Raw genomic sequence first — 250,761 nt, 5'->3', positions numbered from 1 at the left:
TCATATAAGGAAATCAGTCAATTGGAATTAATTCATTAGGCCATAATCTATGGATTTCACATAACTGGGCAGGGGCCCAGCCATGGGTGGGCCTGGGAGGGCATAGGCCCACCCACCACCCAATCAGAATGAGTTTTTCTTCACAAAAGGGCTTTATTACAGACAGAAATACTCCTCGGCTCCTCGCCACCCCTCCCTTCTGTTGATCCCGAGGTAATGGGCTGGTGTGGTTACACGTGGTGTGAGGCGGGTTGGACATACTGCCAAATTCTCTAAAACGACGTTGGTAGAGAAATGAACAACAGTTCTGGTGGACATTCCTGAAGTCATCGTGACAATTGCACGCGCCCTCAATTTGAGACATCTGTGGCATTGGGTTGTGTGACAAAACTGCACATTTTAGAGCGGCCTTTTTTTGTCCCCAGTGACGTGTATTGTGTGACGTACTGATATGACATCACCACGTAAGTAAAGGCATGTGGGACTTGTTACACAGACAGTGATGGAGTAAAGACATGTTGAAGTTTGCCTTGCCTCTGAGTCTGGTTGATTCAATTCAGTATAATATCCTAACTTAGCTGAAAGTTGTAAGTATAGGATTGAACAATGGCGACGAGGATAATGTTTAAAAGCGATAGTTAAATCTGAAAAGTGAGTTTGTGTTGTCAAGATGGAAAGCACGGTGAATGGTTGGCACCATGCCAAAGTTTGATTGCTACAATGAGCTTGCTACGCTAGGTCCACTCTGGACCAGGTGGTTGATGGCGTTTGAGCTGTTCGCGGATGGTCAAGGACTAATACGTGACATTGATACAGTTACAAAACAACGGAGGACAGCTTTGCTTCTAGGTCATACTGGGACAGATGTGCACGACATTTTCTCCACACGCGCAGACGCCGGAGAACCAACGGACTACGTCAGGGCTGTGGCTGAGTTAAATGGATACTTCGTGCCACAGGTGAACACAGCATTCACGAGACAGACATTTTATCAACTGACAGAAAACTGGTGAGAAAGATTAGCAATTTGTTGCTTGTCTGAGACAAGCAGCTAAAGACGGACTTTTCTGGAGATAAAGACAATCAGATTAGAGATACCATACCGAGCAAGTGCAATACGGAATACGTGTGCTGAAAACTATTGGAGGAAGACCCTGGGCTAACATTAGCGTGGTCACTTGAGCTAGCCGCACAATGTGAAACAATTGAAGTGCAGATGTCCGCCATGCATGCCAGTACAGATGCTAAAGAGAATGAGACTGCCTTGTGTTTTCAAAAAAAGGAGGGGAAATATCACATAAAGGGGCAAAGACAGAAGGAAAAGACTAATTAGAGAAAGAGTGCTATCGTTGTGGACATGCAGATCATTTTGCAAAGGACCCTGCTTGTCCAGCACGTGGGCAGACTTGCAAGAAATGTAACGGAAAGGACAATTTTGCAAAAATGTGCAAGACCAAATGTAACAAATTAGACTGTGAAATATGTTGATTCCGAGGACAAAACCGAGCTGTGGTAAATGAGAACTGTAACTCAGACAGGATCACGTTCTCAGTAGGAGGGGTGAATGTATTCATGTTAATTGATTCTGGGACCACGAGTAACATAGTAGAGGACAGTACATTGAAAATGTTGAAAGCCAAGGAAATTAGGTGCCGTTCATCACTGACAGATTAAAAGGGTTTTTTCACCAGTTGAAGCCGCTGAGGGGAGAGCGGCTCATAATAGTGGCTGGAACGGAGCGAATGGAATGGCAGCAAAGCATGTGTATGATGTATTTGATTCCATTCCACCTATTCCGCTCCAGCCATTACCATGAGCCCGTCCTCCCCAGTTAAGGTGCCACCAACCTGTGGTTTTCACACGCCAAATAAAGATAGGCAAGCACCGCAAACAGGCTGAGTTCACTGTGATATGTGGACGGGGAGGGGCGTTGCTAGGGAAAGACACTGCCATTCAATTGGGTGTGCTAAAAGTGGGTGTTACCATATCAGCAGTGAACCAGTGACATGTAAAAACAAAGGTAAAACAACAGTACCCCCCCCCCAAGGGGTGGGTAAGCTAAACACAAAGCAGATCAACCTACATTATAACATATGACACCAGTAGCACAGGCCCTTAGGCGTGTACCGTTCCACCTGGGAGAAGCTGTAGAGGGAAAAGATTGAGGAACTACAAAACAAGGACTTAATCGAGAGAGTGGATGGTGAATCTGCTAGTGGGCTAGTGTCAAAACTGGACGGTGACATAAAACTGTTTCTGGACATGAGACAAGTGAACACAGCAACTGTACGTGGCAGGTACATAATCCCAACAGTAGACTAACTTTTGCAAGGAATAAATGGGTCTGTCATGTTCAGAAACTGGATCTTAAATGGGGTTATCATCAACTAGAGTCAAAATCAAATCAAATTTTATTAGTCACATACACATGGTTAGCAGATGTTAATGCGAGTGTAGCGAAATGCTTGTGCTTCTAGTTCCGACAATGCAGTAATAACAACAAGTAATCTAACCTAACAATTCCACAACTACTACCTTATACACGCAAGTGTAAAGGGATAAAGAATATGTACATAAAGATATATGAATGAGTGATGGTACAGAACGGCATAGGCAAGATGCAGTACATGGTATAGAGTACGGTATATACCTATGAGATGAGTACTGTAGGGTATGTAAACATAAAGTGGCATGGTATAAAGTGGCTAGTGGTCCATGTATTACATAAGATGGCAAGATGCAGTAGATGATATAGAGTACAGTATATACATATACATAAGAGATGTGTAGTGTAGGGTATGTAAACATTATATTAGGTGGCATTGTTTAAAGTGGCTGGTGGTACGTTTTTACATAATTTCCATCAATTCCCATTTTTAAAGTGGCTGGAGTTGAGTCAGTATGTTGGCAGCGGCCGCTAAATGTTAGTGGTGGCTGTTTAACAGTCTGATGGCCTTGAGATAGAAGCTGTTTTTCAGTCTCTCGGTCCCTGCATTGATGCACCTGTACTGACCTCGCCTTCTGGATGATAGCGGGGTGAACAGGCAGTGGCTTGGGTGGTTGTTGTCCTTGATGATCTTTATGGCCTTCCTGTGACATCGGGTGGTGTAGGTGTCCTGGAGGGCAGGTAGTTTGCCCCGGGTGATGCGTTCTGCAGACCTCACTACCCTCTGGAGAGCCTTACGGTTGTGGGCGGAGCAGTTGCCGTACCAGGCGGTGATACAGCCCGACAGGATGCTCTCGATTGTGCATCTGTAGAAGTTTGTGAGTGCTTTTGGTGACAAGCCGAATTTCTTCAGCCTCCTGAGGTTGAAGAGGCGCTGCTGCGCCTTCTTCACAACGCTGTCTGTGTGGGTGGACCAATTCAGTTTGTCCGTGATGTGTACACCGAGGAACTTAAAACTTTCCACCTTCTCCACTACTGACCCGTCGATGTGGATAGGGGGGTGCTCCCTCTGCTGTTTCCTGAAGTCCACAATCATCTCCTTTGTTTTGTTGACGTTGAGTGTGAGGTTATTTTCCTGACACCACACTCCGAGGGCCCTCACCTCCTCCCTGTAGGCCGTCTCGTCGTTGTTGGTAATCAAGCCTACCACTGTAGTGTCGTCCGCAAACTTGATGATTGAGTTGGAGGCGTGCATGGCCACGCAGTCGTGGGTGAACAGGGAGTACAGGAGAGGGCTCAGAACGCACCCTTGTGGGGCCCCAGTGTTGAGGATCAGCGGGGTGGAGATGTTGTTACCTACCCTCACCACCTGGGGGCGGCCCGTCAGGAAGTCCAGGACCCAGTTGCACAGGGCGGGTTCGAGACCCAGGGTCTCGAGCTTGATGACGAGTTTGGAGGGTACTATGGTGTTAAATGCTGAGCTGTAGTCGATGAACAGCATTCTCACATGGGTATTCCTCTTGTCCAGATGGGTTAGGGCAGTGTGCAGTATGGTTGCGATTGCGTCGTCTGTGGACCTATTGGGTCGGTAAGCAAATTGGAGTGGGTCTAGGGTGTCCGGTAGGGTGGAGGTGATATGGTCCTTGACTAGTCTCTCAAAGCACTTCATGATGACGGAAGTGAGTGCTACGGGGCGGTAGTCGTTTAGCTCAGTTACCTTAGCTTTCTTGGGAACAGGAACAATGGTGGCCCTCTTGAAGCATGTGGGAACAGCAGACTGGGATAAGGATTGATTGAATATGTCCGTAAACACACCAGCCAGCTGGTCTGCGCATGCTCTGAGGACGCGGCTGGGAATGCCGTCTGGGCCTGCAGCCTTGCGAGGGTTAACACGTTTAAATGTTTTACTCGGCTGCAGTGAAGGAGAGCCCGCAGGTTTTGGTAGCGGGCCGTGTCAGTGGCACTGTATTGTCCTCAAAGCGGGCAAAAAAGATATTTAGCCTGTCTGGGAGCAAGACATCCTGGTCCGCGACGGGGCTGGTTTTCTTTTTGTAATCCGTGATAGACTGTAGACCCTGCCACATACCTCTTGTGTCTGAGCTGTTGAATTGCGATTCTATTTTGTCTCTGTACTGGGACTTTGCCTGTTTGATAGCCTTGCGGAGAGAATAGCTACACTGTGTGTATTCGGTCATGTTTCCGGTCACCTTGCCCTGGTTAAAAGCAGTGGTTCGCGCTTTCAGTTTCACGCGAATGCTGCTGTCAATCCACGGTTTCTGGTTTGGGAATGTTTTAATCGTTGCTGTCGGTACGACATCGTCAATGCACTTCCTAATGAACTCGCTCACCGAATCAGCATATTCTTCAATGTTGTTGTTGGACGCAATGCGGAACATATTCCAATCCGCGTGATCGAAGCAGTCTTGAAGCGTGGAATCAGATTGGTCGGACCAGCGTTGAACAGACCTGAGTGCGGGAGCTTGTTGTTTTAATTTCTGTTTGTAGGCTGGAATCAACAAAATGGAGTCGTGGTCAGCTTTTCCGACCGGGGGGCGGGGGAGGGCCTTATATGCGTCGCGGAAGTTAGTATAACAGTGATCCAGAGTTTTGCCAGCCCTGGTAGGACAATCGATGTGCTGATAGAATTTAGGGAGTTTTGTTTTTAGATTAGCCTTGTTAAAATCCCCAGCTACGATGAATGCAGCCTCAGGGTGTGTGGTTTCCAGTTTACAAAGAGCCAGATAAAGTTCGTTCAGGGCCATCGATGTGTCTGCTTGGGGGGGAATATATACGGCTGTGATTATGACCGAAGAGAATTCCCTTGGTAGATAATGCGGTCGACATTTGATTGTGAGGAGTTCTAGATCAGGTGAACAGAATGACTTGAGTTCCTGAGTGTTGTTATGATGATCACACCACGTCTCGTTAATCATGAGGCATACCCCCCCGCCCCTCTTCTTACCAGAAAGATGTTTGTTTCTGTCTGCGCGATGCGTGAAGAAACCAGCTGGCTGCACCGACTCCGTTAGCGTCTTTTGAGTTAGCCATGTTTCCGTGAAGCAGAGCACGTTGCAATCCCTGATGTCTCTCTGGAATGTTACCCGTGCTCGGATTTCATCGACCTTATTGTCAAGAGACTGGACATTGGCGAGTAGTATGCTAGGGAGTGGAGCGCGATGTGCCCGTCTCCGAAGCCTGACCAGGAGACCGCTACGTTTGCCCCTTTTACGGCGTCGCGTAGGCTCCCCGGCTGGGATCAGGTCCATTGTATTGGGTGGAAGGCAAAACACTGGATCCGTTTCGGGAAAGTCATATTCCTGGTAGGAACGGTGGTTAGTTGACGTTAATCGTATATTCAGTAGTTCCTCCCGACTGTATGTAATGAAATCTAAGATCACCTGGGGTACCAATGTAAGAAATAACACATAAAAAAACAAAATTCTGCATATTTTCCAAGGAACGCGAAGCGAGGCTGCCATCTCGCTCGGCGCCGGAAGTAGGAACCAAGGGGTCAAGGGGCATAACGACGTTTGCAGTGCATAATGGGATACACAGATATAAAAGATTCATATTTTGAGTTTCGTTGGCGAGTGAGCAGTATCAACATGAAATCGCACGGGCAGGCATCGAGGGGGTGGAGAACATATCAGATGACATCGTCCATGACCAGCGGGTACCTGCTGCTCTAAACAGAACTGTGGGCTGACTCTCAACTCTGTTTTTGGACAGACTGGTGTTTATGGGCATGTTACTCTCACAGAAGGGCATTGGGCCCACAGCTGAAAGGGAGCCTGAGACTGCATCAGAGGTACGTAGCTTTCTAGGGGTTTTGGGCTACAGCAGTAGGTTCATTCCCAGGTTCTCTACACTCTCGGAGCCTCTGCGGAAGTTGACCAAGGAGGACACCACATTCCATTTCGTACTGGAACAGAATGCATTTCAGACATGAAAAGAGAAACTAGCTGAAGCCGCGACACTCGCGTACTTTGACAAAGACGCAAAAACAAAAGTAACAGCAGACGCAGGACCAGTGGGCCTAGGAGCTGTGCTCGTGTCTGTCAGAGTGTGAACACAGATATTCAAAAAACTGAGTGTGAGTCCCTTGCATTGGTTGGGGCTTGTGAAAGGCCTCGTGTCTGATCATAAGGCGTTGGAGGCTATTTTACAATCCTCGCTCAAAGCCATGCGCTCGCATCGAACGATGGGTGCTGAGACTCCAACCCTATGACTTTTGCGTTGTCCACATACCAGGGAAAATCAACAATCGCTGACCCTCTGTCTTGTCTAATTGGAGGGACTGCAGTGAAAGACTCACGCACACACATGGAGCAGAGGAGTATGTAAGAGTTGTGGCTGTGAACGCAACTCTAAATGCAGTGACCACAAGGTAAGTGGAGGAAGCTTCGGGCTGCAGATGAAGAGCTAAGAGAGGTGAGAAATGCTATTCAGCGTGGGTGTTCTGAGACATGCCAGGCATATGCACCTATAGCAATGGAACTGTGTGTAATTGGACAATTAGTCCAAAGGGGAACTTGCATTGTTTTGCCGGCATGCACTTCATGTGAGGGCTCTAGCCTAAGCTCACGAGGGACATTTGGGCATTGTAGGCACAAAACATCTCAGGAGTAAAGTATGGTGGCCTGCCATGGACAAGGCTGTAGAGAGACACGTCAAGTCATGCCATGGTTGCCAGATTGTATGAAGACCAGATGTGCCAGATCCACAGTGCTAACCGGCAGGATGTCGCCACTGACTTATTGGGTCCACTACCAACAGGATACTCAATACTAGTAGTTGTAGACTATTACAGCAGATATTATGAATATGATGTCATACAATCGACCAATGCAGAAAAGGTGATTCATGGTCTACCATTAACGATTCGATCTGATTGCGACCCACGGTACATATCCCAGTTCCAGAACTTCTGACAGGAAAATGGGGTATAACATGTAAAAAAATGACACAATGGGCACAGGCAAATGGTGAAGTGGAGCGGCAAAATGCTTCCCTCATGAAACGGATTCGCATTGCACAAGCTGAGGGGCTGGACTGAAAGCGGAAGCTACGCGAGTACATCACAGTCTACAGGTCCATTGATCACCATGATGCTGAGCAGAAAGGGACATCCAAGATCTATGCAGAGCCAAGCACTCTGACATGGACATTGGAGACCAAGTTCTCCTAAAATGGGACAAAACAGACAAGTTCACAACCTTCAGCAAGATACCTTACACTGTGATCAATACAGAAACAATGTGGTTGTTCAATCTCCAACCGGAGCCAGGTATTCCAGGAATACAACATTCGTGAAGAGGTATACAATTGAGGAGCCAGATCCACAACCAAAGGACACCACACAACTGAGAGACTGGAACGGAGTCCTACTCTGAGACATTACATAGTCTCTGGTTTGGACTCTGTCTGTAAGGGATCACCAGAACGACCACGGAGACCCATGCCAGTCAGGCCTCACAGACAAATTAAACTGCCACATAAGTTAACAGACTTTGTCATTAAATAATGATCCTGTACGGTAAAGAAAAATCTGAAGAAACTGAAAAATGACATGTACAAAAGACTAATGTGAAGACTCAATGTTTGAGTTAGGTTGTGAAAAAGGTGCGGAATGTTTTGTTACAGTTTAAAAAAAATCTATACTGCTTTGTTTTGCTTAGAAGTAAGCTTAAAAAGGAAAGTCCATTAGGAGACCAGAAATAAAGACATGAAACATATTTTAGTTGTTTATTGGTAACACAAAGGTTGCTATACAGGTAAAGAATGAGTGTTGTTGTGTAAGTCAGGTTGACATTGAAGTTCATATCCAAGTAAAGGGGGATGTTGTGTATTGATACCCCATAATGACAATGCAAAAACAGTTACTTTATTTTATATTTTTATATGAAATATCACATTTACATAAGAATTCAGACCCTTTACTCAGTACTTTGTTGAAGCACTTTTGGCACCGATTACAGCTTCAAGGCTTCTTGGGTATGACGATGCAAGCTTGGCACACCTGTATTTGGGGAGTTTCTCCCATTCTTCTCTGCAGATCCTCTCAAGCTCTGTCAGGCACAGCTATTTTTATTTGTTGTCCTGTTGGAATGTGAACCTTCGCCCCAGTCTGGTCCTGAGTGCTCTGGAGCAGGTTTTCATCAAGGGTCTCTCTGTACTTTGCTTCATCATTCCCTCAATCCTGACTAGTCTCCCAGTCCCTGCAGCTAAAAAATATCCCCACAGCATGATGCTGCCACCACCATGCTTCATCTTAGGGATGGTGCCAGGTTTCCACCAGATGCTTGGCATTCAGGCCAAAGAGTTCAATCTTGGTTTCATCAGATCAGAGAATCTTGTTTCTCATGGTCTGAGACTCCTTTAGGTGCCTTTTGGCAAACTCCAAGTGGGCTGTCATGTGCCTTTTCTGAGGAGTGGCTTCTGTCTGGCCTGATTGTGTGTGCATAGATGGTTGTCCTTCTGGAAGGTTCTCCATCTCCACAGAGGAACTCTGTCAGCGTGACCATCGGGTTCTTGGTCACCTCCCTGACCAAGGCCCTTCTCCCCCGATTGCTCAGCTCAGTTTAGCAGGGCGGCCAGCTTTATGAAAAGTCTTGGTGGTTCCAAACTTCTTCCATTTAAGAATGATTGAGGCCACTGTGTTCTTGGGGACATTCAATGCTGCAGAAATGTTTTTGTACCCTTCCCCATATCTGTGCCTTGACACAATCCTGTCTCGGGGCTCTAGGGACAATTCCTTCGACCTCATGGTTTGGTTTTGCTCTGACATGCACTGTCAACTGAGGGACCTTATATAGACAGGTGTGTGCGCCTTTCCAAATAATGTCCAATCAATTGAATTTACCACAGGTGGACTCCAATCAAGTTGTAGAAACATCTCAAGGATGATCAATGGAAACAGGATGCTCCTGAGCTCAATTTCGAGTCTCATAGCAAAGGGTCGGAATGCTTATTTAAATACGTTTTTTTTTTTTTAGTTTTAATACATTTAGCCTAGGCTACTACACAAGTGAAGAGCAAAAAAAGGCAAATGTTTGCCATTTTTAATATGATAACTGATGATCAATGAGACCCACCCCGCTGGCTGCTAGACTAATTTGCCAATCTAAAAAAAATGTGCTGATTGAGTTACTGCTGATGCAGAACCAAATTTCGAAATTGAACCTTCTGTATTCTATTATTCTAACTCTCAACAGTAATTTAGGACCCCAACAGTGTCCACCCCCCAAAACATTTGAAATATATTTGTTAATTGGTCCACTGGCCGCCAGTTGCCCATTCCTGCTTTAAAGTATTTAAAACGGTTGGATTACTTTGGGAATTTCGGTAAGCTGCAACAATATGATAAATGCATTCAGTGACATTAGCCTACTTTATTACAATATTTACATAATTTTGTGATATTCATTCCCACATGAATTATTGATTGAACCATCCAGTTGTGGTTAAGAAAACGTGCATGCATAGTGGTGGGCTTTGGGACGTGATGGGCGAAGCTACATGCATCACAATGTTTACAACTGCCGCGAGTAACGGGCGCTGCATATGTGACGACACTCCCACTCTGACAAATTCTTTCTCTTTGCTCTTGTTTTCCTTAATAGGATGTCGGTGGGCGGAGCCGGGAGGGTTGTCAGCAAAATAGGACACCTGGGCTCGGGTGTCCCGGGATAAATACACCTCTTCCCCATTCATTGGGGAGACTCTCTCCATGCAGATACTGATAGATTTTGGTTGTGGCATTTTTGTGGCTGTTTTGGTTGTTTACTTTGGCACTTTTCAACACCCCTCATCACATTTATGCATGCAAACACTCACACTACTGACTACACACACCATTGTTAATTGTATTTGGTTTACTTTAGTAAATACATATATTTTGTTATTCTTTATCGCCACGTTGTCTCCCTTTTTGTTACGAACTTCGAGCAATTCGTGACACATCAACCATCATTATGAAGCATCAAATCTCATGGGCGCACATTGCCTTTGCCGGACATAGCTACGACTAGTCTTATTTTTGGTTGGTGCAACGGATGTAAATTCTGATCCTAGTCAGATGTAGTAGCTACGCCCCACCTAGCATTTAAACCCCCCCCCCCCCAACTGGTGCAACCAGCCCCTGATTGGTGAACGACTGATCCATTCACAGCTCTTTGTCTGTTGGAAAAGTTAGGGACAACCACATCCACACACACATACAAACAATGCTTTTAACATAGGCCTACCATGTTTTCAACTTACATATTTTGCGTTTACACAGGCAGCCCAATTATTACATTTTTTTCCACTAATTGGTATTCTGACTAATCACATCAGATATTTTCAGAGCTGATCTGATTGGTCAAAAGACCAATTTGTGGGGGAAAAATATCAGAATTGGGCTGCCTGTGTAAGCACAGCCTTTGACATACATGATAACATTGTGCATTTCCAACTCCATGGTTTCCATCCTCTCCATCTACGTTGCTATGCGGAGGTCAATGTCAGAGGTTCTGGTTTGCTTCCACTCCTGCTCCAGCCTGTTGTCCTTCTGCCCGTTCTGCTCTCTCAGGGTGAGGCTCCTGTTCAGGCTGGTGGCCACCTCCTGCATGCGTCTCTCTGCAGGCGACCCGGACCCTCCTCCAGCATGAGCATGATCTCTTCCTTGGCCACGGTCCACTTGGAAGGGATCTTTTGCTGCTCTTGCGGGACAAGTGCGGGCCCAGCGGTTCTCGCCTCCCTGGGGCTCCAGTTGGCAATGGGTATTCACAGAGGCAGCGAGTCCGGGAGAGACCTGGTGCTAAAAAAACAAATACTATATGATCATATAACCGGCAAAGTCACTGAATGTATCAATAATTGATCTGAAATTGTTGCTCGTAGTCTAGATATTATCAGAATGACTCTGCTCTTGTATCTTGCGTTCTATGACGATATTATTACTCCGCGTGTTGACATAAAATATTTCACACCCAAGATTATGAATGTATCTCAAATTATAGCCTACTTGAACATTAGGCCTAATTGTTATCATGTCCATAAATGTAACCTATTTGACCAGTAGATGGCACCAGTAGGCCTAGATATACTGTCAATATCCTATTACATTTGGCTTTTGTTTTGCAATTTTTCCCTTGAGTATAATGGCACAATTGAACTCATACACTAAATGAGACTCACTCAATGAATGAGAAATAAAAATCTATAAAAATACAAACATTTAATTATGTCACCAAACTACAAATTGTCAGGATTCTCAACCCATAATCTGGGATGTCAGTGTTGCAGACAGATTTTTAAAAACAAAAGTATTGCACTATATAGGGAATAGGGTGTCATATGGGACACAACCAGTGTCTTGCAGGTGACCTGCCGATTCACAGTAAGGAAGCAATTCCGTTTTGTTCCCCTGGTTATTCTACTGAGCTTTTTTTTTTAGGTAAAGTGTCCCAAGGTTAATGCAGTACGCCCTAATGCAGTGGGTTTCAATGAACACTGGCCTTTTAATAGAACCACCTGGTTCAGATTGGAGGTCGATTAACTTAAGAAATGCATGGTTTTTCACACTGTTTTTCATACACACATAGTTGGTACTGTAAGGGGACTTGTAAATGGCATTGCCATTGTGGACTAATGACGGTGTGTACCCAGTAATCAAATCAAACATCCCATTTATATAAGACTACTCTTCTATTGTTGTTTTGTTATCAACATGAATAACACATTTTAACTATTTCTTAGTCAAAGCTTGTAAGTGTTTATACTTGTGATATATATGTGAATAACTATACAAACATATCAATCTGTTATTTATGGGGAAACGTACCGTCAGTTGTCACAGTGTGTATCATTTGTGCATTGTTTCACATGCGCAAATGAAAGTGGTTTAGCACCACTTTTAAGCAGAGACGGGGGGGGGGGGGGGGCGTCCCAAATGGAACCTTATTCCCTATATAGTTCACTACTTTCAGCCAGGACCCCATAGGGAGCTGGTCAAAAGTTGTGCACCATGTAAGGAATAGGGTGCCATTTGGGAGGCAGACAGGGTCAGCAGCACAGACAGGTAGACAACCACTTTGGGGGAAAAGTATAGGGATTGTTATGAGGTGTGTTTAACAAGGTACAACAAATACTCTCTCAAGATTTTAAATGAGAAAGGGTGGCACATGTCTTGTAAATTGTCTGACCATTTTTCTGATTGGGGTGCATCAGACACACACACACACACACACATACACACAGCAGCACTGCCAAAGACTGTGCCCCTAGTAAATAATTTCTCATGTGGTGTGCTGTCAATCGAGACACATTGTCAGAAAAGGAACCAATTTCATACTGCAGCTGTGAATTACAGTGGGAGGGGAGGCCTGATAAGCAATGAGTCTGACTGTCCTTGGAAAATAGATAGAAGATTGTGCCCCGAAAATAAATGTAGGCCACCTACAATATCGGCTGTACTTTTAGCTTCAATTATACCCCCCTCCCCCAATTTACAGTATCACATGAAATATGAATTTTGGCCAATAACCAGCTTGAACAATGGTTGTCATAACAACAGGGCTTTTTTTTGCAGATTTAGATAACTAGAATGTTACTTTCGTTGGTGTACTCCATCACCCCCAAAAACCAAGTGAAGGGATACTCCAAAGAAAAGGTGAAGATTTGATCTATCCATAATCTTACAGGGAAATGGGTTTGAGGAAAACAATGGAGACTTTGAAGATTCCCTATATTCCTCAGTTAAGAATAAGACAATTTAGAGCGAGCTTCACTCCACATCTAGATATGCCAATCAAACCAGTTCTGTCAGGCTTGCAAATCCTCCTGCGGAGGGACACGAGTGAAAACCCATTTCTCATATGATTTTGCTATACGGACACAGAATATAGGAATGCCAAGGGCATTGGGAGATGGAAGGTTGTGCTGCCTTCCCTAGGAGTTGATAACACACTACAGCCTTTCATTAATAGCCACACAATTTAAGATCTGGGCTATGCTTTTGGCTATATGTGGAATAAAACAGAACTGTGCAGTAACAGGATGGAACTCTTTTACATAGAGAGAAAATGGATGTCAGTTGAAAATAGCAGTTATATTTTGGATGAATCACTTAGAGGGTGACGAAGGTCTACATAGCAGGGATAATCTATTCAAATCTCAGCTTTAAGGACTGCTGGATCAACTCCTCAGCACTGCTGGTTTTCAGCCTTCCCCTTTAATCAGGGATGGATTCAGGCCTGGGACATCAGGGTGTCAGAAGGGCACATACCGTAGCAAAACATTTTGAAATGGAAAATGAAAATCTGTGTTCTTATTGTCCAGGTAGTCCCTGTTTCAGTCTGTTTTCTTCATTTTGTTGCCTAATGTGAGTGGACTCTAGCTAATTAATGATGCAAATAAATTATCAGTAGGCCTACTGGAGGGATTTTAAAGCTTTCAACATATCACACATTTGATCCAATTAATGCTATTTCCATTTATGCACTCAATCTTTACTGTATACTGGCACTCATACTCTCCTGATCACCAATGTACCTCTTATCTCCATATCCCCACACAGAATAACTTGCAAAAACTACTTCAAGACATGCATAGTGGAAGGTCTTCCCATTGAGGATATTTGCTGCTGGCTCATATTGACAGCAGAATGTTGGTAAGAATACCATGCATGCACCTCCCCTATGGGCATCTGACAGTGCACAGTCCTTATCCACCAAGTTTGAAAACAGACAACCTAGTGCTTCAAGCATTCAATTGTACACAGTGGACCTCATTTATCAGTTATGAGCAGCACCAATTCGTATGTAAATTGTGCGTAGCTCCTATAACCAATTTCTTTAGACAAGCATTTCTGCATTCACACATTTTTCGCAGTTTGAGCAGGTAAAGAAACTATTTCTGGGGGCAGATGTAGGACAAATGTGTTTAATCGGGAATGGATTTGTGTATACATTTTTCGGCCCAACTTTAAATTAAGTACAATTTATAAAGGCTTTATATAGCATACATAAAGGCTTTATAAGAGCTATATAAATACTTCACAAATCATCTATAAGTGTATGTCATACTCTATAAACATAAACAGAGCAGAATGTAACATTTGGTAGTTCACCCTACAGTGGGAATGGTTATGTCACCCTTTATAACCATTTATAGCGCATGACATATGCTTATAGATGATTTGTGAAGCATTGATGTAGTCCTTATTAAGTCGTTATGTATGCTATATAAATCCTTTATAAGTTGTACTTTTTAATAAGAACAAATATATGTATTTAAGGCCCAGTTTTATTACATTTCAAACATGGCAAACATTCAACATTCAGTGTTGAATTTCCAGGTGAACTTTGAAGGCAGTGATGGATGGGATCAGCCTGCACAGTCCACACCGCAAAGGCTGTTACTGTGGCAACCAGGTAAATTGGGATGTAAGGGGGTGGGGGTGCAGCCAGCTTGTGATCAAGATAAGCCTTTGGCAAAATATGACGGAGAAGGAACATGGCCCCTAATGAAAACACTCAAGATAATGACCATGCGCAAGACAGACCGTCTCTTTGATGCACGCAAACCATGTTGATTGAACTAGAATCCAGCAGACTCAAAATGAGAGGCTTTACTCTCCCTGCAATACTCCCGGGGTTATATCTCATGGGTGAATTCAGTTGAGAAAAGTAAACAAGTCTATTTCCCTGAGTATGAGTGTACTGTATACACACACACACTTATTTATATATACACTACTGTTCAAAAGTTTGGGGTCATTTAGAAATGTCCTTGTTTTTGAAAGAAAAGCACATGTTTTGTCCATTAAAATAACATCAAATTGATCAGAAATACAGTGTAGACATTGTTAATATTGTAAATGACTATTGTAGCTGGAAACTGATTATTTTTAATGGAATATCTACCTAGGCGTACTGAGGCCCATTATAAGCAACCATCACTCCTGTGTTCCAATGGCACGTTGTGTTAGCTAATCCAAGTTTATAATTTTAAAAGGCTAATTGATCATTAGTAAACCCTTTTGCAATTATGTTAGCACAGCTGAAAACTGTTGTTCTGATTATTAACTTCTCTTGGGCACGTGAGACGGTAGCGTCCCACCTCTTCAACAGCCAGTGAAACTGCTGGGTACCAAATTCAAATACAGAAATACTCATTATAAAAATTCAGAAAACAAAACATATTTTACATAGGTTTAAAGATTAACTTCTTGTGAATCCAACCACGGTGTCAGATTTAAAAAAAAAATTACGGCGAAAGCATACCTTACGATTATTTGAGAACATAGCCCACTAGACAAATCATTACAAACATTAGCCAGCCAAGTAGAACAGTTACACATGTCAGAAATTGAGATAAAATTAATCCCTTACCTTTGATGATCTTCATATGGTTGCACTCAGCAGACATTCATTTACTCAATAAATGTTCCTTTTGTTCGATAAAGTCTCTTTATATCCAAAAACCTCCGTTTTGTTTGCGCGTTTTCTTCAGTAATCCACAGGCTCAAATGTAGTCAACAGGAAGACAAAAAAATCCAAATTGTATCCGTAAAGTTCATAGAAACATGTCAAACAATGTTTATATTCAAACCTCAGGTTGTTTTTAGCCTAAAAAATCGTTAATATTACAACCGGACAATATCGTTGTCAATTTAAAAGGTAAACAAGAAACGCACTCTCTCGGTCGCGCACATGAAAAAGCTCTGTGACACTTTAGGGTCCACTCATTCAGACTGCTCTTACTTCTTCGTTTTTCATAATACAAGCCTGAAACAATTTCTAAAGACTGTTGACATCTAGTGGAAGGCATAGAAACTGCAATTTGAGTCCTAAGTCAATGGATACTGTAATGGCATTGAATAGAAAACTACAAAAACAAAAACAAAACTACTTCCTGAATGGATATTTTTTTTATTTATTTTTTTTATTTATTTTTTTATCCCCTTTTTCTCCCCAATTTTCGTGGTATCCAATCGCTAGTAATTACTATCTTGTCTCATCGCTACAACTCCCGTACGGGCTCGGGAGAGACGAAGGTCGAAAGTCATGCGTCCTCCGAAGCACAACCCAACCAAGCCGCACTGCTTCTTTAACACAGCGCGCCTCCAACCCGGAAGCCAGCCGCACCAATGTGTCGGAGGAAACACCGTGCACCTGGCCCCCTTGGTTAGCACGCACTGCGCCCAGCCCGCCACAGGAGTCGCTGGAGCGCGATGAGACAAGGAAATCCCTACCGGCCAAACCCTCCCTTACCCGGACGACGTTAGCCCAATTGTGCGTCGCCCCACGGACCTCCCGGTCGCGGCCGGCTGCGACAGAGCCTGGGGGCGAACCCAGAGACTCTGGTGGCGCAGTTAGCACTGCGATGCAGTGCTCTAGACCACTGCGCCACCCGGGAGGCCCTGAATGGATTTTTCTCAGGTTTTCGCCTGCCAAATCAGTTCTGTTATACTCACAGACACTATGTTAACAGTTTTGGAAACTTTAGTCTTTTTTTTTCTCCCCCTTTTTTTCCCCAATTTCGTGTTATCCAATTGTTAGTATTTACTATCTTATCTCATCGCTACGACTCCCGTACGGGCTCAGGAGAGACGAAGGTCGAAAGCCATGCCTCCTCCGAAACACAACCCAACCAAGCCGCACTGCTTCTTAACACAGCGCACATCCAGCCCGGAAGCCAGCCGCACCAATGTGCCGGAGGAAACACCGTGCACCTGGCGACCTTGGTTAGCGCGCACTGCGCCCGGCCCGCCACAGGAGTCGCTGGTGCGCGATGAGACAAGGATATCCCTACCGGCCAAACCCTCTCTAACCCGGACGACGCTAGGCCAATTGTGCGTCGCCCCACAGACCTCCCGGTTGCGGCCGGCTGCGACAGAGCCTGGGCGCGAACCCAGAGTCTCTGGTGGCACAGCTAGTGCTGCGATGCAGTGCCCTAGACCACTGCGCCTCCCGGGAGGCCCTTTAGAGTGTTTTCTATCCAAATCTACCAGTTATATGCATATCATATTTTCTGGGCCCGAGATGCATTTCATCCAAAATTCCGAATGCTGCCCCCTACCCTAGTGAAGTTTTAAGGAAGCATTAAAACATTTACAACATTAACAATGTTAAAGGGTTTTTCTTTATTTTACTATTTTCTACATTGTAGAATAATAGTGAAGATATCAAAACTATGAAATAACACATATAGAATCATGTAGTAACCAAAAAAGTGTTAAACAAATCAAAATATATTTTATATTTGAGATTCTTCAAAGTAGTCACCCTTTGCCTTGATGACAGCTTTACACACTCTTGGCATTCTCTCAACCAGTTTCATAAGGTAGTCACCTGGAATACATTTCAATTAACAGTTGTGCCATGTTAAAAGTTAAATTGTGGAATTTCTTTCCTTAATGCATTTGAGCCTGTCAGTTGTGTTGTGACAAGGTAGGGTTGATATACAGCAGATAGCCCTATTTGGTAAAAGACCAAGTCCATATTAGGGCAAGAACAGCTCAAATACGACAGTCCATCATTACTTTGAGACATGAAGGTCAGTCAATGTGGAAAAATTCAAGAACTTTCTTCAAGTGCAGTCGCAAAAACCCTCAAGCACTATAATGAAACTGGCTCTCATGAGGCCTGCCACAGGAAAGGAAGACCCAGAGTTACCTCTGCTGCAGAAGATAAGTTTGTTAGAGTTACCAGCCTCAGAAATTGCAGCGCAAATAAACGCTTCACAGATTTCAAGTAAGAGACACATCCCAACATCAGCTGTTTAGGGGAGACTGCATGAATCAGGCCTTCATGGTTGAATTGCAGCAAAGAAACCACTACTAAAGGACACCAATAAGAAGAAGAGACTTACTTGGGCCAAGAAACACGAGCGATAGACATTAGACCGGTGGAAATCTGGCCTTTGGTCTGATGAGTCCAAATTTGAGATTTTTGGTTCCAACCGCTGTGTCTTTGGGAGACGCAGAGTAGTTGAACAGATTATCTCCACATTTGTTGTTCCCACCGTGAAGCATGGAGGATGAGGTGTGATGTGGGGGTGCTTTGCTGGTGACACTTTCGGTGATTTATTTAGAATTCAAGGCACACTTTTAACCAGCAAGGCTACCACAGCCTTCTGCAGCGATACACATCCCATCTGGTTTTCTCTTAGTGGGACTATCATTTGTTTTTCAACATAACAATGACCCAAAACACGCCTCCAGGCTGTGTAAGGGCTATTTGACCAAGGAGAGTGATGAAGTGCTGCATCAGATGACCTGGCCTCCACAATCACCTGATCTCAACCCAATTGAGATGGTTTGGGATGAGTTGGACCGCAGAATGAAGGAAAAGCAGCAAACAAGTGCTCAGCATATGTGGGAACTCCTTCAAGACTATTGCAAAAGCATTTAAGGGTAAACTGGTTGAGAGAATGCCAAAAGTTTGCAAAGCTGTCATCAATGGAAAGGGTGGCTACTTTGAAGAATCTAAAATCTAAAATATATTTTGATTTGTTTAACACTTATTTGGTTGCTACATGATTCCATATGTGTTATTTCATAATTTTGATGTCTTCACTATTATTCTACAATGTAGAAAATAGTAAAATGAAGAAAAACCCTTGAATAAGTAGGTGTGTCCAAACTTTTGACTGGTACTGTATATACTGAACACAAATATAAATGTAACATGCAACAATTTCAAAGATTTTACTGAGTTAGTATAAGGAAATCAGTCATTTGAAATTAATTTATTAGGCCTTAATCTATGGATTTCACATGACTGGGAATACAGATGTGCATTTATTGGTCACAGATAAGGGCATGGATCAGAAAACCAGTCAGTATCTGGTGTGACCAACATTTGCCTCATGCACTGCGACACATCTCCTTAAAACTCAAGATGGCGCCGAAAGAGAGGGCTGCGTTGCTTCTAGTCCTTAGGAAACTTTGCAGTATGCAGTATGCAGTATGCAGTATTTTTAATGTATTATTTCTTACATTGTTAGCCCAGAAAATATTAAGTGTTACATACAGCCGGGAAGAACTATTGGATATCAACTTACCAGCACTACGGCCAATAATACAACTTTCCCGAAGCGGATCCTTTGTCCGAACCACCCAGGGCATTTGAATTGATCCCAGAGGCTGACCCAAAACAACGCCGCCGGAGAAGAGGTAGACGGAACGGTCTTCTGGTCAGACTTCGGAGGCGTGTACACCACCTACCGCTTCCGAGTATACTACTCACTAATGTCCAGTCTCCAGATAACAAGGTAGGCGAAATAAGGGCAAGGCTTGCTTTCCAGAGAGACATCAGGGATTGTAACATACTCTGTTTTACAGAAACATGGCTCTTTCAGGATATGCTGTTGGAGTCAATACAGCCACCTGGATTCTTTGTGCGTCGCGCCGACAGGAATAAACATCTCTCCGGGAAGAAGAAGGGCAAGGGTATATGTTTCATGATTAATGACTCATGGTGTAATTGTAACAACATACAGGAACTCAAGTCCTTTTGTTCACCTGACCTAGAATTCCTCACAATCAAATGCCGACCGTATTATCTCCCAAGGGAATTCTCCTCGGTTATTGTCACAGCCGTGTATATCCCCCCTCAATCCGATACCACGACGGCCCTCAAGAAACTTCACTGGACTTTATGCAAACTGGAAACCATATATCCTGAGGATGCATTTATTGTAGCTGGGGATTTTAACAAAGCAAATTTGAGAACAAGACTACCTAAATTCTATCAGCATATTGACTGTAGCACATGTGCTGGTTAAACACTGGATCACTGCTATTCTAACTTCCGCGATGCATACAAGGCCCTCCCCTGCCCTCCTTTCGGCAAATCTGACCACGACTCCATTTTGCTCCTCCCTTCCTATAGGCAGAAACTCAAACAGGATGTACCCATGCTAAGGACTATTCAATGCTGGTCTGACCAATCGGAATCCACGCTTCAAGATTGTTTTGATCACGCAGACTGGGTCATGTTCCGGGTAGCCTCAGAGAGAAAGATTGTTGTATACGCTGGCCTGGTGATAGACGGAGTATTCATCATGAGGCGATGGCTCCATCTGCTGGACGTGCCAGGTCTCGACGGGCACGGGGCTGATTGAGGATTGGTGAGTAATCAAGGGCTGATTGCTCACCAGCAGTACAAGTCCCATAAAGCTGCCAGAAGGGCAGCACACAGGGGAGAGACTGATGGAGGAAAGGACTCCTGTATAGTTGGGGACGGTAACAGGAGGGAGTTCAGTTTTTGATCCCCACCGGATACAGGAAGACCCGGAGTCCAGAAGACGGTATCCTGGAGAGGGTCTCTTGGGGGAGACCTATTCTTTTCTTTTGGACTTTTATTTTAATAAACACCTTTGAAACTGAGCTAATCCTACTCTGTCCATGTCTGATCTGTGTAAACGTTTTGACCCAACCCCCTGGTCTGGCACAAACTATTAAAACCTACCCTAACCAGAAACCGTGGATAGATGGCGGCATTTGCGCAAAACTGAAAGCGCAAACCTCCGCATTTAACCATGGTAAGGTGACTGGGAATATGGCCGAATACAAACAGTGTAGTTATTCCCTCCACAAGGCAATCAAACAAGCGAAATGTCAGTATAGAGACAAAGTGTAGTCTTAATTCAATGGCTCAGACACGAGAAGTATGTGGCAGGGTCTACAGACAATCACAGACTACAAAAGGAAAACCAGCCACGTCACGGACACCGACGTCTTGCTTCCAGACAAACTAAACACATTTTTGCCCGCTTTGAGGATAATACAGTGCCACCGACGCGGCCCACTACCAAGGACTGTGGACTCTCCTTCCCTGTGGCTGACGTGAGTAAGACATTTAAATGTGTTAACTTTCATAAGGCTGCCGACCCAGACGGCATCCCTAGCCGCGTCCTCAGAGCATGCGCAGACCAGCTGTCTGGTGTGTTTACGGACATATTCAATCTCTCCCTATCCCAGTCTGCTGTCCCCACATGCTTCAAGATGGCCACCATTGTTCCTGTACCCAAGAAGGCAAAGGTAACTGAACTAAATGACTATCGCCCCGTAGCACTCACTTCGGTCATCATGAAGTGCTTTGAGAGGCTAGTCAAGCATCATATCACCTCCACCTTACCTGTCACCCTAGACCCACCCTAGACCCAATTTCTATTTGCTTACCGCCTCCACAGGTCTACAGAAGATGAAATCACCATCACACTGCACTCTGCCCTATCCCATCTGGACAAGAGGAATACCTATGTAAGAAACATGTTTATTGACTATAGCTCAGCATTCAACACCATAGTTCCCTCCAAGCCCTGGGTCTCAACCCCGCCTTGTTTAATTGAGTCCTGGACTTCCTGACGGGCTGCCCCCAGGTGGTGAACGTAGGAAACAACATCTCCACTTCGCTGATCCTGATTACTGGGGCCCCACAAGGATGCGTGCTCAGTCCTCTCCTGTACTCCCTGTTCACCCCTGACTGTGTGGCCACGCCCGCCTCCAACTCAATCGTCAAATTTGCAGACGACACAACAGTAGTGGGCTTGATTACCAAAAATGACGAGGAGGTGACGGAGTGTGGTGTCAGGAAAACAACCTCTCACTCAACATCAACAAAACAAAGGAGATGATTGTGGACATCAGGAAACAGCAGAGGGAGCACCCCCCATCCACATCGATGAGACAGCAGTGGAGTAGGTGGAAAGTTTTAAGTTCCTCTGCATACACATCATGGACAAACTAAAATGGTCCATCAAGACAGACAGTGTGGAGGAGAAGGTGCAACAGCGCCTCTTCAACCTCCGGAGGCTGAAGAAATTTGGCTTGTCACCTAAAACCTTCACAGAGTTTTACAGATGCACAATTGAGAGCATCCTGTTGGGCTGTTTCACCACCTGGTTTGGCAACTGCACCGCCCACAACCACAAGACTCTCCAGTGGGTGGTGCGGTCTGCAAAACGCATCACAGGGGGCAAACTGCATGCCCTCCAGCACACCTACAGCACCCGATGTCACAGGAAGGCCAAAAAGATCATCAAGGACAACAACCACCTGAGCCACAGCCTGTTCACCCCTTTACCATTGAGAATGCGAGGTCAGTACAGGTGCATCAAAACTGGGCACGAGAGACTGAAAACAGCTTCTATCTCAATGCCATCAGACTGTTAAACAGCCATCACTAACACAGAGAGGCTGCTGTATACATACAGACTTTAAATCAGTGGTCACTTTTATAAATGGATCACTAGTCACTTTAATAATGCCACTTTAATAATGTTTACATATCTTGCATTACTCATCTCATATGTATATACTGTATTTTATACCATCTATTGCATCTTGCCTATGCCGCTCTGTCATTGCTCATCCATATATTTATATGGATATATTCTTATTTAGATTTGTGTGTATTAGGTAGTTGTTGTTGAATTGTTAGATTACATATTAAATATTGCTGCACTGTCGGAACTAGAAGCACAAGCATTTCGCTACTCGCAATAACACCTGCTTTATTTGATTTGATTTGGCATGGAGTTTATCAGGCTGTTGATTGTGGCCTGTGAAATGTTGTCCCACTCCTCTTCAATGTCTGTGTGAAGTTGCTGTATATTGGCTGGAACTGGAACAGCTGTCGTACACGTCAATCCAGAGCATCCCAAACATGCTCAATGGGTGACATGTCTGGTATGTATGCATGCCATGGAAGAACTGGGACATTTCCAGCTTCCAGGAATTGTGTATAGATCCTTGCGACATGGGGCCGTGCATTATCATGCTGAAACATGAGATGATGGCGGCGAATGAATGGTACGACAATGGGCCTCAGGATCTCGTCATGGTATCTCTGTGCATTAAAATTTCCATTGACAAAATGCAATTGTGTTCATTGTCCGTAGCTTATGCCTGCCCATACCATAACCCCACTTTCACTCTGTTCACAACATTGATATCAGCAAACCTCTCACCCACACAACGCCATATACGTACGTGGTCTACGGTTGTGATGCCAAATTCTCTAAAATTATGTTGGAAGTGGCTTATGGGTGAGAAATTAACATTCCATTCTCTGGAAACAGCTCTGGTGGACATTCCTTCAGTCAGCATGACAATTGCACTTTCCCTCAAAACTTGATATATCTGCGGCACTGCACTGTGTTGTGTGACAAAACTGCACATTTTAGAGTGGCCTTTTAATGTCCCCAGAACAAGGTGATCTCGTGTAATGATCATGCTGTTTAATCAGCAACACCTGTCAGGTGGATGGATTATCTTGGCAAAGGAGAAATGCTCACTAACATGGATGCAAACAAATTTGGAGACAACATTTGAGAGAAATAAGCGCATGAAACATGGGACCAACACTTTACATGTTGAGTTTATATCTTCGTTCGGTGTTTGTGTATGTATAATATATATATATATATAGCGTGATTGAAATTTAAAGGCAATGTTCTATATATGAACTGGAGACAGTGTCCAAAATTGCTGACTGTTTTTTTCAACGTAATCTACTCATGTTTGCAAACGTCGTTTCGTGGTGGTTGCCTTCTGCTTTACCGAGCCGATAATGGCTGTGCACTGGAAGCAGCGTGAGCAGCGACGATGTCATCACGTCTTCCAGAAACATGACAGACATTGGATGAATACAAAATGTTATTATCTTTGGCTGTGGGTGATGGAACAAAATTGGGCTTGATGACATATACTTAAATATTTCAATTGAAAATTTTAGCACAAAGGTGATAGTGAAAGTGTTATTTTAGGATTTTTTTTGTTGGGCTATGGGGTCTTCAGCAATACAGATTGAGTAGAGTTGTTATTTTGTGTGGTAGCTTCTGATGAGCAGTGTTATCTTACAGCCCTCTGTGTGTGTGTGTGTGTGTGTGTGTGTGTGTGTGTGTGTGTGTGTGTGTGTGTGTGTGTGTGTGTGTGTGTGTGTGTGTGTGTGTGTGTGTGTGTGTGTGTAAAGGCACATCATGCACATAGGGGGGCACGTGCCCCCTCAGATGTCTCCTGTTGAAAAAATATATATATATATACTGTATATGTATATAAAAAAAAGATATGTTCATTTTTGTTGTTGTTTCTCTGTAATATTACTAGCTAGCTAGCAATTTTCTGAAGTTGGCTTTAGCTAGGTTCCCAATCTCCCAACCCCATACCTAGCTACCAAGAAGCCATTTCAGGTTATCAATAAAGTTAGAGTAGCTAGCTTGTGTATCTTAGCTGGTATGCCTGCTGGCAAGGTTGGTAGACTTTAGAAAAGCAAACAATTACTAAATGTACTGAATAAGACTCACATTTAAAAAAAATAAACCACCAGTCAGGAGGAAACAGACAGCTCAAGATGTATGCTTATAAATGCAGAAAAATATACATATTTTTGACATAGATATAAGCATAATGATTATGGCTCTAGATTGCAGGAAAAAGCTGTTCCAGGTGTTTCAAAAATGCCTAGCCCCCCTCCAGACCACCCCCCCAGCCATCCTCTTGTACTCTTTTCCCCCTCAGATTTTTGGGGTGCATGACACCCCTGTGTGTGTGTGTGTGTGTATGTGTGTGTGTTTGTGTGTGTGTGTTTGTGAGCTCTACACTCAGCTTTTATTTTAGGGAGCCTTGTCGTTGATCAAGCAGTGTGCCAAAGGACTTCCAGGGGAAGGACATAGCTAAAAGTCCAAGTATGTTGCCACAGCACATCAATCACTGTCCGGCTGACAGCTGTCTCACACACACATGCCACTGCACACTGGGCAGAGCTCACACAAGCATATATCTGTGGCAAAGTCACCCACAGGCATCCGCTTTTGAACGTGGCCCAACAATTTGAATGAGGCCTACAAGGCAGAGGAGTGTCGGAGTGATACAACATGGTCAACATTTTCCCTTGACCCGCCAGCGCATATATCTTCACAAAGTGACTGTTATTGGTGAGGGGTTAATAATAGAAGTAAACATTGACAGACACTGTTAGCTAGGCCTGTAATTATTTAACTAATATTTCCTTCAATTGGCCGCCTTACTTTTGTGTGGGATGAAAATGACCACAGATAAACAGAGTTTTTCCTTTGACCGAACTGAGATGGAGACTGTTTATTGTGTTTTGAAGTTGAGTATTGAAATCTTAACATTGCTACTTCTAGATCTTGTAGATCTTGAAATAATGAGCCTCCAAATAGATATAGAGCGCCTGTCCTATATAAGCTGTCCACAAATACATGTTACTAATTTTAAGAGTAGGCTAACAGAGTTGTAATATACATTTAAAAATGATCAACATACACATGCCATGTGTGACCTACATGGGCTCTGAGCAAAATTAATAGTCCCCCCCCTTATAGTTGAATAGATGGAATTGTATCGTGCATTCACGGGTTCAACCTTGTTATGTCTCGTTTATGAGACCAGGCTAACCCGTGCCGCAGCGCGCGCCCTCATTAGCGTGGTTATCTTGGCGCTCTCGTGAGACACAGCGGCGCACTTCAATCCGCAACCGGTAGAGCAATGTTCGGTACAAACGAACACGGAGCTATTTTGAAACAGTCCAGAGCAGGTAGGCGAACAATATATTACATACTTTTGCTAACGTATTGCCTATTGTTTTTGTTCATGAAGTTCAAGCGCGTCCGTTAGTACATCGACGAGTAGACTAGCCTACCTGTGGTAGATCAGCCGCCTAAATGAATCTAAGTCGACTTTTACATTCACGAGGGTTATGATAGTGTAAAACTAGTTTACCCTTCTTTCTGGGAAAAAAAGTTTGTTAAACTGAATAGTCAGAACGGATACAATAGTGAGTCGTGGTTGGTGCGTTATTAATTCTGTCAACTTCAAGTAACGTTATGGTGCAACGTGGTAGCACTCTGGAAATGCCGTTGTTGACACAATCATTTTACTTAATTTCCAAAAGATTATTAATGTTATTTCATTACATAAGGAATCGTTTTTATGAAGTAAAACATTATTTTGGTGATAACACAAAGCCTATGTGTCTATAATGCCTCTGTTGGTTGTTACACAGGCAGGTTCAGTGGTGGACAAATTACCTGTCATACTTGGGTAAAATTAAAGATACCTTAGTAGAACATGACTCAAGTGAAAGTCACCCAGTAAAATACTACTTGAGTAAAAGTCTAAAAGTATTTGGTTTTAAATATACTTACATTTAAAAAGTCTATGTAATTGCTAAAATATACTTAATTATCAAAAGTAAAAGTACAAGTTTAAATGTAACATTACTTATATTAAACAAACCAGACTGCACAATTTTCTTGTATTTTTTATTGACTTTACATCATTTACAAAAAAAAACATTTGTGCTTAGTGAGTCCGCCAGGTCAGAGGCAGTAGGGATGACCAGGGATGTTCTCTTGATGAGTGCATGAATTGGAAAATGTTCCTGTCCTGCTAAGCATTCAAAATGTAACGAGTACTTTTGGGTATTAGGGGAAAATGTATGGAGTAAAAAGTACATTATTTTATTTAGGAATGTAATGAAGTAAAAGTAAAATTTGCCCAAAATATAAATAGTAAAGTACAGATACCCCAACAAACTACTTAAGTAGTACTTGAAAGTATTTTCACACCACAGAGCAGGTTATAGGTTAGCTGAGAAATGCTCCACTCTATTCTCAAGGCAGAGTTGAGTTTTGATAACTGATATTTTCTAGTAACAACATTACATTTACATTTGAGTCATTTAGCAGATGCTGAAGAGCGACTTACAGTAAGTAGTGAGTGGATACATTTTTGTATTGGCCCCCCGTGGGAATTGATTCCACAACCTTAGCGTTGCAGGTGTCATGCTCTAACAACTGAGCCACAAGTCACCATCAGCTGATTCTTGTCATGTAAATTCTGAAAATGCTTTCCTGTACCTACAGTTGAAGTCAGAAGTTTACATACACCTTAGCCAAATACATTTTAACTCGGGTTTTCACAATTCCTGACATTTAATTCTAGTAAAAATTCCCTGTCTTAGGTCAGTTAGGATCACCACTTAAAGAATGTGAAATGTCAGAATGATAGTAGAGAGAATGGCTTATTTCAGTTTTGATTTCTTTCATCACATTCCCAGTGGGTCAGAAATTTACATACACTCAATTAGTATTTGGTAGCATTGCCTTTAAATTATTTAACTTGGGTCAAACGTTTCAGGTAGGCTCCCACAAGCTTCCCACAATATGTTGGGTGAATTTTGGCCCATTCCACCTGACAAAGCTGGTGTAACTGAGTCAGGTTTGTAGGCCTCCTTGCTCGCACATGCTTTTTCAGTTCTGCCCACAAATTGACCCATTTGCGACCAAGCTTTAATTTCCTGACTGATGTCTTAAGATGTTGCTTCAATGTATTTTTTTGTACCTGTTTCCTCCAGCATTTTCACAGGGTCCTTTGTTGTTGTTTTGGGATTGATTTGCACTTTTTGCACCAAAGTACGTTCATCTCTAGGAGACAGAACGCGTCTCCATCCTGAGCGGTATGACGGCTGCGTGGTCCCATGGTGTTTATACTTGCGTACAATTGTTTGTACAGATGAACGTGGTACCTTCAGGCGTTTGGAAATTGCTCCCAAGGATGAACCAGACTTGTGGAGGTCTACCATTGTTTTTCTGAGGTCTTGGCTGATTTCTGTTGATTTTCCCATGATGTCAAGCAAAGCGGCACTGATTTTGAAGGTAGGCCTTGAAATACATCCACAGGTACACCTCCAATTGACTCAAATTATGTTAATTAGCCTATCAGAAGGTTCTAAAGCCATGACATAATTTTCTGGAATTTTCCAAGCTGTTTAAAGGCACAGTCAACTTAGTGTATGTAATTTTCGGACCCACTGGAATTGTGATACAGTGAATTATAAGTAAAATAAACAATTGTTGGAAAAATTACTTGTGTCATGCACAAAGTAGATGTCCTAACCGACTTGCCAAAACTATAGTTTGTTAACAAGAAATTTGTGGAGTGGTTGAAAAACGAGTTTTAATGACTCCAACCTAAGTGTATGTAAACTTCTGATTTCAACTGTATCTTTGTTGTGTACAACTGTGGTCCTTCCGCAAGGTGCTGAAATTCAGACTTTTAATTTAAAAAAAAGATTGAATACAACCACCGACTTTTCCCTCATTTGTGTTGCTCAACTCAGCGCGAATGTGCATGTGCCAATTGAACCTCAGTTTAAGTAGATTACATAGTTTACATAGTAACACACATTAGTTAAAATTCTGTGGTTGTATTCAATAAAAGTTTTTATTAAAAGTTTGAATTTCCACACCCCGCGGAAGGACCACAGTTGTACAGGAAAAACATAGGGTACAGGTTAGTGTTTCCAGAATTGACATTTTTACAAGAGTCAAATGGTGTCAAGGATTTGCATATAAATCCATATGAGGTGCCAACAGACTACCTCACATAACCTTTTGAGCTGTTTTCACAGAGGCTGCTAGTGGAGAAGACACACGTAGTCTACAGTGCTACAGAAACACTGCTGAATATTTAATTGAGCTTCCATTTGACAAAAAGCTCACGAGGCCTATCAGGCCATTCCTCTTGCTTTTCCTTTGCAGAGAGGAGAGCTGAGATAGGGCCATTACAAACTCTATTAGATTCCCCCTCTCCCTGATACCTCAGATAATGGGCAAGAAAGAACATCTCAGGAAAAAAATTAAGACTTAAGAGAGAAAGGTTTGAGACTGCCCAACGAGCCACTATCACATCGGGAAAATCCTCCCTTCCTTTATTTCCATGTACTTAGTATTTGCTTCAGTGCAAGTGTGTAGTCTACCTATTAATTTTTTAAGGAAATAAAATATATGCTAACGGAAGAACGATTAGAAAGATATACAGCTGTGACATAGTGAATAAAGACATTTATTTAAAGATTCTTATAGATAATCCCTGAAACTGAAACATGGACTACCTGGTTTCCTCTTTCAATCTGTGGTTTATTAATTAGAACCTTTTATTTCTTATCCACTTCTTAAGAGAAAGGAAAGTAAAGGATAGAGTTGACTGTGGAACTCAAAAGTCAGATGGTAAGATTAGGGCTAGGCATCATCTCAGCTCCCATCCATTCACTTGCCCTCACTTATTTTACACCCTTCTGACTAAGGAGTTGTTGCATGAAAGTCTAATTGCAGGAACTGGCCCTTTAGTGTCATTGAATGCTATCACTAGCAGTCACATTCCAGTATTTTATCTACATTGATATTTTAGGAGATGCAAACCATTGTTCAGGAGCGGGACACTAATCCGGACGCTTATAAGAAATCCTGCTGTGCCCTTAGACCAGGACTGCCCAACCCTCTTCCTGGAGATCTACTGTCCTATAGGTTTTCAGTCCAACCCTAATTTAGCGTATCTTTTTCAACTAGTTAAGGTCTTTTTGAGCAGCTAATTAGTAGAATCAGGTGTGTTAAATTAGGGTTGGACTGAAAACCCACAGGACGGTAGATCTCCAGGAAGAGGGTTGGGCAGCCCTGCCTTAGATGAACCATCAAACAGGCAAAGCGTCAATACAGAGATTGAATCCTATTACACCGGCTCTGACGCTTGTCGGATATGGCAGGGCTTGCGAACTATTACGGACTACAAAGGGAAATCCAGCCGCGAGCTGCCCAGTGACGCGAGCCTACCAGACGGGCTAAATGCCTTTTATGCTTGCTTCGAGGCAAGCAACACTGAAGCATGCATGAGAGCACCAGCTGTTCCAGATGACTGTGTGATCACGCTCTCTGTACCCGATGTGAGCAAGACCTTTGAACACTCACAAGCCCGTGGGGCCAGACGGATTACCAGGACATGTACTCAGGGAGCAGCATGCGCGGACCAACTGGCAAGTGTCTTCACTGACATTTTCAACCTCTCCCTGACCGAGTCTGTAATACCTCTCTGATTCAGAGGGGTTGGGTTAAATGCGGAAGACACATTTCAGTTGAAGGCATTCAGTTGTACAACTGACTAGGTATCCCCCTTTCCCTTTCCCTACATGTTTCAAGCAGACCACCTTAGTCCCTGTGCCCAAGAAAGCAAAGGTGATCTGCCTAAATGACTACCGCTCTGTAGCACTCACATCGGTAGCCATGAAATGCTTTGAAAGGGTGGTCATGTCTCACATCTACACCATCATCCCGGAAACCCGAGACCCACTCCAATTCACATACCACCCCAACAGATCCACAGATGACTCAATCGTGCTCCAGGTAACAACACATTTACCTCGCTAATCCTCAACACGGGGGCCCCTCAGGGGTGCGTAATTAGTCCCCTCCTGTACTCCCTGTTCACCCACGACTGCATGGCCAAGCACGACTCCAACACCATTATTAAGTTTGCTGACGACACAACAGTGGTAGGCCTGATCACAAACAACGATGAGACAGCCTATAGGGAGGAGGTCAGAGATCTGTCAGTGTGGTGCCAGGACAACAACCTCTCCCTCAACGTGACCAAGACAAAGGAGCTGATCATGGACTACAGGAAAAGGAGGGCCGAACGTGCCCCCATTTACGTCGAGCGGGTCGAGAGTTTCAAGTTCCTTGGTGCCCACATCACCAACAAGCATGGTCCAAACACAGCAAGACAGTCGTGGAGAGGGAACGACAACGCATTTCCCCCCAGGAGACTGAAAAGATTTGTCATGGGTCCCCAGATCCTCAAAAAGTTCTACAGCTGCACCATCGAGAGCATCCTGACCGGTTGCATCACCGCCTGGTATGGCAACTGCTCGGCTTCCGACTGTAAGGCGCTACAGAGGGTAGTGCGTAAGGCCCAGTACATCACTGGGGCCAAACTTCCTGCCATCCAGGACCTATATATTTAAAAATATATATTTTTAACCTTTATTTAACTAGGCAAGTCAGTTAAGAACAAATTCTAATTTTCAATGACAGCCTAGGAACAGTGGGTTAACTGCCTTGTTCAGGGGCAGAACGACAGAATTTTACCTTGTCAGCTCGGGGATTCAATCTTGCAACCTTTCGGTTACCAGTCCAACGCTCTAACCACTAGGCTACCTGCCGCCCCCCATATACCAGGCGGTCAGAGGAATGCCCCAAAAATTGTCAAAGACTCCAGTCACCCAAGTCATAGACTGTTCTCTCTGCTTGCGCCTGGTAAGCGGTACCCGGAGCGCCAAGTCTAGTTCCAAAAGGCTTCTTAACAGCTTCTACCTCCAAGCCATAAGACTGCTGAACAATTAATCAAATGGCCAGCCGGACTATTTGCATTGAACAGCTGCTACTCGCTGTTTATTACCTATACATAGTCACTTTACCCCTACCTACGTTACCTACTCATTCAAGGGTTTTTCTTTATTGTTACTATTTTCTACATTGTAGAATAATAGTGAAGACATCAAAACTATGAAATAACACATATGGAATCATGTAGTAACCAAAAAAGTGTTAAACAAATCTAAATATATTTTATATTTTTCAATGTAGCCACCCTTTGCCTTGATGACAGCTATGCACACTCTTGTCATTCTCTCAACCAGCTTCATGAGGTAGTAACCTGGAATGCATTTCAATTAACTTCTTTCAGCTAGGGGGCAGAATTTTTAGGTTTGGAAAAATAACGTTCCCAAGGTAAACAGACTATTTCTCAGGCCCAGATGCTAGAATATGCAAATAATTGACAGATTTGGATAGAAAACACTCTAAAGTTTCCAGAACTGATAACAGAACTGATTTTGCAGGCGATAACCTGAGGAAATCCAACCCGGAAGTGCCTTTAATTTGGAAAAATCCCTGTTCCGTTGCCTGCCCCTCCATTTAAAGGTGTATCAACCAGATTCCCTTTCCAATGGCTTCCTCAGGCTGTGACCAGGCTTTAGACATAGTTTCAAACTTTTATTTTGAAAAATGAGCGAGATTTTTCAAAACGTGTCAGGTGTCCTTTGATTAGTTCCTGCGCGCAAGATAAAGCTCGACATTTTCTTTCTCTGTAGTATTGAATAGGTTACCGTCCGGTTTAAATATTATCGATTATGTATGTTAAAAACAACCTGAGGATTGATTATAAAAAACATTTGACATATTTCTACGAACATTACGGATACTTTTTGGAATTTTCGTCTGCCTTTCAGGACCGGAACGAGCCTGTGGTTTTCTGAACATAACGCACAAACCAAATGGCGGTTTTTGGTTATAAAACTAATCTTTATCGAACACAATAAATGTTATTTTTGTAACTGGGAGTCTCGTGAGTGCAAACATCCGAAGATTATCAAAGGTAAGCGATTAATTTTATTGCTTTTCTGACTTTCGTGACCAAGCTAATTTGGGGCTAGCTGTTCTTACTGTTTTGTCTAGTGATTGATAAACTCACAAACGCTTGGATTGCTTTCGATGTAAAGCATATTTTCAAAATCTGACACGATAGGTGGATTAACAACAAGCTAAATTGTGTTTTGGTATATTTCACTTGGGATTTCATGATTATAAATATTTTTTGTATTATTTTTGAATTTGGCGCTCTGCAATTCAGCGGTTGTTTACGAAAATGATCCCGATAAAGGGATCCGTGCGGCAAGAAGTTAAAAGGTGTGCCTTCTTAAAAGGAATTTCTTTCCTTCTTAATGCGTTTGAGCCAATCAGTTGTGTTGTGCAAAGGTAGGGGCTATACAGAAGATAGCCCTATTTGGTAAAAGACCAAGTCCATATTATGGCAAGAACAGCTCAAATATGCGTAGAGAAACGACAGTCCATCTTTACTTTAAGATATGAAGGTCAGTCAATTTGAAGGTCAGAAAATGTCAAGAACTTTGAAAGTGCAGTCGCAAAAACCATGAAGTGGTATGATGAAACTGGCTCTCATGAGGACTGCCACAGGAAAGGAAGACCCAGACGTACCTCTGCTGCAGAGGATAAGTTCATTAGAGTTACCAGCCTTAGAAATTGCAGCCCAAATAAATGCTTCACAGAGTTCAAGTAACAGATACATCTCAACATCAATTGTTCAGAGGAGACTGTGTGAATCAGGCCTTCATGGTCGAATTGCTGCAAAGAAACCACTACTAAAGGACACCAATAAGAAGAAGAGACTTGCTTGGGCCAAGAATACAAGCAATGGACATTAGACTGGTGGAAATTTGTCCTTTGGTCTGGAGTCCAAATTAGAGATTTTTAGTTCCAACCACCGTGTCTTTGTGAGACGCGGTGTGGGTGAACAGATTATCTCCGCATGTGTATTTCCCACCATAAAGCATGGAGGAGGAGGTGTTATGGTGCGGTCGGTGCTTTGCTAGTGTCACTGTCTGTGATTTATTTAGAATTCAAGGCACACTTAACCAGCATGCCTAACACAGCATTCTGCAGCGAAAAGCCATCCCATCTGGTTTGGGCTTAGTGGGACTGTCATTTCTTTTTCAACATAACAATGACCCAACACACCTCAAGGCTGTTTAAGGGATATCTGACCAAGAAGGAGAGTGACGTGGGTGCTGCATCAGATGACCTGGCCTCCACAATTCCCTGATCTAAACCAAATTGAGATGGTTTGGGAAGAGTTGGACCGCAGAGTGAAGAAAAAGCTTCCAACAAGTGTTCAGCATATGTGGGAACTCCTTCAACACTGTTGGAAATTCCAGGTGAAGCTGGTTGAGAGAATGCCAAGAGTGTGCAAAGCTGTCATCAAGGCAAAGGGCGGCGATTTGAGGAATCTCAAATATAAAATACTATTTTTTGGTTACTACATAATTCCATATGTGTTATTTCATAGTTTTGAAGTATTCACTATTATTCTACAATGTAGAAAATAGTAAAAATAAAGACAAACCCTTGAGTGAGTAGATGTTCTAAAACTTTTGAACGGTAGTGTACATGTACAATTTACCTCTACTAACCTCATTACAGAGAGTGTTACCATGGCACACAAAACTGCAAATCAAGCCAAGTGCAGCCTCATCTACTAAGATAAAATATAATCTTCATTATCTTCATCTTCCCTTGTCCCCTACAAATGACCTTGGTCTGATACACCCTCCATACCCCAGCTATACTTTCAAATCTAAATCGGATCAAACTATTCCTGCAGTGGTGTGTGTCCTTCCTTGCTATTTGTGGAAGAGTTTCCAGCAGCAGAACCAGGCTATCATTCTCACCAAGCTGTCTCTCATCAGGTCCTTCCCCTGCCACCCACCCACTCCCTCGGGTGACAACATCATTTTCACCTGCCATTTGTTTGCCTCTACTGGGCTTTAGATGTGAAGGCAGCTGGGTCAGCTCTCTCCTGTGTCTTTCTATGCTTGAAAGGAGAGAGATAGGCCCAGCGCTCGTTCTGCTCTCCTCCATGACCCTGCATATCATTCATTCTACAGCTTGGCTTCTCCTCCTGTCTTAGAAGCGTGTTCTCTCAGGCTGGATTGAGCTCAATGTGGAAAAACCATCAGCTGTGAAATTGAGAATAATCACGTGGAACGGGATTTGTGTGGAGCAGCTCTAGCTGGAGTCTTCAATATCATTTGACTCATGGCAGCACGGATGATAGACTCAGCCCAGGAGCTCCACAATCCAAACATAAATGTCCTTTAAAATGTTGTCCTGTTTCTCTCGTATTACTAACCAGTAGATAGGCTAGTTTTGTCTTTTTTGGTATCAAATCTGACCATTCTGACTGACGATGCCAAGGACAGCTCATCAAAACCTAGACGTATTTATATATGTTTTGTTGATCTTAGAATGCCTCATTGTTTACCTTTCTAACATAGTATGTTACTCATTAAGTCATTGAGTCTACGAAATGCGTATGTTCACCGTGCTCCCTGATGATGAGGGCTGAGAGGGCGTCTGCTCTGCATACGCTCCAGTTATCCCGTGATGCTTTGCGTTTCCCAGTCAAAGCTCTAGAGGGCATGATGTCGCTGTGGAATGAGGTGACGGGGGGGTGGACTTGGGCACAGATGGGGGCACCACCTGTCCTGTGTCAGGGCCTAAATCCTACATTTGTCAGGGCTACTCACCACGACCGTTGCCCCATGGTGAGTGCCCCTTCAGACGGATCTCATGTCAGACAGTTACACTGCCCATCTTTAGCTCAATGGGAACTGGTAGTCCAGCGGATAAAAGCCCAAACTCTTGTGCACTTTCGCATAAAATCATGAAACTTGGTACACTCATGCTATATTTAGGAACATTTTAATGTTTTCTCATGTACCATTAGCTATCAAGTAGTGGGGGAAATGCTTAAACAGTCACTAGCCTAATACTGGGAGGTATGGTATGGTCCTTCTGGTCAACAGTTCTAAATTGTGTGCCAGTGAATCATATCAATCAGGATGGTAGTTGTGTGACTAAACTGATGACATAAGCCTGAAGATTTAGCCTAACAACGGTAGTGTTTTTGTCTAACTTTCATGACTCTTACTCTGTCCCTCGCCAGCTTGTTTTGGAAGGCTCTCACGAAAGAATGCTTTTCTACAACTTTCCCTCATACGCAGTGTCTCTTTTGACCGACACTTTCAGATTCAGGCTTAAATCACTCATCAGAGAGAGCGAGGGGTTGAGTGAAATAAATGTCTTTGGCAGTGATTAAAAGTCAGAAGATAGCCAATCTGTCCCAGTCCCTGTGTAATTCTTCCTTTCAACTGATAATCATGACCTCTCCATGACTACTCTGGAGTGAAGAGAGAGCCGGGCAAAGCATCCCCCCACCCCAACCACACAGCTCTCTGTAAATCTCCAACAAACTGTAATATCTCAAGCTGAAGAAAGTAAAACACGTATTTAAGGCTCTGTTGAGATGTGACAATTGGCAGGGAAAGATCAATAGATGGGTGAAATGACAAATTGGCCAATGCTGGGCTATGATTTAGCCTACTCTGTAGAGAAACTATAGTTCATTGGTCCTAAGCTGGGTCTACAGTCTACATGTTGGCTAGTTGATTAAAAAGGGTTCCTTTATCTCTCTTATTCACCTTTGATATACTGAACATCTCTGTAAATGAGTTTCCTTTAAAAGGTCAGAGTGATTTTCTTGCTAATGAAACACGTGCAATAACTAGACGTGCCCTCAAGAAAATACCATCTCTGTGTTAGGCCATATAAAATGTTTTAACATGTGCAGTCTGTCAATATGTTTGATTTTAGTACGAGTTATTGCTTAGTATTGACCAAGTTATTTCAAACAAAACGAACGCTAACCCCGATAACACTGTCTGAAGACGGTTTCATCCGAAGATGATTCGCTATCTTTCCATTTAAAGGTCAGATAGACCTTTACTGGCCCGTTTGATAATGTGATGATTGATATTGTGCCTATTAACATGACATTCACAACAATACTGTATAGCCTACACACATACACTATAAATACAAAAGTATGTGGACATCCCTTCAAATTGGTGGATTCGGCTATATCAGACACGCTCGTTGCTGACAGGTGTATAAAATCGGGTACACAGCCATGCAATCTCCATAGACAAACATTGGCAGTGGAATGGCCTTATTGAAAAGCTCAGTGACTTTCAACGTAGCACCGTCATAGGATGCCACCTTTCCAACAAGTCAGTTTGTCAAATTTCTGCACTGCTAGAGCTGCCCTGGTCAACTGTAAGTGCTGTTATTGTGAAGTGGAAACGTCTAGGAGCAACAACGGCTCAGCCGCGAAGTGATAGGCCACACGAGCTCACACGAGCTCACAGAACGGGACCGTTGAGCGCTGAAGCACGTAGCGCTCACTACTAAGTTCCAAATTCGTCTGGAGTAGTCTAAAGCTCGCCACCATTGGATTCTGGAGCAGTGGAAATGCGTTTTCTGGAGTGATGAATCACTATTCACCATCTGACAGTCTGAAGAATCTGGGTTTGGGGGATGACAGGAGAACGCTACCTGCTCTAATGCATAGTGCCAACTGTAAAGTATGGTGGAGGAGGAATAATGAGACCCATCAGTACCATAGCTGTTATTGCTAAGCAGAGCCTCCGTATGTAATAGCAGAGCCCAGGCCCCAGAAGAACACATTATTTTCCAAATGTGTACACATAGTACAGAGAGCCTCTGTGTTTGAGTCTTCTGGAAACACCTATTTTAACCACACCCTATGAGGTTGCGTCTCAAATAGGCAAAGGGTAATAGGTATAGATGTAGTTTGACCGGCTTGACTGCTTTGCCCCAACCCCTACAGTAGTAACAGCTAAAACTACAGATTGTTTAAAGTGCATGTTGGTGGGATACAGAGCATGACTTCCATATCCCCTCGGGTGGATGGTGGGCGCAGGTTCAGCACAGCAGGCAGATGGATGGGTAGTATAGCGGGGTGGGACTTTACCTACCCTCAGGAGGATTGCTAGCCTGACAACCCATCCAATTACTTCCGGCTAAACGCCATGCCCACTAGCGTTTCTTCTCCATGATGAGTCTGGATTTGCTTTCCTCCCTGACTCCTGTAGAATGCAAACACATTCTGACCATTCTGCTTGGTCCCAGAAGCCGATGGGTTGGGTCAGAGCCGGACTACATGACGACATTATCAGTATTTGATACTCTGATTGGTTAGAGATGATCCAATCACTGATGAATTAGTTTTGTACAATGGGATCTGTATCTATTTCATAATTATTTTACCAACATTTTCACAAAATTCTCATTACCATAACAGAGTTGGAAATCTCAAAAATGTATAAACAAATCAATATTTCTATATTTTTTTTTTTTACATTGCTCCTCTAACGAAAAGGCCTGAGTTAAACGTAACAATTTCAAATTCAATTATACAATTATTATAAAATTGGGTAAATGGGGTGTTAGAGAATAAAAACCTAATTCTGAAGGCATATAAGCAAATAAATTAACTTAACTTGTGCTCATCTAAGGACCACTCCTCTAGATGATGCATCATGGGTGAATACAACTTTATTTAAAAGCTGATTTTTACAGGAACTTGAAAAAGTGTCACTAATGTCCACAGACACTGTTTGTACATAATAAATATGATAGATTAATGTAAACTTCAACTAGTATACAATTTGTATGATTTAAGGACAAACTACACCAACATATTTTGTGTTTTATTCAAATAAGTTAGGTTTTTCAACAAAAAAAATATATATAATGACCCAAGAGAATTTGGGGTGACAATGTACTAAATTCTGGAGAAAAGGTCAAATGTATTTAAAATAGTGATGCACCGATATGACATTTTTGGCTGATACCGATATCCGATATTTTCCTTGCCAAAAAACCTGATACCGATAACCCAATATTTAAAATTTTAGTGGCCTTTTAAGCATTCTAGCACAGTTAAATAGTTAACACACACACACATAGACACAGCGGTCTAAGGCACTGCATCTCAGTGCAAGAGGCGTCACCACGGTCCCTGTTTCGAATCCAGGCTGTATCACATCCAGCCGTGATTGGGAGTCCCATAGGGCGGAGCAAAATTGGCCCAGCGTCGTCCGGATTTGGCCGGGGGTAGGTCGTCATTGTAAATAGGATTTTGCTCTTAACTGACTGATAAGCTTATTTCTCGAGTCAGTTGTTCGAATGGAGCTAACTAGTGTGTTCATGTTTCAAACATGTTCTCAAATGACATTGAAATGGCAGCAGCGGTATGACAACCAGCATATCCATGAGCACGCAATGCGAAATCTTCGCCACCCACTGTGCTTGTTAGACTCAGCATACTCATGAGGCTGATATCGCTGGTCCAAATGTCAGTCGTGAAGCTAATAACAGTGACGCTATTTTACTGTGTAACTCCGGCAGGGGAACGTCTAAAAAATAGCGCACTTAGTATTGTGTACCGGTGCTCGACCAGTCGGCGAAAGCCAACATCACCCACGATAGAGAACGGTTGATTGTCAAGGGCAATGAATTCCATTATCTTGGCGTTAATGGATTTCGCCTTTGAGTTGTCTCGCTGAAATGTTCTTACTCTTTCAAATGACTGCTCGACTTGTTGACTGCTCGATCCACAAAGCAGACATTATGGGCTAGGTTAGGAATGCTGAGTTACACGTGTAGCGCAAAAGTTTACGTGGCGTCATTACGTCATGTACCTACGTTATATAGGTATGCACGTCAGCTTTGACATCGGTTTTGCACGTCGCCGTTAAACTAGACACTGGGCCGATACCGATGTTGGCATTTTTAGCTAGTATCTCCGATTCCAATATGGTCACCGATATATTGTGCATCCCTAATTTAAAATAAGAAACTTTCCCAAAATCTAGATATCTTAGTCCCCCGAATGATAGTTAAGGGTTCGCACAAGGTGTTTGGAGTGCTCAAAGTACTTGAATTTGGAAACCTTGAAAATCTGAAATGTTCTCAAGTTGGTACTTTAAAAGTACTTGAATTAAAACGGGAGGAGAAACGAAAGTCATCAAATATGTTAATATGAAAAATATTTGAAAAATGTATTGGTCTTGCGAATTAATTTCTAGGCAGACTACCAAGTTTTATTTCCTCACGTGTTTCTTGTTCTGGTTGCCAGGCGAGCTCGCTCATTCCACCCACACTGCCACTCAGCCAGGCAGGTACAGAACTGACTGATTAGGCGCCACCAAACGTTACATCGATAGCTAAAATACCAGGCAAATGTAGATTCGATCCTACCTGGCAGGATATTGATGTTTATGAATGGGTTTTGCCAGACCCAGCCAGGGATGTAGTGGAGGGTAAACACAGCTTTTTATTTGTGAAATAGCGTTTACTCAACCTTATTATTTTGTTAATGATCATTTACTCACTTATTATTGCGTTGATCAATGCTCAGAAGGCTTCTTGATCTGAGTTCTAATCGCGCATACCTCTGCGAACGAGTAGAATCATGAATGATTCATGAATACTCGCTATGTTCGCTTGATCCCCCCAGATTTGCTGTGTTATTAGCGCATTCAGGCACCAGTTTGTCCAATGGGAAACAAACTACCTCAGCCCAGACCTACAGTGGCAAGTAGCAGAGAGACGCCACTGACAGTGGGAGTTCTTTTAACAATCCTCGACTCCTGCAGTGTCAACAGACATCCCCCAAACAAACTCCCTCTGACTCTCGGAGAATGAGTGTACAATTGGCTAGAAGGATGAAGTTAGAAGCTAACGTTGAATGGAGCCTGACGTCAGCAGAAGCAATTGACTGAAATTAAGCTAACTATAATCAAAATATGGGCTACTGTAAGTTCTCATAACAAAATACCTTTTCTTTATAGAGAGTAGTGAGACGGACAGTGGTGAGTCAGGCTGCAATGAAGGAGGCAAAAGAGATACACAGAGAGGAAGCATTGAAGCAAGCAGGGAGAGAGGTTTGTAGTACAGTGGCTCCCGAACTTGGGGTTCTGGACCCATGTGGGGTCCCCTAATATTTAAATAGGGTTCCCTGATAGAGTTTTTTATCTTTTCAAACATATTAATAACTTGTTTCTCTTCAAATGGGTATAGAATACACCATTTAAGAGTCAACTAAGGGCCTTTTACACTGTCAGAATTCACGTTCATGTCATTATCTGTTGGAACAGCCTGTGGGACCTAAAATTTAGTAGAATACACTATAAAGACAATTTATATATAAAGACAACTTAATATTATGTACACTGAACATAAATATACAGTTGAAGTTGGAAGTTTACATAAACCTTAGCCAAATACATTTAAACTCAGTTATTCACAATTCCTGACATTTAATCCTAGTAAGAATTCCTTGTCTTAGGTCAGTTAGGATCACCGCTTTATTTTAAGAATGTGAAATGTCAGAATAATAGTTGAGAGAATGACATTTCAGCTTTTATTTCTTTCATCACATTCCCAGTGGGTCAGAAGTTTACATACACTCAATTAGTATTTGATAGCATTGCCTTTAAATAGTTTAACTTGGGTCAAACATTTTGGGTAGCCTTCCACAAGCTTCCCACAATAAGTTGGGTGAATTTTGGCCCATTCCTCCTGACAGAGCTGGTGTAACTGAGTCAGGTTTGTAGGCCTCCTTGCTCGCACACACTTTTTCAGTTCTGCCCACAAATCCTCTATAGGACTGAGGCCCGGTGTTTTTTGATGGCCACTCCGATAGCTTGACTTTGTTGTCCTTCAGCCATTTTGCCACAACTTTGGAAGTATGCTTGGGGTCATTGTCCATTCGGAAAACCCATTTGCGACCAAGCTTTAACTTCTTGACTGATGTCTTGAGATGTTGCTTCAATATATCCACATAATTTTCCTTTCCTCATGAAGCCATCTATTTTGTGAAGTGCACCAGCCCATCCTGCAGCAAAGCACCCCCACAACATGATGCTGCCAACCACATGCTTCACGGTTGGGATGGTGTTCTTCGGCTTGCAAGCGCACACCTTTTTCCTCCAAACATAACGCTGGCCAAACAGATATATTTTTGTTTCATCAGACCAGAGTACATTTCTCCAAAAAGTATGATCTTTGTCCCCAGTCTTGCTTTTTTATGGCATTTTTGGAGCAGTGGCTTCTTCCTTGCTGAGCGGCCTTTTAGGTTATGTCGATATAGGACTTGTTTTACTGTGGATATAGATATTTTTGTACCTGTTTCCTCCAGCATCTTCACAAGGTCCTTTGCTGTTGTTCTGGGATTGATTTGCACTTCTCGCACCAAAGTACGTTCATCTCTAGGAGACATTACGCGTCTCCTTCTTGAGCGGTATGACGACTGCGTGGTCTCATGGTGTTTATACTTGCGTAGTATTGTTTGTACAGATGAACGTTGTACTTTCAGGTCTTGGCTGATTTCTTTTGATTTTCCAATGATGTCAAGCAAAGAGGCACAGAGTTTGAAGGTAGGCCTTGAAATACAGCCGCAGGTACACCTCCAATTGACTCAAATCATGTCAATTAGCCTATCAGAAGTTTCTAAAGCCATGACATCATTTTCTGGAATTATCCAAGCTGTTTAAAGGCACAGTCAACTTAGTGTATGTAAAATTCTGACCCACTGGAATTGTGATGCAGTGAATTATAAGTGAAATAATCTGTCTGTAAACAATTGTTGGAAAAATGACTTGTGTCATGCACAAAGTAGATGTCCTAACCGACTTGCCAAAACTATAGTTTGTTAACAAGAAATTGGTGGAGTGGTTGAAAAACGAGTTTTAATGACTCCAATCTAAGTGTATGTAATCTTCCGACTTCAACTGTAAATGCAACATGCAACAATTTCAAAGATTTTACTGAGTTACTGTTCATATAAGGAAATCAGTCATCAGTCCTGATCACTCGTGTATGTAGTAAATAAGTGGTGAAACACGTATTATTGAGTAGGTAATGATGAATAATAGTAAGTTTGTCATTGTTTTCACAAGTTTGTGGTGATATACTGTCATCTGTTGGCGACTAGAAACAATTGCATAATAGGAACTATTACAAATTGATGGGCCTTGAAAATACATTTTAGTGCTTGGAAAAGTACTTGAAAGTCCTTGAATTTGACCTGCCAATGTCTGTACAAACCCTGTGGTTTATTTTTGCAGATGCATCATGGTTTTGTAACTACATTTGCTACAGACCTTTTAAAACTGGTTTCATGACAATCACCCTGTTGTCCTTCACAGGAATGTGAATGAGGTGGCTTTAGAAGGAACATGTGGTTGGTGCAAGCCACTAATCCACTTGGGCCATTTAAGATTAGGCCTACAGGTATTTTTGACAGCAGATTTTATTATATTTTTTAAAAGGAAAATAATAACATAAGTTCAGAAGGTGTTTAGGTGTGGGACACAAGGGTGGCATGACACACATGTATGTCTCCATCCTTTCCACCCAACTGTTTTTTATCAGTCGCTATACGACTTGAACATCCTACGCCAGTGTGTATGTGTGTGTTTTTGCATGGACGAATCAGGACAGAAGGGGGTGGTTTAAAAGACTGTGTCCTCCCAGGTCCAGAGAAGATGTTTTTTCTCCTCCCTCTGCAGATCTCTCGCCTACTCTAATACTCGACTGCTGTGTGTGTGTAGTTTTGTCCTGAGGGAAGGATGTGATGTTTTAATCCCTAGTTGAGTCAACCATCATTTAGATTTAAAAATGAAATGGAGGTATTCCTGCAGTGGGGAGGTGAGCCTGCTAGAGTTAAAGCAGGGATGATCAGTATAGAGACAAAGTCGAGTCGCAATTCAACGGCTCAAACACGAGACGTATGTGGCACGGTCTACAGTCAATCACAGATTACAAAAAGAAAACCAGCCCTATCGCAGACATCGACATCTTGCTCCCAGACAAATTAAACATCTTATTTTCTCGCTTTGAGGACAATACAGTGCCACTGACATGGGCCGCTACCAAAGCCTGTGGGCTCTTCTTCTCCGTGGCCACCATGAGTAAAACATTAGAACGTGTTAACCCTCGCAAGACTACCAACCCAGACGGCATCCCTAGCCACGTCCTCAGAGCATGCGCAGACCAGCTGGCTGGTGTGTTTACGGACATATTCAATCTTTCCCTATCCCAGTTTGCTGTCCCCACATGCTTCAAGATGGGCACCATTGTTCCTGTACCCAAGAAGGCAAAGGTAACTGAACTAAATGACTATCGCCCCGTAGCACTCACTTCCGTCATCATGAAGTGCTTTGAGAGTCAAGGATCATATCACCTCCACCTTACCTGTCACCCTAGACCCACTTCAATTTGCTTACTGCCTCCATATGTCTACAGAAGATGCAATCGCCATCACACTGCACACTGCCCTATCCCATCTGGACAAGAGGAATAACTATGTAAGAATGCTGTTCATTGACTACAGCTCAGCATTTAACACCACAGTACCCTCCAAACTCGTCATTAAGCTCGAGACCCTGATTACCAACAACGATGAGACGGCCTACTTAATATGTAGCCTAGTAGTATGTTAGAGTGGTTTTCACATTTTCAACGGTAGTAGTAAATTCTGTCCTGTTGAGACATGTCAGAAGCACTTCAGTAACACATTTTAATCAGTGCAGCTGCAGCTTGAGGACCTCAGGTTTTTCAATGTTCAATTTAGCATGGGGGCAAAGGGACATGGCGGCCATTTTTAAGTTTATTTGGCCTCAGGGTGTTTCTTCTCCTCTGATGACTTTGCTTAGTTAGCACCTGAACATATGTTTTGTCTTTCTCATTAAGTCTAACAAACATTTTGTTCTGAAAATACTAGGCCTACTTCCATTCCTTTTTATTAGACTTTTGTAGTTAATCCTTTTAGTTCTCTCAGTACCCATATGGAAAAAAATACATTTCAATATATTTAAGGTAATGTAAAACGTATTTCAAATACATGTAGATACATTTGCATCTTTGATCAAATGTATGTAATACCTTAAAATGTATTCGAGAGATGCATGGACATACATTTGCATCTTTGCTCAAATGCATGTAATGCCTGACAATATTCCTGAAATGCGTGGCTATGACATCTAGTCTACAGGGTGGCCAAAGTGGTTCCTAATTCGGTTTCTTAAATTACTCTTTACATATTGATCAATATAAATAATTTTTGGGGCCACTAAGCCAACACTTTGGCAGTGATATCATGTTAATTGTGATGGCACTAGACAGTTAAAAAGAAAATGATTTGAGTTATCAGTTTAAACAAATACTATACGTCATACAACGCTCCACAATATGCCAAAGTGTAGGTCTAGGAGTGTAGGTCTAAGCCTTGCGCTTCAAATGAGTGGTATTCTAAAGCTCTACAGTGGATGGTTAGCAGTGTTATGGTGCGTTCATAACCAAGTGGGAAGTGGGAATTTACCACATCTGGGAAAAATCCCTGATTGGCCCTCCAACTGGTAATTACTAGTTAATTAAATCAGCCATGAATCCCCTTCTGACAGGGGGAATGGAACCTTGTTGTGTGCAACAGAGGGGCAATTAAATGCACAAAAATTGTTGAAGTGTCACGTTCCTGACCTGTTTTCTGTTGTTTTGTATGTGTTTAGTTGGTCAGGACGTGAGCTGGGTGGGAATTCTATGTTGTGTGTCTAGTTTGTCTGTTTCTATGTCAGCCTAGTGTGGGTTCTCAATCAGAGACAGATGGTAGTCGTTGTCTCTGATTGAGACTCATATAGGAGGCTTGTTTTGTGTTGGGATTTTGTGGGTGTTTGTTTCCTGTCTCCGTGTTTGTTCTGCACCAGATAGGACTGTCTCGGTTTTCACGGTTTGTTATTTTGTTATTTGTTAAGTGTTCATGGTTATTGTTTAATTAAACATGTTGAGCACTGGCTACGCTGCATTTTGGTCCTCTCTTTCACTCCAGGAAGAAAGCCGTTACATGAAGGCCCAAAAACTAGATTTCCCTGTGTTTTATAAATATATCCACACTGATGTTGGAATAATACTGTGAAATTGTGAAAATTAGAAAATTATGATAATGCACTTTTAGTTTAAATGTCCCAAACAGATTATGATTCCCATGTAAAATAGTCTGTATAGGGTGACTAAAATATCACCTATAATATTTTTGGGGATATTAATGCTCAAAATTACCAGGAAGTTTGAAAAGAAAACGGAGCGGAAGGTTATATTCATAAGCTCACCTTGACTGACACCTCTTTGAAAAGCCTATGTCAAGAAACGTGGATGCAGTGAGCAGTGTTGCAGTAAAATCATCTCAAGCTAATTTGGTGATACACAAAGCAACTCAAACCACATTGAAATTGCATCAATGATGTAAAACAAATTTATACAGCTCCCGTTTGGCATGTCTCTTGTGATGAGGTTCACAGCAGCGCTGATGGAGGTGTTGACATGACAACTCCGTCACAATTTTGAATGTCCCTTCCCCCCTTTTGTTCCATGCTGGCTGAAGACCTAGCTAGCCAGTAACTAGCTAACACCAGACACAAATGAAAGGGGAGACGTAAAAATATATGCATCTTTGCCATAGATGAATAGTGTAAACTTTTAATTATATTTGCTGACACCTATAGTCAAATTTTGGCACCAGTAAAGTAGATATTTAGCTATATAAACCAAGCCCCTATGCAAACTGGCCTTCTCCGATGTTGGTTACAAGGCGGTGCTTTTTTAAATTAGGTAAGAGAATATCATGTTACCATTGGTGTATTCAAATGAGAGGTAGGGTGATGTAACCATATCCCCTTAATAATCCCGCCTCCGAATCCAAGTCTTTGACATGGGGGATGGGACCAGTAACTTTATCATCAAACTTGATCAATGTACAAGCAACAGTAATTTTTCATACTTTGGTCCTCATACTTTGATTAGGTTTCATCCAAATATCTTCGACTGTTCATGACCTTTAAGAGCTGTTTGAGAAGACCACCTGAGACCCCCGGATTGTAATGCCAGTTAATGTGTTATGTTGTGTTCTTTGATTAAAGGTTAAGCTTCTACACCGCCTGTTCTGTAGTCTTATTGAGAATGTTCTTGTGATACCAAAGAGCAGACTAAAGTGTCATTGTTAAGAATAGTCATAATTTTGTGAAAATATGATTTGTCCAAATACATTTTAAAATGTATTTACGACATATTTTGAAAATACATATGTTCTTCAAGACATTCTTTCATGTATTTCAGAATGTATTTTGAAGTACATTAAATACATTTTCTGATGCATTTAACATATATTGTGATATACATTTTTACATATATGCTGTACATCTGCGATCTGCTATTGCAGACCATTGATTTTCTACATGGCAAAATAATAGGACACTGACGATGTGGCGGAGTAGCTTCTGAACATTCTGTACATTGTATAGTGACCCACTCAGGGAGTGTGTGTCGGTGAGAGAGAGAGAGAGTGTTGTTGTCTTGCTGTGAGTTTTACATTTCACTCCAAACCTTCACACTATGAATTGTGTCCCCTTGAGCATTCTGTAGCTATATTTGGAAAACCCATTCACCTTGGTAATTTTTGTGTTTGGCCCAATGGGGCGGGCAGCAAAGTCAAAGTTGTGCTGAAGAATAGCATCAAACAATGCCAAAAATAGACCTTGCTTACACCTCGCCCCTCTTTCCTAAAAATTGCATTTTAGATATGGAACATTGAATGTGTGTGTGAAATTGGATCTTTCAGAGGGGGTCAAATATCCACATTTCCCCTGTATTAGGCCTACCCTTCGATTAGTCACCCAGTTAAGCTGTCACTGTAAGATAATATGTAATGTGAGAGTTGTGCTGACACCCTTAGTATCATTTCTGGCTGCCATAGAGGACAAATCAATTCAGCAAGCTCAGGGATTATTGTTATCTCAATTTTTTTATTAAATACATTTGAAATTACAGATGTGAGAAAACAATGGTGGTTTTGCTTTTGCAATATAGGGCTGTCTGTTTAAATGCCAGTGTTATATATAGTGCATTCAGAAAGTATTCATACCCCTTGACTTATTCCACATTTTGTTGTGTTACAGCCTGAATTCAAAATGGATTAAATATTTAAAAAATTACCCATCGATATGTTTTTAAGAAATGTTTGCACATTTATTGAAAATGAAATACAGGAATATTTTATTTACTTATAGTACCAGTCAAAAGTGTGGACACACCTACTCATTCCAGGGTTTTTCTTTATCTTTACTATTTTCTACATTGTAGAATAGTAGTGAAGACATCAGAACTATGAAATAACATGAAATCATGTAGTAACCAAAAAAGTGTTAAACAAATCAAAATGTTTTTTATATTTGAGGTTCTTCAAAGTAGCCACCCTTTGCCTTGATGACATCTTAATGCTGGAGTCACCTGGAATGCATTTCAATTAACAGTGCCTTTTTAAAAGTTAATTTGTGGAATTTCTTTCCTTAATGTGTTTGAGCCAATCAGTTGTGTTGTGACAAGGTAGGGGTTTGGCATACAGAAGATAGCCCTATTTGGTAAAACACCAAATCCATATTATGGCTAGAAAAGCTCAAATAAGCAAAGAGAAATGACATTCCATCATTACTTTAAGACATGCAGGTCAGTCAAATTTCAAGAACTTAAAAAAAAATTCAAGTGCAGTTGCAAAAATCATCAAGTGCTATGATGAAACTGGCTCTCATGACGACCGCCACAGGAAAGGAAGACCCAGAGTTACCTCTGCTGCAGAGGATAAGTTCATTAGAGTTACCAGCCTCAGAAATGGGCAATTAACTGCACCTTTGAGTAACAGACACATCTCAACATCAACTGTTCAGAAGAAACTGCATGAATCAGTCCTTCATGGTTGAATTTCTACAAAGAAACCACTACTAAAGAGCACCAATAAGAAGAGACTTGCTTGGGCCAAGAAACATGAGCATTGGACATTGGACCGGTGGAAATCTGTCCTTTAATCTGATGAGTCCAAATTTTAGATTTTGGTTCCAACCGCTGTGTCTGACGCAGAGTAGGTGAATGGATGATCTCTGCATGTGTGGTTCCCACCGTGAAGCATGGAGGAGGTGGTGTGATGGTGTGGGAGTGCTTTACTGGTGACACAGTCAGTGATTTATTTACAATTCAAGGCACACTTAACCAGCATGGCTACCACAGCTTTCTGCAGTGATATGCCATCCCATCTGGTTTGGGCTTAGTGGGACTATCATTTGTTTTTCGACAGGACAAGGACCCAAAACACACCTCCAGGGTGTGTAAGGGCTATTTGACCAAGAAGGAGAGTGATGGAGTGCTGCATCAGATGACCTGGCCTCCACAATCACCCGACCTCAACCCAATTGAGATGGTTTGGAATGGAGCCAAATACAGGCAAATCCTTGATGAGAACCTGCTTAAGAGTGCAAACAACTTTAGACTGGGGGCGAAGACTTACGTTCCAACAGGACAATGACCCCAAGCATACAGCCAAAGCAACACTGGAATGGCTTCAGTTAGATGGGCTTTGGCTAGACCATTCAAATCCTTGAGTGGCCAAGCCAAAGCTCATCTAACTTAGCAGAGCTTGAGAAAATCTGCAAGGAAGAATGGGAGAAATCCCCAAATCCAGATGTGCAAAGCTGGTACAGACATACCAAAAACTATAATTGCCACCAAAGGTGCTTCTACAAAGTATTGACTCAGATGTGTGAATATTCATGCAAATGAGATACTTCTGTATTTCATTTTCAATACATTCGCTAACGTTTCTTAAAACATGTTTTATGGGGTATTTTGTGCATACTGTGTGCACAATTATTAGGCAAATTGTATTCCTCATGATTCATTTTATTGTTGAACAAACACAATGCTCTCAGTCAATACAAAATGTTATTGAACCTCAAACCTGAATGTTTAACAAAGGAAAAGTGAGTTTTGACTTTCTCCGGGGAATATATAAGTGTGCAAAATTATTAGGCAACTATTAGTGTGCAGAATTATTAGGCAACTAAATTACAAAAATAATTTCTCCCAACTCACTTGTTTATTCTACATTTTTAGAGTAAGTGTAACAAATAACTAACACAAAAAGACAATTAAATAAAAACGTTGGCCTTGGAAAAGCAGCTTGAATGAATACATGATGACCAGATTTGTTATGAATTTGGATATTGACACAATTAGGCTACATTACGCAAATCAAGAAAGAAAAAAATGTACCTTGCTAGGCAACACTTTAGTGCTTTACAGATGAGTTAGGAGATGTCATGATGGCTATCTTACTCCATCAAATGTACTTATAAATCCCTTTTTACGTCAACAGTTGCTTGTTCCGTTCCTCAAAGGCACTCTCAGTCACACACACTCCGATATAGCCTGTCAATGGAAAGCTGTCTCTAGACCCCTGTCGAAAGCCCCCCCCCATTACCTAGAATCCCAGTCTAGCTCTTTCTCCTCGTTAGTGGTTACTGAGAATCCCTGGCAAGAGCCGAGCTCCTGGGCTCAGTCCAGACTGAAAGGCCACTGGGCTGCTGAGCAGGTGTCCCCCCTCCACTGACTGTCACTGGCATGTTAATCAGCTAGGATTAGATCTAGCAGTGTGTACAAATGGGATGGAAAACCATCTAAACAACACCTCATAGTCGTCCTCTTAGTCATCCTGCGCTCCCAGGCGCGCTAATGCCTGACCCCCAATTCAAGCAGAATACGCTTCCCCTCGAAACGGAGGGAAACAAGCTAGCGCATTGTTGGCTTGTGCTGCTTGCTTGAAGCCCTATGCTAATGGTACCATGGAAAGGCATAGGTAAGGGGTGTGTGGAGAATGGAGGGGGGGCATATTGTGGTATGGCACTTTGATTGGGATGTCGTCAGGGCATCTGTCGTCTGATGCTCTCTTTGACTTTAGACCACTTAATCAGTATTATCCAAGGGCAATTACTGTCTGTGCTCTTTAGCAGAATCAAAATACACAATGGCCTCTTATAATCCTGGGTCGGAAGTTAGATATGATAACTGTAAAATGCTTTTTTGGGTTCACCTTGTAGTGTTTTTTTAATGCTCACTGCTTTGCTGTCTCGCATCCTAACAGTTGATTCACATTCCTCACTACATTCAGCTACCTTTTTGCTGACATATACCCTTGTGGGTGTCTACTTCTCCCATGGAAAATTGTCATTTTTGTAGCTCGTAGTCGTGAGCTACACCCCCTTGTTTTTCATGTCTTGAGTATGATCTACTACCAAAGTGTCCAGACAGAGAGTGTGTCTGGGAAGGCTTTGCCTAGATCTGGGGTATCAAACAAAGGTTGCCCAGGGGGCCGCATTCGTTCGTCAATGAGGTCCGGAGGGCCGCATTGAAAATTGGTTCTATTTCCTCGCCATAAAAAAATGTCATCTATCCATCGTTTTTTAAATGTTCTATGCTCCCTGACTGTCTAGCTTTTATTTCGGTGATTATTAGAGAGCTGGACACAGTCAAGAAGCTGTATGAATGTAGGTCCATTATCATTACGACAGTTTCGATTTGGTTTTAGTCATTTTAAAGTACAGTATTTTGAGTTTATTCCCCTGGTCTAGATCCTTCTAAAGCTTTCAGTTAACCGGAGGGCTTTACACACAAGCACCGTTTAGTTTCCTATACACGCTCTCTCAAACTAAATATTACATCTCAAATTCACATCTGAAAATGACATTCATCTGTTTATATAGGGTATCATTTGATAAAGCTTTTGCAATGACAGTGATTAGTAAAACATATGCCACTTGAGCGTTACAATACACATGGAAAGTGGATATGCATGGATGCGCGTCACAATCGTTAACATGTGATCACAACTGGGGTGACCTTGTCATTTTTGGAGTTAGCTGGCAAATTAGTGTAAGGGGGGGTTGCTAACTAGGCTAAGCCTAAACAACTTCTGCTAGCTAGCTAACCATCTTGGTTAACTGTGGGTCGAAACACTTCCCTTATTTACAGTTAGCTGTGCACTGCTCTTTGCTAGAAAACATAAAGTTGTCTCCAAAACTGTATCCAGTTTCGTTCACATATTGCAGTTTGTGATGTCTCCACGTTCCCAGTGTATTGTAACGACTTGTGATGAATTTAGGCCTACAGTATTGAGGCTGAAAGGGGATAAAGGCTATTGTACCCCCCCCCCCCCCCCTGTGGAGGAGGAAGAGAAGGAGAAGGATTAAATTGATGTGACTCTTCATCACATCAGTGAAGTGGAATCCCATCCAGAGCTAGCCAACCTCTTTCTGGCAGCCAGAGCCCACAGCAATTCTAATCTTCCCATTCAAACGCAGCATCACCTCACTCTCCCACTCCTTATATATCATTCCCCATATTACCATCACGCACATGACCTACATTTTGGGTGAGTTACCGGATTAGGCTGGTGGCGAGTTTTATAGGAATGAATTTATGCAACTAAGCCATTGAAGGGTGCCAAACATACGTAGCGGTTGTTTTCAATGAACTGTGAAGATTCCAGGTTATTTGGGGATTGTTGAACTAGTCAAAGTGAAACCAGGTTTCAGAGAGAGTTAGTGGGTGATATGTCACCATGGTGAGGTTGTGAAACCATCTTAGGTTGTGAAACCTAAGGTTACTTTCGTAACCCCTGTTCTCTGACAGTGGTGAAAAAAGTACCCAACTGTAAAGATACCTTAATAGAAAATGACTCAAGTAACAGTAAAAGTCACCCAGTAAAATTCTTCTTGAGTAAAATATACTGAAGTATCAAAAAATCATTTAAAATTCCTTAAGCAAACCCGATAGCACCATTTTTATGGGCACACTCCAGCATTTAGACATCATTTACAAACAAAGCATGTGTGTTTAGTGTGTCCGCCAGATCAGAGGCAGTAGGGATGATCAAGGAAGTTCGGTTGATAAGTGCGTCAATTGGACTATTTTCCTGTCCTGCTAAGCATTCAAAATGTAACAAGTACTTTTGGGTGTCAAGGAAAATGTATTGAGTAAAAAGTCCAATATTTTCTTAAGGAATGTAGTGAAGTAAAAGTAGTCAAAACTATAAATAGTAAAGTAAAGTACAGATACCCCAAAAAACTACTTAAGTAGTACTTTAAAGTATTTTTTACTTAACCTGTTGTGGACAGAGGGCGCTGTTTTCACTTTGGGGGAAAATCGTGCCCAATTTAAACGGCCTCGTACTTAATTCTTGCTCGTACAATATGCATATTATTATTACTATTGGATAGAAAACACTCTCTAGTTTTTAAAACCGTTTGAGTTATATCTGTGAGTAAAACAGAACTCCTTTTTCAGCAAACTTCCTTACAGGAAGTGGAAAATCTGAAATCGATGCACTTTTCTAGGGCCTGCCTATTAAAGTCCTTGATATTTATTAGTTTAGATGCACTTCATACGTCTTCCACTAGATGTCGACAGGCAGTGAGAGAAGAAATGGAGTGTGTAACTTGATCTGGTGTCGAATAATAGCTCTCGGCATGACGTGTCACCAGTTTCCTGTTTTCTGGAGAGCGCGTGAAGGGACCTGGATTTGCCTGCTGATAAGCTGTCGTTATGGACGACTAATATCTCCGGCTTGGATTTTATTTGATACATGTGACAATATCATCGTAAAGTATGTTTTTTCAATATAGTTTAATCAGATTATTGAAATTTTTTCGGGAGTTTTGTCGTGTTCCGTTCTCTGAGTTTGTTGACGATGAAGAGATTCGCGCCACTTGGCAAGTGTTCTTGCTAAATCGAGAGGGAAAAAGGCCGTTCTAAATCCAAACAACGATTGTTCCCGACAAAGGACCCCTTGTACAACATTCTGATGAAAGATCATCAAAAGTAGGACCCATTTTATGATGCTATTTCATATATCTGTCGAACATGTTGTGCTAGTCGTTTGCACCCAGCTTTTGGGTACTCTCTCGCTATACCTAAGCTGGATGTCGTAATGAAGTTATTTTTAGAATTCTAACACGGAGATTGCATTAAGAACTAATGGATCTATCATTTCCTATACAACATGTATTTTTTAGTTATGTTTATGAATAGCTATTTGGTCAGAATATGTGTGTCAGAAAAAGTGTCAGAAAAATATCCGGACGTTGTGGGAAAAAGATGCTACGTTAGCACAATGCACAGCAACCACTGATTTCAGCTCTAAATATGCACATTTTCTTTTTTTTAAATTTTTATTTTATTTTTTTTAGCCCCTTTTCTCCCCAATTTTTCGTGGTATCCAATCGCTAGTAATTACTATCTTGTCTCATCGCTACAACTCCCGTACGGGCTCGGGAGAGACGAAGGTCGAAAGCCATGCGTCCTCCGAGGCACAACCCAACCAAGCCGCACTGCTTCTTTAACACAGCGCGCCTCCAACCCGGAAGCCAGCCGCACCAATGTGTCGGAGGAAACACCGTGCACCTGGCCCCCTTGGTTAGCGCGCACTGCGCCCAGCCCGCCACAGGAGTCGCTGGAGCGCGATGAGACAAGGAAATCCCTATCGGCCAAACCCTCCCTAACCCGGACGACGCTAGCCCAATTGTGCGTCGCCCCACGGACCTCCCGGTCGCGGCCGGCTGCGACAGAGCCTGGGGGCGAACCCAGAGACTCTGGTGGCGCAGTTAGCACTGCGATGCAGTGCCCTAGACCACTGCGCCACCCGGGAGGCTAAATATGCACATTTTCGAACAAAACATAAGTGTATATATAACCTGATGTTATAGGACTGTCATCTGATGAAGCTTATCAAGGTTAGTCAAAAATTATATATCTTGCTGGTTTATTCGCTATCGCTAACGTGCCTATTGCTATCGCTAACGTGCCTTGATGAATGAATGCGGTAGTGTGGTAGGCTATTGTAGTAAGCTAATATAATGCTATATTGTGTTTTCGCTGTAGAACACTTAAAAAAATCGGAAATATTGGCTGGATTCACAAGATGCCTGTCTTTAATTTGCTGTACACCATCGATTTTTCAGAAATGTTTTATGATGAGTATTTAGGTATTTGACGTTGGTGTCTGTAATTACTCTGGCTGCTTCGGTTCTATTTCTGACGGTAGCTGTGATTGTAGCTGCAATGTAAGACTGATTTATACCTCAAATATGCAAATTTTTCGAACAAAACATAGATTTATTGTATAACACGTTATAAGACTGTCATCTGATGAAGTTGTTTCTTGGTTAGTTTGGTTGGTTCTTGGTTAGTTAGGTTGGCTTTGTGCATGCTACCTGTGCTGTGAAAAATGTCTGTCCTTTTTTGTATTTGGTGGTGAGCTAACATAAATATATGTGGTGTTTTCGCTGTAAAACATTTTAAAAATCGGACATGTTGACTGGATTCACATGATGTGTATCTTTCATTTGCTGTATTGGACTTGTTAATGTGTGAAAGTTAAATATTTCTAAAAAATATCTTTTGAATTTCGCGCTCTGCCTTTTCAGTGGAATGTGGGAGGAGTTCCGCTAGCGGAACGCCAGAGCCAGACAGGTTAAGTACTTTACACCACTGTTCTCTGATAATAGAGTAAGGTGTCTCACATTAGGATATGGCCAACTCCCGTATCGCAAACATGCTCTCCGAAGCCGGGGTAGTCCCAACAGTATCATCCCTCAGAGGCTTTGAGACAAAACAAGTCCTTCATCTCGACCGGAAAATCAAGGAAATCGGCCTTTTCTCTCCCCCAACACAGCAAGGCACATGGTGAGCCCACATCCTTGAATGACACCTCTGGAGGCCCAGAGGTTGAGAGCCGCAATGATGCCATTGCCCTTAGTTAGAGTGGATCCTCCTCTAACTCTACCAGTACCTGACCTAACCACATCCCCTCCGTGTTCTTCCTCCTCTCTTCCTCTGTTGTCTCCTCTCCAGTCCCTGTATCCTTTTGTTTGTCCCTATTTTCGCTCTCTTCCACTCCCTGTCTTAATCCCACTTAGTCCATTCCTTATGATTTCCTCCTCTCTTTATCCCCCTCCTTGTCCCTCTTTCCTCCTCTCTCCTATAATCACCAAAATATTCCTACAATCGGCACTAGCATGCCTGTCCTTGGTGTGGTCCATGACCTTTCCTATACGATCGTCATAGTGGCTGGATGCTTACCAAGTACTTTGGCCACAATAGGTTGCTTGCTAGCATCCTTTATATCCTGTTGCTACTTTTTTTTACACAAACACCAAGCACAGGCCCGCTTTTCTTGTCATTAGTTGATTACCTGTACTGGACACACTTTTCCAAAAGGGTTATTTGGCTGTGCCCCATAGGAGAACCCTTTTTGGTTCCAGGTAGAACCCTCTGTGGAAAGGCTTCTACATGGAAGACAAAAAGGTTCTACCTGGATCCAAAAAGGGTTCTTCAAAGGGTTCTCCTATGGGGACAGCCAAAGAACCCTGTCAGATTCTAGATGATACCTTTTTTTCTAAGAGTGTACAGTTGTGAAACACGTTCAGCATGGCTGTTTAATTCAACACTTCTGTTTTTTGCTCATACCTGGTAGTTACTTGCACTCACCTGGTGCTGTTACAGGTCTTAATTAGTCTACCAGATTAGAAGGAGAAGATGAAAACCAGAAGCATTTTTACGTTCCAGGATCGCAATTGAATAGCTGTGAAGTAGAGTATAGAGCTGTTTTAAAAATAAATAAATAAATGTTTGGGGCCACCCAGAGATTTTGTAAAATTTTCAGGGAAACTTCAGAGCTGTCTTCTTCAGGTCCTTTGTGCTCTGTCAGGAAATTAAAACTTGGGGAAAAAAGGTGTATTTTGTCATTCTGCGTGAATGTCAGCAGCAAATGCCACCAGATGACAAACAGCTACCTGTGTGAGTTTATTGCCATCCTTAAGAGAGGGAACAGAACCTGTGTGTCTGCATGGCTACGCTGCCAATTGAAATAACGAGGGGATCCGTGTAGGAGAGGAGATTGTGTTTCTTCTTACATCTCACATTTGTTTTATGGAGCAGTAAAAACAACCTTTTGCATGAAAACCCTCTCCAAGCCTTACTCTTTGGAGTTACAGGACAAAGTTTTCAGGGTTCCAGAAAATGTCACCCCAGTTGCTGAAATACTAATTTGCATCAGATAATTTGGCTATATTCTGGCGAGTCGTTTGGCGAGTGGTGACAATCAATGTATTGTTTTCCTTTGCCTTTACAAGAGCTGTTATAAGGAGCCAAGCTGACATGATGTCACGTTCTGACCTTAGTTCCTTTGTTTTGTCTTTTGTTTTAGTATGGTCAGGGCGTGAGTTGGGTGGGTTGTCTGTTCGTTTTTCTATGATTTTCTATTTCTGTGTTTGGCCTGATATGGTTCTCAATCAGAGGCAGCTGTCAATCGTTGTCCCTGAATGGGAACCATATTTAGGTAGCCTGTTTTCTGTTGGGTTTTGTGGGTGGTTATTTTCAGTCTTTGTGTGTCTGCACCAGATAGAACTGTTTTCGGTTGTTTCTTTGTTGTTTTGTTATTAAGTGTTACGTTTTGATTATTATTAAATATCATGAACACTTACCACGCTGCACCTTGGTCCTCCGATCCTGAGGAGGAGGAAAGCCGTTACACATGAGTGGTTTTCTACCATGTCTTACAAGGGCATCCGGCATTGGGTGATGGAAGCGACCATTCATAATGCTCTACACACAGGAGGTTGTGACATAGCCTGCATTAGACTCCACTTTCCACCTGATCTGTCTTTACTGTGCAACACTTACACAGATAACAGCAGCTTAACACGGAGGTGCAGCATCTCCTGACATCAGTAGATACCGATAGCCAAGGTTGTAGGTCAACCGGGGGAGGGCACCTGCTCTATCTCAAAGTGCCTTTGTAAAGCCTCAAACCCGGGCTGGGTCGCTGATGAATGGAGTGGCTGCATGAGTGACAGGGGGCTGAGGTGTGGAGGAACGCAGTGCAACATAGCAACTGCTGCCCACACATCATTAATCACCATGGAGAACTATGGAGGCCCATAGAGCTGGGGATAGCCAATCAGGGCCTCGGTTTATAATGGGTCTGGCCTTGTCAGAGCAAAGATCCCTAAGAGGTTGCTTGTACTTGAGTGTGCTTTGTTAGTGTGTTTGGGGGGATGCTTGAGTATGTTTTTGTGTTCGTGCGTGTGTGTGTGTGTGCCTACAGTAGGGCAAAGGTTTGCACTTTGTCTAAGTATAGTCTGATGTACCCAGAGAAGAGGCATGGAACAGATTGCCTGCTTATATCACATCTATCTCAGCCAGCTTGTCATGTCAGCCACTAGAGAGACAAAGGGCTGCGGGTGAGTGGCAGTGAGTGGGTCGCACTCCAGTAGAGTGTATGTGTGTCCAAGGCTAAAGTCTGTGTGTGTGTGTGTGTTTATCAAAGGCTAGTGTGTGTGTTGTTAAGGGCTATCTAGAGTGTCTACGTGTGTGTGCTTGTGTATGTGTGTGTGTGTGTTTGTGTGTTATCAGCTTTGAGTGCCACAGACACAAGTGCCCTAATTAAAGAGCTGGTATGTTTCTGACCCTGTGCAGCCTCTGCTCTGCTGTTAAATGCTGCTCCATAATCTGTGTGTGTGTGTGATTGTGTGTCTGTCAGCACAATCCATGCCAGACCACTGCAAATGTTTGAGTACTCGAGTCAAGGTTTACATAAGTATTACATAACTTATAATTTTGTGTATTAGAACAACCAGTAGTTAACAACCAATAGCATATTCCCCCCCAAAAATTATTTCAGCCCCGTTTCGTGCTAACATGTGAGTACAAAATGATTTCCTTGAGAGTACTCAAACGCAGACATTCTTTCAGACACCCATCTCTAAGGCTCGAATTTCTGTGAGTTATTATGTTATAATTAAGTCTAGGATTTGATATTTTATAGAGCATTCTGACTGAGCGGGGGTAAGCAGCAGCAGACTCGTAAGCATTAATTCAAACAGCACTTTCGTGCATTTGCCAGCAGCTCTTCGCTGTGCTTCAAGCATTGAGCTGTTTATGACTTCAAGCCTATCAACTCCCGAGATTAGGCTGGTGTAACCGATGTGAAATGGCTAGCTAGTTAGCGGGGTGCGCGCTAATAGCGTTTCAATCGGTGATGTCACTCGATCTGAGACCTTGAAGTTGTTGTTCCCCTTGCTCTGCAAGGGCCGCGGCTTTTGTGGAGCGATGGGTAACAATGCTTCGAGGGTGGCTGTTGTCGATGTGTCCCTGGTTCGAGCCCAGGTAGGGGCAAGGAGAGGGATGGAAGCTATACTGTTACACTGGCAATACTATAGTGCCTAAAAGAACATCCAATAGTCAAAGGTAAATGAAATACAAATGGTATAGAGAGAAATAGTCCAATAATTCCTATAATAACTACAACCTAAAACTTCTTACCTGGGAATATTGAAGACTCATGTTAAAAGGAACCACCAGCTTTCATATGTTCTGAGCAAGGAACTTAAACGTTATCTTTTTTTCATGGCACATATTTTCTTGCCCAACACTTTGTTTTTGCATTATTTAAACCAAATTGAACATGTTTCATTATTTATTTGAGGCTAAATTGATTTTATTGATGTATTTTATTAAGTTAAAATAAAAGTGTTCATTCAATATTGTTGTAATTGTCATTATTACAAATAAATAAATAAATAGGCTGATTAATCGGTATTGGCTTTTTTTGGTCATCCAATAATTGGTATCGGTATCGGCGTTGAAAAATCAGTCGACCTCTAGTGGAGAAGGTGGGATTCGAAAAAGTCGGTGATCTGTTTGTTAACTTGGCTTTCGAAGAGTATATTCAGTCCGTTGATGGAAAGTGAGATTAAAATATATACGAAATATATACTAAAATAACCAGAGGAAAACTATATTTACACGGGACAGGACGGGAGAAGACAAAACACACGTCCGGCCTCTATGCCATCTTGGGTTGAAGAAGTGCCACCGACCCGGCCAGCTACCAAGGACTGTGGGCTCTCATTCTCTGTGGCCGACGTGAGTAAGACATTTAAGGTGTGTTAACCCTCGCAGGGCTTCCTCAGAGCATGCGCAGACCAGCTGGCTGGTGTGTTTACGGACATCTTCAATCTCTCCCTATCCCATCTGCTTTCCCCACATGCTTCAAGATGTCCACCATTGTTCCTGTACCCAAGAAAGCAAAGGTAACTGAACTAAATGACTATCGCCTCATAGCACTCACTTCTGTCATCATGAAGTGCTTTGAGAGACTAGTCAAGGATCATATCCCCTCTACCTTACCTGATACCCTAGACCCACTTAAATTTGCTTTCCGCCCCAATAGATCCACAGTCGATGTAATCGCCTGCGCACTGCCCTATCCCATCTGGACAAGAGGAATGACAATGTAAGAATGCTGTTCATTGACTATAGCTCAGCATTCAACACCATAGTACCCTCCAAGCTCATCATTAAGCTTGGGGCCCTGGGTCTGAACCTCGCCCTGTGCAACTGGGTCCTGGACTTCCTGATGCTCCCCCCCAGGTGTTGAAGGTAGGAAACAACACCTCCACTTCGCTGATCCTCATCACAGGGGCCCCACAAGGGTGCGTTCTCAGCCCCCTCCTGTACTACCTGTTCACCCATGACTGCGTGGCCACGCACGCCTCCAACTCAATCATCAGGTTTGCAGACGACACAACAGTAGTGGGTCTGATTAACAATGACGAGACAGTCTACAGGGAGAAGGTGAGGGCCCTGGGAGTGTGATGCCAGGAAAATAATTTGGCCTGATATGGTTCTCAGTCAGAGGCAGGTGTTAGTTATTGTCTCTGATTGGGAACCATATTTAGGTAGCCTGTTTTGTGTTGGGTTTTGTGGGTGGTTGTTTTCTGTCTTTGTGTCTCTGTACCAGATAGGACTGTTTTTGGTTTTCACGTTTGTTGTTTTGTATTTGGAAGTGTTCAGTTCATTGTCTTTAATTAAACATTATGGACACTTACCACGCTGCGCTTTGGTCCTCTCCTTCTCCTCCAGACGACAACCGTTACAGCATCACCCACCAAAATCGGACCAAGCAGCGTGGTAACAGGCAGCAGCAGGAGCGGCAGCGATCGCAGGACTACTGGACCTGGGAGGAGAATCTGGACTATACAACTTGGGAAGAAATAGAGAGGTGGTTGGTCGACCCAGGGAGAGTGCCGGAGCCCGCCTGGGATTCGCTGGAGCAGTGCGAGGAGGGTTACAGGAGAAAGAGGCAGCCCCAAAAATTTATTGGGAGGGGGTACACGGGGAGTGTTGTTAAGCCAGGTAGGAGACCTGAGCCAACTCCCCGTGCTTACCGTGGAGAGCGTTGTACCGGGCAGGCACCGTGTTATGTGGCGGAGCGCACGGTGTCCCCAGTGCGTGTGCATAGCCCGGTGCGGTACATTCCAGCTCCTCGTATCGGGCTAGAGTGGGCATCGAGCCAGGTGCCATGAAGCCGGCTCTACGCATCTGGTCTCCAGTGCGTCTCCTCGGGCCGGTGTACATGGCACCAGCCTTACGCATGGTGTCCCCGGTTCGCCAGCACAGCCCAGTGCGGGTTATTCCACCTTGCCGCACTGGCCTGGCTACGGGGAGCATTCAACCAGGTAAGGTTGGGCAGGTTCGGTGCTCGAGACCTCCTGTGCGCCTACACAGTCCGGTCTATCCGGTGCCACCTCCTCGCACCAGCCCAGTACCACCAGTGCCAACACCACGCACCAGGCTTCCTGTGCGTCTCCAGAGCCCTGTTCCTCCTCCCCGCACTCGCCCAGAGGTGCATGTCCCCAGCCCGGTTCCGGCACCACGCACCAGGCCTACTGTGCGCCTCAGCAGGCCAGAGTCTTCCGTCTGTCCAGCGCCGCCTGAGCTGCCCGTCTGCCCAGCGCCTTCTGAGCTGCCCGTCTGCCCAGCGCCTTCTGAGCTGCCCGTCTGCTCAGCGCCTTCTGAGCTGCCCGTCTGCCCAGCGCCGTCTGAGCTGCCCGCCTGCCCAGCGTCATCTGAGCCGCCCGTCTGTCCAGCGCCATCTGAGCCGCCCGGTTGTCATGAGCCGTCAGAGCCGCCCGTCTGTCCTGAGCCGCTAGAGCCGCCCGTCTGTCCTGAGCCGCTAGAGCCGCCCGTCTGTCCTGAGCCGCTAGGGCCGCCCGTCAGTCGGGAGCCGCTGGAGCCGTCAGTCGGGAGCCGTCCGCCAGTCGGGAGCCGCCAGAGCCCCCCGCCGGTCAGGAGCCGCCAGAGCCGCCCGCCGGTCAGGAGCCGCCCGCCGGTCAGGAGCCGCCCGCCGGTCAGGAGCCGCCCGCCGGCCAGGAGCCGCCCGCCGGCCAGGAGCCGCCCGCCGGCCAGGAGCCGCCCGCCGGCCAGGAGCCGCCCGCAGGTCATGAGCCCCCCCTCGGTCCTGAGCCGCCCCTCGGTCCGGAGCCGCCCCTCGTCCTGAGCCGCCCCTCGGTCCGGAGCTGCCCTTCAGTCCGGAGCTGCACCTCAGTCCAGAGGCGGCCCTCAGTCCAGTGGGGACATTTAGTAGGGTTGCCAGTCCTAGGTCGGCGGCGAGGGTCGCCGTTCCTAGGAGGACACTAAAGCGGACAAAGACTATGGTGGAGTGGGTTCATGCCCTGCGCCAGAGCCGCCACCGTGGACAGATGCCCACCCAGACCCTCCCCTATAGGTTCAGGTTTTGCGGCCGGAGTCCGCACCTTGGGGGGTGGGAGGGGTACTGTCACGTTCTGACCTTTATTTCCTTTGTTTTTGTCTTTATTTAGTATAGTCAGGGCGTGAGTTGGGGTGGGCAGTCTATGTTTGTTTCTATGTTTTTCTATTTCTGTGTTTGGCCTGATATGGTTCTCAATCAGAGGCAGGTGTTAGTCATTGTCTCTGATTGGGAACCATATTTAGGTAGCCTGTTTTGTGTTTATTTATTTATTATTTATTTACCGTTATTTTACCAGGTAAGTTGACTGAGAACACGTTCTCATTTGCAGCAACGACCTGGGGAATAGTTACAGGGGAGAGGAGGGGGATGAATGAGCCAATTGCAAACTGGGGATTATTAGGTGACCATGATGGTTTGAGGGTCAGATTGGGAATTTAGCCAGGACACCGGGGTTAACACCCCTACTCTTACGATAAGTGCCATGGGATCTTTAATGACCTCAGAGAGTCAGGACACCCGTTTAACGTCCCATCCGAAAGACGGCACCCTACACAGGGCAGTGTCCCCAATCACTGCCCTGGGGCATTGGGATATTTTTTAGACCAGAGGAAAGAGTGCCTCCTACTGGCCCTCCAACACCACTTCCAGCAGCATCTGGTCTCCCATCCAGGGACTGACCAGGACCAACCCTGCTTAGCTTCAGAAGCAAGCCAGCAGTGATATGCAGGGTGGTATGTTGGGTTTTGTGGGTGGTTGTTTTCTGTCTATGTGTAGTGTTTGTGTCAGCACTAGTTTTCATTAGCTTCACGTTCGTCGTTTATTGTTTTGTATTAGTTTGTCAAGTGTTCTTCATTTTCGTCTTCGTTAAATAAATCACGTATGTATTCATTTCATGCTGCGCCTTGGTCCTCCTCTCTTCAACGTTACGACGATCGTGACAGTCAGCTTCATGTTCGCAGCCATCTTCCAAAATATTTTGGAGGAGATGTGGGAAGTCTGAGCCCCTCCACACCCAAGGAGGATTTGATGTTTTAATTACCCCGATGTGTGTCCCTATTTACAGATCACAGATCATTCATCTCTCGCTGTCTTTCTCCCGTTTTCATTTTGTCTCTGTCTTTCGTGCTTTTCTCTATCTCTTTCCCCTCTTCACATCTCCCTTGTTCTTTTCTCTCTCTTTCACTCTCTCTTGTTCTCATTTTGTCTCTCTTATTATTTTGTCTCTCGTTCTTTTCTCCTCCCAATTTCTCTCCCAATCTCTCTCTCTCTCTTTTCAACCCATATCAAAGTTCTGTGATCACAGAGGGCAGTACCAGCTGCAACACAATATTTATATTCTTAATTACAGGAAGCACATTGGATGGTGCCTTCGCGTGGTTCATCAGTGTCCTGTCCTGTACTGTCTTGTCTGTATCTACGTTGGGGCTGCTGCTAACATGCTGCTAACACATGGCCTCCCTATCCGTCTTTGTTGTACTATGGGTTAATTTTTCACTGTAGTGTGCTAAATCAGGGTCACACATAGTGTTTCTCGGTAGTCTTAAACAAATCTACTTTGAAACAAAAGCATACACCTCACACACATGGTTATGGGCTTAAAAAAAAGAAGACACCTGTACCATGTCAGATATAGAGTTTGCATCTCAATATTACACGTCATATACATCACTGAAAACTGAAATATATCAAAACCGTTTGAAACACCAGATTTTCAGTTTTGATTAATTATTACATTTGGAAAAATATTAAGAACATTCCATCTATGAGGCCACTAGGTAATTTGACTGCAGGAAAGGGCTACAGTGTTGACAATGGAGTAGTCAGTTGCTGCTTTCTGTGTAGCAAAGCCCATGTTTAACACCTGCTTCCTTCTTCAATCATACCTGTAGGTCTATTTTTGGGCGCTTGACTTTGTATAAAAGTGGGGGTGCATTTCTAAAACCATTTTAATGCAATTCTGTATTGTTTCTCAACAGGGAATTCATGTTTACATGACAGAATAAACTAGTCTGTTGAAAGAATAGACTAGATTTTGTTTTTGCCACAATAAATTAAATAGAAAGAGTAGACTAGACTCGTTTTCTAACTAGATTACTAATCTACTGCCTTCCCTCAAAGTCCCACTACGGCTACACGATATGGGCCCAAAAAATTGCAATCAACTTTTTTTTAATATATATATTTTTTTTTACAAATATTGCAGTTGCGAATTTTTTGTGCAATTTATATTTAAAAAAATACTTGGGTGAACTGTTTGAATCATAGAAATAGAATGATTATTCAAGTTCTATGGTTGGTGTTGTCTAGCATGAAAACAAATGAAAAAGCCAGGTACTGTAGGAGCAAAGACAGTACTGTATGAAGATAGGCTAAAACTTCTTCTCCAATAGAAATCCCCAATCACACTTGCAGGCGATGTCATGGTGATGTTGGCTAGCTAAGCTCATGCATAGAAACACGTCATCGGGTTTAACGGTCGTTTCACGCCAAACAGCGCGTGTGCAGGCCATCAAAGGCACTCCTTCGATATAAAGTTGTTTTTGACAAAAAAGAAAACGTGTCAGTTTGTCACTTTCACAAGGTTAGAGTAATAACATGTTCAACTACTTAAAACCTTGGCTCGAAACTAGATTGTGCTTTTAGATTTTGAGAAAATTAACAACTAAGGAAGAATTTTTCACTTCTCATTGACTTCTCAAACCCCCCCAGCCTGGTCTGTTTGGTCTGTTTCAGGAGCATTCCCGGAAGTCTCACGATGTTGCGTTTCTGGGTTTATAAACTCTGTGGTAGGAGTTTTTGTGACCAGGTAGGATCCAAATTGTTGGTTAGTGTTATGTGTATTTAAGTAGTCAAAAGTTTAGTATATTGTCCGAAGATTCCTTGCAGGCAATGATTACATTAAGCTTGTGACTCTACACATGTCACGTTCCTGACCTATTTATGTTAGTTGTTATGTGTGTTAGTTGGTCAGGACGTGAGGTTGGGTGGGCATTCTATGTTTTCTGTTTCTGTGTTGGTTTTGGGTTACCTGGTATGGCTCTTAATTAGAGGCAGGTGTTTGGCGTTCCTCTAATTAAGAGTCATATTTAGGTAGGCGTTGTCACAGTGTTCGTTGTGGGTGATTGTCTCCTGTGTCTGTATGTATGTTCGTACCACATGGGACTGTAGCGTTTGTTTGTTTCGTTTCGTTTCGATGTCGTCTGTTTCCTGTACGTAAGTTTATGTTTAGTTATGTAAGTTTATGTTCAGGTTTCGTCAACGTCGTTTTCTTGTTTTGTAGTTTGGAAAGTGTTTTGTTTCGTTTCGTGTTGCCATCGCATTTATAATAAAGATGGCTTATTTCCCAAATGCTGCGTATTGGTCTGAAGATCCTTCTCTCCTCACCTCATCCGAGGATGAGGAGAGCACAAGCCGTTACAACACACTTGTTGAATACATTTTCTTTTTTAGTTTTTTGGTTGTGTTTCTGATTATTTTGTGCCCAATTGAAATTAATAGTAAATAATGTATTGTGTGATTTTGAAGTCACTTTTATTGTAAATAAGGAACTTATATTTTCCTAAATACTTCTACATTAATGTGGATGCTACCATGATTACTGAATGAATCGTGAATAATGATGAGTGAGTAAGTTCTAGATGCACAAATACTGTATCATACCTAAGACCTACTAACCTCCCACCATTACAGTAACAGGGGAGGATAGCATTTTTGCAAGGGGGTATGATATTTGTGCATCTGTAACTTTCTAAACTATCGATGCCAGCTACCCAGCAAAGGGCTACCTGTCGTCAGCATCTGGCTCCTCAGAGAAGAGGCCATACCCCAAACTATATAATAAAATACTATATTGCATTCCGTCTCAGTTGTTCATTCAGTTAAGCCTGTACTCAATTGAAATTACAGTACAACAGAACGGATGAACAGGGATTACATTTACTCGCAAGGGTGGCCTAAAAAGAGCCTCATGTATGTGCGTGAAGCTCTCAGGTGTTCCGTGTCGGGCTACTCTATTCATAGAATGTTCCCCTGGACTCTGAGTCCCTTGAGAGTAATAAATAATAATGCCTTTGTAGGGCGTATTTCATTTGACCGCTCATGTACAGCAGTGACCCTTGTTTAGGTCCACCAGTTAAGTCGATCTTTCCCAAGTTGGTTAATCCTATTGGAGCAGTGGTTAGCGAGTTTGCCTACGGGCTTGGAAACCCGGGTTCAAGATTTCGGTTCGAGACCCTCAAGGGGCGGTGCTGTCGTTTAAGTTATGCTTAAATGACTGGTAGGTTACAAAATACACAAACATGGGAAAAGGGTTACATAGTGCAGGTTTCAACCCTTTATGGAACTGCTGTCAGTACCTTGTTCGGTCAGTGGGTTGTTCCAATTACCAATTATACGATGCACAGCCCTCATTTATCAAATCCCATTGATAAATGAGGCACCTTGCCTGGTGTGGAAAAGATACAGTCAGCCCATCAAACAGATGGAGAGAGCAGGTGAAGAGAGAAAGAGAAGAGGAGAGGAAGAGAGGGAGGGGGAGGGAGGCAGGGAGAGAACGAGAGAGAGGGCGGGGGCGAGGGACAGGTGGAGACAGAGAGAGACACTGCATGAGAGAGGAAGAACACCGTACACAGTACACCATGGCTAAATATTTGACCATGGTTACTGATCAAAACCGTAGAAAAACCTTGACAAAGTACAGGCTCAGTGAGCACAGCCTTGCCATTGAGAAGGGTAGACACAGGAAAACCTGGCTCCTGTAGAGGAAAGACTGTGCAACCACTGCACAACAGCACAACCAGAGACGGAGCTGCATTTCCTGACAAAATGTCAAAAATATAAAACAATTAGTGTCATTTCCCCAAATGTAAAATCCTTATTCAAGGTTTCAAAGACCTCTCTGATGAGGATAGGCTACCCGTCCTGTTGGGGGAGGACGCAGAGAGCTGTGGGTTGGCAGCGCACTACATTGTTGCCTGCCATAAGTTGAGGGACAGTGTCTGACAGACCAATCAACCTGTACATGTACTCTACTGTATGCTTATTGTTATTGTTGAATGTATGGTTTATTTTGACCCTTGGTTATTGTTGTTACTGTTGTCCCGTTGACAATTTTGATTCTGATTTTTATTTACTTTTATATTGTAAATATCCAAAATAAGCTTTGGCAATATGTACATTGTTACGTCATGCCAATAAAGCGAATTGATTTGAATTGAAAGAGCAAACAGGGAGAGCGAAATAGAGAGTGAGGGTCTGTAAATTTCCCCTGGCACTGTGTAGAACAAGGAGCCAGTTTAAAAACTTCCCATCAGCTCTCTCTCGCTCTCCTGTAATTTGGGTCGCTCATTCACGGGCCACCACCGCACGGTGCTAATCGCTTTCCCAGAAGGCCTGTGTGAACGGCTGAGGGGCTGCACGAGGTGCTGACTGTTCCATTGCATGCAGCTGTTGAGGACTGTAAAAGATTACTGTATACTGATATAGTCGTCAGGGCAGAGGAAATGGGTAGAGTGTGTGTGTATGTGTGTGTGTCTCATCATGGATTATACTAGCAGTTGACAGACAGGCGCTTTAACTGTTTTGGTACATTGTTCCCTCAACAACTGGTGGAGGGTCAGATGTGTTGATCGTAATCCTAGATCATTTATTAAGGCCCTCAGTTGTCTACATGTATGTGCTCATGTATTGCAAAGCCTACTAACTAGCCAATGTGACTTGTGAATCAGCCCCTGACAGACAGGTCCTTAAAGACCCAGTGTAGTAAAAAAAAAATATATATAAAAATATATATTTTTTCAAATATGAGGTTGGAAGAATACTGTGAAATTGTAATCATCCCGTTTTAGTGTAAGATCTGTTTGAGAAGACAGCCTGATATTTCAGCCTGTTTTTGTGGGGTGGGGTTTTGGCCTTCCATGGTGACATCACCATGCTCTAAATTAGTTAATAGACCAATAAGACATAGAGTTCCAAACCTCTCTGCCAATAACAGCTAATTTTCAGTTTTTCCCTCCCCACTCCCAGACAGTCCTAGCAAAATTCTTGCTTAATAAAATGATTTGATATTGAGATAAAAAACAGCTGCATTGGACCGTTAACAGCTGATCTAGGGACAGATATTGTTTGGCTCATACTGGTACGTATAATGGCTAGGTTAGGGAAATAACATTATTCCGTTGACCAATGTGTGGTCTATGCACATGTCTATAGAGGGAGGACATTTCAATCCAAAATAAAAGTTTGTCAGATGTTTTCATACTTTAAAAGTAGTAATCTGATAAGACAAATCCACTTTTGTAGAGCCATCCATGTGCCACAGTATATAGTTATCCCTGTCTCTGACCCCACTCTCTGAGGGTTTCTCATGGGGAGTGGGATATGCAAAAAACACATTTCCTATTCACACATGCACATGTGTGAAATAGGACAAATATAAGCACCAACCTAATTATCTTATTTTATATTATAGCTACTGTAGTAGCTAGGGTTGCACATTTTGGGGAATATTCAGAGGTGGAAACTTTACTTGGGAGTTAACGGGAATATATGGGAATTTTCGGAAATATATGCAAATTAATATTAACACCATTTAAATGTGAATGTTTTTTGCATTGGATATACAGTTGGCCGGAAGTTTACATACACTGAGGTTGGAGTCATTAAAACTCGTTTTTCAACCACTCCACAAATTTCTTGTTAACAAACTATAGTTTTGACAAGTCGGTTAGGACATCTACTTTGTGCATGACACAAGTAATTTTTCCAACAATTGTTCACAGACAGATTATTTCACTTATAATTCACTGTATCACAATTCCAGTGGGTCAGAAGTTTACATACACTAAGTTGACTGTGCCTTTAAACAGCTTGGAAAAGTCCAGAAAATGATGTCATGGCTTTAGAAGCTTCTGATAGGCTAATTTACATCATTTGAGTCAATTGGAGGTGTACCTGTGGATGTATTTCAAGGGCGACCTTCAAACTCACTGCCTCTTTGCTTGACATCATGGGAAAATCAAAAGATATCAGCCAAGACCTCAGAAACAAAATGGTAGACCTCCACAAGTCTGGTTCATCCTTGGGAGCAATTTCCAAACGCCTGAAGGTACCACGTTCATCTGTACAAACAATAGTACGTAAGTATAAACACCAAGGGACCACGCTGCCATCATACCGCTCAGGAAGGAGACGCGTTCTGTCTCCTAGAGATGAACGTACTTTGGTGCGAAAAGTGCAAATCAATCCCAGAACAACAGCAAAGGACCTTGTGAAGATGCCGGAGGAAACAGGTACAAAATCACCTATATCCACAGTTAAACAAGTCCTATATCGACATAACCTTAAAGGCCGCTCAGCAAGGAAGAAGCCACTGCTCCAAAACCACCATAAAAAAGCCAGATTACGGTTTGCAACTGCACATGGGGACAAAGATCATACTTTTTGGAGAAATGTCCTCTGGTCTGATGAAACAAAAATAAAACTGGCCATAATGACCATTGTTATGTTTGGAGCAAAAAGGCGGAGGCTTGCAAGCCGAAGAACACCATCCCAACCGTGAAGCACGAGGGTGGCAGCATCATGTTGTGGGGGTGCTTTGCTACAGGAGGGACTGGTGCACTTCACAAAATAGATGGCATCATGAGGGAGGTAAATTATGTGGATATATTGAAGCAACATCTGAAGACATCAGTCAGGAAGTTAAAGCTTGGTCGCAAATGGGTCTTCTAAATGGACAATGACCCCAAGCATACTTCCAAAGTTGTGGCAAAATGGCTTAAGGACAACAAAGTCAAGGTATTGGAGTGGCCAACACAAAGCTCTGACCTCAGTCCTATAGAAGATTTGTGGGCAGAACTGAAAAGGCGTGTGCGAGCAAGGAGGCCTACAAACCTGACTCAGTTACACCAGCTCTGTCAGGAGGTATGGGCCAAAATTCACCCAATTTATTGTGGGAAACTTGTGGAACCTGAAACATTTGACCCAAGTTAAACAATTTAAAGGCAATGCTACCAAATACTAATTGAGTGTATGTAAACCTCTGACCCAATGGGAATGTGATGAAATAAATCAAAACTGAAATAAGCCATTATCTCTATTATTCTGACATTTCACATTCTTTCAACAAAGTGGTGATCCTAACTGACCTAAGACAGATAATTTTTACTAGGATTAAATGTCAGGAATTGTGAAAGAACTGAGTTTAAATGTATTTGGCTAAGGTGTATGGACACTTCCGACTTCAACAGAAGACGCGCTCAGAGTAGACTAGACACATACAATACGCACACACACACTCAACCCTGCTCCTTCTCTAGTTTCCTAGCTGCCAGCTGATCTGGGAACAGCATTCTGTCACCATCTTTATGAGGGGCAGCGAGAGAGATCACGGGAGGGAGGGAGGGAGAGAGAGAGAAAGAACATGTGGGGCATAAACCATCCTTTACGGCCTGCTTTTATGTGCCTGTCTGAGACACATCATGGTTTTATTCTCTTTCCCCACTCGGGACAGACTGATGAGTGCTAGTATTTACAGGGGTAGAGATATGCTGGGCCATCATATATGCGGGTCGTCTACTGTATATGGTGGTGGGCACATAGCCTCATACAGTATGTGTAGTGCTGGGTACATAGCCTGTTTTAAAGCTAATTTCCCATTTTGCCATGGGGCAGAGAAAACATTTTACAGTTTGTATGTGTATAATTGCAGGAAATTAGGTTAGAATCATTTTCTCTCAGTCCCAGGGCAAAATGTGTAGAATTACAGGAAATTAGCTTTGAAACAGACATTTTACACTTTTTGCAATGGGGCTGAAAGAAAATAATATGTTTTAAAACAAATTTCCTGCAATTAAACACATTTTGCCAAGGCTTGGGCCATGTTCTTATGCGATCTGAGTGACTCAAACATGACAAAATCAAAGGGGACACATGCCGGCGGTGGTGCGCCGCTGCTAAAGGCATTTAGGGAAACACTGCATAGCCTTGTGTGTGGTGCTGGATACCTAGCCTCATGTGTATGGTGCTGGATACATAGCCTTGTGTGTGTGTCATACTGGCTAGCTGTACCAGACATTAAACTGTTAGTGTGTTTCTACTCAGCCACTGTTGGCAGGTGAGTCACACTCTGTCACCAGGAGATCAGCCAATGATTGGCGACCTCTAATGGGCTGCCTCGAGGGAAATCCAAAAATGTTACCGGTAACTTTCGAAATCATCGAAAAGTTTCAAGGACTTTAGGTCATTTTCATAACATGCCAAATATTAAATAATAATATACATTTTTTAATTATGAAAAATAGAATGACAAAGCAGCAAAACATTATTCTAAATATAGCTAACCCATCAACTTAGTGAATACCGTTAGTGTTTAATTTGAGGGTTTCAGTATGAAATATCCTTTACATTTAAACACGCTTTTATTTATTTATGTCAATATGTCTTTGTTGTAAGTGATTTGATGCCGAACTGGTGGTAGTTGTGAAAAACGTAAATCGTTGGAGTTAATTGCAAATTCTGTCATTGTTGATAAAAAAAAAAAAAATCATAATTAAATACCCTTACCAAACATGAAAAAATCACATTCCAGCAACATAGCACCCTGCATCCCATTGCTGATTTGCATCTGAAGCTAAGTGGGGTCGGTCCTGGTTGGTCCCTGGATGGGAGCCCAGATGTAGCTCTAAGTGGTAAGAAATAAACGTGTGAGAGAAAAAAGTAAAGAATGGGAACGGGAAAAATGTACATCTAAGCAAATAAATTATAATAAGCTTCATGTGAAGTTTTTCACTCGTGTCCAAAAACAAATGACACATTTTGTCTCACATTTCCACCACTTCCAGCTACATCTGGAAGTCCAGGGTCCTATCCTGCTTAGCTTCAGAGGCAGACCAGCAGTGGGATGCAGAGTGCTATTTTGCTGGAATGAATGTGTCAAAACTTACAAGGAAAGAGGGAGTCAGGAAAAAGGGAGGATTTAAAAAAAAAAATCATCCAAAAGAAATCACAGAAAACTATTTTTTGCATGCATTTAAAATGCATTTGTTCTCGCATTTAAAAATGATTTCCTTGCAATATTTTGTTTTGTTATCAATACCTTTGGGTTAATGTTTTGCTTTCAATATCATTATTTTTGTTTGAAATGCTAAGAATTTTGTTCTTGACTTCAGAAGTTTTGCTTGATAAATTGCACAAAAGTAACTCACTCACTAGAGCAGGGGTGTCAAAGTCAAATGGATGGAGGGCCAAATAAAAAATTTAGCTACAAGCCGAGGGCCGGACTGTTCGAATGTTCATTGAAAAAATTTTAAATGACGCATATAGTCTAGTGAACCTAATTGAACCTACTGAAAACCTAACAAATATATTCCAATATGATCAGATAAATAAAGCAATATTTTCTTATGGCTCTGTCAGTAATCTTTAATTTTCAACAGACACAAAAGACAAATTTCCTTTATATAAAAATCCCCATAACATGAACATTAAATGAAAGAAACCGGTATTCAAGGCACCATCAGTAGCCTATATTTTCTATTTTAGCAAAAGTGGGCTAAATTTACTTCAAAGAAAAAAACAATAATAGCAATTTTCTATCATCCACTCAACTGAAATATTTCTAAAATATAATTGGATTGAAATACAATAAAATAAAGTGCAAAAATCTATTAATCAAAAACAACACTTTGTTTAAGGAGAAGTAACATGCAGTGAAAACAAATATTAAACTTTAACTTTTAAACTTGAACTGAGTAAAAACTCTAAATATGTGATTGCACAGTAATGTTCACTTGTTTGAGGTTGAGGGTGATACTTGGTGGTGTCCCATCTTTTCCACAAGTTCATCAATGTTCGGGGTAAGGCTCTGAGCTGAGGAAATCCTCAGAATTGAGTGGAGGTGTTCAGCAGTAAGTCGACTTCTGTGTGATGTTTTGTTCAGGTTCATCAAAGAAAACAGTTGTTCACACAGGTATGTGCTGCCAAACATAGACAACGTTTGAGCAGCCTGGATGCGCAGCTGGGGCATTGTGTCGGGGAGGAAACGGGCGAACTCCGCAGCACCCACTGCCGCATATTTTGCCCTCAGTGCATCATTGCATTGGAGGTCAATCAACTCCATTTGGAGGTTTGGTGGTGAGCTTTCCACGTCAACAGCAAATGGGTTACCGAGCAGTTCCAACCTGCTTTTTTGTGCTTCAAAGTCAGCAAATCGGCGTCGAAAGTCAGCGGCAAGCATACCTATTTTATCAGCCAACTGTGCGCTCGGGAACGCACTGGTAGAGAGCTTCTCTTTCATGGTCTGGCAGCTGGGAAAGTGGCTCAAATTTTCTTTCCGCATCTGCGTCTCCCACAGAGTCAGTTTGGTTTTAAATGCCTTCACTGTACTGTACATATCAGAGATGACATGATCCCGACCCTGCAGCTGCAAGTTCATTGCATTCAGATGACTCGTAATGTCACACAGAAAAGCCATTTCACACAGAAACATTTCGTCTCGGAGTTGTGTTGTGTCTTTCCCTTTGCTGTCCAAGAACAGACAAATCTCCTCACGAAGCTCGAAACATCTTTGAAGCACCTTTCCCTGGCTTAGCCATCGCACCTCTGTGTGATAAGGCAAATCACCATGCTCCGTTTCTAACTCCGTCAGAAATGCCTTGAACTGGCGGTGATTCAAACCTTTGGCTCTGATAAAGTTAACTGTGCGCGTGATGATGCTCATTACATGCTCCATTTTCAAGGCTTTACCGCACAACGCTTCCTGGTGTATGATACAATGATAAGCTGTCAGCTCACCTGTCGCGTTTTCCTCTTGCATCTTTTCCCGTATCTTCGCCACCAGTCCGCTCCTGTGTCCACACATCGCAGGTGCTCCGTCGGTTGTCAAACCCACGAGTTTTTCCCAAGGCAGCTCCATCTCATTTACACATCTTGACACCTCTTCATACAAATCATGCCCCGTAGTTGTGCCATGCATAGGACGTAAAGCCAAAAACTCCTCTGTCACGCTTAGGCTGGAGTCCACTCCGCGGATGAAAATTGACAACTGGGCAATGTCAGAAATGTCGGTGCTCTCATCCACAGCCAAGGAATATGCAATGAAATCTTTTCCCTTTTTCACAAGCTGCTCTTTTAGATTGATGGACAACTGGTCTACTCTCTCGGCAATGGTGTTTCTGCTCAGACTCACATTTAAAAAGAGTTGCCTTTTTTCTGGGCAAACTTCGTCACAAACTTTAATCATGCAGTTTTTGATGAAATCCCCCTCCGTAAATGGCCGGGCTGATTTAGCGATCTCTTCTGCCAAAATAAAACTGGCCTTGACAGCAGCCTGGCCTTGTGATTTGGCTTTTTTGAACAGAGCCTGTCGAGATTTGAGGCCTCGTTTTAATTCCTCTGCCTTTTGTAGCCTTTGTTCCATGTCCATATTCTTGTTTTTGTCCGCGTGTTTCGTTTCATAATGTCGTCTCAGATTATACTCTTTCAGTACCGCCACACTTTCTCCACACAGAAGACACACAGGTTTTCCAGCTACCTCCGTGAACATATACTCCGACTCCCACCTTGTTTGAAACCCCCGGTTCTCAGTGTCCACCTTCCGTTTTGCCATTTTTGATGGGTATCTGAAAGTTAATTTTACTGTGATGCTGACGACTGCTGTGCCAATAAATATTGAAATGAAGCAGCCTACTGCTCGGTGCGTCACCGTTGCATTGTGGGAAATGTAGTATTGGTGCGTGTAAAAGATCTGCGGGCTGCCGGCTTGCTGCGGTCTGCGGGCCGGTTCTAATAATAAATCAAGATCATCCCAGGGGCCGTAAAAAACCTTCCCGCGGGCCTTGACTCTGACATATGTGCACTAGAGGATTGCACCATATAATAACACTATGACTTTATTAAAGGTGTTTAAAGCGGCAATTTCTTATTGAAACATTAACAAAGAGGACTCCTCGCCACAGTTTCAGTAAAAAGCTGTGGGATGGGCTGGAGAAATATAACTACTCTCAAATCGATAGACACCTCACACGTGAGGTGAATCTCAGCACACTCAGGATCGATGCACAATTAAATTTATTTAGGCTGAGCTTTCGGTCGTCAGACCTCCTCAAGTGAAACTGCAAACTTGACATGCGTTTTTTTTGTAAGGGTAGGCTATTTTCTCTTGAACCCTACAGTGCCATAGGTCTGTCTATATACTAGATAGACTCATGGACAATATGGGCACACATATATACACTGCTCAAAAAAATAAAGGGAACACTTAAACAACACAATGTAACTCCAAGTCAATCACACTTCTGTGAAATCAAACTGTCCACTTAGGAAGCAACACTGATTGAAAATACATTTCACATGCTGTTGTGCAAATGGAATAGACAACAGGTGTAAATTATAGGCAATTAGCAAGACACCCCCAATAAAGGAGTGATTCTGCAGGTGGTGACCACAGACCACTTCTCAGTTCCTATGCTTCCTGGCTGATGTTTTGGTCACTTTTGAATGCTGGCGGTGCTTTCACTCTAGTGGTAGCATGAGACGGAGTCTACAACCCACACAAGTGGCTCAGGTAGTGCAGCTCATCCAGGATGGCACATCAATGCGAGCTGTGGCAAGAAGGTTTGCTGTGTCTGTCAGCGTAGTGTCCAGAGCATGGAGGCACTACCAGGAGACAGGCCAATACATCAGGAAACGTTGAGGAGGCCGTAGGAGGGCAACAACCCAGCAGCAGGTCCGCTACCTCCGCCTTTGTGCAAGGAGGAGCAGGAGGAGCACTGCCTGAGTCCTGCAAAATGACCTCCAGCAGGCCACAAATGTGCATGTGTCTGCTCAAACGGTCAGAAACAGACTCCATGAGGGTGGTATGAGGGCCCGACGTCCACAGGTGGGGGTTGTGCTTACAGCCCAACACCGTGCAGGACGTTTGGCATTTGCCAGAGAACACCAAGATTGGCAAATTCGCCACTGGCGCCCTGTGCTCTTCACAGATGAAAGCAGGTTCACACTGAGCACGTGACAGGCGTGACAGAGTCTGGAGACGCCGTGGAGAATGTTCTGCTGCCTGCAACATCCTCCAGCATGACCGGTTTGGCGGTGGGTCAGTCATGGTGTGGGGTGGCATTTCTTTGGGGGGCTGTACAGCCCTCCATGTGCTCGCCAGAGGTAGCCTGACTGCCATTAGGTACCGAGTTGAGATCCTCAGACCCCTTGTGAGACCATATGCTGGTGCGGTTGGCCCTGGGTTCCTCCTAATGCAAGACAATGCTAGACCTCATGTGGCTGGAGTGTGTCAGCAGTTCCTGCAAGAGGAAGGCATTGATGCTATGGACTGGCCCGCCCTTTCCCCAAACCTGAATCCAATTGAGCACATCTGGGACATCATGTCTCGCTCCATCCACCAACGCCACGTTGCACCACAGACTGTCCAGGAGTTGGCGGATGCTTTAGTCCAGGTCTGGGAAGAGATCCCTCAGGAGATCATCCGCCACCTCATCAGGAGCATGCCCAGGCGTTGTAGGGAGGTCATACAGGCACGTGGAGGCCACACACACTACTGAGCCTCATTTTGACTTGTTTTAAGGACATTACATCAAAGTTGGATCAGCCTGTAGTGTGGTTTTCCACTTTAATTTTGAGTGTGACTCCAAATACAGACCTCCATGGGTTGATATTTGATTTCCATTGATAATTTTTGTGTGATTTTGTTGTCAGCACATTCAACTATTTAAAGAAAAAAGTATTTAATAAGAATATTTCATACATTCAGATCTAGGATGTGTTATTTTAGTGTTCCCTTTATTTTTTTGAGCAGTGTATATATGTTTTTTAAAATTTTTAAATATATTTTATATTAATACTTTATAAAAAAAGTTATTCAAGAATAAATTACCAAGATTTTCATAGATTTACAAAAATCTGTTAATTACCAAATTTACAGAAAAGTATGGTAACTTTGCGGTAGTTTTGCAACCCTAATTGTGCGGGAGAATCGGGCGGTAGCTGGCTCTTATGTACGCTGCTGTGTGTGCATGTACTTGCTTGTGAATGATTGTGTGTGTGTGTGTGTGATTGTATGAGAACACTTGCTTGCATGTGTGTTTTTGGTAGACACCGCAGTCAATAGAATATGCTCTGGGTGGCACAGCTGGCCCCCTCCTGTGCCAATCACTGATCCCACTTTAGAGCCACCCATTGGTCAACGTTCGCTCACTACAGGGCAGGCACTACCCAACTACCCACACAGGTGCCAGGCAAAGAGAGTGGACAACCATTGCCAGGGGCAACTCTGCCAAACCACACTGGCCAAAAACCACTTTGTTAAGCGGTTTGTGGTGTCCAGATGGGTTGGTCCTCATTCTAAAAGCCTCCTGTGTATTATTATATGCAGGTTTTCATTCGAACTGATCCCATAATGATAACTTACTATCTGAGCTGCTGAGTTAATGGTTATGTGGATGGGACTGCCATATTTGTGTCCACGTATTCAAGGCTATGTAACGGCCCAGTCATTTCCCCAAAAGCTCCAAAGTAGTAAGGAATTGTCGAGCTCTCTCTTTGTGGGTGTTGTCACGTTGCCTTTTAAGCATGTTGTCAAAGCTAGCTAGCAACACCCTCCCTCCGCCGATTTGCATAAACGTGGGATTATCTGATCTCTGGTCGCCGAGCTCATACTCTCCAACAGTTACGTCGCTTAATGTATCCTTGTGTCTCCTCCCCCCATTGAAAATGAATGGTTTCCAGTTGTGAGTTCGCTAGAGGTAATGCTTTCTGGTTTTAAATGGGACACTTTTTAATACAATATAATATGGCATTTAGCAGACGCTTCTATCCAAAGCGACTTAGAGTCATGCGTGCATACATGATTATATGTATGGGTGGCCGTGGGAATTGAACCCACATCCCTTGCAAGCTCCATGCGCTACCAACTGAACCACATGTTCTACCAACTGAACCACATAAGACTACTTCTAAGCATGAATGTTGCAGGGCTAAAATACGATGCAGTGTTTACCCTGCCGTTGTATTTGGCTCTGTTTCCTCTGCCTAAAATGGTTTGGCTTCAATTGGTTTCAATTGAACATTTTGGTTAAGGTCCTAGATGCTAATTTAGGGGCCTTTGTGCCCCGTCCTGGAAAATGATCTAACACTTGCATAAGGCTATTCAGCTTACTCATACAGTAAGTGTTCATTCAGTGCCAGCACGGCAACCTTATAAAAACATCCAGGCTACCCTAGTTGTCACACAACCTTGAAAAGCCTCTCTCTTTATCATTCATTTTCATTCCATGACTTAGCTTCTTTCATAATATCCCTTCACTCATTTCATGTGTACAGTGAATTTTAACTGAGCTTCAAGTATAACCTCCACAACTGTAACGAGTGCGCTGAGAGTCGGGAAGCAAGTTCAGGGAGTGAGTGTTTTAATAAATAAAATAAACAGTGAACACGAAACACAAAACACAAACAACGCACCGACATGAAAACAGAGTCAATAACACCTGAGGAAAGAACCAAGGGGAGTGACAGATATAGGGAAGATAATCAAGGAGGTGATGGAGTACAGGTGAGCGTCATGAGGCGCAGGTGCGCGAGACGATGGTGACAGGTGTGCGTGATAATCAACAGCCTGATGACCTAGAGGCCGGAGAGGGAGTATACGTGACAACAACTAAATCATTATCATGTTAATTATGGCGCTATTATCGTTTGAAAAACACAAAGCAAAATATTAGTATTTGTATTTATTATGGATCCCCATTAGTTCCTGCCAAGGCATCAGCTACTCTTCCTGGGATTTTTAAAACAGAGTTGAATATCATCCATTCCACCTCTTTTAGTTCCACAATAATTAGTGCTGTAGTACATGAATTAAGGCTATGTGAATTAACAGAGTTCTTTTTGACCAAATGAAATATTCAAACTAGCTTGCAAGCCCCTTCAAATTCTTTAATCACACATGTATTAACTCTGATCAACTTATCTTAAACCAACATTTCAGCATTACAGTACCAACTACCGAGTCGAGACACTGCAAGATAAGAATCATCTTTCGGCTTATTTCTAATAGATCAGATACGAAAGATTATTCCTCAGACGAACAAACCAGGAATAGCTTTCCTTTGAAAGTGCGTAAGTAACACCTGTTTTAGCCCCCTGATTACACAAGATTGACAGACAGCAAAGATGTGGAGCTTATGTTATGAAATTAAATCACTCTTGGCACAAATGTCACCGAGGCATTTGCGTATACTCTGATCAGCATATCTCAAACCAACATCGCACCATGGATTGTAAACTGTCATGGTCAAAACATATTGATGCAACAGTAGCTAAGATGGGGAGTCTGTTCATAATAAAGCGCTACTCTGCCTTCTTAACAACGCTATCATCAAGGCAGGTCCTACAGGCGCTAGATTTGTCGCACCAGGATTACTGTCCAGTCGTGTGGTTAGGTGCCACAAAGAGGGATTACAATTGGCCCAGAACAGGGTGGCACAGCTGGCCCTTAAATGTACACGGACAGCTAATATTCATAATATGCATGTCAATTTCTCCTGCCTCAATGTAGAGGAGAGATTGACTTCATTACTACTTGTATTTGTGAGAGGTATTGACAGGTTGAATGCACCGAGCTGTCTGTTTAAACCACTAGCACACAGATCAGACATCCATGCATACCCCACAAGACATGCCACCAGAGGTCTCATCACAGTCCCCAAGTCCAGAACAGATTATGAGAGGCGCACAGTACTACATAGAGCCATGACTACATGAAACTCTATTCCACATCAAGTAACTCACGCAAACAGTGAAATCTGATTTAAAAAAACAGATAAAAATACACCTTATGGACAGCGGGGACTTTTAAGAGACACACACACGGGGACAGATACATGCATACACACACACGATAACATACGCACTATACACACACGTACACATGGATTTTGTGTTGTAGATATGTGGTAGGATAGTAGCGGCCTGAGGGCACACACTTAATGTGTTATGAAATCTGTTGTGAAATGAATTGTAATGTTTTTAAAATTGTGCTGGGATGGAACAAAAGACTGCACATCCAGGTTCTCCCCAGGCTTCTCGCTGAGAAGTAATGGAGAGGTTGTGAGATTTCCTCTTCAACTTCCCGCCATAAAGATGAACTGTGCACTTCTGCCCCCTTGTGGTTGTTCTGGAAATATTCACACTAATGCTCCAGAAGCATCGTGTGGCCCACGTTTGAGTTCTATTACCATCGTGCACCCTACTCTCCCCCACCACTTAAGTCTGTATAAAACTCCATCGAATGTAAACACATTTTAAGAGCCATTTAGTTGTTGCACATATGCATTATCAAGGCTGCTCCTTTTAGAAATTATTAATTGCATGGGGCAGTATAGCATTTTGTAAGAATTTGTGTATATGCAAATAAGGCACATATACTTTATTTTATCAACAAAATATTAAACAAGTACCTGATTTATTAAGAAAATGTATACATGTGTGCAATATTAAAGTGAGATTTGAAAATATATGTCATCCCTGAATTCTCTCCAAAATGCCTGAACTCCATTCATTATATTGTCCATGCCAGGGCAATGTTTTATGTGCTATAATTCAGTCAATATTTGATGGATTTGAACAAATGTAAACGTTTGAAGTGTCTTTATCCATTGTCCAACTGTTACACTTATCAGTATTGTATTTGAACCTTTTAACAATTTTGACGACCATTGCTACAGTAAAGGAATCTTAATCTGGTTGATGCTAAAATCGATGTTGTGTCAGCAAATAACTGATGGTAATTTATTTACCTTTGGTTGAACTCTCCCAGGGATGAAGAGGCCCAGGAGTCCCGGGCTGCTGGAGAATGTCCTCCCGCCGAAGGCCGAGGAAGAGGAGGAGGATGAAGAAGAGGAGCGAGCCGCCCCGGGGCGGAGGCCTAAGCGGGAGAGGAGACAGAGCAGTGTGACTCTGTGTGAGGTGTGTGACGTCCATAGGAAAAATAAGGACATGTCCGGCTCTGTGTGTGTGTCTGCGTGCGCACCTTTGTGTGTGTGCACGCCTGTGTGCGTGTGTGTGTGCGCCTGTGTGTGTCTGTATGTGTTAGGGATACATGGGCTCCAATACAATACAGGAATGATACTTTTAGTTTAAAACGATTCGGTGCGATTTGGTATGATTAGTGGAACGATTCAATACGATTCGATTTGAATTGATGTGCTAACATTTTTTGCAGGAATATATTCATTTTCCATTCTAAATTCAAATCTGATACTAGTTGAGCTCAGGAGCTGGGCCTTCAGAAAGTATTCATACTCCTTGACTTAATCTACATTTTGTTGTGTTACAGCCTGAATTCAAAATGGATTAAATAAATATAAATTCTCACCCATCTACATGATGGAAAATGAAATACAGAAATACTGTATCTAATTTACACAAATATTCACACCCCTTAGTCAATACATGTTAGAATCACCTTTGGCAGCGATTACAGCTCTGAGTCTTTCTGGGTAAGTCTCTAAGAGCTTTGCACACCTGGATTGTCTGGATTGTACAATATTTGTAGATTGTTATTTTTTTAATTATTCAAGCGCTGTCAAATTGGTTGCTGATCATTGCTAGACAGCCATTTTCAAGTCGCAATAGTTTTTCAAGACGATTTAAGTAAAAACTCTAACTACGCCACTCAGGAACATTCACTGTCTTCTTGGTAAGCAACTCCAGTGTATATTTTGCCTTGTGTTTTTGGTTATTGTCCTTCTGAAAGGACAATTTGTCTCCCAGTGTCTGTTGGAAATCAGACTGAACCAGGTTTTCCTCTAGGATTTTGCCTGTGCTTAGCTTTATTTCATTTTATCCTAAAAACTCCTTAGTCCATGCCGATGACAAGCATACCCATAACATGATGCAGCCACCACAATGCTTGAAAATATGAAGAGTGGTACTCAGTGTTGGATTTGCCACAGACATAACGCTTAGTATTCAAGACAAAGTTCATTTCTTTGCCACATTTTGTGCAGTTTTACTTTAGTGTCTCGTTGAAAACAGGATGCATGGTTTTTAATTTTTTTTTAATTCTGTACAGGCTTCCTTCTTTTCACTCTGTCATTTAGATTAATATTGTAGAGTAACTACAATGTTGTTGATCCATTCTCAATTTTATCCTATCACAGCCATTAAACTCTGTAACTGTTTTAAAGTCACCATTGGCCTCATGGTGAAATTCCTGAGCGGTTTCCTTCCTCTCTGGCAACTGAGTTAGGAAGGACGCCTGTATCTTTGTAGTGACAACTGGGTTTATTGATACATCATCCAAAGTGTAGTTAATAACTTCACCATGCTCAAAGGGATATTCAATGTCTGCTTTTTTTTACCCATCTACCAATAGGTGCTCTTCTTTGCGAGGTATTGGAAAACCTCCCTGGTCTTTGGGGTTGAATCTGTATTTGAAATTCACTGTTCAACTGAGGGACCTTACAGATAATTGTATTTGTGGGGTACAGAGACGAGGTAGTCATTCAAAAATAATGTAAAACACTATTATTGCACACAGAATCCATGCAACTTATTATGTGACTTGGTAAGCAAATGTTTATTACTCCTGAGCTTATTTAGGCTTGCCATAACAAAGGGGTTGAATACTTATTGACTCAAGACATTTCAGATTTTAATTTTTTATTCATTTGTTAAACTTTCTAAACATATAATTCCACTTTGACATTATGGGGTATTGTGTGTAGGCCACTGACACAATCAAAATTTTCTTTCATTATAAATTGAGGCTGTAACACAACAAATGTGGAAACGGGGTGTGAATACTTTCTGAAGGCACTGTATACAGGTGGCTACAAACACCTGTATGCTGTGTGTAGCCACCTGAACTAAGCCATAGGGCAGACAGCATCTACCACTATCAGATTAGAGGGGGCAATTTATGCATTTTGTCCCCCCAGTTTTTATCTGAAATTCCAATCACCCACTGATTAACCTGTCATTGTTTTGAGCTAGTAATGTAGCAATATTTATCTTTAGAAATTAGCAATTGTCACGTTCTGAGCTTAGTTCCTTTTTTATGTATTTATTTTGGTTTGGTCAGGGCGTGAGTTGGGGTGGGCATTCTATGTTCTATATTCTATGTTTTGTTCTATGTGTTGTATTTCTGTGTTTGGCCTAGTATGGTTCCCAATCAGAGGCAGCTGTCAATCGTTGTCTCTGATTGAGAACCATACTTAGGTAGCCTGTTCCCACCTGTGGTTGTGGGTAGTTGTTTCCTGTTTTGTGTTTGTTTCACCATTCAGGGCTGTTTCGATTTTCGTTGTTATTTCACTTTGTTATTTTTGTATTTTCGTGTTCTATTAAAGTAACATGGACACTTACCATGCTGCGTTTTGGTCCGATATTTCATATTCCTCATCAGAGGAAGAAAATCGTTACAGCAATGGCATAACCAATTAATATAACACCGTTTGGGATTTCACCCCCGTCACAAAAGTAAATGATTTTGAACGCTTGGGGCTGCTCTTCTCCTGCTCCAAACGTAGGCCTACAGTGCGGCGTGCAAAAATGATTGCCGTCCTTGTTATGAAATTACAACTTTAACCTGTTCATGTAAAAATTACCAAATGCACTGACTGTTTAAAACTTTTTCATACCCAGGCAATCCCTGGGTGAAAAACTTGAAATTCACTACTTTAATTGATCTACTCGCTCTGCCCTCATATTTAGCTTCACATTGAAGTGTTCTACCATTTTCTTTTCAGGACAACCAGGGCTACATGTAGAACACAAAACTATTTGACGTAAACAGCAGCATTCATGAGATTTATTGACAACAAAAATAATGACTGCCAAGCAAAAACTTGATTAAAAATTAATTCATAAGAATGCTGTAAACACAGAAATTGTTTTCTCAGTGGGAAATGAATATCCAACCAGTCAGTTATAATTGTGTGGAGTTTGGTGTTTTGTGACAGCAACTATGTGAGCTTATTACAGTATTATGTGCAATTTGTGTCTGATACGCTATTTAGAACCCTTACCTTTTAACAACTCTTGTGTGGTCTGTGAGCTTCATAGAGCAAAACATATTACGTGCATGTTCATGAGAATCTCAGCTTTTCATGTTAGGGTCCTTATAGTTTGACAAACCGTTCAGACTTTACAGACATTTGTGAGAAGAACCTTTTTCGGGATCCGCCCTTGTTTCACAAACACAACTGTAGTTCAGCCCTCATCCGTCGCTCAGGCTAAGGGTTTGTATTGGCAGATGCAAAATAAATACACAAAATCCAATGCAAAAAAATATGTCTCTAGCTCAAACACACAATGTTAAAGAGGGGTTGGAAGCACTAAATCACGCCGACGTGACCGTGGGATTCAAGGCGTTTAAAGCAAAACTACCAAAACAATTTCTTATGCTAAACATGGCAGTTGAAGAGCCCCAATCAGCAGTTAGATGCGCAATCAGCAAGATGTGAGTTGTGTTCACTTTGGTAGCCTACACAATTCCGCCGGTAAAACACAATTTTCTACAGCGCATTTACTAACAATGACCCAGCAAATTACATTGGTTGTCACCCAACTAATAAAGCCAATAATTTGACATTGCGAAAGCCATTTTACAAGCATTTGAATACTGAAGATGTACAAATATTAGATCAGGGATAGGCTCTTTTTGGCGCGCGCAGCTGCGTTCTGTAAGCACAGTTGTTATCTGACTTGGACATCAATGACTTGGGACATTTTGTTAGTCCCCACAAGGTCAAATGCTATTTCTAGGAGGATTAGGGTTAAGATTAGAATTTGTGTTAGGGTTAGAATTACGTTAAGGTTTAGGGTTAGGAGCTAGGGTTAGTTTTAGGGTTAGGGTTAAGGTTAGGTTTTTGGGTTAAGGTAGGGTTAAGGTTAGGGTTAGGGTAAGAGTACGAGTTAGGCTTAGGGTTGGAGGTTAGGGAAAATAAGATTTTGAATGGGATTGAATTATGTGAGCCCACATGGTTAGCTGTACAAGACTGTGTGTGCGTGTGCGTGTGACAGCGAGGAGCCATGCAGTAGCCTACCTGCTGGGAGCACCATAGTGAACGGACATGACCAACATTTCTTTGTAATGTTTTTTTTTTGTCCAGCCTCTGTGTCAAGGTGGATACAAAACCACAGAATTAAATATCACATATCATTCTAATAGTATTAAAAGTACAGTGTACATAGAATGTATATCTAGGGGGCCTCCCGGGTGGCGCAGTGGTCTAGAGTCTCTGGGTTCGCCCCCAGGCTCTGTCGCAGCCGGCCGCGACCGGGAGGTCCGTGGGGCGACGCACAATTGGGCTAGCGTCGTCCGGGTTAGGGTGGGTTTGGCCGGTAGGGATTTCCTTGTCCCATCGCGCTCCAGCGACTCCTGTGGCGGGCTGGGCGCAGTGCGCGCTAACCAAAGGGGCCAGGTGCACGGTGTTTCCTCCGACATGGCTTCCGGGTTGGAGGCGCGCTGTGTTAAAGAAGCAGTGCGGCTTGGTTGGGTTGTGCCTCGGAGGACGCATGGCTTTCGACCTTCGTCTCTCCCGAGCCCGTACGGGAGTTGTAGCGATGAGATAAGATAGTAATTACTAGCGATTGGATACCACGAAAATTGGGGAGAAAAGGGGATAAAATTAAAAAAAAAAAAAAAAAAAGAATGTATATCTATGTGTAAAACCATCTCTCTTTTCCAAGGTGTGTAACATCCAGCTTAATTCATTGGCCCAGGCCCAGATCCACTACAACGGCAAGACTCACCAAAGAAGGCTTCGCCAGTTCAATCTCGCCAAGGCCTCCAACGCCACACACACACACACAGGTACTGGACACACACACACACACACACACATTTCAGTGTTGTGTGGCAGTTAGCTCACCTGGCTGCTCCTCTCTCTTTCTCTGCTGGTCTAGCTTGCATCTAGGTTGGTGCTCCCCAAATATGTGTGTGACTGTGTATATGCATAAGTGTGTGTGTGTGTGTGTGTGTGTGTGTGTGTGTGTGTGTGTGTGTGTGTGTGTGTGTGTGTGTGTGTGTGTGTGTGTGTGTGTGTGTGTGTGTTTGTATGTGTGTGTGCATGCCATGACCTTGCTTCTTTGGGGAAGAGCACTTGAGTCTTGGTCACTTTGTGTGAAATTAGACCAAAGACAACTGCACCCTAGAAACACTAGGTAAAAAAACAAGGGGAAAACAATATATAACTTATCTCTCAAGAGATAGATAAATATGCTAAATAAATGTGTAGGTTGGCTCACTGCAAGTAAAAATCCTAAAAGAACAAATATTTGAAGTAAAATAAAAGGCAATTTATACTTCAAATTGCTGACTCACCGACAGCAAAAAGAGGTTTCTCGCGGTATCTTATTTCCGTCATATTCCCACTTCTGTTCCTGTGACAAGCCATTAATTAACTGAAATCATCTCCCTGTGTCGCTCAGTCTGCCATACTGGGTACGTTCACATGCACACAATAATCCAATTATTGTGAATAGTCAGATTAATATAATAGTTTACATGCTTTGCAAGAAGAACGATTTCCCTAAATAAACCTGTTTACATGGACACCTGAAATCAGGCTACTGATGGGACTTTGATAAATGCAGAAAATCGTCAATCAAAATAAACGTTCTACCACAGCGACCATGTTATTTTTGGGAAGCCTATTTGATTCTGAGTTCAGACATATAAAGTTTGTATGTGAAAACAATTTGCATACTTTCAGTTTTTTCGAACTCACTTCACTTGCGGATAAGATTGAGGCTTGCCCTGCTGGTGTTGGCACATGTGCCGATCAAATACACTGCTGGAACTCACACTAAGGCATTAATGTGTCCTAATAATTTGAAAGATTGCTCAGACAACCGGTTGTTTTAATCGGCGTATGCTTACTTAGATTATGACCGATTAAGATAAGCACAGTAAGGTGTTTACATGATTAATATCATACTCGGCCTACTGCCATAATCAGTTTAATATTAAGTTATTAGTGTGCATGTGAACATACATTACCGGTCAAAAGTTTTGAACACCTACTCATTCAAGGGTTTTTATTTTTACTATTTTCTACATTGTAGAATAATAGTGAAGACATCAACACTATGAAATAACACATATAGAGTCATGTAGTAACCCCAAAAAGTGTTAAACAAATCTAAATATATTTGATATTCTTCAAATAGCCAGCCTTTGCCTTGATGACAGCTTTGCACACTCTTAGTATTCTCTCAACCAGCTTCACCTGGAATGCTTTTCCAACTGTCTTGAAGGAGTTCCCACATATGCTGAGCACTTTTTGGCTGCTTTTCCTTCACTCTGCAGTTTGTCTCATCCCAAACCATCTCAATTTGGTTGAGGTCTGGGGATTGTGGAGGCCAGGTCATCTGATGCAGCACTCCATCACTCTCCTTCTTGGCCAAATAGCCCTTACACACCTTGGAGGTGTGTTGGGTCATTGTCCTGTTGAAAAACAAATGATAGTCCCACTAAAATGGAACCAGATGGGATGGCGTATTGGAACAGAAGTCTGTGGTAGCCATGCTGGTTAAGTGTGCCTTGAATTCTAAATAAATCACAGACAGTGTCACCAGCAAAGCACCCCCACACCATAACATCTCCTCCATGCTTCGCGGTGGAAATACACATGCAGAGATCGTTCATCCACACCGTGTCTCACAAAGACACGGCGGTTGGAACCAAAAATCTCCAATTTGGACTCCAGACCAAAGGTCTAGTAGTGTTTTTTTGTAGCAATTCGACCATGATGGCCTGATTCCCTATGAACAGTTGATGTTGAGATGTGAAGAAACTTTCCAAGTTCTTGAAATGTTCCATATTGACTGACCTTTGTGTCTTAAAGTAATGATGGACTGTCGTTTCTCTTCGCTTATTTGAGCTGTTCTTGTCATAATATGGACTTGATTTACCAAATAGGGCTATCTTCTGTATACCACCCCTACCTAGTCACAACACAACTGGTTGGCTCATACGCATTAAGAAGGAAAGAAATTCTACAAATTAACTTTTAAGGAGGCACACCTGTTAATTGAAATGCATTCCAGGTGAATACCTCATGAAGCTGATTGAGAGAATGCCAAGAGGGTGTCAAGCTGTCATCAAGGCAAAGCTGGCTATTTGAATAATCTCAAATATAAAATATATTTTGATTTGTTTTTACACTTTTTTGGTTACTGCATGATTCCATATGTGTTATTTCATAGTTTTGCTGTCTTCACTATAATTCTACAATGTAGAAAATAGTAAAAAAATAAAGAAAAACCCTTGAGTGAGTAGGTGTTCTACAACTGACCATCTCAACCAATCAGCAAGCAGAGAACAAGTTAACTGCCTAATGAGGCAATTGACAAACAGTGATGTCTAGTACAGGGATGTATTCAATAGGACCCAAACGGAAGCAAACGGGGCGAAATGGAGAGGGACCTACCGGAATGAGAAGCTCTAGTTTAAGTTGCAAAACGTTTTCTGTTGCAAAATGTTTTGCTACGATTTGCTACGGTGTGCACTAATCAATAGGTTTTGATGTGCCTATTGGACTGCTTATGAAGCTATAAATTATAACCTCTCACAATGCATTGCGTCACATGATTCTTTGCGGTAATGATTACAATAATGATTGTGGTAAGCCACCCCTGCCTTCTTGGATCATCATCAGTAGAGTTTTATGTAACTGTAGCAAATTGCATTGGATATTTTTAGACACCGGTTTAATGTCTTGGCTCCTTCATTGTCAAAGGCATTGCACAGGTAATATCTTTCACGATGTAAATATGTGTGTGTGTGTGTGTGTGTGTGTGTGTGTGTGTGTGTGTGTGTGTGTGTGTGTGTGTGTGTGTGTGTGTGTGTTGGCTAAGTGTAGTATAGTACGGAGATTCTTGTAGCGGTTAAAGACCTCCACATATTTAGAAAACACTGAATCTCTCCTTTTGAAGTCAGACGGTTTGTCATAGTCGTGCATCTCGCTTCCAGAATGGCTCGTTACCCTCCAGGTAAAAGTTAACCTTCCACACAGACCTAGGATCATCTCACCTGCCCAAAACCTTACCTTAACCATTAGGCGTGAAAATGTTGAACTGACCTATCAGTATCTGTGGCGACTTTGTCCAGGAGTCAATAGGAGACATAGGATGAAGAAGCCCATATAGATGCTAATCTGATATCAGCTTTGCATTACCCCCTAATGGTTAGGGTTGATATAAGGGTTGATTAAGCTGATCCTAGACCTATTCCTAAGGAATGAGATGGATCCCAGGGAAGGGGCTCCATCCAGTAGGTTCCTCAGTCCTGGGGAAGACAGATATACTCATTCATTCCCAGGCTCCTGCCTTCCTCTGGCGACTGACTCTTGTTCCGCTTCCCACACCTGAGGCTGCCCTACGCCGTAAGCTGCCCACTTGACTGGACAGTGGACATCTCATCTCTCCCCTCGTTCCCAAGACTCACATGAGCTTATTCTCAGTGGCAGCTGGTTTGTCTGTGTGTCTGTGAGAGTGAGTGTGTGTGTGCTCCCTAAGCCTTTTACTGCAGTGGGCTAAATCATGCTTAGACAAGAGTGTTTCTTGGTAGTCTTAAACAAATCTACTTTGAAACAAAAATATACACCTCACACACATGGTTATGGGCTTCAAAAAAGAAGACACCTGTACCATGTCAGATATAGAATTGAAATGTATTCAAGTTTGCATCCAAATATTACACTTTATATACATCACATAAGACTGAAATATAACAAAACCGTTTGACATGGAAACACCGGATTTTCGGTGGGTTTTTGGAATAATGTTGATTAATTATGAAAAATATTAAAAAACGTTCCACCCATGAGGCCACTAGAGGGCCATTTGGTCATTTGACTGCAGGGTACTAATAACTTCCTCTAGACTGTTCTGCGAGTTTGCTTAGATCTGTGGAGACACACACCTTCAGGTGACCCGAAAAATCCCATAATCATCTTTGCTCTGGGGCTACTGTATATGTATCAAGCTTCTCAGAGTAGGAGTGCTAGGATCAGTTCCCCCCCCCATCCATCTAATTGTATTAATTGTGATCTAAAAGGCTACATTGATCCTAGACCAGCAATCCTACGCTGAGACGCGTGATTAGTACAGCCCCTGGTCTTTGCTAATTGGGTGAGTATTTTTCAACTAGATTCTAGATTCATCAACTAGATTCAGTCGCGAGACAATTTTTTCTTGAGCGGATGGTCAGGGGACCGGAACATTATTACAAATAATTTGTAGACTGCAAATTGACTGCAAGAAGCCCAAACAGATATAATGTTTGACTAAAACATAATCATTTCAAACCTTGCTTGCATTTGTATATGATCACATGGCTCTCTATTATGAGTGGGAATACTTGGGAACAGATTTCTTAAATTAAAATCACTTGGATCTGATTTCCTGGGGTGTTACAGCCTTTTCTGTCCAACAATGAAAATCCTTATTTTTTTTGCTCAGAAAACTTGGTGCACCAAATAAAACCACCTAGTTGGGTAACCCTGCCCTATCACATGAGAGTGAGACTCACGTGTCCATAAAATTAGGTAACGTTGTTTCCTGGATGGACTACCCCAGTGACAAATCTAAGGACAAAGTGGTCTTGGCAGCCCTGTCAGCAAGCTGGGGCAAAATAGATTCAAAAGACCACACATACACTTGCTCTCCCACTGCAAATCCTCTCTTTCAAACACACACACAGGCACGCATGCACTCACACTTTATGATGACAACAGCCTTTGAAAATGAGGGTGAGCCATGTGTATTAGCCCCCTAGAGTCCATTGACATTTACATTTACATTTTAGCAGACGCTCTTATCCAGAGCGACTTACAGGAAGGATCAAGTAGGGTTAAGTGCCTTGCTCAGGGGCACATCGACAGATTTTTCACCAAGTCAACTCGGGGATTCAAACCAGCAACCTTTCGGTTACTGGCCCAACACTGGCCCAACACTCTTTAATCGCTAGGTTACCTTATGCCCATAAACTATTGCGTTCTCTAGTGGTTACCCTCAATAGCTCAGGGAACCTGGGCACCTGGAACAGGCTAATAGTAACAGTAAGCCAGGCCTGAAATGCCACCCCTATATTATTATATTATATTATGACAACATCATTTAAAAAATCCCCTTCAAAATCTGTCTGTTTAAGCTATAGATATCCAGTTTTCTTTTGCATTGGCTTCGTCTCAATCATCTGCGTTGGAAAGTGGCAGAGCTACTGTGCACTTGATGCATTTTGCATCAAACATGATACTGTGGCAAGTGACACTGCTTCTTGAAAGTCCAATATCTTGAAAACTTGACTGCTGAACTGTATTAACAGTGGACGAATGAAAAAGATAGTTTTTTTGGTGGATTTTTCCTTTAATCTCTCTCTCTCTCAGTGTGATAACTGTCCCAGGATTTTTTCCGTTGTACTGAATGTGGCATAACATTCATTACCTCCGGTGCATATTTGAACCCTTTGGAGAACCATATACTGTATGTGTGTTTTGCATTTTCAGATCATTACTGATTTTGTATCTTATAAATTCATTGTAATGCCCAGAGTTGTCAACTGACATGGGAATGTATTGTATGTGTTGTCTTTTTATAGTCTGCATGTAATACTGTATCAAGACTTTGCATGATTCATATCCACTAAATCCAATCAAAGTTTATTGGTCGCGTACACAGTTTAGCAGATTGTATAGTGTATGTAAATAACCCCCCCCCCCCCCCCCCCAAAAAATATAGAATAATAATCAAATCAAGAAATGTCAGAACTGATCCAATTAGCAACCCAAATAGCACTGTAACAGTAATCCAAATGCAATCTATATACAACGGATTAATTTACATTGAATATACTAAGAATGATATGCACAGCAGTGCATATTAGCGTGAGCCGTGTCAAGAATACAGTATATAAAGAAATATGCGGTGTGTATAAACACTGTAACTACTATAAAATGCAATGTATAGTAGTAGAAATATTACAAGGAGCTATGTCGAGAATACAGTATTTAAATACACAGTGTGAAACAGGAAGTGTCCAGTGGTTTAATGTCTCTATAACATGGGACAGCAGCATTGGCTCTGTGAGTGTGTGCGCGCGTGTGTGTGTGTGTGTGTGTGTGTGTGTGTGTGTGTGTGTGTGTGTGTGTGTGTGTGTGTGGGTGAGTCCGGCTCTGGCGCACCTGTACTGTCTCTGTCTGCCAGACGGTAGCCGAGTTAACAGTCCATGGCACGGGTGACTGAGGTCCTTAAATGATCTTCTTGGCCTTTCTTTGACACAGAGTGCTGTAAATGTCCTGGAGGGTAAGCAGTGTGTCACCAGTGATGCGTCGGGCTGACCGCACCACCCTTTGGAGAGCCATATGTGACCCACCACCTGGATTCGGTCATATGTAACAACATTTGAAATTGTGTTTTTTACATTGGATAAAAGTAGAGGCTCAGAGCTAGAAAATGGTACATATACTGCATTTGAGGAACAATGGGAAAGTCATTCTGCTTTGAAAGTTGATAAACGTGTAACACCACTTTTGAGAAAATGGCCCGTGAATATTTTGGAACACCTACTGGAGAGCTCTTCTTTGTCTACACCCATTCAGCATCGTTCACACCCTCTTAAGCCTTAGCCCCGCCCATCTCTTTAAGAATTCACATGTTAGGCCATGTGCTAAACAGAGTGAATAAGGTAGAGTAGTAAACGACCAATGAGTTCAAGACTAAAAGTGGTGAAAGTAGTAGCAAAAAGTACTAGTAAAAATACACTTTATTTAGTTCTTGGCCTATATCCTAAGCTGATTTTAGTGCAGGTCATGTTGTTCTTCACATTACCGCCTGTAAACACACACTATATAAAATCTAAGTTTCTTTGTCACATGCACAGGATACAGAAGGTGTAAACGGTAGGGTGAAATGGTTACTTGCATAATGGAGTCTCTTGTGTAGACATGTAGCTAGCTAAACAATGAACCATAATCCCAACTCTAATGCCGCGTTCAAAACAACTGGGAACTCGGAACTGGGGAATCTCCGACTTCCGACTTCAGTGCGTTCAAAACAACTGGGAACTCAGGAAAAAAAAAAAAGCTCAGACTGGGAAAATGTATTTGAAAGGTCATCCAACTTGGAATTCCCAGTCGGGAACTCAGGCTTATTTCTAGAATTCAGACTTTCCGACCTGAAGATCACTGATGTCATGATTTGACCTTGTATTTTTCAGAGTTCCCAGTTGTTTTGAAAGCGGCAATACTACCATGCTTGAATCTGCAGATACAGTAGCTAAAGCTAACCAACTAGGTTCAATTTGAGCTAGCTAGCTAACATTAGTCTAAACTAGCAATGCAAATAGATTTTTGAGATACTAATAATATTACTACACAGATCATACAAGTAACGTTAGCTAGCGAGCCAGCCAGCCAGCTAACATTACCTAGCTAGTTAACAGTAAGCTTTAACTTGCAATAAAATTGACTTTCTGACAAAATCGGTAACTTATAATATCTGAAAATGTAGCTACTCTTACCTGTATACATGGATGAACGCTTCTCCCTCTCTGTCATGGATGCCATGGTTGCCCTTAGTTAGAAGATGTAATCCGGAAACAGGTGTTTTATACAACAGCCTTCTGTGTTCTCTTTTTGACTCTCTCCATCATATTTTTGCTTCCACCGGGCATGTAACTGATTTCAAAACTCGGTCAACTTCTTCCGTGAAAACAACACTTTCTTCCCAATCACTGTCATCAGAAAACTCTACAAGTGCAAGTGCTTAGGATGATTATTTAAGAGACTGTTTGAAGAGGTAGGGTTTCATATGTTTTCGTAAGATGGGCAAGGACTCTGCTGTCCTAGCTTCAGGGGCAAGCTGGTTCCATCATTGGGGTGGCAGGACAGAGAAGAGCTCTAACCTCCTCCCTGTAGGCTCTCTCGTCGTTGTTGATAATCAGGCCTACCACTGTCGTGTCATCAGCAAACTTGATGATTGAGTTAGTCTTGCATGGCCACGCGATCATGAGTGAACAGGGAGTATAGGAGAGGGCTGAGAACACATTCTTGAGGGGTCCACATGTTGAGGGTCAGCGTGGTGGAGGTGTTGTTGCATACCCTCAGCACATGGGGTCGGCCCGTTTGGAAATCTAGGACTCAAGGCCCTGAGCTTAGTGATGGACTTAGAGGCCACTATGGTGTTGAAAGCTGAGCTGTAGTCGATGAACAGCATTCTCACATATGCATTCCTCTTGTCCAGGTTTCTTGTCCACTATACAACGAGAAAAATACCATATCACCAAGATTTTCCAAACTGAGAAATAGGGTTCTTCTGTTGAATTGTTCATTTAACACACACACACACACACACACACTGAAGGTTGTGTCTGTGAATGGAGCGGTGCTGGCAGCTGGCGCGGGGGGGCACAGCTGCCCTGGCGGTCTCCCTCGCAGGGCTGCGAATGGTTCACTGACCCTGGCACCGTGATGCCAAATGACAGCAAGGAGCCGAAGCCTGCGAGGATGGAGAGAAGGAGCTGTAAGGCCAGGAAAGAGACAGCAGAAGGGGTGGCAAGAGAGTGGGTGGAGTTGAGAATGGTTAGGGACAGATGCATGTACAGTTGAAGTCAAAAGTTTACATACACCTTAGCCAAATACATTTCAACTCAGTTTTTCACAATTCCTGACATTTAATTCTCGTAAAAAGTCCCTGTTTTAGGTCAGTTAGGATCACCACTTTGTTTTAAGAATGTGAAATGTCAGAATAATAGTAGAGAGAAGGATTTATTTCAGGTTTTATTTCTTTCATCACATTCCCAGTGGGTCAGAAGTTTACATACACTCAATTAGTATTTGGTAGCATTGCCTTTAAATTGTTTAACATGAGTCAAACATTTTGGGTAGCCTTCCACAAGCTTCCCACAATAAGTTGGGTGAATTGTGGCCCATTCCTCCTGACAGAGCTGGTGTAACTGAGTCAGGTTTGTACGCCTCCTTGCTCGCACACGTCTTTTCAGTTCTGCCCACAAATTGTCTTTTGGATTGAGGTCAGGGCTTTGTGTTGGCCACTCCAATATCTTGACTTTGTTGTCCTTAAGCTATTTTGCCACAACTTTGGAAGTATGCTTGGGGTCATTGTCCATTTGGAAGACCCATTTGCGACCAAGCTTTAACTTCCTGACTGATGTCTTGAGATGTTGCTTCAATATATGCACATCATTTCCCTTCCTCATGATGCCATCTATTTTGTGATGTGCACCAGTCCCTCCTGCAGCAAAGCACCCCCACAACATGATGTTGCCACCACCGTGCTTCATGGTTGGGGTGGTGTTCTTCTGGTTGCAAGCCTCCCCCTTTTCCCTCCAAACAGGAGGTGCCCATTTTTTTAATTTTTACATTTCTCTAAAAGTACAATCTTTGTTCCCATGTGCAGTTGCAAACTGTAGTCTGGCTTTTTTATGGCAGTTCTGGAGCAGTGGCTTCTTCCTTGCTGAGCGGCCCTTCACGTTATGTTCAGTAATGTTTTGCCTTCAAAACATCCAGTGTATTTGCAGAGAGCCACATCAATTTACAGAAATACTCATAATAAACATTGATAAAAGACAAGTATTATACATGGAACTTTAGATAAACTTCTCCTTAATCATGAGGATAGGGGGTGCTGTTGTCACTTTTTCTGGAAATCGTGTAATTTTTAAACGGCTTCCTACTCAATTCTTGCTCGTACAATATGCATATTATTATTATTGGATAGAAAACACTCTCTAGTTTCTATAGCCGTTGAAATTTTGTCTGAGTGGAACAGAACTCATTCTACAGCACTTTCCCTGACATGGAGTCAGATTTCAGACATCTTGGCCCCTGATCTGGAGTCAGTTTAAAGGTCCCTGTAAATGCTATGAGGATACAAACACTGCTTACGTCTTCCCCTGGATGTCATTACGTGGTGACGCTTTGAATGGAGTCGATTGCGCAATCAGATCCTCTATAAAACAGCACAACGTGGAAGTAGTGTCCCCTTTCCAGCTGCGCCTGATGCAAGGTGGACACGGACCTGCTCTTTTTCCAAGCTTTAGTTTAGCCAGTAATATTTCTCCGGTCATGTTTTTACTCGTTGTAGGTGTTAAAAACATCATAAGGTAGTTAATTTAAACCGTTTTATAGCAATTTATATCCGTTTAGTGCGATTTTGAGGCATTTCTTTCTGAGACACTTTGAACCTCTGGGCACGTTTCCAGTTCATGCCGACCGTTAGTGGGCATTTCCACATGGCAAGAGGACAGCTTTCGACCAAAAGACGATTAGACCCAAGAAAGGATTCATTGCCCAAGATTCTGATGGAAGAACACCTCATAGTAAGAACAATTTATTATGATAAATCGTGTTTCTGTCGAAAAATGTTAATCGCTTATGCCGCCATTTTGTTAGATGTAGCTTCGCTTGGCGCAACCTGTATTGAAAAGTAAGGATAATTTAAAAAATGTAATTCAGCGACTGTATTAAGAATTAAATTGTCTATCAATCGCTGTCCACCCTATATTTTTTAGTCAAGTTTATGAGTATTTATGTATAAGACTAGATCACTGTCTAATATGGCGCACAACATTTTCTGACCAGCTGGGCTACTTTTGTCATTGTCTAACCATGATTTTGGTGGCTAAATATGCACATTTTCGAACAAACTCTATATGTATGTTGTAATATGATGTTACAGGAGTGTCATCTGAAGAATTCTGAGAAGGTTAGTGAAAAAATTAATATATTTTGGCGATATTTACGTTATCGCTCTCTTTGGCTAGAATCAATGCTCTGGTAATGTTTGCACATGTGGTATGCTAATATAACGATTTATTGTGTTTTCGCTGTAAGACACTTAGAAAATCTGAAATATTGTCTGTATTCACAGGATCTGTGTCTTTCGATTAGTGTATGCTGTGTATTTTTACGAAATGTTTTATGATTAGTAATTAGGTAATACACGTTGCTCTATGTATTTATTCTAGTCGAGTTGTGATGGTGGGTGCAATTGTAAACTATGATTTCTACCTGAAATATGCACATTTTTCTAACAAAACCTATCCTATACCATAAATATGTTATCAGACTGTCATCTGATGAGGTTTTTTCTTGGTTAGTGGCTATCAATATCTTTATTTGGCCGAATTGGTGATAGCTAGTGGTGTTGGTGGACAAAGAAAAAATTGTGTCTTTTGCTAAGGTGTTTAGCTAATAGATTTACATATTGTGTCTTCCCTGTAAAACATTTTAGAAATCGGACATGTTGGCTGGATTCACACGATCTGTATCTTTCATTAGCTGTATTGGACTTGTTAATGTGTGAAAGTTAAATATTTAAAAAAAAAAAAAAAATTGAATTTCGCGCTCTGCCTTTTCAGTGGAATGTGGGAGGAGTTCCGCTAGCGGAACCCCCGTCCTAGACAGGTTAATGCAACTGCTGTGTCAGATTTCAAAAAAACTTTACGGAAAAAGCACACCATGCAATAATCTGAGTACAGCGCTCAGAGACCAAAACAAGCCATACAGATACCCGCTATGTTGTGTAGTCAACAGAAGTCAGAAATAGCATTATAAATATTCACTTACCTTTGATGATCTTCATCAGAATGCACTCCCAGGAATCCCAGTTCCACCTTAAATGTTTGTTTTGTTCGACAACGTCCATAATTTGTGTCCAAATACCTCCTTTTTGTTTGCGCATTTAGTTCCAAAATCCAAATTGATGATGCGCAGGCCAGACAAAGTCAAAACATTCCATTACAGTTCGTAGAAACATGTCAAACCATGTATAGAATCAATCTTTAGGATGTTTTTAACATAAATCTTCAATAACGTTTCAACCGGAGAATTCCTTTGTCTTTAGAAATGCGATGGAACGCAGCTAACTCTCACGGGGGCGCGCCTGAGTGAGCTCGTGGCACTCTGCCAAACCCATGACTCAATCAGCTCTTATTCCCCCCTCCTTCACAGTAGAAGCGTCAAAAAAGGTTCTAAAGACTGTTGAAGTGGAAGCCTTAGGAAGTGCAATTTGACCCCATAGACACTGTATATTGGATACAAACCTACAAACCTCAGATTTCCCAATTCCTGGCTGGATTTTTTCTCAGGTTTTTGCCTGCCATATGAGTTCTTTTATACTCACAGACATCATTCAAACAGTTTTTCAGAGTGTTTTCTATCCAAATCTACTAATAATATGCATATCTTAGCTTCTGGGACTGAGTAGCAGGCAGTTTACTCTGGGCACCTTATTCATCCAAGCTACTCAATACTGCCCCCAGCCATAAGAAGTTAAAGGCACAGTCAAACTTCTGACCAACTGGAATTATGATACAGTGAATTATAGGTGAAATAATCTGTCTGTGAACAGTTGTTGGAAAAATGACTTGTGTCATGCACAAAGTAGATGTCCTAACTAACTTGCAAAAACTACAGTTTGTTAACAAGAAATTTGTGTAGTGGTTTAAAAACGAGTTTTAATGACGTACAACCTAAGTGTATGTAAACTTCCGACTTCAGCTGTACTTCTTATAACTTTTTACTCAAGTTTATTTAGTAAATATTGAGAAATAATCTGCAGTGGTACAGGATAGTCAAGGTCATTTGTACATTTAGGTAGGTTTAAGTGACTATGAATAGATAATAAACAGGATGTCACCGAGGACCATGTCAGGACCATATCTGGACCTTTTTAGGACGTTATTGGGAAATTCTGTTATGGTCCCTTGGAGGTTTTATCTATTACCCGGTTGGTCCCACGGACTGTATTGTTTTCTCATTCTGAAAGGAAATACTCAAGAGTGGATGAAAGAGAGAAATCATCTATTTTTCACTTTTTCTTCACTGCTTTAGGGTCAATGCACCACAGGTAAAAACAGGGTGGACAACAAAATGTGTTTGTAGCGTTTTTTCCGAATAGCCGTCGGTATTCCAGGTGCAAGATAGATCAAATAAATCCAATAGAAAGTAAAATGCTTCCAAACGATGGCTTGATTAATGAAACGTAAAACATTTTATTTGTAGAATCCAAAATGATATGATGCAAGGTAAACAAAGGTTCCAGTATTTCAGGTAAACAAAAAAAAATCTGGGTAAAACCTGTGGTTCAGAAAGTTTACCCCTTCCCGGTATCCCAAACATTTGCCATAACTTGTAGGCCTTACTTCCTATCTCTATATACCCAATAGACAGGTTGGCTGACAATGTCACAAAAATTATGTGCGAGCTTCGATGGGGCCTGAAGCTATCCATTGTTATTATTCTGAACTGTCAGATAGCTATCAACAATGACAAGAAGCTGCCATGTGGGGAATCGTAGGTGGCTTGTTTCAGCTAGTTTTAGCTTGTTCTTGATACCATGTGTTGTTTTGAGATGACTGATTTCATGACAATGCAAGTATGGCAACTCTAACAATGTGTTTGAGAGACAAGAAGTGCTCATTGTGCACAAGTATTTGTATTTTCAATAAACATTGGAGAGGAAATATAGTTTACATATTCTCAACAATCTACGCCAACCCCGTCTGTTTTGCCCCATAGTTGCACACTCGTCGGTTTTGTTGCTAAACAACCAACCCGTCTACAGTATATGTGGCTATCTTGGCGGGCCCACCCGTACTTCCAACTAATTGATGCTAGAGGGCGTAATTGACCTATTCCAATTCAAATCATAGGACCATAATAAGAGACCACGTAAGCAAGTTAATGCATAAACCACATTGATATGATTGCGGTGCGAGGTGATGCAGAAGCTCGCCCCGTAGGTGTGGTGGTCTTACTGGCACTTTTACAATCGCCGAAGCATCACCCAGGTGGGTGCTACATTTCAGTAGTGGACGATCCAGCCTGATCTACGGAGGAGGAGCGTTGAACATCGAAGACAACGAGGTGCCCGATGAAGAGCTCCGGGCCCTGTCTGTCAGATGTCCCTACCTCTCTGCCTGGCTGTACCATCAATGCTCCCTCGGCTCAAGATATTACCTTTCTGAATGATCTATCACCTGAAGCTGTGGAAGACCATCGCCCAATAACTTCTAGATCCTCCTACATTTGTTGAAATAATTTTTTTTCGGTTTGTTTTGTTTTTAAAGCAACTTTGTGATTCAACGTGTAATGAAAAGTGCCAAATGAAATAAATATATTATTATTCAATATAGATATGAAACGATTATTGATGAGCAATAAGATTTAATAAACAAATATTTGCATAACCTCTCTGGGAAAGGTGGGACGCTGGCCAACATCCAGTGAAATTGAAGAGCGCCAAATTCAAATTACAGAAATAGTAATAATAAACATTCATGAAAATACAAGTGTTATACATCGGTTAAAATGTTTATAATTAATCCTCAGGTTGTCAATTATCTAAATAATCGAAGAGCGCACACACAGTCACACGCACAATCCAGTACAGCATGCTTCTCCAGTCCCCTGACCAAAAGGTCTCATTCTTCTTAATTTTTCAGAATACAAGCCTGAAACCATGTCTAAAGACTGTTGACATCTAGTGGAAGCCATAGGAACTGCAATCGGGGCCCTAACCCATTACATAGTCAATAGGCATTCAATGGAAAACCCACTCACATCAAAAAATTCCCACTTCCTGGATGGATTTTCCTCTGGTTTTTGCCTGCCATATCAGTTCTGTTATACTCACAGGCATTATTTTAACAGTTTTAGAAACTTCAGAGTGTTTTCTATCCAAATCTACCAATTATATGCATATCCTAGCTTCTGGGCCTGAGTAATAGGCAGTTTACTTTGGGCACGCTTGTCATCCAGACGTCAAAATACTGCCTCCTAGCCCAAAGAGGATAACCAAGAAAATAGGAAAACCGTTTCCAACAATGTTTTTTCCAACAAGGTAGATTGTTAGAAAGCTAAATGTCCCTCAAATCCCTGTCAAGAATTATGAGATCCAGTAAAACCAAAAAGAGGAAGGCAAAAAAGTGGTGGGTGTTACTTTAATTCTTTGTGGACATGGGTGTTGTTGACAATTCAGCCATATCTTTTCTTGAGACAAGATGCAAGGTCATGAAATTACATTAATATCCTTGAGAGTAGTAGAAACCTCACCTATTGACAAACCAATAAGAACAAGCTTTCTTCCCTTTTCTTGGTTGAACTGTTCTAGGCACCCATTCTCTCTCCTGTACACCCCTTCTTTTTAATTTCATCACCAACTGGGGGGGGGGGGTCTTGAAATTGGATGCAAAATCAGACAACAAGAATCATTATAGAAATTATGGGGACGATTTTTGCCTTTGCCTCAATTTCCTGGAAGGTATTTACTTTCTAAGGGAGATAATACAAATAGAAATTCGGGAGAAGCTTAAGAGGGAGAAACAATGTGTCATTCTCCTTTAGAAATAGAAATGGAGATATGTATTTTCTCCTCAATAGTTCCTGAAAAAAAGGGCTGCATGGTAGAGCAACAAAGTAAGGATGTAAAGCTTGCCTTATTTTCTGAAGATTGTACCACTGCAATACAGACGCATACGCATATGCATACACTTGCACACACGCACACACACACGCTATATGAATTGTGTGGCATGGAAATTAAGCTGGGCTGTGAAATAGGACATCTATCAGCTGGAGTTGAGGTGGTCTGGCCTCATTTCATGGTGGAGACTGGAGAGTGGTGGACATTTTGAGGAGCTCCGTTGGGGAGCTGTCATAAGAAGCCATTCTCCACAGTTGAAGGCCTGGGGCGTAGAGAGTGATGGGAAGATTCACGGTGTGTATGGAGGTTGTACTTTGGGTTCCAGTAGGTCATTTGTAGGTCAGAATATCAGTGTGCGTGTGTGTGACTGACTTTATACTTCTATGTACGTATGGCTATGTTAGGCAAGCAGCAGGAGTACTCTCTCTTTTCTCCCCCTCTCTCTCTCTCTCTCTCTCTCTCTCTGTCCCATCTCTCCATTCTCATTCCATCTGGCCTTTTATCTTGGTTATACCAGTCAACGTCAACCGCTCCTGAAATACATGGATTTCCATACATCAGCAATTTACATTTTGAACACCCATACGACGCATGCATGGATACACGCACACATACACACACGCTGGTTTACATAATCGGTTGGAGATGTGTACCCATCCGCTGTGCGGTCCAGTCCTCAGTGATGGCACGTGCGGAGCAAGGTTTCGGCTCTGGGGCAACTTTGCAGATTTATTTGAATCCAGTACCTTCAAAGCAAGTGTATAACTGTCAGTGTGTGTCAGTGTCGGCCTCCCCAGCCGCCGTTATTCGGGTCGACAGGGAGCCAGAGCGAAAACACACAGGCTGAATCCACACACATGTGCACGCGCGCACACACACACAACCAAACACACACTGACTAAGTCCACCCCGGCGCTCACTGACATTTATGTTTGTGTTCCCAGATCAACGAGGCTCAGGGAGAGCAGGGGAATTATTCAGCTTTATTGAAATGATGATAATGTGTTCAATTATTATGTGACTCAATGAAACACTAGCCTTGTCTGGAATCATTGTAATAGCCTTAACCAACTCTATGGCGAGTACAATAGAGTAGCTGACCAAATATGGACTGAATCTGCCTGCGTACATGCCATGATAGTCATGCCATGATAGTCAATGTTTCTTTAAGGTAATTGATCAGCTACAATGTACACACCTAGTTGTCCAGGTCTGAATCAGACTCACATTTAGGAAAGAACAACAACCGTGACAGCATGGATCTTTCTGAATTCATCGGTCTTCGATTCCTTGCATCCTACCTCCTCTAGCTTATTGGGGGCCATGAGATTTAGTTGCTGTCCCCCCCCCACACACACACACACTTCTCGACCCCTTCCTAAAAGTTTTTTTTTAAATTGACCCCAGACATGACTCGAAACCAGGGCCAGACTAACCAAATGTGACCGACCCCCCCCCCCCCCCCCCTGATTTGGTTTTATGTATAAACACTTGAAATTGTATTTTTTACATTGGATAAAAGTAGCGACTCAGAGCTAGAAAATTGTATATCATACACTGCAGTTGAGGTACAATGGGAAAGTAATTCTGCTTTGCAAGTTAATAAACTTGTAACCCCACTTTTGAGAAAATGGCCCTTGAATACTTTGGTACACCTACTAGAGAGGCCTTCTCTGTCTACAGCCATTCAGCATCGTTCACACCCTCTTAAGCCATAGTCCAACCCATCTCTCTAAGAATTCACATGTGTGCCCATGTGGTAAACAACACTGTATAAACTGTATATACACAAATAAAATCCAAGTTTATTTGTCACATGCACAGGATACAGAAGGTGTAAATGGTAGGGTGGTTACTCGCATAGTAGCAATATCAAAAACAGAAAGTGTCCATATTTTATAAATATTTTATCATTATTAGATGACGCTTACCCGACACACTTGTCTAAATTGATGGGTCATGTGAAGGAAATGCTAGAACCGCATCTAGCTAAGTGGATGGGTCACGATTGTCTAGACATGTACCCATGTTCAAGAAATACAATAGATCGCTGTAATCAACCCCAGACACACCTAGCTAATTTGATGGGTCATGTAATAATCCGGCCGAACTGGAGTCTTTTGTTTAGACATGTAGCTAGCTAGGTAGCACATGTGCTAGCTAGACTTTCAGCTCCCTCCAAAGATGTTCTATTCGGTTCAGGTCTGGAGACTGGCTAGGCCACTCCAGGACCTTGAGATGCTTCTTACGGAGCCACTCCTTAGTTGCCCTGGCTGTGTGTTTCGGGTCGTTGTCATGCTGGAAGACCCAGCCACGACCCATCTTCAATGCTCTTACTGAGGGAAGGAGGTTGTTGTCCAAGATCTCGCGATACATGGCCCCATCCATCCTCCCCTCAATACGGTGCAGTCGTCCTGTCCCCTTTGCAGAAAAGCATCCCCAAAGAATGATGTTTCCACCTCCATGCTTCACAGTTGGGATGGTGTTCTTGGGGTTGTACTCATCCTTCTTCTTCCTCCAAACACGGCGAGTGGAGTTTAGACCAAAAAGCTCTATTTTTGTCTCATCAGACCACATGACCTTCTCCCATTCCTCCTCTGGATCATCCAGATGGTCATTGGCAAACTTCAGACGGGCCCGGACATGCGCTGGCTTGAGCAGGGGGACCTTGCGTGCGCTGCAGGATTTTAATCCATGACGGCGTAGTGTGTTACTAATGGTTTTCTTTGAGACTGTGGTCCCAGCTCTCTTAAGGTCATTGACCTGGTCCTGCCGTGTAGTTCTGGGCTGATCCCTCACCTTCCTCATGATCATTGATGCCCCACGAGGTGAGATCTTGCATGGAGCCCCAGACCGAGGGTGATTGACCGTCATCTTGAACTTCTTCCATTTTCTAATAATTGCGCCAACAGTTGTTGCCTTCTCACCAAGCTGCTTGCCTATTGTCCTGTAGCCCATCCCAGCCTTGTGCAGGTCTACAATTTTATCCCTGATGTGCTTACACAGCTCTCTGGTCTTGGCCATTGTGGAGAGGTTGGAGTCTGTTTGATTGAGTGTGTGGACAGGTGTCTTGGAGAACAGGAGGGCTTCTTAAAGAAAAACAAACAGGTCTGTGAGAGCCGGAATTCTTACTGGTTGGTAGGTGATCAAATACTTATGTCATGCAATAAAATGCAAATTAATTACTTAAAAATCATACAATGTGATTTTCTGGATTTTTGTTTTAGATTCCGTCTCTCACAGTTGAAGTGTACTTATGATAAAAAATTACAGACCTCTACATGCTTTGTAAGTAGGAAAACCTGCAAAATTGGCAGTGCATCAAATACTTGTTCTCCCCACTGTATCTTTCAACTATGCTGTGATGTTTAACATACAATTTCAATCTATCTAATCGAATAGAATCCACAGATAAAGTAAGAGTAAATACTTTTACTAAGAGTATTAGTATATTAGTCTCTCCAGATCTCCCAACAGTACTACTTGTAGGGTCAATTTTAGATCTAAAGTTTACTAGCTAACAGTAAGCTTTAACTTGCAATGAAAACGACTTTCTGACTAAATGTGAAACATATATCTGAACATGTGTCACGTCCTGACCATAGAAAGCCTTTATTTTCTATGGTAGAGTAGGTCAGGGCGTGACTAGGGGGGTTAGTCTAGTTTATATTTTCTATTGGGGGTTCTAGGTTGTTTTTTCTATATTGGGTTTTTTGGTATGATTCCCAATTAGAGGTAGCTGGCAATCGTTGTCTCAAATACTTAAAACCTGTTGAGGACAGAGGGCGCTGTTTTCACTTTGGGGGAAAATCGTGCCCAATTTAAACTGCCTCGTACTCAATTCCTGCTCGTACAATATGCATATTATTATTACTATTGGATAGAAAACACTCTCTAGTTTCTAAAACCGTTTGAATTATATCTGTGAGTAAAACAGAACTCCTTTTGCAGCAAACTTCCTTACAGGAAGTGGAAAATCTGAAATCGATGCACTCTTCTAGGGGCTGCCTATTAAAGTCCTTGTTATTTATTAGTTTAGATGCACTTCATACGTCTTCCATTAGATGTCGACAAGTAGTGAGAGAAGAAATTGAGTGGATAACTTGATCTGGACTCGAATTATAGCTCTTGGCATGACGTGTCACCAGTTTCCTGTTTTCTGGAGAGCGCGAGGAGGGACCTGGATTTGCCTTCTCATAAGCTGCCGTTATGGACGACTAATATCTCCGGCTTTGATTTTATTTGATACATGTGACAATATCATCGTAAAGTATGTTTTTTCAATATAGTTTAATCAGATTATTGAAATTTTTTCGGGAGTTTTGCCGTGTTCCGTTCTCTTCCGTTTGTTGACATGGAGAGATTCGCGCCACTTGGCAAGTGTGCTTGCTAAATCGAGAGGGAAAAAGGCCGTTCTAAATCCAAACAACGATTGTTCCCGACAAAGGACCCCTTGTACAACATTCTGATGAAAGATCATCAAAAGTAGGACCCATTTTATGATGCTATTTCATATATCTGTCGAACATGTTGTGCTAGTCGTTTGCGTCCATTTTTTGGGTACTCTCTCGCTATACCTAAGCTGGATGTCGTAATGAAGTTATTTTTAGAATTCTAACACGGCGATTGCATTAAGAACTAGTGTATCTATCATTTCCTATACATACAACATGTATTTTTTAGTTATGTTTATGAATAGTCATTTGGTCAGAATATGTGTGTCAGAAAAAGTGTCAGAAAAATATCCGGACGTTGTGGGAAAAAGTAGCTACGTTAGCACAATGTATAACCACTGATTTCAGCTCTAAATATGCACATTTTCGAACAAAACATAAGTGTATGTATAACCTGATGTTATAGGACTGTCATCTGATGAAGCTTATCAAGGTTAATCAAAAATTAAATATCTTTTGCTGGTTTGTCACGATCGCTAACTTTTACTACTGGGGAATGGCTTGTGTTTCTGGCTATTGTGGTAAGCTAATATAACGCTATATTGTGTTTTCGCTGTAAAACACTTAAGAAATCGGAATTATTGGCTGGAATCACAAGATGCCTGTCTTTCATTTGCTGTACACCATGTATTTTTCAGAAATGTTTTATGATGAGTATTTAGGTATTTGACGTTGGTGTCTGTAATTATTATGGCTGCTTTCGGTGCAATTTCTGATTGTAGCTGCAATGTAAACTATGATTTATACCTGAAATATGCAAATTTTTCGAACAAAACATAGATTTATTGAATAACATGTTATGAGACTGCCATCTGATGAAGTTGTTTGTTGGTTAGTTTGGTTGGTTCTTGGTTAGTTAGGTTGGTTTTGTGCAAGCTACCTGTGCTGTGAAAAATGTCTGTCCTTTTTTGTATTTGGTGGTGAGCTAACATAAATATACGTGCTGTTTTCGCTGTAAAACATTTTAAAAATCGGACATGTTGGCTGGATTCACAAGATGTGTACCTTTCATTTGCTGTATTGGACTTGTTAATGTGTGAAAGTTAAATATTTCAAAAAAATATTTTTTGAATTTCGCGCTCTGCCTTTTCAGTGGAATGTGGGAGGAGTTCCGCTGGCGGAACACCAGAGTCAGACAGGTTAAGTAGCATTTTTTCCACCTGTGGGTTATGGGATATTGTTTCTGTGTAGTTGCCTGTTTAGCACTGCATTGTCATCACGGTTCATTTGTTCTTTATTTTGTTTTTTGTATTTGCTTAAGTTTCACTTTCATTAAAATTATGTGGAACTCAACGTACGCTGCGCCTTGGTCCGATCATTACTACGAACATCGTGACAACATGTAGTTAGACTCTTACCGTATACATGGATGAATGCTTCACGGCAGACTGGAACCATTTAACTCAGTTTTGTTTGTAGCTACGTCTTGTTTTGCCAGCATTGTGTCAAGTCACTCCGGTTTACACTGACCGTGGCATGTGCAGAAACTAACCCATCAAATCAAATCAAATTTATTTATATAGCCCTTACATCAGCTGATATCTCAAAGTGCTGTACAGAAACCCAGGCTAAAACCCCAAACAGCAAGCAATGCAGGTGTAGAAGCACGGTGGCTAGGAAAAACTCCCTAGAAAGGCCAAAACCTTGGAAGAAACCTAGAGGTACCAGGCTATGAGGGGTGGGCAGTCCTCTTCTGGCTGTGCCGGGTGGAGATTATAACAGAACATGGCCAAGATCTGGATGAACCCATCACTTTTTCCAACTGATCTGTTCATAGCGCCTGCTAAATTCAGGTCATCGACGTTGTTGAGAAAAGCAGCAAAACTTTTGTAGTTCTCGATGGCTAACGTTATATCTTTAAAAAAACGGCACGATAGAGAGGACATATCAACACATACTGAACAGCTAACGTTATAGACAGAATCATGCTACTTGGCAGACCAATCCAAATTCATGTCTCGGCGTGTCCAGCCCATCCATTATCTTAGCTAATCATGGCTAGCAGGGAGGTTTCTGTGTTTTTCCGTGGCTAAAGCAACTAGGCTCGTAATTTAACCATTTTATTTGTATTTATGGATGGAATACAAGTTTGTTATTAAGGCACATGAAAGTTCACATGTTCCAGAAGGCATTTCTTAAAAAAACACGTTTTTTTTTTTTTATAATTATGTTTACGTTCAAATGACGCTCCTGTGAAGTAGTGACGTGCGACATACGCCTAGTTTCCTGAAACTAGTCACAAATGTGGGTTTCTGGGCAAGAACCTTTTAGAGGCCCCCACTCTTGGTGACCTAGACAAAATTCTCTTAATTTCCTGCAATTCTACATGATGCGGAGAGACCTTTTTTTAAAGTTTTGTATTTCTACCCATTTTGCCATGGCTTATGTGTAGGGTTGCCAAATTCCCTGAACTTTCAATAAATTCCTCGGTTTTCCCGAAAATCCGGTTGAAGGTTTCCCGGAATCAGGAGGGAATAAGCAGGAAATCTGGAATCCTCCAATCAGGATTTCTGGAAAATCTGGGAATTTATGAAAAGTTCCCTTAATTTTGCAACCCTACTTACAGTATGTGTGTTCATAAACTGTCTGAGTGACTCAAACATTATAACAAAATCAATGGGGTCCCTTGGAGTTTATGCTTGAAATAATCTCTATTCATGCTTTATGGATAGGTCTGTCGGTAATTGACATAACAAGAGGAAAACTCCTGATGCACTACCCGATTTTGAAATTGCACCCTGTGTTTTGTGAACAGTAAGACTGTTTAAAAAAAAATTATAATAATAATTAACAGCGCGTAGTCCGCGTATAGTGCGAGCCAGCCCTGGAGATAGGATGGGATGAATTGTGGATAGATGAAATAAAGAGTCTATGAGAGACTTAATAGCTCAAAAATATATATATGAATTAATTAAAATATATATATTAATTAATTATAATTAATTATAAAATAAAATAAATTTTGAACCTCTTGTAAAAATACTAAACAGCCTTAGTACAACCTGTCACGCTGTTCCCTGGTAGGCCATCATTGTAAAGTAAGAATGTCACGATCGTCATAATAAGTGGGTGAGAGAGAGGACCAAGGCGCAGCGGGAAATGAAGACATCTTCTTTTATTGGAGATGAAGACAAAACGAACACTATACATAAACAGAAACGAAACAACAAACGACCGTGAAGCTACAAACGTTAGTGCACAGACAAGCAACAAACGTTCAACATAGACAATTACCCACAAATGCATGATGCCCATGGCTGCCTTAAATATGGCTCCCAATCAGAGACAAATGAAAGACATCTGTCTCTGATTGAGAACCACTCAGGCAGCCATAGACATACCTAGACACATTCACTCAACCATAGACATACCTAGAAACATTCACTCAACACAAACTCATACACTACACCCAACACCCCCTTTACCATATAACCACCCAAAATGACAAAACACAAACATTCCCCATGTCACACCCTGACCTAACTAAAATAATAAAGAAAACAAAGAATACTAAGGCCAGGGCGTGACAAAGAACTTGTTCTTAACTGACTTGCCTAGTTAGATAAATAAAACAGTCTTATTCTAAAATGGATTAAATATGATTTTTTCTCATCAATACCCCATAATGACAAAGCAAATTTTTGCAAATGTATTTAAAAAAAACTAACAAGTAACATATTTACTTAAGTATTCAGACCCTTTGAGCTCAGGTGTAGCCTGTTTCCACTGACCATCCTTGACATGTTTCTACAACTTGATTGGAGTCCACCTGTGGTAAATTCAATTGATTGGACATGATTTGGAAAGGCACACACCTGTCTATATAACTTATTAGGGATAGACCCCTTTTTTCAATAAAACAGTCTTATTCTAAAATTGATTAAATAGTTGTTTTTTCTCATTCATACCCATAATGACAAAGCAAAAACAGGTTTTTTGAAATTTTTGCAAATGTATTAAAGGAACACAAATAACATATTTACTTAAGTATTCAGACCCTTTGAGCTCAGGTGCAGCTTGTTTCCATTGATCATCTTTGACATGTTTCTACAACTTGATTGGAGTCCACCTATGGTAAATTCAATTGATTGGACATGATTTGGAAAGGCACATACCTGTCTATATAAGGTCCCACAGTTGACAGTTCATGTCAGAGCAAAAACCAAGCCATGAGGTCGAAGGAATTGTCCGTAGAGCTCCGAGACAGGATTGTGTCGAGGCCCAGATCCCCAAGAATACAGTGGACTCCATCATTCTTAAATGGAAGAATTTTGGAACCACCAAGACTCTTCCTAGAGCTGGCCGCCCAGCAAAACTGAGCAATCAGGGGAGAAGGGCCTTGGTCAGGGAGGTGACCAAGAACCCGTCACTCTGACAGAGCTCCAGAGTTCCTCTGTGGAGATGGGACAACCTTCCAGAAGGACAATCATCTCTGTAGCACTCCACCAATCAGGCCATTAGGGTAGAGTGGCCTGACGAAAGCCACTCCTCAGTAAAAGGCACATGACAGCCTGATTGGAGTTTGCCAAAAGGCACCTAAATGACTCTCAGACCATGAGAAACAAGATTATCTGGTCTGATGAAACCAAGATTGAACTGAATGCCAAGCTTCACGTCTGGAGGAAACCTGGCAGCGGCAGGGACTGCGAGACTAGTCAGGATTGAGGGAAAGATGAACAGAGCAAAGTACAGAGAGATCCTTCATGAAAATCTGCTCCAGAGAGTTCAGGACCTCAGACTGGCACGAAGGTTCACCTTCCAACAGGACAATGACTCTGAGCACACACCCAAAACAATGCAGGAGTGGCTTCGGGTAAATGTAAGTATCTGAATGACCTTGAGTGGCCCAGCCAGAGCCCGGACTTGAACCTGATCGAACATCTCTTGGAGAGACCTGAACATAGCTGTGCAGCAACGCTCCCCATCCAACCTGACAGAGCTTGATAGGATCTGCTGAAAAGAATTGGAGAAACTCCCCAAATACAGGTGTGCCAAGCTTGTAGCGTCATATCCAAGAATACTTATTTTTTTACATTTAAAATGTAACCTTTATTTAACTAAGCAAGTCAGTTAAGAACAAATTCTTATTTACAATTTTTTTATTTTATTTTACCGTTATTTTACCAGGTAAGTTGACTGAGAACACGTTCTCATTTGCAGCAACGACCTGGGGAATAGTTACAGGGGAGAGGAGGGGGATGAATGAGCCAATTGTAAAGTGGGGATTATTAGGTGACCATGATGGTTTGAGGGCCAGATTGGGAATTTAGCCAGGACACCGGGGTTAACACCCCTACTCTTACGATAAGTGCCATGGGATCTTTAATGACCTCAGAGAGTCAGGACACCCGTTTAACGTCCCATCCAAAAGACGGCACCCTACACAGGGCAGTGTTCCCAATCACTGCCCTGGGGCATTGGGATATTTTTTAGACCAGAGGAAAGAGTGCCTCCTACTGGCCCTCCAACACCACTTCCAGCAGCATCTGGTCTCCCATCCAGGACCTGACCAGGACCAACCCTGCTTAGCTTCAGAAGCAAGCCAGTAGTGGTATGCAGGGTGGTATGCTGCTGGCAAAGTGTACCGGCACAATGACGGCCTCTCCCGGCCAAACCCGGACGACGCTGGGCCAATTGTGCGGTGCCCTATGGGACTCACAATCACGGCCAGATGTGATACAGCCTGGATTTGAACCAGGGACTGTAGTGATGCCTTTTGCACTAAGATGCAGTGCCTTAGACTGCTGTGCCACTTGGGAGATTTGAGGCCGTAGTCACTGCCAAAGGTGCTTCAACAAAGTACGGAGTAAAGTGTCTGAATACTTATGTATATGTATTAATTCAGTTTATTTTTATTTTTATAAATGATCAGAAATGTCTAAAAACCTGTTTTTGCTTTGTCATTATGAGGTATTGTGTGTAGATTGATGAGGGGAAAACAACATTTAACCTTTTATGGTTGCAGGGCGGTGCCGGTACACTTATGACAACAGCCCGTCCAAGTGCAGGGCGCGAAATTCAAAAGATATTTTTTTGAAATATTTAACTTTCACACATTAACAAGTCCAATACAGCAAATGAAAGATCCACATCTTGTGAATCCAGCCAACATGTCCGATTTTTAAAATGTTTTACAGCGAAAACACCACGTATATTTATGTTAGCTCACCACCAAATACAAAAAAGACATTTTTCACAGCACAGGTAGCTTGCACAAAACCAACCTAACTAACCAAGAACCAACCAAACTAACCAAGTAACAACTTCATCAGATGACAGTCTTATAACAAGTTATACAATAAATCTATGTTTTGTTCGAAAAATGTGCATATTTGAGGTATAATTCATAGTTTTACATTGCAGCTACAATCGGAAATAGCACCAAAGCAGTTAGAACAATTACAGAGACCAAATTGAAATACCTAAATACTCATCATAAAACATTTATGAAAATACATGGTGTACAGCCAATTAAAGACATACATCTTGTGAATCCAGCCAATATTTCCAATTCTTTAAGTGTTTTCCCCCCCGAAAACACAATATAGCATTATATTAGCTTACTACAATAGCCAACCACACAACAGCATTGATTCGTTAGGCACGTTAGCGATAGCGAATAAACCAGCAAAAGATATACATTTTTTCACTAACCTTCACAAACTTCATCAGATGACAGTCCTATAACATCATATTACACAATACATATATGGTTTGTGCATATTTAGCGGCACAAATCGTGGTTATACATTGGGAAAACTTAGCATCTTTTTCCCAGAATGTCCGGATATATTTCTGACACTCACCTATTCTAATCAAATAACTATTCATAGACTTTACTAAAAAATACATGTTGGACAGCAAATTAAAGATAGCTTAGTTCTTAATGCAATCGCCGTGTTAGAATTCTAAAAATAACTTCATTACGACATGCAGCTTACGTTATGGCGAGAGAGCGCCCAAAATCTGGGCGCAAACTAATAGTACACATGTTCGACAGATATATGAAATAATATCATAAATGGGTCCTACTTTTGATGATCTTCCCTCAGAATGTTGTACAAGGGGTCCTTCGTCCAGAACAATCGTTGTTTGGTTTTAGAACGGCCTTTTCCCCTCTCGATTTAGCAAGCAAAACTTGCCAAGTGGCGCAAAGCTCTCCATCGTCAACAAACTCAGAGAACGGACCACGCCAAAACTCCCGAAATTTCAATAATCTGATTAAACTATATTGAAAAAACATACTTTGCGATAATATTGTCACATTTATCAAATAAAATCAAAGCCGGAGCTATTAGCCGTCTATATCAACAGCTTTTCAGAAGCCAATCCGGAAGTCCTTTCCGCGTCTTCCTGAGCAAAGGAAATTGGTGTCACGTCATGCCAAGAGCTCTTATTCGACCTCAGATCAAGATATACACTCCATTTCTTCTCTCACTGCCTATTGACATCTAGTGGAAGGCGTATGAAGTGCATGTATACTAATACATATCAAGCAAATTAATAGGGATGCCCTGGAACAGAGCATCGATTTCAGATTTTCCACTTCCTGTCAGGAAGTTTGCTGCAAAATGAGTTCTGTTTTACTCACAAATATAATTCAAACGGTTTTAGAAACTAGAGAGTGTTTTCTATCCAATAGTAATAATAATATGCATATTGTATGAGCAAGAATTGAGTACGAGGCCGTTTGAAATGGGCACCTTTCATCCAAGCTACTCAATACTGCCCCTTGCAGCCCAAACAGGTTAAAGGTCTTACTCACATCGGCTGTGGAGAGCGTGATCACACAGTCTTCCGGAACAGCTGGTGCTCTCATGCATGTTTCAGTGTTATTTGCCTCGAAGCGAGCATAGAAGTAGTTTAGCTCGTCTGGTAGGCTCGTGTCACTCGGCAGCTCTTGGCTGTGCTTCCCTTTGTAATGGTTTGGCAAGCCCTGCCACATCCGACGAGCGTTGGAGCCGGTGTAGTACGATTCGATCTTAGTCCTGTATTGATGCTTTGCCTGTTTGATGGTTCGTCGGAGGGCATAGTGCGATTTCTTATAAGCTTCCGGGTTAGCGTTCCGCTCCTTGAAAGTGGCAGCTCTAGCCTTTAGCTCAGTGCGGATGTTGCCTGTAATCCATGGCTTCTGTTTGGGGTATGTACAGTGTGGGGACGACGTCATTGATGCACTTATTGATGAAGCCAAATACTCATGTGGTGTACTCCTCAATGCCATCGGAGGAATCCCGGAACATATTCCAGTCTGTGCTAGCAAAACAGTCCTGTAGCTTAGCATCTGCTTCATCTGACCACTTTTTTATTGATCGAGTCACTGATGCTTCCTGCTTTAATTTTTGCTTGTAAGCAGGAATCAGGAGGATAGAATTATGGTCAGATTTGCCAAATGGAGGGTGATGGAGAGCTTTGAATGCGTCTCTGTGTGTGGAGTAAAGGTGGTCCAGAGTTTTTTTCCCTTTGGTTGCACATTTAACATGCTGATAGAAATTTGGTAAGACGGATTTAGGTTTCCCTGCATTAAAGTCCCCCGGCTACTAGGAGCGCCGCCTCTGGGTGAGTGTTTTCCTGTTTGCTTATGGCGGAATACAGCTCATTCAGTGCCTGTCTTAGTGCCAGCATCAGTCTGTGGTGGTATGTAGACAGCTACGAAAAATACAGATTAAAACTCTCTCGGTAGATAGTGTAGTCTACAGCTTATCATGAGATACCTCAGGCGAATAAAACCTCGAGACTTCCTTAGATACCATGCACCAGCTGTTATTTACAAAAATACATACTCCGCCGCCCCTTGTCTTACCAGACGCCGCTGTTCTATCCTGCCAAGACAGCATATAACCAGCCAGCTGCATGCTGATAATGTCGTCGTTCAGCCAAGACTCTGTGAAGCATAAGATATTACAGTTTTGAATGTCCCGTTTGTAGTTTAGTCTTCCGCGTACGTCATCGATTTTATTTTCCAAAGATTGCACGTTTGCTAGCAGAATGGAAGGAAGTCAAGGGGTTTGAGTAGTTTCTGAATGCACTGTATGTATCGTACCTTTATTGCACAGTCAGACATTCCAAACCTTTTTTTCTGCTTCAACAACGTGAAAATTATTATTATTTTATTTTTTAAATCAACCCTGTAAAATGCTCTTTAATACCACTTTGCGTTATTTCCAAACAGATGCATCGGCATTGTGGAGAGGGTTCAGACGCAGTGTGTTTTTAAAAGCCATTGTAAATAGACTGATGTTTCTGCTATCTGGCAGGGACTATGCAGGTGTGAATAACGAAAGAAAAACAGAATAGTTTTGAGAGCCAGTTGGATGGCAAGACCGAGAGAGAAAGAAGACAGAGGGGTGAAGGGGGTTAAGAGGAAACAGTTGGTGCTGGCCAACACCAACTCATCTCCCACTCTTTTTCTCTCTTTCCCTCCCACTCCCTTCCTCTCCCCCTTGTCTCCACTCCTCTCTCTCTCTCTCTCCTCACTCTTTATTCTCCCGCTTTCTCTCTCTCCCTCTCCCCCTAATCTCTGTTCCTTTCTCTCTGTCTCTCCCTCTCCCCCTGGCACACTGATCAGTGTAGCATGAAGCTTTTAATTGAGGCGCATGTGTATCATTCCTGTGAGCTGCGGCAGATTGGATTAGCAGAGCGATGTGTCATTGAGTTGACTGACAAAAGACTACCACTGCACAGAGGGAAGTAGAGTGAGAGAGTCAGGCGCAGAAGAGTGGGAGAGAAATAGGCTGCTCTTTTAGGTGGGTTTCTTTTGGAGAACGTTAGGGAACATTGTGGCAATATTTACCAGGAATCTGTAGCTTCAAAGGGATAGGAGTTTAAAAAAACGAATCACAGTACCCGGGCACCATGCTTCTAGGTAAGTGATGTTTACTTAGTGGATGTCTGAGAAAAGTGTTGAAGTGCGCTAGCAAACTTGTCATTTAATTTGTCTCGTAGGTTTCTTGATAGTCTGTAAAAACAGTGATTGTCAGTACTGTACACATGTTGTGTTGCATTATTGAATATTGTTAGCCTATTTGAAATAGCATTCATCTTACCGTCGGTTGTCATTTGTGACAGACACAGGGAATTTGTGTAGTATAGTTATCCCTGTCACTGTCAAGTGTCAATTTTCAACGGTAGAAATCAGTGTCTGCAGGAAAAAAACACTCAAGAGTAAAGCATCCTTGTTTTTCCCCGATTTGACCCTTTGAGAAGAACAAAAAAAATGAACACTTGTGTTGTCGTTTCAAAGGGAAGGACAGAATTAATATCGCTGACCATATTGTTACAGACAATTATTGTGATCTCTGTGGTCCTGATTAGCTGATCTAGGCTAATTGTAGCCAATTGATGATACACTAGTGTTTTTTCTGGTAATATACAAAAAAAAGTAAAAAAACGAATGATCAAAATGTATTAAATATTTATTTATTTTTATGTACCATCTCATATATATATATATATATATATATATATATATATATATATATATATATATATATATATGTACTTCGCCTTCAGAAAGTATTCACACCCCTTTACTTTTTCCACATGTTGTTGTGTTATAGTCTGAATTTAAAATGAATTAAATTGAGATTTTGTGTCACTGATCTAAACACAATCCCCTGTAATGTCAAAGTGGAATTTTGTTAGTAGAAATGTTTGAAATAAACAAAAAACAAAAAACTGGTATGTCTTGAGAGAATAAGTATTCAACCCCTTTGTTATTGCAAGCCTTGATTAGGAGTAAAAATGTACTTAACAAATGACAAAATAAGTTGCATGGACTCAATAATAGCGGGTAAACTTGATTTTTGAATAACTACCCCATCTCTGTATCCCACATATACAATTATCTGTAAGGTCCCTCAATCGAGTGGAGAATTTCAAGCACAGATTCAACCACAAAGACCAGGGAGGTTTTCCAATGCCTCACAAAGAAGGGTACCGATTGGTAGATGTGTGTTTTTTAATGCCGACGCTGAATATCCATTTGAGCATGGTGAAGCTATTAATTACACTTTGGATGGTGTATCAATGCACCCAGTCAATACAAAGATACAGGCATCCTTCCTAATTCAGTTGCCGGAGAGGAAGGAAAATCCTCTGGGCTTTCACCATGAGGCCAATGGTGATTTTAAAATAGCTACAGAGTTTAATGGTTGTGATAGGAAAAAACTGAGGATGGATCAACAACATTGTAGTTGTCCTAACCTAAATGAGAGAATGAAAAGAAGGAAACCTCTGTACATAATAAAAATATCCCAAAACATGCATCCTGTTTGCAATAAGGCACTTAATTAAGTAATACTGCAAAAGATGTGGCAAACAAATGTACTTTTTGTCCTGAATACAAAGTGTTATGTTTGGGGCAAATCCAACACAACACATCACTGAGTACCACACTGAGTACCACACATTTTTAAGCATGGTGGTGGTTGCATCATGTTATGGGTATCCTTGTCATCGGCAAGGTGTAGGGAGTTTTTTACGATAAAAATAAACGTAATACAGCCAGACGCACCGGCAAAATCCAAGAGGAAAACCTGGTTCAGGCTGCTTTCCAACAGACACTGGGAGACAAATTCAGGTTTCAGCAGGACAAAAACCTAAAACACATTGCCAAATCTATACTGTAGTTGCTTACCAAGATGACATTGATGTTCTTGAGTGGCCTAGTTACAGTTTTGACATAAATCGGCTTAATTATCTATGGCAAGACTTGAAGATGGCTGTCTAGCAATGATCAACAATCAACTTGACAGAGCTTGAAGAATGAACAAAAAATTGAATGGGAAAATATTGTACAATCCAGGTGTGCAAAGCTCTTAGAGACTTACCCTAAAAGACTCACAGCTGTAATCGCTGCCAAAGGTGCTTCTACAAAGTATTGACTCAGGGGTGTGAATACTTATGTAAATGAGATATTTATGTATTTTGTTTTGAAAAGATGTGCTAAAAGGATCGGGTTTTGTGTATAAACACACAACAAAATGTGGAATAAGTCAAGGGGTATGAATACTTTCTGAAGGCACTGTAGACGTTGAATAATATCAGCTAGGAATGAACACAGGCTGCAATGCAAGCAGTACTCCATGGCGGCATAGCCCGAGCCCCGCGCTAGTTTCTTTAAACAAGATTAGGGAGATCAAAGGGAGGCGGTTGTGAGGAGATAGTTCTGTAGTTGCCTTGCGGTGATGCTGCAGCTGTTTTTATTCTCCTGCCAGTATCACTTTGAGCTTGGGCTGCTGACAATCTTTTATGGAGAAATTGTTGGATGCGTTCCCTATTCCGTATTTAGTGCAGTACTTTAGAGAAGAAAATGGTGCCATTTGGGACACTTCCCTTGTCCGTGTCAGAGTGTTGAGCGATGGAACAGTGGTGTGGTGTGAATGCTCTACCTCTGTTGTTGTCTTCAACCAAGTCAGTTATATCATCCATAATTGTGATTATAATATAGTTTCCTCATGTCTTAGATTTGTAGCTCCAAATAGAGGTTTCTCTCTTTTACAAAAAAGCAAACCGCTACCATAGCTGTATCCCAGTGAGCAAAATGCATATTTTACATATGTTGAAGTCACTTTCATTTTCAGTTCTAAGTGAAAGTTGAAAATATGTATTTTATGACTTTGAAAATTCATATTTTTATGGCCATTGAACATACGTATTTTATGGACAATGAGGTCTACTTTCATTTTCAGTTCTTTAGTTTACATATTTTACAGATGTTGAAAATATGTATTTTACAGCCATTGAAAATGCATACTTTTTGTTTCTACGGCCAAATATCAATCGTACATGATTACACTTACATCTACATGTCACTGACTGTAAGTAGATCTGGATAAAAACATCTGCTAAATGACCGAAATGTCAAAATGAACCACACAAGGTATTATTCTAATGAGCTATGCCCCGAAACAAGACCAAATTTGGACGGTCTGGACCGGACCAAATATGAATCAATCATAGATGTTTATGTTTCGGCCAAATCCAGACCAGACCAAATCTGAACCAAGTTTAGCCCAAACAAAGGCCGATCTGGACCAGACCAAATCTGAACCAAGTTTAGCCCAAACAAAGGCTGATCTGGACCAGACCAAATCTGAACCAATTCTGGGACAAATCAAAGCTGGACCGGACCGGACCAAATCTGAACCAAGTTTGGACCCAACCAAAGCCGGTCCAGACCAAATCTGAACCAAGTTTGGGATAAGTCAAGGCTGGTCCAGACCAGACCAAATCTGAACCAAGTTTGGGATAAGTCAAGGCTGGTCCAGACCAGACCAAATCTGAACCAAGTTTGTTCCCAATCAAGGCCAGTTAGGAACGGAGAAAATCTGAACCAAGTTTGGGCCCAATCAAGGCTGGTCCAGACTTGACGTAATCTGAACCAATCATAGACTTCTATTTTGGACAAATCAAGGCCGATCTGGACCGCACGTGACTAATATTTTTTTCATTGGATTCACCTGATCCTATATTCGAGTTTGACAAAATATAGACGATGATGTTATGTTGTTGTTGTTGATGATAATAATGATTATGATTACAGTGGCAGTAATGTTTGCAGCGATAATGCATAGCATAGCCACCATACGTTTTCACGAGCATCTAGCTCTATTCTCTTCTCAATCCTTTTTTTCCAGTTCTGGTCACATGTTTGCTACCCACAGTGTGTGGCGCATTAAGTCTCTGGTGTGCCAACGGCGCGTCCCCCCACTCCCCTCCCCGCTGTGGGCAACATTGCTGAGAGTGATGGCTAGCATTAGTCATTACAGAGTGGTGACAGCATGGGCTTGATTAGCCTGTCTGATAATGTCACTGAAAGTTGGCACACTGGCTGGTATGTCTGATGACCCCCCTGGGACAGGCATATGTACCGCCCACACCCCGGGGCTGCCCACAAGGGTTCTGGTGCAGTGGATAGAATAACCAATGCTAGACAATACTTCCTTAAAGGCTTAATGACATTTGTGGTTGTAAAATGGTTTGCTTGGTTGAGAATAGGTCATATAGCTAACCTGCCTACCAGCTACTGGTCTCTGCTACAACTAGGAACGGGTGGCTTTTTCATTTCAAGATCAAGTCGTCATGGCAATGTCATAATATTGTTAGGTCACTATCTGGATGCCAACCTGTATACAACTCGACTGTGACATCATAATGACATCATTTCAACCAGTTTTGCCCTCTGGAACAATCCATCATGTTTTCCCTCTATTGGCTAGGTTAGTGTTCTGACCATTGTCAGATAGACTTTATGTACTTGGCATCCCGCTGAGTATAGACTATGAACCCACGAAGCCCATGGAAATGTGTTTTTTTGGCTAGATGTTAGGATTTGAGGAAGATGCATGTTAGGAGTGACATCTATCAGGGCTAGGGGCTTAGGAGCGACTCTGGCATTAAATGCACATTTCTAGTGACTTTTGAGAAAAGGATACAGACAAATCTTAACTTACAAATGGGCACATTTACAAGTCTAAGGGGTGCCTTGCAGAGAGGCCCTTACTCTGTTACAGTCCAATCAGTCTTAGGACCTTGGCCATTCATACTGTACTGAATACCAATGTGACTGTTAATGTGGATACTGTATATTCAATTAAATATTTTATACTCTTTCTCTACTATTGTATGATTAATTTCCTCATATTTTTCTCACTTCCCCTATGTCAAGTTGTTACTACTGCTTCTCTACATACTGTATCGCTTGAAACCTAACGTAATATTTTCCAAGTTAAATACAGTTATTATACTGTATTATAAACTGGGTGGTTCGAGCCCTGAATGCTTATAGGCTGAAAGCCGTGGTATATCAGACCGTATACCATGGGTATGTGTCACGCCTGCTCCTGCTCTCCCTCTCTGGCACTCGAGGGCTCCAGGCTGCCCTCCATTACGCACACCTTTCACCATCATTACATGCAGTTGCGCAATATTGGACTCACCTGGACTCCATTAGTTTGTTGATTACCCCCTCTATTTCTGTCTGCTCCTCAGTTTGTTCCCTGTGTCAGCATTGACGTCGTTATTTTTCCCCTGTCCAGACGCTGTTCCTGTTCTGTTCCATGTCCGTGTTTCGTTAAATGTTCACTCCCTGTACCTGCTTCTCGTCTCCAGCGTCGATCCTTACAGAATGCTGACACCATTAAAGGAAGCAACAGGGAGTTTTTGATTTGTTTGGTGTTGTCGGGTCCGGGTGCCGTCGCCGATGGAACCGTGGTTGCCTCAGCTAGCTCGTCGGGCTTCCACACCTTAGCTGGCTTGAGAGGTCTTCTTGCCCCAGTTGGCTCGGCAGACGCCCACCCCACGTCATGCTTCAGCCAGCCCATCAGGCTCCCACGCCTCAGCCGGTTCGTCAGGCTCCCACGCCTCAGCGGGATCTTCAGGCTTTCACCCCTCAGCCAGATCATCAGGCTCCCACACCTCAGCTGGCTCGCTAGGCTCCCACGCCTCTGCCGGCTCGTTGGACTTCTACGGCTCAGCCAGCTTGTCCAGCGCCCATGCCTCGGCCGGCCCGTCAGGCTTCCCCAGGTCGGACGCCGGGTGGTGCACCAAGAGTGCACCACCCACCATCGATCCTTACAGTATGTCAAAACATGTATTTTTGCTGCTCTAATTACGTTGATAACCAGCTTATAAAAGCAATAAGGCACATCAGGGTTTGTGATATATGGCCAATATATTACGAAGTGATATATCACAAAGTGCTATGTCCTAGCACTTCGCGTTGCGTCATGCTTAAGAACAACCCTTAGCCGTGGTATATTGGCTGTAAAGGTTGTCGTAGTCGTTCTCCTCCTCAGATGAGGAGGAGCATGGATCGGACCAAGATGCGGAGTAGTAGGTATTCATGATTTAATGGCAAACCAACAAACACTACAAATTAACAAAACAACAAACGTGACTAACCTGCAACAGTCCTGTGTGGCCCAAACGCTGACACAAGAACAAACACCCACAAAACACCAGTGAAACCCTGGCTGCCTCAGAGACAAACGATACACACCTGTCTCTGATTGAGAATCATACCAGGCCGAACACAAAAAGCCAACATAGAAATAGAAACCTAGACCAACCCACCCAACTCACGCCCTGACCAACTAAAACAAATACATAACAAAGGAAAACAGGTCAGGAACGTGACATTGGCCATACACCACACCAACCTCCGGCCTTATTGCTTAAATTATAACCATCGACATACACAGTTAAAAACTATTTTAATTTTAAAAAGGTAGGCATGAAAGCTCAAACTGAAATTAATCAATCTCCACTCTACGCAATTATCAAAAATAAAATATAATCATGGCTGCCTCTCTCCTTCATGAAGTTAACACATGCAATGCACCCTAGACTTAAAGACATGCTTTGGAATTTTGGCGACTACTAAGTAATTTTTAAACTTCCTGGTTTAAACCTCCTGGAAGCTGTGGGGTGCCATTTTCCCAAAATGTTTCTCCATGTGGGCCAGCCCCTTAGCAATTCGAGTTTCAGCCAATGAGCTTCAGCCCACTTGCCATTTGAGTGACAGCTAGCATGATGCACACACAGCAGAGTGAGAGCGAGAGCAATGACGTGGTGCACATATCTGCACATATGTGATGTAGTACGCAATTTTCGGCGACCACTTTTGTCTCGTGAGTACTACTTTCAGGACTACTGGCTAAAAAGTATACAAAGGTACCGGAGAATCTCTTTAAGCTGCTATCATTTCATCAGAGATCATATATGATAATTCAGCTTGATTCACACTATGACAGATCATCAGTCTATGAACTCTATGAGCTTGGAAAGGCACTTCTCACTATCTTACCTGTTGGTTTGTAGCCGCTCTCTGCCTATCTGTCTGTTCATGGCTGTCACTCTCCTGCCATGATCATGATAGCACCGAACAAGGTCTTAACACATGGAACACCTTCATGACCCATAATCACTGTGATGAAGTTAAAGACATCTAAGTAGAAAGTACATTTTCCAGCGGTGATGTGTTGGCAGTTGCCAAGAACCTTACTTACAGTCCTTTGCACTCCTTTGAAGAGAACTCTTATTTCCTCTTTTTTTCTCTTCTTGACTGGTGGTACATCCATTGCTAACTTGCTGACCCTATGATCCAGACTAACACAGTGATTGTGCAAGTAATTCTGTAGCTACAGTTGTAAGTATTCGCTGCTGCTACTCTGTTATTATCTATGCATAAGTCACTTTAATAACTCTACCTACATGTATATATTTCCTCAATTACCTTGACTAACCGGTGCCCCACGCGTTGACTCTGTACCGGTAACCCCTGTATATAGTCTCGCTATTGTTATTTTACTGCTGCTCTTAATTATTTGGCACTTTTATTTCTTGTTATTTTAGGTATTTTTCTTAACTGCAATGTTGGTCAAGGGCTTGTAAATAAGCATTTCACTATAAGGTCTACACCAGTTGTATTCGGCGCATGTGACAAATACATTTTGATTTGATTTGGTTTATTCTTGGCATCAAAACAGTCGCTATCAGTTTTTCACACAGCCAGAACTACCCAGCCTTAGCTAGTTAGATAAAAACCCGACACAGCTGAAAATGACTAAACGTAAAGCTAACTACCCTGCAAACAATAATGAGTTGTTAGGACGTCACAAAATGGTCACCAGGACATAGTGTAATGGTCCCCAGGAAGTTTTGTCTGGTTCCCCGATTTCAGCGGGACGTCCCCAAGTACATTTTATCATGTTCCCCTAGTGATTTTGTCTAGTTCCCAGTTTGTCCTGGATTTATGCCCAATGATGTTTTAAGGACATTGTGTCAGTGTCCCCTGGAGTTTATTGTTTAGTTCCCAGTTTGTCCCAGGGACATCACCTGTTGGTCTTGAATAAACATTCTCCCACCCCCCACACAGACCCTAGTTTCATTACACGTCAACCCTTGTTACTGTTGTCAAGCCCATCAAGGCCCTGATTGGTGAACCACTAATCCATTAACAGCTCTTTGTCTTTTGGCAATTCTCAGGACACACACACACACAGCTTTTAACTTACTGTATTTGAAACAATTTAACATATATTACATTGTGTATGTTTAATCACACAGTAATTATTATGTAACATGTCCTCAACTGGGATTTGAATTTACAACCTCTTGGTTCACAGTATTCCTATCTTCCTGCTACCCAACTATGCCTGAAACAATGACTGATTTCACCCGCCTATTCCTACACTTTGCACTTCAAAGTAAATCTCAGCTCTGTTAAAAATACAACTATACTAAAAACCTCAACTCAAATTGCTGAAGTATGTAAATTAAATCAATGAGAGAATAGTCAGATTAACTGATCATTAAAATGGATGTACAAATGGCACTCTTTTGCTAAGTGCAGTAATGTACAGTGGGTCAAAAAAGTATTTAGTCAGCCACCAATTGTGCAAGTTCTCCCACTTAAAAAGATGAGAGAGGCCTGTAATTTTCATCATAGGTACACTTCAACTATGACAGACAAAATGAGAAAAAAAATCCAGAAAATCACATTGTAGGATTTTTTATGAATTTATTTGCAAATTATGGTGGAAAATAAGTATTTGGTCAATAACAAAAGTTTATCTCAATACTTTGTTATATACCCTTTGTTGGCAATGACAGAGGTCAAATGTTTTCTGGAAGTCTTCACAAGGTTTTCACACACTGTTGCTGGTATTTTGTCCCATTCCTCCATGCAGATCTCCTCTAGAGCAGTGATGTTTTGGGGCTGTTGCTGGGCAACACGGACTTTCAACTCCCTCCAAAGATTTTCTATGGGGTTGAGATCTGGAGACTGGCTAGGCCACTCCAGGACCTTGAAATGCTTCTTACGAAGCCACTCCTTCGTTGCCCGGGCGGTGTGTTTGGGATCATTGTCATGCTGAAAGACCCAGCCACGTTTCATCTTCAATGCCCTTGCTGATGGAAGGAGGTTTTCCCCCAAAATCTCACGATACATGGCCCCATTCATTCTGTCCTTTACACGGATCAGTCGTCCTGGTCCCTTTGCAGAAAAACAGCCCCAAAGCATGATGTTTCCACCCCCATGCTTCACAGTAGGTATGGTGTTCTTTGGATGCAACTCAGCATTCTTTGTCCTCCAAACACGACGAGTTGAGTTTTTACCAAAAAGTTCTATTTTGGTTTCATCTGACCATATGACATTCTCCCAATCTTCTTCTGGATCATCCAAATGCTCTCTAGCAAACTTCAGACGGGCCTGGACATGTACTGGCTTAAGCAGGGGGACACGTCTGGCACTGCAGGATTTGAGTCCCTGGCGGCGTAGTGTGTTAATGATGGTAGGCTTTGTTACTTTGGTCCCAGCTCTCTGCAGGTCATTCACTAGGTCCCCCCGTGTGGTTCTGGGATTTTTGCTCACCGTTCTTGTGATCATTTTGACCCCACTGGGTGAGATCTTGTGTGGAGCCCCAGATCGAGGGAGATTATCAGTGGTCTTGTATGTCTTCCATTTCCTAATAATTGCTCCCACAGTTGATTTCTTCAAACCAAGCTGCTTACCTATTGCAGATTCAGTCTTCCCAGCCTGGTGCAGGTCTACAATTTTGTTTCTGGTGTCCTTTGACAGCTCTTTGGTCTTGGCCATAGTGGAGTTTGGAGTGTGACTGTTTGAGGTTATGGACAGGTGTCTTTTATACTGATAACAAGTTCAAACAGGTGCTATTAATACAGGTAACAAGTGGAGGACGTTAAAGAAGAAGTTACAGGTCTGTGAGAGACAGAAATCTTGCTTGTTTGTAGGTGACTCCACTGTAAGACGAGTCCTATATCGACATAACCTGAAAGGCCGCTCAGCAAGGAAGAAGCCACTGCTCCAAAACCGCCATAAAAATGCCAGACTACGGTTTGCAACTGCACATTGGGACAAAGATCGTACTTTTGGAGAAATGTCTTCTGGTCTGATGAAACAAAAATAGAACTGTTTGGCCATATTTACCATCGTTATGTTTGGAGGAAAAAGGGGGAGGCTTGCAAGCCGGAGAACACCATCCCAACTGTGAAGCACGGGGGTGGCAGCATCATGTTGTGGGGGTGCTTTGCTGCAGGAGGGACTGGTGCACTTCACAAAATAGATGGCACCATGAGGTAGGAAAATGATGTGGATATATTGAAACAACATCTCAAGACATCAGTCAGGAAGTTGAAGCTTGGTCGCAAATGGGTCTTCCAAATGGACAATGACCCCAAGCATACTTGCAAAGTTGTGGCGAAATGGCTTAAGAACAATAAAGTCAAGGTATTGGAGAAGCCATCACAAAGCCCTGACCTCAAATCCTATAGAAAATTTGTGGGCAGAACTGAAAAAGCGTGTGCAAGCAAGGAGGCCTACAAACCTGACTCAGTTACACCAGCTCTGTCAGGAGGAATGGGACAAAATTCACCCAACTTATTGTGGGAAGCTTGTGGAAGGCTAACCGAAACATTTGACCCAAGTTAAACAATTTAAAGGCAATGCTACCAAATACTAATTGAGTGTATGTAAACTTCTGACCTACTGGGAATGTGATGAAAGAAATAAAAGCTGAAATAAACCATTCTCTCTACTATTATTCTGACATTTCACTTTCTTAAAATAAAGTGGTGATCCTAACTGACCTATGACAGAGAATTGTTACTAGAATTTAATGTCAGGATTTGTAAAAAAAAAAAAACTGTTTAAATGTATTTGACTAAGGTGTATGTAAACTTCCGACTTCAACTGTAACACAATAAAATAACAGTAACGAGGCTATATACAGGGGGTATATAGCATCATTATTGTTATTTCAATGTGTTACTTTAGTTTAATGTGTTACTTTAGTTTATTTAGTAAATATTGAGGACCAATGTGCGGGGGTTACCTGCTCCTACTCCCTTGATCAGGGAAGATGTCAGAATAGTCAGGGCTATAGCCACGGCCCTAGACTGAGACCATGGATGCGTCCCAATAACATCTCTCCTGAAGTGCACACTCATTCACTACTTCCCACAAATCTGAAAGCATTGGATGGGTGGAGGCATGGGCTAGTTTGAGGGATTTCTACCATATTTCTTAAACCTGTCATTTCCTTTTCAATTATTGAAGGGAACTGAACAAGTGCACTCTGTGGGAGCAGGGATAAATAATTGGTACGTAGCCTGTAAATCATCATGAGTCAGATAGATATGCAGCCATGCTGAATGTTTATCTGTGCAATGTCAGACTTGATAACCGTAGCATCTCCCTTGCTGTACGTAGGAAGAATTCTGTAGGATTTGAAGAAGCTATTGCTATTTTTACCATTCGAATATCTCTTTATCTCTCAGATTTTCATTTGACCTGTATGCATGAATCGAATGGCTTGAAACAATTCAAATAACAACTAAATATCCTGGTACTGGGTAAAAGCCATGTCGTTGACCTTAACAAAATAGCCCTGTAAGATCAAAGATCCACCACCATATTTTACAGTAGGTATGGGGTTCTTTTCTACTCATGCATTCTCATTTCGACGCCAAACCCACCACTGGTGTGCGTGGCCGAAGAGCTCTATCATCATGTCATCTGACTAAAGCACCGGTTCCAATTCAAGTGCCAATGCTGTTTAGCAAACTCCAGACGTTTACATTTGTTGGATGACATGAAAATTGAGCTCTTTGGCCACGCACACCAGTTGTGGGTTTGGCGTCGAAATGAAAATGCATGAGCAGAAAAGAACCCCATACCTACTGTAAAATATGGTGGTGGATCTTTGATCTTATAGGGCTATTTTTCTTCCACTGGTCCTGGGGCCATTGTTAAGGTCAACGGCATCATGACCTTTACCCAGTATCAGGATATTTTAACCAAGAATGGTTAATTGGCCACAAAATCTACTTTTTACAATGGCCATCTCAGCCCCCGGACTTGAAACCCATTGAAAACCGGTGGTTTAAATTATTGAGGGCAGTCCATAAGCGCAGACGAAGGATTTCAAGGGTGTGGAAAGATTCTGTATGGAGAAATGGTGTAAGATCCCTCCCAATGTGTTCTCCAACTCATAAAACATTTTTTTTTAAATGCTCAGTGTCATTATACTCGCAAGGTGAGATATTGAAAGGTATTGAAAACCGGGTGTCAATCATTTTGACCCCTACCTTTTTGAGAGAAAAAAATATTACTTGTTAAACAAAATCTCTTTCTCTAAGCAGTTGTATTAGTATCAAATAATATAATTTCCACATTTTATTTAGCATATAATATAGAATAATTAATTTTATACAGTCGTTTTTGCTCATCTTTATCAAGGGTGTCAATCATTTCGGCCCCAACTGTATTATACTTTGCAAATACATTAAATAACAGATTTGCCATATTTGATGAAGCAGGAATTCATATGTGGTCACATGTGGTCACATGTCACATGTGGTCATGTACTGTAGCTTGGTTGGTAGAGCATGGCGCTTGCAATGCCAGAATAGTGGGTTAAATTTCCTGGACCACATGTACTGTGCGTTAAATATATGCACGAGTGACTGTATGTCACTTTAGATAAAAGTGTCTGCTAAATGGTATAATGACAAAATTATAAAGAATGAAGATGGCACAGTGAACATGTTTCATTATATGTTAGCTGTGAAAATCAAGGACACTGTTTTCAGTGAAGAAAGATCGGTCAGTCAGTCAGTTTAAATCTGCTTTGGTGCTCGTTAGCGAAAATAGCATTTGTTCTGTCCAGACAGTTCTTTCTCTGTCTCAGTGTCATGGTTGATGGATTCTGGAGGGCTCCACCACTGATATAATTCCCTGCTCGCTGAGCGCTCCGAGTTAGTGTGTTAGCTGAACTCGACATGTCTAGAATATCCTTTAAGCTGTGACGAAATGTTATGCGTTAAGCAACACTATCTACTTGGAAGGTTTTTATCATGCGGCTTTGCCATCATCTTCAGAAGGCTTAGGTTGCCTTCCAAGATGGCTAGATTTTAGCTTTATAAATTGGTACTGTAGTATTTTTAGATGTTTGCCAAATGCTGGATACCTGAATAAAATGTAATGACTTCACTCTACTCTGAATCTATATCTCACTAGTTAAAACCTGGTAATGGATAAAAACCTATCTAATTATGACAAATCCAATACAAAGGACCAGGGCATGCATTCACAAAGAGTAGTGCTGAGTAGTACTGCGCATGTAGTGCTGATATAGGAACAGTTTTGTCTTTTAAGTGATAATGAATCATATTATATGGACAGGTGGAACCTTATCCTAGATCACCACTCCTACTATGTGATGCTTTTTGAATACGGCCCCTGGTCTCTCAATGCCCCAAATAGCACATTGTCCACATCACATCTCTATGACACAAAACACTTTGTCAGCAGTAAGGAGTCACATAAGTGCTGCTGACTTGACCGATAATCTTGCGTGCCACAGTATCCAGTGAATTGTCACAACAACAAAGCGGGAATATGCAGGTCTCAGGAGAACCGACCTCACAAAAACGTGGCCAGCAAGCCTTAAATCTTTCAATTCTAGGAATGGATATCGTAAAGGGAGAGGGTTTTTCACACGTCCTGATCCAAATATGTATGTCCGCTCACTGGTTGCTATTCCCAGTTTGAAGTGGTAGAGGTTGTTCACAACAGTATTTGGAGTATACTGCTGAATATGCAAGCTGTCGTCATTAGTTTCATATACATACAAAAATGACCAAACCTTAATAGCGGCCCTCTGGTAATGACTTGATTATGACCAGAAAAATGTATGTCTCAAACTAATGGCTGATATAGCAGTGTCCTATTTTTCTCGTCTCCAGCGTTATTAAGAGGACACTTCAAGCATCTGTGCTTGCCACTCTCCCAGTCTTGCTGAGACTCAGAGGAACGCTAATATTCTGAATGCTTTTAATTGGGAAGTCGACGGAGAAAGACACCAACGGACATGAAATATGTTTGCTGGCACATCTGCTGAGCACCATTCAATGGAGTGATTGGCCTAGCCTTATCTCAATGGGTGCAGCTGGTGCCAGTTTATTTTTAGGGGCTATTCAGAGGTCCTCACATTCCTACAGCTCAGCTATGCTGAGTTCATCCTTAAGGAGATGGTAACAGAATCTGTTTGAAAGGCACCGTAGCTTCCTCTCTGCATTCATTAATGAAATACTGTAGGTCGGTACTAGTGAACCCCAATATCATGGTGTTTGTAACATTCTTATCCAAATAAGAACATTTCCCCAGTCACTATACAAATTCAATTTGAAACGAAGCAAGTTAGCACTCAGCTTCCTGATTGTACCTTTATAATGCGTGGGTGTAGGACCCACAAGTGTTCCCTTGATAACTGTTGGGTGACCTGAATGGGTGACCACCAGTTATTTGCTTTGTTCCTCAGAAGAGGGTGCCTGGTATAGGCCCAGTTGCTGTAACCCAGTAGATAGTGTAGCTTTTGAGTAATACAGACATGACTCAAATGCTATGCTCAACGTAGCAGACATGGACTTTTGCCACTGGGCTTGCCACCTGTTGATAGTTAGAGCAAACATCTGTATAATGAAGGGGTGCACCATGTATTTGCACCTGCTGTAGAGCATGTGTAGTCAACTGTTTATATAGTTATTGATAGATTATATTTGTAACTTTTTGTAGAACAGCAACTTTTCAGGTGGCAAATTGGAAGGACACTACTGGCATTCTAGCCAAAGGCAACTGGACAAGTGGCCAGTGTTACCTCGTGTTGATTTTTAGTGTAACATTTCTAGTGTTGATTCAGGTGTTAACACTCATTGGTGTAAACAAAACAAAAAACAGTGTTTATGTTAATAACCAGTGTTAAACCAAAACCACACCCATCATTATCATATTTCCCAGCATGCTCTATATTGCAGGTAGATTTTTGGAATTGTTTGTTTCAAAATCAATGTTTTTGCATGTACATTAATTGATACATTTATCTTATGCTACTCAAATATAAATAACATACAGTGCCTTCAGAAAGTATTCATACCCTTTTGGCTTAGTCCACATTTTGTTGTCTTAAAGCCTAAATTCAAAGGCATTCGCACATCTGAGCAATCTTGGCAAAAATTGAAAAAGATGAAGGAAAAAGGAAACCGCACACTGCTCTTGATAGTATCACTGATATTTAATAAGCTTACGTATCGGCCTCACGGCCTTTGTCAGAGCTCTGACGAAGGCCGTGAGGCCGATACGTAAGCTTATTAAATATCAGTGATACTATCAAGAGCAGTGTGTGGTTTCCTTTTTCCTTCATGTTGTCTTAAAGCCTGAATTCAAAATGGATGAAAAAAAATATTCTCACCCATCTACATGCAATACCCCATAATGACAAAGTGAAAACATGTTTTTAATATTTGTAGAAAATGTTTTTGAAAATGAAATACAGAAATATGTCATTTACATAAGTATTCACATCCCTGACTCAATACTTTGTAGAAGCAACTTTGGCAGTGATTACAGCTGTGAGTCTTTCTGGGTACGTCTCTAAGAGTTTTCCACAGCTGGATTGTGCAACGTTTGCCCATTATTCTCTTCAGAATTCATCAAGCTCTGTTTCAATTGGTTGTTATTCATAGCTAGACAATCATTTGCAGGTCTTGCCATAGATTTTCAAGCAGATTTAAGTCAAAACTGTAAATCGGACACTCAGGAACATCCACTGTCTTCTTGGTAAGCAACTCCATTGTAGATTTGGCCTTGTGTTTTAGGTTATTGTCCTGCTGAAAGGTGAATTCGTATCCCAGTGTCTGGTGCAAAGGATTTTGCCCAGTCCTTAACGATTACAAGCATACACATAACATGATGCAGCCACCACTATGCTTGAAAATATCGAGAGTGCTACTCACTAATGTTGTATTGGGCTTGCCCCAAACATAACACTTTGTATTCAGGACAAAAAGTTAATAGCTTTTCCACATTATTTACAGTATTACCTTAGTGCCTTGTTGCAAACAGGATTCATGCTTTGTAATATTTGTATTTTGTACAGGCTTCTTTCTTTTCACTCTGTCAATTAGGTTAGTATTGTGGAGTAACTACAATGTTGTTGATCCATCCCCAGCTTTCTCCTATCACAGTCATTAAACTATGTAACTGTTTTAAAGTCCCCATTGGCTTCATGGTGAAATCCCTGAGTGGCTTCCTTCCTCTCTGGCAACTGAGTTAGGAAGGACTCCTGTATCAATTCAAATACAACAGGTGTAGACCTTACAGTGAAATGCTTACTTACAAGCTCTAATCAACAATGCATTTTAAAAACAAATACATTTGAATAAGAAATAAAAGTAACAAATAATTAAAGAGCAGCAGTGAAATAACAGTAGCGAAGCTATATACAGGGGGTACCGGTACAGAGTCAATGTGCGGGGGCACCGGTTAGTCGAGGCAATTGAGGTAGTATGCACATGTAGGTAGAGTTATTAAAGTGACTATGCATAGATAATAACAAGGAGTAGCAGCAGCGTAAAAGAGTGTGGGGGGGGGGGGGGCAATGCAAATAGTCTGGGTAGCCATTTGATTAGAGGTTCAGGAGTCTTGTGGCTTGAGGGTAGAAGCTGTTTAGAAGCCTCTTGGACCTAGACTTGGCGCTCCGGTACTGCTTGCCATGCGGTAGCAGAGAGAACAGTCTATGACTAGCCCCAGTGATGTACTGGGCCGTACGCATTACATTCTGTAGTGCCTTGCGGTCGGAGGCCGAGCAGTTGCCATACCAGGCAGTTATGCAACCAGTCAGGATGCTCTCGATGGTGCAGTTGTAGAACGTTTTGAGAATCTGAGGACCCATGCCAAATGGGTCCTCTATTCCCCCTCAGTCTCCTGAGGGGGAATAGACTTTGTTGTGCCCTCTTCATGACTGTTTTAGTGTGCTTGGACCATGATAGTTTGTTGGTGATGTGGACACCAAGGAACTTGAAACTCTCAACCTGCTCCACTACAGCCCCGTCGATGAGAACGGAGGTGTGCTCGGTCCTCTTTTTCCTGTAGTCCACAATAATCTCCTTTGTCTTGATCACTTTGTGGGAGAAGTTGTTGTCCTGGCACCACACGGCTAGGTCTCTGACCTCCTCCCTATAGGCTGTCTCATTGTTGTTGGTGATCAGGCCTACGACTGTTGTGTCATCGGCAAGCTTAATGATAGTGTTGGACTCTTGAATGGCCGTGCAGGTTGAACAGGGAGTACAGGAGGGGACTGAGCATGCACCCCTGAGGGGCCCCCGTGTTGAGCATCAGCGTGGCGGATGTGTTGTTACCTACCCTTATCACCTGGGGGTGGCCCATCAGGAAGTCCAGGATCCAGTTGCAGAGGGAGGTGTTTAGTCACCAGGGTACTTAGCTTAGTGATGAGCTTTGAGGGCCCTATGGTGTTGAACGCTGAGCTGTAGTCAATGAACAGCATTCTCAAATAGGTGTTCCTTTTGTCCAGGTGGGAAAGGGCAGTGTGGAGTGCAATAGAGATCATCATCTGTGGATCTGTTAGGGCGGTATGCAAATTGGAGTGGGTCTATAAGGGCACAAGACGAGATCCATATTCAGACACAGGAGGCAGATGGTTGAGCTCCGATATTTATTATACCATAAGGGGTAGGCAAAAGGCAGGTTGGGTACAGGCGAGAGTTCAGAAACCAGGTCCGAGTCCAAACAGTACAAGGCGTTAGGCAGGCTCAAGGTCAGGGCAGGAAGAATGGTCAGGCAGGTGGGTTCGGTGTCAGGACAGGCAAGGGTCAAAACCAGGAGGACTAGTAAAAACAGAGACTGGGAAAAATAGGAGCTAGGAGATAAACACTGGTTGACTTGGTAAACAAGACGAACTGGCACAGACAGACAGAAAACAAAGGGATAAATACACCGGAGATGATGAGCGACACCTGGATGGGGTGGAGACAAGCACAAGGACAGGTGAAACAGATCATGGCGTGACAGGGTCTATGGTTTCTGGGATAATGGTGTTGATGTAAACCATTATCTTTGTAGTGCCTGGGTGTATTGATATACCATCCAAAGTGTAATTAATAACTTCACCATGCTCAAACGGATATTCAATGTCTGCTTTAAAAAAGACAATAATTACCCATCTGCCAATAGGTGCCCTTAGTTGCGAGGCATTGGAAAACCTCCATGGGCTTTGTGGTTGAATCTGTGTTAGAAATGTACTGCTCGACTGCAACTTATGTGACTTGTTAAGCACATTTTTACTCCTGAACTTAATTTGGTTCGCCATAACAAAGGGGAATACTTATTGACTTAAAGTATTTCAGCTTTTCATATTTAATTAATTTGTAAAACATTTAAAAACATTATTCCACTTTGACATTAAGGGGTATTGTGTGCAGGCCAGTGACAAAATAATCTCTATTTAATATATTTCTTATTCTGGCTGTTACCCAACAAAATGTGGAAAAAGTCAAGGGGTGTGAATACTTTCTGAATGCACTGTACACTATTCTTAACTAATCAAATTTGTTATTTGGACTTATTGCACTCATTACCAAAGTGGTTGTTTCAGTTTAGATGGTTTAGGTAGTATCACATCTTAATCTTCCCAATCCGGCAGTCATTATGGATGCTGGTTGCGTTTGAAATATTTTTGGGCTGTATGCCAACACGAATTACACATCACTTTGCAAGCCAGCATGATGTGACTTGCCCTCAACATTAGGCCTTATGAAATATGTGTTGTATTGTGTTAAATGACTACATGTTTATGATAACATATTCACTTAAGATATCACTTGGTGTAGGTCACAGGACCGAAAATTGATAAATGCAATAACCCTGTCTCTGTAACTATCAAATACAGTTTTGGTTTGGAAACTCTACAATTCACTCGAAAGGCAAGGCACTCTGGGAAATATGCAAATAAGTCTTTAAACTAAGCAGTGTGTTAATTTAACACTGAAAAGTGTGGACCCGTAGAGACACTGGACTGTATTTTATTTTTATTTTTATTTATTCTAAGGGGTGGATCAGCTTAATATTGCGGAAATAATGTTGCTTCCAATGTAATTGTCTGCATCATTTCCGATCCCCCAATTGGAGTAAACTAATAAACACTTCTGCTTTTACCTTCAATTTATACATCTTATACACATTTTACAGACACAGTCTACTTTACAATAGTTCTCTCTTGTTTGTTTTTAGTCCTTCCTCTATGTCTGATGTCCATCCAGTTTGATTTCTATTTGTAACTATGCTATTTCACAAAAGTTCCGAACCTATTTACATTTTACAGATCCCGTATGCTTTACATTGTTTATCTTGTTATTAGTCCCACCCTTCAGCTCCATTCAACCCCTCCCAACTATCTCTCAACATCATCCATTTCGGACTTCTATTTGCCAACACTGGACTGTATTTACCTGGCTGTAATAGACTAGTTGGTTGTAATCTAGTTATGTGAGGACTTATTAACCAGAAGAATTGTTTACAACCAGAAAATTATGCCATTAAGATGTCCACTACATCAAAAAGAATGGTATTTATTTGGCACTTGGAAATTTGGAAGTGTTTTGCCCTCTTTACATCTACAGTATATAACCAAAGTAAACAGGCTTTCAGAATGCCCTGCTGGTTCAATGACTCAAGGACACCAGCAGTGGATTTAACCTTGAACAATTCATTGTATGTTTTATAATGCCAGTGTGAAAGTGGGCTCAGAGTGTAATAAGCGAAAATAGGGCAGATTACGATGGGAGGCCTGAACTTGGCTGGATGTTACCCTGCAGGAAGACTTTCTCACTAAGCCGTTGGGTTGCTGTGTGTGTGTGTTTGTGTGTTTATGTTTGCGTGTGCACGCGCATGTGTGCGTGCATGGACAGTGACAGAGTTAAAAAAAGAGTTTGCCTGGACAAAAAAGTATTTATTGACGAGTACAGAGGTGTTTTTTGCTGTCAAGAAAAGGAAGGTACCCCCCTTCTCTCTCTCTCTCCACCCTCTCACTCTCTCGTTTAGCTCTGCTGTAGCTGTCGATGGTAGCCTGCTTATCTAATGGAAACTAAAAACTCTCCCCCATCCTGTCAGCCTATTGTCCTAGTCTATAAGCAGCAAATAGCATCATCATTATTGCATAGGCACAGTAATTGCTTTTATTCCTTGACTAAATAAATACTTTGTAATATATCCCTAAAAGGAATGTGACAGATTGGAAAAAAAGCACGTTTTAAAATGCTCATTATGTGAGAAACGGTATGTTTTGCACGATTAGAAGTAGCCAGCGTTGATGAGTGTCGTGACTTAGTTACAATGGTGTGTTAAATCTTTAGTGTACGTAATCGTCTCTCTAAAGTCTTTCCAATTTAATTGTGTTGTTTTTTTCAGCCATGATTCTGCATCATTTGTGCAAACGGAGAGATAACTGTGCCGAGATAACAAGTCTTCTACCCTTGATGGTTTTAGAGTCAAATATGTTTTTATGAGAATACTTAAGCACATTCACAACATTCAGACAAACAGTGGTCCAATCAGAAACCACATGCGTGTGTGTGTGTGTGTATGTGTGTAAGCCCTGGGTCTGCCCAGGTGGTGAGGGGCAGCTGTCTCCCGTCTCTTCAGCTCCAAAACAAAGCCAAAGAGAGAACCCTGAACGTCAACAGGGCCCAAAATGAAATAAGATTAAAAAATATTTGATTGCTCTGTGATTCTATAAAAGAGAGCAAAATGAGAACAAGTGGATAGACATAGGCCCCCGTGCACACTCAGGTGGTAGTTAAATTGAGGGCAGGCTTAACTGAATGAACAAGAGAGACTAAATGTATTTATGAACATTTATTCAAATAGATGTGGGGGATGGCCCCGTCTCTGGGGTATGAACCCCAGAGCCAGACGCAGGGATGGCAGATAGCCCTTGGATGGGCATCTGGCATCAATACCCCACTGGCTGGATGTAAGATACTGTATTCTGATGCTGGGACCCTCAGCTGGTGGCGGTGAGGAGGTAGAGGGGGGACGGCGTAAACTTTTGCTGCAAGTGCGAGACAAGGGGTAAGCAATCATGATTTACCCCCATTGGTGAGAAAGAGAGCAAGGTGATTATTGAACTGCTATGCCCATAGGTATATTAGGAAGCCTGGTGGAATCATGTTCTTCTGCTGTGGCTCAATTGTCCAACGGCAACAAGTGACTGACATTCCGCATGTGGTTAATTGATCGCGAAGGAAGAGTGACCTGACATTTTCCTGTTGAGGATAGTTTTTATAAACATATAAAATATAAAGTTCCTGCTGTGTCCGTGTTAGGAGAATATTCCATCAACATTCCGCCAAGCATTCACAGTACATGGTTGCCATGTTCTCAGAATATAAGATACTAATGTTCTAGACACGTTTCATGAGAGGGGTATTTTATTAGGATCTCCATTAGCTGTTGCAAAAGCACCGACTACTCTTCCTGGGGTCCACACAAAACATGAAACATGACATATTACGAAACATTAATAGACGAGAACAGCTCGATGACAGAACTACGTACATTTATTGGGACAGCGCTTAGGGCGTTTGTCATTGGTGCTGGTGGCCTGGGTCCGAGACCTGCTAGGTTAGTCAACCTACTATCACATTCTTAGCTAAATATATTAATGTCATTATTTGGCAACAGTTACAACACATCTATCTGATCTAATTAAAATGTGTCTCTTATTAAAGGTTGGGAATCTGGAGGGCTTCCCCTTGAGCGCAAAGTAGTACTACATTTCCACTACCTCATAAATTGTCAGTATTTATTCATTCAATATAGCTGAGCATCTCAAAGAGACCCTTATCGTCTTTTTAAATCCAACAACACATTTACCATGTAGAACAAACGTGTCATTGAGAAACTAATTTTAATTATGTCAGATAGGTGTGTTGTAACAGTTGCCAAATAATGGCATTAACATACACTACCGTTCAAAAGTTTGTCCTTGTTTTTGAAAGAAAATCACATTTTTTGGTCCATTAAAATGACATCCAATTGATCAGAAATACAGCGTAGACATTGTTAATGTCGTAAATGACAATTGAAGGTGGAAACGGCAGATTCTTTATGGAATATCTACATAGGCGTACAGAGGCCCATTATCAGCAAACATCACTCCTGTGTTCCAATGGCACGTTGTGTTAGCTAATCTAAGTTTATCATTTTAAAAGGGTAATTGATCGTTAGGAAACCCTTTTGCAGTTATGTTAGCACAGCTGAAAACTGGCCTTCTAGGCAGAGTTGCAAAGAAAAAGCCATATCTCAGACTGGCGAATAAAAAGAAAAGATTAAGATCGGCAAAAGAACACAGACACTGGACAGAGGAACTCTGCCTAGAAGGCCAGCATCCCGGAGTCGCCTCTTCACTGTTGACGTTGAGACTGGTGTTTTGTGGGTACTATTTAATGAAGCTGCCAGTTGAGGACTTGTGAGGAATTCTGTTTCTCAAACTAGATACTCTAATGTATTTGTCCTCTTGCTCAGTTGTGCACTGGGGCCTCCTACAACTCTTTCTATTCTGGTTAGAGCCAGTTTGCGCTGTTCTGTGAAGGGAGTAGTACACAGCGTTGTACCAGATCTTCAGTTTCTTGGCAATTTCTCGCATGGAATAGCCTTCATTTCTCAGATAAAGAATAGACTGACGAGTTTCAGGAGAAAGGACTTTCTTTCTGGCCATTTTGAGCCTGCAATCGAACCCACAAATACTGATGCTCCACATACTCAAATAGTCTAAAGAAGGACAGTTTTATTGCTTCTTTAATCAGAACAACAGTTTTCAGCTGTGCTAATATTGCAAAAGGGTTTTCTAACGATCAATTAGCCTTTTAAAATGATAAACTTGGATTAGCTTACACAACGTGCCATTGGAACACAGGAGTGATGGTTGCTGATAATGGGCCTCTGTACGCCTATGTAGATATTCCATTAAAAATCAGCCGTTTCCAGCTATAATAGTCATTTACAACATTAACAATGTGTACACCGTATTTCTGATCAATTTGATGTTATTTTAATAGACTTTTTTTTGTTGATTTTCTTTCAAAAACAAGGACATTTCTAAGTGACACCAAACATTTGAACAATAGTGTATATTGCTAAGAATGTGAGAGTAGGGTGACTCCCCTAGCGGGTCTCGAACCCAGGCATGTGCTTATTGGGCTAGTATACAGTAGTTAGGCCCTGTCCAGAAGAAACCCTAACCCCTCCTCCCTAGGCAATTATGTAGATGAAGCAACTTGATAGATGTAAGCAATAATGGTGATTGCACCCGATACCTGATCTGAGACCCGAGCGGGTCGGATCCAGAATTCTAAATAATGTCACGGGTCTGGGTCGGATATCTGGTTTGATTGTCACAGGTCTCGGGTTTGTGTCATTTTAACTGACTTGTCCGGAAGGGCACGTACAGATCTGAACGTTACTTCTGCAGTAGAGAAAGAGAGAGATTTTATAATTTATGCTGCTGCTTTTGCTTTTCATGAGAGTGGAGCATAGCGAGTGTAGCTTGTTGTTGTTGTTGGCCAATCATAAGTCATTGAAGCGGCAATAGGCTACAGTCATAGAGCCTCCGTGTGGCAAAAGTTAGGAGATATCTAATCAATGGAAGATGCAATTAAAATGACGGAATTAGAAGTTAAAGGAGAAGGATAGGCTATAACAACCTAGAGCCAACGGCTACTTAATATTCTGAATGGAGTTGTTGTTTTTTGTAAATGTAGAATGAGAAAGTGCATGCACTGCAACCTCAATTAACCTAACAGTTAGCTGGCTTAACTAGCTTCTCCGGGTTTGATGTAGTCAAGACAGGTACTATGTAATCATATTTTATGATAAATAACCTAGCTATGGCAGCTATTAGTCTACTATAGCGCCAGTAGGCTTGGTTGGTTGCTGTCTCTCTCTCCATCCCTGCTCCCTGTGTCACTCATTCACAGTACGTCCCCTCCCCCGCTTGCTAGAGCGGCACCTCTCTCTCCCTCTTGCGCTTTATCAGCTCCGGTTAATAAAGTAACTTAACAAATGTCTAATATTTCAAATATATACGTTGAAAACACTACGTTTAAAGCACTGGGTGTGAGAGTATCCCAAACCTTGCCAACAGACAAAGCACTATGATTGGATCAGGGGTTTACCAATCAGAGCCTTGATTGGCTTGGCAACAATAACAAGACATGATTTGTAATTACATATTTCTTGGGGGGGGTGAAACGTGTCTAGAACATACATATTTTAAGTTATGAGAACATGGTAACCGCGGTCTGAGTAAGGTCTATTTGACATGGTCTCTTGGAAACATTCCTTGCACATCACGGGAACATTACTATGAAAACGTTAGTTAATGACCTAATGAGACTCTTAAGGGAACGTTCGACAATATGGTGTGTCGTAAGGGATGACGTCAGCTCTGAAACACTCTTCTGAGATGCTGTCAGTGCGATCCTCTGCGTTGAAAGGCTTGTTACCCTTTTCCTCATCCAAAGAATGATAAACACTGGGACGGTGAGTCACCCAAAGACTAATCCTCAAAATAATAGCGATTAAGCCCCCAGTTTGCAGTGTGCCATCATTTCTCTGCCTCATAAGCTTTTATCCCCACTCTATGAAAAGGATCATTGCGTCTACACTCCTATCATCCATGAATATGGTATCTTTCTCTGGGGAAGTCGAAGACGGGTTGAAAGACGGGGCAGCAGGGTAGCCTAATGGTTAGAGCGTTGGCCTAGTAACCGAAAGGTTGAAAATTCAAATCCCCGAGCTGACAAATCTGTCGTTCTACCCCTGAACAGGCAGTTAACCCACTGTTCCTAGGCTGTCATTGAAATTAATAATTTGTTCTTAATTGACTTGCCTAGTTAAAAAGAAGAGGAAAACTGTTTTACCATAATTTCAATGGATCGTGAATGGCAACTCTTGTGTAGTGTAAAAAATGCATATATATATATACATACTTTCAGACATACACACAACAAATATAAGGGTAAGACTAAAAAGCATGATTCAATGCACAGTCGACCAGTTGAAAACAACGACTGCAAAAGACTGAGTGCGTAGTTAAAAGTGTCAAATGAATGCCAAAATATGTTATAAAACTTTTTTTTTTAAACCTATAACTATACTTGTAGCCAAAATATTTTCTGAGACAAATATAAATTCACTCACAGTTGATGTTCGGGTACCGCTTCTATGGAGCAAAACACTACATTTCTTGCCTGGTACTTTTTGTGACTTAATGCTTGAAAGATTATTGAGATCAATTGCAGATTTGTGTGAGAGAGAGGGGGAGAGGGGGGGAGACAGCGAGGGAGAGAATGGGGTGACAGAGAGAGAGAAGAGAGAAAGGGGAAACAGAGAATGAGAGGGGGTGAAGGGAGAGAGTAAGAGAGAGAGAGAGAGTTAGAAAGAGAGGGAGATAGATAGAAAGAAAGAGAGAGTCAAAGTCCCCGAAAGTCACAATTTAGCACAGCACCCAGTTGGAGGTGAAAATGTTCCCCTAGTTTCTGCTTTATCACACACACACACACACACACACACACACACACACACACACACACACACACACACACACACACACACACACACACACACACACACACACACACACACACACACACACACACACACACACACACACACACACACACACACACACACACGCACACACGCACACACGCAAGCACAAACACACATTCTATTTAATGGATCCTGATTGCTATTAATGTGTGCTGATGGTAATATCTCCAGGGGTAGTGTTCACCTCTATCAAGATCAAAAGTAATATAATTGGCTATTTAAGCCCCATTTGCTCTCTCTCTCCCTCTCTCGCTCTCTCTTCCCTCTCTCTCTCTCTGCTGACCAATCTCTTATAGCTGTACCACAATAGAAATGTGTGTGCCAAGCTGCAGTACTCCAAACTTGATTTGGATTAAGTGCTGTCCTTAGTCTTTAAAATATTATGGTTATTTTTGGACAACTTTGCACATTGAGAGTTCTGCTTAGTGGACAGAAGGACAGAAATGTGTAGATTGAAGTACTCAGTATGGCAGTAGGGATGGGCACGGGTATTCGATTATTCGAATATCCGAACAGACGTTAATATTCAATTACCTGGCAGAGTATTCTTTTTTGAGAGAAAGGCTTTAAAAGGCTTTGACTAAAATACAATCAAATTATCTGTGACATTGCTACATAGCCAACAAGGATAGACCATTACATTCAAAATTATTATAAAACTAGTGATGCAACGATATGACATTTTTGGCCGATATACGATATTTTCCTGGCCCAAAAAAACCCTGACACCGATAACTGATATTTAAAATGTTAGCGACCTTTTAAGCATTCTAGCGCAGTTAAATAGTTAACACACACACATGGACGCAGCGGTCTAAGGCACTGCATCTCAGTGCAAGAGGCGTCACTACAGTCCCTGGTTCGATTCCAGGCTGTATCACAACCGGCCGTGATTGGGAGTCCCATAGGGCGGCGCACAATTGGCCCAGCGTCGTCCGGGTTTGGTCCGGGGTAAGCCATCATTGTATGTAAGAATTTGTTCTTAACTGACTTGCCTAGTTAAATAAAGGTTACACACACCAACCACACTGACCAAAAAGTTATTTTGTTGGGATTTAAATATGTCCCCATTACCAGTAAAACATAATCAAAACCTATTTCTTTCACTTACTTGCTGTGCTGTTTCGTTGTTCATTTGTTCAGTCATTTCATTCTCAACCAGGATTTTTATGGAACGCCGTTTGGGTCTTTGCCAAATAAGCTTGTTGATCAATCAGGACCTGAATATGACTGCATGTCACATAATAATTTAACGCCTTCAGACATTTTTTATGTAGTTATTACACATTGATTACAATATCACTCGTATTTCATATGTCACAACGATTCATCGATACGTATGCTATGTAATGCTTTATTACCAACGCGGTATTGTAAACACGTTGTTCGTGGCCGGTCTTTACTTGTTTGCAAACTTTTTTGTACAGCTTTGACAGTGCTACTGATAGTAATGGTGGTGCTTGGCTTGCATGTGCAAATTCAGAACACACTACATTCTATAATAGACCTGTGTTATTTGACGTGTCAAATTAAACGCTTATTTAACGTGTCAAATAGTTTTATTGTCAAATAGTGTTATTTGACGTGGATCATTTTTGACACGCAAAGACCCAAACGGCGTTCCATACTATGTCGCAAAGCTAATAGCAGTGACGACATTACTGTGTAACTCCGGTAGGGCAACATCTGAAAAATAGCGCACTTGGTAGTGTGTACCGGTGCTCGACCAGTCGTGAAAGCCAACATCACCCACAATAGAGAATGGTTGATTGTCAAGGGCAATGAATTCCATTATCTTGGCGTTAATGGATTTCACCTTTGAGTTATCTCGCCGAAATGTTCTTTCTCTTTCAAATGACTGCTCGACTTATTAACTGCTCGATCCACACAGCAGACATTGTGGGCTAGGTTAGGAATTCTGTGTTGCACGTGTAGCGCAAAATTTTACGTAGCGTCATTACGTCATGTACCTACGTTATATAGGTATGCACGTCAGCTTTGACATCGGTTTTGCACTTCGGTGTTAAACTAGACATCGGGCCGATACTGATGTTGCCATTTTTAGCTAATATCGTCCGATTCCGATATGTTCACCGATATATATGACTGTTTTATGACAGTTTTTATGACTGCTCCCCATAAAAAAGACACGGCCCGGGAGCCTACACCCAATACCTCAACTTGTTGTTATTGTCGGTCAATCGAAGTGGCGCTACAGTCAGAGGCTCCATGTGTAGCAAATGACGTTAAGTGAGATTTAAAAGTCCGGAATTAAGTTGGCTAAATGAGAAGGAGTAGGCTACAATGATCACCAAACAGATAGGCTGTTGTTTCATATGAATGGGGTTGTTGTAGACAAGGACAGGAAGCGCTAAATAGCCTCAATTAGCCTAACTACTTTAGCTAGCTGGCTAAATTAGCTGGCTACTGTAGCCAGGTAGCTTCTTTACAACAATTTGATGTGGTCAAGACAAGCACTACCAGATGGTTTGATATATAACCTATTGCAGCAACAAGTTTGTCTAACTAGCTTGAGTCGGTTTGGATTTTCTCTCTCTCTCTCTCTCTCTCTCGCTCTGACTGTCACACACACACCAGCCCCTGAAATACACTTGTATTTCAACTATCTGGATAAATTTCATGATATTATTCGAATAGCAAAATAATTTTGAATTCTCATCCCTATACGGCAGTCAGAATTTATTTGAAGGAGAGGTGTGGCTTTGTATTAATTTCCATTGAAAATGTCCACAAGATGTCAGTCTTTGAGTGCACAAGGATGATAGGAATTCAGAGTCTACAAAGTAGCTTGGGAAGTGTGTTGATCACCTCCAGTTGACATCGCCAATACAGCAAAGAGGTATCAGTGACAGTTGAATTCTAGCCTTAGCCCATTGTCTTAGGCCAGATAGTATGTCAGGTAGAATTGACAACACCTGTTGGAAGACAATGGATTTTCAGCATCTGTATGTCTTCCACCCACCCTCTACAGGTACGCTGTCCCAGGCCAACCCCCTCCTGGCCTCCCTATCCCTCCCGGGACGGCCCCTCCAGACCCAGCTGGACATCAAGCACTTCCTGCCGCTCCACGTCAACGCCTCCTCCCCCCTCAACCTCTTCCCCAACTTCAACATGGTGAGCTGCTCTCACACACACACACATGCATGTAGACAGGCATGCACACACTAGGGTTGGGTGGTATCCAGATTTTCATACCGTTTCTGTACCATACCGGGGTATACGCAATTTTTTATTACATTTTTTTTTTGCCACACAAAACTATTTAGGCAACAGGGATCTTGATCCAGGAGGGGATTTGCATGTATCTGTTCTAACCAAGAAGCTTGATCTTGACATCTAGCCACTTAGCTAGCAAGTTAGCAAACCAAATGCATAGCTGGAACACAAGGCTTGATAATTTATTTGACACATCTTTGATTTCTTATAGTTCGACTATATTTGTAGTTATAAGCAGTGGCGTAGCACGCACCCCTGCAGCCCCCGCTAGGCGAGGGTGCCCCCAACCCACATTTTTTTAATATATATTTATGGGGAGGTATTGAAAATCATATCGTTTGTATTTCAAAATACTCCGGTATACGGTATAAACGGTATATCGCCAAAGCACACACACAAGCATTCATGCGTATGTTCATGTACACACACACACACACACACACACACACACACACACACACACACACACACACACACACACACACACACACAATGTTCGGAAGTATGTCCAGTTCCTATCTTATCACCTGTTCCTCTATGTACTTGATGACATGTATACACATACTGTACATCTATGAACTCCAAAACATACCTTGTCACATCTTTTGGATTAGGCGTGTTGTGGCAAGTGCAGGCGGAAGTGACATCACACCACTCAAATATGGAGAAGCTGCACATGGAGAGATCCATGATTGACTGTTAGTTTTTCTATTTGATGGCCTCGTACAGGGATGCTCAACTACAGTCCTGGAGGGCAGCAGTGTCGGCTGGCTGTCTTCTTATGTCTTTGCCTCACAATATCAGACCAAATTATTTTGTTCGGAAATCTCTCGCCAATCAAGAAATCAGCAGGGCCCTCGAGGTCTGGCGTTGTGCAATCCTCCCTGACCTTAGTTGTAGGGGTGGTTGTAGGAGTGGTCATGGACAACAACCCTCCTGAGGAGCTATGAACCCTGCAGGCTTTTCCTCAAGCCCTTCTCAAACATACCTTGATTAGGGTCGTGTTCATGAGGCCACAAACGGAATCAAACAGACTGAAACAGGGAATACCTGGACTAATTTTCCCTTTCCGTTGCGAAGCTTTCTAAAAGTTTTCCGTTGTGTGCCCTGATGAACATGAGCCAGGTATTTTAGAGCAAAGGCCTACAGGAGAGTAGCTCCCCAGGAGGGTTGGTTGACCGCCCATGTAATAGTTAGACACCACTAAATCTGAGTAATGTTTGTGTTTAGTCTGGCTTGTTTTGTGTGCGACAGATGGACCCGGTTCAGAAGGCGGTTATCAACCACACGTTCGGTGTTGCACCGCCCAAGAGGAAACAGATCATCTCCTGCAACATCTGTCACCTCCGCTTCAACTCCACCGTAAGTCAGTCAACTCCGTTGCAACAATACTACAGGCTGAAGCTATCCTCCTCTCTTGTCAGATCGTTCATCACTCTGCCGGTGTACGGGTGCGTGTGTGCGCATGCGTGCTCCTGTTCCTCTATCTTTGTGAAAGTTGTGTGTGTTGTGTTGTGTTGTTGTTGTTGTTGTCGCTGAGCCTTCCTCCACCTATCAGCCAGAAAAAGCATTAAACCCAGACACCCTCTCTCTGCTGGCATCCAAATCCCCACATAGAAGAACCATCACAGTCCACACACACAAAAACTGACACTCACACTCACTGAGCACACAGAGACACATGAACACAGAGGGAATGCTTAATACATCTGTAGACTGCTCCGTTCACGAGAACTAATTACATTTTTGGGGCTCAAGCTATGCTTTTCAATTAATTGAAGAACTGCTTGATGGTGCTGTGATGTACTGTATACAGTATATATACAGTGCATTTGGAAAGTATTCAGACCCCTTGACTTTTTCCACATTTTATTACTTTACAGCCTTATTCTAAAATTCCCCCCCCTCAATCTACACACAATACCCCATAATGACAAAGGGAAAACAGGTTTTTTGATTTTTTTTGCAAATTCATACAAATGTGAAAAACAGAAATATCTTATTTACATAAGTATTCAGACCCTTTGCTATGAGACTCGAAATTGAGCTCAGGTGCATCTTGGTTCCATTGATCATGCTTGAGGTTTTTCTAAAACTTGATTGGAGTCCAGGTGTGATAAATTCAATTGATTGGACATTATTTGGAAAGGCACACACCTGTCTATAGAAGGTCCCACAGTTGACAGTGCATGTCAGAGCAAAAACCAAGCCATGAGGTCGAAGGAATTGTCTGTAGAGCTCCGAGACATGATTGTGTTGAGGCACAGATCTGGGGAAGGGTACCAAAACATTTCTGCAGCATTGAAGGTCCCCAAGAACACAGTGGCCTCTATCATTCTTGAATGGAAGAAGTTTGGAACCATCAAGACTCATCCTAGAGCTGGCCGCCTGGCCAAACTCACCAATCAGGGGAGAAGGGCCTTAGTCAGGGAGGTGACCAAGAACCCAATGATCACTCTGACAGAGCTCCAGATTTAATCTGTAGAGATGGGAGAACCTTCCAGAAGGACAACCATCTCTGCAGCACTCCACCAATCAGGCTTTTATGGTAGAGTGACAAGATGGAAGCCACTCCTTAGTAAAAGGCACATGACAGCCTGCTTGGAGTTTGCTAAAGGCACCTATAGACTCTCAGACCATAAGAAACAAGATTCTCTGGTCTGATGAAACCAAGATTGAACTCTTTGGCCTGAATACCAAGCGTCACTTCTGGAGGAAACCAGGCACCATCCCTACAGTGAAGCATGGTGGTGACAGCATCATGCTGTGGGTATATTTTTCAGCAGCAGGTACTGGGAGACTGGTCAGGAACGAGGGAAAGATAAACGGAGCAAAGTACAGAGAGATCCTTAATGAAAACCTGTTCCAGAGCACTCAGGACCTCAGACTGGGGCGATGGTTCACCTTCCAACAGGACAGTGACCCTAAGCACACAGCCAAGACAACGCAGGAGTGGCTTCGGGACAAGTCTCTGAATGTCTTTGAGTGGCCCAGCCAGAGCCCGGACTTGAACCTGATCGACCATCTCTGGAGAGCAGCGATGCTCCGCATCCAACCTGACAGAGCTTGAGAGGATCTACAGAGAATAATCTGAGAAACTCCCCAAATACAGGTGTGCCAAGCTTGTAGCGTCATACCCAAGAAGACTCGAGGCTGTTATTGCTGCCAAAGGTGCTTCAACCATGTACTGAGTAAAGGATCTGAATACTTATGTAAATGTGATATTTCAGTTTTACATTTTTTATACATTGTCAATAATAAAAAATAAAAAATGTTTTTGCTTTGTCATTATGGGGTATTGTGTGTGGATTGATCAGGGTGGAAAACAATGTAATCAATTTTAGAAGAAGGCTGTAATGTATCAAAATATGGAAAAAGTTAAGGGGTCTGAATACTTTCCAAATGCACTGTATGAACTGTGTAACTAGTTACCAGGTTGTTTGCCAAAATCCTTTCCCCTTTCCTAATTTCTTTTCATTTTTGGTTGCTGTTCTGATGCTGAGATCCAGGGATCTCTTCTCCTCTCATACTGTTTCTTTGTCTCCTCCATGACCAGAACCAGGCTGAGGCTCACTACAAGGGCCACAAACACGCACGCAAGCTGAAATCCATGGACGCCCAGAGGAACCGTCAGAGGGGCCAGGGCTCCATGGCAGGGAGGGAGAGAGACAGGGAGAGGGGGAAGACTGGAGTGGAAAAGTCCCTACCAGCACTGATGGACCCCAGCCTCACAGAGGGAACAGGTAAAATACCAGGTCTGGAAAAAAAGCTCCCCCCTCGCCTGCTCTCCTTCCTTCCTTAAGGCTTGAGATCTGATTGCAATCAGCAATTAGGATTCATGTCAGATCAGTGATCATAGCAAGGAATGTGCATGCGGAGGATGTCGTTTTGACGTGTAGGAGCGGAGCTGTTGTTGTAAGCTATCCTGGAATTCACATTGATTATGGTTCTGTTTCACGATTGTTTCAATTCACTGAATACGTGTGGATTCCAGGCCTATTGTAACCCTGTTTTCTGTTCGCAAAACACAGCACAGAAACAGCACAGAAACTTGCCCATAATAACCATTTTAGGTAGACAAGACAGGTACTCTTTATCCAAGTTTGGAAAGCTACTGCTAGGGATTGCATTGCATGCAACGCATTTTCATGACAGTTGTGTTGAATCCGCTTTAAGATCACAGATTTCTCACGGACATCGTAAAAAGCTAAGTTACGGTAGGAGATCATTCCTGCTCAATTTTTTTTTGCATTTTAGTGCCATTTTGTGGACAGAAAATGTTGCCCATACCGTTTACCGATCAAAACAGTATCTTTGTCTTCCTGTTATTTTGTGTCTCTGTCTTGTCATTTGTCAAGCCATTTTTCTCATCTGAAAATAGCCCCATCTCCTGTCGCTCCTTCCTTCGCCGTATTTACTAGACTCATCTTTGTTTTCTATTGATTCTCTCGATACTTCGTTCACCATAATTCAATTCCATTTAATGACATAATGATAGAGCCTTTATATCCAGGGTAACCATGGCAATTGATTAATGGAGAGAAACGGAGAGATAAAGGGAGAGAGAGAAAGGGACAGTGAGGGAGAAAGGGAGAAAGAGTGAGAGAAAGGTAAGAGATTATTGATTTATTACTAACAGTCTCGTATATTCCTGTCTTTGACCATCGTTTTTATATGTTTAATTTGACAATGTACAGTGCTTTCAGAAAGTATTCACAGCCCCTTTCCAAATTGTATTGTTTTACAGCCTGAATTTAAAATGGATTTGATTGAGATTGTTTTTGTCACTGACCTACAGACAATACCCAATAATATCAAAGTAGAATTATGTTTTTCTAAATTTTGACGAACTAATTCAAAATGAAAAGCTGAAATGTCTTGAGTCAATAAGTATTCAACCCCTTTATAATGGCAAGCCTAAATAAGCTCAAGAATAAAAATTGGTCATATAATAAGTTGCATGGACTCAATCTGTGTGCAATAATAGTGTTTAACATTATTTTTGAATGACTACCTCATCTCTGTACCCCACACAGTTGAGCAGTGAATTTCGAACACACATTCAACCACAAAGGCCAGGGAGGTTTTCCAATGCCTCGCAAAGAAGGGCACCTATTGGTAGATATTTATTTTTTTAAAGTAGACATTGAATATCCCTTTGAGCATGGTGAAGTTAATTAATTACACTTTGGATGGTGTATCAATACACCCAAACACTACAAAGATACAGGCGTCCTTCCTAACTCAGTTGCCGGAGAGGAAGGAAACTACTCAGTTACAAATCAAAACAGTTACAAATCAAATCAAATGTATTTATTTTTATATAGCCCTTCGTACATCAGCTGATATCTCAAAGTGCTGTACAGAAACCCAGCCTAAAACCCCAAACAGCAAGCAATGCAGGTGTAGAAGCACGGTGGCTAGGAAAAGCTCCCTAGAAAGGCCAAAACCTAGGAAGAAACCTAGAGAGGAACCAGGCTATGAGGGGATTATAACAGAACATGGCCAAGATGTTCAAATGTTCATAAATGACCAGCATGGTCAAATAATAATAATCACAGTAGTTGTCAAGGGTGCAGCAAGTCAGCCCCTTAGGAGTAAATGTCAGTTGGCTATTCATAGCCGATCATTAAGAGTATCTCTACCGCTCCTGCGGTCTCTAGAGAGTTGAAAACAGCAGGTCTGGGACAGGTAGCACGTCCGGTGAACAGGACGAGTTTAATGGTTGTGATACGAGAAAACTGAGGATGGGTAAACAATATTGTAGTTACTCCACAATACTAACCTATTTGACAGAGTGAAAAGAAGGACGCCTGTACAGAATACAAATATTCCAATACATGCATCTTGTTTGCAATAAGACACTAAAGTAATACTGTAACAAAGCAATTCATTTTTTACCTGAATACAAAGTGTTATGTTTGGAGCAAATCCAATACAACAGATTACTGAGTAGCACTCTCCATATTTTCAAGCATAGTGGTGGCTGCATCATGTTATGGGTATGCTTGTAATCGTTAAGGACTGGGGAGTTTTTCATAATAAAAAATAAACGTAATGGAGCTAAGCACAGGCAAAATCCTAGAGGAAAACCTGGTTCAGTCTGCTTTCCACCAGACACTGGGAGATTAATTCAACTTTCAGCAGGACAATAACCTACATAAGGGACGCATGTGGCAGCTCCTTTATGATTGATGAGGATTTTCATAGGGCAAATGGACGGTCCCTTACTAGACGGGCGCTATTTAAATAGGCCGACGGCCTCAGGTCGCCCCCCAAAGCCTTGTCTTCCGGGAAGTAAAAAAAAAAGTTTCCAGGAGACTCGGTTTCTGAGATATACATGTATTTTATTTTAATTTCTGCTGTTCTGGAAAATTCCACCATATGACGACTGACTGTATATGGCAACTGGACATTTCATAACCAAATGGACGTGGCTGTTTCTCGTAAACGGAACAGACTTCAAAGACGAAACTCAGTGAGCACAGGGGTGTCCAAATGTACTTTAGCCCAGAAACAAGATGGTGTCGAGGCCACAACACTCTTTGAGTTAATGCACATTTTGTGGGATTTAAGGTCGAAAACGGTAATACAGCGCTATTTTGACCGCTTCACGTCAAAGTACATAGGAAGGAAAAATAGAACCAGACATTTATCTATCGTATTTTACGAGAAATCGTACAAGGTCCATTTCATGATGCTAAAACAAATGTGTGTTTTTAAAATGTATTTATAGATCCAGTTGATGCGTGTTAAGGCAGGTTTCGGAGCTCTACATGATTTCTGTGATTTTCTGTACTCTCACACACACACAGCCAAGATGGAGTGACACAGTGTGGGGCTTACAGACACACAGAGCCTGCAATAGTTACCACCGTTTGAACCATTAAAGAGCTCTGAAACTTTATTAAACTATTCTAGAGCTTAAGTTGGTAGTGCACGGTGAGTTATGTGGCTCTAGAAGGTTCTCAGGCCGAGAAACAGCCTCGTCCATTTGCAATATCTTCAATTCATTTTTAACGTCGCGAAAATGACGACATGTTGAAAAGTCCCAGAATCACAATACTAGGTGCATTGAAACCACCTCGGCCCCATAGAGACTGACCCTACAAGTCTCTGTCCGATGGAAATATTCAGCAGTAATTAAGGTCGCTGCTCGGGCTCCGAATGACCTATCGAGCCAAAACTCGGGATTCTGGGTTGCCTCAGCTAGGCCTACACATGATGTCAGAACTGGACCCGCAGCTAGAACGTAACTACATGTTTTAAGTTTTTTATGATTTTAGCATAAGGTGCTGTGAATTTTGGGTCGGCTCTGAAATATGTGAAAGTTGGCTTCTAAACTAGTTGGACAAAGTGGGTTTAGTGTCAGTATGTATCAGTTTGGTGTCAGTATGATATCTTATCGACTAATGGATGGCGGACTTGATGGCTGACTTATTGTCCATTTCCAATAAGTTTAAACAGTGATTTACCATCACCAAATGGACAGGCTAAAATCAACCCCAACGAGCGATGTGGAAGAACCACTATCACTGCTAGGCCATCCCGAGTTCAACGAGCCAGACAATTGGGCATTTCAGCAATATATTAGAGCACCAACGATAAATTCTGACTTCCTATGATCACATATGACAAATAGACCTGGTTAATTCAGGGCTTAACATAGTGATATATATAATTTGGTCAGAATATAGGCCATCTCGACATTATATATGCCATTTGCACATGGTTCACTGACTTACTGCCATATAAAATATATTTTATTTGTTTAACACTTTTTTGATTACTACATGATTCCATATGTGTTATTTCATAGTTTTGATGTCTTCACTATTATTCTACAATGTAGAACATCGTAAAAAATAAAGAAAATCCCTTGAAGTAGTAGGTGTGTCCAAAACTTTTGACTGGTAGAGAAAATCTACTTGAAAATCTATGGCATGACCTGTAAATGGTTGTCTAGCAATGATCAAGAACCAATTTGCCAGAGCTTGAAGAATAGAAAATAATAATAATAAAGCAAATCCAGGTGTGGAATGCTCTTAGTGACCCACAACAAAATGTGGAATAAGTCAAGGGGAATGAATACTTTCTGAAGGCACTGTAAGTGTTGTACATTCCATGTCAATAAAGTATATTGAATTGAAATGAAATATTCAGAGAACAACAAACAGAGAGATGTAGAAATCCAAGATGGCGTAGCAGTCCTCTTTTGTCCTTGTCTTGTCGTGTCCCGTGTATATATATTTTTATATATTTTTCTTCGCATATCTTTTTTACACTGCTCAAAAAAATAAAGGGAAATTTTAAACAACACAATGTAACTCCAAGTCAATCACACTTCTGTGAAATCAAACTGTCCACTTAGGAAGCAACACTGATTGACAATAAATTTCACATGCTGTTGTGCAAATGGAATAGACAAAAGGTGGAAATTAAAGGCAATTAGCAAGACACCCCCCAAAACAGGAGTGATTCTGCAGGTGGTGACCACAGACCACTTCTCAGTTCCTATGCTTCCTCGCTGATGTTTTGGTCACTTTTGAATGCTGGCGGTGCTCTCACTCTAGTGGTAGCATGAGACGGAGTCTACAACCCACACAAGTGGCTCAGGTAGTGCAGTTCATCCAGGATGGCACATCAATGCGAGCTGTGGCAAAAAGGTTTGCTGTCTCTGTCAGCGTAGTGTCCAGAGCATGGAGGCACTACCAGGAGACAGGCCAGTACATCAGGAGACGTGGAGGAGGCCGTAGGAGGGCAACAACCCAGCAGCAGGACCGCTACCTCCCCCTTTGTGCAAGGAGGAGCACTGCCAGAGTCCTGCAAAATGACCTCCAGCAGGCCACAAATGTGCATGTGTCAGCATATGGTCTCACAAGGGGTCTGAGGATCTCATCTCGGTACCTAATGGCAGTCAGGCTACCTCTGGCGAGCACATGGAGGGCTGTGCGGCTACACAAAGAAATGCCATCCCACACCATGACTGACCCACCCCCAAACCGGTCATGCTGGAGGATGTTGCAGGCAGCAGAACGTTCTCCACGGCGTCTCCAGACTCTGTCACGTCTGTCACATGTGCGTGTGAACCTGCTTTCATCTGTGAAGAGCACAGGGCGCCAGTGGTGAATTTGCCAATCTTGGTGTTCTCTGGCAAATGCCAAACGTCCTGCACGGTGTTGGGCTGTAAGCACAACCCCCACCTGTGGACGTCGGGCCCTCATACCACCCTCATGGAGTCTGTTTCTGACCGTTTGAGCAGACACATGCACATTTGTGGCCTGCTGGAGGTCATTTTGCAGGACTCTGGCAGTGCCCCTCCTTGCACAAAGGCGGAGGTAGCGGTCCTGCTGCTGGGTTGTTGCCCTCCTACGGCCTCCTCCACGTCTCCTGATGTACTGGCCTGTCTCCTACCGCCTCCATGCTCTGGACACTACGCTGACAGACACAGCAAACCTTTTTGCCACAGCTCGCATTGATGTGCCATCCTGGATGAACTGCACTACCTGAGCCACTTGTGTGGGTTGTAGACTCCGTCTCATGCTACCACTAGAGTGAGAGCACCGCCAGCATTCAAAAGTGACCAAAACATCAGCCAGGAAGCATAGGAACTGAGAAGTGGTCTGTGGTCACCACCTGCAGAATCACTCCTTTATTGAGGGTGTCTTGCTAATTGCCTTTAATTTCCGCCCTTTGTCTATTCCATTTGCACAACAGCATGTGAAATTTATTGTCTTGTCAATCAGTGTTGCTTCCTAAGTGGACAGTTTGATTTCACAGAAGTGTGATTGACTTGGAGTTACATTGTGTTGTTTAAGTGTTCCCTTTATTTTTTTGAGCAGTGTATATTTTTTTCGAAAACCCAACTTCAAAACCCTTTCCTGCAACACGCCTCACTCAATGTGGTGCAGATCTGTTTTTTCTAAAGTATTATTCACCTCGAATCCAGAATCCCCCAACAGAAGCTAGCCAGCTCACTAGCTCCTAGCTAGTAGTCAGCTAACCACTGCTATCGGTCATCAGCTAACCTTTAGCTCGGAAAGCTCTCGCCGGTTTGTACAACGTGACTCAAACCAGAGCTAATCGGACCTATTTTCTCTCCATATCCCCGGATTCCTACTGCAAGCTCTGGCCATTTTTCACCTGGATATTCGCAGCTAGCTAGCTGCTATCCGAGTACTGGCTAACGTCAGTCCCGGAGCCAGCACCAATTAGCCTGGAGCTAGCCCATGCTAGTCCCTTTCTCCCTCTAAGGCCCTTCTGCTAGCTTGCTAGCCCCGGCCTGCTATCTTTCTGAATCGCCGTGTCTCCAGCCAGCCTGAAATTTCTGTTCCCTAACTATAACATTTTCCGACAAGATAGAACTGCCAAAGGGGGCGGTGTTGGAATCTACTGCAGAGATAGCCTGCAGAGTTCTGTCTTACTATCCAGGTCTGTACCCAAACAATTCAAACTTCTACTTTTAAAAAGCCATCTTTCCAGAAACAAGTCTCTCACTGTTGCCGCTTGCTATAGACCACCCTCTGCCCCCAGCTGTGCCCTGGACACCATATGTGAATTGATTGCCCTCCATCTATCTTCAGAGCTCGTGCTGCTAGTGACCTAAACTGTGACATGCTTAACTCCCCGGCCATCCTACAATCTCAGCTTGATGCCCTCAATCTCACACAAATTATCAATGAACCCACCAGGTACAACCTCCAATCTGTAAACACGGGCACCCTCATAGATATCATCCTAACCAACTTGCCCTCCAAATACACCTCTGCTGTTTTCAACCAAGATCTCAGCGATCACTGCTTCATTGCCTGCATCCGTAATGGGTTTGCGGTCAAACGACCACCCCTCATCACTGTCAAACACTCCCTAAAACACTTCAGCGAGCAGGCCTTTCTAATTGACCTGGCCCGGGTATCCTGGAAGGATATTGACCTCATCCCGTCAGAAGGATGCCTGGTTATTCTTTAAAAGTGCCTTCCTCACCATCTTAAATAAGCATGCCCCATTCCAAAAAATTTAGAACCAGGAACAGGGAAGCTCTTGGTTCTCTCCAGACCTGACTGCCCTTTGACCAGCACAAAAACATTATGTGGCGTTCTGCATTAGCATCGAACAGCCCCCGTGATATGCAACTTTTCAGGGAAGTTAGGAACAAATATACACATGCAGTTAGGAACGCTAAGGCTAGCTTTTTCAAGCATAAATTTGCATCCTGTAGCACAAACTGAAGAAGTTCTGGGACTCTGTAAAGTCCATGGAGAATAAGAGCACCTCCTCCCAGCTGCCCAATGCACTGAGGCTAGGAAAAACTGCTACAACCGATAAATCCACTATAATTGAGAATTTCAATAAGCATTTTTCTACGGCTGGCCATGCTTTCCACCTGGCTACCCCTACCCCGGTCAACAGCCCTGCGCTCCCCACAGCAACTCGCCCAAACCTCCCCCACTTCTCCTTCACCCAAATCCAGATAGCTGATGTTCTGAAAAAGCTGCAAAATCTGGACCCATACAAATCAGCCGGGCTAGACAATCTGGACCCTCTCTTTCTAAAATGATCTGCCGAAATTGTTCCAACCCCTATTACTAACCTGTTCAACATCTCTTTCATATCGTCTGAGATTCCCATAGATTGGAAAGCTGAGACTATCCCCATCTTCAAAGGGGGAGACACTCTAGACCCAAACTGCTACAGACCTATATCTATTCTACCCTGCCTTTCTAAGGTCTTTGAAAGCCAAGTTAACAAACAGATTACCGACCATTTCGAATCCCACCGTACCTTCTCCGCTATGCAATCTGGTTTCAGAGCTGGTCATGGGTGCACCTCAGCCACGCTCAAGGTCCTAAACGATATTATAACCGCCATCGATAAGAGACATTGCTGTGCAGCCATATTCATCGACCTGGCTAAGGCTTTCGACTCTGTCAATCACAACATTCTTATTGGCAGACTCAACAGCCTTGGTTTCCCAAATGATTGCCTCACCTGTTTCACCAACTACTTCTCTGATAGAGTTCAGTGTGTCAAATCGGAGGGCCTGGGGTCCGTACCTCTGGCAGTCTCTATGGGGGTGCTACAGGGTTCAATTCTCGGGCCGACTCTCTTCTCTGTATACATCAATGATGTCGCTCTTGCTGCTGGTGATTCTTTGATCTACCTCTACGCCGACGACACCATTCTGTATACCTCTGGCCCTTCTTTGGACACTGTGTTAACTAACCTCCAGATGAACTTCAATGCCATACAACTCTCCTTCCGTGGCCTGCAACTGCTCTTAAATGCAAGTAAAACTAAATGCATGCTCTTCAACCGATCGCTGCCCGCACCTGCCCGCCCGTCCAGCATCACTCCTCTGGACAGTTCTGACTTAGAATATGTGGACAACAACAAATACCTAGGTGTCTGGTTAGACTGTAAACTCTCCTTCCAGACTCACATTAAACATCCCCAATCCAAAATTAAATCTAAAATTGGCTTCCTATTTTGCAACAAAGCATCCTTCACTCATGCTGCCAAACATACCCTCGTAAAACAAAATAGCCTCCAATACCCAACTCAATACATTGGATGCAGTCTACCACAGTGCCATCCGTTTTGTCATCAAAGCCCCATATACTACCCACCACTGCGACCTGTACACTCTCCGTTGCTGGCCCTCGCTTCATACTCGGCGCCAAACCCACTGGCTCCAGGTCATCTACAAGCCTCTGCTAGGTAAAGCCCCACCTTATCTCAGCTCACTGGTCACCATAGCAGCACCCACCCGTGGCACGCGCTCCAGCAGGTATATCTCACTGGTCATCCCCAAAGCCAATTCTTCCTTTGACTGCCTCTCCTTCCAGTTCTCTGCTGCCAATGACTGGAACGAACTGCAAAAACCACTGAAGCTGGAGACTCTTACCTCCCTCACTAGCTTTAAACACCAGCTGTCAGAACAGCTCACAGATCACTGCACCTGTACATAGCTCATCTGTAAATAGCTTTTCGTTTGTTTTTGTCTAATTGTTTTCACCTGTTCCTTGTTGGGGTTTTGGGATGGGTGTTTTTTAAGTTAGTTTATCCCGCTGGTGTTTGTGCGGGCTTGTTGTTATTTCACGTTAGTGGTGTTTGTGTTCTTTTGGGTTTTCGCTGTCCGGTATTTTAGTAACTATGGTTTTGGGTTTGTTGCGCCTGTGTTTTGTGCTTCACCCATGTTTGAAACTGGTTACTGTGCTAAAGGACATTAAAGCGTTTTTCCAGTCAACCTTCTGCTCTCTGCGTCTGACTCCACACCCATCACTCTACAGACGTTACACATACTGTATTTAGTTATTTATCTTGCTCCTTTGCACCCCAGTATCTCTACTTGCACATTAATCTTCTGCACATTCTACCATTCCAGTGTTTAATTGCTATATTGTAAATACTTCGCCACCATGGCCTATTTATTGCTGTATATAGATTTTTCTACTGTATTATTGATTGTATGTTTGTTTATTCCATGTGTAACTCTGTGTTGTTGTATGTGTCAAACTGCTTTGCTTTATCTTGGCCAGGTCGCAGTTGCAAATGAGAACTTGTTCTCAACTAGCCTACCTGGTTTAATAAAGGTGGGGAAAAAAAGAAATGTAGACACACTTATTTTAAATAATCATTTTAAATTATCAAATCAATTCTATCTATGTATGTATCTAGAGAGACAGGTACTGTAGAGAGAGGCTGAACAGGCTACCAGGGCTCCTGAGTGGCGTAGCGGTCTAAGGCACTGCATCTCAGTGCTAGAGGCGTCACTACAGACCCTGGTTTGATTTCAGGCTGTATCACAACCGGACGTGATTGGGAGTACCATAGGGCGGTGCACGATTGGCCCAGCGTCGTCCAAGTTAGGGTTTGGCTGGGGTAGGCTGTCATTGTAAATAAGAATTTGTTCTTAACTGACTTGCCTAGTTAAATAAAGGTTAAATAAAAAAATACCAGTGTTGAGCAGTGCTCTCAGTAAACAGAATCTACATCTGCCAGTGTTTTTAATTTAATCCAGCTCTCACTTGAATCCACTGTGTTACGCTGCCTGATATAGTTGCCAAATGAATGCTGGCCTTTCTCCCCCCATGTAGCTCTAACCCCATTGTCTTACGTCAGATAGAGACCAGAGTCAGGTGAGGGACTAATGCTGTGTAAGACTGAAGCCACCTGTCAGAAGACAATTTAACCTCAATCCCTGTTTGTATGTGAATACCACATGTATGATAACTCTCATACAGCAACGTCTCTCTCTCTCCCCAGGCCTGCTCTCGTCTCCCCAGCTAACCACCAGACCGAAGCTGGATGACACCCTCCAGGGGGTCTCCCCCACCCCTATGCCCATCTCGGAGACCTCTTCCCTGGACGTCTTGGCCCTCATCTCCCCCCAGGTCTCTCCTGCTGTCTACCAGCTCTCGGAGCTCACGTCAGACGGTAGCCCTATGGAGGGCCCCAGCCCGACCCCAGACTCCAACCCGTCACTGGAGGGCCAGGGGGAGTCCCCAGGGGCACCAGGAGGGGAAGAGGAGACTAGTCAGGGCAAAAAGAGCCCCCCCACCAAGCAGCACCTCCACTGTCCCATGTGCAAAATCACAGTCAACTCCTCGTCCCAGCTAGAAGCCCACTATAGCGGTATGCACTGCAATATGTCTATATGGCTACTTGCACAGCATTTGCTATTGAGTGATAAGTAGATACTATTTAAATGCTGATCTATGATTCTGATTAAATAACATTTTTAACTGATAAATTAATCAATAGCTATGTGGTCGTGTCTGTGATGTATCTGTGCTGTTCTAGGCTCCAAACACAAGCAGATGCTGGAGGGCCAGGCGGGTGCTCAGGCGCGACACCGAGGTAAGGTAATGTCATTGCCTAGGCCGACATGCAGGAGCAAGCAGGCAATCAGCAGCAAGGCCAGGGTGGGCGTGGCCCTGGCTAGCCAACCGTTCCACTGCGAGATGTGCGAGGTGTCCGTCAACTCGGAGACGCAGCTCAAACAGGTGTGTGTGTTTGTGAGTGTTTCTGAGTGTGTGTAGTACAGCCTCAAAATATATATGCCATGCACTCAGTCCTTGCATTTGGAGCTGCCTATGAATTTGAGAGGGGTTACATTTCCCTAGCCCCATCCCTCAGCTGTAGACCAATACAAGTGGGATTTTCGAATGAATCCCAGAATGTAGCTTTTAAGGGATGTTTCACTCAGTATAAAACCTAACATGCTTTGCTTTTGTCCCTCAGCACATGAGCAGCAGAAGACACAAAGATCGGTTGTCAGGAAAGCCCCAGAAACCGAAGTTCAGCCCTTATACTAAGAGCCAGCCAAACCCTCTTTTAGCGGTGAGTGTCCGTCCAACACACGCACGCACGCACGCACGCACACACACACACACACACACACACACACACACACACACACACACACATACACATACACACCAACTACCCCTCCTGTCCTGCCCATTCATTCCCACACAGCCAGCGTTCTTATTTTGTCACCCCCTTTCCCCCGTTCTTGTGTCCTCTCTGCAGAGCGTGAGATGGAGTGGTTTCCCGTTTGGGGGGGTGACCTCGGCCATAGGGAAACTGGCCAGCCACTGCCACCTCAGCACTTACAGCCCTCAGGTGAAGGCCTGTATGAGGACGTTTTGTGAATGTCTTTTTAGCAACCAGAGACAGATGTCTTTATTTGGTTGACTGGATGTTTTACCAGATAACCAAACTATGACGTCCATGACATCAGATGTCTTTACCTGCATGTAACAGAGACCAGTTGGTTGTATTTGAGTTATATCCGGTCTTCTAACCCAGAAAACCAGTTTAAAGGCAGGAAATAACGTCATTAAGACGTCAGGGGCCACATTTTACCCGCTTAGGAAGAGTAAGAACCGGAATTTGAATTGGGCAACTGTCTTAGGTGGCTCTGGTCACATAAACGGCAAACACACATTTACTCACATTACCAAATTATCTCTGTCCCATTGTCTATCTATGGGGTTAATGAACTGAGCACGATAGCGTGCTGCTGCTATGTCGGATAGCTGAGAAAGGGCCATGTTTGGGAATAGGCATGGTCACGTTCTTTCACAGTTTACTCACTACAAAAATAACTGCTTGAAAGTTGGTGAGGCCAAATATACTGGCAGGCACAAAAAGGTCTCTCACACACTCATGTAAACATAGCCTCACACACACACACACAAACATTGTCACATAACCACAACACACACACAAGTACATGCTCGCACACAAACACACACGCACACACACACACACACACACAGACAGACAGACAGACAGACAAAGACAGAGGGCCGCACAGGATTTGTGTTTGGCCAGCTGCTGGGTAGAGGCAGTGTCTCAGGCCATGGTCACAATCTTGTCTGGGATATTTAAGGCCAGCTCGTGAGGTTGCCAACAATCCACACTGGCTTCACACAAATTGATGGTGATGGATATTCACTTTCATGTTTCATTCACCCTCACTCTGACGTTAATGTTGTGGTTAGCTGAATGCATACAGGCCTGATCTAGACTATAACTTTTTGGATACAATTGTATGGGCTTGAAGAGAGATAGCATTGTTAGACTGATTTTGACATGGGACACCAGGTGAACATACTTTCTGGCCGAACAATAGCTAGGTCTCCATCCAATTGGCGACAGATTTTTATGGGAATATTCTAAAATACGGATAAAGAAAATATTCCCACCAGTGGTGTGTTTCCACCAAACTGTTGACTTTTCGCTTAAGTTTTTATGTACCAAATAAAAATGTAAAGTTCAATGTGTTTCTGTCGCATTTTCAACTCTACTGATAGTATTGTCACAAAAACAGTTGCGTTAAATAGCAACTATGCCTCCTCTGGTCTTGACACGTCCGCTCTAGTCAACAGCTGGCAGATACAGTGCGGTTGGCTAGTCTACATGATGCGATTATTATGGATAAGAGCAAGAATATTTGTATTTCTCAAACGGCAGGCAAGCATCGATCATCATGTCACCAGAATAAGACCCTCGATATTTGTTGGAAAGGAGCATCAAGATCACCGTGCCCTTTCACCACCCTGTGAAGTTCATCAGAACTTATTTCATCCGTAACTGCATCGTTTCCTGAGTCATAGCGGGAAGACCACACACCATATCATCGCATGACTCCCAAGTTTACTTCGATATGAAGGTTATTATATAAATATTTGGCGATGAAGGCATTTCCACTGCTGTTTCTCACATAAATCATTTGACCGACAATAAAAGATCCCACCATGTCGAAACGAACAAATTATCTGTCGACATTTATAGAATTGTACCGAAACTTCCTGTTTCCATCACAGCTGGTACCACAGAGCTTGAGGTGGCCGGTAACTCAATCAATTGTAGATAGTGGGTTTTCCAAATATTGCTTTGAGAAGTTGAATTTGCACAGCTGTATGTCCTGGATGGAGGGAGTTATGGAAAATCCACTCTCAGGTAATTATTGAATACCAGACCAGGGTCAGCCACACAATCTCCATAGACAAACAATGGCAGTAGAATGACCTTACTGAAGAGCTCAGTGACTTTCAACGTGGCACCGTCATTGGATGCCACCTTTCCGACAAGTCAGATCATCACATTTGTCTGCCCTGCTAAAGCTGCTCCGGTCAACAGTAAGTGCTGCTATTGTGAAGTGGAAACGTTAGGCCACACAAGCTCACAGAACAGGACCGCCGAGTGCTGAAGCGCATGACGCGTAACAATGGTCTGTCCTCGGTTGCAACACTCACTACCGAGTTCCAAACTGCCTCTGGAAGCAACGTTAGCACAAGAACTGTTCGTCAGGGAGCTTCATGAAATGGGTTTCTATGACCGAGCAGCAGCACACACGTCTAAGATCACCATGCGCAATGCCAAGCATCGGCTGGAGTGGTGTAAAGCTCGCCGCCATTGGACTCTAGAGCAGTGGAAATGTGTTCTCTGGAGCGATGAATCACGCTTCACCATCTGGCAGTCCGACGGACGAATCTGGGTTTGGTGAATGCCAGGAGAACGCTACCTGCCCCAATGCATAGTGCCAACTGTAATGTTTGGTGGAGGAGCAATAAGGGTCTGGGGCTGTTTTTCATGTTTCGGGCTAGGCCCCTTAGTTCCAGTGAAGGGAAATAGTATCGCTACAGCATATGAAATTCTAGACGATTCTGTGCTTCCAACTTTGTGGTAACAGTTTGGGGAAGGTCCTTTCCTATTTCAGCATGACCGTGCTCCCAAGCACAAAGTGAAGTCCATACTGAAATGGTTTGTCGAGATCGGTTTGGAAGAACTTGACTGGCCTGCACAGAACCCTGACCTTAACCCCATTGAACACCTTTGAAATTAATTGGATGTCGACTGCGAGCTAGGCCTAATCGCCCAACATCAGTGCCCGACCTCACTAATGCTCTTGTGACTGAATGAAAGTAAGTCCCCGCAGCAATGTTCCAACATCTAGTAGAAAGCATTGCCAGAAGAGTGGAGGCTGTTATAGCAGCAAAGGGGGGACTATCTCCATATTAATGCCCATGATTTTGCAATGAGATGTTCGATGAGAAGGTGTCCATACTTTCGGTAAGGTAGTGTATGCCTAATACTTTCAAATACCTGTGCCGAGGTTGAAGTACACTTGTTTGCCGGTACAATTGAACCAATATAATAGTCCCAAAAGTGCAAACTCCATGCTAAATCAAGCACACCTCAAAGAGGTATTTGACCCTGGGTTGTGTTCATTAAGCACCAAATGGAAGAACACAGACAGAAACTGGCTGGGACTACTATGACTTGCCCAATAAGAAATGCACATTTTTGTTTTCCATTGCAAAAAGTTTCTAAACGTTTTTCGTTGCGTACTCTAATGAACTTGACCTGCATGTAAGTTTGTTGAATAGCTGCCGCAGACTCATACTAAAAACCCTATGGTTCCTCTCTTCCAGACCAAACTGGCCCTGCAGAAGCAGCTGTCCAAGGCCCTGTCGGCAGGTTTCCTGGCCAGCCACATGAACCCGGCCACCCTTTGCACCATGGCCTCCAATCCTCTGACCCTGCGTGGCCCCCCGGGGCCAGGCCACACACCCCTCATCCAGACCCCCCTGCTCAGCCCTGCGCTCTTCAGGCCCGCCCCGGGGCCCCTGAGGGCCACTCACAGGCCCATCATCTTCTCTCCGTACTAGCCAAGCTTGGACTAGCCTGGATCAAATTGGCATACATTTACATTTTAGTAGAGCAGACGATCTAGCCCAGCCTTTCTAGATGAAAAATAAGGACCTAAGTGGAGCTACTCTGAGGCCCTGTCCAGAAACAACCCTTTACCCTCCCACCTTGTCTACAGTACAGTACTGGCAGTTGTCTACAGTACTGTATATCATTTTATACTGTATAAAATGATTAGATAGGTACTGTATGTAAGCAATACGGTTGGAGCTCCACTTTGACTTCTAATAGGCTAAGTGGAATGTTCACCCTATTGCTGAAACCCATCAAATCCTTTCAGATCTTCACAAGTGCACAGAGGTTAAGGGTTGATTTTGGACAGGACCTAAAACATCTATGCAGCCAATGAGAGCAGAGCAGCGTGCCACCATGTCCAACATGCAAAACCGCTTACTGGCTACGGTGCTACACACTGGAGAACCAGAGATGGCCGTGGCGTTTCAGCCACAAAATTGCTGCCCCTCTCTCCCGTTGGCTCTCTGAAGACTGTCGACTGCATGCTCCAACTTGGTCTGGAGGACCCTCTTTGAAGCCATAGCGACGAACGATCAAGTTGTATTTGTTTTGTGCTATTTATTAGATGACGATAGAGAAGTAGGCCTATATTTATGTCACGTATAGTGTGCGTTGCCGATGTCCCCTCGCTTTAGGCTTTTCCAAACTGTTTCACTCTGGGAGTAGGCCCACACTGTCAGATTTCCCTTGTCCAGTATTAGTCTATCACATTTTGTCAAGGATACTGTTTCATTTGTTTTGTGCTTTCAGCTAAGGTACTTTTCAACTAACACTTTCATTGAAACCCGGTATTAAATCCCAAAAGAGCTAACCTAGCTAGGTAGAGTATCCACCGCATTCACGGTAAATGCTACATACTGTATGTCGGCTCAATCGGAAAGGACTTTCAAATGTCAATTCGCTATAACGCGGATCTACCTAAACGGTTTGAAGCCTGGCTTTGGTCTGGGAATGTGATGCACGATGCCAATGTGAGACCCCGAGTCCCAGCAACCACAGACCCATCAGACAACACATTATTAGTCATTCTGTGTGGCTCAGGCAACGGCATGGTCATGTGTTCAATTCTCGCAGGGAACACATACACGTACTAAAGAATGTATGCACTCACTGTACTTCAAGTCGCTCTGGATAAATGATGTATACCCTGCTCTCAGCATTTGACAGAGAAAGATACATAAATGTAGCTGGTCCCAGATCTGTATATGCTTTCAAGATATTCAGAGGAGCTGGCTCAAGCAGATCTGAAGTCAGGTTAACATTGATGGGTATAAGAAAGTATCGATGAGGTAAGGGTCACGCTCTCTCGTGCTCTTTATTTTCCCTCTTTCTCCCTTTCTTCCCTGTGTAAAAAGCAGTATTAGTACAGCCGCAATCAGCAGCCCACTCAAACCTGATGGAGAATATTTTACTTCAGGGAAACAGGACTAAAGAGACAGAGAGAAGGGGGAGGGAGAGAAAGAGTGAGAGAAACCTGCGTTCAAAACACCCATAATCTGGGGCTTATTCAGGAGGGTGCAACGTCACAGAACATTTATCATTTAGCATAGAAGTACAGTACCAGTCAAAAGTTTGGACACACCTTCTCATTCAATGGTTTTTCTTAATTTTTTACTATTTTCTACATTGTAGAATAATAGTAGAGACATCAAAACTATGAAATAACACATATGGAATCATGTAGTAACCAAAAAAGTGTTAAACAAATCAAATATATTTGAGATTTTAGATTCTTAAGTAGCCACCCTTTGCCTTGATGACAGCTTTGCACACTCTTGGCATTCTCTCAACCAGCGTCACCTGGTTGAGAGTTCCCACATATGCTGAGCACTTGTTGGCTGCTTTTCCATAACTCTGCGTTCCAACTCATCCGAAACCATCTCAATTGGGTTGAGGTCGGGTGATTGTGGAGGCCAGGTCATCTGATGCAGCACTCCATCACTCTCCATCTTGGTCAAATAGCTCGCACACAGCTTGTAGGTGTGTTGGGTCATTGTCCTGTTGAAAAACAAATGATAGTCCCACTAAGCGCAAACCAGATGGGATGGCGTATCGCTGCAGAAGGCTGTGGTAGCCATGATGGTTAAGTGTGCCTTGAATTCTAAATAAATCACAGACGGTGTCACCAGCAAAGCACCATCACACCTCCTCCCCAATGCTTCACGTTGGGAACCACACATGCAGAGATCATCCATTCACCTACTCTGCGTCTCACAAAGACACGGCGGTTGGAACCACAAATCTCAAATTTGGACTCATCAGACCAAAGGACAGATTTCCACTGGTCTAATGTCCATTGCTCATGTTTCTTGGCCCAAGCAAGTCTCTTCTTATTATTGGTGTCCTTTAGTAGTGGTTTCTTTGCAGCAATTCTACCATGAAGGACTAATTCACGCAGTCTCCTCTGAACAGTTGATGTTGAGATGTGTCTGTTACTTGAACTCTGTGAAGCATTTATTTGGGCTGCAATTTCTGAGGCTGGTAACTCTAATGAACTTATCCTCTGCAGCAGAGGTTACTCTGGGTCTTCCTTTCCTGTGGCGGACCTCTTGAGAGGACCACTTGATGGTTTTTGCGACTGCACTTAAAGAGACTTTTAAAGTTCTTGAAATGTTCCGTATTGACTGACCTTCATGTCTTAAAGTAATGATGGACTGTTGTTTCTCTTTGCTTATTTGAGCTGTTCTTGCCATAATATGGACTTAGCTATCTTCTGACTTAGCTATAGCTATCTTCTGTATACCACCACTACCTTGTCATACAATTGATTGGCTCAAACGCATTAAGAAGGAAAGAAATTCAACAAATTAACTTTTAACAAGGTACACCTGTTAATTGAAATGCATTCCAGGTGACAACCTCATGAAGCTGGTTGAGATAATTCCAAGAGTGTGTCAAGCTGTCATCAAGGCAAAAGGTACTGTAGCTACTTTGAAGAATCTGAAATATAAAATAGATTTTGATTTAACACATTTTTGGCTACTACATGATTCCATTTGTGTTATTTCATAGTTTTGATGTCTTCACTATTATTCTACAATGTAGAAAATAGTAAAAATAAAGAAAAACCCTTGAATGAGTAGGTGAGTCCAAACTTTTGACTGGTACTGTATATCACATAGATAAGCAGTCCTCTTTGTCATAGGGAATAAGAAATCATGCCCACTCTTTACGGTGGATTTCTATCTGCAAAGTTCTGAAATGTTTCACTCTTTTGAACAATCTCCAGATGCCACCAAGCACACTCTGTTGATGGGAGTCTGAAGTACAGGAGCTCCTCGTTAACAAGTGGGAATCATGTCCTGATGCTTTAGCCTGATAACGTGTAGTATGAGGACTTAATTTTAAAAAGTCGGTCCTCTCAATCACTTTATGTTAATTCCTGAGGAAGTTGGTAAGTGTTTTCACAGAAGGGGACTATTGAAGATGTAACACCGCTGTAGTTTTAGGCCCCTGCTATTCCTCAGTGTTGTATCCTGTGTTCTAACTGATTGTGCTGAAATATTGTAGCCTAAGCAATATTACGTCATTTTAAAGTTGTATTTAAGTGTCATCCGGTGCACTACATGGGTCGCTTAATTTTCCATCCATTGCAATAATGTAAATTGGTATTCATAAAGAACATGTCGATGTGATGTCTGTATCGTTGTACATGACCTTATAAAGAATACAGATTTTTCATAGAAATGTGTCTCCTGTGTTACTTTACTGTAGAGTGCCTCTTGTTGTTACGCTGACGCACAATTGTAAGGATACAATTACTCTCTGGCTGTGACTGACCAATCATGCCCTCTGCTGGCCATGCCCTTTGCTGACATCTGAGTTCACACAGAACCAGGAAGCCACCTTCGACAGAATACAAGCCACTCCCTCCTACTCCTCAGAAAACTAAACTTATCTCTGGTTCTCTTGCTATGTTTGTTAGTGTGTGCATCAAATTGGCAGAGGCCATGGCCTCAATCAGTGACCTTTATCCCAAGGCCTGTTCTAAACAGAAACACTATGCTTTCTGAGGTGGTGGAGAAACTGAAGAAGACAGGAGTTCAAGCTGCTCCCCCTTCTCTGTTCTTTGCTGGACCTGGAGATTTGGAGAGTGATTTTTGAGCTGGGAGAAAACTAAATGCCGTGATGTCCTGCCTGGTCTCTTATTGTGAGACTCACCTCCAGCCTTACAATGAAGTCGCTCCATTAAAGAAACACAAGCTAGTCAAAGCCTCCACACAACTACTGGAGGTTTTTAATGGATGAACATCAAAGCCATTAGACTCAGCTAGAGCAGAAAGGACTGAGAAACAGGTAAGGATGGGAACTGCACAGTTATATTTGCAGTTGAAGTCGGAAGTTTACATACACCTTAGCCAAATGCATTTAAACTCAGTTCTTTCACAATTCCTGACATTTACTCCTAGTAAAAATTCCCTTTCTTAGGTCAGTTAGGATCACCACTATATTTTAAGAATGTGAAATGTCAGAATAATAGTACAGAGGATGATTTATTGCAGCTTTAATTTCTTCACATTCCCAGTGGGTCAGAAGTTTACATACACTCAATTAGTATTTTGTAGCATTGCCTTTAACTTGGGTCAAACGTTTCAGGTAGCCTTCCACAAGCTTCCCACAATAAATTGGGTGCATTTTGGCCCATTCCTCCTGACAGAGCTGGTGTAACTGAGTCAGGTTTCTAGGCCTCCTTGCTCGCACACGCTTTTTCAGTTCTGCCCACAAATTTTCTATGGGATTGAGGTCAGGGCTTTGTGATGGCCACTCCAATACCTTGACGTTGTTGTCCTTAAGCCATTTTGCTACAAATTTGGAAGTTTGCTTGGGGTCATTGTCCATCTGGAAGACCCATTTGCGACCAAGCGTTAACTTCCTGACTGATGTCTTGAGATGTTGCTTCAATATTTCTACATAATTTTCCTTTCCTCATGATGACATCTATTTTGTGAAGTGCACCAGTCCCTCCTGCAGCAAAGCACCCCCACAACATGATGCTGCCACCCCCGTGCTGCACGGTTGGGATGGTGTTATTCAGCCTGCAAGCATCCCCCTTCTTCCTCCAAATTATGGCCAAACAGTTCTATTTTTGTTTCATCAGACCAGAGGACAATTCTCCAAAAAGTACAATCTTTGTCCCCATGTGCAGTTGCAAACCGTAGTCTGGCTTTTTTATGGCGGTTTTGGAGCAGTGGCTTCTTCCTTGCTGAGCGGCCTTTCAGGTTATGTTGATATAGGACTCGCTTTACTGTGGATATAGATACTTTTGTACCTGTTTCCTCCAGCATCTTCACAAGGTCCTTTGCTGTTGTTCTGGGATTGATTCTGACTTTTTGCACAAAAGTACATTCATCTCTAGGAGACAGAACGCGTCTTCTTCCTGAGCGGTATGACTGCTGCGTTGTCCCATGGTGTTAATACTTGCATATTATTGTTTGTACAGATGAACGTGGTACCTTCATGCTTTTGGAAATTGCTCCCAAGGATGAACAAGACTTGTTGAGGTCCACAATTTTTTTCTGGGGTCTTGGCTGATTTCTTTTGATTTTCCCATGATGTCAAGCAAGGAGGCACTGAGTTTGAAGGTAGGCCTTGAAATACATCCACAGGTACACCTCCAATTGACTACAGTGATGTCATTTAGCCTATCAGAAGCTTCTAAAGCCATGACATAATTTTCTGGAATTTTCCAAGCTGTTTAAAGGCACAGTCAACTTACTGTATGTAAACTTCTGACCCACTGGAATTGTGATACAGTGAAATAATCTGTCTGTAAACAATTGTTGTAAAAAATACTTGTGTCGTGCACAAAGTAGATGTCCTAATCGGCTTGCCAAAACTATAGTTTGTTAACAAGAAATGTGTGGAGTGGTTGAAAAACGAGTTGTAATGACTCCAACCTAAGTGTATGTAAACTTCCGACTTCAAATGTCATATGCCTCAATAACTATGAGGAAGTGTTTTAGTCCAAGGTGATATAACTGAAAGAGAAAGAAAAATCTGGCAATGCTCAGAAATGTCAAAGTACACACAACCAATCAAATCCATTTTTATTTATCACATGCACCGAATACAACAGGTACCTTGCAAATGCTTACTTACAAGCCCTTAACCAACAATGCAGTTTTAATAAAATAGAGTTAAAAAAAGATTTACTAAATAAACTAAAGTAAAATAAATAAACAATAATGAGGCTATATATACTCAGCAAAAAAAAAATGTCCTCTCACTGTCAACTATGTTTATTTTCAGCAAACTTAACATGTGTAAATATTTGTATGAACATAACAAGATTCAACAACTGAAACATAAACTGAACAAGTTCCACAGACATGTGACAAAAATGGAATAATGTGTCCCTGAACAAAGGGTGGGTCAAAATCAAAAGTAGCAGTCAGTATCTGGTGTGGCCACCAGCTGCATTAAGTACTGCAGTGCATCTTCTCCTCATAGACTGCACCAGATTTGCCAGTTCTTGCTGTGAGATGTTACCCCACTCTTCCACCAAGGCACCTGCAAGTTCCTGTACATTTCTTGGGGGCATGGCCCTAGCCCTCACCCTCCGATCCAACAAGTCCCAAATGCGTGCTCAATGGGATTGAGATCCGGGCACTTCGCTGGCCATGGCAGAACACTGACATTCCTGTCTAGCAGGAAATCACTCACAGAACGATCGGTATCGCTGGTGGCATTGTCATGCTGCAGGGTCATATCGGGATGAGCCTGCGGGAAGGGTACCACATGAGGGAGGAGGATGTCTTCCCTGTAACGCACAGCATTGAGATTGCCTGCAATGGCAACAAGCTCAGTCCGATGATGCTGTGACACACTGCCCCAGACCATGACGGACCCTCCACCTCCAAATCGATCCCGCTCCTGAGTACAGGCCTCAGTGTAACGCTCATTCCTTTGACAATAATCACGAATCCGACCATCACCCCTGGTAGGAAAACAACGTGACTTGTCAGTGAAGAGCACTTTTTGCCAGTCCTGTCTGGTCCAGCGACGGTGGTTTTGTGCCCATAGGCAACGTGGTTGCCGGTTATGTCTGGTGAGGACCTGCCTTACAACAGGCCTACAAGCCCTCAGTCCAGCCTCTCTCAGCCTATTGCGGACAGTCTGAGCACTGATGGAGGGATTGTGCATTCCTGGTGTAACTCGGGCAGTTGTTGTTGCCATCCTGTACCTGTCCCGCAGGTGTGATGTTCGGATGCACCGATCCTGTGCAGGTGTTGTTACACATGGTCTGCCACTGCGAGGACGATCAGCCGTCCGTCCTGTCTCCCTGTAGCGCTGTCTTAGGCGTCTCACAGTACGGACATTGAAATTTATTGCCCTGGCCACATCTGCAGTCCTCATGCCTCCTTGCAGCATGCCTAAGGCACGTTCACGCAGATGAGCAGGGACCCTGGGCATCTTTCTTTTGGTGTTTTTCAGTCAGTAGAAAGGCCTCTTTAGTGTCCTAAGTTTTCATAACTGTGACCTTAATTGCCTACTGTCTGTAAGCTGTTAGTGTCTTAACAACCGTTCCACAGGTGCATGTTCATTAATTGTTTATGGTTCATTGAACAAGTATGAGAAACGGTGTTTAAACCCTTTACAATGAAGATCTGTGAAGTTATTTGGATTTCTACGAATTATCTTTCAAAGACAGGGTCCTGAAAAAGGGACATTTCTTTTTTTGCTGAGTTTACGTGGGGTACCTGAACCGCATCAATGTGAGGGGGTACTGCTTAGTCGAGGTAATTTGTACATGTAGGTAGTGGTAAAGGGTCTGCATAAATAATAAACACAGAGTAGCAGCAGTGTAAAAACGGGTAGGGCAATGCAAATAGTCTGGGTGGCCATTGTATTAATTGTTCAGCAGTCTCGTGGCTTGGGGGTAGAAGCTGTTAAGGAGCCTTTTGGACCTAGACTTGGAGCTCCGGTACCGCTTGCCGTGCGGTAGCAGAGGGACAAGTATATGACTTGGGTGACTAGAGTCTTTGACCATTTTTTGGGCCTTCCTCTGAGACTGCTTAGTATATAGGTCCTGGATGGCAGGAAACTTGGCCCCAGTGATGTGCTAGGCCGTACGCACTACCCTCTGTAGCGCTTTATGGTCGGATACCGAGCATTTGCCATACTAGGTAGTCAGGAAGTCCAGGATCCAGTTGCAGAGGGAGGTGTTTAGTCCCAGGCTCCTTAGCTTAGTGATGAGCTTTGAGGTCACTATGGTGTTGAACGCTAAGCTGTAGTCAGTGAACAGCATTCTCACATAGGTGTTCCTTTTGTCTAGGTGGGAAAGGGCAGTGTGAAGTGCGATTGAGATAGATCCACAGATGCTGCTGTTGGAGTGGTATGGGAGTGGGTCTAGGGTTTCCGTGATGATGGCGTAGATGTGAGCCATGACCAGCTTTTCAAAGCACTTCATGGCTACCGTCGTGAGTGCTACGGAGCGGTAGACATTTAGGCAGGTTAACTTCCCTTTCTTGGGCATATGGACTATGGTGCGCTGCTTGAAACATGTAGGTATTACAGACTCAGTCAGGGAGAGGTTGAAAATGTCAGTGAAGACACTTGCCATTTGGGCCACGCATGCTCTGAGTACACATCCTGGTTATCCATCTGGCCCCGCAGCCTTGTGAGTGTTGACCTACCTAAACTCTATTGGTAGTGTGGTCTACAGCTTATCATGAGTGTGCAAAGCTGTCTATGCAAAGGGTGGCTACTTTGAAGAATCTCAAATATATTTTAGATTTTAGATTTTTAACACTTTTTTGGGGGTTACTGCATGCTTACATATGTGTTATTTCATAGTTTTGTTGGCTTCACTATTGTACTACAATGTAGAAAAAAATTAAGAAAAACCCTGCAATGAGTATGTGTGTCAACTTTAGACTGGTACTGTATATTTACATATACAGGCTGTCTGGGCTCCTGATGAGAACTGAGTGAATGGCCTGGTTGAAATGGACCTCCTTCGTCTTTCTGTGTCCTAACAGCGCTCAGCACATGCAGAAGAGGACTGTGAGTGGATCTTTTCTGATCTGCTCCATTGAGAGAAGGCAAAGTAGCCCAGGAGGAAAGCTGAAGTGAGTCGGGCTGAAAGACTCCTGGAGCAACTGGAGCAGGAGGTGGCTGAGCTGAGGGGGAGAGCTGCTGAGCTGAAGCAGCTCTCACACACAGAGGATCACATCCATTTTTTCTCCAGGTGACGTCACTAACTTAGCCGTTACATATGATAAGGTACATCTATCTCTAGATTTCATGGAAATGTGCTCAATCCCGTTTACTGTTTCCCTCTCTCTGTAGAGTTTCCAGCCTCACTGTGTCTCTCCTGGATCTAAAGCCTTACCCAGCATCATTGTCTATCCAGACGTCTCTTTCGAGCATCTGAGGAAATCAGTGTCTGAACTGTAAGATCGACTGCAGGACATATGCAAGGAGGAAATTGACAAGATATCTGGGAAAGGTTGGTCAATTGTATTTCAAAACCAAGTAATATGTTTTGCTAGTCATAAAATCAACTCTAATAGGAACTGCATGAAACCCTCAAAAAGCTTCCAAGTATAGAGGCCAACACTAGCCACACCCTCCACACTTCCTGCCTGGAGCATCGCAGTGCGATGGCAGACAGATCTATTTTACCTAAGGCCAAAACAGAACGTTTCCGCAGATCCTTCTTACCATATGCTATGAGGCTTTTTGACACGAACACTTATTTATTTTTTAAATTCATTTATGATGTGCTGCTTTTAATGTCTGTGTGTCCTTGTTATGGTTTACGGTGTATCTGTTGGTAATATACGTATTGGCTGGTGCATTCAAATTTCCCCTCTGGTGGATTAATAACGTACTATCTTACCTTGTATATGGTTAATGTTCATGAAATGGAATAGTTTGTCTTGTGAACTGAGTCTGTCTGTCGCCATAGTGACTACATTTCAGACTGACCACCTTGCTGAGCCCAAGACCAGAGAGGAGTTAAAACAAAATGTGAGTCCACAGGCAAACACAAACATATCTGTTTGGAGTATTTGGAATAAATATAACAAACAACATTAGCAAACAAACAAACAGAAGTGCATGACACACACACACACACACACACACACACACACACACACATAAAAGCATACATACAAGCGGAGACGTGCATGCACACACACAAAAACATAAACATGCGTGCATACAGGTGCATGCATACACACGCTTACGAATGAATACATGGTCGCAAACATTGTCATTCACTTTATTGTTCATCTTCTTAGTCTCTTGCCAGCTGACATTGGATCCCAATACAGCACATACTAGCATGTGTCTGTCTGATGGAGAACAGTAAGGTGACCAGGAATGATTAGGCCTAGTCATTTCCTAACCATCCAGACAGATTTCCCTCCTACCAACAGCTGCTGTGTAGAGAGTGTCTCTCTGGAACTTGCTACTGGAAGGTAGAGTGGAGCGGGGAAGGGATTCATGTAGCTGTCTCATATATAAACGGATCAGCACGAAAGAAGATAGTAATGAGTGTGTGCTTGGGGGTATGGCTCAAGCCTGGAGGCTATACAGCTCTTCATTCAGCCGCTGTTTTATCCACAGTAATAACAGGACTGATATCCCTGTCCCCTGCTCCTCCAGAATAGGGGTGTGCCTGGACCACATGGTAGGAACACTGTCCTTCTATAGCATCTCTGACACAATGACCCTCCTCCACAGAGTCCAGACCACATTCACTAAGTTCTTTCTATCCTGGATTCTTTGTACGTGTTGGAACTTCTGTGGAGATACTGACACCTACTCAGTGATAAAGCTGCAGTCTGCTGGTACCATTGTTGTGAGCTTTAGAGGTTGATTTGGGATTGCAGATATCATAGAGTACAGTACACTAATAGAAAAAAAGGTTCTATATAGAACCAAAAAGGGTTCTTTGGCTATCCCCATAGGATAACCTTTTTGAAGAACCTTTTTGGTTCAAGGTAGAACCTTTTTGGGCTCCATATAGAATCCTTTCCGCAGAGGTTACTACAACTCAAAAGGGTTCTACCTGGAACCAAAAAGGGTTCTCCTATGGGGACAGCAGAGGAACCCTTTTGGAACCCTTTTTTCTAAGAGTGCATAATAAATGTGGTTCATTTGCATATACAGAGGTGTAATTAAAACCGAGTGTAACAGACTGAGCCTTTGGTTCTCGAATGAACGTGAACGCGTAATGATGAGACACGCGTGCACGTCAATGGTGGAAGTTTGATTGACAGATGAAAGGGATCAATCATCATCGAGCTTAGTTGAGTCAGTCCGGGAGCGGAACACTGCTGAACACTTCAAGGGGAGAAGTCATTTGTAGTTGATCATTAAAGTATTTTGACTTAGTTGTTGCGCTATATTTTGCACTATAACTGAAAAGTGTGCATTTGAGACATGGAAAACTTGGTATGGAAGATAGTGAGACTAGTGCATCACATACACTTATAGACAATTTTGGTCTCTGTGGTTTATATGTTTGCTGAATAACATTCACAATGTTACTTGTACCACATGCAACAACTTAATTAAAAGTAAAATAAATTGTACTTGCAAGGATACACTAGAGCTTGTTTTTCATTTGGGATCATCATCTCAGTGTTTTCAATGAGGACATACAGCAATTGTGAATCAAATTAGCTTTTATTAAAGTATTAGTGGTTAGGGAATGAGTCATTACATGGTACAGATTTCATATGCATTATTTAACCAACATGAAAAAGAGATGGGGGGGGGGGGGGGGTGTTTAAACATAGGCTTTAGTGTCTTAGTAAACATAGACTTTAGTTGTGGGGTCCCCCCCCAGTTGGTTTAAAATGTCTCTTAAAAGCCGGAAAAGCACTGTTTTTAAAAATCATAGTTGCTGAATGTTATTTAAGCTTTGTGTACAAAGTAAGTATAAAATGTAATTCATGGCTGTTTGTTGCTTAATGCAAGTATTTTCACAGAGGGTTTGGAGACAGCGGAAGAAAATGAAGGTTCACTGGTTTTGCAATAAAGGCAGTTGCACTGCTATGGCAGTGATTGACATTATATACACTTACATACACGGAAATGAATGGTAGAGAAAAAAACAGGATTATTCAGGTCTGGGTTTGGAAACTGGGCCGTGTTCATTAGGCACCAAGCGAAAGAAAATGCACTTTTTAGGTAGGGACTACCTTGACTTGTCCAATAAGAAACGTTCATTTCCGTGTTCCGTTTTAAAATGTTTTCTGTTCTATGCCACAATGAACAAGACCCAGGACATCAATGATACTGGAGCACTGTCTCCCCCTTTGTTACATTTTGGAGGAAAAGTATGTTTCGCCTCACCTTCGATCAATTAATCCAACTATTTATCGGTTGAGTTTAAAATGCACGTTTTTAAAATAAAATGGAGAACTTGTCTGTATGAGATCATTAGCAACGGTGATGGTGCATTTATGTGCTGTTGGAATAGTCCGTGACTGTGAGTCTGTGAGCATGCACAAATTAGCTCAGGATTACATTGAACCCCAGCCTTATATTATCTCTTCACAAAACAAGTGAATGTGTCAATAAAACTAAAAAAAGGGTTGAATTTGATATTAAAAACATTCTGATTCTAAACGCAACAAGAGAATCAAAGCACAGTTGACTTGCATCAGCCAGGTTATAAATGTCAGGGAAAACAAGTGCTTGGTATCAGCCCATTGGGGGTTAAGGGTTGCTCCTACATCAGTGAAAAAGTACTAGTTGATGGGCGGCTTTCGTAAGGAGATGCTGGCGTCAGCGCTGCTGCGTTGTAAATGTCCCTATGTTTATTACCATACATTGCCACTAGGTGGCGGACCTCATCAAAACACTTTTAAAGAGAGTAGACAATAAAAAAGTGTTGGGAAAATGAGTGTGTAAGTGGCTGGTTAGTCTACCGTAAACTCAAAACATAAGAAACTTTGATAAAACATTGATAAAACAAATGATTGCTATTGTACAAGGTTTATATAGCACACCCGTGGCAGGATTTACATTTTTCCACCAGGATTGTGAAGAAATCGTATAAAATTGCTCCTTATCTTTGTTGTCGCGTAAAAACAGAGCTTTTAATGACTTGAGATTTCATCAGAATGTCCTTTCTTATCTAAAACTCAGGCAGTGAATGAATACATGTGTGCGTAGTCTACCTACAGCATGAGTGACATTCCATAAATGTCTCACAACCATTTTGTGTTTCTTGCAGATGTTAGGATCCTTCATTTGAGTGCAGACCCCTGTGTTAGACTCTTCCTTCACAAACAACAAAAAGGTGATGGCATAAGATGCCATCTTTATCAAGAAAATACACCCAAATTACATGACCTGGTCAAATTCCCAACATTATTCACCATGCCTATAGGAAAAGTGTGTGGGTGGGTAATAATATTAAGAATTAAGTAATAAATTATTTATAAAATATCCAAAAGCACTGCATAATCATTCATTATTCTGTCAAAAATGGTATGTCACTGTAAACTTTATGTCAACCTTTGGTTATTTGTAGGTTGGTAAACTAATATAAGCATTTATGAATATATTAATGCAGTGCTTCGATATTTTATAATCACTTATACAATGGGAAAGTGGCTGCCTATTTCGCCTTACTTCCTGGATGCAGTCCCATACTGTTTTTTAATGGGCTTCAAGATTATATAATCAAATTCAGGAAAACGTGGTCATTTTAAGATATTTAAAAATATATATTTTTCTATTTGTGGATTTATTTACTTTAACCCGATGCCGTTTATAAAGATTTTGATTTTTGTGCTTTTTACGCTTGATATCATTTCAAAACCGAAGTGGCCACACTTTCCCATCATTTAATGGTCTGTGTTATCCTTTTTTTTTAGACTGTTACTAAAGTGTTACTGAAATATCTAACATACAGGTGATAACTAAATTTGCACTTTACTAACTTCCATTCACAACTTTTGTGAGTGACGTTAGCATTTCAACTTAAACATGATTTTGGAAGTTGATAGAATATTATACTGTTCGCTCCCAAGGGATATGGCCACACCCCTTCAGAGTAATAATTTTTTCACTGCATAGAAACTTTATTCTGTATTCCTTACCACCCCATTCTCTCCCTTTCTTTCCCTTCTAACTCCATGTTGTTGTTTGTTGTCTCATTCTTCTTCCTTTTCTTCTTCTCTTCATGGCCTCTCTAGCACCCAATCCCAAAGTAAATCCATAGCCCCTCCCCCTTAGACACTTTTGTAGTGGATTGGACAGGTGCAAGAAATACAGCAGAAGACAACAGGTAGCTATTACCGTATTGCTTCTACCTATCCAGTCCTTTTTAAATCTACACAAGGCGCTCAGGGGGTTTGGTTCTAGTGGGCAGTTTTGGGATTAGGCAAGTTGTCTCGTTCACCATCCTCCTCTTCCTCCTCTTCCTCCACTTCCTCACCTAGTCGCTGTCCCTATCCCGCTCCACCAGCACATGCTCCGAGTCCTCGTGCATCTCCTGCAGGGAATGGCTGTCCTCCTCGTCCTCTTCCTCTTCCTCTTCATCCTCCATCCCCTCCTCCTCTCCTCCTCCATTCATCATATCCACGTCCACGTCCAGATCCACACGCCCCTCGTGGCAGTCATCCTCCAGTCCCTGAAAAGGGTTCAGGTCCTGGGATACCTCCACCATCTCCGTCCCCTGGACTTCCACGGGCTCCATGGCCCCCTCGCGGAACTTCTTGACGTGGAAGGTGAAGGGAGGCACCTTGTAGATGGCGGTCTTGTCGCGGGCGTAGACGGTGTGGTCGGGGGTAAAGGATTTCATCACCTTCTGCCGCGACACCTTCATCTTCTCCTTCTGCTCGGGGTTGACACTCATGCGCGTGCCCAGCTTGCCCATCTTCTTCTCGATGTTGTGGCGCGTCTTCTCCAGGTTCTCCTTGGTCTTCTGCTTGGTCTTGTCAAAGTTCTCTTTGGCGTTTTTTTTGGTCTTGTCGAAGTTCTCTTTGGCGTGTTGTTTGGTCTTGTCGAAATTCTCTTTGGCGTTTGGCTTCGGGATTTTCTCCACGTTCTCCTTATTGGTTTTCTGCCTGTTGAAGCCCATCTTCTCCTTGGTCAAGGTCATCTTCTCCTTGGTCAAGCCCATCTTTTCCCTGGTCTTGGTCATATTCTCCTTGGTCAAGCCCATCTTCTCCTTGGAGAAGGCACTTTTGATGTTTTGTACGCGCTGGAGGCTGCTACGCTTGATGCGTTCGGTGCGCGACTCCTCGACGGCGTCCTCGATCTCCAGCTCCTCCTCGTCAGAGGAGAGGTCCAAGTGGGGCTTCTCTTCTCCCTCCTCTCCGTTCTCCTCGGCTCCTTCTTTCAGGTCCAGCACGCTGCCTCTTCCTCCCTCCACCAGCTCTGAGAGCTTCATGGACTTTGACACGGTCAGTTTAGACGGAATCTTCACCTCGTCCTGCAGATAAGAGGAGACATGAAGCTGTTAAAACAGATGATAGACATGCTCTATAAGTCAGAGAATATGTTTTTGGACCAATAAATATGTTTTCTTAGACCAATACATTTGCACCCCCCCCCCCCCCCCCCCCCCCCCCCCAACCCCAAAAATATATCTTATTGACAATAATAGTTCAGTCAAATTATTCAGGGCATGGGTATCTGAAGTTACACATTTGTATTGCAAACATTACCCTTTCTTTGACTACATTCATGAGGAACTTTAACTTTGAACTTCAAAGCAACAGTAACACTTGTTTGGACTTGGGTCTTGCATTAGTTTCTGCTAAGGTACGTCTTAAAGTCTGACATGAGAATCCCACATGGGAACCTTTGCCCTGGGTTTGTACTGGTAAAACAACATTTGTGTGTGCGCATGTGTGTGTGTGCGTGTGAAACAGACAAAGTGTGTCCACGTGTGTGTGTGTGTGCGGAAACCCTGGTGCTTCTGCAGTGGTTGTGATAAAGCCTGAGATCCCGAACACCTCTCCTCTCCCAACAATACCCCCCCCCCCTCCCGTTTCCATATTTCCACTCCACTACAAAACCATTACATTTTCCACTGTCGTGTCTCTCTGGCATGAAAAAACAAGTAACCTTCAGCTTCCAAGCTTTGTATTGGATCCCGGCCTTGCCAGAAGCAATCAGTGTACCTTAATTACTCTATTGTTTAACGCCTGTACTCCTGATGCTGGTGAGTCATGTTCCTCACCTCCTTTGCACTGCACACACACACACACTTTCTTAATGTACACACACACATTTTTATTATTACACACACACACTTTTAAATGTTTGTGCACACTGGAGGGGCGGAGAGACCTCCAGGCTTTTCCTGTCAGGAACATGGTGATTTCAAGGCCTCTGAGCTACCTGCAGGCTGCCACCCGTTCAGAGTCAGACGCCATCTCCTAACCAAGGCTCACTGCATCACATCACCTGTCTGGAACTGGGGAAGCTAGACACTAAAGATAGCTTTCAACCGAAACGTTTGTGTGTAACTCCCATGTGCAGACCAAATGTTTTTGGAGGGTTTTCCAATGAGGAATGAAGTATCCTCTTTAAAACTTGGAAGTATGCTCTTAAACAAATGTTAAATTCGTTCACATGTACAAAGAACAGGCTCCACTGGTGTTAATGCCTTATTGACATGAGGATGGATAGAAAGTCACCAATTAATCTAACCTAGGGGTGGCAGGTAGGCTAGTGGTCTCCTTGGTCAAGGTCATCTGGGCCAGTAACTGAAAGGTTGCTAGATCAAATCCCAGAGCTGACCAGGTAAAAATCTATTGTTCTGAACAAATAAGAATTTGTTCTTAACTCCTTTGCCTAGTTAAATAAAGGTAAAATAGTGGATGAGGCCTTTATTTTCATAATCTAACCCACCAAGATAGCTGCTTCTCAAAAACACCTGATATCTTGACCTGCCTCAACGAGTGTTTCTGAACAGCACAGGCACGTTTCAAGTCATTGTTGTCGTTTCTTCCATTCCACCCATTCCCCTTTCCCACCCGTCCCTTCTCATCGTCCTGGCCCGCCTCTCCCTCTTCCTGTTCCTCGCATTCCAGGCTCGCAAGCCCCTCGCTCTTTTCCCGTGTGCGTGTGTTCCTGCGTTCTGCCAAACCCGCGTACAATGCTCCGGCTTGTTAATGGAAAAGACATTTTCATTTTATTTTTTTTCCATCACGGCAATCTCACTGAGTCACTCGCTTACACTGCCATATGGCTCCGATGGGTCTCCAGCTAATATTGTGCATTGTCTCCTCCCCCCCAACCCCCACCATTAGGAAAACAGGAACAGTAAAAGGCATTAACAAAGGGGCTCGGTGGGGGAGTGGGGTGGGGGGCGAGAAATACCTTTTGGCTGAGTTAAACGAGGGAGACACCGCCGGCTATTTTGATAAGCACAAAGGTGATGATGCTTTTACGGCTGTCTGGAAAACCATGCGCTTGCATCGCTATTGGAAGGAAAAAAACTGGAGCGTCAAAGCAGAGAGGAGAACTCCCTATTGTGTTTCATTGTTCTGTGACTGGGATCGTACTCTTGGTCATGGATTGTGTTCTAGTGGTGTCGAGGGTAAACCCAACCTTGACTGATGAACCCTTATTTCCTTAGTAGTACACAGGGGTTGCGTTCCAAATGGCACCCTATTCCCCATGTAGTGCGTTATGTATGACCAGGGCTCATAGGGCTTTGGTCAAAAGTAGTGCACTGTAAAAGGGAATATGGTGCCATTTGGGATTCTGCCAGGAAGAGAGTCTTACATTGATTTATATCACAAGCATAACATGGGTTTTCATGAAACAATTTCCTAGCCTTGTATGTTATCAAAGTTGTTCTGGCGAAAAGGTCAAGGGGCGTGGTTTAACGAGCAGCAAATAGGGTTGGGCGGTATCCCGATTTTCATACCGTCATACCGTTTCTGTACCATACCGTATGAGTTATTACCAAATGTGCACACTAGGGGCAAACATTTTATGACCACTTTTTTTTTTACACACAAAACAATTTAGGCAACAGGGATCTTGATCCAGGAAGGGATTGCCACCTTAATTGGGGAGAACGGGCTCGTGGCAATGACTGGAGCAGAATAAGTGGAGGGGTAACAAAGACATCAAACACAGGGTTTCCAGGTGTTAAATGCCATTCCATTTGCTCCTTTCCGGCCATTATTATGAGCCATCCTCCCCTCAGCAGCCTCCTGTAATGCACCGGTCTACAAGTTCCACAGCATACCTGTCTAAACCCCCCCCCCCCCCACCCACCTTGTGTGAAAGTAACCCTCCGAATACAAATATGATTAAGCTATCGAGTTTTAGATATTGGATGGTAAAAACTAGACATATGTGCCCCTTTCTTGACTTTAATCTGCCCCCCTACAGCGAATACCTCTGCCCGGCCCAGCTCGGGAGACCTCCAATCTGTCAGTATGCAACTTCAAAGAACGGAAGTTCAGAGGTCAAGGCACTTATATAAGGCTTCTTGAGGAGCCAAAACGGGGGGGGGGGGGGGGGTGTAACGGAGGAAAGTGTGTACATGGAAAAAAAGAGTGGGTATGCGTCCCAAATGGCACCCTATTCCCTATAAAGTGCACTCCTTTTGACTGGTCGACGTGAGTGCACTTTATAGGGAATAGGGTGCCATTAGGGCTGCAACGGGAGTGTGACAGGAAGCCAGGCATTCACCTTGGCGTGACTGATATCCTGACCCCTCCTGATTTAAAAGGACATTGTTCTCTCAGGCCGACGAGGGGGAGACCGAGAGACAGAAGCCGACGAGGGGGAGACCGATAGACAGAAAGGCAGGAAGGTGGGGTGGGGTGGGGGGGGGGTAATGTATGCCTGTGTGTGTGTGAGCATGTGAGCACGTGCACATCTGTGTGTGTGGAAGTCTCTAAATGTTGCAAAGGAACACTTGCCCAATTTATACAGTAACATTGCCATATTTGATTTGAACTTTGCCCATCAATTACAAATGGCAGGCATTGCAAAACACTCTGTGCCAGGGTTAAATGTGTCCTGTAGTGTTGGGAGTAGTCTATGATTTGGGTTTCATCATCACATGGGCTGCAATCTTTATCTTGTGCTTCTTGGTGTCAGTCAAGGCAGGGTGTGGTGTGTCTGTGCATGTAGGATGGTGGGGGGTGGGGGTAATGTGTGTGTGTGTGTGTATGTATCTGCTTATGGTTTTTCAGTGATTTCAGACCTCCCCTTTCAGACCGTTCCATTCTACCACCACTGATACACAGCTACAGTGTACTGTATACACACACTCTTCTGTTGTCCTTAGCAACCACCACAGAGAAATTCCCTCCAAGCCGCTGCTTCGTGTGCTGGGACCGCAGTAGTGAATGCAGTCTATTTTTCTCTCTCTTTCCTTCTCCTCTTTCTCCTAATTTCTCTCCTCTTTCTCTCTTTTCTCTTTGATGTTCTCCCTCTAATTCCTTTCTCTCTCTTTACCTCTGTCTTTCTCTCTCCGTCTCCCTCTAATTCCTTTCTCACTCTCTCTCTCTCTCTCTCCCTCCATCTCTCATTCTTCTTTCCCTCTCTTCATCTCTTCCTCTTTTCTCTGTCTCTATTACCATCTCTTTCCTCCCTCCCTCCCCCTCCCCTCTCCCTTTCTCCCTCCCCCCTCCTTCATTCACTTAGTCTTAGTCATGGAGAGAGTGGTGCACTAGCTCTGAGACATGGCCTGTGGAAAAGTCATCTGTCTCAAAGGTGTTTACAGTGAGGTTACACTCACACTCGCTGAGTGCCTCTGCCACCCACTTAGAGTGCGCGTGTGTGTGTAGGCGCGAGCACACGTGTGTGTGCGTGCGTGCGTGCGTGCGTGCGTGTGCATGTGTGAGGGCGGTCTATCCACAATAATTGAACACCACACAATGCACTCCAGTGTACATACTGTACTGAACGTTAAACTCATGTGGAACAACAACGAGCATCACGTTCAGTCTGGTTTAACAAGGCTATGTCATCTCCTTTTGAGTACAAAACATTCTAAACAATGGTATGTAGAAAGGCTAATTACAGGATGTAGAATGAAATTTGACTATCCACCTATGACTACCAACACACGCAAAGGTCTATTTTGTTAAACAAGTATCTGCTTTGCTGCAAGCAGCACAAACTGGCAGTGGGGGGCTGGCGAGGCTAGCTAAGTCAAAAACAGGCGACCCATGTTGAACTGCTGCCTGGATGCCTTGTCATTGTGTTGCGGTGGGGGGTGGGGTGGGTGGGGGGGTGCTCATATGCTGAGATCAGCTGGCTGCAGCCCCGTGCCGTCAGCACAAATAAGTCCCACTCTTTCACTAACAAGCCTACGTGCCCCCCACCCCCTCTCTCTCTGTCTCTCTCTTTTTCCCCAACCTCCCTCTCTTCCCTCTCTCTCTCTGGCTGTCCAGTATCCGCAACCCTATTCTGCTTTTGGCCTGCTTTTCTGCCTTGTGGAATGATTTGGTGGTGGGATGTGCAAATGTAATCCATGTGCAAAAATGATGTAGGTGGGTACAATAAAAATTCCAAGACAACTATCCTTCATATTGTAATATTAATGTCCTCATCCTTACCATCACCACTATACTTTACTACACGTATATTCCGAGTCAATATTCATATCATAATAAGGAATTCCCCTGGACCACGCCCACAAATTTGGAAACAAACATTCTTTAACATTGACATCCATTGTAAAAGAGCCAACTTCTTCGTCAATTTTTTGTTCGTCCGGACCTACGGTTCATGTAGGAAATAGAGCCTGCGAGAAGAGCCCTGTGGCTTCAGGCTATTCGACGTGGGAAATGTGGGGATCCGTACCCAAGTACACTTCTCATAGCTATGTGTGTGCAAAACATTTAATCACAGGTAAGACATTGAACTTTTTTCGTATAGTCTGTTTGTAACTTCAGTCACTACTAGTAGCTGTATAGTCTGTTTGTATTGTTGCTCTTGGCTAGCTTAATGTTTTAGTTGGTAGCTAGCTAGCACTCACTAGCGCCATTATAAAACGGTTCATGAAGGAAGCCCTACAATATTACGTTTTTCTAAGCAGTGAGAATGCTCGGGAGCAGACAAAGATGAAAAGTAATATTTAGAAATGTTGTACTTTTCTTAAATGTAGATTTGTAAATGACTAAAACAAGAAAATCACGTTTGAAAAATTAGGTAACCAAGGTAACCATGGGTTGTTTTCCCCCAAGGTGGGCGGAACTGCTACGTTCTATCTAATACCGACAGGGAGTATCTGCCTGTCCTTGAGTCTATGCTTTGTCGATATTTCCACGTTCCGACCTCAGCAGGAAAAATAAATTGCACTTTACAAACAGGCATGTGTCAGAGGACCTCGTTTGACCGCGGCAAGGCTCGAGGACCCGGGTGAGGCTCACCATGGAAGCTTTCCTCCAGCCCAGCCCAGCCCAGCCCAGCCCCAAAAACCAAATCGCAGTAGAACCACTCATCACTGCCATGTGTACAGCTTCTTTACTGTGTGTGTGTGTGTGTGTGTCTGCCGGGCTACAGAGGAATTCCTCTCTCACCAACACTCCCTCTCTGTCCTCCTCCCTTTTCAGTTTTCATGGAGCAAAAACAGTTTTACATTCATCTGAACTTTTATGCATCACGAAAATGTCGCTCTTTAGCACATATCCCTTTTAGGAATAATTTCATGCCCTTCAATTTAAGTCCCTATGAGCCCTGGTCAAAAGTAGTGCGCTGTGTAGGGATTAGGGTGCCATTTCGGACGCAACCCTAAATGAAAGAAACGTCCTGCCTTGAAATAGAAATCCTTCACTGGACTAACGTTTCAATTAATTGCACTACTTTCCAAAGCAAACCACTGACTGAAGATCGTATTAGGCCTAGTCTGGGACACTGATCTAAGGTCAGTTGTGTGTTCCCCTTCTAATGGTTAAGATTACAATTGGGGGAGGGGAGGCTGATCCTGGATCTGTGCCTACGGGGCGTGTGTGTGTGGGAAAGCATGTGATGGGCAAACAGTGACAGAGCCTCTGGGGGAGAATGGCTGCTCCTTTTTTCCATTCTGATTTCCCCCTGGCCCTTTGAGAGAGAGAAAGAGAGAGAGAAAATAGACACAGTGAGAAAAAGAGAGAAATATAGAGATCGAAAGAAAATAGAGAGAGAGAAAAAAAGAAAGAGAGACAGAGAAAGAGAAAAAACTAGAGAAAGAATGAAAGAGAGAAAATAGAGAATGAAAGAAAGAAAGAAAGAGCGAGAGAGAGAGAAAATAAAGAAAGAGAAAGAAAAAAATGTGGAAAGAGAGAAAGAGTAATACAGGGGAGAGGGAGAAAGAGTGAGCGAGGAAGAGAGAGAGAGAACGTCGGAGTCACAGAGGGAGAGGAGAGGAGAGATTGCTATATAAAGTTATGGCATGCCGGAGGTCCCTCGGGGGGAACGGAGCGCGATGAATCACAAGCTCTGTTGTTGAGACATCTCTCCTCCTCTGCCCTGTGATCACGAACTGGCCACAGCAACACCTTCACTGCCTCCCCTATGTTATTCCTATTGGGGATGAGTACACTCTGACTCCCCTATGCTGTTCCCTTTGGGATGAGTGCACTTTGCACTCCACAACGTTGTTCCTATAGGGATGAGTGCACTTTGACTTTCGTATGTTGTTGCTATTGGGACTCCCCGAGCTGTTTTTAGAACACTTTTCCACCTTCTTGAATGGTTTCTGAGGATGGAGCAGGGGAGAGGAAGATGGTTATTCAGCGTATCATTCAGTAGACACACTATGTCATATCATAAGGAAAGCTGTGTAACTCAGTGAACATACGGTACAAAGGACATGAAGGATTGCTTTTCAATGAGGAACAGAAGTTCCCTTTAGGGACAAGTACACTCTCACCATACAATTCCTTTATGAGCCACAGTAAGCCCATGCCTGGCCAACACTAGCTGACCCCTGACTCCTGAAAGATAAGCAGCACACCCTTACGGACTCCCCTATTTTTTTCCCCCTCTGAAAAGGTCTGCCCTGACTAACTAGTGTCAGCTGTTCTCCTATGGGATTGTAACGTGATTTAGTTATAGTTAGTGCATTAGGCCTATACTGTGGTAGTATAATGCTAAACCATTACATTTCTAATAATAGCTTGCTATTTTCCAGAAACAGTCTTAAAGATTTCTCAGTGAGTCAGACCGATGATTCCCTTTCACAAACGGTCCTAAATAACAAAATGCACTAATCTGATCACATGATTTCCTATTTGATGTTCTGCTTACAGGAATTTGCTTATTATATTTGATATCGCGTATAGGCTTGTCTTTGTGCCTGTTCGAGATGTAAGGCTGTAAATGTGCATCTTCAAAACACTTCAGGGCTAGTCAATGTTACAGTTGAATCATTTCGCAGATGCAGACCAACAGTAAGTCCATTCAACCAACCAAAGTGAAACAAATAAACCTCACAACTGGAGTGTCACAAGTACAACTTTTGTCATAAAGAACTGACATCACTGTGCTAGAATTTAAAACAACAACATGATGTTGAGTTCATACCTCAGAGCCGTGCTAGGTTGAGTTTGTGAGATGGCTAGCAGTGCCAAAGTATTCCTGATACAGTAGAGAGAACGCAGGGGTCGCCCTTGCTTCCGGACAAGCTTAACACCTTCTTCGCCTGCTTTGAGGATAACATAGTGCCACCGACTCGGCCTGCTACCAAGGACTGTGGGCTCTCCTTCTCTGTGGCCGACGTGAGTTAGACATTTAAGCGCGTTAACCCTCGCAAGGCTGCCGGCCCAGACGGCATTCCTAGCCGTGTCCTCAGAGCATGCACAGACCAGCTGACTGGAGTGTTTACGGACATACTCTGCTGTCCCCACAAGCTTCAAGATGTCCACCATTGTTCCTCTACCCAAGAATTCAAAGGTAACTGAACTAAATGACTCTCGCCCCATAGCACTCATTTCTGTCATCATGATGTGCTTTGAGAGACTAGTCAAGGATCATATCACCTCTGCCTTACCTGACACCCTAGACCCACTTCAATTTGCTTACCGCCCCAACAGATCCACAGTCGATGCAATCGCCATCGCACTGCACACTGCCCTATCCCATCTGGACAAGAGGAATGACAATGTAAGAATGCTGTTCATTGACTATAGCTCAGCATTCAACACCATAGTACCCTCCAAGCTCATCATTGAGGTTGAGGCCTTGGTTCTGAACCCCGCCCTGTGCAACTGGGTCCTGGACTTCCTAACGGGCCGCCCCCAAGTGGTGAAGGTAGGAAACAACACCTCCACTTCACTGATCCTCAACACTGGGGCCCCACAAGGATGCGTGCTCAGCCCCATCCTGTGCTCCCTGTTCAAACATGACTGTGTGGCCACGCACGCCTCCAACTCAATTACCAAGTTTGCAGACGACACAACAGTAGAAGGCCTGATTACCAACAATGATGAGACAGCCTACAGGGAGGAGGTGAGGGCCCTGGGAGTGTGGTGCCAGGAAAATAACCTCTCACCCAACATCAACAAAACTAAGGAGCTGATCGTAGACTTCAGGAAACAGCAGATGGAGCACGCCTCTATCCACATTGATGGGACCGCAGTGGATAAGGTGGAAAGCTTCAAGTTCCTCGGCGGACACATAACTGACAAACTGAAATGATCCACCCACACAGACAGTGTGGTGAAGAAGGCACAACAGTGCCTCCTCAACCTCAGGAGGCTGAAGAAATTTGGCTTGGCACCTCAAACCCTCACACAATTTTACAGATGCGCAATTGAGCACCCTGTCTGGCTGTAACACCGCCTACAGCAACTGCACCGCCCACAACCACAGGGTTCTCCAGAGGGTGGTGCGGTCTGCCAAACGCATCACCGAGGGAAAGCTATTTGCCCTCCAGGACACCTACAGCACCCGATGTCATAGGAAGGCCAAAAAGATCACCAAGGACAACAACCACCCGAGCCACTGCCTGTTCACTCCGCTATAATCCAGAAGGTGTCAGTACAGGTGCATCAAAGCTGGGACCGAGAGACTGAAAAACAGCTTCTATCTCAAGGCCATCAGACTGTTAAATAGCCATCACTAGCAACTTAGTAGCTGCTGCCCTATGTACATAGACTTGAAATCACAGGTCACTTTAATAATGGAACACTAGTCACTTTAATAATGTTTACATATTTTGCATTACTCATCTCATGTATATACTGTATTCTATACTATTCCACTGTATCTTAGTCTATGCCGCTCTGACATTGCTCGTCCATATATTTATATATTCTCAATTCCATTCCTTTACTTTAGATTGTGTGTATTGTTAGATATTGCTTGTTAGATAATACTGCACTGTTGGAGCTAGAAACACAATAATTTCGCTACACCCGCAATATCATCTGATAAACACGTGTATGTGACAAATACAATTTGATTTAAGTTGATTTATGCTTTGTCTGAGTGCAGACTCAACCCACTGGGCAAAAACAAGTTGAATCAACGTTGTTTCCACGTCATTTCAACCCCCAAAATCAATATGACAACGTTGAATCAACGTGGAAAACTGATTGGGTTTGCAAGAAGTCCTCAACTTAAGGGCATTTTGTCTTTTTTTTCCACCCAACTTTGAACCTAAATCCAATGACATGGTGACGTTTTTTGGTTGATTTCACGTTGCATTCGCGTCAGTTGAAAACTCAACCAAATGTTAAGTCAAAACTAGACGTTGAACTGACGTCTGTGCCCAGTGGGAAGTAGTGTGGCGAGAAACAATGTTAAAGGAAGTGCCCCCTTCTTCTTTGGATACGCACACAGTCCTCACTCACTTGTGTTTGACAGTGCTCTCAAACAGCCCTCTCGTTTTACCTTTTTTAGTGTTGCACACCATCCAAATGGCTCACATACAGCCGAATTTAATGTTATTACCATTACAAGCCCATAATGTTTCCCATTTTGAATTCAAGATTTAAACCCGTGATTCACAACACAATGATGGAAATGTACATGTTAGAAGCTGCCTTGAGAATAACTCTCATACTCAAACCTTTACGTCTTTGACAGGGCAAATCCATTTGTTCACCTCTCTCCGGTCTACAGTGCCATATAAGGCAAGGTATCAGGAATGCTTTGGTTCTCTTAACTCACTTACTAGCCAAAATGTAGAACATTCAACATTCATTTTTGCGAGTTTATTCCTTTCGGGGGACTTTGGCGGGTAGGGTAGCGGCCTTATCCTCTCCGGTATGACATCATACGTTCGGGCAGAGAGCTTGTCAACCAACGGAATTGCAGGAAAACAGAAGACACATCTAGACAGCTGGCGTAGCGGCGACTCCGGCTCGAGTAGCCGCTCGCAGGGCCCACGGGAACTGGAGGTGGAGGGGGGGGGCTGCAATCTAAAAATAGCAACTATCACATACTTGTTTGATTGTGAGAAGGAAGAGGCCTTTATGGGATCAGGTTCCTGTTTACGTTGGCTTGGATTTGAATCAACGGTCTAAGTCTTTGTCCTGCGAAAATCTATCTCTTGTGGCTTTCAGCCCGCCATGACTTCATGATGTGGTTGTTGTTTAAAGGGATAGTTCACCCGCCAAAATAATTTGCCAGGTAAACAAAACCAAAGCATGGATCGCTGTCTTACATTGTCCATAGACTGGGTTATGAATTGTCAATGTCATTTTGTAATTTGGGTGAACTATCCCTTGTGTCAGTTGACAGTCGTGGCAAATTATTGCTTGTTAATTCACTGTACCAATTAAGTGCCAGCTGACTGAAGGACGCCTTCATTTCTGGACAAGAGGGTTTGTTGAGGGCTTTCTGTGTCCCAATTTGCATCTCCCTCTTCACCCCCCCCCCCCCCCCTCTTGGAAGGCCCATAACAGACCAACGGTAATGCCGGTCATTTGACACGTATCAATACATTTATTGTTAAGTCGATAATAGCTCGATGTCCTGCTTACGGGAATTTGCTTATTAGACATCGCAAATAGGCTCGTCTTTGTGCATGTTCAAGGCTGTAAATATGCCCCGAGCCATGGCAGTCTCAGGGCTATACATGGCTATGGTAGCAACCGTGCCTCTTTATAGGGTTACCCGAGATACCGACAGGTCTGTGTCAAGTACTCTGAGCACTTTTCACCATACACCCTTCAATGCCACTGCAAGATACAGCTTGCCATTGTGGGAAGCCAGGTTTTTTTTCTCTACATACTTTGTCTGGGGCTCCTATCAAACACATGCACATTCATACACACACAAACACACACACAGACACACAAACACAGAGTCATGAATCTCTTCATGAACAGAAATCCATTGTTATTGGAAAGAGTAACAAGGGGGGTGCCATGGCAACGGTGGTGACTGTCATCCCATTGGGAGTCACCATAAGTCAAGCGTACAGAACAGTACATACAGCCTTGGACAGAAAGAATGGAGTCGGTGGCAAAGGCTGGTTACAGTTCGCAATGGATTGTGTCTACAAAAGAGTTCTTGAGTGCATACGTAGCCCACCGTATTTGATACGGTATTGTATTTATACTACTTGTCCTCTATCTTTTGAAAATAGTCTTGCTTGGCCAAACTCATGGGCCTATGCCACCCTTGTGTTGTTAGACGCAGTGGGTGTGGGAGGAGAGTACACTACGGAAAGTAAAATGCCTCGGAGGGGAATGGAATGGAACACCTCATAGTATTCCTATGAATGTAACAGGAATGACTGGGAATAATTCATTACAGGTATCTGTGTTTACTCATTACAGTGGATGGTCTGTGTGTGTGTTTTTGGTTTTTACTATCCTTGTGGGGACCAGAAGTCCTCACAAGGATAGTAAAACAAGGACAATTCAGACAAGTGGGGACATTTTGCCGGTCCCCGAAAAGAAAAAGGCTATTTTAGGCTAAGAGGTTTAGGGTTAGGGTTACAATTAGGGTTGGCGTTAGGGGTTAAGGTTAGGGTAAATAGGATTTTGAATGGGAATCAATTGTTCGGTGTTCACAAGGATCGTGTGTGTGTGTGTGTGTGTGTGTGTGTGTGTGTGTGTGTGTGTGTGTGTGTGTGTGTGTGTGTGTGTGTGTGTGTGTGTGTGTGTGTGTGTGTGTGTGTAAGCCTACATTCTGGGCTCTGTAGTGTAGAAGAAAGTCCCTGAGATGCCTCTCTAACTCAAAACATTTGCTGATCGCCAAGTGTGACATATCATATTCATCTTCATTAAAAACTCCAACTCCAACCACAACGTATTCTGTTTTCTGTACTACTTCTCTTAGAGCCCCCAACACACACACACACACACACACACACACACACACACACACACACACACACACACACACACACACACACACACACACACACACATGCTATCAATGTTTCTGCTACTTTGGGTGCATGAATACTGGGTACAGTAAAATTGCTTTTTTGAGCATTCCATTAGTAGACTATTTGGAGGTGTGTATGTGAAAACAGAAAAGAGAACAGCATACTTTACCGTTCCTTCGGGAAATGTGGTTTGTAACATACACGGAAAGCTAGGTGGGGTTGGTAGGGGTGTGGAGAGGTGGGAGTTAGGGTGGAGGGGGAGTAGGAGAGATGTAGGTGGGTTTGGAGTTAAGGTGGAGGGAGGACTGGAGGGGGGTAGGAGGGAGGGGTGATAGTTTGTGGTGTAGAGGGAGTAGGAGAGAGGACGGTGGGATGGGAGTTAGGGTGGAGTGATGGTAGTGGAGGTGAGAGAGCAGAGCTGGGGATGCCGATGGTATGAATCAGCTGTCTAAATATGTGCTGCTCTGGATCAAAACACACACCCGCATCACGCACTCCTTACACAAAGAAGATGGACCCTCGCTCTCTCTCTCTCACCAGAGAAAGCTGGTGGGAGGTGCTATAGGAGGACAGGCTCATTGTAATGGCTGGATTGGAATTTAAGGAAAGGAGTTTAACACGTTGTTTCCGTGTGTTTGATGTGTTTGGTACCATTCCATCGATTCCATTCCAGCCAATACAATGAGCCCATCCTCCTATAGCTCCTCCCACCAGCCTTCTCTGACACACACACACATATTTCTCATTTTAGAAGGCTCATAGCAAGACTAGCTTTACGCTTACCATTTGATCCGTTTCAAATTAAACAAATGATTTATGGTCCTGATTGAGAAATGATCCAATCATCAAATTAGAAACCAAAAAGTCGTCCTGTGAGTCAACCTACAGGAATGTAGTATTCTTCTCTGCAGTACAACAGTCTCATCTGTGGTGGATTAAATGTTCCTGTGTCGCCCTTATTTACCTCTTTTTTTCCCCCCTGTCATGCTACTCTCTCTCTTCCCTATTTATCTCCCTATCACACTCCCCTCTCTCTTTCTGTCTCCCTCTCTAACCCCCTTCCCCATCACTCACTCACTCACTCACTCACTCACTCACTCACTCACTCACTCCCTCCCTCCCTCTCATGGAGTTGTCACATTCCAGTGACATTTCACTGAAGTGTAGCCCCATTCCGAGCGCCTCTCTGAGGGGAACACAGCAACACGTACATTCAGTCAGCTGTCCAAGCCCAGTCCGATACATCGGACAGATTAAACAGGGTCTGCTGACTTACAGTAAATGTACATAAATGACATGCGCGCACACACAAGACAGCTGTTCCTGCTAATAGAGCGTTGGGAGCCGTCAATATCGCTGATGCGCTGACCGAGCTTACACAGATTAGTGGAGCAGGTTGAGAGCTTCAAGTTCCTTTGGTGTCCACATCACCAACAAACTATCATGCTCCAAGCACAAGAAGACAGTCGTGAAGAGGACACGACCAAACCTATTCCCCCTCAGGAGACTGAAAAGATTTGGCATGGGTCCTCAGATCCTCAAAAGGTTCTACAGCTGCACCATTGAGAGCATCCTGACTGGTTGCATCACTGCCTGGTGTGGCAACAGCTCGGCCTCCAACCGCAAGGCGCTACATAGGGTAGTGCGTACTGCCCAGTACATCACTGGGGCCAAGCTTCCTGCCATCCAAGACCTCTATAACAGGCTGTGTCAGAGGAAGACCCTAAAAATGGTCAAACACTCCAGCCACCCTAGTCATAGACTGTTCTCTCTGCTACCGCACGGCAAGCGGTACCGGAGCGCCAAGTCTAGGTCCAAGAGGCTTCTAAACAGCTTCTACCCCCAAGCCATAAGACTCCTGAACATCTAATCAAATGTCCACCGAGACTATTTGCATCCCCCCGATTTTACACCGCTGCTACTCTCTGTTGTTATCATCTATGCATAGTCACTTGAATAACTCTACCGACAAGTACATATTACTAACCGGTGCCACCACACATTGACTCTGTATTGGTACCCCACTGTATATAGTCTCGCTATTGTTATTTTACTACTGCTCTTTAATTACTTTTTACTTTTATTTCTTATTCTTTTTTGTTTTTAAACTGCATTGTTGGTTAGGGGCTCATAAGTAAGCATTTCACTGTTGTATTTGGCGCATGTGACTAATAAAATTTGATTTGATTTAATTAGGGTCCACTCACTCCCCCTACTTACTTTAGATTAACCTAGTTTAGCCTAATTTAGCATACCAATGGCTTCTCATATTAGCTTAGCCTAGCGTTAGCCTAGCGTTAGCTTCTCCGGTTCAACCACAGAAGATAGAGGGCTTTAGCTGGGCCGGGAGTCGTGACTTCACTTGTGGTAGCCTGGGGGCCCCCGGAGGGAGTGGGCTGGTGGGGGCGCTGACTACAGGGTTAACAGGCACTTGCAAAGGGAAGATAAATACCAGTGCTCCTGCCGACTACAAAGCCATCCCAGCTGTGCCCTCAACCTTCTACCTTCCCTTCAGGATGAGTTACTGCGTGTTTTTACTACAGTATTAGAGGAGGGCCGCGGCTCGGTAGGGTTTCCTATGGGCTTGGATGAGAGTTAGGTTCTCTCCTCTGAAAAAAAAAAACAATTATATCAGGAACGACTGATACATGTTTTTGGCGTGACATCATAATTGGAGTTAGTTCTTAGAACGAGGCTCGAAAAGAACATTGGAAAGATGCACAGAAACCCCAAAGTGTATGTACATTTTTATCCATTAACAGGAGACATGTTTCTGATAGGTACCAGTATCTTGTTGACTCCTGGATTGCGTTCCAAATGGCACCCTATTCGCTATGGGCCCTGGTTAAGAGTACTGTACTACATAGGGAACAGGTTGCCATTTGGGACGCAGCCTTAGTGTTGTGTAAGAATAGGCCTCCCCACGCTATATTCTATGTCCCTAGCTTGACCTCTACATCACTGATACACACAGTACCACTCACTGGCTGGAACGAATAAACAAAGCCCAAAGAACCACACCCTGTGTATCAATCACCGGGAAGGGTTGAAACCCCCCCCCCATACTTCACCTAGTGGACTCTCCCTCATAGTGAAAGTGTACACATCTTGCCATCGCAACCACCTGACGCTATTTGGCAGGGTGAGATAGAAAGGTATCACCAACAGTATCCTTCCTTCCAGATTGCCTACAAATGGAATGCTCCAAAATCGCTAACAGTAAACTCCCCTCCAAATAGCCTAAAAATGGAATGCTCCAAAAAGCTATTATCTGAGTACTCTATCCAGTATTCATGCACCCAAAGTAGCAAAAACATTGATAGCATTCATGGATGTTTGTGTGTGTGTGTGTAGGGGGGGTTGACCTTGGTGGCTCTAAGAGAAGTAGCACAAAGCAGAATACGTTGTGGTTGTTGTTTTACATTAAGATGAATATGATGACATGTCACACTTGGCTGTGATGTTTTGAGTTAGATAGGGATCTCAGGGAGTCTCTTCTACACCACAGAGCCCAGAATGTATTCTTACACACACATACAAACACACAAATACAAACACAAACACACAAACAAACCGGGGCAGCAGGTAGGCTAGTGGTTAGAGCGTTGGGCCAGTAACTGAAAGGTTGATCAAATCCCCAAGCAGACAAGGTAAAAATCTGCCGTTCTGCCCCTGAACAAGGCAGTTAACCCACTGTTCTCCGGTATGCCGTCATTGTTAGTAAGAATTTGACTTAGTGTAATAAATGTTACATTGAAAAGATAATATTTCTCATTTTAGAAGGCTCATAGCAAGACTAGCTTTACGCCTGCCATTTGACCCGTTTCTAATTAAACAAATGATTTATGGTACTGATTGAGAAATAATCCAATCATCAAATTAGAACCAAAAAGTCGTCCTATGAGTCAACCTACAGGAATGTAGTATTCTTCTCTGCAGTACAACAGTCTCATCTGTGGTGGATTAAATGTTCCTGTGTTGCCAGTGTATCTCTCAACATAATAGAGGAGAAAGAGTTTTGTGTGCTCTTGTGTATCATATGTATGGTATGCCTGCCTTGTTTGGGTATGATTTGATTTGAATAATTTTTGTAATTAAAATAAGACTTGTACAAATGGGAGAGTGGACAGCTCTTTGGTGTGTGTGTGTGTGTGTGTGTGTGTGTGTGTGTGTGTGTGTGTGTGTGTGTCTGTGTCTGTGTCTGTGTGTCTGTGGGCGAGCGCACACACAGACAAAAACATTTTCTCATAGTCGGGCAAAGGGGGAAGGGAACAGAGCAAGAAAAAGAAGGGAGAGAGAGAGAGAGAGAAGGGAAGGGTGGGGGGGGGGGGGTCTGCCCAAGCTGTACTCGAGTCAGTCAGGAGGATGGAAACTCTGAATGTTCTCACACTGCTGTGCAAAGCTGCAAGCCATTACACATTATACCGTGGCCCGGGCTAAAAAAAGACTGTGTGGCGCTCCCGAGCTCACTGCGAAACTACAAAGTGTCTTTTCAAATGAAACATCTGGAAGTCGAGTGTGCTTGTGTTATTTTCCATCCTTGTTTAAAAAAAAAAGAAAAAAAAAGAATGGCTTATAGATTCCTTATGACCGAAGAAGTGAGCTGTATCCAGATGTGAAGCCATGTATGTTTTAACTCTGTAGGGTGTCAAATAGGATCAAAGGCAGAGATTTGTCGGTAGTGGACATTAGTAAGGACGACCCTACTTCTACCATAGGGTGTGGCACATGGCATGATATAATCCAGTATCACCCAAGGTATACCAAAACAATGAAACATATATTGCATAGAAATATGACACAGTGGAACATATTAATAAATGTATGTGGCACTGGTTAAACTTCTTTTTGAAGTTCAAGTTAAAACTCTCAATTTTTTTTCCCTACTTGATGGATTGCTTTCATGGGGCAAGTGTGTCCTACAAACATAGTGATGTGTGATGTGAAATATACTTATCTATGAGTGGCATGTTTGACTTTGGAGTACATCCATATTAAAGAACAAGCGGTCATTTGGGCACTTGCCAATGATGCCTTGAGGTGAGCCACACCCCAAACTTCTCTCCCTCGCCAGTACACACTCAGCCGGGTAATATGCAAACTATCATCTGCAAAAAATATCTGTCAATTGAGCATGAACCTTTTCACGAAGTTCAACTTGTTTTTCTGTTTGCCAACCACCCCCAGTCCAGTACCCTCATGATAGTCCCCAATCCTCACCCATCACGGTGTCAAGCGTGCGTGCCGTGCCCCAATTCCCCCCCTCAACCAACTCACACACCACCCCACACACCTCCCCTCCACCGACACACATATCCACACACACACACACACCCTCACCCTCACCCCACCACCCACCCACCCACACACCTCCATCCCATCCCCACTCCACACCCAAGGACATTCACCCAACGCTCACCTGGTAGATCATGACTTTGAAGTTGCGTCTCTTCAGCAGCTCGTTCTCGTTGCTCTCCAGCCTCTTGATCTGACCCCCTTGCTTCTCCAGGTTGGCGCGCACTGTCTTCACATTGACGCTCACCTTGCGCACCTTCTCCAGCATCTTGTTGACTGAGTTGGACGTGGTGCTGTGGCTCTTGGACAGTTTGGTGAGCTCGCCCTGGATTCCCGTCACTGACCGCTCCATGTCCTGCTGCCGAGCCTCCAGGCCACTCTGCGTCTGTTGGATCTGGTCCACCGCCCCGATGATCTTGTCCAACAGAGCCAAGACCATAACGCCGTTCTCCTGGGTGCCCACTTTATCCTTTTCCTTTTCCTCCTGGTCGCCCTCGGACACGGCGAGCGCCACCAAGGAACGCTCCTTGGCGGCACCAAAGTCTTCGTCATCCGACGGTGGCAGGTTGACTTCGTCGTCGGAGATCTCGGTGAGGGTCTGCTGCTGCTCCTGCAGCTCCAGGTGCAGGCTGGATGTTTCCACTTCCATGACTTTCTGGATTGTTTTCTGGATGAAGACCTGAAAATAAGTCAAAGGACTGTGTATTCAAATGAATTAGACGCTGGAAAGAGATGCTTTCTCTATTGTTTTTTACTTCACTCAAATTCCTTGGGTGTCAGTTCAGTATTTGCTGCTTTCTGTCCCCTGACTCACACACTTCTCTGTTTGCTCTGCCCTTCTGTGGTCGCGTACACTTCTCTCCTGTCTTTCTCTCAAACTCTCAAACTCTTGCTCTCAAACACACAAGCAGGCTCTCTCTCTCTCTCTTCCCTATGTTCCTAATCCTTGGACAAAGTCCAGTCTACAGGGAAGAAGTCTGCTTTGAAAGTAACCGTAGGAGCGCTGGGATGTGAATGACACTCTTCCCGGAGAAACCCTTCCAGTCAAAGCAGAGCCAGCAGCTTTTTTCCTCTCCGGACCCCTTTTTCCTGGGACTCTCCCCTTTCCCCTCCTCTCCTCTCCCGTTCCTGGCCCCTCCTCTCTGTCCGTGAGACTCCACCTCAGCCGTGTGGGGAAACCCAGCCCCCACCTCCCCCAGACCCAGACGGCCCATCCCTCTGGGCCCCATCCCTCTCTCTCCAGCATGGTTGGAATAGTTAGAGTGGAGCTGTAGACTGGCCGTCACATGCAAGCTCCGGCACAGCAACAGGAGGAACGTGAGGTAGGAGTTTTCATAATAGAATACCGTTCAAAAGTTTGGGGTCACATTGAAATGTCCTTGTTTTTCATAGAAAAGCACATGTTTTTGTCTATTAAAATAACATAAAATTGATCAGAAATACAGTGTAGACATTGTTCATGTTGTAAATGACTACAGTAGCTGGAAATGTATAATGATTTATAATGGAATATCTACGTAGGCGTACGGAGGCCCATTATCAGCAACCATCACTCCTGTGTTCCAATGGCACGTTGTGTTAGCTAATCCAACTTTATCATTTTAAAAGGCTAATTGATCATTAGAAAACCCTTTTGCAATTATGTTAGCACAGCTGAAAACTGTTTTTCTGATTAAAGAAGAAATACAACTGGCCTTCTTTAGACTAGTTGAGTATCTGGAGCATCAGCAGTTGTGGGTTCGATTACAGGCTCAAAATGGCCAGAAACAAAGAACCTTATATATAATATCAAATATCACAAAAATGTAAAACAAGATTCTCTGGTCTGATGAAACCAAGATTGAACTCTTTGGCCTTAATGCCAATCAATCAATCAATCAATCAATCAAGTTTATTTTATATAGCCCTTCGTACATCAGCTAATGTCTCGAAGTGCTGTACAGAGACCCAGCCTAAAACCCCAAACAGCTAGAATGCAGGTGTAGAAGCACGGTGGCTAGGAAAAACTCCCTAGAAAGGCCAAAACCTAGGAAGAAACCTAGAGAGGAACCAGGCTATGAGGGGTGGCCAGTCCTCTTCTGGCTGTGCCGGGTGGAGATTATAACAGAACTATGCCAAGATGTTCAAAAATGTTCATAAGTGACAAGCATGGTCAAATAATAATCATGAATAATATTCAGTTGGCTTTTCATAGCCGATCATTAAGAGTTGAAAAACAACAGGTCTGGGACAGGTGGTGGTTCCATAACCGCAGGCAGAACAGCAGCAAGGCCAGGCGGACTGGGGACAGCAAGGAGCCACCACGCCCGGCAGTCCCGACGTATGGTCCCAGGGCTCAGGTCCTCCGAGAGAAAGAAAGAGAGAAGGAGAAAATTAGAGAGAGCCAAGATTTTCAAAATGTTCATAAATGACAAGCATGGTCAAATAATAATCAGGAATAAATCTATTGGCTTTTCATAGCCAATCATTAAGAGTTGAAAACAGCAGGTCTGGGACAGGTAGGGGTTCCGTAACCGCAGGCAGAACCGTTGAAACTGGAATAGCAGCAAGGCCAGGCGGACTGGGGGCAGCAGGGAGTCGTCATGCCCGGTAGTCCTGACGTATGGTCCTAGGGCTCAGGTTCTCAGAGAGAGAAAGAAAGAGAGAACGAGAGAATTAGAGAAAGCATACTTAAATTCAAACAGGACACTGGATAAGACAGGAGAAGTACTCCAGGTATAACCAACTGACCCTAGCCCCCCGACAAAAACTACTGCAGCATAAATACTGGAGGCTGAGACAGGAGCGGTCAGGAGACACTGTGGCCCCATCCGAAGATACCCCCGGACAGGGCCAAATAGGAAGGATATAACCCCACCCACTTTGCCAAAGCACAGCCCCCGCACCACTGGAGGGATATCTTCAACCACCAACTTATAATCCTGAGACAAGGCCGAGTATAGCCAACAAAGATCTCCACCACAGCACAAACCAAGGGGGGGCGCCAACCCAGACAGGAAGATCACGTCAGTAACTCAACCCACTCAAGTGACGCACCCCTCCCAGGGACGGCATGAAAGAGCACCAGTAAGCCAGTGACTCAGCCCCTGTAACAGGGTTAGAGGCAGAGAATCCCAGTGGAGAGAGGGGAACCGGCCAGGCAGAGACAGCAAGGGCGGTTCGTTGCTCCAGAGCCTTTCCGTTCACCTTCACACTCCTGGGCCAGACTACACTCAATCATATGACCTACTGAAGAGATAAGTCTTCAGTAAAGACTTAAAGGTTGAGACCGAGTCTGTGTCTCTCACATGGGTAGGCAGACTGTTCCATAAAAATGGAGATCTATAGGAGAAAGCCCTGCCTCCCGCTGTTTGCTTAGAAATTCTAGGGACAATTAGGAGGTCTGCGTCTTGTGACCGTAGCGTACGTATTGGTATGTACGGCAGGACCAACTCGGAAAGATAGGTAGGAGCAAGCCCATGTAACGCTTTATAGGTTAACAGTAAAACCTTGAAATCAGCCCTTGCCTTAACAGGAAGCCAGTGTAGGGAAGCTAGCACTGGAGTAATATGATCAAATTTCTTGGTTCTAGTCAGGATTCTAGCAGCCGTATTTAGCACTAACTGAAGTTTATTTAGTGCTTTATCCGGGTAGCCGGAAAGTAGAGCATTGCAGTAGTCTAACCTAGAAGTAACAAATGCATGGATTAATTTTTCTGCATCATTTTTGGACAGAAAATTTCTGATTTTTGCAATGTTACGTAGATGGAAAAAAGCTGTCCTTGAAAGTCTTGATATGTTCGTCAAAAGAGAGATCAGGGTCAAGAGTAACGCCGAGGTCCTTCACAGTTTTATTTGAGACGACTTTACAACCATCAAGATGAATTGTCAGATTTAACAGAAGATCTCTTTGTTTCTTGGGACCTAGAACAAGCATCTCTGTTTTGTCCGAGTTTAAAAGTAGAAAGTTTTCAGCCATCCACTTCCTTATGTCTGAAACACAGGCTTCTAGCAAGGGCAATTTTGGGGCTTCACCATGTTTCATTGAAATGTACAGCTGTGTGTCATCCGCATAGCAGTGAAAGTTAACATTATGTTTTCGAATAACATCCCCAAGAGGTAAAATATATAGTGAAAACAATAGTGGTCCTAAAACGGAACCTTGAGGAACACCGAAATGCACAGTTGATTTGTCAGAGGACAAACCATTCACAGAGACAAACTGATATCTTTCCGACAGGTAAGATCTAAACCAGGCCAGAACTGGTCCGTGTAGACCAATTTGGGTTTCCAGTCTCTCCAAAAGAATGTGGTGATCGATGGTGTCAAAGGCAGCACTAAGGTCTAGTAGCACGAGGACAGATGCAGAGCCTCGGTCTGACGCCACCAAAAGGTAATTTACCACCTTCACAAGTGCAGTCTCAGTGCTATGATGGGGTCTAAAACCAGACTGAAGCATTTCGTATACATTGTTTGTCTTCAGAAAGGCAGTGAGTTGCTGCGCAACAGCTTTTTCAAAAATTTTTGAGAGGAATGGAAGATTCGATATAGGCCGATAGTTTTTTATATTTTCCGGGTCAAGGTTTGGCTTTTTCAAGAGAGGCTTTATCACTGCCACTTTTAGTGAGTTTGGTACACATCCGGTGGATAGAGAGCTGTTTATTATGTTCAACATAGGAGGGCCAAGCACAGGAAGCAGCTCTTTCAGCAGTTTAGTAGGAATAGGATCCAGTATGCAGCTTGAAGGTTTAGAGGCCATGATTATTTTCATCATTGTGTCAAGAGATATAGTACTAAAACACTTAAGTGTCTCTCCCGATCCCAGGCCTTGGCAGAGCTGTGCAGATCCAGGACAGCTAAGCCCTGGAGGAATACGCAGATTCAAAGAGGAGTCCGTAATTTGCTTTCTAATGGTCATGATCTTTTCCTCAAAGAAGTTCATGAATTTATTAGTGCTGAAGTGAAAGCCATCCTCTCTTGGGGAATGCTGCTTTTTAGTTAGCTTTGCAACAGTATCAAAAATAAATTTTGGATTGTTCTTATTTTCCTTGATTAAGTTGGAAAAGTAGGATGATCGAGCAGCAGTGAGGGCTCTTCGGTACTGCACGGTACTGTCTTTCCAAGCTAGTCGGAAGACTTCCAGTTTGGTGTGGCGCCATTTCCGTTCCAATTTCCTGGAAGCTTGCTTCAAAGCTCGGGTATTTTCTGTATACCAGGGAGCTAGTTTCTTATGACAAATGTTTTTCGTTTTTAGGGGTGCAACTGCATCTAGGGTATTGCGCAAGGTTAAATTGAGTTCCTCAGTTAAGTGGTTAACTGATTTTTGTCCTCCGACGTCCTTGGGTAGGCAGAAGGAGTCTGGAAGGGCATCAAGGAATTTTTGTGTTGTCTGAGAATTTATAGCACGACTTTTGATACTCCTTGGTTGGGGTCTGAGCAGATTATTTGTTGCGATTGCAAACGTAATAAAATGGTGGTCCGATAGTCCAGGATTATGTGGGAAAACATTAAGATCTACAACATTTATTCCATGGGACAAAACTAGGTCCAGAGTATGACTGTGGCAGTGAGTAGGTCCAGAGACATGTTGGACAAAACCCACTGAGTCGATGATGGCTCCGAAAGACTTTTGGAGTGGGTCTGTGGACTTCTCCATATGAATATTAAAATCACCAAAAATTAGAATATGATCTGCTATGACTACAAGGTCTGATAGGAATTCAGGGAACTCAGAGAGGAACGCTGTATATGGCCCAGGAGGCCTGTAAACAGTAGCTAGAAAAAGTGATTGAGTAGGCTGCATAGATTTCATGACTAGAAGCTCAAAAGACGAAAACGTCATTTTTTTTTTTGTAAATTGAAATTTGCTATCATAAATGTTAGCAACACCTCCGCCTTTGCGGGATGCACGGGGGATATGGTCACTAGTGTAACCAGGAGGTGAGGCCTCATTTAACACAGTAAATTCATCAGGCTTAAGCCATGTTTCAGTCAGGCCAATCACATCAAGATTATGATCAGTGATTAGTTCATTGACTATGACTGCCTTTGAAGTGAGGGATCTAACATTAAGTAACCCTATTTTGAGATGTGAGGTATCATGATCTCTTTCAATAATGGCAGGAATGGAGGAGGTCTTTATCCTAATAAGATTGGTAAGGCGAACACCGCCATGTTTAGTTTTGCCCAACCTAGGTCGAGGCACAGACACAGTCTCAATGGGTATGGGTATGGCTGAGCTGACTACACTGACTGTGCTATTGGCAGACTCCACTAAGCTGGCAGGTTGGCTAACAGCCTGCTGCCTGGCCTGCACCCTATTTCATTGTGGGGCTAAAGGAGTTAGAGCCCTATCTATGTTGGTAGATAAGATGAGAGCACCCCTCCAGCTAGGATGGAGTCCGTCACTCCTCAGCAGGTCAGGCTTGGTCCTGTTTGTGGGTGAGTCCCAGAAAGAGGGCCAATTATCTACAAATTCTATCTTTTGGGAGGGGCAGAAAACAGTTTTCAACCAGCGATTGAGTGCTGAGACTCTGCTGTAGAGCTCATCACTCCCCCTAACTGGGAGAGGGCCAGAGACAATTACTCGATGCCGACACATCTTTCTAGCTGATTTACACGCTGAAGCTATGTTGCACTTGGTGACCTCTGACTGTTTCATCCTAACATCGTTGGTGCCGACGTGGATAACAATATCTCTATACTCTCTACACTCGCCAGATTTAGCTTTAGCCAGCACCATCTTTAGATTAGCCTTAACATCGGTAGCCCTGCCCCCTGGTAAACAGTGTATGGTCGCTGGGTGATTCGTTTTAAGTCTAATACTGCGGGTAATGGAGTCGCCAATGACTAGGGTTTTCAATTTGTCAGAGCTAATGGTTGGAGCCTTCGACGTCTCAGACCCCGTAGCGGGAGGAGTAGAGACAAGAGAAGACTCAGCCTCAGACTCCGACTCGCTACATAATTGGGAAAACCGGTTGAAAGTTTCTGTCGGCTGAATGAGCGACACCAGTTGAGCATTCCTACAGCATTTCCCTCCAGAAGCCATGAGAAAGTTGTCCGGCTGCGGGGACTGTGCGGGGGGTGTTTATACTAACGTTACTATCTGTACTTACTGGTGGCACAGACGCTGTTTCTTCCTTTCCTACACTGAAATTACCCTTGCCTAACGATTGCGTCTGAAGCTGGGCTTGCAGCACAGCTATTCTCGCCGTAAGGTGATCGTTCTCCTGTATATTATGAGTACAGCGACTGCAATTGGAAGACATCATGTTAATGTTACTACTTAGCTTCGGCTGTTGAAGGTGCTGACGAACCATGTCCAGATAAAGCGTCCGGAGTGAAAAGGTTGAATGAGGGGAAAAAAAGTTGCGATGGAAAAACAAAAAATATAAACGGTACTTAAAAACAAAAACAAAACGTAAAGTTGGCAGCTAACGAAGTAAAGTTGGCAGCAAAACGCACAGCAAAACAGCTAAACGCACAGCAACAAAATGCCAAGCGCCACGTCTGGAGGAAACCAGGCACCATCCCTATGGTGAAGCATGGGGGTGGCATTATCATGCTGTGGGGATGTTTTTCAGTGGCAGGTACTGGGAGACTAGTCAGGTTTGAGGGAAAGATGAATGGAACAAAATATAGAAATATCCTTGATGAAAACCTGCTCCAGAGTGCTCAGGACCTCAGACTGGGGCGAAGGTTCACCTTCCAACAGGACAACGACCCTAAGCACACAGCCAAGACAATTTAAGAGTGGCTTCGGGACAAGTCTTTGAAAGCCCTTGAGTGGACCAACCAGAGGCAGAACTTGAACCCGATCTAACATTTCTGGAGAGACTTGAAAATATCTGTGCAGTGACGCTCCCCATCCAACCTGACACAGCTTGAGAGGTTCTGCAGAGAAGAATGGGAGAAGCTCCCCAAATACAGGTGTGCCAAGCTTGTAGCGTCATACCCAAGAAGACACGAGGCTGTACTTGCTGCCAAATGTGCTTCAACAAAGTACTGAGTAAATGGTCTGAATACTTATGTAAATTTGATATTTCAGTTTTAAATTTGCTAACATTTCTAAAAACCTGTTTTTTCTTTGTCATGATGGGGTATTGTGTGTAGATGAATTAGGAAATAATACAATTTAATCAATTTTAGAATAAGGCTGTAACGTAACAAAATGTGGAAAAAGTCAAGGGGTCTGAATACTTTCCGAATGCGCTGTATATGCTGTATATAAACTGCTCAAAAAAATAAAGGGAACACTTAAACAACACAATGTAACTCCAAGTCAATCACACTTCTGTGAAATCAAACTGTCCACTTAGGAAGCAAGACTGATTGACAATAAATGTCACATGCTGTTGTGCAAATGGAATAGACAACAGGTGGAAATTATAGGCAATTAGCAAGACACCCCCAATAAAGGAGTGGTTCTGCAGGTGGTGACCACAGACCACTTCTCAGTTCCTATGCTTCCTGGCTGATGTTTTGGTCACTTTTGAATGCTGGCGGTGCTTTCACTCTAGTGGTAGCATGAGACGGAGTCTACAACCCACACAAGTGGCTCAGGTAGTGCAGCTCATCCAGGATGGCACATCAATGCGAGCTGTGGCAAGAAGGTTTGCTGTGTCTGTCAGCGTAGTGTCCAGAGCATGGAGGTGCTACCAGGAGACAGGCCAGTACATCAGGAGACGTGGAGGAGGCCGTAGGAGGGCAACAACCCAGCAGCAGGACCGCTACCTCCTCCTTTGTGCAAGGAGGATCAGGAGGAGCACTTCCAGAGCCCTGCAAAATGACCTCCAGCAGGCCACAAATGTGCATGTGTCTGCTCAAACGGTCAGAAACAGACTCCATGAGGGTGGTATGAGGGCCCAACGTCCACAGGTGGGGGTTGTGCTTACAACCCAACACCGTGCAGGACATTTGGCATTTGCCAGAGAACACCAAGATTGGCAAATTCGCCATTGGCGCCCTGTGCTCTTCACAGATGAAAGCAGGTTCACACTGAGCACGTGACAGACGTGACAGAGTCTGGAGACGCCGTGGAGAACGTTCTGCTGCCTGCAACATCCTCCAGCATGACCGGTTTGGCGGTGGGTCAGTCATGGTGTGGGGTGGCATTTCTTTGGGGGGCCGCACAGCCCTCCATGTGCTCGCCAGAGGTAGCCTGACTGCCATTAGGTACCGAGATGAGATCCTCAGACCCCTTGTGAGACCATATGCTGGTGCGGTTGGCCCTGGGTTCCTCATAATTTGCAAATAAATTCATTAAAAATCCTACAATGTGATATTCTGGATTTTTTTTCTAATTTTGTCTGTCATAGTTGAAGTGTACCTATGATGAAAATTACAGGCCTCTCTCATCTTTTTAAGTGGGAGAACTTGCACAATTGGTGGCTGACTAAATGCTTTTTTGCCCCACTGTATACAGTGTAGTAAGATTAGGGAGGTAAGGCAATAAATAGGCCATAGTGGCAAAATAATTACAGTTTAGCATTAACACTGGAGTGATAGATGTGTAGAAGATGAATGTGCAAGTAGAGATACTGGGGTGCAAAGGAGCAAAACATAAATATGGGGATGAGGTAGTTGGGTGGGCTATTTACAGATAGACTGTGAATAGGTGCAATGATCGTTAAGCTGCTCTGACAGCTGATGCTTAAAGTTAGTGAGAGATATAAGACTCCAGCTTCAGTGATTTTTACAATTCTATCCTGTCATTGGCAGCAGAGAACTGGAAGGAAAGGCGGCCAAAGGAAGAGTTGGCTTTGGGAATGACCAGTGAAATATACCTGCTGGAGCACGTGCTAAGTGTGGGTGCTGCTATGGTGACCAGTGAGCTGAGATAAGGTGGGGCTTTACCTAGCAAAGACTTATAGATGACCTGGAGCCAGTGGGTTTGGCGACGAATATGAAGCGAGGGCCAGCCAACGAGAGCATACAGGTCGCAGTGGTGGGCAGTATATTGGGCTTTGGTGACAAAGCGGATGGCACTGTGATAGACTACATCCAATTTGCTGAGTAGAGTGTTGGAGGCTATTTTGTAAATGACATCGCCGAAGTCAAGGATCGGTAGGATAGTCAGTTTTACAAGGGTATGTTTGGCAGCATGAGTGAAGGATGCTTTGTTGCGAAATAGGAAGCCGATTCTAGATTTAACATTGGATTGGAGATGCTTAATGTGAGTATTTGTAGTTGTCCACATATTCTAAGTCAGAACCGTCTAGAGTAGTGATGCTAGACGAGCGGGCGGGTGCGGGCAGCGATTGGTTGAAGAGCATGCATTTAGTTTTACTTGTATTTAAGAGCAGTTGGAGGCCACTGAAGGAGTGTTGTATGGCATTGAGGCTCGTCTGGCGGTTTGTTAACACAGTGTCCAAAGATGGGACAGAAGTATACAGAACGGTGACGTCTGCGTAGAGGTGGATCAGAGAATCACCAGCAGCAGACATCTTTGAAGTATACAGAGAAAAAAGCCAGCCTGGGAATTGAACCCTGTGGCACCCCTATAGAGACTGCCAGAGGTCTGGACAACAGGCCCTCCGATTCGACACACTGAACTCTATCTGAAAAGTAGTTGGTGAACCAGGCGAGGCAGTCATTTGAGAAACCAAGACTGTTGAGTCTGCAGATAAGAATTCGGTGATTGACAGAGTCGAAAGCCTTGGCCAGGTCGATGAAGAAGGCTACACAGTATTGTCTTTTATTGATGCCGGTTATGATGTCGTTTAGGACCTTGAGTGTGGCTAAGGTGCACCCTTGACTAGCTCGGAAAACAGATTTCATAGCGGAGAAGGTACGGTGGGATTCGAAATGGTCGGTGATCTGTTTGTTAACTTGGCTTTCGAAGACCTTAGAAAGGCAGGTTAGGATAGATATAGGTCTGTAACAGCTTGGGTCTAGAGTGTGTCCCCCTTTGAAGAGGGGGATGACCCCGGCAGCTTTCCAATCTTTGGGGATCTCAGACGATACGAAGGAGAGGTTGAACAGGCTAGTAATCGAGGATGCAAAAATTGCTGCGGATAATTTTAGAGAGGGTCCAGATTGTCTAGCCCAGCTGATTTGTAGGGGTCCAGATTTTGCAACTCTTTCAGAACATCAGCTAACTGGATTTGGGTGAAGAAGAAGTGGGGGAGGCTTGGGCAAGTTGCTGTGGGGGGTGCAGAGCTATTGACCGGGGTAGGGGTAGCCAGGTGGAAAGCATGGCTAGCCGTAGAAAAATGCTTATTGAAATTCTGTAATACAGATGATTGGTGACGATGACATCCAGACAAGCATTATACTCCAATGTTTACTTCAACATATTGTGAAATAAACATATAAACAACATTTTGCTGGAGGGTAAATGGAGATTTGGGACCTTTCCCCCACAGCATCCTTCCCCCACGCGTTTCCATGGCATTTCCATTGTTCTGGTCAGGTTCCATTGGCCTCTTTACCGCATCTAGAATTAAGAATACTTGAGTATTCTAATTCCTAATTCTATGAGCCCAACAAAGTGAGCTATGATTTCATTGATCAGTGCACCTTGAACATTCCGTTTGAACTATTTGATGGCTGACCACTGAAAATATAACAGCACCTCCGAAACAATGTAGAAAGTGGTATCAAAGCAACTGGCTTGCAATGGAGCCTCCGGAAAGTTATGAGGAATTACTGCAGGAATACATGAAACTGAGGGAGGAGAAGGAGCAGATGAACCAAGTGATCATCTGGATGACGAAGAGAAATAGTCAACTAGAGAATTTGTGCTCACAACATGGCCTCAGTACGGATACTTCAGTTCAGCAGGAAGCTAGGTTTACCCCGCATCCGCCCTCCAGACTCCCTGTGCCCCCCACAGCAGGCCTCAGGGTGAGCAAGGTGTGGCTAGAGAACTCAAGTAAGACCAAGATGGCCTCCATGATAGAGAAGGTAGATAAGGGGACTTTGAATCAGGTTATTTTGTATTGCAATATGTGTTTATTGGAGAACAGTATGCAAAATTACAGATATCACATGACATGTAACAGTGTTCACCTGTTTCCTCCAGGTGACTTTGAATCCATTTCAGGAGAAGAAGAGGTGCGAAGTAGTGGAGGCGAAACAGCAAGGAGGGTTACAGCAGTCGACGAGCAAGGCCGACTGCAATCGGAAAGAGTGTGATATCTGTGGCCGGCGCTTTCATCCTGACCGTCTGGAGAAACACAGCCTGATATGTGCCAAGGTCGCCTCCGAGAGCAAAAGACGTGGGGTCTACGACTCCTTCAAGCACCGGTACAAGGGCACCAACCTGGACAGCTTCATCAAGCGATCTATTGATCCATGATTCATGTGATGTGGTGTGTTGCCTGTCCTCCAAGCCTATAGGCTCTCCTGACTATGACAAAGTTTAAAACTCTTCTCCTACTAGAGAAACCTTTTTATTTTCACTTAAATAAAAAGTATATGTGAATTGTTTGGATCTATCAGTGTATTTCAAGAGAAAGATATACTGATGTGTTCCCATCACAGTCCATTGGTGCATTTACACTGTAAATATGTCCAATGGTGGAAAATGTACCGGTTTTTGGGGATCTGGGTTGAGCAGGCATAGGCAAACACAAATGGCCATTTTCAAAGATTTATTCTTAAGGTATGGTTTTGTCCATAAATCATTGCAATTAAGTTCCAAACATCAACCCACATCTATATCCAATCCATATTCAGTTCTGCATACTTTGCTTTCCATTTATCTTTTACTTTAAAAACCAAGTTAATTAAAATCACAAACATACAAACCAAATAGAAAACACAGGAAGTGGCAAAGGAAGTGGCACAGGAAGTGACGCAGCCCAGCAGGCAGGTGTCCATTTTCTTCAAAAGAAGGAGTGGATACTGTGTTTTGACCCTTACCGTACTGCAGAGAAAACTCTCAACAGTACATCATTCTTTTTAAGCATAGCAGCACTTCAACATTGAACATTTCTACAGATACGATCTATAAGTTTTTCTTATGTGTGTAGAGATGATAAACGATGACTAACAAGGCCTTACTATTTTAATTGCCTTTTTAAATGCCCACACCAGTAGAAATCAACTTTTTTTTCTCTCGAGCTGACAGACGATGGCCAGAGCATATGATGATGCACAAGGATTTAAGTCAATAATTCATTGATTTGGTCAAAGTATGATACAGTTGAAGTCGGAAATTTACATACATCTTAGCCAAATAGATTTATACTCAGTTTTTCACAATTCCTGACATTTAATCCTAGTAAAAAGTCCCTGTCTTAGGTCAGTTAGGATAACCACTTTATTTTAAGAATGTGAAATGTCAGAATAATAGAAGAGAGAATTATTTATTTCAGCTTTTCTTTCTTTCATCACATTCCCAGTGGGTCAGAAGTTTACATACACTCAATTAGTATTTGGTAGCGTTGCCTTTAAATTGTTTCACTTGGGTCAAACGTTTCGGGTAGCTTTCCACAAGCTTCCCACAATAAGTTCACCCATGAATGTGTGGACATGCACGCCTCCAACTCAATCATCAAGTTTGCAGACGACCGTACAGTGGTAGGCTTGATTACCAACAACAACGAGACGGCCTACAGGGAGGAGGTGAGGGCCCTCGGAGTGTGGTGCCAGGAAAATAACCTCACACTCAAAGTCAACAAAACAAAGGAGATGATCGTGGACTTCAGGAAGCAGGAGAGGGAGCTCCCCCCCATCCACATCGATGGGACAGTAGTGGAGAAGGTGGAAAGTTTTAAGTTCCTTGGCGTACCCATCACGGACAAACTGAAATGGTCCACCCACACAGACAGCGTGGTGAAGAAGGTGCAACAGCGCCTCTTCAACCTCAGGAGGCTGAAGAAATGTGGCTTGTCACGGGCTGTATCACCGCCTGATACGGCAACTGCTCCGCCCACAACCGTAAGGCTTTACAGAGGGTAGTGAGGTCTGCTCAACGCATCACCGGGGCCAAACTACCTGCCCTCCAGGACACCTGGAAAAAGGCCAAAATGATCATCAAGGACAACAACCACCCGAGCCACTGCCTGTTCACCCCGCTATCATCCAGAAGGCGAGGTCAGTACAGGTGCATCAAAGCTGGGACAGAGAAACTGAAAAACAGCTTCTATCTCAAGGCAATCAGACTGTTTAACAGCCTTCACTAACATTGAGTGGCTGCTGCCAACATACTGACTCAAATCTCTAGCCACTTTAATAATTAAAAATTGGATGTAATAAATGTATCACTAGTCACTTTAAACAATGCCACTTTATGTAATGTTTACATACCCTACATTACTCATCTCATATGTGTATACTGTACTCTATACCATCTACTGCATCTTGCCTATGCCACACAGCCATCGTTCATCCTTATATTTATATGTACATATTCTTAATCATTCCTTTACACTTGTGTGTATAAGGTAGTTGTTGTGAAATTGTTAGATGACTTGTTAGATATTACTGTACGGTCAGAAGTAAAAGCACAAGAATTTCACTACACTCGCATTAACATCTGCTAACCATGTGTGTTACCAATACAATTTGATTTGGTTGGGTAGGATGGTCGGAGGGTGTAACCGTGGGGCTATAGAGGCTTGAAAGCGCAACCGGCTTGACATTCATCAGTCATTCAAATTAATTTCAAAATATGTCATCTAAATGTATTCCTAAATAAATGGTATTGGCTACCATTTGAATGACAGATTTTAATTAATGACATCAAATGGATATCAAAGAGTGCATTTAGTCCATCCATAGATATTTGTATATATGGTTGCGGCAATTGCCTACAGTCATTACATAATATAAATACCCATTGTAATAGCTCAACTAACGTGTGGCTGACGTCGAAAGCCACACTAATCGCACAGCCTTGCAGCATCCCAACTCATCACATGACCATCCCCCAGCAGATGGTTTGCGTGACGTCACATTGATTCGTGAGAAGAGCGCCTTTCGTTCGACCTGGAGGAATTCTGAAGGATTTTATCACAAGTAAGCTAATTCATAACTGATTAAATCTATATATGTAAATGTGAATTTTACAAACAGAACGGTGTCAAACAGAAATGCATTTTTTTATGGTGAATTTGAACGTGCTTGTCATCTTGCGCGAGTCCTCACCTTGAGAACATTTCCTCTCTGGTCCATGCACTTCAGCTGATGATTCGATGCGGCTTGGTTCTGCCATACGCTGTTAGGTGTTGTTTAAAATAATAGTGATAGACCTACTGTACTCTATGTCATCCCTAATCAAATGGAAGAAATTGCAAATAATGTCAGTCGACCATTAATCGACGATGTTAGAATCATTCTGTATTTGCATTAGGCCGTAGGCCTAATAACCATAGACCTTCGGTCAAAATATAACCGTTTGTGATAAAAACGAAATTCATTATCTATTCATAATACTCAAATGTTTATTTCAGTGACCATCAAACAGAGGTGCTATCTATTTATTTCGTCGTCATTTTGGTTGAAATATGGCTATAGCTGGTCATTTCAAGCAATATTTTAGACATGTGTCCTCATAATTTTCAATTCGCCTACATAATTGTTAGAAAGACGTATATAAATTCATCAATAATATTCCTATGATTATTCCCCGTGTTCCCCGTTGCCTTCATCATATTATGAAAGATGCTCAATAGACTAGCCTACAGCTGCAGCATCATAATGGCGTCCTTGAGATGAAGGACAGTGCGGCAGAGAAAACGACATCTCTTTCTGAAATTGATAGAATATTTGATATTTTAACGATTGAACGTAATATGCTTTATGTTATTTAGAATATTTTAGAAATGTATTAGAACATACCTAACCTATATGAATTATGTTCGGGTTGACTACCTGGGCAGCGGATATATGTTTATGATAGCATTCCATTGGACACGGACAGTTAATCCTCATATCCGTGTTGACTGATCATGATGACAGTCCTTTCACATCTGGAAAGAAAAAGGAAGCCATAGAATTAGAAGAATGACATACAGTACCAGTCAAACGTTTGGACACTGTACTTCTGACCAATTTGATGATATTTTAATGGTAAAAAAAAAGCTTTTCTTTCAAAAACAAGGACATTTCTAAGTGACCCCAAACTTTTGAATGGTAGTCCAAATGCTAGACCTACTGTTCTTGAACTGTTCAAGCTAGAGACACACCAACCCAACTTTGTTCAGGCTAACTATCTATCCGTCCGCCCGTCTGTCCTAGTCATTTTGCCCTTCATTTTGCCAACAGGGGTATTTTTTTTTTACCTTAAAGGGGTGAGTGTGTCAAGTGGTCACCATGGGGGAACTGTTCAGGAGCGAGGAGATGACGCTTGCCCAGCTCTTCCTCCAGTCTGAGGCAGCCTATTGCTGTGTCAGCGAGCTGGGAGAACTGGGAATGGTTCAGTTCCGCGATGTAAGTAACATACCAGTCATCTATCTATATAAAAACAAATATTTCACCTTTATTTAATTAAACAGGAAGTCCGATTGAGGTCAGAATGCCTCTTTCCCAAGGTAGACCTGGCCAAGAAGGGCAACTTTGACACCTGTTTCTGTTTGAATTTTTTAGCTCAATCCAGACGTGAATGTGTTCCAGAGGAAGTTTGTGAATGAAGTGAGGAGGTGTGAGGAGATGGACAGGAAACTAAGTGAGTGATTTCACAATATGTTGAATGAATAAATGAATACATTTTATTTGACATATTTAATATACGTATAGAGATATGTCAGCCAAGTGAGCCAACAATACATCCAATGTTTTTTAGAATTAAGAACACAGTAAGTGTTAAACAATAAAGACATTTCCATTGTGGTCCTCCCTATTTCTAGGTGGGTAACAGAATGAACAGCTTGGGCAAAACATAGCAGGGACAGTTCATATAATATCACATTAAGTATATGTTTGGACACTGTACTTCAATGTAAGATTTTTTTTTTCTCTACACAAATTCCCATCAAGACCAAAAATCTTACAAATACAGTGCATTCGGAAAGTATTCAGATCCCTTGACTTTTTCCACATTTTGTTACATTACAGCCTTGGATTGAATCGTTTTTTTCTCGCATCAATCTACAGTTGTGGCCAAAATTTTTGACAATGACACAAATATTAATTTCCACAAAGTTTGCTGCTTCAGTGTCTTTGGATATTTTTGTCAGATGTTACTATGGAATACTGAAGTATAATTACAAGCATTTCGTAAGTGTCAAAGGCTTTTATTGACAATTACATGAAGTTGATGCAAAGAGTCAATATTTGCAGTGTTGACCCTTCTTTTTCAAGACCTCTGCAATCCGCCCTGGCATGCTGTCAATTAACTTCTGGGCCACATCCTGACTGATGGCAGCCCATTCTTGCATAATCAATGCTTGGAGTTTGTCAGAATTTGGGAGTTTTTGTTTGTCCACCCGCCTCTTGAGGATTGACCACAAGTTCTCAATAGGATTAAGGTCTGGGGAGTTTCCTTGCCATGGAAGCAAAATATCGATGTTTTGTTCCCCGAGCCACTTAGTTATCACTTTTGCCTTATGGCAAGGTGCTCCATCATGCTGGAAAAGGCATTGTTCGTCACCAAACTGTTCCTGGATGGTTGGGAAAAGTTGCTCTCGTGGGATGTGTTGGTACCATTCTTTATTCATGGCTGTGTTATTATGCAAAATTGTGAGTGAGCCCACTCCCTTGGCTGAGAAGCAACCCCACACATGAATGGTCTCAGGATGCTTTACTGTTGGCATGACACAGGACTGATGGTAGCGCTCACCTTGTCTTCTCTGGACAAGCTTCTTTCCGGATGCCCCAAACAATCGGAAAGGGGATTCATTAGAGAAAATGACTTTACCCCAGTCCTCAGCAGTCCAATCCCTGTACCTTTTGCAGAATATCAGTCTGTCCCTGATGTTTTTCCTGGAGAGAAGTGGCTTCTTTGCTGCCCTTCTTGACACCAGGCCATCCTCCAAAAGTCTTCGCCTCACTGTGCGTGCAAATGCACTCACACCTGCCTGCTGCCATTCCTGAGAAAGCTCTCAGATCCCCGAACCCGCAGCTGAATCAACTTTAGGAGACAGTCCTGGTGCTTGCTAGACTTTCTTGGGTGCCTTGAAGCCTTCTTCACAACAATTGAACCGCTCTCCTTGAAGTTCTTGATGATCCGATAAATGGTTGATTTAGGTGCAATCTTACTGGCAGCAATATCCTTGCCTGTGAAGCCCTTTTTGTGCAAAGCAATGATGACGGCACGTGTTTCCTTGCAGGTAACCATGATTGACAGAGGAAGAACAAGGATTCCAAGCACCACCCTCCTTTTGAAGCGTCCAGTCTGTTATTCGAACTCAATCAGCATGACAGAGTGATCTCCAGCCTTGACCTCGTCAACACTCACACCTGTGTTAACAAGAGAATCACTGACATGATGTCAGCTGGTCCTTTTGTGGCAGGGCTGAAATGCAGTGTAAATGTTTTTGGGGGATTCAGTTCATTTGCATGGCAAAGAGGGACTTTGCAATTAATTGCAATTCATCTGATCACTCTTCATAACATTCTGGAGTATATGCAAATTGCCATCATACAAACTGAGGCAGCAGACTTTGTGAAAATTAATATTTGTGTCATTCTCAAAACTTTTGGCCACGACTGTACACCCAATACCCCATAATGATAAAGAAAAAATCTTTTTTTTAGAGGAAAAATGCACATTTATTAAAAAAAATGAAAACGGAAATATAAATTTTACATAAGTATTCTGACCCTTTACTGAGTTGAAGCACCTTTGGCAGTGATTACAGCCTCGAGTCTTCTTGGGTATGACTCTACAAGCTTGGCTGTAATGACTACGCAGGGAGAAAAAGGTGTAGATTCACACGCAGAGATGTTTATTTCACCTTCGCAGAAGGCAGTAATCGTGGTCACAGGCAGGCAATGGTCATACACAGGTAGGCAAACAGGCAGGTGATTCAAAACTAGGACTGAAGGCTATAGCTGGTTCTCACAAATGAGCTAGGAATAGGCTTAGTAGAGTCAAAACGAACAATACCTCTCAAAGGCACAAACAGAATGAACTGAACTAAATAAGGAGCTGATGAGACCGGGTGAGTAACTAACACAGGAGGTGAGTAACTAACACAGGTGAAATCAATGAACAAAAAATGAACGACAGGGCTACGTTCAAAACACAAAGAAACAGAAAACAAGGTTGACTTAAGAAAATAAATAAAGAACCTTACATTGGCACACCTGTATTTGTGGAGTTTCTCCCATTCTTCTCTGCAGATCCTCTCAAGCTCTGTTGGGTTGGATGGGGAGCGTCGTTGCACAGCTATTTTCAGGTCTCTCCAGAGATGTTCGATCTGGTTTAAGTCCGGCCTCTGGCTGGGCCACTTAAGGACATTCAGAGACTTGTCCCGAAGCCACTCCTGCCTTATCTTGGCTGTGTGCTTAGGGTCGTTATCCTGTTGGAAGGTACTTTGCTTCATTCATCTTTCCCACGATCCTGACTAGTCTCCCAGTCCCTCCGCTGAAACACATCCCCACAGCATGATTCTGCCACCATCATGCTTCACCGTAGGAATGGTGCCAGGTTTCCTCCAGATGTGATTCTTGGCATTCAGGTCAAAGAGTTCAATATTGGTTTTATCAGACCAGAGAATCTTGTTCATCATGGTCTGAGAGTCCTTTAGGTGCCTTTTGGCAAACTACAAGTGGGCTGTCATGTGCCTTTTACTGAGGAGTGGCTTCCGTCTGGCCACTCTACCATAAAGGCCTGATTGGTGGAGTGCTGCAGAGATGGTTGTCCTTCTGGAAGGTTCTCCCATCTCCACAGAGGAACTCTGTAGCTCTATCAGAGTGACCGTCAGACATTTTTTGGTACCCTTCCCCATATCTGTGCCTCGACACAATCCTGTCTCAGTGCTCTACGGACAATTCATTCAACCTCAAGGCTTGGTTTTGCTCTGACATGCACTGTCAGCTGTGGGACTTTATATAAACAGGTGTGTGCCTTTACAAATCATGTCCAATCAATTGAATTTACCACGTGGACTCCAATCAGGTTGTAGAAACATCTCAAGGATGATCAATAGAAATAGGATGCACCTGAGCTCAATTTCAAGTCTTATAGCAAAGGGTCTGAATACTTATGTAAATAAGGTATTTCAGTTTTTTTGTTTTTGTATAAATGTGCAAACATTTCTTAATCAATCAATCAATTTTATTTATAAAGCCCTTCTTACATCAGCTGATGTCACAAAGTGCTGTACAGAAACCCAGCCTAAAACCCCAAACAGCAAGCAATGCAGGTGTAGAAGCACGGTGGCTAGGAAAAACTCCCTAGAAAGGCCAGAACCTAGGAAGAAACCTAGAGAGGAACCAGGCTATGAGGGGTGGCCAGTCCTCTTCTGGCTGTGCCGGATGGAGATTATAACAGAACATGGCCAAGATGTTCAAATGTTCATAGATGACCAGCAGGGTCAAATAAAAATAATCACAGTGGTTGTCGAGGGTGCAACAGGTCAGCACCTCAGGAGTAAATGTCAGTTGGCTTTTCATAGCCGATCATTAAGAGTATCTCTACCGCTCCTGCTGTCTCTAGAGAGGTGAAAACAGCAGGTCTGGGACATGTAGCACGTCCGGTGAACAGAGACTTAAAACCTGTTTTCGCTTTGTCGTGATGGGGTATTGTGTGTAGATTGATGAGGGAAAAATATACTTTTAGCAATTTTAGAATACGTCTGTAACGTAACAAAATGTGGATAAAGTCAAGGGGTCTGAATACTTTCCGAATTCACTGTACATTTTGATATAGTATTGCTAAGAATACCACTCACAGAATGGCACACAGATGTCTATTTCTCCCACAATGCAGAAACTCAATGGCTTGGTCTCAGATCTGTTTGTGCTTCTGCCTATTACATACATTGCCATTGTCAAGCAATTTGGCATGACAATTCCATAAGGAGTTGATCAGAAAGAGAGATCAGAAAGAGACTGGCAACCAGGGTAGAAACTCGCACATGTATTGAATATTACCTGGTGTTTTGCTTTCCAGGGTTTGTCGAGAAGGAGATTAAAAAAGCCAACATCCCAACTGTGGATACAGGAGAGAACCCCGAAGTCCCCTTCCCTAGGGATATGATTGACCTGGAGGTATCTATCCTTGTTTAATCCTGTACGTCAGTAATAGGAAATTATGAATGTCATTGACATCAACCCAAATGTAGCACAACACAATTTCACGGATCATTTAATCATCTTTTTTTGCCTTACACTACTACTCCATTTACGGAAAAACCACATGACCTTCACGTGATCACATGTGACGTGTTCTAAAACGTCTTATGTGAAGTTAATGTAATAACAGGTGGCAACATTTAAAGCAACGTGAAAACGTGATTTTCCACATGTGAAATCATGTGTTTTTTATGTAAGGGCCTATCTGACAGTGAAGTGGAACTGTGCAGCAGTTCACCTGCTCTAGCCAATACCCATGATGACACTTTACTGGACATTGGACATGGTTATAGGATATAGGTAGGACTCATGTTAGGGCCATGACTGCTTGTTATGGAGCTGAATAGACTATCCCTTCCATAGAAATAAAATGGGTATCCTCATTCAAATCAATGGGTCTGTAATGGGTGTACCGGCAGCCATTTTAAAAGTGTACCAATGGGAGTAAAGCAGGAAGTAAAGGCTATGTCCGTTCTAGTGATTCTATTTCTATGACCCCTTCTACCATTTTCGAATCACGCCCCATCCCATCTAAATACCAATCTCATTGGTTGTCTCTGTTTGATTGACAGGCCACGTTTGAGAAGCTGGAGAACGAGCTGAAGGAGATCAACACCAACCAGGAAGCCCTGAAGAAGAACTTCCTGGAGCTGACTGAGCTCAAGCACATCCTGCGACGTACCCAGCAGTTCTTTGATGAGGTCAGCGAGTACCTCAACTCCAATATTTTGTGCACGTTCCAGGCGGACTACATTGCAGATGCATGCCAGATCTCACAATGCCTGGACAGGTTTTTAACATATCAGTTTCCCACATCATATGATATAGCAATTTGATGACCGACTGCTCAGTTAATGACATGGCACACAACCATTGATTGATGCAATGCAACGTCTGCAATGAAGTTCACCTGGAACGCAACCTCTGTTTTGCTCAATCCCAAATGGACCCCTACCTCCACAGACACCAGGGTTGGGGTCAATTCAATTCAGTCAATTCTGGAAATGAGAAAATTTGACCTAATTCGTAGTAGGATTATTCTCAAAGTAGTAATTACTAGCTACACTACATGACCAAAAGTATGTGGACACCTGCTCATCGAACATCTCATTCCAAAATCATGGGAATTAATATGAAGTTGGTCCCCCCTTTGCTGCTATAACAGCCTCCACTCTTCTGGGAAGGCTTTCAACTAGATGTTGGAACATTGCTGCGGGGACTTGCTTCCATTTAGCTACAAGAGCATTAGTGAGGTCGGGCACTGATGTTGGCCAATTAGGCAAGGCTCGCAGACGGCGTTCCAATTCATCCCAAAGGTGTTCGAAGGGGTTAAGGTCAGGGCTCGGTGCAGGCCAGTCAAGTTCTTCCACACCGATATCAACAAACATTTTCTTTATGGACCTCGCTTTGTGCACAGGGGAATTGTCATGCTGAAACAGAAAAGGGCCTTCCCCAAACTGTTGCCACAAAGTTGGAAGCACAGAATCATCTAGAATGTCATTGTATGCTGTAGCGTTAAGATTTCCCTTTACAGGAAATAAGGGGCCTAGCCCGAACCATGAAAAACAGCCCCAGACTATTATTTATCCTCCACCAAACTTTATAGTTGGCCCTATCCATTTGGCATGTAGTGTTCTACTGGCATCCGCCAAACCAAGATTCATCCGTCAGAATGCCAGATGGTGAAGCGTGATTCATCCCTTCAGAGAACTCGTTTCCACTGCTCCAGAGTCCAATGGTGGCAAGCTTTACACGACTCCAGCCGACGCTTGGCGTTGTGCATGGTGATCTTAGGCTTGTGTGCGGCTGCTTGGCCATGGAAACCTATTTCATAAAGCTCCCGATGAACAGTTTAGTGCTGACGTTGCTTCCAGAGGTAGTTTGGAACTCGGTAGTGAATGTTGCAACCGAGGACAGACGATTTTTACGCACTTCAGCACTCTGCGGTCCCGTTCATGTGTTGAGCATGTATTGCCTACCAATTTGTGGCTGAGCTGTTGTTGCTCCTAGATGTTTCCACTTCACAATAACAGCACTTACAGTTGACTGGGGCAGCTCTAGCAGGGCAGAAATTTGTCGAATTGACTTGTTGGAAAGGTGGCATCCTATGACAGCGCCACATTGAAAGTCACTGAGCTCTTCAATAAGGCTATTCTACTGCCAATATTTGTCTATGGAGATGTCATGACTGTGTGCTTGATTTTATACACCTGTCAGCAACGGGTGTGGCTGAAATAGCCGAATCCACTAATTTGAAGAGATGTCCACATACTCTTGTATATATAGTGTATCTTAACAATGTGGTTGCTGGTTTGTGAAGCCAGACTAAATTGCATCTTCCTCCTATCTCCATCATCATCATCACCATCATCATCTTCCTTACGTTCTACAGATGGAGGACCCCGCCCTGATGGAAGAATCATCAGCCCTAATGGAGGGTAACGAGGGGGGCCGGGGAGCACCGCTCCGACTGGGGTGAGACACACACACACACACAATCACACACACACACCGTACAGCAGTTTTCCCAAAGAAACTTCCAGGCCCTCGGGCACTGAAATTGTCAATTGAAATCCATAGAAAACAACGTTTGTTAGGCTTGGGTCTAACAGAGTTAGGTGGCTCGCCCTGGTTGAAAAATGGTAGGGGAAACACTGGTGTTCTAGGAGATGTACTTTCAACATACAATACATTAGAGTACGCCCTATAGGGCACTTGAGCTGTACATTGAATGCAATCAGCTGTACAATACACACACCATTGCATGCTGTAATATTATTTTGTAGCCCAAGGAAAAATATATTCTAGCTGTCGTGGGGATCATTTAACTCATAGATGTCCAAGTCACCTCTTTTTGGCCTATAGGCATATACAGGCAATTTAAATGAAAGATGGTAGTGGATGGTGTATAAAAAAACTACTGGCCTCTTAATAGGGACTGATTTCAATTAACTTTGAGCCAGGCATTGATCCATGCTTGATAATGTCACATGGAACATCAGAACTCTTTTGGACACTGAGGATAATAGCAATAGACCCCATCGGAGAACAGCTTTGATTGCTGCAGAACTAAGGCGCTATGACATTGACATTGCTGCCCTGAGTGAGACCAGGTTCCTGGATGAAGGTCCCCTGAAAGAGGAGGGAGAAGGCTACACCTTCTTCTGGAAAGGTTACCCTCCGGGTGGACAACATCAGCACGGTGCGGGACTGGCAATTAAGAACAGCCTTCTACCCAGCCTCACCGAAACACCTGTCGGCATAAGTGAAAGACTCATGTCTCTCCATATCCCCTTAGCCAAGATGTGTTATGCTACTCTTCTCAGTGCATAGGCACCAACGTTACCATCTGAAAATGAGGCAAAGGACTGCTTCTACCAGTCACTAGATAAGGCCTTTCACCGCATGCCCAGGAATGACAAGATGTTTATGCTGGGTGACTTCAACGCTAGGGTGGGACAGAAAAACAGGATATGGAGCGGAGTGGTGGGTAGGCATTGTGTTGGCCAGTTCAATGAGAACGGCATGATACTGCTAACTCTATGTGCCGAGCATGATCTCATTGTCACTAACACCTTGTTCCAGCAGAAGAACAAATATAAAACATCATGGATGCACCAACGCTCCAAACACTGACACCTGGTCGACTATGTCATAGTGAGACGTTGTGACACTAATGACATCCTGCTGACACATGCAGAATGCTGGACAGATCACCATATGATACTGGCTAAACTCCAAGTGAGAATACTCCCCCCCCCCCCAACGCCTGCAGAAGTCCAGTAAGAGGCGTCTGCACTATATCCGGCTTGAGAAAGCAGCAGTAAGGGTCGAGTTCCGCCGCTCTCTCGCTGGAAAAATTACATGCACAATTTCTACAACTCAACTAAAGCTATCTATGGCCCGAGAAGTCGCTACATCAACCCCATGAACACAGCTGAGGGTCTGACTCATGAAGGACCAAAACTAGATACTGATGAGGTGGGCTGACCACTTTGAAGCACTACTCAATCAGCACTCTCCTACAGACCACTCCATCCTGGAAGAACTGCCTGTCCGTCCACCCATTCAAGACCTCAATCCTTTGCCAACCTTCCAAGAGGTGTTATCAGCTATCCGTTTCCTCAAGAACAACAAGACTCCTGGTGCTGACAGCATCCCGGCAGAGCTACTTAAGAGATCGTCCGCCAACAGCAGTGGGATGAAAACATTGTCACCATCTATAAGAACAAGGGTGACAAGTCCATCTGCGGCAACAGCCGGGGGATATCCCTTCTGGCTGTTGCCACAAAGGTGACATTACACAAGCTGGTGAACAACATGCCAGAGTCACAATGCAACTTCAGAAAGAACAGGAGTACGGTTGACATGATATTCACGGTACGGCAACTCTAGGAGAAGTGCCGTGAACAACATCAGAACCATGGCCTTTGTCGACCTCTCTAAGGCCTTCAACATTGTGAGCAGGGAACTACTATGGGACATTCTACTCAAATGTGTCTGTCCAGACAAATTTGTCAACATCCTTTGCCAGTTCCTTGATGAGATGATGGCTCGGGTGGCCATAGGAGGGCAGGAGTCCGTGCCCTTTGGAGTAAGCATCGGTGTGAGGCAGGGGTGTGTGCTGGCACCGGTACTCTTTAACATCTTCCTCCTATGTGTCACACAGCTTCTCCACATGGAGCTTGAGGACAGCAGCAGCGTTTTGGTGGACTTCAGGCTGGATGGAAACCTATTCAACATCAGGACGCTCCAAGCATCCACCAAAGATTTGACGGAGCAGGTTCTTGAGCTGCAGTATCCCGATCACTGTGCTCTTGTGGCCCACACTCCGGAAGACCTCCAGTCCGTCCTCGTAGCGGCTGTGAGGGTCTATAGCAGGATGGTACTGTCTTTCAACACCACCAAGACAGAGGTGGTCTGCCAATGGAGATCCAGCCCTCCACCCACCATGCCTGTCTTCACCATTGAACACAAATCACTGGCAATAGTCCCGCCCTTCAAATAGCTGGGCAGCATCCTCTCTGAGGACTTCAGCAACGACCTCAAAATTCTAATTAGGGTCAAGCAAGCATCAGCTTCCTTCGGAAAACTCAGACGCAGGGTCTTCCAAAACAGGGATCTCCATTTCCACACCGAAGACGCCGTTTATCAAGCCGTCTGCATCACCACACTTCTTTACAGCTGTGAAGCCTGGGTCACTTAATCGCCACAACAAGCAGCTTGAGCGATTCCGCATAAGATGCCTGCCGCGCATCCTGGGAATCACCTTGCGCAACCGTGTGCCCCATACAGAAATATAGTTGCAAAGACCAACTGCAAGAGTATGGAGGCTTGGGAATGTCATGAGAATGTCTCAGGATCGCATGCTGCGGAAGATGCTGTATGGCCAGCTACATCTTGGCCTGCGGTCTATATTGGGGCAGAAGAAGCGCTACAAGGACCAGCTAAAAACGTTGCTGGTCCTAGAGGACCTAGAGGATGCTGCTGCCGACCGTTCCACCTTGCGGCAGCTCTGCCAGAGCGGTGTACAGAGGTGGGAGGAGAGGAGCACAAAGAGACAGCAAAAACAGCTCAGGAGACATACAACCATGCCTGCCCCCGCCAACACAGACTGCATATGCCCCACCTACAATAAAGTTTGTGGATCTCGGATTGGACTCTACTGTCACCAAAGAATTCACTGTTAACTCAGAAGGGGAAGTCATCATCAGATACGATGGACTACCTTAAGCAAGTAAGTGCGCGTGCGTGTCAGTAGGTCAATGGCAGCATATGAAGCTGCCACACCAACAAAGCAGGAAAATTGACACATTATGACCTATAGTCACAGTGACAGAACAGCAAACAAGTTGGGCTCATCCACCCGTCAACACATTTGTTTTGCACTGTTCCCATTAGCGCCTATTGTGTCTATTAGCCGTAGACGTACTGGAGTTAATGGGGTTGAATGCTATTAGGCTGGTCCCAGATCAGTTTGTTCTGTAACAACTCAAATGGTTGTTGTTATGCCAAAAGGACAAACAGATCTGGGACCAGGCTATGTCAGGAGAAATGTCACGACAACCCAGAGGGATCATGTACAGTGCATTTGATTGGCCAGACCCTGAAATATTTTAATCTGTCCCGAGCAGGTTTGTTGCTGGGGTGATCAGCCGGGAGAGGATCCCTACCTTTGAGAGGATGCTGTGGAGAGTGTGTCGCGGCAACGTCTTTTTACGTCAGGCAGAAATCGAGGACCCCCTGGAGGACCCCGCCACGGTCTGTCAAAAACGTTTTTTATATCTTAATTCATATTAAATAAATAAAAATTGTATGTGTGTTTTGTCTTGTATGTTTGTTCTTATTCTCTACTGTCTTTCGATTCTTTGTGTATGTATTTTTTTATGTTATGTATACACACCTGTCTGTGATCTGAGCACCTAACAGGAAAAATATTATTAAGTATAAAAAGTTGGTAAAATTATTTTTCTTTGACACACCAATAAAGATGAAAAATACAGAAACATATACACACCCAAGTTTGTGCAAACTAACACCCAATGAGCCAGGGCAAAAAAAAATGGAAATCTGCGAGGTTCAATAATTTGTTCCAATGACAGTCACTGCTTGATTGGTGAGATGATTGACTCTTTCTCTCTTACAGGGCGACCAAGTCCACAAGTCAGTCTTCATCATCTTTTTCCAAGGCGATCAGCTGAAGAACAGAGTCAAGAAGATATGTGAGGGGTACGTTACTACCACTAGTCAGTACCCAGTTCGTCCATTAATTTAGCATTTGAGTGCTGTCAGAAATGTAGATATATGAGTTCCCGAGACAGAAAAAAACACTAGAACGACGCCTTAAAGTCGGGAAATTTGGACCAGAGCGATGATACCCGAGTTTATCAGTTTTGACGTTTCATATCTGATCACGGATCATTGATTTAAATGGGAATGTCTGTTTTCTAGTAATTCTAATTCTATGGTTACCTACAGTATAATTGTAAGTCAGTATGCAAACTGTTGGTTGTGTGTACCAGGTTCCGGGCCTCCCTCTACCCCTGCCCCGAGACTCCCCAGGAAAGGAAGGAGATGGCTGCTGGGGTCAACACCCGTATTGACGACCTCCAGATGGTATGCAAGACAATGAACACAGTAAAATAGTGTCACTTAACCGTTTACTGCAGTGGGCAAAATCAGGGACACAGTGTTTTTTGGTTGTCAAACAAATCTACTTTGAAACAAAGGTATACACCTCACACACATGGTTATGGGCTTAAAAAAACAAAGACACCTGTACCATGTCAGATATAGAGTTGAAAATGTATTCAATGTTGGGTTTGTTCCCAATATTACACTTTATGTACATCACAAAAGACTGAAATATAACAAAATTGTTTGACATAGAAACAATGATGAGGCTTATTAATACCATTCCACCCATGAGGCCATTAGAGGGAGTTTGGGTAATTTGATGCTACATGTATCCTAATATGAACACCGTACCCAGTGGTAGGCAACTAGATTCAGCAGGGGGACAATTTTTGGCTGAGCTGATGGTTGAGGTTCGCAACATAACAATAATTTCCTACCTTATTTACATTGAGACACGATTACATATCTATTATTTTATTCGTGGGATTATTTGGGAATAGAATTCCTAAATTCAACTCATTTTTAGTTGGTGATTTTACCGTTTTCTTTGACCCAAAAGTAAAATCACAATATTATTTTTTTACCCGTGAGACATTTTTTTTTACCTCTACGGAATCGGTGTCCCTCCACAGGGACGGTTGAGGTAACATGCGCTAATGTGATTAGCATGAAGCTGTAAGTAACAAGAAAATTTCCCAGCATGTAGACATGTCTTATATGGGCAGAATGCTTAAATTATTGTTAATCTAACTGCACTGTCCAATTTACAGTAGCTATTACAGTGAAAAAATGCTACCATGCTATTGTTTGAGGAGAGTGCACAACAACAAAAACTTTTATCACTGCAACTGGTTTGATACATTCACCTCTGAAGGTAAATAATGTACTTACATTCAGTAATATTGCTTTGATTTGTCATTCTGAGGGTTCCAGAGATAAAATGTAGCATAGTTTTGTTTGATAAAATCATATTCAAATGTAGGAACACGGTTCTAAAGTTTGAACCCCTGCTGTTTATGGGAGGAAGGGGGGGGGGGGGGGTCAATGTAGATAGTCCAGGAGGTCCAGGTGGCCATTTGATTCATTATTCAGCAGCCTTATGGCTTGGGGGTAGAAGCTGATAAGGAGCCTTTTGGACCTAGACTTGGCGCTCCGGTACCGCTCTCCGTGCTGTAGCAGAGAGAACAGTCTTCGACTTGGGTAACTAGAGTCTTTGACAATTTTTTGGGCCTTCCTCTGACACCGCCTAGTATATAGGTCCGGGATGGCAGGAAGCTTGGTCCCAGTGATGTACAGGGCCGTACGCACTACCTTCTGTAGCACCTTACGGTCGAATGCCGAGCAGTTGCCATTCCAGGCGGTGATGCAACTGGTCAGGATACTCTCGATGGTGCATCTGTATAACTTTTTGAGGTTCTGGGGACCCATGCCATATCTTTTCAGTGTCCTAAGGGGTAAAAGGTGTTGTCGTGCACTCTTCACAACTGTCTTGCTGTGTTTGGACCATGATAGTTTGTTGGTGATGTGGACACCAAGGAACTTGAAACTCTCGACCCGCTCAACTACAGCCCTGTCGATGTTAATGGGGGCCTGTTCGGCCCACCTTTTCCTGTAGTCTATGATCAGCTCCTTTGTCTTGCTCACATTGAAGGAGAGGTTGTTGTCCTGGCACCACGCTGCATGCTCTGAGTACACGTCCTGGTAATCCGTCTGTGCAGTCCATGCATGCTTCAGTGTTGCTTGCCTCGAAGCGAGCATAAAAGGCATTTAGCTCGTCTGGTAGGCTCGCAACACTGGACAGCTCATGGCTGGGTTTTCCTTTGTAGTCCGTAATAGTTTGCAAGCCCTGAGCGTTAGAGCCGGTGTAGTAAGATTCAATCTTTGTCCTGTATTGACGCTTTGCCTATTTGGTGGTTCGTCTGAGTGCATAGTGGGATTTCTTATAAGCGTCCAGATTAGTGTCCCGCTCCTTGAAAGCGTCAGTTCTAGCCTTTAGCTCGGTGCGGATGTTGCCTGTAATCCATAGCTTCTGGTTGGGATATGTATGTTCGGTCACTGTGGGGACGACGACGTCAACGCACTTATTGACGAAGCCGATGAGGTGGTATATTCTTCAATGCTATTGGATGAATCCCGGAACATATTCCAGTCAGTGCTAGCAAAACAGTCCTGTAGCATAGCATCCATGTCATCTGACCACTTCCGTATTGAGCAAGTCACTGGTACTTCCTGCTTTAGTTTTTGCTTGTAAGCAGGAATCAGGAGGATAGAATTATGGTCAGATTTGCCAAATGGAGGGTGAGGGAGAGCTTTGTATGCATCTCTGTGTGTGGAGTAAAGGTGGCCTAGAGTTTTTTTCCTTTGGTTGCACATGTGACATGCTGGTAGAAATGAGGTAAAACGGATTTAAGTTTGCCTGCATTAAAGTCCCCGGCCACTAGGAGTGCCGCTTCTGCATGAGCATTTTCTTGTTTGCTTATGGCCTTATACAGCTCGTTGAGTGCAGTCTTAGTGCCTGCATCGGTTTGTGGTGGTAAATAGACGGCAAGAATAATATAGATGAAAACTCACTTGGTAGATAGTGTAGTAGAGGAAAACCTGTTTCAGTCTGCTTTCCAACATTGACCTTTCAGCAGGACAATAACCTAAAACACAAGGCCAAATATACACTGGAGTTGCTTACCAAGACGACATTGAATGTTTCTGAGTGGCCTAGTTACAGTTTTGACTCAAATCTCCTTTAAAATCTATGGCAAGACTGGAAAATGGCTGTCTAGCAACAATCAACAACCAACTAGACAGCGCTTGAAGAATTTTAAAAGTATAATATGCAGAAAATTTACTAACATTTCGAAAAACATGTTTTCACTTTGTCGTTATGGGGTATTGTGTCTAGATGGGTGAGAAAAATAATCTATTTAATCCATTTTGAATTCCGGAGGTAACACAACAAAATGTGGAATAAGTCAATGTGTGAATAGTTTCTGAAGGCACTGTATGATCGGATGATTGGAATTCCATGCAATCAGGGCCCATGAACAGCTAACCATACAATGACTGTGTCCCAAATTGTTTGTTCCTAGACGTCTGCATATCAAATAACCACATCATATGATATAGCAATACGATAGTCGATGGTGTGACGGCGAATAACTATTGGTTGATGCGATGCAACGTCTTTCAGGTAGGAACGCCCCCCTTCACTGTTGCCAGTGAGGAAGTTACCCAGTTACCCCTTGTTCTGTTCTCAGGCTTGCATTTGCCAATACATCATTCTTGTTACTGTCACGCCCTGACCTTAGATTGCTTTGTATGTTTCTATTTTTTGTTTGGTCAGGGTGTGATGTGGGTGGGCATTCTATGTTTGTATGTCTATCTTTTCTATTTCTATTGTGTTTGGCCTGGTATGGTTCCCAATCAGAGGCAGCTGTCAATCGTTGTCTCTGATTGAGAACCATACTTAGGTAGCCTGTTTTCCCTCTTTGGTTGTGGGTGGTTATTTTCTGTTTAGTGTTTGTCGTCACCTTACAGAACTGTTCGTTTGTCAAGTGTTTCGGATTTTATTAAAAGTAACATGAACACTTCCCACGCTGCACCTTGGTCCTCTTCTCCTTCTCCCGACGACGTTCGTTACAGTTACACAGGGCTTTTGTGTTTGTTATGTGACAGTGTTGCAAGCTAATCAACCAAATATGCAATGGCAATCATAAATTGTCCCAGAAAGCATGACAGGATGTGTGTGCTTGTGTTACACAGTCCCTTGATACTGTTGGTTTAAGTCACACAATGTTCTCGATGTGGGGATGTGCACATGTGCAGTATCTCAGTACTAATCGGTAGAGGTCTTTCGCCTCGTATAACAATAATTGTGTTGAACTCAATCCTTGTAAAAAAAAGAATGTGGTTCTGCTTGAAAGGGAAGACTCCCTCTGTCCTCCTCTAAGCCTGCCCTCCAGTGGAGTCACCGTGCGCAAGTTTTTAAAAATAAATAAAATCATAGTGGCCGTGCCCGAAATCTGTTTTTCCTACTACTTACTAAAACGACATACTGTTTAGTCAAAATTAATACAGTAAGCAACAAATATCAACATACTAGGCTCACCCTTCCTAAGAATGCGTCGTCTAATGTGCAATTGCATTGATACCCGCTATTTGTTCATTTGGTTACAGCGTGTCCCCTTATCTCATTATCAGCTGACTATCAGCTGTTGTCAAACACATGTGCCTGGAAAGTCGATTCTATTCCTCAAAAGTGTGCAGCGAATTCTACTAGATGAAAAGCCGAAGTGAGTATAACATCCTGACATTTAAGCATACTCGATTTTGGAAATGTCATATACTATAAAACGTAATATTTTCGCATACCTAAAATGGGTATGGGTATTTGGACACGGTCTATGTCTGAACCAACTGAGGCCTGAAGACTTGCGTTAGCTCCCCCGAGATAATACCTACTACCTAGGCTTAGATAACACCATCTTGTTGTCTGTGCAGGTCCTAAACCAGATGGACATTTTTCATAATTTAATCATTAGTTTGCACCAACGACCTGAAGACTTGCGTTAGCTCCCCCGAAATAATACCTAGGCTTTAGCTCAGCGAGCTAACAAAACCCTATTTTCTCCCGTGCAGGTGCTGAACCAGACAGAGGACCACAGACAGAGGGTGCTCCAGGCTGCAGCCAAGACCATGAGGGTGTGGTTCATCAAGGTGAGGAAGATGAAGGCCATTTACCACACGCTGAACCTGTGCAACATCGACGTCACCCAGAAGTGCCTGATCGCCGAGGTGTGGTGCCCTGTATCCGACCTGGACTCCATCCAGTTCGCCCTGCGCCGAGGAACGGTGAGTCGGGTCTGCAAATCAGAAGGATTAGAGCTCCAAGGCAGGAAGCTCCCTTTAGTTCATTACCTCACTTCCTGTTGTTGTTTTGATGCTGAAAATGTGGAATTTAATACAAGATGACGCTATAGTATGAAGTACTTTGCATTCTGTATAAACACCATCGAATTTGTGTTGAATAGAAATACTTGGAATTGAACAGAAATCATAATTAAGGGAGAAATGATACTGCTAGATATCAAATACATACAGAATATCATTATGCAATCTGTTTTGCCAGGCAAACTAAACCAACTGCACACACAATTTTCATTGGAAGGTCTATGGAACGTACTCTTTCTGTGCACTGTTCTTATCTAAAGTTAAATGAAATGACAGGAATAGGCAAACGTTGATGTAATGTTATCATGTAGTGAAATACAACAATGATTCTGCCCAGTCTTTGGTCTGCAGAACTGACCTGGTGTATGTTCCTTCTCCCATTACTCATTGGTCTAAGTGATGTGGCTACCTCCTCACTGAGTCATCTGAAAATATGAAAATTGTGTTTAATTGGCATTTGTCAGGTAATTCTGGTGTAGGGTGAAGTTTCCCCTAGATGCTGATCTTGGGTCAGATTTGCATTTTCCTCACTAATGATTAAGGTTAGGATTGGGGGAGGGGAAGCTGATCCTAGAGTTGCACCTAGGGCAAACTTTACCCCGTAGCGGTGACTCATTGGCTTGGTGTGTTTTACAGGAGAGGAGTGGCTCCACAGTGCCCTCCATTCTCAACAGGATGACCACCAAGCAGACTCCGCCCACCTTCAACAAGACCAATAAGTTCACCTCTGGATTCCAGAACATCGTGGACGCCTACGGGATCGGAAATTACCGGGAGATCAACCCAGGTGACATACAAGTCTACACTGTGTGCCTCTGTGTTGTTGCTGTTGTGTCTATGTATGCTGTTGTGTCTTTGTGTGTTGTTTTGTCTGTCTGTTTTGTTGTGTCTACATAACTGTTATGTCTCTGTGTGTTTTGTGTCTTGTGTTGCTTTGTCTCGTCTTGTTTTGTCTCTTGTGTTGTTGTGTCTTTCTCTGTATCTTGTTGTTGTTTTCCCCCATGCCATTGTGTTGTACTGTCCACTGCGATGTGTCTTACTGTGTGCTCTTTCCTACAGCACCGTACACCATCATCACTTTCCCTTTCCTGTTTGCGGTCATGTTCGGGGACATGGGTCACGGTGTGCTGATGACCTGCGCCGCTCTCTACCTGGTCATCCGAGAGAGCCGCATCCTCTCCCAGAAGACTGACAACGAGGTACGTCCCACCGAGAGCGCCGATGACGTTGTGTGCTTCCGATTAATATCTCCTTTCTCCTGAAGTGTGCACTCGTTCACTACTTCTCACAAACCTAAAAGCATTGGCTTGAGGGAGGAAGGGGCCAGAGGGAGTTTCCACCATGTTTCTTATACCACTTAGTTCCTTTAAAGTCAGTGAAGGGATGTGAGCAAGTGCACACTTTGGGAGGAAGGAGATAATTAGGCCAATGTATTGTAGATTTAATTTGGCAAACTACCCTCTCTTGTACAGTAGGCTACATAACTTGGGGCAATTTAAGTAATGTTTTAGTGTTTGATGTAGTTGAGTGTTGAATGATGGCTGGTACAGGCAATGACGTATGCAGACCTTCTTTACCCGGTGAGGCCTGGGTCGTGTTCATTAGGGTGCGCAACGGAAAACATTTCCCAACATTTTGCGAAGGGAAACGAAAATGAGTGTTTCTTATTGGACTGGTCTACGTGGTCCCTCTCTGTTTCAGTCCGTTTTTTTCCTTTCTGTGCCAATGAACATGACCCAGGCCAGTGCTCCAATGTGTGTTCATACTCTCCCTGCCCTGGCAGATGTTCAACATGGTATTCGCTGGACGCTACATCATCCTGCTGATGGGAATCTTCTCTGTCTACACCGGTATCATCTACAACGATTGCTTTTCCAAATCCCTCAACATGTTTGGCTCCGGTTGGAGTGTCCGGCCCATGTTCAGCCCCAAGGGAGCCAACTGGACGTAAGTTATCCGTCACTCAACTGTCCAACCTATAAATCCACCAATAACCAACCAATCACTCACGCGACTGCGCGACAGCCAATTGGGAGAAGGCAGTTCTTGGTAACAAGCTTTGACATTAGATAACAACAAAAAGATACACCCACCACGGGAGATTTCAACAGCTTGATTGCTGTTTAACATATTGTTCAAAAACATTACTCAAACTTTCATACCGGTTAATGTAGTAGCAGGGTCGTTCCACGAAAAGAGTCCTTTTTGTGTAGTATAACTTGGTGAAAACATTTGAATTCACCTAATTTTAACATTCTGTCATGGCGAGCGGATTTTAAACTCGTCTGAAGTCGATAACACTGATGTGCCAACTTCTGTCTGTAGCGTCGGAACCGTTTGAGATACAAACTAATATGACCCCACTATGGAAAGGGGAGACATTGCTCCGTTTTGCTCTATGACCCCCACAAGTGTCATGGGACTCGTCTGACGGTAACCCATACAAACAAATGGAAGTATGGAGGTGGTTTTGTGGCAACAAAAATAAGGGGTTAAATATGTGTCCAAAAAAACAAAAATAGTCCCTGAGCTTTCTTATATCGCCTAGATATAGGATAGACACTTCAAAACCTTATTCCTTATGATTTATTTATTTTAACTGTCTTTTTTGCCATTTATGAATGTGTAATTCAATGCATTTCTAGGCGCTGTAGTATTAAAGGCCAAGTTCAAAATTGTATCATATATTTTTGTTGTTGTTGTATTTTACCCTAATTTTCTCCCCGATTTCGATCTTGTCTCATCGCTGCAACTCCTCAACGGGCTCAGGAGGCGAAGGTTAAGTCATGCGTCCTCCGAAACATGACCCGCCAAACCGCGTTTCTTTACACCCACCCGCCTTAATCCGGAAGCCAGCCGCACCAATGTGTCGGAGGAAACACTGTTCAACTGACAACGAGGTCAGCCTGCAGGCGGCCCACCACAAGGATTCGCTAGAGCGCGATGAGCCCAGAAAATCCCTCCCGGCCAAACCCTCCCCTAACCTGGATGACGCTGGGCCATTTGTGCTTCGCCCTGTGGGACTCCCGATCACAGCCGGTTGTGATACGTCTTGGGATCAAACCCAGGTCTGTAGTGACTCCTCTAGCACTGCGAAGCACTGCTTTAGACCGCTACGCCACTCGGGAGGCCATCAAATAATGTTTTAATATACATTTTTAATACCTAAAGGGGTCTTAAAATTCCAAATCAAATTGCTAAATGATCCATAGTATGACCATCTTAAAATAATTCCATATGTTAGCTTAGTACCCCCAACGGAGTTTAAAATCTTCAGAGAAGTCACAGTGAGTATACAGAGGGACATGTCAAAATGCTGAATTTTTACAGTTTAGCAAGTCTTTATTTATTTATATACAAAATCTGATTTATTGAATGTTCCATCTGGGGTATATTACAGGGCACTTCATTTATTATACCAGGCTTTTAAAATCCAATATTGGTGCACTTTCCAGCAATGCATACTAGAAACCCTTTATGTATACTGTATGTCAATGATAGCAACGGCCTGCAAATTGTTCACTTCAATTGTCTATAATATATCTAGGTTTGAAACTCTCAATGAAAATAAGGTGCTGCAGCTGGACCCAGCCGTGCCAGGTGTCTTCAATGGCCCCTATCCACTGGGTATAGACCCGGTAAGTCTGTCTGTCCAGTCTGTCTGTCTGTCTGTTATGTTGTCCTTCCCTCTGTTTCTCTGTGTCTGTCTCTCTGTCTATCTATCTGCACTTTCCGGGAGTCATCTCTACAATGAGAGGTCTTTATCTCCGCCTCTTCTTTGTGATCTTCAGATCTGGAACATTGCCACCAACAAGTTGACCTTCCTTAACTCCTTCAAGATGAAGATGTCTGTGATCCTAGGAGTGATCCACATGATGTTTGGCGTCTCTCTCAGCCTGTTCAACCACCTGTACGTACCCCTCTGTGTTTAACGCTGTGTGTGTGTCTGTATGTCCGTTTTGACCTTTGACCTGTAAACCAGAGCGCCAAAGACAAAGGTCCATTCATGAAAACGCAATGGTCAATAATGTCATTCTCTTCTCCGCTTCTCATATCTTCTGTTCTCTTACTGTGGGCCAGGTACTTCAAGAAGCCTCTGAACATCTTCCTAGGCTTCATCCCTGAGATTGTCTTCATGGCCAGCCTGTTCGGCTACCTCATCATCCTGGTCTTCTACAAGTGGACGGCCTACGACGCTTTCACCTCCAAGGACGCGCCCAGCCTCCTCATTGCCTTCATCAACATGTGTCTCTTCAACTACGGCGACGTCACCAATAAGCCTCTCTACCGGGGACAGGTGTGACCGGGGGACCCTTCCCTCCCTCCCTCCATCCCTCGGGTCTCTCCTAACTACTCTGGTTCCTTTGCTGCCCAGTGGCATATGGGGCTGCATCTCAATAGTGACTCAAAAAGTGACTTCATTTCCTCGTCTTCTTTCCTTTGTCTGCTCCCATCAGAAAGAACTTAACAGATGAGAAGATAGACCCTTGAGGTGTGCCTGTTACGACCCTTTCAGCTTTTCAACTCTTTTACCCCCCCCCCCCCCCCCCCCCCTCTCTCTCGCTCAGACCAGTGCAATCAAAGGAACGGGAAAGGAGGTCACTATTTTAGGCTATTGGGGCGCAGCCAGGGTTCCGGAGAGCAAGTTAGCATATGTCGCTGATAAGGCTCCATGTCCCCAATATATTGTCTGTTAACGTTCTCTCTGTTTTGGATCTATAGATGGGGATCCAGATTGTTTTGGTGCTGATTGCCCTTGCATGTGTTCCCTGTATGCTGATAGTGAAAACTATGGTGCTTCGGCGCCAGCACCTGTGGAAAAAGCACCTGGTATGTTCATCAGATCTAACCTTTAACCTTTACGACTCTTGTTGATTACCTGTTTTTGAGAACCTGTTGTTTTCTTTCGCTTTTTTTGTGGCCTTTCGTTTCTATCGACTGTATGTTTTATTTCTGTAATGTCGTGCTTGGTTGTGTTTTGCCATACAATGATGCTTAAAGCATGCCTTGGAAAATCTGTGAAGTAAAACAAGTATATTTACTTTGCTATATTTTGATAAAAGATTACAAAGAGATTAGAAATACTTCAGCTGCATGTAAAAAATATTTATTTGGTTATTTGATTATCACAAGGCTAGCTTTGCTTGTTTGGCATATTAGTGGCACCTAACAAGTCTCCAATTTGTACAATATTCCCCATAATTTTAAATATTTAACATATATTTTCCATGTCTTTTTTTCCATATATTTTACATGTATTTTGCATACATGATTAACATTTTTACATGTATTTTACATATATTTAACATATTTTTTTATACCGATCTGCTTGTTGGGTGCCCCCCTAAGTGCCAAACGCAAACATAACACCCCAAGGCGTGCTTTAAGCCAGACACAGATCTTGTGGCTTTTGTATCTAGTCACAGAAGAGGGAAGAATGCCCTGCAGAGAATCTAGAGCAATCTTTAGAGCAAACAGGCGTGTCCTCATCAACCGGACTCACCCAACAGGGCACACAGAAATTCGGAGGGGTGCGGGTGGGCAACGGGCCCACGGAGGACGAAGCTGGTATCATGGACCATGACGCGCTCTCACAGCACTCTGAGGACGGAGACGAGGTAAGCCAAGGGGTTTTAACTGACTACGTACCTTTCTGACATTTTGGCTCGGAAGTACCATCATTTCAGACTGAAAGATAATCACATTTTTTCTGAGCTGGATATCTATCATCTGGTTTTCTCTCAGCTTAGAATAGAATCTAATCTCTTCCCATGTCGGACCTTTCTTCCTTCTGCCATTCTAAAACATGTATTATTACCTCATTAGAAAGCACTTTGTTCCCCTCTCATTTGAAATCATCCCGTTCTTTACCACATCATTTTTGACCTCTCGTTCATAGCTACAGTATAGATCTTCCTCTGGATCTTTCTCTCAAACCATTTGAAACCCTTTAAAGGAATGAGTCTGTGGACCTTTACGGAATTTGTGGTATGTTTGTAGACTACAGCACATACTGCCTCACTCTATTCCTTATGCAGCAGCAATGACTTGCTATAACCTGTCACAGCTACATAAAACCCATTAATGTACCCTCACTACGTAGTTTCATTACATCATCTTCCTCTTAGACGCGTGTTTCAAATAGCAGCGCTGCTTTCTGTGTGTTATTGAGTGAAGGAGGGGAGGGATGTGGGTACAAGTGAGGGCAGGGGGGATGGAATGGAAGAGATAAGAAAGGGATTTTCTGTTTCACAGTGGGTTCAGAAAAGTAAACAGTGAGGTGAGTTTGCATGAGAACCAGCCTCAGTGAGTCATTGCATGAGGGAATGGAATTTGGAAAATATTGTTTTCTGAGTCAGAGGTTCTGGGGTTTTTCATGTAGGCCTAATGTTACATTATATATCCTGGTAAGAGGTTTGTTTTTACAGAAAAAGTGTACTTGATAGTCCAATAAGAGTATACTTTGATGATTTCTTATGAAAAGGTTTGTATGTTTACAAATAAATTGCTGGCTTGTTTTGTAATACAAACTACGACTACTATGAAATGTGATCACGTACTGTGTCTAAGATGATATAATTTCATTGTGGGTGTTGGGAGCATCTTTTAAAATAATGATTCACTGGAAGCCCAACCAGACATTCTCTGGCACCTCTTCCGAAAGTTTAAACATTTAGCAAAATGCTGGATTAACTAAAAGTGTTATTATGTTGTCGCAAAGAGCCATAGAATGCTATGTAATGCATGCAATGCATGCTATAAAAAAAAATTGTGATCATTTTTGCCATCATGGTAGTCATATAACAAATTTCCTCCATGAACCCTGCCACTAACCTTTGACCTCTGCTTACTTTCAAGCATGCAGAGGAGGAACCGGTAAGAGCCAGGCCGTGCATCCCGGCATGCTGTGCGTCTGCCTGTCCCCAATGACAGTATTCTGCGGCCTGTCTGTTTACCCAACCTGCCTACCTACCCACTCTGTCAACCGCCCAAGAATGACGTGTGTGTGTGCATCAAATCAAATCAAAGTTTATTTGTCACGTGCGCCGAATACAACAGGTGTAGACCTTACAGTGAAAGACTTACTTACAGGCTCTAACCAATAGTGCAAAAAAGGTATTAGGTGAACAATAGGTAAGTAAAGAAATAAAAACAACAGTGAAAAACAGTAGCGAGGCTATAAAAGTAGCGAGGCTATAAAAGTAGCTAGGCTACATACAGACAACGGTTAGTCAGGCTGATTGAGGTAGTATGTACATGTAGATATGGTTAAAGTGACTACGCATATATGATGAACAGAGAGTAGCAGTAGCGTAAAGAGGGGTTGGTGGGTGGCGGGACAGTGTGTGTGTGTGTGTGTGTGTGTGTGTGTGTGTGTGTGTGTGTGTGTGTGTGTGTGTGTGTGTGTGTGTGTGTGTGTGTGTGTGTGTGTGTGTGTGTGTGTGTGTGTGTGTGTGTGTGTGTGTGTGTAGCAAGGCAAGTCTATCAAAAACCAGTTTTGACTGGATTCCCTTTCATTAACTGACATTTAGCCATACCATCTGATTGCTCACTTTTTATTTTTTTCCTGCATCTCTTTTCTCACCAATCCTCAGTCCATCCATCCCAACCAATGTGCATTGAGATATCAAAAAGGCATGATTTTGTTGTTGCTGTAATGTTTTGCTATTGATATCTGGATGTTGGATGAAAACCATTATCCGAGCTATTCAGCTTCCTACATTTGCCATTGCAACATGTACTGTGCAGTAGTGTTGTTTTTCTTAGCGAATCACGTTGGAAGCCCTTTTCAAGTAGAACAATGAGAGCCAGCGCTGGCTTTTCCGTGAACTGTGAGCGGATCGAAGGACAAAAGAGAGGGATGGAAAAAGGAAGCCTGGCCCTTGCCAAGCTAAACTGAATGATTTTGATTCTCATGTTTTTCACATCTCATACGCAAGGGAAGAAAGCCACATTACCGGTAGTTGTGGATAGATTAGATAAAGCAACCTCTTGAGGTACAATTCACTCCGTATGGAATTACAGCATACTTACAGTCAACTGTTAAGTGAATTTGAACAGCACCAGCCAGAGTCATGTTCAGTAGGGCACACTGTAACAAAACCTTTTTGCAATGGAAAAGAGTCTGTGTTTTTATCAGACAAGCGCAGGTGGTACCTCCCTGTTTCTTTCCTTTTTACTCTCTTTCAAATCGTTTTTGTTGTTGTTTTGTTCATACTGACCATGACCATAGCCTAGGTCTGTGTAGCTTCCAGTGGAATGTAGACATCTAGTTTCCAGCGGAATGGCAGTAGGTCTTAGTGTACATGTTGTTCCAATGGAAGGAGCATTGATCTTAGAATACATCCCTGATGCGCACCTCCTCTCTCTGCAGTTTGACTTTGGAGACGTGGCAGTCCACCAGGCCATCCACACCATAGAATACTGCCTGGGCTGCATCTCCAACACTGCCTCCTACCTGCGACTCTGGGCCCTCAGTCTGGCCCATGCACGTGAGTGTTACCCACACACTGCACACACACACTACACACAGGTGAATATACTGTGCACGTGCATGTAACTACTTACTCTCCACCTAGAAATGCGTGCGTGCGCACACACAAAGAATAGACATGCACTCATAACACAAGCATAATGCACATGCAATACTGTTCTTTTCTATCGCTCACTTACTCAATCATGCACATACTACATGGCAAGAGGGTTGACACTAATTGGTGGATAACGACCTACTGGTAGAATGAACGCCTTACAACTCTCTCTTCTCACCTCCCTATCTCCCGTCTGTCTCTTTCTACCTCTCTTTCCCCTTTCTATCTTTCTTTTGTCTTTCCTTCTTTCTCTCTCTCTGTCCACAGAGCTGTCGGAGGTGCTTTGGACCATGGTGATGCACCTGGGCCTATCCTCCAGGAGCGGTGGCGGCTTCTTTGGCCTGTCAATCATCTTCGCGGCTTTCGCCATGCTCACCGTGTGCATCCTGCTCATCATGGAAGGCCTGTCCGCCTTCCTGCATGCGCTCCGTCTCCACTGGTGAGTCTCAAACACGCACGTACACTCTACACAGTGCCTTCCGAAAGTATTCTTACCCTTTCACTTATTCCACATTTTTATTGTGTTACAGCCTGAATTCAAAATGGATTAAATCGGGGGGGTTTCTCTCACACCCATCTACACATAATACCCCATAATGACAAAGTGAAAACTTGATTTTAGAAATTTTTGCAAATTGATTGAAAATGCGATACAGAAATATTCACACCCCTGAGTCAATAGTTTGTAGAAGCAATACTTTGTAGCGTCTTTCTGGGTGCGTCTCTAAGAACTTTCCACACCTGCTCATTATTCTTTTCAGAATTCTTCAAGCTCTGTCATATTGGTTGTTGATCATTGCGAGACAACAATTTTTTCAGGTTTTGACACAGATTTTCAAGTAGATTTAAATCAAAACTGTAACTCAGCCACTCATGAACATTCACTGTCTTCTTCATAAGCAACTCCAGTGTAGATTTGGCCTTGTGTTTTAGGTTATTGTCCTTATGAAAGGTTAATTCATTTCTCAGTGTCTGGTGGAAAACAGACTGAACCAAGTTTTCCTCTAGGATTTTGCCTGTGCTTCACTTCATTCCATTTATTTTTTATCCTGAAACACTCACCAGTCCTAAACGATTACAAGCATACCGATAACATGATGCAGCCACCAGTATGCTTGAAAATATGGAGATTGGTACTCAGTAATGTATCCTATTGGATTTCCCCCAAACATAACACTTTGTATTCAGGACAAAAAGTTAATTGCTTTGCCACATTTTTTGCAGTATTACTTTAGTGCCTTGTTGCAAACAGGATGCATATTTAGGAATATTTTATTCAGTAAAAGCTTTCTTCTTTTCACTCTGTCATTTTGGTTAGAGTTGTGGAGTAACTACAATGTTGTTGATCCATCCTCAGTTTCCTCCTATCACAGCCATTCAACTCTGTAACTGTTTTAAAGTCAACTTTGGCCTCATGGAGAAATCCCTGAGCGGTTTCCTTCCTCTCCGGCAACTGAGTTAGGAACGACGCCTGTATCTTTGTAGTGACTAGGTGTACTGATACACCATCCAAAGTGTAATTAATAACTTCACCATGCTCAAAAAGGATATTCAATGACTGTCTTTTTTTTACCCATCTACTAATAGGTGCCCTTCTTTTGCGAAAACCTCCCTGGTCTTTGTGGTCGAATCTGTATTTGAAATTCACTCCTCTGCTGAGGGACTTTACAGATACTTGTATGTGTGGTGTACAGAGATGATGTACACACACACACACACACACACATCACACACACACACACGTGTACACACACATGTACAGTATACACACGCACACAGACACCCACACACACACACATCACACACACACGTGTACATACACACACATACAGTATACACACGCACAGAGACACCCACACACACACACACACACGTGTACACACACACACACGTACAGTATACACACGCACACAGACACCCACACACATCACACACACACACGTGTACACACACACACGTACGGTATACACACACACACACACGTACAGTATACACACGCACAGACACCCACACACACACACACATCACACACACACGTGTACATACACACACATACAGTATACACACGCACAGAGACACCCACACACATCACACACACACACGTGTACACACACACACACACGTACAGTATACACACGCACACAGACACCCACACACATCACACACACACACGTGTACACATGCACGCGTACAATATACACACGCACACACACACACACACACATCACACATCACACGTGTACACACACACACATACAGTATACACACGCACACAGACACCCACACACACACACACACATTACACACACACACATGTGTACACACACACTTACAGTCCACACACACACACACACACACACACATACGATGACAGACTCTGTATACCGTATCCATGGCCCTGCGCAACCTCCAAATTGATTCCGTTCACGTAGTGACTTGTGTTGCCTCCTCACTTGTAATCCCTTGGGATCTGCTCATCTGTTTTCGTGTAAACTCACAGGCGAGCACACATGGTCGGGAGGTGGAGTGGAGTGTGGAATGCGATGGGTAAAGACTCACGGAGTGAATCCAGTGCCTTAGCAGATGGGAGTGTGCCACTGACTGATTATCCAGTTCACAGCCCCCACAGTCTATCTTGTCTGCATCCCAAATGGCACCCTATTCCCTACATAATCCACTATTTTTTACCAAGGCCCATATGTAGGGAATAGGGTACCATTTGGGATGCACCCTAACTGTCCAGTCTTCATGCGATACTCCATTTTTCACTTTCTCCGAAGTGTCCTTTTCCCACTGAGTTTTCCAGTTCTATAGGTCATATGGAAAAATAGCTCTGCGCAGTGTAACCAAATAGACAGATACAGGCGAGAGGCTATCTTTTTAGGAATTGAAAAACGAAATAAACAAAAAACTCACTGTCATTCTTTTTTACTTTGTTAGTGGTCTATCTTTCTTAGGTAAAGGTTTTTGGCATGTTATGTACAGAGTTGAGTTTATTTTCTTAAAACCTTCCTCATCTGGCACTGGCTATTAAGCACTAATGACCATCTTACCTCATGGTTGTGAAATGAGGTATAGGAGAGTGTGTTTTTGTTGGATGCCAGTATGAGCCTAATGCCTTACGCCTGCCCTCCTGCGCTTGTACTGTAGTCTGTCAGTGTTGGAATGGTACAGTGCCGTACCGCTCTCTCTCCCAAACACCAGTCAGTCTGTCAGCTCCTCAAAATGGCCTCCAGGGAAATGCTATGTAGACCACCTCACATAAATAATGGGTGCATTCAAAATGGCAACCTAATTCCTATAGTGCACTACTATTAGGCCCAGTGCAGAAAAAGTTTTGTTTTTCTGTGTTTTGTATCATATTGTACAACAGCTGATGAAAAAAAATGTATATATATGTTTTAAATGAAACTGAAAACTATCTGTTATTGGCAGAGAGGTTTGGAAATCTTTCTTATTGGTCTATTAACTAATAGGGCCCATAGGTCTCTGGTCAAAAATGGTGCACTATATAAGGTAAAGGATGCCATTTGGGACACTATATAAGGTATAGGATGCCATTTGGGACACTATATAAGGTATAGGATGCCATTTGGGACACTATATAAGGTATAGGATGCCATTTGGGACACAACCCAGAAAGAGTGACTATACCAGAGCCTGACCTTGTTCGTTTAACTCTGAAGTTTCTCACTTTTGGCTTTCGGGAACTTGACTGAACATGTAAACATTGACGTGAACTTCTAAATTGTTCAGCAGAGGAGGATCGAAAAATTGCGTTTTTGGGGTGCACAGAGACCAGAGTCATTATGTAAAGGTGGTCAGTGCACGTCACATTGGTCTGGGTTTACCGATGATTCTGACAATAACGTCCATAGCCTATATCATTCGAAGCCTATATCATTCGAAGCCTATATCATTCGAAGCCTATATCTTTCGAAGCCTATATCTTTCGAAGCCTATATCATTCGAAGCCTATATCATTCGAAGCATGCACCATTGATGTTTCTGGTCCTGGTGCCATATGAAAAATACCACAAACCTCTAAGATGATCTCATTTGAGAATAAATATAATCTCTCATAATGAATTTCATTTTAATATCTGGTTGGGTTGGTGACAGTTACAGTGTAGACGAGGACGGGAATGTTAAGACGTGAAGGGTTTTGTCTGGCTCTGGATGCGGTGCTTATTTCGTCCGTATTTGGTCACCCACCGCTCTGATACGACGTTCCATTCCAGGACGTTGCCCCCTAGGCGGCAGGTAACCTAGCGGTTCGAGAGGCGAGACAGCAACAGGAAGGTGAGAGCTGGCAACAGGAAGGTTGCTGTTATCAAATCCTAGATGCCATTGCCTGCCGTTGAGCAAAACATTTAACTCCCCACAACAACAGCTCCCTGGGGACCCAGTGTGGCAGCCCCTCGCACCTCTCCAAAACCTGCCTATGTACAGTGCTTTTAGAAAGTATTTACACCCCTTGTCTTTTTCCACATTTTGTTGTGTTACAAAGTGGAATTAATATGAATTTAATTGTAACATTTTTGTCAACGATTGCCGCCAAATACTCTGTCATGTCAAAGTGGAGGAAAAATTTTCTATATTTTTGTTAATTCATGGAATATAAAACACTATCTTGATAAGATAAGTATTCAACCCCCTGAGTCAAAACATGTTAGAATCACCTTTGGGAGCAATTACAGCTGTGAGTCTTTCTGGGTAAGTCTCTAAGAGCTTTGCACACCTGGATTGTGCAATATTTACCCATTATTCTTTAAAACATTTGTCAAGCTCTGTCAAGTTGGTTGTTGATCATTGCCATTTGCCAGAGATTTTCAAGACAATTTAAGTTCAAAACTGTAACTAGGTCACTCAGGAACATTCAATGTCGTCTTGGTAAACAACTCCAGTGTATATTTGGCCTTGAGGTTTAGGGATATTCAATGTCTGCTCTTGTAGAAAAATCTCCCTGGTCTTTGTGGTGGTATCTGTGCTTAAAATTCACTGCTCGACTTTAAGGACCTTACAGATAATTGTATGTGTGGGGTACAGAGTGGGTGTAGTCATTTAAAAATCATGTTAACACTATTATTGCAAACAGAGTTAAGTCCATGCAACTTATTATGTGACTTGTTAAGTACATTTTTACTCCTCAACTTATTTAGGCTTGCCATAACAAAATAATTGAATACATATTGACTCAATACATTTCAGCTTTTCATTTTTAATTTGTAAACATTTCTAAAAACATAATTCCACTTTGACATTATGCGGTATTGTGTGTAAGTGACAAAGAATCTCAATTGAATTGGTTTTAAATTCAGTCTGTAACACAACAAAATGTGGAAAAAGTCAAGGGGTATGAATACTTTCTGAAGGCACTGTATGAGTACTTCATGTACAGTATGTGTATGTACAGAGCATTCGAAAAGTATTCAGACCTCTTTACCCTTTCCACATTTTGTTACTTTACAGCCTTATTCTAAAATTGATTAAATAGTTTTTTTTCTCATCAATCTACACACAATACCCTACAATAACAAAGCAATAACCGTTTTTCACATTTACATAAGTATTCAGACCCTTTACTCAGTACTTTGTTGAAGCACATTTGGCTGCGATTACAGCAAAGATACAGAGGAGATAAGTCTGGTAAGACGAGGGGCAGTGGTGTGTGTCTCTTTGTCAATAACAGCTGATGCGCAATGTCTAATATTAAAGAAGTCTAGAGGTATTGCTCGCCTGAGGTAGAGTACCTTATGATAAGCTGTAGACCACACTATCTCTCAAGAGAGTTCTCATCTATATTATTCATAGCCGTCTATTTACCACCACAAACCGATGCTGGCACTAAGACCGCACTCAACGAGCTGTATAAGGCCATAAGCAAACAAGAAAATGCTCACCCAGAAGTGGCGGTCCTAGTGGCCGGGTACTTCATTGCAGGCAAACTTAAAACTGTTTTACCTACCTACTACCAGCATGCCACATGTGCAACCAGAGGAAAAAAACTCTACACCACCTTACCTCCACACACAGAGACGCATACAAAGCTCTCCCTCGCCCTCCATTTGGCAAATCTGACCATAATTCTATCTTTCTGATTCCTGCTTTCAATCAAAAACTAAAGCAGGAAGTACCAGTGACTCGCTCAATACGGAAGTGGTCAGATGACATGGATGCTACGCTACAGGACGGTTTTGCTAGCACAGACTGGAATATGTTTCCCGGGATTCATCCAATGTCATTGAGGAGTATACCACTCATCGGCTTCGTCAATCGTCCCAACAGTGACCGAACATACATATCCCAACCAGAAGCTATGGATTACAGGCAACATCCGCATCGACCTAAAGGCTAGAGCTGCCACTTTCAAGGAGCGGGACACTAATCCGGACGTTAATAAGACTTCAGACGAACCATCAAACAGGCAAAGCGTCAATACAGGATTAAGATGTAATCCTACTACACCGGCTCTGACGCTCGTCGGATGTGGCAGGGCTTGAAAACTATTTTGGACTACAAAGAGAAACCGAGACGTGAGCTGCCCAGTGACACGAGCCTACCAGACGAGCTAAATGCCTTTTATGCTCACTTCGAGGCAAGCAACATTGAAGCATGTATGAGAGCACCAGCTGTTCCGGACGACTGTGTGATGGTAGCCGATGTGAGCAAGACCTTTAAACAGGTCAACATTCACAAAGCCGAGGGGCCAGACGGATTACCAGGACATGTACTCAAAGCATGGGTGGACCAACTGGCAAGTGTCTTCACTGATATTTTCAACCTCTCCCTGACCGAGTCTGTAATACCTACATGTTTCAAGCAGAACACCATAAATATAAACATAAACACCCCAAGGAAGCGAAGGTAACCTGCCTAAATGATTATCGCCCCGTAGCACTCACGTCGGTAGCCATGAAGTGCTTTGAAAGGCTGGTCATGGCTCACATCAACAGCATCATCCCGGATACCCTAGACCCACTCCCATTCACATACCGCCCCAACAGATCCACAGATGACGCAATCTCAATCGCGCTCCACATTGCCCTTTCCCACCTAGACAAAAGGAACACCTATGTGAGAATGCTGTTCATTGACTACAGCTCAGCGTTCAACACCATCGTGCCCACAAAGCTCATCACTAAGCTAAAAACCCTGGTACGAAACACCTCCCTCTGCAACTGGATCCTGGACTTCCTGACGTGCTGATCCTTAACACTTGGGCCCCTCAGGGGTGTGTGCTCAGTCCCCTCCTGTAATCCCTGTTCACCCACGACTGCATGGCCAAACACGACTCCAACACCATCATTAAGTTTGCTGATGACACAACAGTGGTTGGCCTGATCACCGACACCAATGAGACAGCCTATAGGGAGGAGGTCAGAGACCTGGCAGTGTGGTGCCAGGACAACAACCTCTCCCTCAATGTGAGCAAGACAAAGGAGCTGATTGTGGACTACAGGAAAAGGCGGGACGAACAGGCCCCCATTCACATTGACGGAGCTGTAGTGGAGCAGGTCAAGAATTTCAAGTTCCTTGGTGTCCACATCACTAAAGAACTATCATTGTCAAAAACACAGCAACACAGTCGTGAAGAGGGCACAACAACACCTTTGCCCCCTCAGGAGACAGAAAATATTTGGCATGGGTCCCCAGATCCTCAAGAAGTTCTACAGCTGCACCATTGAGAGCAGTTACAGGGGATAGTGCGTACGGCCCAGTACATCACTGGGGCCAAGCTTCCTGCCATCCAGGACCTATATACTAGGCGGTGTCAGAGGAAAGCCCCAAAAATGGTCAAAGACTCCAGTCACCCAAGTCATAGACTGTTCTCTCTGCTATCGCACGTCAAGCGGTACCGGAGCGCCAAGTCTAGGACCAAAAGGCTCCTTAATAGCTTCTACCCCCAAGCCATAAGACTGCTGAACAATTAATAAAATGGCCACCCAGACTATTTACATTGCCCCCCCCCCCCCCCCTCCATTTGTGTTTACACTGCTGCAACTCACCTGTACCCCCGCACACTGATTCGGAACCGGTATCCCCTGTATATAGCCTAGTTATTGTTATTGTATTGTGCTACTTTTTAATTATTTTTTACTTTAGTTTATTTTGTAAATATTTTCTAACCCTTCCTTGAACTGCACTGTTGGTTAAGGGTTTGTAAGTAAGCATTTCACAGTAAGGTCTACACCTGTTGTATTCGGCGCATGTTACAAATAAAGTTTGATTTAATTAGATTTTTCTTTGTCACCTCCCTGACCAATGCCCTTCTGCTCCGATTGCTCAATTTGGCCAGGGGGCCAGCTCTAGGAAAAGTCTTGGTTGTTCCAAACTTCTTCCATTTGGAGATGGAGGCTACTGTGTTCTTGGGGACCTTCAATGCTGCAGAAATGTTTTGGTACCCTTCCCCAGATCTGTACCTCGACACAATCCTGTCTCTGAGCTCTACGGACAATTCCGTAGAATTGAGCTCAATTTCGAGTCTCATAGCAAAGGGCATGAATACTTATGTAAATAAGCTATTTCAGATTTTTATTTTTAGTAAATTTGAAAACATTTCTAAAAACCTGTTTTCGCTCTGTCATTATGGGGTATTGTGCGTAGATTGATGAGGGAAACCATTTTTTGTAATCCATTTTTAGAAAAAGGCTGTAACGTAACAAAATGTGGAAAAAGGGTTAAAAGCGGAAGTACGATTTCAGTTGGACCTTGTGTGCAATTGATTATAATTATCTTAATCCATCTGCCCTTGCTTACTCCCTTGGCAGATTTGATAGAACTGCATGTGGGAAATCAGTATGATGGAAACTAGCTATTGCTTCCTTCCACCCATCCATGTATCTCAGATCTGCCAGAGGAGTGGACGAGGACAGAGTAGAGAGGAAATGAAGTGCAGCCTCAGTCACTGGCAAGAGACTGGCACCCCCCGCCCCCCCCCCCCCCCCCTTTCCCCACTCCCACCCCCTCTTTGGGGAAAGGGATGATCGACAAGTGGCTAGCTACATGTAGTTTAGCAGTATAATATATCAGGTTATTTAATGCAAATGGAAGGGTTCCACTTTTTAAAAAGCCATTTTATCCTTTTCTTAATGTAAATAATGTTGGATAAGCACAAAAAAGTTGGCTTCTCACCAGTTGTCAGCAAGTGGATGATGCTGTGTATGTTGCTTTCAGCCAGTTGAATAGATATTCAGCGACTGTCGGTGGGACGATCCACCTTGAAAGCGAAGTAGTGACAGCATTTATTTTTCTCTGCAGTTATTCCACGATTTAAAAGGTTTCTTCTTTAAGGTTTGTTCTCATTCAGAGAGGAGAGGGTGTTACTGCCAAGCATCTGGCCTCGTAACTGAGGAAGGAACATGCTGCTTGTTAAAGCCCGAAATGTGGTATAATGGTGCCGATCAAAGACCGTCCAAGTTTATTTGAGGCGTTTTGACTCATGTCCAGGAAATGTTGGACGAAGTATCGTAATTGACTATGATAATTTGTAATTGGTCTTGACATTCGAGAGGCAACCATTTCTTTGTCTTGTGTCGTGGCGGCTGGCTCGAGGCCTCGTCCCAAAACTCTATTGACCTGTTCAATAAACCACTGATCTTTTGAGGTCCTTTTTGTCTCTTTTTTTTAGGGTGGAGTTCCAGAATAAGTTCTACACGGGGCAGGGCTTCAAGTTCGTCCCCTTCTCCTTCGAGAGCATCCTGGAGGGGCGATTTGACGAGTAAACCAGCTCGGCCACATCCCTGACAAATCCCAGATCCCTCTATAAACGTTTCTGCACGAACCCCCAAACTGCAGCTCTCTTACCCCCTCTAGGAGCCATGTTGTGACTTGTCGGTTCGTGAGTTGTGTATCTATGCTCCTCTTTGCTCCACTCCAGCCTTGCAATGTTGTGAAGTGTTGTTGTTGTTTTTCCATTTTCAAGAAACTCCCTCCTTCCTTCCGTGATGCCATAAGAAGTCGCTGCATATTGTGTGTGTGTCGCGTTTCACCCATGAGCTTATCAGTTGCTCTTCATTCATATGAAAGATGGTCGTGGAGGTTTTATTCTATGGCATCCTATGGAATACTATGGCATCCTATGGCATTCCCTCAATGTGACTGGTGTAAAATGTTCTGGTATATCTATTCAGAGAGAATGTCCCCTGTGTGTTGTGGCTCTCCCTGTGTGTATTGTTTTGTGCAGTATGATCTAGCTATTAGCGTGACCGTGGCAAGAGGAAATCATTACAGGTGCTTCCTGCTAAGGATATGACCAAATTGAGATGGGGAGATTATGGGGACATGTTCAGGAGCAGTTTCATTTGACTGTATTTTCTGAACCCGCTCCGTTGAGGAGCAGGCAGAGCGATATTTAAATCAAAACATAAAATGCATTTCTATTAGTTACTGTACTATACTAATTGACTTGCCCCTAACTTGTAGCTACAGTATGAGGATACACTGTATTGTTGTTTATGATACTGTAGTACTTACACATATATTATTTTAAATGCTGTATTTATAGTAGCCTATTTTACCCTCAAACTCATGTGATGAAAACAACACTCTCTTTGGTTCATATCGGTGGTTGTGTGTGATGTGGGCTTTCAAGTAATGAAACATATCTATCAAAATACACACATGAAGTCCTCTCGAGTACAATCCTATGGTTTGTAGTCATCGACAAATATTGATTTTGTATTATTTTCGTTCTGTGAATACATATTTGAACTGGTTGTCAATGTGGTCATTTGAATTGTTGTGTTGTGTTCATAGTACGTGTGTGCGTGTGTGCATGCCTGCAGAAGGATTGGCCTATTTAAAACAAAGTCCTGTTGTTAACGGTCAAATTTACTCTGCAGTGTAACATGTGCTCTGTCAGTTGATGTGTGTACATGATATTAGTCAGATGTGTTTGTGAAGCTAACTATTAAAACAAAGTGTTTGGGGAATGGCCCTAGAGTCCTCACTTTCATATTGTGATTGTTATTCATTGTTTACAGTAACTATAGTTTTTCAGAGGTACTGTATACCCATCAGCTTTATACTCTACACAAATTACAACATTACATATTGGTTTTCTTACCCTGTAAGCAGTCTATGGAAGGTAAGACAGGAATCCATGCTTTGATTTTGTGTACTTGTCTACTGTCTCCAAATGCTAACTTTTTAGCATAGACTGCTTACAGGGTAAGGAAACCGATATGTAATTGTGTAATTTGGGTCAACTATCCATTTAACAGTCATCGATACCTCAAATTCCCATGGTCAAGCACATACTTCCATCCACCATCATCATCCCTGGATTTCTGAACTCACTTCTTAGGGTTCCTGGTTTTTTGATTCCCTGGTCTATTGCTGAATACTTCAGTAAT

At 43.0% G+C, this 250,761-nt stretch overlaps 3 protein-coding genes across 11 annotated transcripts; 2 read left to right on the top strand and 1 right to left on the bottom strand.

The window, feature by feature from the left end:
- Positions 1-25,822: 25,822 nt before the first annotated feature.
- On the top strand, positions 25,823-165,342 carry LOC129855224 (zinc finger protein 385C-like). Of its 5 annotated transcripts, none has more exons than XM_055922663.1 (11): positions 25,823-25,938; positions 80,989-81,137; positions 85,866-85,989; positions 144,559-144,701; positions 146,058-146,165; positions 148,360-148,558; positions 159,069-159,437; positions 159,606-159,808; positions 160,047-160,145; positions 160,338-160,430; positions 163,751-165,342. In XM_055922663.1, exons 1-11 carry the CDS (start codon positions 25,890-25,892, stop codon positions 163,985-163,987), a joined length of 1,773 nt encoding a protein of 590 aa, XP_055778638.1. In that variant the 5' UTR covers positions 25,823-25,889; the 3' UTR covers positions 163,988-165,342. The 5 variants fall into 5 exon arrangements, with proteins under 5 accessions (XP_055778638.1, XP_055778620.1, XP_055778646.1 ...); XM_055922645.1 differs by having other exon boundaries at positions 146,034-146,165; XM_055922671.1 differs by having other exon boundaries at positions 25,824-25,938; positions 148,360-148,546.
- Positions 165,343-175,666: 10,324 nt separating this feature from the next.
- cavin1b (caveolae associated protein 1b) lies at positions 175,667-198,651 on the bottom strand. Its single transcript, XM_055922632.1, has 2 exons — positions 197,690-198,651; positions 175,667-179,451 (listed from the first exon to the last, which is right to left on the bottom strand). The coding sequence occupies exons 1-2, from the start codon at positions 198,212-198,214 to the stop codon at positions 178,453-178,455; spliced, it is 1,524 nt and encodes a 507-aa protein (XP_055778607.1). The 5' UTR covers positions 198,215-198,651; the 3' UTR covers positions 175,667-178,452.
- Positions 198,652-212,413: 13,762 nt separating this feature from the next.
- Positions 212,414-250,355, top strand: LOC129855161 (V-type proton ATPase 116 kDa subunit a 1-like). 5 transcript variants are annotated; one of them, XM_055922536.1, is made up of 22 exons: positions 212,414-212,510; positions 213,759-213,923; positions 214,080-214,158; positions 218,551-218,648; positions 219,305-219,433; positions 221,125-221,207; positions 224,867-224,993; positions 225,379-225,461; positions 225,755-225,848; positions 230,502-230,714; positions 231,450-231,600; positions 231,873-232,012; positions 232,597-232,760; positions 234,361-234,451; positions 234,605-234,723; positions 234,894-235,110; positions 235,536-235,643; positions 236,234-236,431; positions 237,672-237,689; positions 239,188-239,305; positions 239,672-239,843; positions 249,036-250,355. In XM_055922536.1, exons 2-22 carry the CDS (start codon positions 213,807-213,809, stop codon positions 249,127-249,129), a joined length of 2,613 nt encoding a protein of 870 aa, XP_055778511.1. In that variant the 5' UTR covers positions 212,414-212,510; positions 213,759-213,806; the 3' UTR covers positions 249,130-250,355. The 5 variants fall into 5 exon arrangements, with proteins under 5 accessions (XP_055778511.1, XP_055778549.1, XP_055778528.1 ...); XM_055922564.1 differs by having other exon boundaries at positions 212,415-212,510; positions 236,324-236,431; XM_055922544.1 differs by having other exon boundaries at positions 212,420-212,510; positions 213,783-213,923.
- Positions 250,356-250,761: the final 406 nt, after the last annotated feature.

This window comes from Salvelinus fontinalis, chromosome 1, assembly GCF_029448725.1.
Source record: "Salvelinus fontinalis isolate EN_2023a chromosome 1, ASM2944872v1, whole genome shotgun sequence".
NCBI lineage: Eukaryota > Metazoa > Chordata > Actinopteri > Salmoniformes > Salmonidae > Salvelinus > Salvelinus fontinalis.
This window is presented reverse-complemented; position numbering and strand designations above follow the sequence as displayed.

What these genes read in the sequence shown, in the direction of transcription:
- cavin1b (XM_055922632.1), bottom strand. Translation starts at nt 198,214, where the DNA reads ATGGAAGTGGAAACATCCAGCCTGCACCTGGAGCTGCAGGAGCAGCAG. An exon ending in TCAAAGTCATGATCTACCAG is followed by an intron (nt 179,452 to 197,689) that starts GTGAGCGTTGGG and finishes TCTTATCTGCAG; the next exon opens with GACGAGGTGAAGATTCCGTC.
- LOC129855224 (XM_055922645.1), top strand. Translation starts at nt 25,890, where the DNA reads ATGTTCGGTACAAACGAACACGGAGCTATTTTGAAACAGTCCAGAGCA. An exon ending in CGCCACACACACACACACAG is followed by an intron (nt 85,990 to 144,558) that starts GTACTGGACACA and finishes CACCCTCTACAG; the next exon opens with GTACGCTGTCCCAGGCCAAC. An exon ending in GCTAGAAGCCCACTATAGCG is followed by an intron (nt 159,438 to 159,605) that starts GTATGCACTGCA and finishes GTGCTGTTCTAG; the next exon opens with GCTCCAAACACAAGCAGATG.
- LOC129855161 (XM_055922536.1), top strand. Translation starts at nt 213,807, where the DNA reads ATGGGGGAACTGTTCAGGAGCGAGGAGATGACGCTTGCCCAGCTCTTC. An exon ending in GGAGCACCGCTCCGACTGGG is followed by an intron (nt 221,208 to 224,866) that starts GTGAGACACACA and finishes TGTCCCGAGCAG; the next exon opens with GTTTGTTGCTGGGGTGATCA. An exon ending in ATCCACTGGGTATAGACCCG is followed by an intron (nt 234,452 to 234,604) that starts GTAAGTCTGTCT and finishes TGTGATCTTCAG; the next exon opens with ATCTGGAACATTGCCACCAA.